The sequence below is a fragment of the Moschus berezovskii genome, chromosome 25 (genome assembly GCF_049115385.1).
Source record: "Moschus berezovskii isolate FMDL1 chromosome 25, NW_MosBer_1.0, whole genome shotgun sequence".
NCBI classification, from domain to species: Eukaryota; Metazoa; Chordata; class Mammalia; order Artiodactyla; family Moschidae; genus Moschus; species Moschus berezovskii.
Genome location: NC_142484.1, coordinates 51,748,443 through 52,036,800, shown reverse-complemented (window position 1 = coordinate 52,036,800; position 288,358 = coordinate 51,748,443). Strand labels below are relative to the sequence as shown.

The window sequence follows — 288,358 nt, the reverse complement described above, 5'->3', positions numbered from 1 at the left end:
TTGCAGCTATTGACTATCCACTTTTTGAGCACATTCTGCCAAGAAATGGGGGGTGAATATAAAACACTGCTTTTCATCACTGAGGAATGCTGGCTGGCAGAGAGAAATGTGCTCCTAGAAGCTGTAAAATCAGGGATGGGACATTCCTTCATGACATTAATAATCTAAATAAACACCATTTCTATAATTTCAAGTGCACAGTGCATCTCAGCAATATCTTCAATTATCTTAACAATCCTGAACTCACCACAGGAGAAATAAATTTTTGCCCATTTTCCATGGTGAGGATAAGGCGTCCAAATTAAAACAAGACAAAAGAAGCCAGGGTAAAAATGCTCCAGTCACTAGGAAATTGATTTGTTCCCAATATTTGATGATTTTATTTCTCATTAGAGAAAACAAGGCAGTGAAATCTTGGGTATGCTTAAAAGCCACGTCAAGATGCAGCAATAAAATGGAAACAATTGCTTGACAGAATGAAATGTCACCAGGGTAGACTGAGAATTCTTTTGCAACTATCCTCAAGCAAACTCAAACTGCCACGTTTCGATATAATCGTGGACTTAAGAGTTTTCAAGGTACTACTTATTGAATCTCTCCATTAATTTTGGGTCCATGTTTGACTTGAATGGGCTTCCCTGGCAGCTCAGCATTAAAGAATCCGCCTGCCAATTCAGGAGACATGGGTTCTATCCCTGGTTAGGGAAAATCCCCTGGAGAAGTGGCAATCCACTCCAGTATTCTTGCCTGGGAAATTCCATAGAGAGAGGAGCCTGGCGGTCTATAGTCCATGGGATCGCAAAAGAGTCAGACATAGCTGAGCGACTAAACAACAAACAATATTTGATTTGAATATCCAAATTTATCAGATGGAGCCATCAAGCACTTACATTCCCAATCATCTATAACTGTCATTTTAGCCTCAAATTTAGTAACAGTGAGAGACAGGAAAGAAGCATAATGCTTGAATTATTGAGACAAAAGTGAAAAAGCTTAGCAATGAGATCATGTCTCTTCCACAGACATGAAACAATTATTTTTGCCATTAATATTACGTTCCATTCTTATAACTTAAGTACTTATCGTGTCTCTTTCTATTCACTTAAAATTAATGGTCCATGAGAACAATGAGCAAACCATAGGGTGGTTTGGGAATAACAAACTTCTGAGAAATGCTGTTGAGAGATAGCTGATGGAAGGAATGGCTGAGAGAATTCTGTGGGCTGCTCAAGAGCTGACGGTAATGAAAGTACGCCTCCAAGTGACTTATCCTCTTTGTGACCATGGAAAATTGGGAATAAGTGCTGAAAACTGGTGGAGGATGAAATGGCACCCCACTCTGGTATTCTTGCCTGGAAAACCCCATGGACAGAGGAGCCTGGCAGGCTGTGGTCCATGGGGTCACAAAGAGTTAGACACAACTGAAGCAACTTAGTACAGCATCAGTTCAGTTCAGTTCAGTTCAGTCGCTTAGTCGTGTCCGACTATCTGCGACCCCATGAACCACCGCACGCCAGGCCTCCCTGTCCATCACCAACTCCCGGAGTTCACTCAAACTCATATCCATCGAGTCGGTGATGCCATCCAGCCATCTCATTCTCTGCTGTCCCCGTCTCCTCCTACCCCCAATCCCTCCTAGCATCAGACTCTTTTCCAGTGAGTCAACTCGTCGCATGAGGTGGCCAAAGTATTGGAGTTTCAGCTTTAGCATAAGTCCTTCCAATGAACACCCAGGACTGATCTCTTTTAGAATGGACTGGTTGGATTTCCTTGCAGTCCAAGGGACTCACAAGAGTCTTCTCCAACACCACAGTTCAAAAGCATCAATTCTTCGGCGATCAGCTTTCTTCACAGTCCAACTCTCACATCCATACATGACCACGGGAAAAACTATAGCCTTGACTAGACGGACCTTGGTTGGCAAAGTAATGTCTCTGCTTTTTAATATGTTATCTAGGCTGGTCATAACTTTCCTTCCAAGGAGCAAGTGTCTTTTAATTTCATGGCCTCAATCAGCATCCGAAGTGATTTTGGAGCCCAAAAAAATAAAGTCTGACACTGTTTCCACTGTTTCCCCATCTATTTCCCATGAAGTGATGGGACCAGATGCCATGATCTTTGTTTTCTGAATGTTGAGCTTCAAGCCAACCTTTTCACTCTCCTCTTTCACTTTCATCAATAGGCCTTTGAGTTCCTCTTCACTTTCTGCCATAAGGGTGGTGTCATCTGCATATCTGAGGTTATTGATATATGATATTACTCCTGGCAATCTTGATTCCAGCTTGTGCTTCTTCCAGCCCAGCGTTCCTCATGATGTACAGTATAGCACAGCTGAAAACTGGTGCAAATCCTGAGATTTGCACTTGATGAAGACAGTTAATATGGGAATAATGGAATCTTTTGAAATTCTTAAAATACAAGTGATGGAACTGATCACATTAGGGTAAACGGATTGCATCATTAGTCACCATTTTTCAATAAAAATTGATATAAACTGATAGAATGACAGTAGATCAGAAACCCTTTAAATCTGCCAAGTGATGCAAACAATTTTTCCTCCTGACAAAAAGATTCATTTGCCAAAATTTGAACCCAAGTAGCAGCCCCTTGTACGGTATTCTGTGCAGTATAGAATAGGCCCTTGAATCTTGTGCAGTATTCTAGACATCTTCTCTCAGTGATTACTGCAGTAAAGCTCGTGGAGCTTTGGGAACAAAGAAAAGTAAAAGAACAAATATTTCTGGTATCCACACATTGTATTAGTCTTAGATCTAGAAACATTGTCACAGCAAGAAGAAAGAGGAGATAATTGCCTAGATCCTAAATCTCATTATCATCCTTCAATATAGCCCCATTTTCAAATTTCATGAACTCATTGAAATCACATCATAATAGGTGTAGCCGGTAGGAAAAAATTGCTCTAAAGATGTCAGGACAAGTAATAACAGCTGCTGTAACAATACCCCTATTGTCTTAGCAATTTTGTGGAGATGGTAGTTGAGCGGTCCTGAAGAGAGATTTTAGTTCTCTACACAGGAATTGAACGTGGGGATTGGGGGTGGGAGGAGACGGGGACGACAGAGAATGAGATGGCTGGATGGCATCACCGACTCGATGGACATGTGTTTGAGTGAGCTCCGGGAGTTGGTGATGGACAGGGAGGCCTGGCGTGCTGTGATTCATGGGGTCGCAAAGAGTCGGACACAAATGAGCGACTGAACTGAACTGAACTGAACTGAACCTGGATGGAAACCAAGAATCCTAGACACCAAACCGCCAAGGGCTAGAGGCTAGAAGCAAAGTGGCCCTGAACACTCATGAAAGAATGTTTCAAGGAGGCAAAGTCTGTGAAAACAACTACAAAGTTTAGATACTTTAGAGACACGCAGCATAACATGTGGATGAGTCCACAGAGAAACAGTTTGTTTATTTAAAATTGAAACAAGGCAGAAATACACACCCATGAGGAGTGCGGGCATCCAGAGGTGACTTAAGTCACTCACACAGGACAGTTCTTTGAGTTCTGTGCTTATTTTTGGCCTTGCTTCTTTCCTCCCACCTGACTGGTCCTAGGACTCTCCCCAAGATGTGTGCACCACTTTATGCTAAGACGGCTTCTCGCCCTGAGGCCTGTAGGGGTGTGTCCACGTGTGTTATGGACTGGTATCCCCTCTCTTTTGACCCCAAGGACCCTTCCTTCACACGTGCAGATTGGGAAGTTTTCTTTGACCTCGGAATGGGCACATTATCGCTTCACCTCAGCCGAGCTCAGCTTTTGCCATGAGCTTTGTCCTTAGAGTGTCTGGATGAGAACAAATTTCAATTTTATTCAACTTGACAAACACCAGCTGTCCAGCCCAGGGGCCCATCCGTCTCCTACCTCACTAGTCATGTATCACAACAAAATTCTCCTTCTTGACCAGGTCACAACATGCTATACACTGAGGCTGCCTCTTCCATGCGGGGATTCAGTGATAGCCAACTGTCTGAATCTTGTGTCACCGCTACGTTCACCTCCAAGGTTGCTGTGAAAGAAAAAGAGCCAGCACGAGAGACCTTTTGTGGTGTTCTGTGGCCAGACCTGGAAGAGCATTATGGAACTTCTGCCTGCCTCCCAGTGCCTGGATCCTCACCCCACAGCCTGGGTTACCAGTTCCAGGAGGGGCTGGGAAGGAGTCGTCCTGTGCGCTCGGGACGAGGGAATGGGATTGGCAATCACGCAGGAAGTCTCAGGTGGAGATATTAATAAAAAATGCTATTTTTATACCAAACATAATTAGGCTATTAAGATCCAAAAAGCATATACATTTTAAACATAAAGCACAACACTGCAAAGAAATTTTGAGCTGAAGGGTTTTGATGGAGTTAAAGTATGGACCCCTGAGAAAACACACGCACACACTGATATATCACACCCAAAACAGCTATCTCAGTAAAGATGTTTGAGAAGCTGGTAGCAATGCACTCAGACTGAGCTGGCCACACCCCTTCATCTTCATCTTGGTGATCAGCGTCAGAGCGCTGACCTCTGCACACAAGCACACAATCTGCACACTTAGCACAAAGCTCCCTCTCACATTTTCCCTCCAGTTCAGTTCAGTTCAGTTGCTCAGTCGTGTCTGACTCTCTGCGACCCCACGAACCGCAGCACACCAGGCCTCTCTGTCCATCACCAACTCCCGGAGTCCACCCAAACCCATGTCCATCGAGTCCGTGATGCCATCCCACCATCTCATCCTCTGTCATCCCCTTCTCCTCCTGCCCTCAATCTTTCCCAGCATCAAGGTCTGTTTCAATGAGTCAGTTCTTCGCATCAGGTGGCCAAAGTATTGGAGTATTCCCTCTAGCCACACTCTCAAAGGAGATAACCATTAAGGGGTGGAAAGATGGAAACAACTGAGGTAATGATCTTATTACCACTGTGATCTGAACCAAGAGACCTCAACATGGGAATCTGAAGGGAGAAGATGATTGAGGATTAATTGCTGTTGTAAAAAGGGTGGAAGGAATCTAGTCTGTTCAGATTTTAAGATTAAAAAAGCAAAAGGAGAAACTTCACAGTGGAGAGGGATATGGGATGGTGTTTCATGTGCGTCCACTTCAGAAATTTGCATGTGATTTTCTCTTCAAAATAATCGCTCTCTCTCTCAAAGTTGCTCAGTTGTGTCCAACTCTTTGTGACCCATGGACTGTAGCCATCCTAGCTCCTCTGTCCATGGGGTTCTCCTGGCAAGAATACTGGAGTGGGTAGCCATTCCCTTCTCCAGGGGATCTTCTCGACGCAAAGACTGAACCCAGGTCTCTCACATTGCAGGCAGATTCTTTACCTCCTGAGCCACTAGGAAACCCCCAAATAATGGTAGAACTAAACATGCATCGTACAAGGAATGCGGTCATGAAAGAAATTTAAAAGTCCCTTCTGCAGATGAACCTGTCTGAAGGACAGGAAGAGAGACACAGACGCAGAGAACAGCGTGTGGGCACGGGGAGAAGGGGAGGCAGGATGGACCGGGAGAGCAGCTCTGGCATCTATACAGCACCGTGGGTCCAATGGACGGCTCGTGGGGAGCTGATACAGAGCATAGGGAGCCCGGCTCGGTGCTCTGTGATGACCCAGAGGGGTGGGAAGGGGCTTCACGAGGGAGGGATATACGTATGCATGCAGCCGATTCACTTTGTTGTATGGCAGAAACTAACACAGCATTGTAAAGCAGTCATATGGCAATAAAAATGATACTCACAAAGCTATTAGCAGTATATCTAGAAAAAATAAACAAAAAACCAAGCTATTTGAAAGAAATCCCCGTTTCCTTTCTCCTGAACCTATATGTTTACTGGCAGAGCGACTGAGCAACCGTGATAAAGATTGCATTTTCCAGCAAAAAACAAAACAAAACAGTCCCTTCTGAACACAGCACAGTGTCAATAAACATTTGATGAATTGAGAAACAGGTAAAAAATGGTATGGAAGTACTGACAACTCATGAATATAGCACCCTATCATTTTTTCATTAAAAAGATAAAGTCAGTAATTAGACTTACTGTTTTGAGAATCAATTTTCCAGAATTTCAATTACATTAAACACGTAATCATTACATGACTCTAAGTAAATAGTTATAAGTTTCATGTTGTTAAGTAAAAAGCGTGATTTGATGTAGTCGGAATGCATACGTCTGGAGATAACAGTTAGCAATGAAATGAATCAAACTTTTACAGTAGAGTGCAAAACCCACCCAGTCACAGATTAACCCTGTGTGATTTGCAAATATTTTCTCCCAGGATGTAGCTTGCCATTTTATTCTTTTCACAGGGTATTTTGCAAAACAAAGATTTTAAGTTTGATAAAGTCCCATTAATATACTTTTGATTTTATAGATCAAACTTTTGGTTTCAAGTCTAAGGACTCTTTGCCTTGATCTAGATCCTAAGGATTTTCTTTTTTGTTTAAAACAAATTTTACATTTTTACCTTTTACATTTAAGTTCATGATTCACTTTGAGAGAATTTTTAACGTATGACACTTAGGTCACGATTCATTTTCCTCTGTAGATGTCCAATTGCTCCAGCATTATATAATGAAAAGGCTATCTTTCCTCCACTGAATTTGCACCTTTGTTTGGGGATATTTCTGGGTCTGTTTCTGAGTTCTTTATTCTATTCCACTAATCCATGAGTTTATTCCTCCATTGTTATCACTCTGTTCTGATCATTGTAACTGTAGAATAAGTGTTGACGTTTGGTAGGCTGATTTCTACTACTTTACTCTTCATTTTCAAAATTGTTTTAGCTATTATAGTTCCTTGACTTTTCCGTATAAATTTTAGTATCATCTTGTCTGTATCCACTAAAAACCTTTTAGTAGGTTTTTTAGCTTAGTTATTTGCTTACAAATTTAAAAACAACAAATGTGAGAAGTCACTGTGTGACCATTTTATGTTCACCTCAGTTATGATCTGGAGGGTTCCAGTTTTCAGCCTGTGGTTTTCAAGCTCGGTAGCTGTTATTATTTAGTGTAAACATCATCTGTGTGGGGGCACAGAATGACACTATCAGAAAGAGATGAAAGTTCTCATATTCCCTTCCATCAGCTTGTCACCCACAAGAATTTGCCTCCCTTGATATCTTGAGTATAGTGCTATTTAACCCGTTGGTTTGGCATCTTGCTCTTTATTTCTAACCTGCTGCTCTGTGGCGCTATTAGACTCCACTAATGGAAGTCCAGTGCAGAGAATAAAATAATATAGGAATTATTCCAACCACATTTGACACCCACTTTGCCAATGATAGCTGAGAACTGCCACCCAAGATTTATTTGCCATCCAAGGAGAAGAGGAAAGATATTCCCATTTGAATGCAGAGTTCCAAAGAATAGCAAGGAGAGATAAGAAAGCCTTCCTCAGCAATCAATGCAAAGAAATAGAGGAAAACAACAGAATGGGAAAGACTAGAGATCTCGTCAAGAAAAGTAGAGATACCAAGGGAACATTTCATGCAAAGATGGACTTCATAAAGGACAGAAATGGTATGGACCTACAGAAGCAGAAGATATTAAGAAGAGGTGGCAAGAATACACAGAAGAACTATACAAAAAAGATCTTCACGACCCAGATAATCACGATGGTGTGATCACTCACCTAGAGCCAGACGTCCTGGAATGTGAAGTCAAGTGGGCCTTAGGCAGCATCACTACGAACAAAGCTAGTGGAGGTGACAGAATTCCAGTTGAGCTATTTCAAATCCTGAAAGATGATGCTTTGAAGGTGCTGCACTCAATATGCCAGCAAATTTGGAAAACTCAGCAGTGGCCACAGGACTGGAAAAGGTCAGTTTTCATTCCAATCCCAAAGAAAGGCATTGCCAAAGAATGCTCAAACTACCACACAATTGCACTCATCTCACACGCTAGTAAAGTCATGCTCAAAATTCTCCAAGCCAGGCTTCAACAATTCATGAACTGTGAACTTCCAGATGTTCAAGCAGGTTTTAGAAAAGGCAGAGGCACCAGAGATCAAATTGCCAACAAATGCTGGATCATGGAGAAAGCAAGAGAGTTCCAGAAAAACATCTATTTCTGCTTTATTGACTATGCCAAAGCCTTTGGCTGTGCGGATCACAATAAACTGTGGAACATTCTGAAAGAGATGGGAATACCAGACCACCTGACCTGCCTCTTGAGAAACCTATATGCAGGTCAGGAAGCAACAGTTAGAACTGTACATGGAACAACAGACTGGTTCCAAATAGGAAAAGGAGTGTGTCAAGGTTGTATATTGTCACCCTGCTTATTTAACTTCTATGCAGAGTACATCATGAGGAACGCTGGGCTGGAAGAAGCACAAGCTGGAATCAAGATTGCTGGGAGAAATATCAATAACCTCAGATATGCAGATGACACCACCCTTATGGCAGAAAAAGTCTCCTGATGAAAGTGAAAGAGGAGATTGAAAAAATTGGCTTAAAACTCAACATTCAGAAAACTAAGATCATGGCATCTGGTCCCATCACTTCATGGGAAAGGGGAAACAGTGTCAGACTTTATTTTTTGGGCTCCAAAATCACTGCAGAAGGTGATTCCAGCCATGAAATAAAAGATGCTTACTCCTTGGAAGGAAAGTTATCACCAACCTCGATAGCATATTATAAAGCAGAAACATTACTTTGCCAACAAAGGTCCGTCTAGTCAAGGCTATGTTTTTTCCAGTGGTCATGTATGGATGTGAGAATTGGACTGTGAAGAAAGCTGAGCACCGAATATTGATGCTTTTGAACTGTGGTGCTGGAGAAGACTCTTGAGAGCCCCTTGGACTGCAAGGAGATCCAAGCAGTCCATCCTAAAGGAGATCAGTCCTGGGTCTTCATTGTAAGGACTGATGCTGAAGCTGAAACTCTTATACTTTGGCCACCTCAGGCGAAGAGTTGACTCATTAGAAGAGACCCTGATGCTGGGAGGGATTGGGAGCACGAGGAGAAGGGGACAACAGAGGATTAGATGACTGGATGGCATCACCGACTCGATGGACATGAGTTTGGGTAATGTCCGGGAGTTGGTGATGGACAGGGAGGCCTGGTGTGCTGCGATTCATGGAGTCGCAGAGTTGAACACGACTGAATGACTTAACTGAACTGAACTGAACTGAAAGATTTTTCACATAGGGCGCAGCAAGACTTTGGGACACGTGACTTCATAAATGTCACTTTGACCATTTTTGTAAGGGCCTTGAGCATCTCAGAATTTAGGTATTGGAGTTGGTGAAGACCTGGAATCAATCCCTCATGGATAAGAAGGGACAACTGGATACATTATATTTCATCATCATGTGGAGGGCAATGACACTGAACAGTTAAGGTCAAATTAATTATCATCCTATGACATTATTCAGCTTTAATGGGAATAGCTCTTGGCATTTTTCAAAAGTCAGACAATGAAGCAGTAACTCCTTTAGGTGATTATGTGAATGCTTCCAGGTTGTTCCACTCTTCCTAAAAATGTCAAGAGACATAAGAAAGGAGACACGCTCAAATTGGAGCAGGTCAGATATAAAGAAGATGTTCCCAAGAGTGTAATAAGCATGGAAATGTTTTACTGAAAGATGGAGTGCATTTTCTTGAGACATCTGCACAAATTTAGATTTCAGCCTGTAGCAAGAGAAATTGATTAAATTACTCTGGAAGTCTTCAAGAGTTTTCATTATTAAGGAAATTCTGAATCAAAAATCAGATCCCTGAAAACATGTCTAAAATCTCTTTGGTTTTAATAAAGCAAGACCAAACAATTCCAAATTTGAATTTGAGGGTTACTTAGAAAATTAAGGTTTTGGTATAAATTTCATAAATAAATTTAGATTAATATTGACAGTGCAAATTATATTGTTGATTAAGACCTCCAAAGAATAGTTGGCTTTGCAATAAGAATTGCAATGTTAATTCAATATAACTAAAGTATGCTGGACACACATATACAGACATCATACATACATGTAGTGCAGATGAATGTGTATTACTCATATGTCATAAAATTATTCTGAAAATTTTTTTTAATAAATTTCATTTAAAAAATTAAATGATAGCAGCCATTCTGACTGGCATGAAATGGTACCACATTGTGGTTTTGATTTGCATTTCTCTGATTATGAGTGACGTTAAACATCTTTTCATGTGTTTGTTAGCCATCTGTATGTCTTCTTTGGAGAAATGTCTGTCTAGTTCTTTGGCCCATTTTTTGATTGGGTCGTTTATTTTTCTGGATTGAGCTGCAGGAGTTGCTTGTATATTTTTGAGATTAATCCTTTGTCAGTTGCTTCATTTACTATTATTTTGTCCCATTCTGAAGGCTGTCTTTTCACCTTGATTATAGTTTCCTTTGTTGTGCAGAAGCTTTTAATTTTAATTAGGTCCCATTCGTTTATTTTTGCTTTTATTTCCAATATTCTGGGAGGTGGGTCATGGAGGATCCTGCTGTGATTTATGTTGGAGAGTGTTTTGCCTATGTTCTCCTCTAGGAGTTTTATAGTTTCCGGTCTTACATTTAGATCTTTAGTCCATTTTGAGTTTATTTTTGTGTATGGTGTTAGGGAGTGTTCTAGTTTCATTCTTTTACAAGTAGTTGACCAGTTTTCCCAGCACCACTTGTAAAGAGATTGTCTTTTCTCCATTGAATATTCTTGCCTCCTTTGTCAAAGATAAGGTGTCCATAGGTGCATGGATTTATCTTTGGGCTTTCTATTTTGTTCCATTGATCTATATTTCTGTCTTTATGCCAGTACCATACTGTCTTGATGACTATGGCTTTGTAGTAGAGCCTGAAGTCCGGCAGGTTGATTCCCCCAGTTCCATTCTTCTTTCTCAAGATTGCTTTGGCTATTTGAGATTTTTTGTATTTCCATACAAATTGTGAAATTATTTGTTCTAGCTCTGTGAAAAACACTGTTGGTAGCTTGATAGGGATTGCATTGAACTTATAAATTACTTTGGGTAATATATTCATTTTCACAATATTTATTCTTCCAATCCATGAACACGGTATATTTCTCCATCTATTAGTATCCTCTCTGATTTCTTTCACCAGTGTTTGATAGTTTTCTATATATAGGTCTTTTGTTTCTTTAGGTAGATATATTCCTAAGTATTTTACTCTTTTTGTTGCAACGGTGAATGGAATTGTTTCCTTAATTTCTCTTTCTATTACAAGCAATAAATGCTGGAGAGGGTGTGGAGAAAAGGGAACTCTTACACTGTTGGTGGGAATGCAAACTAGTACAACCACTATGGAGAACAGTGTGGAGATTCCTCAAAAGACTGGAAATAGAACTGCCATACAACCCACCAATCACACTGCTGGGCATACACACCGAGGAAACCAGAATTGAAAGAGACACATGTACTCCAGTGTTCATCGCAGCACTGTTTATAATAACCAGGACATGGAAGCACCCTAGATGTCCATCTGCAGATGAATGGATAAGAAAGCTATGGTACATTTACACAATGTAGTATTTCTCAGCAATTAAAAAGAATACATTTGAATCATTTCTAATGAGGTGGATGAAACTGGAGGCTATTATACAGAGTGAAGTAAGCCAGAAAGAAAAATACCAATACAGTATATTAACGCATATATATGGAATTTAGAAAGATGATAACGATAACCCTGTATACAAGAAGCAAAAGAGACAGAGATGTATAGAACAGTCTTTTGGACTCTGTGGGAGAGGACGAGGGTGGGATGATTCGGGAGAATGGCATTGAAACATGTATATTATCATATGTGAAACGAATCGCCAGTCCAAGTTCGATGCATGATACAGGATGCTCGGGGCTGGTGCACTGGGATGACCCAGAGGGATGATACGGGTAGGGAGCTGGGAGGGGGGTTCAAGATGGGGAACATATGTACACCCGAGGCAGATTCATGTCAGTGTATGGCAAAACCAATACAATAATATAAAGTAATTAGACTCCAATTAAAATAAATAAATTAAAAAAAATTAAATGAAAACTTCTAAAGAATAAATTTATTATTTAAGTTTAGAGATATAAAAGCAAACCATCTGACACCCAAATGTAAACACAAAGAAACTTGAAAAGTTGTACAATAAACATGTTTTAATTGCCGAAATCCCAGCACTATGGATTTAACTGAATTCAGTTTCACAGACATTGAGGGAGGATCTCCCAAGTGTTGATCTTATGTTAAGCACAAGAGCTTCATTTCATGATGGTGGACCAGGCACACACTGGGCTGTCCTCGCCATCAGACCCCTTTGAAAAACAGTCGAGAGGTACAAAGGGAGTAAAGGAATTGTCGTAAAGAGAACTGCAGGAGAGTCAGCAGCAAATGAAAGAGTCTTGAGCTCCAGGACATTGCTTCAGATGTGTGAAGTCCCCCATCCGTTAAACCACTGAGGTTTCTGTTGCTGTCTCTGGGTTCTTTTCTTTGATTGTGAAGTTGAGCAAGTCCAGGCCTTGTAGGATCCCTTGTGGGATCCAACCCAACACGCTCTCAGGGGAAGCTGAACAAGGCAGGTGATGTGGTGCTAGTTGGCACTCTTTTTTTAAATACTTTATTTTATTTTACCATTTCACACCAGTCAGAATGGCTGCTATCCAAAAGTCTACATGCAATAGATGCTGGAGAGGGTGTGGAGAGAAGGGAACCCTCTTACACTGTTGGTGGGAATGAAAACTAGTACAGCCACTATGGAGAACAGTGTGGAGATTCCTTAAAAAAATGGAAATAGAACTGCCATACAATCCAGCAATCGCACTCCTGGGCATACACACCGAGGAAACCAGAATTGAAAGAGACACATGTACTCCAATGTTCACTGCAGCACTGTTGATAATAGCCAGGACATGGAAGCAACCTAGATGTCCATCTGCAGATGAATGGATAAGAAAGCTTTAGTACATATACACAATGGAGTATTACTCAGCCATTAAAAAGAATACATTTGAATCAGTTCTAATGAGGTGGATGAAGCTGGAGCCTATTATACAGAGTGAAGTAAGCCAGAAAGAAAAACACCAGTACAGTATACTAATGCATATATACGGAAATTAGAAAGATGGTAACAATAACCCTGTATATGAGACAGCAAAAGAGACACAGATGTATAGGACAGTCTTTTGGACTCTGTGGGAGAGGGTGAGGGTGGGATGATTTGGGAAAATGGCATTGTAACATGCATATTATCGTATGTGAAACGAATCACCAGTCCAGGTTCGACGCATGATACAGGATGCTCGGGGCTGGTGCACTGGGATGAACCAGAGGGATGGGATGGGGAGGGAGGTGGGAGGGGAGTTCAAGATGGGGAACATATGTACACCCATGGTGGATTCATGTCAATGTATGGCAAAACCATTACAATATTGTAAATAAATACATACTTTATTTTATTGAAATATAATTGATTAACAATGTTGTGTTAGTTTCAGGTATACAGCAAAGTGATTCAGTTATACATGTACATATATTCATTCTATTTTAGATTATTTTCTCATCTAGGTTATCATAGAATATTGAATGGCTTTCCCTGGGCTATACAGTAAGCCTTTTCTGAGAATTTATATTATATATACTAATGTACAAGTGTTTATCCCAAGCTCTTCTTTTATCCCTCCCTCCATATTTTCCCTTTAGTAAGCATAAGCTTGTTTTTTATATTTGTAAGCCTGCTTCTGCTTTGTAAGTAAGTCCATTTGCATATTTTTAATATTTGATTCCACATATGGGTGATATTATGATATTTGTCTTTCTCTGTGTGACTTACTTCATTTAGTATGATAATCCCTAGGTCCATCTATGTTGCTGCAAATGGCGTTATTTTATAATTTTATATGGGCTAATATTACACTATATATATATATATATATATATATCACATCTTCTTTATCTTTTCCTCTGTCAATGGACATTTAGGTTTCTTCCATGTCTTGGCTATTGTAAATAGTGCTACAATGAACACTGAGGTGCATATATCCTTTTTGGATTATTGTATTCTCCAGATATATGCCCAAGAGTGGGACTGCTGGATCATATGGTAGTTCTTAGTTTTTTAAGGAACCTCCCTACTGTCCATACATTCCCACCAACAGTGTAAGAGGGTTCCCATTTCTCCACACCCTCTCTAGCATTTATTTTTCATAAATTTTTGACACTGACCATTACTGAAATCAGCAGCCAAAGATAGAGAAAGCTCTATACAGTCAGCAAAAACAAGACCGGGAGCTGACTGTGGCTCAGATCATAAACTCCTTATTGCCAAATTCAGACTTAAATTGAAGAAAGTAGGGAAAACCACTAGACCATTCGGGTATGACCTAAATCAAATCCCTTTCGATTATACATGCTGCTGCTAAGTCACTTCAGTCGTGTCCAACTCTGTGTGACCCCATAGATGGAAGCCCACCAGGCTCCCCCTTCCCTGGGATTCTCCAGGCAAGAACACTGGAGTGGGTTTCCGTTTCCTTCTCCAATGTGTGAAAGTGAAAAGTGAAAGTGAAATCGCTCAGTCGTGTCCGACCCTTAGCGACCCCACGGACTGCAGCCCACCAGGCTCCTCCATCCATGGGATTTTCTAGGCAAGAGTACTGGAGTGGCTTGCCATTGCCTTCTCTCGATCATACATAGGAAGTAACAAATAGATACAAGGGATTAGATCTGATAGAAAGAGTGCCTGAAGAACTAAGGACAGATGTTCGTGACATTGTACAGGAAGCACTGATCAAGCCCATTCCCAAGAAAAAGAAATGTGAAAAGGCAAAATGGTTGTTTGAGGAGGCCTTACAAATAGCTATGAAGAGAAGAGAAGCAAAAGGCAAAGGAGAAAAGGAAAGATATACCCGTCTGAATGCAGAGTTCCAAAGAATAGCAAAGAGAGATAAGAAAGCCTTCCTCAGTGATCAATGCAAAGAAATAGAGGGAAACAATAGAATGGGAAAGACTAGAGATCTCTTCAAGAAAATTAGAGATTCCAAGGGAACATTTCATGCAAAGATGGGCTCGATAAAGGACAGAAATGGTATGGACCTAACAGAAGCAGAAGAGGTGGCAAGAATACACAGAAGAACTGTACAAAAAAGATCTTCACGACCCAGATAATCATGATGATGTGATCACTCACCTAGAGCCAGACATCCTGGAATGTGAAGTCAAGTGGGCCTTAGGCAGCATCACTATGAACAAAGCTAGCGGAGGTGATGGAATTCCAGTTGAGCTATTTCAAATCCTAAAAGATGATGCTGTGAAAGTGTTGCACTCAACATTCCAGAAAATTTGGAAAACTCAGCAGTGGCCACAGGACTGGAAATGTCAGTTTTCATTCCAATCCCAAAGAAAGGCAATGCCAAACAATGCTCAGACTACCGCACAATTGAACTCATTTCACTTGAAATAGCAAAGTAATGCCCCAAATTGTCCAAGCCAGGCTTCAACAGTACATGAACCCTGAATTCCAGATGTGCAAACTGGATTTAGAAAAGTCAGAGGAACCAGAGATCAAAGTGCCAACAGCCGTTGGACCATGAAAAAAACGAGAGAGTTCCAGGAAAATCATCTATATCTGCTTTACTGACTATGCCAAAGCCTTTGACTGTGTAGATCACAACAAACTGGAAAATTCTTCAAGAGATGGGAATACCAGACCACCTGACCTGTCTCCTGAGAAATCTGTATGCACATCGAGAAGCAACAGTTAGAACTGGATATGGAACAACAGGCGTTCCAGATTGGGAAAGGAGTACATCAAGGCTGTATATTGTCACCCTGCTTATTTAACTTATATGTAGAGTACATCATGAGAATTGCTGGGCTGGATGAAGCGCAAGCTGGAATCAGGATTGCTTGGAGAAATATCAATAACCTCAGATATGCAGATGACACCATCCTTATGGCAGAAAGTGAAGAAGAACTAAAGAGCCTCTTGATGAAAGTGAAAGAGGAGAGTGAAAAAGTTGACTTAAAACTCAGCATTAAGAAAACTAAGCTCATGGCATCTGGTTCTATCATTTCATGGCAAATAGATGGGGAAACAATGGAAACAGTAACAAACTTTATTTTGGGTGACTCCAAAATCACTGCAGATGCTGACTGCAGCCATGAAATTAAAAGACGCTTGCTCCTTGGAAGAAAAGCTATGACCAACCTAGACAGCATATTAAAAAGCAGAGACATTTCTTTGCCAACAAAGGTCCGTCTAGTCAAGGCTATCGTTTTTCCAGTGGTCATGTATGAATGTGAGAGTTGGACTATAAAGAAAGCTGAGCAGTGAAGAATTGATGCTTTTGAACTGTGGTGTTGGAGAAGACTCTTGAGGGTCCCTTGGACAGCAAGGAGATAGTCCATCCTAAAGGAGATAAGTCCTGAATGTTCATTGGAAAGACTTATCCTGAAGCTGAAACTCTAATACTTTGGTCACCTGGTGCAAAGAACTGACTCCTTGGAAAAGACCCTCATGCTGGGAAAGATTGAAGGCAGGAGGAGAAGGGGATGACAGAGGATAAGATGGTTGGATGGCATTACCGACTCAATGGACACGAATTTGAGTGAACTCCGGGAGTTGGTAATGGACAGAGAGGCCTGATGTGCTGTGGTCCACAGGGCCGCAAAGAGTCGAACACAATTGAGTGACTGAACTGAACTGAATTGACCAGTGTGTTATGATGCATCATTGCAGTTTTGATTTGTGTTTCTCTAATAATTACTGATGTTGAGTATCTTTTCACATGTCCTTGGCCATTTCTATTTCTTCTTTGGAAAACTATTTAGATCTTCTGCATATTTTTTGATTGGTTTTTTTTTTTTTTTTTGGTTCTTGGCATAGATCTGCATGAGCTGTTTGTATATTTTGGAGATTAATTCCTGTCAGTTGTGCTATTTGCAAATATTTTCTCCCATTCTGTGGGTTGTTTTTTGTTTTGTTGATGGTTTCCTTTGCTGTGCAGAAACTTTTAAGTTTAATTAGGTCCTGTTTGCTTCTTTTTCTTTATATTACTCTAGGAGGTGGATCAAAAAAGCTCTTGCTGCGATTTATATAGTTGGCACTCTTGATCCATTGTGCCTTGTCGTGCATCATGGAAGCCCAGAGATGAACAGAACTTATACCCTCACTAAACTAACACTGCCAACGAGGCAGTGTTGGTAAATGCTCCAGTTTTACCAGGAGGCATCAATGTGGTCAAAAGGGAGTGGAACTTCCACTTTCACGTCAGCCTGTACACTATACCTTCACTGGGTGACTGCCTGCAGAAGAGAGGAATAGGGTCCAGGATCTCACAACGTAATACTCAGACGCTAGAATACATCCAAAAAGTCACTTATAACAAGGATCATCTCTACATGAACAAGAAAATACAATCCATGGATGCTGTGATGACACAGATGCTGGCATTAACTGACAAGGATTTTAAAGCAGTCACTATAAAATGGGCATCTAATACCATTCTTGAAACAAAAGATAAAATAGAAAGTCTAAGCATATAAATGAAATATTTGAGGAGAATAAAATGGAAGTCTCAGAATGGAAAAAAATATATAATAACGAACATTTTAAAAAGCCCTCCATAAATAAACATAAAAAATGAGTCCTCACTGGACAGACTCAATAACAAAATGAATATGACAGAGGAAAGAGTCAGTGAACATGACAACAGGAAAGAAAAATGGCTGTCTGGAAAACAGAGAAAATGGGCAGAAAATAAATGAACAGAACTCCAAGGACCTATGAATCTGTAGCAACAGATCTAACATTTGTATAATCAGAGACCCAGAAGGAAAGGAGGAAGAGTGGGACTCGGAATATTGGAAGGGGATAATAATTCAGACGTTTTTGATCAAGACATTCCGCTTTTATATTTTATTTTTAAATTTCATTGTATATTGGGGTATAGCTGATTTATAATATTGTCTTAGTTTCAGGTGCACAGCAAAGTAATTCAGTTATACACATACACGTATCTACTCTTCTTCAGATTCTTTTCCTACATGTTACTGAAGTTTCTTGAGTAGAGTTAAAGCAATAAAAATTTTCAGAGGCCCCCCATCAGAGTTGTTGAGCTGCTAAGTCATGTCTGACTATTTGAGACCCCATGGACTGCAGCACATCAGACTCCCCTGTCTTTCACCATCTCTGACTGTCCTCAAATTCATGTCCATAGTTGGCGATATCATCCAACCATATCATTCTATGTCACCCTCTTCTCCTCCTGCCATCAATGTTTCCCAGCATCAGAGTATTTTCAAATGAGTCACCTCTTTGCATCAGGTGGCCAAAGTATTGGAGCTTCAGCTTCAGCAACAGTCCTTCCAATGAACATTCAGAGTTGATTTCCTTTAGGATGGACTGGTTGGATCTCCTTGCAGTCCAAGAAACTCTCAAGAGTCTTCTCCAATACAATTCGAAAGCATTAGTTCTTTGGTCCTCAGCCTTCTTTATGGTCCAACTCTCCCATCCACACATGACTACCAGAAAAATCATAGCTTTGACGATACAGACCTTTGTCAGCAAAATGATGTCTATGCTTTTTAATTCACTGTCTAGAATTGTCAGTTTTTCTTCCAAGTAGCAAATGCTTTTTAATTTTGTGGCTGCAGTCACCTTCTGTAGTGATTTTAGAGCCCAAGAAAATAAAATGCTAATGTTTTTACTTTTCCCCCTTTTATTTGCATGGAATGATGGGACTGGATGCCATGATTTTAGTTTTCTGAATGCTGAATTCTAAGCCAGTTTCTTTACTCTCCTCTTTCATCCTCATCAAGTTCTTAAGCTCCTCTTCACTTTCTGCCATCAGAGTGGTATCATCTGCATATCTGAGATTATTGATATTTCTCCCAGTAATCTTGATTTCAGCCTGTGATTCACCCAGCCCAGGATTTCTCATGATGTACTCTGCATGTTAGTTAAATAAGCAGGGTGGCAATATACAGCCTTAACATACTCATTTCTCAATTTGGAACCATTCTGTTGTTCCATGTCCATTTCTAACTGTTGCTTCTTGACCTGTATACAGGTTTCTCAAGAGGCAGATAATTATTCCCATCTCTTTAAAACTTTTCCACAGTTTTGTTGTGATTCACACAGTCAAAGGCTTTAGCGTAATCAATAAAGCAGAAGTAGATATTTTTCTGAAATTCCCTTGCTCTCTCTAAGATCCAATGGACATTGGCAATTTGATCTCTGGTTCCTCTGCCTTTTCTAAATCCAGCTTGTACATCTGGAATTTGTCAGTTCACGTACTGTTGAAGCCAAGCTTGAAGGATTTTCAGCATTACCTTGTTAACTTGTGAAATGAGAGCAATTGTGCTTTAGCTTGAACATTCTTTGGCATTGCCTTTCTTTGAGATTGCAGTGAAAACTGACCTTTTCCAGTCCTGTGGCCATTGCTGAAAATTTTCCATCACAGTCATCATACTTTTCATGTGTATCTATAAGAAAATATGAATAGAGAAAAGCTGCAATGAATTTAGTGGTGCTTTTAAAGTAAATCTGTATTGTGTTATCACAATTACCTTAGATATTAGTAAGCACAGGTATATGTGAGAAATATTTCTTCAACCTTCCAAACAACACTTGTTTTACACCGTGGTTTGCAGGTCCCATGACATAACTCTCTGACTTCTGAGGATGGTCACTGGTTCATTCATTTGTTCATTCATTCAACAAGTACTGTTCCCTTTCTCTGGCCCACAGACTGGGAAGTGTTGTGTTATGGAGAGATTTCTTCACTGGACATTGCTGCTTGACAGCTGGCCCAGCATTTTCTACTCTTGGAAATATTTCTTCTTGTCACAGGCCAGCATCAGCTTATCAGAATGTAGCCTGCAAATCTGATGAGGACCAAGTTGGTCTTTTTCAGTTTTGTTTTTTGAAGTTCTATAAATCTTCCTGTATTAGAAAGCCATCTTGATATTTGCTGTTAAATGTTCTGTAAAAAAATCTTACTTTATAGCTGGTTTTGAGTTTTGGTTGTCACAAAGTCCTACTTACTTAACTATTCACCAAAATTCCAGTCTCATTCTGAATGGATCCTTTTGCTATCTAACTACCTTCTAGTTCCCCATGACAATCGCTGTCTGCTTTGGCTGTTACCATCGCTGTTGTATGGAGAAGGGAATGGCAACTTACTCCAATAATCTTGCCTGGGAAACCCCATGGACAGAGGAGCCGGACAAGCTATAGTCCATGGAGTTGCAAAGAGTTGGACATAACTAACTATACAGCAACAATCACTGTTGTAACCAATGTCATGGTAATGACCAGGTGAATTACTGCTAACTGAATTGGAAGTTTGGGTGAGAGGAACTTGTTTCTACTTGAAATTTAAGCCTGCATCTCATTGTTTTCATGTTCTAAATATTTTGTGACATCTTGCTATATCGACCAAAATGGCAAAAGTTCACATTTATATTTCACAACTTACTAATTAACTAAAATTTTGTGAAAATTAAATGTGATGTCAAAGGATAATTTCAAAAACTGATGAGAGATATAAAATGAACAAAGATTTGTATTACATTTATTGTACACCATAAATTACAATGCAGGAAAGAAGTGTTGAAAGAAATTTGCAAAAACTGTTCTATGTGTTAGGTAGTTAGAATAGGAGAAAGGAGTCCAGAATGGCGGTGGCTAAAAGACAAAGAAGGGAAAAGCCCATGAAAATAGAAGAAAGGAAGGTCTGAGGACTGGAGTGAGAACCTCAGGTGAAACAAACAGTCCTCCTGGCTAGCCCACTTTACATAGGGCAGGCTCAGGGGGAGGAGAAAAAACATTTAAAAAGAGGAGCCAAAACTGGGCTGGGGACTTCTCTTCTCTTAGTGTCTTTTGGGTTGGCCCACCCTCGCGCCGTGAGGATGTATTTTCCTTTGCTTTCTAAATGAAACTGAGCTGTATCACAGCGCTGTAACACTGGCCCGTCCGTCCATCCCTTCAAATTTTTGTTGTGATGAGACAGAACCGAGGAAATTACAAACTCCTCCGACATATGCATAGAGCAATAGTTGATTTTATTTCAACAGTGCACATCTAATTTACATTCCCATAGATAAGGATTGTTTCATTGCTGTCAGTTTGAGACAAATTAACTTCTATCTCCACAGAGTTATAAAATAGCCTAGTTAAAGTCCCTCATGATGGAATTAAATAGTTCCTGGGCTTTCAACCTTTTATTGCAAGGATATCCAGTTACCTCTTGCCAATTTCAAAGTCTTAAATTTTTCTCTATAATGACAAAATCTATAGCTTAGCCTTAGCACAGTTAAGGAAGGCAGAAAATAAAGCACATATTTGCTGATGTTACAGAGGAAGAAGTTACATCTCTTTTATGTCTTGTGCTTAAGTGTTTTGAACAAATAAAAAACAATAAAGCAAACAAATATATCAATAACTGTGAGGAAGACATTGTAAATATTAATACTAATTTCACTTTAGTTATCCAAGACACAAATTTAAAAAATGCAGTAACTAGTAACTAGATGCAAAATAGAAACATGGGCTTTGCTTTTGCACAAAGGGCATAAACGCCATGAAATGAAAATAGAGATATTTTTTAAAGATTTGAAATTATTCCAATCAATTCTTTTTCTCTTGAATGAAAGAACATGTATTTCCATGTTAGTAAGTCAAGCCACAGAAGTCTAGGAAGATGAAGTGGGAACATGGGTTGTTCTTCTTTAATGTAAACAGCCTAAATGTAACATCCAAAGGAGTCTGAAAGCAATTTCCTTGAACTATTGACATTTGGTTGACTTATTTGATTTAAGATTAATTTATTCTTCTGTCCACAGGTTTGATGCTTTTTAATTTTCAAACAATAGTTTGTTTAGCAAGCTTTAATTAAATATCCTTAAAAAAAATTGTTGTTCAGTCATGTCCAACTCTTTGAAACTCCATGAACTACAGCCAGCCAGGTTCCTCTGTTCACAGAATTCTCCAAGCAAGAATACTGGAGTGCGTAGCCATTCCCTTCTCCAGTGGATCTTCCCAATTCTGGGATAGAACCTGTGTCTCTTGCGTCTCCTGAAGTGCAGGCAGATTCTTTACCGTCTGAGCCACTAGGACAGTCCCTTACTAAGTGCCTAAAACCACACTAAGTAGTTTTATCTTCTATCATTCAACACTATGAAAAATACTATAATCAAATTGTAATCAGACCTTCCTTAGACTTCAACCATAAGGGAAAAGTTAAGATCAAAGCAGAACTGCCGAACTAAACTGATAGGAAAGCTAAGTGGATAAGACAGCACCAGAAAATGGTCACTTCTTGGACTTGGATTTCCAAAGACATCAAGAACTAAGCAGTATACTCTCCTGCAGCACATTTACTCCCCAATACAGATTCACAAGCCTCACAGAATTCTCTGTAGAGTTCACACAAATATGATGCTCATTCACTTTTCTAGAACTGTGCCCAAACAGAATTCCAAACCTTGCCACATTCATTTCCACTGCCTGAATCTCACCCCAGCCCCTCCTTCCCTACTAGATGAGTCCTTTTGAGGGCGAAATACGTGTCTTGTACTTATGTAGGCACCATATACATGTTCTTAGCAGCTAGCGTGGCTAGCATAGAGTAGGTACATGAAAGGTTTGTTGACAGGTTATAAGAATGAAGAAATAATAAGTTGAAAAAAAAAGAAACAATTAGAGATTTTTCCGAGTTATCAAAAAACCTGTGGGATCTGATGCCATCTCTTGACAGTGTCAGACCTCGATTGAATTATGGAACACCCTGTTGGCATCTAGGAATTGTTGAGTGTGTGGGAACCCACCGCCAAACATATGTATGTTTTGGAGCTGGGTAATAGAATTATATTAGCAGGGCTTCCCAGGTGGCTCAGTGGTAAAAAATTTGCCTGCCAATGCAGGAAACATGGGTTTGATCTCTGGGTTGGGAAGATCCCCTGGAGAAGGAAATGGCAACCCACTCCAGTATTCTTGCCTGGGAAATCCCATGGACAGAGGAGCCTGGTGGGCCATAGTCCATGGAGTCACAAGACTCAGACATGGTTTAGCAACCACACAGCAGCAGCAACCTCAGACAGTCTGACCACAGGGAGATAAAACCTAATTAGGCTGGCGAAAAAACCATCTTCCTAGATTATCTTCCTTGCCATAAATTGATATACTATGCCCTGCGTTTCGGAGAAGGCAATGGCAAGCCACTCCAGTACTCTTGCCTAGAAAATCCCATGGATGGAGGAGCGTGGTAGGCTGCAGTCCGTGGGGTCGCTAAGGGTCGGACACGACTGAGCGACTTCACTTTCACTTTTCACTTTCACACATTGGAGAAGGAAATGGCAACCCACTCCAGTGTTCTTGCCTGGAGAATCCCAGGGACGGGGGAGCCTGGTGGGCTTCCGTCTATGGGGTCACACAGAGTCGGACACGACTGAAGTGACTTAGCAGCAGCAGCCCTGCGTTTGCATACCAGTCTTTATAATACAGCTTTGTTAGTGTAATGGAGCAAAACTTGTCATCCAAAAATATCTCTTTGGCATGTAGATTATTTCCAGTTAAAAACAATTAAGGCCCAAAAGACTCAAGATGAAACTTTATTCTTCTCCCTAAATGTCTAAAAGAATTTAGAGAGAGGGCCTGTTTCAGCACCTGAAAAGAATATGGGCCAGTTGTGGTGGGGGAAACTTTGCCTCTCTCCCTTTTTTAAATCAGTCATTGAACTTAGGTTCTCATTTTCCCTGAAAGAGCAAAAGGTTTTTGCAAGTCTTTTAGCCACCAGTGAAATGATCAGGTGAAAACCTTTAGATAGGAGTCTGTCATCAAAAGTAAATTCAGTTGGAACTTCCCTAGTCATCCAGTGGTTAAGAACCCACCCCTCTATGCAAGGGGCACAGTTTGGCTCCCTGGTCTAAGAAGATTCCATATGATGTGAGGCAACTAAGCCCATGCACCAAAACTCCTGAGCCTGTGCTCCTCAGCAAGAGAAGCCACCATGACAAGAAGCTGTACTTGGCCATAACGAAGAACAGCCCCTCCTCACTGCAGCTAGAGAAAGCCCACATGCAGCAATGAAGACCCAGAGCGGCCAGAAATAAAATAATTTTTTTAAAATAAAAATTGAAAAAAATATACAGTTCTATGAAGCAGTTCAAGATCTGAATCAAACTGAAAACAGGAAGGCAGGGGATTGAAATATTAAGAGCCTCTCTCACCCCCAACTGTGAGTCACTCCTGGGCTGAGGGAAAGGAGGGCAGGAGGCCGGGATGCCATCTGAGTGAAGTGGTTCTGACAGTGCCCCATTGTCTCTGTCCGGCCCAGCAAACATTTATCTGCCACCTCCGTGTTAATTGCCGTCCTCCTCTTTGAGGTCCCAAACCACAATCTCCACCATTCTCTTTGGCCTTTAGCTGAAGATGGTATTTAAGGTGAGAGATTCAGCAATATTGGTAAGTTACTCAGTTTTCCTGGGTCTTTTCCAGGTATACACGTTATTAAACTTTTAGGTGATTTTCTCCTGTTAACCTGTCTCATGTCAACTTAATTCTTAGGCCAGTCAGAAGAACCTAGCAGGGTTAATGTCTTCTTCCCTGATACTAGCATGTATCAGCATCTCAAGTTTAATCAGCTCTTGGACCCCATCCAGAGAGAGTCTCTGAATGCCAGACCCTCGTGAAGGCGGGTGCCCCTGGAGATGCCTGGCAGGCCTGGCACTTAGGGCCTCTCCTGGAAGCAGTCCGAATTCCTAATGCTTCTCCTTCATGGTCTGTGAATGGCAGGAAATGGCTGTCATGAAAGCACAAGAGAGCATGCAGGGAGTGGTAGACGTAACGGGAGCCAGGGACAGGTTTTTGGGCACATCACAGGGGCAATCAAAAACACAAAAAGCTCAAATAGAGCTGAAAGCTCATTTGGACAGTAGAGAATTTCTAGAAGAAAGTGGCCAACAGTCTAACATTATAGGAGGTCAAGTGCGATGAAGGTTGAGCAGAGGCCACTGGCTTTGGCACCTGGTTGTCCCTCATTGGGAAGCACAGTGCTTTGAGCACGGGGAGGATGAGTGAGGGAAGAATAAAGCAGTGTCGCTGTATCTAGGGGCGTCCTTCACGGAAGCTGGCTGGGAAGGGAAATAGGAAAGATGAGGTGGAAACTAGAGGAGGGTGGAGAAGTTTTCCTGGACCTTGAGGTTCTCCCCTAATTGCTGCCAGAAGGAAGAGCTTGTCTGGGCTGCAGCTCCCATGAGCCTCCAAGTCGTCTTCTCCCTGGGGCTGGGGTGGGAACTGTCTCTTCACCACTTTTGCAGCCCTGGGAGGGCGTGCACAGCTGCAGGGTGGGTCTTAGCTGAGCTCTTCTTTGTTCTCCGTTTGCTCACTTATGAATAAAGTTGCCACCCCGCCTTTTTTTTTTTTTTCGGTTTGCCTGTGCCAGTCTTCACTGTGGCATGCAGGCTCTTACGGGATCTAGTTCTCTGACCAGGGATCATACCCAGGCCCCCTGCCTTGGAAGCTGAGTCTTAGCCACTGGACCACCAGGGAAATCCTTCAATATAGTTGCCTTTTGAACCAACTGAAACCATTTACTGCTTAAGGAAACAAGTCAGCTGACAGCAGTTTCTTGTATCAGCAGCCTGTGACTAGTTCTGGGTGCCTGGGTCACAAAGGCTGGGGTTCTGCAGCCGCATCTCCACTTGGCTCCTCTGTGTCAATCCTTGTCTCCCTATGCTTATGGCCAGTAGGCATCTTCTCTGTTGATTAGGCAGTGTCAACCAGGAGCTGACTTTGGGCCAGTGGCCATGGGTTTAGATTCCTCCCTTGGGTGGGCAACAGGGCAGCACCCTGGTGCATGATGTAATGAGCGTTAGTGGCAAAGAGAGCTGTAAGCATGGCGACTCTATTTTCCTGGACAGCATTTAAAGTTTATTTTCAAATGTCAGTCTTTAACATGATCTCAAGGGCCTGTGAAGAGTACCAAGAAGAAATGAAAACTTACACCCACACAAAATCTTTTTCATGGGTGTTCATAGCAGCATTATTCATAAGAGCCCCAAGATGGAAACAATCCATATGTCTATCAAATGATGAATGGGTAAATACGATGTGATACAGCTGGCTCTCTGCATTCTTGGATGTGACCCCTTAGAGGGCTGGCTAAGGGAGCTGAACATCCATGGATTTTTGTGGGGGCTCCTGGAGCCAATCCCCTGCAGATACCAAGTGACAACTGTATAACCCTATGATGTAGACTATTACTTGGAAATAAAAAAAGAATGAATTACTGAAGTATGATACTTACAAGAATGAACTTTGAAAATAAACGTGCTAAGTAAAAGAAGTCATTCACCAAAAGTCATATATTCTATGATTTCATTTATATAAAATGTCCAGAAAATGCAAATTCACAGAAAAAGGAGGTTGATTAACTGTTGCCTACACCTGTGGGGATTCAAGGGTTGGGGAGTGGATCATGATGAAAGTTGAATGTTTTCTTTTGGGGTGATGTAATTTTTTTTTGTTGCAAATGTTCTGAAGTTGACTGTAGTAATGGTTGCACAACTCTGTGGATCTGCTGAGAGCCTTTGAATCCTACACTTTAAATGGGTGAATTGGATGGTATGTGAATTATATCTCATTAAAGTTGTTGGTAAAAATGCCAGTGGAGAGGCCTCCCAGGTACCTTAATTTTGGCCTGCAGTAGCTGAGGAATCCCAGGATGTGAGCCTTTCTGGGGAACCCTATCCAAGATAGCAGACAACTCTCCTGGTTGTAAAATCTCAGATGAGTTACTTCTCTTCTCTGAGTGTGTTTTCTCCTTTGTGATCTAGGGATGAAAATAATACTGTCCCTATGATAACATAATATATGTTATTTACAGTGCCTGGAAGATGTAAAGATTTGGGTAAATGTGGGCTAGCACTATTATCAGTGAAATGAAGATAATAATACAGATCTCACAAGGTTGCTCTAATTCCAAAATGAGTTCACGTGATGAAATTACTTAACACTGTGCCTGGCACATCAACAATGATCAGTAAATGGTAGGTAAGGAGGGGAGGTTAGCATTGGGATTGTTGCTGTTATGATTTTAGTGTGATTCAGGTCTAGGAAGGGGGAAGGATGGGGAAAGAATTTGAAAATCTCAGTCCTCACATGCATACACGATTTTTAAAAACAAAGAACCTAGGTTGTTTTTGGTTTTAAATTAGGGCTCCAGCATCACCCAGCCCTCGGGGTCGTGGTCTATGGTTCTACCTGGCTGCCTCAGGCAAGGCAGAGGAGCTTCAGTGCTGAAGGTGCTTCCTGTCTTAAGAGGAGCTGGGCAGGAGCAGGGAGATGGAGGGCTGACAAGGACCCTCTCTGACCTCATCTGGCTCCCTCTGCACCAGACAGACCAGTAGGTCTGCTCTGCAGACCACGGGGAAGTCGGGGTGCCCTTGAGCAGACCTGCTCAGAGTGGCTTTGAACTTGACTGAGTAGCTCTCCAAGGTGAGGTGGACTTTCTCCTGATGTTGCCTCCCTGTTCCTCCCGATGTGGTTTAGTTGTGCTGGTTTGGAGGGATTTGCTTTGGTTTTTACCTCTTCGTTCATTTTCTCTGCTTTTATTGCCTGTTTTTACTGCCCGAAAGCCCAGTTCCCTCATGAATTACTTGTTAGAGATATAGCAAGCGGTTCTTTTTTGACCTCCGGCTCCCAAATCTTCATTTCTCTCTTCTGTTTTCACTCCAATGCCTCTGGAAGGAGCCATCAGAGCCAAACTCTTCTTCCAGAGGGAGCAGAGTCACACTGTTCCTAAGGATCCTGGAGGCAATGTCCTGAGATGCTCCTGTAGATAACGGGGCTTGGAGATTCTAACCTTTTCTAGCTCCTGATAAGCATTACCAAGGCTTTCCTTGAAGAAAGTACAGGTACTTCAGGGCCAGTAGGGTCTGGAGAGATCAGCTTTCCTGCCTTCCCATCAGTCCTGCCTCCATCTGCTCTTAGGTAAGTCTTGCCCCATTCCCCCCATTTTTGTGGGGGTTCACACCATATATCCAATGTGTATGCAATTCCTATTAGTTTCAACTCTCAAAATCTGCTCAGCTCACATCTGCTCCCTTTTCACTAACTGCAATCACACTAGTCCATACCACTGTCAACTTAAAAAGTAGTCAAAACCTAGAAGTTGAGAGTTATGTTTTATCTGGTGGAAATTCTTAGGATTCAAGCCTGGGAGACAGCTTCTCAAGAGAAAACCTGAGAAAACCGCTCCAAGGAGGTGGGGGGGAGCAGTCGGGTCACATAGTTAAGTATGCAGCAAGGGGCAAGAAGTTTGAACATCAAAAGATTATTGTTAATTAAGGAAAACCAGATATCTCAAGTTAAGGAATTTAGGGAAGATGCAAGAATCTGGGTTTACTGAAATCATTCCTTTCATAAGCATCTCAGCTACCTGGGGCCAGCCTCTTGCGATTTGGTTTTTCACATCCTTAGTTCCTTGCTCACTGTAGGGAGTGGCGGCAGCTTGTGGTGGCAGCTTGAGGGCTGCCAGATAGCAGGCACTGTTCTTCCTGGGCTCAGAAATTCACATTTGGAGGGATGGAATCACAGATGGCTGTGATTCCTTGTTTATTGATATGGCAGGAAATGCTCTATTTCACACCACCAATTTTCATTTGGATTTTTAAAATAGCCTTATCATGAATCTTTCTATGTAAAAAATTTGTAAGCTGAAACCTCAATAAATAAGTAGAACTAGGAGACTAGAAGGTGGAACTGTCTTGCCCTGTGACCATCTCAGAGCTCTACAGGAAGAAGACTCTTTCCTGGCAATGACTCCACCAGTGAAAAGCAATAGACTAAACCAAGGTTTACTAGAGCCCTTCCAACTTCTTTTTCCTCTCTCTAAAAGACTTCTTCCCTGGCTGTAAGGCAGTTTGCACATGGCCCTCCATGGTTGCAGACCCTGAACTGAAATTGCCTACTGAGTCTAAATAAACCAATCTCTGCTGGAGAAACATCCAGCAGTCTATTTGTGTGAGGTCAACATTTGCATCAAGCTTGCTTTCCTAGGGTCAATCAAGCTGTACGCAGCTCTTTGCAGGAAACCACCCTCAGCAGGAAGCCTGTTTTCTTGTCACTTGAGCATGAAGCTACGTTGGAACTAACTTGGAAACCATGCTCTACTCTTCTCTGGCCCAAGCAGTTTTCAAAACTTTTCATCACACAATACCTTGTCTAACTTGCTGGCTCTTTCTGTAAGATCAACAGAGTGGAAATGAAGAATTAGTAATTAACAGATGACCAGATGTTTTCTCTGGCTTCCCCTCCAATAATCTCTCCAACAAACTGGGTGAACAAGATAATACCTAAAGGACGACCACGAGGAGTGGATAGTCCTGCACACAGTGGGTGGTGACAACTCTGACCCTCTCCAATTCCAGTGATGACCTGAGGCGACTTCCCTTTTCCCCTTTAAAAATTTTCATGGCTGAATAGAGCCTTCACAAGTGGTTTTCGGGAAGCAGTGAGTCCACTCCTCCATCTCCCCAGGTGCCAGCATTCTGATTAAAGTCATTTTCCCTTCTGCCATTTGTGAGGATGTAATTGATTTTGTAAAAAGTGAGCAGTGGGACCTGATTCATTTGCTACCATAGCCGAAACACTAAAAACATTTATTATTATGAAACCTATCATACAGGTTTTTATCATATGCAAGACAGCATATATGATTTAACGAATAATCATAAAATGAACACCCCTAGTCACCCTCTAGCTTAAGAAATAGAATTTACCAGCATTCTAGACATCCCCTATATTTCTTCCCAAATTGCATTTCCCTGTCTCCCCTCAGAGGTAAACTGAATTTTGCGCTAATCATCTTTGCTTTTTATTTTGTTAAATAAAGTATCCCTAAATAATAGATCAATTAGTATTGTTTGTTTTGGACTTAATCATTCTTCTATGAATTACTTCATTTTTCAAACTTATGTTTTTGAGATTCAGCCATGGTGATTCATCTGAAAGCTTAAGAGAGCTCATGTCCTTCGCCTGTTCAAACATTCTCAGTGGCTGCCCGAGACAGTCAGGAACTAAACGTAGCCCCGTTTCTTTCCTCAGAAGATCCTACAAGACGGGCTCTTGCTTGTTCCCCTGCCACATCTCTTCTACTCCTCTCCTGGTTTGCTCTGCTCCAGCCGCACTGACTTCTTAGTTCTCAGGTATGCCGGCATGGTTCTGTTCCGGGAAGTGGGATCCCTTCCGGGGCCCACGAGTGGGCTCCTGTCTAACACTCAGAAATGAACTGTCTGAGGAGACGCACCCACTGACAAAGAAAGAGATTTCACTGGGGAGGGCGCCAGAAGGGTACGGGAAGCCGGGAGGAGCACTCCGCCCCGTGACTCGCAGTCTCGGGTTTATGGTGACGGGATTCGTTTCCGGGTCGTCTCTGGTCAGTCGTTCTGACCCAGGTCCTTCCTGGTGCTGCTCGCACTCCAGTGAGGAGGATTCTGGGAGGCTGGGAAGACACGTGGTGTCTCCTTTTGACCTTCCCTGAATTCTTCCCTTGTTTTGGCTTGTTATTCTGTGTTCCTTACCAGGACCTCCGTCGTAAAATAACTCACGCAAATGGTTATTATGGTGCCTGGTCGTTTCAAGTCAGTGTTTCCCCCAACAGTTCCTACCTCAGAGTCTCCGCATGGGTGGTGGTTCCCTCTGCCTGGAATTCCCTTCCCTCTCTTCGTGTGATTTGCTTCCTTACTTCCTTCTGTTTTCAAATGTCACATCGCAGAGGACCCCTTCTTAATTTATTCTAATGTTTTCCGAAATTCTCTTTACCAGCAATCTCCTTACCTTGATTTATTTTTACTTATAACAGTCATCATTTGTCCTTATATTATGTGTTAATTTATGATCAGCTTCCAGGCAATCACTTGTCTTGTTCACTTTTCTATCAGAGTCTGGCACATATTAAACACGAAGAATCGATGCTTTTGAAATGTGCTGTTGGAGAAGACTCTTGAGAGTCCCTTATACTGCAAGGAGATCCAACCAGTCCATTCTAAAGGAGATCAATCCTGGATGTTCATTGGAGGGACTGATGCTAAAGCTGAAACTGCAATACTTTGGCCACCTCATGCGACGAGTTGACTCACTGGAAAAGACTCTGATGCTGGGAAAGGTTGGGGGCGGGAGGAGAAGGGGACGACGGAGAATGAGATGGCTGGATGGCATCACAGACTGTGGACATGAGTTTGAGTGAACTCCGGGAGTTGGTGATGGACAGGGAGGCCTGGCGTGCTGTGATTCATGGGGTCGCGGAGAGTCAGACACGACTGAGCGACTGAACTGAACTGAACTGAATATTTTTGTATTAATAAATAACTGAATGAATATATAAGTGAGGGGATGGGAAGGCACATAATCTCCATTAGTTCACCCTTTCCAATCACCCAAATATACAAACAATCTAAATGTAAACGTTGTTCTTACTTTGAAAATGCAGTTTTAAGATAGATGCCTACTCCTAGCCCAAGGTCCACCCAGTGTAGCTGTGGAGGTTTCTGTAGTGTGAGTCCTGGCACTTGGCTTTTCCTTTTGTAAAGCAGTTGCCTGGTTTAGGCTCTGATCATGGTGGCACCCACTTCAAAGAGGCAATGACTGCAGAAGGCTATGGCCAATGAGGGCTCATGAGGGACTCACAGAATATGGTTAAAATATGGCCCACTGGTGACCTGACAAACAAGGGATGAAGTCTCAGTTGGCCACATTGCCCTGTGGGCATCCTGCTTTTTCCTTAAGGCAATGCCCTGTTTTTCCCTGCTAGTGCCGTTTCTCAAGACTATGTGACCACCTGACCCTGAGACCCCTTCCACTATGTGACCACAAGACCCCAGCCGCGGGCTAAAGATAAACTGAGGCCGCCGCCCTCCGGGGCACAGTTTCCCATGGAAGGGGAATAAGAAGGGTTGGCTGTATAGAGAGCACTGGTTTCTCTCTAAAACCAGTCACCTTCTTTCTTTCTTCCTGTAATAAACCTTTCTCTGCCTGGCTGCCCGGCTTGCTCTCTTTTTCTCTGCACTCCCCTTACATTTCTGGAGCCGAAACCTGGGAGGGAAGACCCACCGCGGGAGGGGGGCTCCTCTCCTGGGCCCACCTTCAGTGGTCCCCTCCCCTGGACCTCACTGAGGGTCTGGGAGGAGCCCCGGGGCAGGACCCTGCACTTGTTTTGCTGGACTGACGTCCACATGCTGGCTCTCACCTCCCGGCGGCAGGGGTGAGTGAAGCCCTGCTCCCTGGATCCTCTTTCTCTGGTCTGGGGTTGGAGGCCCTGGGGCGAGGCAGAGGATCCCGTGGTCCTTGGGCCCTGGCCTCACTCTGAGATGGGGGCACCCGTTTCAAGGTGGACCTGTCGCTGTCCAAGAAGACCATGAGGACGCGGCCGCCTTTTCTTTCCGGCCTTTATCCTAGGTTTTCACTCACCCTGGTTCACCCTCCCTCCCTATTTGACTGTAATGGGAAATTCTCCGTTCCAACCAACAAAATATACCCCTTTAGGCTGCCTTCTCCAAAACCTAAAAACCGTAGGGTTTCAAGGAGGAATAAGGCCAGACTGACCCACTCATCACTCTAACCCGGCCTGGCCACAACGTCGACTGGAAATAGGTCCCGGGGCCAGAGAACAGAGCTCTCCATCACAGCACTTTGCGGGAGCTGGGTAACCTCTGCCGCCGCACTGCAGGTGGTCAGTGGTGCCTTCTGTCCAGGCTTCTTTGCTCTCCGCTCCCCGCCTGCTCTCTGCGCATCCTGCTCCACTTCTCAAAGACTTTGAGCCCACTCTGGGCCACATCCCCAGTACTGTGTCTCCTGGTCCCTGTTTGGATGTTCCCTCCTCTTCTTTTGGCCCTTCTGACCACAGTGCACCTCCAGTCGCCTCTAATCTTTTCACAGCAGACCTGGTCCTAAACCCTCGCCTTACATCCCCCCCACCCCGCCCCCAGGCTGCCGCTGCTTCCGACCCTCCCCCATGCCTGTGTCCGAAAGGGGCTCTGGGGCTTCGGCTCCACCCGCTACTACCAGAGTCTCAAGGCCCTGTCCACTTCAGCAGTCAGTCAGTTCAGTCGTGTCCAGCTCTCTGCGACCCCATGGACTGCAGCACGCCAGGCCTCCCTGTCCATCACCAACTCCCGGAGTTCACTCAAACTCATGTCTATTGAGTCGGTGATGCCATCCAACCATCTCATCCTCTGTTGTCCCCTTCTCCTCCTGTCTTCAATCTTTCCCAGCATCAGGGTCTTTTCAGACGAGTCAGCTGTTCACATCAGGTGGCCAAAATATTGGAGTTTCAGCTTCAGCATCAGTCCTTCCAATGAACACTCAGGACTGATCTCCTTTAGTATGGGCTGGTTGGATCTCCCTGCAGTCCAAGGGACTCTCAAGAGTCTTCTGCAACACCACAGGTCAAAAGCATCAATCCTGACCTCCCTAAATACCCTCCTTATGGCCTTAAAGAAACAGGACCTTGAATCCCTCCCCGCTCCCCTCCTTCTCTTGAGAGGTGGCTGATATAGAGGCATTGTTTGGGTACACGTCCCATTCTCCTTCTCTGATTTATCTCAAACTGAAAAACATCTTGGCTCTTTTTCCTCTGTCCCTGACACTTATTTAAAAGAATTTAAAAACCTCACCAGTCTTATGACTTGATCTGGCATGATATTTACATTCTACTCTCCTCTGCCCTCCTCCTAGAAGAGAAGAAATGAGTCTGGCAAGCCTCTCAGGAAATACATCAAACTGATGATACTAAGCCTGTAGGCTCAGCTGCCATTCCCAGGGACAACCCTGTTTGGGACTACCAGGACGAACAGCCCGTTATCACATGGTGACTTGTCTTATTGTAGGCCTCCAAAAAGCAGGACATAAAGCTGTTAACTTTGATAAACTCAGAGAAATAACTCAAAGACCAGAGGAAAAGCCAGCACAATTTCTAGATAGATTAAGAGAAGCTATACAAAATATACAAAATTAGATATAACTTAAACAGAAGTTACTATTATCCTGAATACACATTTTATTTCCCAATTGTCCCCAGACATTCAAAAAAGCTAAAAAAAAAAAAAAAAAAAAAGGCTGAGGAAGGCCTCAAACCTCTCAATGAGATCTTTTAAATTTACTTTTGAAATTTTCAATAACTGGGAAGAAGAGGCAAAACTAGAAAAGACTTAAAGAGATCAGGCTATTATCTCTTAGCCACTGCTTTACATGGCTACAAACCTCAATCCTCTGACAGAGAAAAGACGTCATCTAGGCCTTTCTAGGAATCACAAGTGCGGTAAGAAGGGCACTGGGCCTGCCCGTGCCCAAAGCCCAGGCCCCCTCGGGTCCATGTCCTAATTGTGGCATAAGGGACACTGTAAGGTAGACTGCCCTAATCCCCCTCTAGGGGTCCAGACATCCCCTCCCGGTCCCGAGCAGGAGTCCTTGGACCCAGCCTCCTCGGATTCACTGCTGAAGACTGAAGGGGCCCAGGTTCCCAGGTCCACACTTGTCACCTCTGTGGAGCCCAGGGTGACTCTCACAGTGGCAGGTAAGCCGATCTCTTTGCTTATCGACAGGGGGGCCACTGTTCTGCCACGCCTGCTTATTCCGGAGTTCAGGTCTCAGTTGTGGGGGCTGACGGTTTAGTGTCTGCACCACAGCTTACTGAGCCTCTGCCTTGCACACTTCAAAAAGCCCCTTCTCTAATTCTTTCCTCACACTCCCAAAGTACTCCAATCCTTGGAAGGGATCTGCTCTCCAGATTCAAGGCTTTCCTCACTGTTCCAAACCTTTCTCCCGACCTGGCCAGGCTGCTGCTGCTTGAACCTGCTATTTGCTCGCCTCCCCATTACCCTCCTCCTCCATAAACGCTACAGTCTGGGAGACTGATCACCTCTCCATCGCCTCCCACCATAGTGCTGTTTATGTTCTTCTAAAAGACCCAGCAAAGTTTCCCAATCAATGCCCTATTTCCCAGATACATCAACAGGGGTTAAAACCCATCATCTCTAAGCTGCTGCGTCAGGGTCTCTTGCACCCTGCTCACCTTCCTTATAACACGTCTATCCTGCCTATTAAAAAGCAAATGGCTCCTACCACCAGGGTCAAGACTTGAGACTTCTTAGTGGTGCTGTTGGCCCCTTTCTCCCAGTAGTCCCCAATCCCTATACCCTTCTTTCCCTTCTTTCCCCTTCTACTACCTTTTTCACCGTCCTTGACCTCAAGGATGCATTTTTCACCATCCTTTACCCCCAGACTCTCAAGATTATTTCGCTTTTGCCTGGACAGATCCAGACACTCATCACTCCCAACAATTAACAGGGATGGTCCTTCCCCAAGGATTTCATGATCGTCCTCCTTTCTTTGGCCAAGCCCTGGCCTCAGACTTAACCTCCCTCAATCTTGCCCCAAACTCTATCCTCCAGTACGTAGATAGATGATCTTCTCCTTTGTAGCCCCTCACTCATACACTGTCAGTGATATACAGTACAACTCCAACTTCCTAGCTGATTGGGGCTATCTCGTATCCCCTATTAAGGCTCAACTTCCCCTTCCTGAGGTCGCCTATCTTGGAGTTCTCCTGACACCAACACAGAGACATATAACTACTGATAGAAAGCCCCTTATATCTGCCCAAATCACTCCCTACATCAAAAACAGAAATTCTGTCCTTTTGGGGCTTGGCTGGGTATCTATGCCTCTGGATCCCCAGTTTTGCCCTCCTAGCCCAACTCCTACACCAAGCTACCCAGGGGGATCTTTTGGAGCCTCTTGAGCCTAAGTCAGTCGTCCATACAGCCTTTGATGCTCTAAAACAAGCTGTTCTCTCGGCCAAAGCTTTAACACTGCCTGACCTCTCACGCCCTTTTGACTCTACAGCACTGAGAGACATACAATTGCCCTAGGAGTCTTAGGAGAGGTGCAGGGCCCTTCCTTTGCCCCCATGGCTTCTCTGTCAGAATAACTGGACACCACCACACAGGAGGGCCAGCCTGCCTGTGTGCTCTGGCTGCAGCTACACTTCTCGCTCAAGAAAGCAATATCTTACTTTTGGGACACCCACGGTCTTTCACTCACCACTGACCTTAAGGTCTTACTCTCACACAAAGCCATGGTTCTCTGTCACCTTCTTGTATCAAACTAATCCCCGTCACCCTCCTGGAATCTCCCGAGTTCTCTTTTGAACGCTGCCCTACTCTTGACCTCGCCACCCTCAGCCCTAATTCTTCTGAACCTCCAACTCACACTTGTAAGGAGACGTTAGAAGACTTGATGCCTCATTCCTCCCATATCTCCTCAGTCCTTTTAAATAGCCCTGATCCTACTTTATATTGATGGTAGCTCCTCTACAACCCCAAAAGGAAAAAGAGTAGCTGAGTATACAACTGTTTCTGACTCTAAGGTTATTGAATCTCAGCCTCTCCCTGAGGAAACCTCCTCCCAAAAGGCAGAACGTATTGCACTACCCAGGGCACTTACGCTTGCTGCTAACAAATGAGCACGTATATGCACTGACGCTAAATATACCTCTCACATCATACACTCACGTGCGGCCATCTGGAAGGAATGAGGGCTTCTTTCTACAAAAGGGCCCCCATAACTAATGCCCCACTTATACATCAACTCCTAAAGGCAGCCACTATGCCAACGGAAGCCGGCATCATACATTGTCAAGGTCACCAAGTGGCCTCAGACCTCATCTCGTGAGGTAACAATGCTGCTGACAGGGAGGCAAAGCAAGCCTCACTTCGAACACCTGCGTATCAGCTCATAGTAATCCCTAACATAAAACCCCTTTATCACCCCGAGGAAAAGACACGGTTATTACAAGAGGGAGCCCGACTTCAAGGAGTTACAAAAGCAAGGCCGCTATATCCTTCCCCAATCCCAGGCCATTGTTACAGATGTTCATCGAGCTTAATGTATAGGCACTAAAGCTCTCTACCGCCTTTTAAGCTCTCTTCTCACTTATCCTAAGCTCCTTTCACTCCGACAGCAAACCACTCGCTCCTGCACTGAGTCTTCCTCCGTCTCACCCCAGGGAGCGCTAAGCCCATTCCCTCGTTGCCCACACATCAGGCACGAGGTCACATGCCAGGAGAAGACTGGCAAATCGACTTCACTCACGTGCCTCCTACACTTAAAATAAAACTCTACTCCCTCTAGCGGACACCTTTTGGGGTTGGGTTGAAGCTTTTCCTACAAGGTCAGAAACTTCCTCAGAGGCAACACAAGTTCTTATTCAAGAAATCATCCCTCGCTTTGGCCTCCTGCTTTCTCTCCAATCTGATAATGAACCGCTTTTGTCTCACAAATCCCTCAACAAGTAGTCCAATCTCTTGGCATCACCTGGAGGCTACATATTCCTTGTAGACCTCTGCTGCTGCTACTGCTAAGTCACTTCAGTCGTGTCCAGCTCTGTGTGACCCCATAGACTGCAGCCTACCAGGCTCCTCCATCCATGGGATTTTCTAGGCAATAGTACTGGAGTGGCTTGCCATTGCCTTCTCCACTTGTAGACCTCAATCCTCAGGAAAAGTAGAAAAGGCCAATTCAATTCTCAAAACAGAGCTAACTGAACTTTCTCTTCAACTACGGAAGCCAAGAACTGAACTCCTTCCCGTGGCTTTGGCTCGCATCTAGGCTGCTCCACGGCTCCATCTTCTCTTATCCTTTGGAGCTCATGTTTGGACGCCCTTTTCCTTTAGGTCAGTTTCCTACCAGGAGTACCTTCAGTTCAGTTCAGTTCAGTCGCTCAGTCGTGTCCGACTCTCCGCGACCCCATGAACCACAGCACGCCAGGCCTCCCTGTCCATAACCAACTCCCGGAGTTCACTCAAACTCATGTCCACAGAGTCGGTGATGCCATCCAGCCATCTCATTCTCCGTCGTCCCCTTCTCCTCCCGCCCCCAACCTTTCACAGCATCAGAGTCTTTTCCAGTGAGTCAACTCGTCGCATGAGGTGGCCAAAGTATTGCAGTTTCAGCTTTAGCATCAGTCCCTCCAATGAACATCCAGGATTGATCTCCTCTAGAATGGACTGGTTGGATCTCCTTGCAGTATAAGGGACTCTCAAGAGTCTTCTCCAACACCACAGTTCAAAAGCATCGATTCTTAATGGGAGATTATCTCCCCTCCCTTAACCTTATTAGACACCTCATGAGAGAACTTGCAGATCGCTGTCTCCCAAAGCCTCATCAAACAAATCCTACTGACTTGACACATACCTGGGGATAGAGTTTTACTTAAGGCATAAAGATTTACAGCCTCAGTGGACTGGCCCTTTTGAGGTCATCTTAACCACATTGACAGCCGCTAAGTTGGAGGGTCATTCTTGGTTTCACGTCTCCAGGTTAAAGCGGCCCCAGGAGACTCTCTATCTCCACCAAAAATTACTCCTCACTCAGACGTCCCTTGCTGCTCCAGCACCGTCCTGGGACCCATCAGGCTCCAACTGGATCAAATCACTGAAGAAGTGGAACGCCATAAATAACCAATATTGAGAAGCAAAAGGGATGATCAGATGTATTGCTTACTGGCTGGACTGGAACTCCCTTTACTTACCTTGTTTGGAATAGCATTTTATTCTGTATCCGCCTTGAGTGGACTCCTGTGAAGAAGTCCACAAAAGTCCTCTTTTGTTTCATGTATTTCCTTATGGTTTCCAGCCTTTGGGGACCTCTTTTACTGTAGATATGAAAGAACTCATTGCCTGCTTTTCTTCATGTAATATCACAAAACCTCACTTTTCGCAAAATCTCGTAATCACTGATCTTTCCACACTTCTTGATTTTATCACTGACCTACTCACTGGAAAAGAGTCTGATGCTAGGAAGGATTAGGGGTGGGAGGAGATGGGGACGACAGAGAATGAGATGGCTGGATGGCATCACCGACTCGATGGACATGAGTTTGAGTGAACTCCGGGAGCTGGTGATGGACAGGGAGGCCTGGCGTGCTGTGATTCATGGGGTCGCGGAGAGGTGGACACGACTGAGCGACTGAACTGAACTGAATGGTTACAGGGAGACTTAATAGACTTTTCACCTGTACAAATTTATTTTTATACCTGGGCCCTTATCCTCATCATTTACTCCCTTTAAATATGAGCCACCACCTCACAGTACTGACCTGAATCTCTTTTCTTCTATACATCCATCATGCCCTACCGAATTCTCACTCTACCCCAGATTTAACTTACCCTTTTAAAACTTTAAACTTAACCTACTGTTTACATAATACCTCAAACCCAACCCTGGATTTGATTGTTGGATCAGTTTGTCCACCTCCTCACCATCTGGATCGGCACTACCTGTCTCCACAGATCAGTGGAAACACATAAACACTTCCCTCTACCACACCTGCAGGGGAGAGCCCCTCTTTTTGTCCTATGTACACTGTTTCTACTCAACAGATCAACAATGCTGGTAAAGTGTTGTCCTCCCTTCTTGCTGACCTGGTTTCCATCCATAGCAAACCGGCTGTGGGAGGGCCTGCCACTCTGATGTCCGTTTACAGCAGTACGCTCCCTGTGCTTTCCTAGACATGACTCTGTAAATAACTCGCACCCATGTCAGGCTCTATACCATCGTACCTCTGCAGTCACACCTCACATCCTCCTTTCTCTCAGGCCGTGCTATTTACCGTGTCTCGGGAGCTGCTTTCTTAGGACGGTTTCCTTCGGCCTCTGAAGACACCAGCCCCCTCGCAGGAGCCACACTAGCTGGCTCCTTGTTGGTTTGGAAGTCAGCTAACAAATACCAAGAAAGACTCTTATTTGCTATTGATTTCAGTTGCCGCCTTACTCCTGGAATATTCTTCTTATGTGGAACCACCACTTTCTTATCTCTTCCGACTAACTGGACAGGGAGATGTGCCCCAGACTCTCTATAGCTCCTAACAACCAGACCCTCCCCATCCCACTAAGCCACAGCCGACCCAGATGAGCAATTCAGTTCATTCCCTTATTGATAAGCTTAGGAACAGCAGTGGGGATCAAAACAGGGAGTGCAGGGCTCACAACCTCTTTAAACTACTATCAGGGACACTCTAAGGATTTTACTGAAAGCCTAGAAGTAGCTTCCAGCCTTATCACTCTCCAGGGCCAACTAGATTCCCTGGCAGCTGTGGTCCTTCAGAACAGAAGAGGGTTAGACCTTCTCACAGCAGAAAAAGGAGACCTTTGTCTTTTTCTAGACGAAGCCTGCTATTTCTATACCAATAAATCAGGTGTTGTAAAGGAGGCTGCAAGGAATCTGACAAATAGGGCTTCAAGAATACGTCAACATCTCAGTAACTCATGGGAAAACTGGTTAAGCAATTTGGATTGGATGCCATGGGTCCTACCTTTACTGGGCCCCCTTCTCATATTAACCCTCTTTCTGAGTTTCAGCTCCTGTCTGATGTGTCTCTTTCCAAAGTGTCTCCAGGATTACCTACAAGCCTTCACCAACCAGACTGTTCATGAGCTACTTCTAACTTGGTCCAATTATCAAAATTTTCAAGCCCACTCAGACTTCCCTTAACCCACGTTCTAGCCTTTTCTTATCTTACCCCATGACGTCACTCCAAACCAGCGTGAAGCAGATTCAGAAGACTGACCTTCAGCCCTTCAGTTCAGTTCAGTTTAGTTCAGTCACTCAGTCGTGTCCGACTCTTTGCGACCCCGTGAATCACAGCACGCCAGGCCTCCCTGTCCATCACTAACTCCCGGAGTTCACTCAAACTCATGTCCATCAAGTCGGTGATGCCATCCAGCCATCTCATTCTCTGTTGTCCCCGTCTCCTCCCACCCCCAATCCCTCCCAGCATCAGAGTCTTTTCCAGTGAGTCAACTCATCGCATGAGGTGGCCAAAGTATTGCAGTTTCAGCTTTAGCATCAGTCCTTCCAAAGAACACCCAGGATTGATCTCCTTTAGAATGGACTGGTTGGATCTCCTTAGACTATATCAAAAAGGCTGGAATGTTAGGGCTCACGAGGGGCTCATAGCGTATGGTTAAAATATGGCCCACTGGTGACCTGACAAACAAGGGATGAATTCTCAGCGGCTGCATTGCCCTGTGGGCATCCTGCTTTTTCTTTAAGGCGATACCCTTTTTTTCCCTGCTAGTGCCGGTTTCTCAAGACTATGTGACCACCCAACCCTGAGACCCCTTCTACTATGTGACCACAAGACCCCAGGTTCGGGCTAAAGATAAACTGAGGCCCCCGCCCTCCAGGGCACAGTTTCCCATGGATAGGGTATAAGAAGGGTCGGCTATACAGAGAGCACTGGCTTCTCTCTAAAGCCAGTCACTTTCTTTCTTTCTTCCTGTAATAAGCTTTTCTCTGCCTGACTGTCTGGCTCGCTCTTCTCTGCACTTGCCTTGCAAGCGCATTGGTCACCACAGGGCCAGACAGAGCCAGATCACAAGCCCCTTGCTGCCTCCCTGAAGCTCCTTTGTTTTAGAGATCCTGGTTGTTTTAGATAACTGGTTATTTGAACTACTTTTTTTTTTTTTTTGCTTTCTTTTCCTCTCTTGCTGCTGCTGCTGCTAAGTCACTTCAGTCGTGTCCGACTCTGTGACCCCATAGACGGAAGCCCACCAGGCTCTCCTGTCCCTGGGATTCTCCAGGCAAGAACACTGGAGTGGGTTGCCATTTCCTCTCTTACAGCATTACAAATTCCCTCTCTTCTGTTTTAAATTTGCCAATAAAGATTGAGTCCGTGAAACCCTAGATCCCCGACCCTCATCCTAATAAAAGTAGAACCCCAGGCCTGTTCCTACCCACCCACCCCCTCGACCCCCACCCTTGCAATCGCTCCTCCCCCAGCCCCTCCTCCCTCCCTCTCTCCCCTCTACCCACTCCATCGGCCGCCTGCCCTGTATATGCCAAGACTTGTAACTAACGCATTCTTTTTTATCCGAAGTTTGCTAATACTTATTGCTGAAGGGTGTCTTGCAATCATAATAAGAATCACAAGGGTTGGTCCAGTAGTAATATTGAACTGGAATGAGGAGAAGTCTGTGGGGAGCTCACTGGGGCCCAGGTGGGTGCTTCCAGGCATTTCTAGCCTACATTTCCTGTATTATTATCAATAGGCTAAAACTAGCACAAAACAAATACGTGCTGCATGGTGTCAGAGGCCACCACATACATATACTAGTAGCGTTGGAATAGCCACTTCTCATTACTCCCTAGAATATTTGCTAGAACATTTATTTGTCTTTTTCCAATTAGTTGCACATAATAGAAAATGCAATCCAAACTGGCATAAAGAAGGAAAAGGATTTGTTGGTCTGTGTGCCTGGAAAGTCTAGCAGAAGAGTGGCCATCAGCCTGCCTGATTCAGCAGCTCAACAATTTTATGGTCAGGGGTGCACTTTTCTCTCACTTTTTTCTGCTCTGCCACCCAGAGTATTCGTTTCCTTCTCAAGTGCATCCCAGTAAGTTGGAAGCTGCGTGACTTCTAACTGAAGACTTGCAGGAGGAAAGGCACAGCTTTTGTATCAGCATTCCAGCTGGAATCCAGATTAGACTAGATTAGATCACGTGCGGAAACTGACCAAGGTGAAGACAGTTTCATGGTCACAGGCAATGCTCAGCACCCAGTGTTGAGGCTCGCTGCAGGCTGGAGGGGAGGTTAGTCTCCCCAAGTAAAGGGTCTGCAAGGGGCGGGGCTGGAAACCTGAGTACTCTAAGCAAGAAGGGAGGGGTGACTAGTGCTGGATAGACCCTCCAAAAATGGACACTGCATGGGAACTGTGATGTTAAGAGCGATCAATCAAGAGTCACAAAATGAAACCAGGAGTAGAAGTAGAATAATGCTGGCTCTGCTTGTTGTGAGCATTTCTTTTCTTAAGAAAAAAAACTTTTTATTGAAACATAATTGATAAACAATGTTGTGTTAGTTTCAAGTTTGCACCTAAGTGATTCAGGTATATTAATATATATATATATGTACTATTTCCTGTACATTCTCTTCCATTACAGGTTATTATAAGATACTGAATATAGTTCCCTGTGCTATACAGTAGGTTTTGTTGATTATTTCACATATATAATAGTGTGCATTTGTTAATCCCAAAGTCCTAGTTTATTGCCTCCCCATCCTTTCCCCTTCAGTTCAGTTCAGTCGCTGAGTCGTGTCCGACTCTTTGTGACCCTATGAATCACAGCATGCCAGGCCTCTCTGTCCATCACCAACTCCCGGAGTACACTCAAACTCATGTCCATTGAGTTGGTGATGCCATCCAGTCATCTCATTCTCTGTCGTCCCCGTCTCCTCCCACCCCCAATCCTTCCCAGCATCAGAGTCTTTTCCAGTGAGTCAATTCATCGCATGAGGTGGCCAAAGTATTGGAGTTTCCACTTTAGTATCAGTCCTTCCAATGAACACCCAGGATTGATCTCCTTTAGAATGGACTGGTTTGATCTCCTTGCAGTCCAAAGGACTCTCAAGAGTCTTCTCCAGCACCACAGTTCAAAAGCATCAATTCTTCGGCGATCAGCTTTCTTCACAGTTCAACTCTCACATCCATACATGACCACGGGAAAAACCATAGCCTTGACTAGATGGATCTTGGTTGGCAAAATAATGTCTCTGCTTTTTAATATACTGTCTAGGTTGGTCATAACTTTCCTTCCAAGGGGTAAGCGTCTTTTAATTTCCTGGCTGCAATCAGCATCTGCAGTGACTTTGGAGCCCCCCCAAATAAAGTCTGACACTGTTTCCACTGTTTTTCCATCTATTTCCCATGAAGTGATGGGACCAGATGCCATGATCTTTGTTTTCTGAATGTTGAGCTTCAAGCCAACCTTTTCACTCTCCTCTTTCACTTTCATCAAGAGGCTTTTGAGTTCCTCTTCACTTTCTGCCATAAGGGTGGTGTCATCTGCATATCTGAGGTTATTGATATTTCTCCCAGCAATCTTGATTCCAGCTTGTGCTTCTTCCAGCCCAGCGCTCTTCATGATGTACGCTGCATAAATTTGTTTTCTATGTCTGTAAATCTATTTCTGTTTTGTAAATAAGTTCATATATATATATATATTTAGATTTCACATATAATTGTTGTCATGTATTTGTCTTTCTCTGTCTGACTTACTTCAGTTAGTATGACAATCTCTAGTTGCATCTGTGTGTGTGCTAAATCCCTTAAGTTGTGTTTGACTCTTTGAAACCCTCTGGACTGTAACCCACCAGGCTCCTCTGTCCGTGGGATTCTCCAGATAAGACTACTGGAGTAGGTTGCCATGCCTTCCTCCATGTGATCTTCCTGATCTGGGGATCAAACCCCTGACTCGGGCATCTCCTGCATTGCACCACTTGGGAAGACCCTAGTTGTAGGTATTTTGCTGTAAAAGACATTATTTCATTCTTTTTATAGTTGAGTAGTATTCCATTGTGTACACACACACACATACATATATATATGGGATCTTCCCAACCCAGGGATCGAACCCGGGTCTCCCGCATTGTAGATAGACGCTTTACCATTTGAGCCACCAGGGCAGATTTATACATATATATATATATATATATACATATATGTGGATCACAATAAACTGTGGAACATTCTGAAAGAGATGGGAATCCCAGACCACCTGACCTGCCTCTTGAGAAACCTGTATGCAGGTCAGGAAGCAACAGTTAGAACTGGACATGGAACAACAGACTGGTTCCAAATAGGAAAAGGTGTACGTCAAGGCTGTATATTGTCACCTTGCTTATTTAACTTCTATGCAGAGTACATCATGAGGAACGCTGGGCTGGAAGAAGCACAAGCTGGAATCAAGATTGCTGGGAGAAATATCAATAACCTCAGATACGCAGATGACACTACCCTTATGGCAGAAAGTGAAGAGGAACTCAAAAGCCTCTTGATGAAAGTGAAAGAGGAGAGTGAAAAAGTTGGCTTGAAGCTCAACATTCAGAAAACAAAGATCATGGCATCTGGTCCCATCACTTCATGGGAAATAGATGGAAAAACAGTGGAAACAGTGTCAGACTTTATTTTGGGGGGCTCCAAAGTCACTGCAGATGCTGATTGCAGCCATGAAATTAAAAGACGCTTACCCCTTGGAAGGAAAGTTATGACCAACCTAGGTAGTATATTAAAAAGCAGAGACATTATTTTGCCAACCAAGGTCCGTCTAGTCAAGGCAATGGTTTTTCCCGTGGTCATGTATGGATGTGAGAGTTGGACTGTGAAGAAAGTTGATTGCCAAAGAATGGATGCTTTTGAACTGTGGTGTTGGAGAAGACTCTTGAGAGTCCTTTATACTGCAAGGAGATCCAAACAGTCCATTCTAAAGGAGATCAATCCTGGATGTTCATTGGAGGGACTGATGCTAAAGCTGAAACTGCAATACTTTGGCCACCTCATGCGACGAGTTGACTCACTGGAAAAGACTGATGCTGGGAAAGGTTGGGGGCAGGAGGAGAAGGGGACGACGGAGAATGAGATGGCTGGATGGCATCACCGACTCTGTGGACATGAGTTTGAGTGAACTCCGGGAGTTGGTGATGGACAGGGAGGCCTGGCGTGCTGTAATTCATGGGGTCGCGGAGAGTCGGACACGACTGAGCGACTGAACTGAACTGAACTGAACTGATATATACATATAAATACCATATCTTATATATCAGTTCATCTGTTGATGAGCACCTAGGTTGTTTCCACGTCTTGGCTATTATAAATAGTGCAGCTATGAACATTGGGGTGTATGTATTTTAGAGTTTTCCTTGATATATGCCCAGGAGTGGGATCACTGAATCAGGAAAAGAATATGTCATGCAAATAGAAATCAACAGAAAACTGGAGTGAGCATTTCCTTCTAGAGCCAAGGACAGTCACAAAGTGTGAGGGCCTGTTCATTTTTAGAAATCCTTATATAGGGGAGTAAGATCTGAAATTGTGCCAGGTCTGAGTATGACCTCTTCCCTTGGCTGGGGAGTTTTCTCCTGGACTTAAAGCAACTTGGCTGAGAGCAAGGGAGAATAAAACACTGGGCTTCCTGGGGCAGCACAGTCTGTGATGCTGTCTGTGTTGGCTGATTTGCCTTCCCAGGGCATAGAGAAAATAACAGCTTGAGGTTCTGCTTCTTTGCAGCAAAGAGGCTCACAAGAAGATCTCAGAAGTCAGAAAAGTGCTTAAGCCAAATGTCTGGCAATATCCTGACCTGGGAAAGGAAGCCTGGACCTTGGGGGAAAGAGTGCCTTACAGAGGTTTGGCCTCATTGCCTGGCGCCCACCTTTGCTTTGAGCCACTTTTTGTCCCAAGAAGGATTTGCCAAGTCATGACTCCTGGGTTTCGTCATTATCTTTCATCAATATTTAAGAAGCTGGAGAGTAGGGGAGATAATGAATATGATGCAAAGGATAGGGAAGCATGGCTGGATTGTGTGTGTGTGTGGGGGGGGGTGGTAATGAGCACATGTGTGTATTAGATGTGATTGGACCAGTAGATGTGGATTAATCAATGACTTATTGGGGACTAAATCTAGGCATATCCCAGAGAGTTTCCTGACTCTGTGTGTCCTTTTAGTTTTCTTCTGTTGGTCTGTCTGAAGAGTCTGGTCTACAGGTCTGAGTCACCTAGACATTAAGTTGCTAAAAGGGCGAGCAGGAAGGAAATAGATGGAACAGATCACACAGTGCCCACACACACCCGCATGGACACACTGCCACTGCACACCATCATGAAGCCAGGTGCAGGGGTGCCTTTCAGACCCAGCCAGAGGTATGAATCATGCTGCTCCCAATCACGAATTCCCATCACTGCAGAAAGGTGGTTTAGTCAGGACTCAGGTGACAAGAACAGGAACTCTCTCAAGTTAGTACAGATAAAGGAGAATCTTTTGGACCCTAGTGTAGCATGTGCAACTGTGCCTCATGGAGTCTGGAAGGTTGCTGGGCAGCTGCCCTTTCCACTTCATTCTCCCTGACCACATCGTTTCTTATCTGGGATTCTCTCTGCACTTCTGTTCTGGTCTCCTCTCAGCACACAGCTTTCTTTACTGTCCTGTAAATTCAGCCTTAATGTGGCTTGGTGCACCATGGTGCTGACCCCAGCTTGACAAGACAGTACAGTTCCAGTACAACTCCATTACTTCAGACCACCCTTCCTGTGCTGGTTAGTTTAGTTAGTTAACTAGTTAGTCAGAGCAAGCAGCTGTGTGATCAGGGTGGAGTCCCTTGGCATAAAGGGCCGGTCCTGTGGCCACTTTGGCTCATTCCTTTAGTATGGTCTGTGGGGATGAGGTGGTCGTGCATATTGGGGACACATTTACATTAAAAACTAATTTCTTATTTCCCTGAAATTAAAATTTAACTGGTTGACCTATATTTTTATTTTCTAAGTCTGGCAACCCTTTAGGGGGCACTCTGAGGGAGTCTACCATAGGGACTAAGGAAACAATACTTTTTCAAGAGCACTTTTTGTCTTTCAGTCAAGGGCAAATGTCAGCTTTGCTATATGAAACAAGTTTGAATCCTACAATCTTCTGAATGCAAGTTTCAAAATGGGCATAATTATCTTATTAAAGAAAAATCATTAGGTAAGATAATTACTTACATTGTTCCAAAATAAAATGTGAAATAGAGTGAAAAATAAAGCTAATATAGTGGGTGGCACATTTAACCGTACGAGTTCTAGGGGCCAGATTGAAGAACTCCCAGGTAAAGTAAGTTAGGCTCCTGACAAATGGTGGAGACTCAGTAAGTTTTGGTTCTTTTGCAGGTTTCACCTTTCTCCTGCTTTAACCTACCCTTTTATAGTGAACAATTCTCATTACTGTGTCATGAACACTCAGCATTTTTTTCTGGGAGTTGCTAATCATTAATTTGAGAAATACCAATTAATTGTAAAGTTCATTTGATAATGCATATGTGGACTAATGACAATCATTTTTTTAAAATATGGATAATAATTACAAATAAAATGTAAGAACTGTTAAGGTAAAGGGATGGTGAAGGTTTTCTTTCCTTATAATTTCATTTATAGTTAGTAAAATGTTTTATGTGCAGCAAATTTGAATTACAAAATACATTTCTGGGGGCATTGTATACAAGTGTACTCTATAAGTGTCCCCCCCAAAAAAAGCTCCATGTGCTCTGGTTGTTTAGTGACCTACTTGGGGAAAGGCTTGCAGTAGTTTCTGCCAGTCACAGGCAATTAGTTTGATGGATACAAATGAAGAAATTGGTAAGCAATGCCATTATTTACCAAAAAAATAATAATAAAAAAGATCTGGCAGCCCAAAGACCTGGAGCTGGAACAAGGGACATGAAGAGATGATTCCTGAGGCGGTTTATAAAAATCTGAGAAAACCCAAGGCTCAAGTTGAGGAACCTTGCCTTTCCATCTCTGGGATTGTTACGAGAAGGTCAGGGGTTTGACCAGATATGAGGAGCCTCTGGTTCCAGGGCCTCGAACAACAACAGAACTTGCTCCGTCTTCAGGTTGTGACAAGAATAAATGAGCTGATATAGGTAATGTTAAAAACAGGCAGGCATGTAGTAATCCCCGCATAAGCATCAGCTATTATTATGATACCTCTGTTTCTCATGTCAACCTCATTTTCTGGTGAGATTTTTTTTTTTTTCTACATGACAGGAAACATAGGTACTCATTAGCTTTTAGATTTTATGGTATTATTTTCTTCGCTGGAAGGAGTTTGTCTCAATTTTCTAATTTCAGTTAAAAATTTCACAGCTGTGGGAACTTCCCTTGGGGTCCAGTGGTTAAGAATCCGCCCTGCAATGCTGGGGACATTGATTTGACTACTTGTTGGGGAACGAAGATCCCGCATGCAGAGGAGCAACTAAGCACAGGCGCTGCAACTACTGAAGTCTGTGGGCCACAACTAGACTTCATGTGCTGCAGGGACAGGGCCTGAACAATGCAACGAAGAGCCCGTGTGACACAATGAGGTTACCGCAGGCAGGAAGACCAGAGGCAGGCTCCCACAAAAAAATGCCATAGACGTAAGGGTAAATGAGAAGCAATGCAAGCCTTCAGGGTTGAACACCAGGTCCAAATCAACTGGATGAGAAAGATGCCTTAATCTATGGAGCTACATTAAGATGAGGAGGCCTTATAAATAGCTGAGAAAAGAAGAGAAGCAAAAGGCAAAGGAGAAAAGGAAAGATACAAGCATCTGAATGCAGAGTTCCAAAGAACAGCAAGGAGAGATAAGAAAGCCTTCCTCAGTGATCAAAGCAAAGAAATAGAGGAAAACAATAGAATGGGAAAGACTAGAGATCTCTTCAAGAAAATTAGAGATACCAAGGGAACATTTCATGCAAAGATGGGCTCGATAAAGGACAGAAGTGGTATGGGCCTAACAGAAGAAGATAGTTAGAAGAGGTGGTAAGAATACACAGAAAACTGTAACAAAAAGTCCTAATGACCCAGATAGCCAGACATCCTGGAATGTGAAGTCAAGTGGGCCTTAGGAAGCATCACTACGAACAAAGCTAGTGGAGGTGATGGAATTTCAGTTAAGGTATTTAAAATCCTAAAAGATGATGCTGTGATGCTGCACTCAATATGCCAGCAAATTTGGAAAACTCAGCAGTGGCCTCAGGACTGGGATTTTCATTCCAATCCCAAAGAAGGGCAATGACAAAGAATGTTCAAACTACCACACAATTGTGCTCATTTCACATGCTAGCAAGGTAGTGCTCAAAATCCTACATGTTAGGCTTCAACAGTACATGAACTGAGAGCTTCCAGATGTACAAGCTGGATTTAGAAAAGGCAGAGGAACCAGAGATCAAATTGCCAACATCCGTTCAATCATAGAAAAAGCAAGAGTATTCCAGTAAAACATCCACTTCTGATTCACTGACTACACTAAAGCCTTTGACTGTGTGGATCACAACAAACTGTGGAAAATTCTTCAAGAGATGGGAATACCAGACCACCTCACATGTCTCCTGAAAAACCTTTATGCAGATCAAGAAGCAACAGTTAGAACGGGCAGACTGATTCCAAATTGGGAAATGAGTACGTCAAGGGTGTATATTGTCACTCTGCTTATTTAACTTATATGCAGAGTACATCATGTGAAATACCAGGCTGGATGAAGCACAAGCTGGAATCAAGATTGCTGGGAGAGATATCAACAACCTCAGATATGCAGATGACACCACCCTTATGGCAGAAAGTGAAGAAGAACTAAAGAGCCTCTTGATGAAAGTGAAAGAGGAGAGTGAAAAAGCTGCCTTAAAACTCAACATCGAGAAAACCAAGACCATGGCATCTGGTCCCATCACTTCCTGGAAAATGGATGGGAAACAATGGAAACAGTGAAAGATTTTATTTTCTTGGGCTCCAAAATCACTGCAAATGGTGACTGCCGTCATGAAATTAAAAGACACTTGCTCCTTGGAAGAAAAAGCTATGACAAACCTAGACAGTATATTAAAAAGCAGAGACATCACTTTGCCAACAAAGGTCCAGGTAGTCAATGCTATGGGTTTTTTTTTTTTTTTTTTTGGTAGTCATGTAAAGATGTGAGAGTTGTACCGTAAAGTAGGTTGAGTGCTGAAGAATTGATGCTTTTGAACTGTGGTGTTGGAGAAGACTTTTGAGAGTCCCTTGGACACCAAGGAAATCAAGCCAGTCCATCCTAAAGGGAATCAACCCTGAATATTCACTGGAATGACTGATGCTGAAGCTCCAATACTTTGGCATCCTGATGTGAAGAGCCGACTCATTTGAAAAGACCCTGATGCTGGGAAAGATTGGAGGTGAGAGGAGAAGGGGACGACAGAGGATGAGATAGTTGGATGGCATCACCTACTCAATGGACATGAATTTGAGCAAAGTCCTGGAGAGAGTGAAGGACAGGGAAGCCTGGGTGCTGTAGTTGCAAAGAGTCAGACACGACTGAGTGACTGAAAAACTACAACATTAAGATGATCCTGATTATTAGCAAAAGCAAATAAAAGTTCTCTCTGGAGGAAGACAAAATAATCGTTGACTTTTAAACATTACTCTGAGTAATTCTTTCATATACTATGTCTGGCATATAATCAATGATAAACAAGCATTTGAGGACATGAAACAATTAGAACAAACATCAGCATAAATAATAGAAAACAGAGACAGATAGGTGAAGGACAGGGAAGCCTGACCTGCGGTAGTCCATGGGGTCTCAAAGAGTTGGACACAACTGAGTGTTGGAACAACAAGGCATAACTCCAGACACTTGAATTATTTGATACAGACTTTAAAACGAATGCTTATTATGTTTATAAAGATAAAGGGCAAGTTTGGAAATTTCAGCCAACTGTTGGAAACTATTAAAAAAGTGACACGTACATTTTCAAAGGATTTCTACATCAAGGAAGGGTGACATAACTAGCAGCAGACCAGCATCCCACTTAGAACAAAGAGAAAATTTGGATACAATTCAAAAGTCTTTTCTTTAAGGCAGTGGAGCGCAGCTGAAGCAATGGCCATTAGTGGGCCTAAGACTCAAAAGAGGGAAGGATCTTGGAGAGGTGAGTTGACTGCTGCAGCCACATTTTCCTAAAGGCATTTGTCAATTCTGAGTGTTGTAAGGAGGCTGAGAGTCTGGTGAAAAGCCTGATGCAAAGCTTGGGAAAGATGTTTCAGCAGAACAAGGAAATTAGCAAAACTTTTGACAGAGATTTTGGGGGCAGGGGGTCAAGCACACAGCTGGTTTATTCCTCTGGACATTTCCTGAATACTAGGGATGAATGGGGTAGAATGTTAAAAATTTTAGTGAGAAAACTTTGAAAAGGGCAGTGGAGTTGCCTCAACAATCTTTTGAGGCAAGGTTAGAGCTTGAGGACCACTGGGGAAACAGATCCTGTAACTACATGACGTTCTTAGTTATAAACCCAGGATAGCCAAACGCAGATATTCCTAGTTGGATTAAATTGATAAAACAATAACGCCATCTATCAAGTTGTTGTTGAGTTGCTAAGTCATGTAAAACTCTTTTTGAGACCCCGTGGACTGTAGCCCACCAGGCCCCTCTGTCCATGAGATTTCCCAGGCAAGAATACTGGAGTGGGTTGCCATGCTCTTCTCCAGGGGATCTTCCCGACCCAGGGATTGAACCTGTGTCTCATGTCTCCTGCATTGGCAGGCGACTTCTTTATCACTAGTGCTACCTGTTAAGCCTGAAGTTTTCATTGTTTGTGTTCAGTCGCTGAGTCTTACTCTTTGCAGCCCCATGAACTGTGGCACACTGTGCTTTCCTGTCCTTCACTATCTCCTGGAGTTTGCTTAAACTTATGTTCATTGAGTCAGTGATGCCATCCAACCATCTCATCCTCTGTCGTCCCCTTTCCCTCCTGCCTTCAATCTTTTCAGCATCGGGGTCTTTTCCAATGATTCAGCTCTTCACATCAGGTGGCCAAAGTATTAGAGCTTCAACTTCAGCATCAGTCCTTCCAATGAATAGTCAGGGATTTTTTATTTCCTTTAGGATTGACTGCTTAAACACAGTTTTGCACGTAATGCCTGGCAATAAATAAAAGTTATTAGGCATGCCAAAGACAGAACCCTTTGACTAAAATCAAGAGAAAATAGTTATAGAAGACCCACAGGTGATCCAAATAAAAGAGCTAGCTGACAAGGATTTAACAAGAAACATGATTAATATATTTTTTAAATAGAGGGGAAAATAAAATAAATGAAAAGGTGTAAACTTTCATTAGAGCTTTGGAATATAAAATAATTCAATTAAAATTCTAGAACTGAAAAAATATAAAAGAACTAAATAAAAATTTGAATGTTAACATACAGTAGCAAAAATCAATAATTCAGAGTTTATGTTTAACAAAAGCTGGTAGACACAGCTGAATAGAAAACTAAAGTACTGGAAGATAGGCTAGAAGAAATTATACAAAATGGAACATGGGGAAAGAAAAGGATGAAAAATACAAAAAAAGAGAAAGAGAGGAGGTAGTCAGAAGGTGTATTATGTGCTTAAATGGATTTCCAGAAGGAAAGGAGAGAAAGAACGGGCAGATGCCATGTGTGAACTGATAATGGCTGAGAATATCTCAATTCGTCAAACAGATGAATGATTTTTCAATTCGGAGATAATGAAAAAGTTCTGCAAACCCCAAGTATGATAAATAAAAATAAACCCACACTTAGATACCTCAAAATACAGCCAGTAAAATCAAAGATAAAAAATAAAAATTTTAAAATAGGTAGAAAAGATTACCTTCAGTTGAGTTCAGTCACTTAGTTGTATCTGACTCTTTGCGACCCCATGGACTGCAGCACCCCAGGCCTCCCTGTCCATCACCAACTCCTAGAGTTTACCCAAACTCATATCCATTACATCTGTGATGTCATCCAATTATCTCATCCCTTTCTCCTCCAACTTTCAATCTTTCCTAGCACCAGGGTCTTTTCAAATGAGTCAGTTCTTCACATCAAGTGGCCAAAGTATTGAAGTTTCAACTTCAGTCCTTCCAATGAGTATTCAGGACTGATTTCCTTTAGGATGAACTGGTTGGATCTCCTTGCAGTCCAAGAGACTCTCAAGAGTCTTCTGCAACACCACAGTTCAAAACCATCAATTCTTCGGTGTTCAGCTTTCTTTATAGTCCAACTCTCACAGCCGTACATGACTACTGGAGAAACCACAGCTTTGACTAGACTGACTTTTGTTGGCAAAGTAATGTCTCTGCTTATGTTACCCAGTTCTGTTCTCTGTCTGCTTCTGAGACTTCACACCAGTTATATTCAGTGGAATATAACAAGAAATTGTATCTGCTGAACTCTCATCAGATGGAACAGATGAAGAATATGCTTCTATTTTCCTTCTCAGGGGAAAATATGGTCAGACATGTGCTGTTCAATGCAGTCATTAGCCACACAGGGTCACCAAGCACTTGAAATGCGACTGGTCCAAAGCAAGATGTGATGTAAGTGTAAAATACACACCAGATTTCAAACACATCATTTCTACAAAACATAAAATATCCCATTAATGATTTTTTTATGTTTATTATTTCTTCAATTTTTTTTTTGTATATTTATTAACTAAACTATATCTTGGCACATACTTTCACCTGTTCATTTTCACTTTTAATATATGGTTCTCAGCAAATTATAAATTACATAGGTTGCTTGCATTTGTAGCTAACATAATATTTTTACTGGACAGCACTGATGATGAAATTTCATCCAGCTCTGATTACATAGACCACTTTGCCATGTAGCTTGGCAGAGATGAGCACCAGCCCAAGAAAATGGAGTCACCATCACTGCTTGTGTACAACACAGCCCACTGTTTATGGTGAAGAAACGTGGAGGCAAGAAAGGATGAGCAACTTCCCAAACACACTTGTCTGGTGAATCTGGACAAGTACAGGTGATCCTAATATTGAACGAAGACAGCTGCTCACATGGGAAAAGTCTGGCTTACTTTATAAGACGAAAGAGCATTTTTGTGATTTCTGTTTTTCTTTTTTTAAAATGACATGAAATACATTTCTTAGTATATTAGCGTGATGAAAGGTATGAGTTTGAAAAAAGAGTGAAAAATCACTCATAAGGTAACATGAAATAAACAAAACACCATGAATCAGTTTATGATTGACAGATCACAATCTTCTTTATCACCACATTTGATGGAACTCCTGTCGGGAGACATATGTCTATAGAGAGTGAAAGATTGGCAGTAGCAGTCTGTTATTGCCCCAGCACCAGTGTTTTATTTATGAAATAAATAGCCCTGTTATTTAGACAGAGTAAGAAGGAATCTATTTTACACTCTGGCTCACAGATAATCCCTGCCATGTTAGTATAAGAAATGAACCTTAAAAACAACTGTGATACAGCTATATGTTACAGACCCTGGAGTATTCCTATTCTAAAATGTTATCAGTATCTTACCTTAGATTATGAAATTTAAAAAAATATATACTATTTAGGCAAGTATCTAAGTAAAGACAAACTTACCAGTTAATTTACAGAAACAAGTTTTAAGGGGCCAAAATTTACAATTATTTGAATATTTTAAAAACTGATATAATCGTGGCATACCAAATAAAAACCCACAAGCCATAGTGATTCTCAAAAGAAGGGGAAAGGTTGAGAAAAAGCTCTTCTTTACAAATATAAAGTTAATGAATATAAAAGAATAACGGACTTAGAGTCAGTAGTTTCCAGCCTCTATTATGGAAATTCATTCAGGCAAACATTATCCCTGGTGGCTAAAATCTCTAGGTGAAATTTGATTAGGGACAGGATATTTGCATGGCACCAAAGTATCAGCCTACATTTTTCTCACTAATATACAAATGAAAGTACACCTTTGTAATGAACACATCTGACGATCACCCCCTTAATCAAATGATAAAATTTATGTCACTAATCATGTGTCATCCTGGGTCTCTTGATGTGAAAGTATACAATGTCGTCTATGAAGTATTCTTTCCAAAATGTTTATATCCAGTGGATATAAACTACACTAGAACTACACACCAATATTAGCCACAAGGGGCTACTGACAACTGAAATGAGGCTCGTCTAACTTGAGATGTGCTGTAATGTAAAATACTGAATTTTGAAGACTTCATACGAGATAAAAGAGTATAAAATATCTCATATTGATTACTCATTAAGTGATAATATTTTGGATACATTGGGTTAAATGAAACAAATTATTAAAATTAATTTCACTTGTTTCATTTTACCTTTCAGTTCAGTTCAGTCGCTCAGTCGTGTCCGACTCTCCGCGACCCCATGAATTACAGCACTCCAGGCCTCCCTGTCCATCACCAACTCCCGGGGTACACTCAAACTCATGTCCACAGAGTCGGTGATGCCATCCAGCCATCTCATTCTCCGTCGTCCCCTTCTCCTCCTGCCCCCAACCTTTCCCAGCATCAGAGTCTTTTCCAGTGAGTCAACACATCGCATGAGGTGGCCAAAGTATTGCAGTTTCAGCTTTAGCATCAGTCCCTCCAATGAACATCCAGGATTGATCTCCTTTAGAATAGACTGTTTGGATCTCCTTGCAGTATAAGGGACTCTCAAGAGTCTTCTCCAACACCACAGTTCAAAAGCATCGATTCTTCGGCGATCAGCTTTCTTCACAGTCCAACTCTCACATCCATACATGACCACGGGAAAAACCATTGCCTTGACTAGACGGACCTTGGTTGGCAAAGTAATGTCTCTGCTTTTTAATATACTATCAAGGTTGGTCATAACTTTCCTTCCAAGGAGCAAGCGTCTTTTAATTTCATGGCTGCAATCAGCATCTGCAGTGATTTTGGAGCCCCAAAAAATAAAGTCTGACACTGTTTACACTGTTTTTCCATCTATTTCCCATGAAGTGATGGGACCAGATGCCATGATCTTTGTTTTCTGAATGTTGAGCTTCAAGCCAACTTTTTCACTCTCCTCTTTCACTTTCATCAAGAGGCTTTTGAGTTCCTCTTCACTTTCTGCCATAAGGGTAGTGTCATCTGCATATCTGAGGTTATTGATATTTCTCCCAGCAATCTTGATTCCAGCTTGTGCTTCTTCCAGCCCAGCGTTCCTCATGATGTACTCTGCATAGAAGTTAAATAAGCAAGGTGACAATATACAACCTTGATGTACACCTTTTCCTATTTGGAACCAGTCCGTTGTTCCATGTCCAGTTCTAACTGTTGCTTCCTGACCTGCATACAGGTTTCTCAAGAGGCAGGTCAGGTGGTCTGGGATTCCCATCTCTTTCAGAATGTTCCACAGTTTATTGTGATCCACACAGTCAAAGGCTTTGGCATAGTCAATGAAGCAGAAATAGATGTTTTTCTGGAACTCTCTTGCTTTCTCCATGATCCAGCGGATGTTGGCAATTTGATCTCTGGTGCCTCTGCCTTTTCTAAAACCTGCTTGAACATCTGGGAGTTCATGGTTTACATACTGCTGAAGCCTGGCTTGGAGAATTTTGAGCATGACTTTACTAGCGTGTGAGATGAGTGCAATTGTGCGGTAGTTTGAGCATTCTTTGGCATTGCCTTTCTTTGGGATTGGAATGAAGACTGACCTTTTCCAGTCCTGTGGCCAGCGCTGAGTTTTCCAAATCTGCTGGCATATTGAGTGCAGCACTTTCACAGCATCATCTTTCAGGACTTGAAATAGCTCAACTGGAATTCCATCACCTCCACTAGCTTTGTTCGTAGTGATGCTTTCTAAGGCCCACTTGACTTCACATTCCAAGATGTCTGGCTCTAGGTCAGTGATCACGTTATCGTGACTATCTTGTTGTGAAGATCTTTTTTGTACAGTTCTTCTGTGTATTCCTGCCACCTCTTCTTAATATCTTCTGCTTCTGTTAGGTCCATACCATTTCTGTCCTTTATTGAGCCCATTTTGCGTGAAATGTTCCCTTGGTATCTCTAATTTTCTTGAAGAGATCTCTTATCTTTCCTATTCTGTTGTTTTCCTCTATTTCTTTGCATTGATCCCTGAGGAAGTCTTTCTTATCTCTCCTTGCTATTCTTTGGAACTCTGCATTCAGATGCTTATATCTTTCCTTTTCTCCTTTGCTTTTCGCCTCTCTTCTTTTCATAGCTATTTGTAAGGCCTCCTCAGACAGCCATTTCGCTCTTCTGCATTTCTTTTCCATGGGGATGGTCCTGGTCCCTGTCTCCTGCACAACGTCATGAATCTCCGTCCAGAGTTCATCAGGCACTCTATCAATCAGATCTAGTCCCTTAAATCTATTTCTCACTTCTACTGTATAATCATAAGGGATTTGATTGAGGTCATATCTGAATGGTCTAGTGGTTTTCCCTACTTTCTTCAATTTAAGTCTGAACTTCGCAATAAGGAGTTCATGATCTGAGCCACAGTCAGCTCCTGGTCTTGTTTTCGCTAACTGTATAGAGCTTCTCCATCTTTGGCTGCAAAGAATATAATCAATCTGATTTCGGTGTTGACCATCTGGTGATGTCTATGTGTAGAGTCTTCTCTTGTGTTGTTGGAAGAGGGTGTTTGCTATGACCAGTGCATTCTCTTGGCAAAACTCTATTAGCCTTTGCCCTGCTTCATTCTGTGCTCCAAGACCAAATTTGCCTGTTACTCCAGGTGTTCCTTGACTTCCTACTTTTGCATTCCAGTCCCCTATAATGAAAAGGACATCTTTTTTGGGTGTTAGTTCTAAAAGGTCTTGTAGGTCTTCATAGAACCATTCAACTTCGGCTTCTTCAGCGTTACTGCTTGGGGCATAGGCCTGGATTACTGTAATATTGAATGGTTTGCCTTGGAAACGAACAGAAATCATTCTATCGTTTTTAAGATTGCATCCAAGTACTGCATTTCGGACTCTTTTGTTGACCATGATGGCTACTCGATTTCTTCTAAGGGATTCCTGCCCACAGTAGTAAATATAATGGTCATCTGAGTTAAATTCACCCATTCCAGTCCATTTTAGTTCACTGATTCCTAGGATGTCTATGTTCACTCTTGCCATCTCCTGTTTGACCACTTCCAATTTGCCTTGATTCATGGACCTAACATTCCAGGTTCCTATGCAGTATTGCTCTTTACAGCATCAGACCTTGCTTCTATCACCAGTCACATCCACAACTGGGTATTGGTTTTGCTTTGGCTCCATCCCTTCATTCCTTCTAGAGTTATTTCTCCACTGAGCTCCAGTAGCATACTGGGCACCTACCGACCTGGGGAATTCCTCATTCAGTATCCTGTCATTTTGCCCTTTGATACTGTTCATGGGGTTCTCAAGGCAAGTATACTGAAGTGGTTTGCCATTCCCTTCTCCAGTGGACCACATTCGGCTGTGGTCCATGTGATCAGATCGACTAGTTTCCTGTGATTATGATTTCAGTGTGTCTGCCCTCTGATGCCCCCTCGCAATACCTACCGTCTTATTTGGGTTTCTCTTACCTTGGGCGTGGGATATCTCTTCACAGCTGCTCCAGCAAAGCGCAGCCGCTGCACCTTACCTTGGACGAGGGGTATCTCCTCAAGGCGGCCCCTCCTGACCTTGAACGTGGAGTAGCTCCTTTCGGCCCTCCTGCGCCCGTGGAGCCACTGCCTATTGGACGTAGGGTAGCTCCTCTCGGCTGCTGGCCCTGGCCTCAGGCGTGGGGTAGCTCCTCACGGCCACGCTTCTTTGCATGGTCGGTTGTGCCACGGCCGGTGTCTCTCGCGTCTGCATGTCTAAAACCCTGCACGTTGTAAGCATTGTATATATTTGTTGAATATGTAATCTGATTGTGTAATTAAAACTTTAGGTAGAGAGTGGATGGAAACTAGAAGCTGAGAAGAACGCAGTAGATAGGCTGTATCGGTACTAAAGAATCTTGTAATTTAATACTAAAGAGTATGGACTTTATCCTGTAATTCAGTACTTATCAAAGTATGTCCCTTAAAATGTAAAATCTGAAGGACAGTAATAAGCATCTCTCAACAAAAGCATTCTGTTTTCAAATAAGCTTGGGAAATACTGGTTTCAACAGTAGCTTCTTTGCTTAAATTTCTTCTGAGCCAAGTCTCTGCTCATGTGCATTGTGAAGCTCCAAGAAAGATTTATAGAATTCAAACTTCTAGAATCCTAGACCCTCTCCACCCTGCAGGACTGGAGTTCTCCATGGCACATTTTATGGAAAAGTGTCCTAACAGAGGGACTTAAAGACCTTTCAGCAATGGACTGATCTGAACTTCATTTTAGAAGATTTTCTGGTCTTCTAAAAATTGTGGGCTTCCCAGGTAGCCCTAGTGGTGAAGCACGTGCCTGCCAGTGCAGGAGACTTAACCACGGGTTCGATCCCTAGGTCAGGAAGTCCCCCTGGAGAAGAAAATGGCAATCCACTCCAGTGTTCATGCCTGGAGAATCCCTTGGACAGAGGAGCCTGTTGGCTTCAGTCCATGAGATCGCAAAGAGTCAGACACAACTGAAGCAACTTAGCATGCACTGGTCTTCCAAAGGATGGACTGAGAGGAGGCAGTTTGATGATAGACATGATAGTTTCAGCAGGAGATAATGAGACCTGAACCCCAAGAAGCAAGGAGAAGGAACCAAGAGCCACCAAGGACATTTCAGAGGTAGAACTTGTTAGAGCTGTCACTGGAGTCAGACACGTTGTACGCTGCCCAGGACCTCCTGGCCAAGGTCCCTGGGCACTGAATCTGGTCTGTACTCTGTTACCAAGCTGAGCCTCCACGAGCAGGGCTGTGCCCGTCCAGAGGAAGGACAGGGTGTGTTACAGCTGCGGGGTCCCTAGTTAATGACTGATGAGATGTGGGGGGAAAGCATGGAGAGCATTCACGATGACTCGTGTTTCATGTTTAAATGATGGTGTGGCCAAAGATGTCTTCTGCAAACTTGTAATATTTCTAAAACTATGATATCTGCAATCACAGTACCTGGAGAAGGAATGATGATGAAGATGCGTTTCTATTGGCTCTGAACAGCCTCTCCCAAGAGTTACATTTTCCTCTCCACCACACATGAAATTAAATATCCCCATTATGGAGAGATTTTTACCAACACCTTAAACCAAGGATTGCCAACCCAAATGTCTCCAGAGTCCACTCAGGCATGTTCAGTGAGTGAAGTATGGAGCAAGCTGAGTGTTTGCATGTTAAACTTACAGAAATGTCCTTCACTTACCAAAAGACATGCTGTCTTCTGCTCTTGCTTTTGAATATGCAATCTCCACCATCTATATTTTATAACCATTTTTGATAGGAATGTAGATAGTGAGAAATGTTTCTCTACTCCATGAAAAGTGTCTGCACAGTATTGATGATGAATGACATCTGACATGGTGTAAGAAATATAGAGAAGAGTGGGCCAGTTATTGTGATTTTTCAGGAGAGAATGGGTATTTGATTTTTTGTGTGATATCTCTCTAGTTTTTGATGTAGACAGAAAACTTTCAATAGTCTGTATGGGCCAAATAAAAGCATATCTCTGGGCCCCCCCAGTCCATGATTCCTCTCTTAGCCCATATGTGCTTTGTACACATATACATGACCCCCCCGTTTTTTTAAGTTGATAAATTTAAAATTCATATACTTTTGGGTGGGTTTCCCTGGTGGCTCAGAGGGTGAAGCATCTGCCTGCAATGTGGGACACCTGGGTTCGATCCGCGGGTTGGGAAGATCCCCTGAAGAAGGAAATGGCAACCCACTCCAGTGTTTTTGCCTGGAAAATGCCATGGATGGACAAGCCTGGTAGGTTGCAGTCAATGGGATCTACTTTTAGGTAGACAGGGTGTTAAATGACCTGCTAAGTTGCCCTGCAAACCTAGGTTGAATTGCCAGGAGGAGAAAAGCCATATTTCCTGTGCTGATAATTAGAACAAGGTCCTTATTTTTGCATTAAGTCTTTACCATAGAAAGAAAGTCCCAAAATCTGGTGCCTGGAGAGTGTTAGAGAGCTTTCATTCAAATCGCATCACCAGTGGCGCTAAGGCATGAGAGTCTGCCAGGATAAAAGTAATATAAAGTGTGATGTCCGGTGCTATGAAAGAGAGGGGAGGCTACTAATACACACTTCCCATTGTAATTCATACCTCGTGGATTCTGTTTCACAGAATGGGGAGTGTGGAATCATGAATTGACTGACTAAGGCCTTGATGTCAGGGAGATTGTGAAGTGGTGCAGGGGGATTTAGTCCTGGGGCTAATATGATGTCACCTCTTGGTTCCTGGCAGAACTTTCTTAATGGCCCGCATGTGAGCACACAGATTGGACCCATCTGTTTGAAAGGGGGAGTTAGCACATGTGTGGTAATCACCATCGCTCTAAAGAAACTTTGAGGAGGTGTTTAGTTCCTGCTGATAGGGAAGATTAGAATCAAGCAAGTTTTATGAATAGAAAATGATGAGCAGATGAGCCTGGCAGGAAATGGAAATGTGATGAGATTAGTAGCTGATGTATACCTCACTGCAGGGAAAAAAAAAAAGCTCTAAGGGATGTCAGGCTGAGAAATACTTTATTTCCTGAAGTGCAAAGAAGAGATTTGGACAAAGCTGTAATATTAGCAGCCACTCCCAAAGTGAATTGGTCAAGGATCTTTCTAAAAAAAGCTGCCATTTACCTTTTGCTGGGTCTCAACATGGTGAGGAAAAAGTGCCTCCTTGTCCTGAGATACAAGCTTCAAAGGTGCATTCAGCCAACAAACATTTCCTGAGCACCAGCTCTGTGGTAGCATTGCACCAGTCCCAAAGCGGCTCACAGACTCATGGGCATCAGCACGCTGTACTCTCTGGGTGGACTGTGAGCAGACTGTCCTATGGCTGCCTGATAATGGGCATCTTTATGCAGAGAGAAATAGCACAAAAATCAAGAGTATGATTCAGTGACCTGAAAGCCTATGTTCCGTAGTTCTGTGGGTCACGGAGCCTGTCTGGTTTGTGCCATTTGAAAAACAACTTTTTAGAAAAAGAAAACTTTCTGAAAGAAAGTTCAGAGCAAACTCATCAGATTTTTCCCAAAGATTGGCAGTCCCAGCATTTAGTGAATGGATTTTTTTTTTTTAATTGAGGTATCAGTTCAGTTCAGTTGCTCAGTCATGTCCAACTCTTTGCGACCCCATGAATCAGAGCATGCCAGGCCTCCCTGTCCATCACCAACTCCCAGAGTTCACTCAAACTCACGTCCATTGAGTCGGTGATGCCATCCAGCCATCTCATCCTCTGACATCCCCTTCTCCTCCTGCCCCCAATCCCTCCCAGCATCAGAGTCTTTTCCAGTGAGTCAACTCTTTGCATGGGGTGGCCAAAGTATTGGAGTTTCAGCTTTAGCATCAGTCCTTCCAATGAACATCCAGGACTGATCTCCTTTAGAATGGACTGGTTGGATCTCCTTGCAGTCCAAGGGACTCTCAAGAGTCTTCTCCAGCACCACAGTTCAAAAGCATCAATTCTTCGGCATATAGTTGATTTACAATACTGTTAGTTTCAGTGTGCAGCAAAGTAATGTAGTTATATGTGTATATATATACACACATATATATAAATTCAGATTCTTTTCCACTTTAGGTTGTTACAAAGTATTAGATATAGTCCCCATGCTATACAGTAAATCCTTGTTGCTTATCTATTGTATATACAGCAGCATGTATCTGTTTTCATCATACTCAAAATTTATCCCTTCTGCCCCTCCTTTTCCTCTGTGGTAACCATAAATTTGTTTTCTATGTCTGTAAGTTTGTTTTGTAAATAAATTAATTTGTATGCTTTTTTAAAAAATTCCATAGATAATTGATATCATGTGGTATTTGTCTTTCTCTGAGTTACTTCACTTAGTATGATAATCCCTAGGTTCATGTTGCAAATGGCACCATTTAACTTTTTTGTGACTAAGTAATAGTCCATCGTGTATGTATAGCACATCTTCTGTATCCTCGTGATGGGACTTTGTTGTTTCCATGACTTTCTCAATGGCTTTCTCTGTATGGAAGGTGAAGTGAAAGTGAAAGTCACTCAGTGGTGTCCGACTCTTTGCGACCCCATGGACTACACTGTCCATGGGATTCTCCAGGCTAGAATACTGCAGTGGGTAGCCTTTCCCTTCTCCAGGGGATCTTCCCAATGCAGGGATCGAACCCAGGTCTCCCCCATTGCAGGCGGATTCTTTACCAGCTGAGCCACAAGGGAAGCCCAAGAATACTGGGGAGGGTAGCCTATCTGCTCTCCAGGGTATCTTCCCGACCCAGGAATTGAACCAGGGTCTCCTGCATTGCAGGTGAATTCTTTACCAACTGAGCTATCAGGGAAGCCCATGGAAGGTAATACACCCCCATTCTCTTCAGAAAAGAATTCTGCTTATTCCTTCCAGACTCACCTCCTGTGAAAGGTTACCCACGTACTCGACCTTGCTATTTCCTTCCTTCCCCTCTTTCCTCCCCTCCCTCACACCACACTGTGGTGTCTCCTTCCCCCCTCCTCCTCCTCCACTTCACCTCTTCCTCCCTTCCTTGCTTTGCTTCCTTTCATTCCTCATTTCCTTTATTTTTTGTTATTTTTTTTAAATTTTACCATATTATATTGGTTGGTTCTGCCATACATTGACATGAATCTGCCCCGGGTGTACATGAGTTCCCCTTCCTGAACCCCCCTCCCACCTCCCTCTGGGTCATCCCCACACACCAGCCCCGAGCATCCTGTAACGTGCATCGACCCTGAACTGGCGATTCGTTTCACATATGATAATATACATGTTTCAATGCCATTCTCCCAAACCATCCCACCCTCACCCTCTCCCACAGGGTCCCAAAGACCGTTCTATACATCTGTGTCTCTTTTGCTGTCTCGTATGCCTAGTGGGCTTCCGTCTATGGGGTCGCACAGAGTCAGACACGACTGAAGTGACTTAGCAGCAGCAGCAGCATTACAGGGTTTTTATTTCCATCTTTCTAAATTCCATATATATGTATTAGTATACTGTATTGGTGTTTTTCTTTCTGGCTTAATTCACTCTGTATAATAGGCTCTAGTTTCATCCACCTCATTAGAACTGATTCAAATGTATTCTTTTTAATGGCTGAGTGATACTCCATTGTGTATATGTACCAAAGCTTTCTTATCCATTCGTCTGCAGATGGACATCTAGGTTGCTTCCATGTCCTGGCTATTATAAACAGTGCTGCAATGAACATTGGAGTACACGTTTCTCTTTCAATTCTGGTTTCCTTGGTGTGTATGCCCAGGAGTGCAATTGCTGGATCATATGGCAGTTCTATTTCCAGTTTTTTAAGGAATCTCCACACTGTTCTCCATAGTGGCTGTACTAGTTTGCATTCCCACCAACAGTGTAAGAGGGTTCCCTTTTCTCCACACCCTCTCCAGCATTTATTGCATGTAGACTTTTGGATAGCAGCCATTCTGACTGGTGTGAAATGGTATCTCATTGTGGTTTTGATTTGCATTTCTCTGATTATGAGGGATGTTGAGCATTTTTTCATGTGTTTGTTAGCCATCTGTATGTCTTCTTTGGAGAAATGTCTGTTTAGTTCTTTGGCCCATTTTTTGATTGGGTCGTTTATTTTTCTGGAATTGAGCTGCAGGAACTGCTTGTATATTTTAGAGATTAATTCTTTGTCAGTTGTTTCATTTGCTATTATTTTCTCCCATTCTGAAGGCTGTCTTTTCACCTTGCTTATGGTTTCCTTTGCTGTGCAGAAGCTTTTAATTTTAATTAGGTCCCATTTGTTTATTTTTGCTTTTATTTCCAATATTCTGGGAGGTGGGTCATGGAGGATCCTGCTGTGATTTATGTCATAGAGTGTTTTGCCTATGTTCTCCTCGAATAGCCAAAGCAATCTTGGGGAAGAAGAATGGAACTGGGGGAATCAACCTGCCAGATTTCAGGCTCTATTACAAAGCCACAGTCATCAAGACAGTATGGTACTGGCATAAAGACAGAAATATAGACCAATGGAACAAAATAGAAAGCCCAGAGATAAATCCACGCACTTATGGACACCTTATCTTTGACAAAGGAGGCAAGAATATAAAATGGAAAAAAGACAGTCTCTTTAACAAGTGGTACTGGGAAAACTGGTCAGCCACTTGTAAAAGAATGAAACTAGAACACTTCCTAACACCATACACACAAATAAACTCATTTCCTTTCTTTTTAAAAATTCCAGGTAAAGACTTTTCCATATAAAATAAACCTCTCTGTAAATGTATGCAAACTACTGAGTATACTTCTCCTGAAATGCCCAAGAATAGGTCCTGCAACATGGGATGGGGAAGACAGGGTGGGAAGGGACCACGACACTTTCCCATCCCCACTTGGCTTATTAATGCCCTAATGCCAAGTTAAAGGTCAGATAAGAGAAATTGCATGTAGTAAATTCAAAGGCAGATGGCTTCGGGCATTTTTTAAAAATTATTATTTCTTTTCTTCCATGGAAAGTATGAGTGACTGTGGAGGTTCCAGAAAGTCTATCTTCAGGTTGCTCCTCCTTTGAGAAGTACCCTTTAATTTACTGTTTGCTCATAGTTTCCTTTCTAGAAATGGTGGGAAGCCCTGTTCTTCCCAGCAATGCAGTAGTCTGAACACATAGGCAGACAGGTCTGAATTCCAGCCCTTGCCTTCATATCAGCCCCTGAGTATTTTTGAGAAGGTTGCTTCCCTTGTGAGGAAGAGATAAACTGGTTTTCAACCTCTCTACTGTCTTGGAAGGATTAAGGATTTAATGGTTGTGGAACATTTTGAAGATAATAAGTAAACATGAAAAATAAACATGACATCTACTCTACACACACTTCTATTTTTTTTAAGAGTCTAGCATTTTGAAAAATACCTAAATTAAAGCCTCTGCCATACTTAAATCATGCAGATATCTGTATCTGAGAATTTCTGAGTGCATGCTTCATTTGAAGCTCAAAGGGCAGCTTGGAGTCATGGAACTAATCTCTTGGAAACATTGAGGTTATTGCCAGTAATATGATGTTGGGTTAAGAAACACATCAGTCTGCATCTGTTTCCTCATCTGTAAAGTGAGCAGATGGAGCCAGAATGGTGTCTAAACTCCAAGGACTCTTGAGTTCTCTTAATGTCTAGTGACCATGCCTTCCTGAATATAATAGAAGTGAGGAAAGCCAGTCTCTCCTTAGCCTGAGGTTCTGAAGTCCATAAAACAACATGGAAGGGGTAAGAAAATACTCTGCAATGGGTTCCTTCATCCGTTTGTCTACCTGTGTAGTGACCGTGAATACAGACACCCAGCACACATAAGTGGTGAAAATTGTGCCATCCACAACGGGCCCTGGAGGGAAACAGTGAAAACACATAGGCATCCTCGCTAGAATTTATTGTCAATAGCATCTAATATCTTATCCATGGAGCACATGTCTTTTGAATCCAGGGACCTCTAGACATATTGTGTTGGAATATAATCAGATCCAAAGAAGGGTGGCATTATTAGTATTGCAGAGACATTACTTTGCCAACAAAGGTCCGTCTAGTCAAGGCTATGGTTTTTCCCGTGGTCATGTATGGATGTGAGAGTTGGACTGTGAAGAAAGCTGAGCACTGAAGAATTGATGCTTTTCAACTGTGGTGTTGGAGAAGACTCTTGAGAGCCCCTTGTACTGCAAGGAGATCCAACCAGTCCATTCTAAAGGAGATCAATCCTGGGTGTTCATTGGAAGGACTGATGCTAAGGCTGAAACTGCAATACTTTGGCCACCTCATGCGACGAGTTGACTCACTGGAAAAGACTCTGATGCTGGGAAAAGTTGGGGGCGGGAGGAGAAGGGGACAACAGAGAATGAGATGGCTGGATGGCACCACCGACTCTGTGGACATGAGTTTGAGTGAACTCCGGGAGTTGGTGATGGACAGGGAGGCCTGGCGTGCTGTGATTCATGGGGTCGCAGAGAGTCGGACACGACTGAGCGACTGAACTGAACTGAACAAGGCTTTAAGATGATAACATATGTACGATACCTTTGGGTAAAAGGTAAGGCTAACCCGAGGTTCGAGGTGACTAGCCCTTAGATTCAGCTATAGGAGGTCACATGCACCTACCAAAAAGTTAGGAGGACCCATATTGCAGTATGTCTGACACTGACTTGCCACATGTGGTTGGAAACTGCCTTAGTTTAAATAGCTTTGTCTTTAGATTTCTTCCTTGCATAGAATCTATTAGGCAGGCCTTGAGACTTTAGATGATGAAATAAGGGGAGGGAAAAATAAATTTCTGTTAAGCTTTGTCTTCCACTTTAGAAGAGTATCAGGTGCTGAAACACCTCAGAGCACTCAGGAGACTCAGAAAAAGGGCACAGAGTACTTGTGAAGAAGAAAGGATATTGCCAGACGGGCAGGATGCCGAGAGGTGGGGACGGGGGTGTGTTCAGCGGGATGGAGGCCGCTGGCTTGATGGGATGGTGCTTGAAGAGCTGTACCCTGGCTGTGCGAGGCTGCACAGGCGGCGTGAATAGTGACCGGTTGACGCCCACGGTGGCCTCAGGCTGCGGGCTGCCAGAGTGGAGAAGCAGAGCCCTCATGCCATAGACTTGCCACCTTTGCTCAAGGCTGAACTGTGGTGCCAAGGGCTGTGAGAGCGCATGTGGCAGCTGTGTTCGCAGGAAGGAGTTGGAGCAAGCCTTTAGCTGAGAGGCAGCATAGGGTAGAGGGGTGGGGAGCACAGACCCTGGCGCGGGCTGAGTCCACTCTACTTCACCACGCCAAGCCGCTTCCTAATGTGCGGAGTGAGGTGACTATCCCACCTGCCCCGGGGCTTATTCAAGGGTGTGTGTGTGTGTGTGTGTGTGCGCGCACGCATGCTCGAGCGCGCGCTCAATCGTGTAATGTGCGGAGTGAGGTGACTATCCCACCTGCCCCGGGGCTTATTCAAGGGTGTGTGTGTGTGTGTGTGTGTGTGTGTGCGCGCGCGCACGCATGCTCGAGCGCGCGCTCAATCGTGTAATGTGCGGAGTGAGGTGACTATCCCACCTGCCCCAGGGCTTATTCAAGGGTGGGTGGGTGTGTGTGTGTGTGTGTGCGCGCGCGCGCATGCTCGAGCGCACACTCAATCGTGTCTGACTCTTTGTGACCCCATGGATGTAGCCCAAGCTTCCCATAGGTAACTCAGTGGATAAAGAACCTGCCTTCAATGCAGAAGACGTAAGTTTGATCCCTGGGTCAGGAAGATCACCTAGAGGAGGAAACGGCAACCCACTCCTGTACTCTTGCCTGGAGAATCCGATGGACAGAGGAGCCTGGAGTGTTACAGTCCATGGGGGAGCAAAGAGTCAGACACGACCGAAGTAACTGGGCATGCAAGCGTGAACTATAGCCCATCAGGTTCCTCTGTCCTTGGAATTCTCCAGGCAAGAATACTGGAGGATTACCATTTCCTCCTCCAGGGGATCTTCCTGACTCAGGGATTGATTGAACCTGCTTCTCTTGCATTGGCAGGCACATTCTTTACCACATGAGCCACCTGGGAAGCCAGATGTAAGGGTAAATGAGTTAATATTTATTAAAGATTTAGAAGAGTGTGTGCACAGAATATGCACTAAGTACCTGATGAGTAGGAGAGAACAGAAATTGGGGCCCACTCAGCTTCACCCTCCTTCCTCCCATCGCCTTTACCAGGGAGCAGGGCCTGGCGAATTCTGTGAGAGGGGAGCCGAAGGTGCAGACACAGCGAAATAGGAGGAGAAGCGGGATCTCCACTAAATAAGTCTTAGAGAGCTGAAACAAGTTCCAGCCGTGGCCCATGGTCTGGTGACAGTCTGTTAGGAATTGAGGATAACAGGAAGGGTGCCACAAGGCTGGAGATGGGGATGGCCCCAATTATTAAAGGAGGGAAAAGCTTGATTCTAGAAGCACAGCTACAAGCTTGATGCTGATCCAAAGCCACGCTTGAGGAGGGAATTTTAAACAGATGGTTAACAGATGCTTGCAGGGTAGCAAAAGAGCAGGAACTGGGAAGCCAAGCTGACTGGGTGCGAACCCAAGTCCCAACACTTTCTGACTGAGTGGCCTTGCAAAACTTACATCACTTCTGAGTCTTACTGTCTCCAGCTGTAGAATAGAAATGGCAGCGTCTCCAGGGTTCCTGTGAAAGATAGTGACGGTGTAAATGATCACGCCAAGGACTGAGCAAAACAAACATGCAGTCCGTGATTTCCATGAACCAAAGTGGCAGCAGAACATAAGGCTGAGAACAGAGATTGGCAAAAGTTTTCTGTAAAGGACAAAATAATAAATAATTTAGGCTCTGTGGCCTATATACTCTCTGCTTCAAGTACTCAACTGTACTTTAAAGCAGGAAAACAGTTGTAGATAATATGTTCTTAGATGGTGTGGATGGGCATGGCTACATTCCAATAAAACTTTATTTACAAAAACAAGTGGCCAGATTTGGCCATGGTGTGCTAATTCCAGGGTGTAAAAAACAAACAGCCAGGATTAAAATAAAAACCTTTCCACTAAGAACAGTGTGACCTTGGGCAAGTTCATAAATTGAGCTCCTTTACAATTGCACACATCTCACATGCTGGTAAAGTAATGCTCAAAATTCTCCAAGCCAGGCTTCAGCAATACGTGAACCGTGAACTTCCTGATGTTCAAGCAGGTTTTAGAAAAGGCAGAGGAACCAGAGATCAAATTGCCAACATCTGCTGGATCATCGAAAAAGCAAGAGAGTTCCAGAAAACCATCCATTTCTGCTTTATTGACTATGCCAAAGCCTTTGACTGTGTGGGTCACAATAAACTGTGGAAAATTCTGAAAGAGATGGGAATACCAGACCACCTGACCTGCCTCTTAAGAAAATATATGCAGGTCAGGAAGCAACAGAACTGGACATGGAACAACAGACTGGTTCCAAATAGGAAAAAGATTACGTCAAAGCTGTATATTGTCACCCTGCTTATTTAACTTATATGAAGAGTACATCATGAGAAATGCTGGGCTGGAGGAAGCACAAGCTTGAATCAAGATTGCCAGGAGAAATATGAATAACTCAAGACATGCAGATGACACCACCCTTATGGCAGAAAGTGAACAGGAACTAAAGAGCCTCTTGATGAAAGTGAAAGGGGGAGTGAAAAAGTTGGCTTGAAGCTCAACATTCAGAAAACTAAGATCATGACATCTGGTCCCATCACCTCATGGCAAATAGATGGGGAAACAGTGGAAAAAGTGTCAGACTTTATTTTTTGGGCTCCAAAATAACTGCAGATAGTGATTGCAGCCATGAAATTAAAAGATGCTTACTCCTTGGAAGGAAAGTTATGACCAACTTAGATAGCATATAAAAAAGTAGAGACATCACTTTGCCAACCAAGGTCCATCTAGTCAAGGCTATAGTTTTTCCCATGGTCATGTATGGATGTGAGAGTTGGACTGTGAAGAAAGCTGAGCACTGAAGAATTAATGCTTTTGAACTGTGGTGTTGGAGAAGACTCTTGAGAGTCCCTTGGACTGCAAGGAGGTCCAACCAGTCCATCCTAAAGGAGATCAGTCCTGGATGTTCATTGGAAGGATTGATGCTAAAACTGAAATTCCAATACTTTGGCCATCTCATGCGAAGAGTTGACTCACTGGAAAAGACCCTGATTCTGGGAGGGATTGGGAGCAGAAGGAGAAGGGGACGACAGAGGATGAGATGGCTGGATGGCATTACCAACTTGATGGACATGGGTTTGAGTGAACTCCGGGAGTTGGTGATGGACAAGGAGGCTGGCGTGCTGTGATTCATGGGGTCGCAAAGAGTCGGACATGACTGAGCGACTGAACTGAACTGAACTGATCTATCAAATGGGTATAATAGTAGTGTGTGTGTCCTGAGATGTTGTTTCTTTTTTTTTTTAACGGATAGATCCTGGCTTTAAATAATTATTTATTTATCCATTCCTTTATTTATTTGCCTTCTCATGCTGTTCATGGGTTTCTCAAGGCAAGAATACCGAAGTGGTTTGCCATTCCCTTCTCCAGTAGAAGTGGCAAATAGATTCAAGGGATTAGATCTGATAGAGTGCCTGAAGAACTATGGACTGAAGTTGGTGACAGTATACAAGAGGCAGTGATCAAGACCATCCGCAAGAAAAAGAAATGGAAAAAGGCAAAATGGCTGTCCAAGAAGGCCTTACAAATAGCTGAGAAAGAGAAGCTAAAGGCAAAGGAGAAACAGAAAGATCTACCCATTTGAACACAGAGTTCCAAAGAATAGCAAGGAGAGATAAGAAAGCCTACCTCAGTGATGAATGCAAAGAAATAGAGGAAAACAATAGAATGGGAAAGACTAGCGATCTCTTCAAGAAAATTAGAGATATCAGGGGAACATTTAATGCAAAGAGGGACTTGATAAAGGACAGAAATGGTATGGACCCAACAGAAGCAGAAGATATTAAGAAGAGGTGGCAAGAATACACAGAAGAACTGTACAAAAAAGATCTTCATGACCAAGATAATCATGATGGCGTGATCACTCACCTGGAACCAGACATCTTGGAATGTGAAGTCAAGTCGGCCTTAGAAAGCATCACTGTGGACAAAGCTAGTGGAGGTGATGGAATTCCAATTGAGCCATTTCAAATCCTAAAAGATGACACTTTGAAAGTGCTGCACTCAGTATGCCAGCAAATCTGGAAAACTCAGCAGTGGCATCAGTACTGGAAATGGTCAGTTTTCATTCCAATCCCAAAGAAAGGCAATGCCAAAGTATGCTCAAACTACCGCACAATTGCACTCATCTCACACACTAGCAAAGTAATGCTCAAAATTCCCCAAGCTGGGCTTCAACAGTACATGAACCATGAACTTCCAGATGTTCAAGCTGGATTTAGAAAAGGCAGAGGAATCAGAGATTAAGCTGCCAACATCCGTTGGATCATCAAAAAGGCAAGAGAGTTCCAGAAAAACATCTACTTTTGCTTTATTGACTATGGCAAAGCCTTTGACTGTGTGGATCACAACAAACTGGAAAATTCTTCAAGAGATGGGAATACAAGACCACCTGACCTGCCTCGTAAGAAATCTGCATGCAGGTCAGGAAGCAACAGTTAGAACTGGACATGGAGCAACAGACTGGTTCCAAATTGGGAAAGGAGTACATCAAGGCTGTATATTGTCACCCTGCTTATTTAACTTACATGCAGAGTACATGATCGGAAATGCTGGTCTGGATGAAGCACAATCTGGAATCAAGATTGCTGGGAGAAATATCAATAACCTCAGATATGCAGATGACACCACCCTTATGGCAGAAAGTAAAGAAGAACTAAAGAGTCTCTTGATGAAGGTGAAAGAGGAGAGTGAAAATGTTGGCTTAAAACTCAACATTCAGAAAACTAAGATCATGGCATCCAGTCCCATCACTTTATGGCTAATGGATGGGAAAACAATGGAAACAGTGTCAGACTTTATTTTTTGGGCTCCAAAATCACTGGAGATGGTGACTGCAGCCATGAAATAAAAGATGATTGCTCCTTGGAGGAAAAGCTATGACCAAACTAGACAGCATATTAAAAAGCAGAGACAGTACTTTGCCAATAAACATCCGTCTAGTCACAGCTATGGTTTTGCCAGTGGTCATGTATGGATATGAGAGTTGGACTATAAAGAAAACTGAGCACTGAAGAATTGATGGTTTTGAACTGTGGTGTTGGAGAAGACTTCAGTCCCTTGGACAGCAAGGAGATCCAACCAGTCCATCCTACAGGAAATTAGTCCTGAATATTCTTGGAAGGACTGATGCTGAGGCTGAAACTCGAATATTTGACCACCTGATGCCAAGAACTGACATTGGAAAAGACTGCGATGCTGGGAAAGACTGAAGGCAGGAGGAGAAGGGGACAACAGAGGATGAGATGGTTGGATGGCATCACGATTTGATGGACATGAGTTTGAGTAAACTCCAGGAGTTGGTGATGGACAGGGAAGCCTGGTGTGCTGCAGTCCATGGGTCATAAAGAGTTAGACTCGACTGAGTGACTGAACTGACTGACTTATTTATTTTTGATTGTGTTAGGTCTTCGTTGCTACAGGGCTTTTTCTAGCTGTGGTGAATGGGGGCTATTCTCCATTGCACTCACGGGCTTCTCGTTGTGGTGACTTTTCTTGTTGTGAAGCACAGGCTCTAGGCACCTGGACTTCAGTGCCTGCAGCAGGCTTGGTAGTTGTGTCATACAGGCTTAGTCGCTCCATGGCATGTGGAGTCTTCTAGAACCGGGGATCAAACACTTATCTCCCATATCGGCACGCCAATTCTCATCCACTGGACCACTAGGAAAGTCCTCATGAGATTGTTTTAACAGCAAAAGGAGCAGTTAAAGGAGCATGGACTGTGCCTCTCAGAGTGAGCCCTCCGAGCACAGCAAGCTTTTGATACCTGCTCTTTGTCATCACTGTGACTGTCCCAGCAGCCTAGAATATGGAGCTAAAACTCTCAGTACGATGAAGTTCAATAGGAAGGACTGTAAAATCCAGCACTTTGGCCTTCATAAGGAAACCACACACTATTGCTTCTCTGAAGGAAAAGACCTAAATGGTTTAACTCAATCATGTCTCAGAGCTGTGTGACAGGACTGCCACTTAGCATGGGTAGAATGATGAGCTGAATAAACAGACTTGAGATTGTCTCTAAGACTACAGCAGTTTGCACAGATATGAGTAAGTTTGATGCGCTTATTTGTCCTGTTTTGTCTTGGCTATCATGTTGTAAGAATGAAGCTGATTTATAAGAAAATATCCTGACAAAGGCAAGCACTATAATTAATAGAAATTCATTACACATGATGAATGACCTGAGAGATGATTATATGAATTTGAATTTTTTCAATCTGGGGTGAGGATTCTCAAATATCCCTAAGAATTTTATCAGTACGGTAGTTTTTTTAAAATTAATTTATTTTAATTAGAGGCTAATTACTTTACAATATTGTAGTGGTTTTGCCATACATTGACATGAATCAGCCATGGATGTACATATGTCCCCATCCTGAACCCCCCTCCCACCTCCCTCCCCATCCCATCCCTCAGGGTCATCCCAGTTCACCAGCCCGGAGCACCCTGTCTCATGCATCGAACCTGGGCTGGTGATCTGTTTCACATATGGTAATACACATGTCTCAATGCTATTCTCTCAAATCATCCCACCCTTGCCTTCTCCCACAGAGTCCAAAAGACTGTTCTTTACATCTGTGTCTCTTTTGCTGTCTCGCATAGGATCTTCGTTACCATCTTTCTAAATTCCATATATGTGTGTTAATATACTGTATTGGTGTTTTTCTTTCTGGCTTACTTCACTCTGTATTATAGGCTCCAGTTTCATCCACCTCATTAGAACTGATTCAAATGCATTCTTAATAGCTGAGTAATATTCCATTGTGTATATGTACCACAGCTTTCTTATCCATTCATCTGCAGATGGACATCTAAGTTGCCTCCATGTCCTGGCTACTGTAAACAGTGCTGCTATGAACATTGGGGTACACGTGTCTCTTTCAATTCTGGTTTCCTCGGTGTATATGCCCAGCAGTAGGATTGCTGGCTCGTATGGCAGTTCTATTTTCAGTTTTTTAAGGACTCTCCACACTGTTTTCCATAGTGGCTGTACTAGTTTGCATTCCCACCAACAGTGTAAGAGGGTTCCCTTTTCTCTGCACCCTCTCTGGCATTTATTGTTTGTAAACTTTTGGATAGCAGCCATTCTGACCGGCGTGAGATAGTACCTCATTATGGTTTTGATTTGCATTTCTCTGATAATGAAGAGTATGGTAGTTTTAAAAATGCACCCTCCCCCGCCACCATGGGACCTTCCCCGGGGGTACAGTGGTTAAGAACCTGCCTTGCAATGCAGGGAACATGAATTTGATCCTTGGGCTTGCCAGGTGGCTCAGTGGTAACGAATCTGCCTGCCAGTGCAGGAATCACAGGAGATGTGGGTTCAGTCCCTGGGTTGGGAAGATCCCCTGGAGGGGGAAATGGCAACCTCCTCCAGTATTCTTGCCACAATAATCCCATGGACAGAGGAGCCTGGTAGGCTACAGTCCATGGGGTCACAAGAGTCAGATAGGACTGAGGGACTGAGCACAGGGAACTGAGACCCCACATGGGGTGGGCACCCCTCACCTTTCTGGTGCCTCTGTTCTGAAGTGAAATCCCATGTAAGACCTGATGCAGCCAACTAAATGAATATTTTTTAAAAATACCCCTCCACACATTACTTGCTGCTGCTGCTGCTGCTAAGTCACTTCAGTCGTGTCCGACTCTGTGTGATCCCATAGACGGAAGCCCACCAGTCTCCCCCTTCCCTGGGATTCTCCAGGCAAGAACACTGCAGTGGGTTGCCATTTCCTTCTCCAATGCCACACATTACTTAACCCTCCCTTATTTAGAGGTGGGATTTATGACCCCTCTGCGTGAATCTGGACTCTGGGACTGCTGCCCAACAGAACATGGATCAAGTGATCCATGCCAGTTTCTGGGTTCAGGCCTGAAGAAACTGCCACTTACTGTCCTCCAGGCCTCTTGCTCATAGAACCCAGCCACCACGCTGTGAGGAAGCCCAGGCCACACGAAGCGGCCACTGGTAGATCCTGGGCCTGTTGACCTCTGTTGACCTCAGCCCCAGCTGAGGCCCCAGCCAGTGACTGCCATCCACCAACAGACGTCACCAGTGCCCACAGGCCGAGTGACTGATGAGTTCAGCTGCCTGAGAGACTCCAAGGAAGAAGTGCTCCATGCAAGCCCTAGCAGGAAGCGAGTTAATAACAGAATTCTGGTTATCTTACGCCACCCGGTTTGGGGTTACTCAGCAGTAGATAACTGGCACGGTGTGGAGGAGGAACGTGAGTCTTTCTGTAAAGTTACAAAGAGCAAAACAAAGGTAGTCTGTAGGAAGCTACCATCTGTCTAGGCTAAGAATAGATGGATAGATCCAGGTTCAATAAGAAGAACTTTGGGAAGACTGAACCTATCAAAGAGCACATGGACTGCTTCATAAGGCATTAGTTCTTATTGAAAATATCTGAATAAGGCCAGATGACCAGAGGTCAGGAACAGCAAGAAGGATTGGGGTCATCAGGAAGGGGTGAATTTGATAGGAATCCATGCCTGTTGGTTGGTTGATTTCCCAATTTGCCTTAATAAAAAAAGAGTTTTGTACCTAGAAGGCACTGGATGAATATTTTGTTAATTAATTTAATAAGTATTTATTAAATGCCTATTACATCCACCATGGTAGATACTCAGGATATATCTATGAACAAAAAAGATGAAAATGAATGCATTGTAGAGTTTGTATTATTTTTTAAAAAATATTCATTTATTGTTTATTTGGCTGCACCAGGTCTTAATTGCAGAATGTGGGACCTAGTGTCCTGACTGGGGATGGAAGGCCCAGGCCCCTTTCATTGGGAGCACAGGGTCTTAGCCACTGGACCACCAGGGAGGTTCCTGGAGCTTATATTCTTAAATAAGCAGACATGCAATAAACAAGCTTACATGTGATGTGTATTTAATATATCAGATGAAAATAAAGCTTCCAAGACAAACGCAAAGTGGAGCAGGGGAGATATGTAGTCTCTGAAGAAATGTTTACAATTTTAAATATAGGGGATTTCCCTGGCAGTTCAGTGGTTAGTGGCCTGGAAGTAGTCATTCTTGATAAATCAAGAGTTGAAGAGAATGACAGAATTAAACTCTTCATCTTAGAAATGTTGAATATATTCTCAGACACTCTTATAATCCCTGGGACAAGACTGCAGACAAGACACAACATCTCAGCTCTCAGGCAGCTTACGTACTTAACTTATTTTCTGCTATGTGGGGAGATAAAAGCAAATACATCATGCAGTTTAAATGATGGAGAGCATGGCCTTCTGGGACTTTCCTGTGGTCCAGTGGCTGAGACTCTGCGCTCCCAAAGCAGGGGCCTGGGTTTGACCCCCAGTGAGGGAACCAGACCCCATGTGCCGTAACTAAGAGTTCACATGCCACAGCGACCCAGACCCACGTGCCATGACTAAGGCCCAACGTGGCCAAATAAACAAATGAAATGTTCTTTAGAAAGAGAGTGAGAGCAGTGTGGCCTTCCCTCGGCAGTGTTCGCCCACCGTGGACCCCACGAAGCTCTTGCCTCTTCCGTGGAGAGACGCAACCCAGACTCCTCTGTGTCCTGCCATCAGCATCTTGCGCCAGGCCATGCTGCTGGCCTTCTGGCTCTGCTGGGTCTTCACAGATCACAAGGGGAGCGCAGAAATTTGAAACGGGCTGTGCTGTCCTTCAGTGGAACTACATTATTTCTGGTTCCTTGTTAGCTGTAAATAATGAAAGAAATGAAACTTTCAGGACTGTGATTGATTGCTGAACCACTGATTACTGATCGACTGTGAGTGTAGAAAATCTGGGTTAGGGTGGCAGAGAGAGAGGACACGTGGATAGTTTCTAAACAATGGCTAATTCCTTACACATCACTTACGAAAAGCGATGCAGAGGAGGTGATGAGGATTTATCTCACTTGGGCTCAGTCTCCAGGGTTGCTCTTTCTTCCATTTAGGCTAATTCCACGTGATGGACTGAGATCTAGGGAAGCATGAAGTGTGAAGTTTGAGGATCTGATGGAATTGTTAGTGATTGCTTCCCTGATGGCTCAGACAGTAAAAGTGTCGGCTTGCAATACGAGAGACCCGGATTCGATCCCTGGGTTGGGAAGATCCCCTGGAGAAGGAAATGGCACTCCAGTCCAGTATTCTTGCCTGGAAAATTCCATGGATGGAGGAGCCTTATAGGCTACAGTCCATGGGGCCGCAATGAGTGGGACACGACTGACCGGTCGACTTCATTTTCACTTTCAATCTTCCAGATGCCAGCGTGGCTGGAGACATGAGTCGGTCTAGAGAAATGATAACATACATGAAGACTTTGAGGTTATAGGGGATGTAGTTCAGTTCAGCAAACATTTATTAGGAGTATGCTACTGCTAAGTCGCTTCAGTTGTGTCTGACTCTGTGCGACCCCGTAGACGGCAGCCCACCAGGCTCCCCTGTCCCTGGGATTCTCCAGGCAAGAACACTGGAGTGAGTTGCCATTTCCTTCTCCAATGTGTGAAAGTGAAAAGTGAAAGTGAAATCGCTCAGTCGTGTCCAACTCCCAGCGACCCCATGGATTGCCCCCCACCAGGCTCCTCTGTCCATGGGATTTGCCAGGCAAAAATACTGGAGTGGGTTGCCATTGCCTTCTCCAGGAGTATGCTAGGTCCCAGGAAAGAGATGAAGAAGACAAAGTTCTTGCCTTCAAGTAGCTCTCACTGTCCTGAGGGCGCCAGTACACAAAGTATCTTTGGAATAAATTGTAGACAAGTGTCCACAGTGATCAGCAGAGTTTTGGAAGTAGCTAGAAATTGTTAAATGGCAACCCACTCCAGTGTTCTTGCCTGGAGAATCCCAGGGATGGGGGAGCCTGGTGAGCTTCCGTCTATGGGGTCACACAGAGTCGGACACGACTGAAGTGACTTAGCAGCAGCAGCAGCAGAAATTGTTATAAGTAATCTTGGGCTTAGCAGCAATGTAATGAACCCCAGTGTATGGGTAAAACTGTGTCTACCTGGGACTTCCCTGGTGGTGCAGTGGTTGACTCCACACTTCCAATGCAGGGAACCGGGGTTTGATCGCTAGTCAGGGAACTTAGATCCCACAAGCCATATGGTGCCAGCCAAAACAGAACAACAACAAAAATTCTGTCTTCCTCTACCTGACCCCATTCACAGAATCATAGAGCACTTGGGAGATCTTACGTTACCAGTCTCTTCACTTCCTGCAGATAAAGAAGCAGACCCTTTCACTGTCTGAATGTTTCCTCCATTCATTATCATAGGACAGAGTTGGGAGTGGATTACTTCTTAGTTTCATTTAACAACATTTATTTGGCACTTAGAGCTGTACAGGGTGTCAGAACAGAACAATGAATGAGACGGTCCCTGACCTCAACTTGCTCACAATCTGGAAGGATTGAGCACAGACCAGCAAGGCAACAGACACTTAAAACTGCACGATGAAAATTAATGTCCTGGTATGGTACACCCAGTGGAGTGGGAACATGGTAAGGGCATGCAGCTGTCTGCAGGGGGCAGGAATGGCTTTGCACAAAGAGCAGTGCTTGAATTGCAGCTTCTAGAATGAGTCAAGTGTATTCTCAAGAGAAAGGCTGCCAAGGAAGCTGACACATACGCAGAGGAATGGAGGTGTGCGAGCACAGCGTACTCAGCACCACCTCAGGCTAGCTGTGCAGTTGAGCGTGGAGAGTGGAGGGGAGAAGGTAGAATGCGGTGATAATCAGGGAAGGCCAGAGCCTCAGCCTCAAGAGTCCCTGAAAAATGCTAGGCAGGCCAGTGATGTGATCAGATGGAAGGAAGAAATTATTTCTTTTGAGGAAGAAATAATGCTGTACAATAAAGGTGAAGGCTGAAGGCAGGGAGACCAGAAGGCCACTGAGGTTCTCCAAGCAAGATGCAGATGAGGCCTGTCCCAGAAGAGACAGGCGCGAATGGTGCACATGAGAAATGCCTCCTGGCCGCCACGTCTGCTTCCATGTGAATAGTTGGGCAGAGCAGGCACCCTGCATGGACGCCCAGGTCCCGGTGCAGACCGCTGTGTGGGTGGCTGAGGGGTGGGGGCTGTCATTCGTTGAGACAATGCAAAAGGGAGGAGGAGATGTGAGGATGGTCTTTTTCAGGATGGGGCTCTTGTTGGGGTGCATGTGTGAGGTCCAAAGAGTACGTTTCTAGTAAACAATTGAACGTGTTGGTTTGGAGTCGGGAGACGAGGTTTGAGCACGAATGATCAGCATAGGGGTGATGCTTAAAGTGGGGGATGAGGAAATGGAGGCGTTCTGGGCAGAGAGGCCGCTTAGGGTTACTCCTTGAATGATCCACAAAAGTCTTACGAGGTGAGACTGCTTCGGCTAACGAGACTGTCCAAATAGGACCCGAGTTAGAGTCTAATTTTTTAAGTAAATACCCAGGGAGCATGTCCTGTGTGACTTGACATGCCCAAAAGCAGTGAACACAACAGGCAAGATCAGTTTTTGCCCTTAACCAACTTATTAGCCCTTAACCAACTTATCTGAAAGAGATTGGAATACCAGACCACCTGACCTGCCTCTTGAGAAACCTGTACGCAGGTCAGGAAGCAACAGTTAGAACTGGACATGGAACAACAGACTGATTCCAAATAGGAAAAGGAGTACGTCAAGGCTGTATATTGCCACCATGCTTATGTAACTTACATGCAGAGTACATCATGAGGAACACTGGGCTGGAAGAAGCACAAGCTGGAATCAAGATTGCTGGGATAAATATCAATAACCTCAGATATGCAAATGACACCACCGTTATGGCAGAAAGTGAAGAGGAACTAAAGAGCCTCTTGATGAAAGTGAAAGAGGAGAGTGAAAAAGTTGGCTTAAAGCTCAACATTCAAAAAACTAAGATCATGACATCTGGTTCCATCACTTCATGGGAAATAGATGGGGAAACAGTGGAAATAGTGTTAGACTTTATTTTATGGGGCTCCAAAATCACTGCAGATGGTGATTGAAGCCTTGAAATTAAAAGATGCTTACTCCTTGGAAGGAAAGTTATGACCAACCTAGATAGTATATTAAAAAGCAGAGATATTACTTTGCCAATAAAGGTCCATCTAGCCAAGGCTGTAGTTTTTCCAGTGGTCATGTATGGATGTTAGAGTTGGACTGTGAAGAAAGCTGAGCGCCGAAGAATTGATGCTTTTGAACTGTGGTGTTGGAGAAGACTCTTGAGAGTCCCTTGGACTGCAAGGAGATCCAACCAGTCCATCCTAAAGGAGATCAGTCCTGGGTGTTCATTGGAAGGACTGATGCTGAAGCTGAAACACCAATACTTTGGCTACCTCATGTGAAGATTTGACTCACTGGAAAAGACTCTGATGCTGGGAGGGATTGGGGGCAGGAGGAGAAGGGGACGACAGAGAATGAGATGGCTGGATGGCATCACCGATTTGATGGACATGAGTTTGGGTAAACTCTGGGAGTTGGTGATGGACAGGGAGCCCTGGCATGCTGTGATTCATGGGGTCGCAAAGAGTCAGACACGACTGAGTGAACTGAACTGAACTGATCAGCTTGCTGGAGAATCGTGTGCTTAATTAATTTCCATGACAGTAGGTGCTGTAAAAGAAGAGTATAAGGTATTTCAAGAGTGTATAATTCAGGAAGGAGATAGAGTAGCCGGGGGGGAGGGGCAGCTGGTACTTGATCCGTGTAGTTGGGGAGCATCCTTGAAGAAACGGCATTTCAGCTAGGTCCAAAGGATGTGTAGGCAACGTCAGTGAAGAGGGGAAGAGGATGGTATAGGCAAATGCCCTGAGATGGAAGCGAGTATGCTGGAAGTACCGAAGGATGCCCGTGTGCCTGGGGGAGCATGGGGGCTGGTACCCATGGAGAGGTGGTGATGCAGGTGAGCCTGGAGGCTGTTCATGAGCCTGTGCAGCTGCCGCCCTTCCCACCTATAAGCAGACACCTCGAGGACTTGGGTTTGTACACTCAGGCGAACTCCAGAAAGAGGCACCTTCATAGCGTCAGGATCCTCAGGTGAGTGGCCCCAGGAGGGCCTGTCCATTCCTTTGCAGCCTCCTGGCCCTGAAGTAGCCCCAGAGCTCCACTTGGAGCCCTCTGCGGGGCAGGTGTTGACAAGCAGTGAGGAGGTTATTCTGGGCACAGGGAAGATAGTGGGAGTTACCTGGATTTGGAAAGGGGCCATTCAAGCAGAAAGAGAGGCGGAGGAGTTGAGTGCCAAGAAATCAATGTGTTTTGGTCAACACAGTTCACCTGGGAGTGTAACAATTTAGTTCAGCAGCAGCAGCAGAACGTGCCTCTTCAGAACTCGTCATGTCCAGGAATTAACTCAAGAGTCAAAATCCAGCCTTGGCACATAGTCGCCCTAACGGTGTTTCTTTTGTGAAACATAACAAGTCAATTGGGAAATAACCTTGGAAGGAACCTTGATTGATTTTTCAAAGAAAACAAGAACTCCTATGAAAATTTACCTGAAGTCTATTAAAGCCATCCTCTAAAGCAGCTTGTAAGAGAAACTAGACTAGATTGGGGTCCCATTTTGCAAAAAGCCATTAATTTGTTTTCTCACACTTTGGGCCTCTATTCTCTTCATTTTTCCTGTCAGGTTGCTTCATTAAGTGAAAAACTGGATGATGAGGGGCTGTAGCTCACTGTTGTTTTTCTCCTGTTGATGCCAAGTGCATCTTTATATACCTTCCAGCCTCCAATTATGTATTTTGAAATAATAAACTATCTTATAGTTAGTCTTAAAGTTAGTTCAATCAAGATAACGATTGAAAGATTGAATAGAGTTTCCTCCAGGTTTTGTAATTAAACACAATACCAAGTATTGCCAAAAGTTCAGTACCTGACTTTAGACTTAGTAACAATGGGACCTCTGTTTTCTCATCTGTAAAATGGGAATAAATAAACCTGTTCCCCTTACTGAGGAAAGATAGGAGAGTGCTTTATAGGTCACCATCCACATGTTAAGTATTAATAAGATAATAACTATCATCACTATGACCAAGAAGATTATTCATCCTAAGACTCAAAGACAGTTTACATCTGCCATGCAAATTCTTTATCTACAAGTTCCTCTTCTCTCTCCGCTCTCCATTTCCACAGACGTGCATAAGAAGAGCATCTCAGGGCTATCGAAAAGGGTGGCCATTCTCTTCTACTTCCCAGAGAGGAAGAAAAAATATTTTATGACTCTTAAAAACATATTGTAACTGTCAAATGTACTTAACGAGCAGCCATCAAAATTGTAAGTTATAATCAGAGTTTTCCTTTTGTTCAGTGACAATGTAAAAAAAAAAATCACAAATTTTACATGAAGATGGAAAAGAAAGAAAAGAGCATGAATACTGAAAGAATTTGGATGGTGATGGCATTGCCCGAGGATTAGACAAAACACCCATGGCTTAACACATAATAATGGTTAGTGTGTTCTTGGTGTCTGTGGAGAAGGGCATTGGAGTAGGAAATGGCAAACCACTCCAAACCATTCTTGCCTGGAAAGTTCCACAGACAGAGGAGTCCGGCGAGCTACCGTCCATGGGGTCGCAAAAAGTTGGATGCCACTGAGCAAATTTCAGCAGAGAGGGGCACGTTTTAGGTCTGCTGAGTCTCTGTAACCTGGTACATTTTGTAAAGTCAATCATATTTCTTCTGCCTCTCCTCTTCACACCACAACAAGAGCCTCCTTCCTTCCTACCTTTTTATCAGTGATTTCCATTACCAGATTGAGAGTCTTCCCTGCTCTTATGCATGAACAATGAAGCGTTATGCATTTGACATGAACCACAAGAAAAAGAGAAGCTGAGATGCCCCCCTGCCCAGAACGGACCTTTCATGGGGTGCCAAGGGGAGGAGCGGCGAGAAAAGTTTTTCTCTTTTCTGATTGTAAAACACTTTCTCTTTCCAAACTCAGGTGACCGTGACAGATGGTGGCTTCTCCCCGAAACAGTCGACCATCTGGGTGGTGGTTCAGGTTCTGGACGAAAATGACAACAAGCCCCAGTTCCCAGAGAAGGTCTACCAGATCAAGCTGCCAGAGCGTGACCGGAAGAAGCGGGGAGAGCCCATCTACAGGGCGTTTGCATTCGACAGAGACGAGGGCCCCAACGCTGAGATCTCCTACAGTATCGTGGACGGGAATGATGATGGGAGGTTCTTCATTGACCCTAAAACCGGCATGGTCTCTTCCAGAAAGCAGTTTACAGCAGGGAGTTACGACATTCTCACGGTAAGATTTTACTGAACCTCAATAACATTAATGAGGGTGAGGAAGTTATTTTCTTATGCATATATATGTTTTAAGCAAAAACAAAAAAAAATCTCTGGACTAAAATGTGCAGCCACATAACAATGGAAGGCTACTTTCTGTTGCAGTGACATTCCTAAATAATGAGGCCATTTTCTCCATTTCCAGTGCACAGCCTACTCCATCATTTACTCACTTACACTTTCTGTAACCCCAGATCATTTCGAGGCCCTGAGCATAGCTGTAAACTGAGGGGAGGGGAGCAGCAGAATAACATAACCTGCCCACCACTCAACATGTCCTGAAGACCTCCCAATGAAAACAGCTCTTGTAATTGTTGACAATGTGATAGAACATGAATTTCACTGTATAAATTGAGGGACACGAATCACAGCTAGGCTTATTCTGCAAAAAGTGAAAAATCTTAAGTAAAACATAACATTTTTCGTTGTTAGAAAATCAAAAATAAAAACAAGTATGAGCACCGTCTCAAATAAAGACTTAAGCTGTTAATACCATGCCTAAGGCACCATCCTTGGGGTTCCCCCAACCCCAACCACTTTAGACATGTAGCAGCTATGCCTAAAAGGAGACTGGTCAGCCCCACCCGTGATGGGCACTTTCCAGGGTCCCGACAACTATCAAGAGTTATCGCCATCTGCCATCTTTCTCTCAGTCTTCAGTCTTCTCCGCTGTGTATGGTCAGTCCTTTGTTATTTTAAAGGATGGTCTGAGTCCATTTATTTTTTTTACCTATGGACTGGTCTTGGGCTCCATTCCCTGCTCAGCAGTGTATTCACAAGAGTGAATACAGAAAAGAAAATAAAAACCAGTCCTGTTTCTACCGTCAGCAGTTCTGATGTAACAGGTGCTGCTGCAGTTGTCTGAGACTTGCCGGTGGAAGTCTTTGAGGAACAGGTGGATTGCAGTGGATACTGTTGGTACCCTGCCCAGATCCCCTTTATCAGGCTGGTCCAGCCATCCCCCAACTGCTGTGAGTGTTGACTGCTAAGGGCTCAAAGCTGATTCCTTCTTCAGAGAGTCATCCTTGGCTACACTTCTCAGCCAAGATGATCTATACGCCTACACTAGCCCAGCAGCCCACGGCCAATTCCTAACTGACACCAGATATAAAAGCCCAACCTCCTTGCCTCCAGGTGGATCCAACTCAGTAGTGCAGTGAATGATTCAGAGCTCCCTTTGGAATCAGGCTGAGGTTAGACCTCAGCTGAGACCACATCCTTGCTTAGCCTCCTCCTCTGTCTATCCCGTTTTCTTCACTCCCTTTCTCATGGGAACACTTCCTTTTGAAATCATTTGTACTCACATCCCTGTCTCAGACTCTGCTCCTGGGAAACCCAGCCTGAGACATCTGTCTTCAAGGGCCCTTCCTCTCACAGAAACAGGCAAAGTGATCACTCATGAACACAGCACAAGGGAGCTGAGTCGTCACTGTTTTTAAAGGCTACAGCTAATAGCAGTGCATCTGGAAATGGTATTTTTAATGCAACTGTTTACAATCCGTTTTTATTTTGGTTTTTAAATTTTCTGTCACTGATGGTTTGCTTGTTAGACTTAACTGCAACCCACCACCCCACCCCCCCGACACACACACACACACACACACACACACACATACATTTAAGTCCAGGACAGCATAGCAGTTAACCCTACATATCTGGGCAGGGAAACATGCTTTTCTCAGCCCTTATATCTGACCACAGAGAAGAGTCATTAACACCCCCTTCCTTACTCCACTGCCTCGAGGGGGCCACGTTTCCACCAAGAGAGATCATCTTCAAGGTTGGCTTAACCAGAGGGCCTCTGAGATGAATTTTGCAAGGTTGATGCCTTTCCCCTGCCTCCTCCCATCTCACTTTTGGAATCCCATGTGACTATTCTATGTGACAATGACAATGCATTTGTTCCTTTTGCAACACTACCACCATAGCCATAAGAAATCAAATTAGCTCTTCTTACTTTTGTAGCTGTCATTCATGTCCATACAACACTAAAATTTGCAAGTACACCATTTGTTTTTCAAGTTTTCCACATCTGCAAGGTTGGCAGTGATTCAAAACACCTTCTGGCAAATGTGCTCTGGGGCCCCATGTGCCCGAGTTGCTTCCCACAGTCCCTGAGCCTGTTGTCCTCAGATCGCTCCCCCGTCTTCCCCTTGCCAACCCCGTCATGAGGATGGACTCTGAGCCCCACAGCATAAGAGTGACAGATGCAGGCTTCCACCAGGACCTGGGCTCTGAAACAGCTCTCTGTCCTCTCTGTGTGTGAGTAGATCAAGGCTGTGGACAACGGGCGCCCTCAGAAGTCTTCCACGGCCCGCCTCCACATTGAGTGGATTAAGAAGCCGCCTCCTTCGCCTGTACCGCTGACCTTCGATGAGCCGTTTTACAACTTCACAGTCATGGAGAATGACAGAGTCACCGAGATTGTCGGGGTGGTGTCTGTGCAGCCAGCTAACACCCTTCTGTGGTTTGACATCGTCGGTAAGCTTGAGTCCCCAAGGGCAGTATTGGGCAATGTAATCACGGATTGTTCAGAGCAACTAGCAAAAAAGAAAAGACAATAACAACAACAACAAAAAAAAACACTTAAAGACTATGCTAAGATGAAAAGATGTATAGTGCTGGAATGCAAAAGAGCCAGTAAAATGAATAGTCGACCTGTGCTTTCGTTCTGAGTTCTGTAGCTAAGCTGAACCGAAAGTGCTCTGGCTGGAGTTTCCATAGTACGTTATTTACTGCAATCTAAATGTCTTTCTGTGTGTCATTTAAATTCTATTGTCACACTTGGCTAATCTCATTTCTAAATGTATTGATGGTACTAGACTTGCTGTCCTTCATTTCTCTCTTTTTCTTCACCTTTTTTCTGCATTCTGTTCTTTTTTTTTTTTTTTTCTGCTCCCGACTGCCCTGCTTCAAGGTGGCAAGCATGCTCAAGAGATGTTCTATATTCTACAGACAGCTTGTGGGCAGAACTGTTCAACAGAAGGTACCCTTAGTGCAAACACATTTGCTAAAATACAGCTATCCAATCTGCCTTTTACGGGTTTTTTTTCTTTTTAAGCAAATTAAATTACATCTTTCATAACTGCCTGTGACAGGCTGAAGTGCAGCCCACAGATTTCATACACGCCTCTAACAGCGATTGCATTACTCATATCCAATGACTCCTTTGTTTGAGGTTCGATGGGGTTTGGATTTGGGGTGGAGGGGGGGGTTGTTCTGATTTCTTTAGAGAAACTTTTTTCTCTGTTTTTGAGGTATGTGGGCTTTTTGTTGTTTGATCTTTTCATAGGTTAGTTTACCTGGGCCTTTTCCAATTGAAAAGTAAATTCAAATAGATCCCAGCCCCTCAGTTTTGTAGGAGTGCCATTTGTAGACCAAAAGCCCCCCCAGGAGAGTCCCGGGCTGCTGTCCACAATAGAAAGGACAGGAAATGGAGCCTAGATGTACAGCCAGCGAGAGCTTCCTGCGAGAGCCAAATACAAAAAGCAGATGGACGCAGGCAGGGGAGACCTTAAAAGCAACCTCTAAATTCCTTGAAAGAAAGCAAGCAAGCACACCAGGCTGCAAAATGACAGGGCAAAACTGCCCCTTCACCACCCGGCAGGGAGAGGCGGCGGAGAGGAAACGAGTGCTGAGGACCAGGAATCCAAGCGAAGGGAAGAGTGCGTCCCAGCCCTGGGTCTGACGCTGGGTCCAGCTGAAGCTGACTTCCCACGGTCCTCCGTGGGAGGCGGTGACTCTGGAGAGCTGGTCTGGGGGAATCATTTCCTTCACGTGTCACTGCTTGGATAGGATGGGCAGGAACCTGCCTCACTTCCCAGGAATGACTGGGTCTGGGGAAAGCATTTAGAACATTCCACATCTGTTTTAATGAAGCACAGAAAAGAATGAATGCCCCGTGGCCCCCAAATGGAACATCAGTAGAGGGTCCCCTGAACTTCCCCCAAAGAAAAGGCTTGCTCTCTACCTATTTCATTTTCTAGAATGCTGGTAGACCGGCTTTCTTTCACTTAATGGGCATGGATCACACCATCCCTGTGCATGACCATCGTCATTCCCAGCTTTCCACTCCATCTTCATTTCCACTTAACGCCTTTGAAATGGCACCTCTTCTGATCCATGAAAGATCTCTCTGCTCCTCCATCTTCTCAGCTGTGTCCTCGCACCCCAGGCATCGCCTGGCTGTCGGTGCCCCATCACCTTTGGTAATTCCTTCACCACCGCCCCGTCAGGGTCACAGAAGATGCATCTCAGTTTCAGCATGTCTCCAGTGCAACCATGACTTCTTTTCGGTAATTCGAGGGAGAGTGCAGTGGAAAGCCAAAGGCCGAGGCTCCTGCTGCGCTGTCCTGAGCCGTGGGAGGACTTGCCCTCTGCCATCAGTGATCACTTCGTCTCCGTCCTTCTCCGACACTCCAGTTTGCAAGCGCCTCTACGGGCTGACAGCACTGCTCCTCTCCCTTGCATGATGCGTGCATACAACCTCTTGACACGCGGCACATCCCACCAACCCCAGGATGCCCTTGCATGCACCCCTCTTCAGAAATCTCACAAGCACACCTTTCTCTGATGCTCAGTCTGACCGGCCACCGGACCCCAGTTATCCAAGTCATTTTTGCGACTCCTTAGCATGCCTGCGTGTGTGTGTGACTGTGTATAGGAAAGCATGCCTGATGATGCTACATGTAACCTGACTTGCATGAATTCCATTCAGCAGTATTCGTGCTGGCGTACGTGTTCATGGTGTTTATCTAGGCTTCAATCTAAACCCTTAAGGTCAAGGTCTTTGCGCCCTCACCCTTTCTCCTGCCATTGCTTTTGTTGATCTCCACCCAGGGTGAGTGGGGTAATGATGCCAGCCGATGGAGATGCCCCAGGCAGCCCGTGTTTTAACCCCACTGATGCCTCCTGAGACCCATCCAGAGTCGCTGTGACCTTCCACCGTGTTCTCAGCCTCAGCCACCACAGCGCCTTTGGCCAAATGAGAACTGGTCCAAGAAGAGACAGGCAGTTGACAGACCAGAGTCCTTCCAGGAAGGAGTCCCTTTAGGCTGCTCCAAATCATATCTAGGAGTCATGATCAGAAACATAGCATCCATTTTCATGTTTCTCCATCTTTATTCCTAAATCTATGCTCCTTTTATAGAATCTTTCCAGTTTTAGTGCTCAGATGCTTCTCTTTATGGGCTTCCCAGGTCACTCAGTGGTTAAGAATCTGTCTGCCAGTGCAGGAGACTTGGGAGACACAGGTTTGATACCTGAGTCCAGAAGAGGCCTGGAATAGGAAATGGCAACCCACTCCAGTTTTGTTGTCTGAAGAATTCTGTAGACAGAGGAGCCTGGGAGGCTACAGTCCACGGGGCCACAAAGAGTCAGACATGACTGAGAGTGCATGCAGCAAAGGCTCAGATATGACTGAGCGTGCATGCAGCCGAGTCAGACATGACCGAGCCTGCATGCATGCACTTCTCTTAATATGGACCTACTAGGTTGTCCCTCTAGCCTAGATGCTTCCGTCACAGATCTCACTGTGTATCTGGTAACATCCAGTCAAGCTTCTCCTGCAAATTAAATTCACTGGGCCAGATGCCCAAACAGAACTTGATTTTATTTCCATCCCTGCATCCAGCCAGCCTCTTGAAATGTCAACTCTTTAAGTCATGGAGAAAGTACAAACTTTTCCCCAGGTGCTGGCTGCGTTCAGAATAGATATGGTCCCCCTTCCACCAAATCCCCACTTTGAAATTTTTTTCTGATCTCAGAGAGCCATATTTTTCCAACCTGCTGACAACATCTTTTCCTCTTCTCTAAAAACCTATTGTTTCCTTTATCATATTCAGATGTTTCATTCTTTCAAGATTTCTTTCTTATTTGTCCTTGGCCCCCAGCACTCTCCTCTGTCTCTTTCCTTCTTCCTTACCCAAGTATCTTTCTTGGCCAAGCTAAGATCGAGGGGAGATAAGGGAAAGGGCTTCTCAATGCCTAAGAAACTTAGCAGGGTGCTATAGCGGGATGGACACCTATACACACACTCACGGTTACAGACCATACCTCCTCCCAGCCTAACACAGCTTCCAGATGCTCTAACTAATGAATTTACATTAATTAAGCAGAAATAGTGTTCCAGCATGCCTTTTCCCCTGAGAGTATTGTCTCCTTATTTCCATATTCCCAGTCTTCCCAATTCCCAATCTTGATTCTTGTTTAACTGCATTTCTTTTCCTCCTACTATCATATGAATTCACAAAAGCTGTGTAGAGAGCAAGATTTTGTTCCCAAGCCGGGACCCCTGCATCAAGGACCTGCCAGATACTTTCTTGTGCCTCCAAAGGCTTACAGTGTCACAGAGCTAGACTCTCTTCAGCTTCCAGAAACAGAAGCCCACTTGTAACCAAGTTAAGAAAGCTGTAATTAAAAGGAAACGTTATAGAGTTCAGCTGTTCTGTGTTTAAACAGCCCATTGCACAGCATGTTCCTTCCCTGCGCTAAAAGGGAGAGAAGACGAAAGGAACAAAGCTAACCCACAATCCTCTGTGGCTTCTCACGTATCTTCACACTTCTCGGGAGACTATGATTTCAACTCGGCAGCGTCTCGATTTACATACTCTCTGATGTGCACGCAATCTGGTTCACAGTCCCTGTCTCTTTATCCTGCTGACAAATATTTGTATTGTAAAGACCGCCATTACTACACACTCCAAACGATTCCTCTTTACTTCCAGTCTGATGGGAGATACTACCACCCACTTTTCTAGCTTTTCCCCTGACTTAGACTAGGAAAACTGTTTTTCTGGTAGGCAGTAACCACTTAACCTATCTCTGTTTGTTTGCCCCACCTAATGCATAGAGAAGGAAATGGCAACTCACTCCAGTGTTCTTGCCTGGAGAATCCCAGGGACAGGGGAGCCTGGTGGGCTTCCGTCTATGGGGTCGCACAGAGTCGGACACGACTGTAGCGACTTAGCAGCAGCAGCAGCAGCAATGCATAGAGAAGAGAAAAGTTGTTCTTTGAAAATAATCCCCTGATGGCATAAGGTGGCATGTGGGTCCAGCTCAGCTGAAACACATTTCTGTGTTGCAGGAGCATGAAGACACCCTGGGCCCTTAGTCTGTCATTGCTTCTTGAGGAATTTGGTTTCTTGACTGCTTCTGTCTTGCAAGCTTAGACCTGTCCTTCTAGAACCTCACCCCTGATGGGGCCATTCCCTGTTAGGGTTCCATCAAGTGTGTGTGTGCTCAGTCATGTCCCAGCTCTTCGTAACCCCATGGACTATAGCCTGCCAGCCTCCTCTGCCCATGGGAGTTCACAGGCAAGAATTCTGGAGTGGGTTGCCATTTCCTCCTCCAGGGAATCTTCCTGACCCAGGGATTGATCCTGTGTCTTCTGCATTGGCAGGTGGATTCTTAACTACTGAGCCACCAGGGAAGCCCCAGGGTTCCATCAAGTAGGCAAGTTAAACTGTTTGATGTCACCCTGACTAGCATTAACCTCTCTGGGTCTTCTCTAACTCAATGGCCACATTTCTTAATCACAGAACTCCCCCTTACCCCTCCCAAGAGGGCTGTCCCATTTCTAATACAGCTCTCCCTCCATCAGGGCGACACTTGCTCAGAGTCATCAACGACATCATTTCTTCTCACTGGATCCCCAACAAGCCTCTCATCTCCATAGCAACCATGTGGTCTATAGGAAAACACCTGAAGAAACTTTAGGAAAATAATAAAAAGCCTACAACTGCTTCAGATATTATTGTAAGAAAATGAATTTTAAACCAGATTCTAGAAGGGATTTTCCTTCCTACCACTGTTTCTAACCTCCAGCCTGCTTCTCCTGCCTCCCATGTAAATATCCATTTTAGCCCTGTACTGTGCTTTCTTCCTTCCAAGGCAGACAGTTATTCATGATCAAACCACAGAAATAGTGTGTAGTATTTTCCCTCAAGTTCGGTGTGCACGCTGAACTTGAATGAACAGCTTGCAAACAATTCCCGTAATTCACTGAGATTCTGTGGCTCAGTGTTTGGGAAGCTTCTCCCATAGCTCGTCTCCCTTGATTGATTTTGAAATTTTGGTTGATAGTTTTACCATTGTGAGTAGGGTGGATTGGAATCAGAGCTAGGGGAGGGGTCTGGAAGCTTTTCTAAAAGAAAAGCTCTGAGATAGTCACCCCTGGGTCTCGTAATGGAGAGACGGTGATTTCTTTAAAGGAAAACTTAACTGGTTCATGGCCCAACACCCTGTTGCCCGCACATTCCAGCAGTAGCTGCTGGCTCCAAGTATTTTCATTCCCATCCCATTTTTCAAAGCTTTTTGGGGACCCTCCAACTTTTGATGTTAACTTTAGAATCCAGTAGAGATCCAACGGAGTAGGCAATGGCACCCCACTCCAGTACTCTTGCCTGGAAAATCCCATGGACCGAGGAGCCTGGTGGGCTGGAGTCCATGGGGTCGCTAAGAGTCGGACACGACTGAGCAACTTCACTTTCACTTTCCACTTTCATGCATTGGAGAAGGAAATGGCAACCTACTCCAGTGTTCTTGCCTGGAGAATCCCAGGGACGGGGGAGCCTGGTGGGCTGCCGTCTATGGGGTCGCACAGAGTCGGACACGACTGAAGCGACTTAGCAGCAGCAGCAGCAGAGATCCAACACACCTCTCATGGCTGTCTGTTTACTCCTTTGCACCTGTCTTGACCGAAAATGGTCAAAGAGAAACATCCCCTGACATGAATTCTCTGTTATGTGGGCTGTTCACAACCTCGCTTATGACCGTCTCTGCCGCACGCCCCTGCAGCAACGCTCAGGCTGTGACTTCTCTTAATCCCCACGTTGCTGATCAGCCCAGCTGGCGGTGTCTCCCCCTCCCCACCCTGTGCTGAGCCCAGCGCTGCCGCCCCAGCACACTCTGGCTTTGCATGTTGTTACTGGCTCTGAGGAAGCACATCTTCTTTAAACGGACACTGCTAGTGAAAGCAGACTCATTCCATCTAATAGGCTCATGCCAGATGAATTGGATGTGGGATCCGATGAAATGAAATCACCTTTCAGGCTAGAAGGGAGCCTGAGAAATGAGGCCTGGGGGAGAGAGACAGAGTCATTCATGAAATGGGAGGCTTAAGTGGTAGGTTATGAAATTGCGGGAGGGTTGATGGTAAACTGCTGGTCTAGATTCTGTATCCCTTGTCAGAAATTCATTGTAAAACTCAGGGACAATTTGGGGAACCTGGTTTTACATGAAATCTTGGTTTCACTAGGAGCAAAAATCCTAGAAGTGAGCATCAGAGGCTGCTAGCCTTATTGATGCATGGAGAGATACTCACAGGGTTTCTCCAGCTCACCGTGATCTGCTTTCTCCTTGTCTATCTCCCCTGCTCCTTTCAAGGTCTAGAGTCTTTGAAACAACAAAGGTGGATGAGGGAGATACGCACACACATGCACGCACACGCAAGAAGAGAAAGAACTGTAAAAAATCACTCCCACATTGAGCAGCACTCCCTGTGCGCTGCTCAGTGTTTGATAATAACCAAAATGGGAAACGAATCTGAAAAAGAATAGACAAATGTGTATGTATAACTGAATCACTTTGCTGTACACCTGAAACTAACATAGCATTGTTAATCAGTTACACTCCAATATAAAATAAGGCTTTTAAACTACCATAAAAGTAGTCAAAAATGGTTTTTGATACAAAAAAAGACTAATGATGCACCTAATCTATATGCCATATGTAAAATATGTAAATTTTATGCCACTAAGCATAATGATGATGTATTTCTGCATAGGGAGGGCCCCGAGGAAAACGTGAGCCTTAGGCAGTGAGGGAAAGGGTATATAATTGTCCAACTGAAATAGTAACTGAAACTGAAAGTCGTTGCTTGCATATCCTCTAAATTTCATTTTTATTTGTCTTTGGAGCAAACCAAAGCTTTATCATTTGCAGAGCTTCCAATTTGCATTGACTTACAAATTTTCACCTTCTAAAATTATTGGCCCACTCTTAACCCGCACCCCCCCCAAAATCATGGTCCTAAGATTTACAAAAGTAAAAATCTTGGTAAGGAGGCATTCTAAAGATGATTTTTTAATGTGGTTTAAAATATGACTTAATGCCCACCAGAAATAGCTTGAGAAGTTGCCTTCTCATCTTTCCTTCTACACAGTCTGAGGTGATTTTTCATCTTTCTTTTGAAAGTTTCCATGACAAAGTTTTTTTTCAGAATGTACCACTTGATAGCAAATGATTTTTCTTTGCTCATTAGGATGGTTATTCAGGACACTTGAATCAGCCATACATTTCATTTCATGTGGTTATCAACATGAAACATTTCCTTTGAAAGAGGCATGGTGACCTAAGGGTTGCTTCTCTTCCAGCCTAGATCTCCTCCCCTTTCTCTTTATCCTGTTCTTCAAAAGACATTTTTTTTCTAGAGTTAACATTTACTATTTCTCAGTAAATCAATTAAAGATATTAATTGGAAGATGAGTCTCTTTTTAAATGAAATTTTCGAAAAATATATCATCTCTAAGCAATTCTCTGGTACCCCGTATCTTCATAGCTTTAATAAAATGTCAAGGGCAATTATGTTCTCTCTAGCAATTAAATAATCTTAAGTGTATATGGCAGCTGCAAGCAATAAGTATTTGAAATATATATGACCAGTTTTTTTGTAAGTACACCACATTATTTATTTTATGTCATTATACATCAAATTCTACTAGTTCACATAAAATTCTTCTTTCCTTTAACTCATCTGCCCTTTCTAATTGTAATATCATAGAAATTGTACATAACATTGTTCATTGATCAGCAAAATGAAATGCAGAAAACAGAAGCCAAGATTACCTTTCTAAAATATGAAATTCAGTAAACATATTGCCCTATGTGCTATAGTTAAATAAAATTACTGCCCAGGAACAAAATTAATTGACATAGTGAAATTTCAAGCTAGAGTAAATAGACCTCGTGAATGATACTTAACATTGTTCCAGCATTTCTACCAATATCTTCTCTCCCCCTTGAAAAAGAACTTTCATTTTGAAAAAGATCATGAACCACACTTTGATTCACAGAGATGAAAACATCTACAGTAATTTCAACAAAGTCTATATTGTCTTAAGCACATTAGCCATAGATTATGGATTATACCTGGTCCAGTGGCAGAAAGTAAAGTTTCCTAAACTTTCATATGAAATATTTTATCAGTTGTTCCATAGCTGATGTTTCCCTCTCATTCTTTGCAGATTTCATTTTGTAAATCTCCTGTAAACTTTCTACTTTGGGCAGAGAAAGATAACTCACACTGTCAAGATGGCAAAAGAAAATTTTTGTTCTATGAATATCCCAACTTACAGATAGAGAATTTTTAATATGAAATCCAATTTTGTTGCTTTTCCTTATTTTCTAGTATTTATAACTTCATTTCTGACATCAGATTGAGGGAATCTGAACTCTAACAACCACATGTTTACCATCAATCCTGGTACAGATTTCAAAGTGCCTACTCATTTTTGTTAATAATGATTGGACTGTTTGTTTACTTAGAATTTAATCTACTTTGAAAAAGTGAAAGGTCTACAAATTCCTAGCCCAGAAGCCACAAGGGGTTGAATGGGGCTTTAGCTTTCTAAATATTTTAGGGGGTCAATTTATGTTTTACTGCTCTAACATTAGTGCTGAGGGGATTTTTGGCAATACATTTTTTTGGTGGCATTTGTTATGCATTGTAGAGGCTGTGTTTTGAAATGTGAGTTAAGTGAGAAAATAAAGGGTTCATTTAAGAAGTACAGATTGAGCCACAGGATTGCCTGTCCAGAAAACCGTTTCTGTGAATGAGCGCCCGTTAAAGCGACACGCTCAGCACGTGTAATGACTTCTCAGATATGCTAATTTCATGTTGTTTCTGTGAACTCGTCAGGGGGCAATTTTGACAGCTCTTTTGATGCAGAGAAGGGTGTTGGGACCATTGTCATTGCAAAACCTTTGGATGCAGAGCAGAGGTCCATCTACAATATGAGTGTGGAAGTCACCGACGGGACGAATGTTGCTGTCACTCAGGTAAGATGTCAACCTATTAAACAGTGAGAATGCTGAGAAATCTGCTAAAGTCAGAGATGCAAGCAACTAAAATATATGTTGAAGTAGTAAATTATGTCCATGTGTCAAAAAAAAAAAAACAAGTTGCAAGAACAACCTAGATAAAGGATTCTATCAACAGTACAGTTAAATCCCCCTGCATACAAATGAGTTCCGTCCCGAGAGCATGTTCACAAGTCCAGTTTGTTTGTAAGTTTAACAAAGTTAACCCAGGGACCCAACTAACACGGTCTGCTATACAGTGTGTGTTAGTCACTCAGTCATGCCTAACTCTTGGCAACCCCATGAACTGTAGCCCGCCAGGCTCCTCTGTCTGTGGAATTCTCCGGGCAAAAACACTGGAGTTCATTGCCAATTCCTTCTCCAGGGATACTTCCTGATCCAGGGATTGAACCTGGATCTCTCTCATTGAAGGCAGATTCTTTACCATCTGAGACATCAAGAAATCCCCGTATAGTACTATACTGTTTGTAATACTTTTCACACAAATAATATGTAAAAAACAAACATAAAAAATAAGACTTTTAACTTTACAGTACAATACCTTGAAAGGTACAGTAGTACAGTACAACAATTGGCATACAGGGGGACATTTGCATCTTCAAAAGTTTGCAACTTGAAAATTCACGTGTAGGGGGCTTACTGTGTTATATAACTGAGCTTCCTCTTTCAAAAAATTATGACTGTTTATACATAAATGGGCTTCCCTGGTAGCTCAGTCTGTGAAGAATCTGCCTGCTTACCCAGGTTTGATCCCTGAGTCGGGAAGATCCCCTGGAGAAAGGAATGGCAACCCACTCCAGTATTCCTGCCTGGAGAATCCCACAGACAGAGGAGCCTGGCAGGCTAGTCAGTGGGTCTGCACAGAGTTGGACATGACTGAGCAAGTGACACACAGATGCATAAAAGAGTTATGTGTGTTTGTTTCCTGATCATTTACTGCAAGATTTATCTGTTTGACCACAAAAGGAGCTTTCCTTGAATTTGCAAAGAGAAGGACATCTAGCATGGAGTTAACACACCATGATATTCTTCACCTCTTCATGTTTTAGTCACAGAAAGTTAAAGTTAGAAAATCCCTGAATCCAAATTCATTTCACAAACTAGGAAAAGTAACATGTCCAAGGTCACACGGCTTTTATAAAAATGAGGACTGAGGGCAGGGGGCCTTGCCCTCCCTCCCCATTCCAGCCCCGCTGCCGGCGGGCCTTTGTCCTCCCTGCCCGGCGGAAGCTCTGGCTGCCGAGGCAGGGCTGTTAAACCCAGCGAAGCCTGGCCCATTCCCAGCAGTCCTGTGTGATCGCGACACGCGCCAAGGTTGCTGACCGTCACTTATGCTCTGCCACCTGAGTGCTTATGGAAGGCCACTGAGAGCAGGGAAAAGGACAAGACTGCCTGGGTGAGACTCACACTGTGTTAGATGCCAGTATGAAGCAGATTTACCCTAAACCTGGGTTTGGTTTTCGTTGCGTTTTATATTTTAGTACCAGAGACCCTCGGCCAGCCCTGGCAGAGAACAAGCACACACACGTAGCCTGTAACCCCTCCTACCCTCTTTGCCTCTCTTTCATGTCCCCATGCAGAGAAGGCAATGGCACCCCACTCCAGTACTCTTGCCTGGAGAATCCCATGGATGGAGGAGCCTGGTGGGCTGCAGTCCATGGGGTCACAAAGAGTCGGACACGACTGAGCAACTTCACTTTCACTTTTCACTTTCATGCATTGGAGAAGGAAATGGCAACCCATTCCAGTGTTCTTGCCTGGAGAATCCCAGGGACGGGGGAGCCTGGTGGGCTGCCATCTATGGGGTCGCGCAGAGTCGGACACGACTGAAGCAACTTAGCAGCAGCAGCAGCAGATGTCCCCATGACCCCAGAAACCATCACTAACTGACTGAGGTTTGTTTTTTTTTTTTCCTCATGAGCCCAGGTGTAGCCTCAGAATCCTTCTCAACACGATGCTTCAGGTGGTGTGATGAAATGTTTGCCAGCCCTGAAGTCAGCTTATTGATTTCTTAAGCTGATTTATTTAAAATATGATATATCTTAAATAAATATTATTTAAAATATGATGTAAGCTTTGGTAACATTGTGGATTTTAAAAGGGGCGAGTTTTTAAAAAATGTTTCATGTGCTTGTCTAGCCAGCTATCTCTGAATTTGAAGCTGTTTCAAAAACATGATGAGATTCTTTCCTTTGAGTCTATTTGTAATTGTAAAGTGGGGAAGTTTGAACGAAGCAGCAGGGTTGATTTTGTTGTTGTTCAGTTGTGTCCAACTCTTTGCGACCCCATGGACCGCAGCACTCTAGGCTCCCCTGTCCACTCTCTCCCCAAGTTTGCTTAAATTCACGTCTAATGATTCAGTGACGCTGTCTAACCATCTCATCTTCTGTTGGTCAGTTTTAGTATGACACTTTTCCTTTTCATTCCGATAAACTGAAACCCAGAAAGGGGACATGACAGGCACTGATAAGGCAGCCAGTGTGTATCAGCTCCTGATCCTTCCACCAGTGTTCTTTCCTAAGGTAAACCCAAGACCCTGTTTGTCCTAGAGAATCCCCTTTACACCTGTTGTACTGGTGTAATCAGCAACAGCACCCTCAAAGTGGCCCCGGTTGGAATAATAAACTATGTGGTCACCCCATCTAAACCCAGACTGCTTCAGAGTATCTTCAAAAGATAGTGAGAACTGAAAGGGACCTTGAGATCCTGCAGGAATCACACATTCTAAAGACTAATTAACAACCCACGTGTAGTAGTGCTAAGTCTTTAGTGCTAATTCACTTTAAATGAGAATTTAGAGTTTTTAAATTAGACGTGGCTAACAGTGTTCTTGCTTGGAGAATCCCAGGGACAGGGGAGCCTGGTGGGCTGCCATCTATGGGGTCACACAGAGTTGAACATGCCTGAAGTGACTTAGCAGCAGCAGCAGCAACCTGTCTTAGCATATCCAACTTCAACTCCTTCAGTTCAGTTCAGTCCAGTTCAGTCGCTCAGTCACGTCCGACTCTCTGCGACCCCATGAATCACAGCACGCCAGGCCTCCCTGTCCATCACTAACTCCCGGAGTTCACTCAAACTCACGTCCATAGAGTCGGTGATGCCATCCAGCCATCTCATTCTCTGTCGTCCCCATCTCCTCCCACCCCCAATCCTTCCCTAGCACCATTTAAAAACATAGGATATATTTAAATAAAATACAAATAAAGCGTGGAACCCGATTCATTACGTACTTCTCTCTAGAGTTTTGTAACAGTTGAATTAAATGGTGATTCATTGTGCCCAGAATGTTATAGATACATGTAAATATTTCATAACAAATTAATGAATAGTAGATGTTACATTTTCAATAGGGTCTGAGTGGCGTGTATGCTGGATGTCCAGAGAACACAACTGATTCATGTTAACCTAAAACAAAAGTTAGCTAGAAACTTTTATTTCAGAATTTCAGTAGGGCCAAATGATAAATCATTCAGTAGCATCTATTCCATGAATATTTCTTGAGTTCATGCCATATGTAGGGAGCTTACTACCTGCCTGAAGTCAGAGTGATTCAGAGTTTTAAATCCAGATATGCACCTATTTTTAAAAAAATTAATTGAGAGAATGTGTTACAAGCCTTTGAATGGGCACATTGCTCACATCCTGCTTTTGTTGATCTTACTTCAGACTGGTGTACAGTTAGTTAGACTTGTGTCTAGGGCAGTTTCCTGGTGGTTCAGACGGTAAAGGATCCACCTGCAATGAGGGAGACCCAGGTTTGATCCCTGGGTCAGGAAGATCCCCTGGAGAAGGGAATGGCTACCCACTCGAGTATCCTGGCCTAGAGAATTCCATGGACAGAGGAGCCTAGTGGGCTACAGTCCATGGCGTTGCAAAGAGTCAGAGATGACTGAGTGACTTTCACTTTCACTTTTCACTAGGGCAGTTCAGAAATTAGAGCATTGGGGCAAACTTGGTGCTTCCTCTTTTCAAAGCCAAGCTCAGTAGGTTACTACAGTGTATCGAGAGATTTTCTTATCAAAAGTTTTCAAGTTACTCTGTGTCTCTAGGGTTGTGAGCTTCTTCTTTTAAAAAAAAAATTATTTATTTTGCCTCACCAGGTCTTAATCGTGGCATACAAACTCTTGTTATGTTTTTGTTGTTGTTGTGTTTGAGGCATATGAACTCTTACCTGTGGCATGTGAGATCTTGTTCCCAGACTGGGGATTGAACCTAGGCCCCCTGCATTGGGAGCTCAGAGTCTTAACCACTGGACCTCCGGGGAAGCTGTGGGCTTCTTAAGAAGTGAGAATAGTATTCAAGGTACAGATTTGATTGCCATCATTCTTACCATCAGAAAACCAGTCCTCTGCCTCTCTGGCTGTATTTGGGATGAAGACCTCTCCAGCCTCTGATGTTCAGGCCTCTGCCCACCTGAGCCATGGCTCCTGGTAGAGCCGACAGGGGCAATTTCTGGCTTAGTCACAGCCCTCGATATCAAAGACGTTTTTATAAGAAGGATATTTGGGGAAAAGAAAAGCATCCTAGATTTCTTTTAGCAACCGCTAAAGCATACTCCAACCCACGACCCAAGGCAACTTAATGATTTACCATCAAACGGAGATTCTTCACCCTGTAACTAAAATGTCCTGTAGCCCCAAAACACCTGTTCAGTTTTCTTTAGGGAACTTTTCTCTACTTTGTTCCTTTGGAACCATAAAATGTGGTATGACAAGGGCTTCAAATCAGCCATAAACAACCTGTTGAGTTTCACTTCACAAACGTCACATGAATCAGAGCCTCAGGGGCCTCTGTGTCTACATGAAAGCCCATCCTTCATCTGCGGTTTTGTCCAGTTCTCCCAGGATTCTTGTGCCTCAGAGCTATAATATCTGGTGACGAATAAACATCTTTTTCTCTCTGAGATTCTCCAGCACAAGTACAGAATGTAAAAAGGTGCTGTGGACTTCAAGTTATAAAGACTCAGATGTACTAAACAAAAGAACAAAGCATCGTCTTTACAAAAACCTCCTGCCAAGATGGACAAGGTCCTCTGTATAAAAGAAGCGTTGATTTTATGTGTTAAGAAGTGCTGATATTACTGTGCTGTACATAATAGAGCATGTGTGCTCAGAAGCTCAGTCGTGTCCGACTCTGTGACTCCATGGACCGTAGCTCGCCAGGCTCCTCTGTCCATGGGATTCTCCAGGCAAGAATACTAGGGTGGGGTGCCATTCCCTTCCCTTGTAAGATGGCTACCTTTGATGGCTCTTTGACAGTCTTCTCTTTGCCTAAAACCAGCTACCACTTTTTAGTGCTGTCTGTATTCCAAAATTATACCAAGTTTTAAGAGCTGACTTCCAATTTCTACACATAAAATATCGTGGAATGGTAGCAAATAATTCATGACTGGCACCAGAAATAGCCTTCATTGCTATAGACCAGAGCATGAATAATGATGAATGGAGAAATTTAAAACCTCCACCCTAGTTCCAGCTGTGTTCCCATCTGTCCACACCCCTCCCAGCTTCCACATCCAGCTGCCTCCAACAAGCCAATGCAAACCAGAACCTAGTTGTCAGGACGTCCCTGAGGGTCCAGTGGTTAAGACTTTGCCTTCTAATGCAATGGGTGCAGGTTAGATCTCCAGTCAGGGGGCTAAACTCCTACATGCTTTGCAGCCAAAAAACAAAAGCAAAGAAACAAAAAGGAGTCAATATAATAACAAATTCGATAAAGACTTTTTAAATGGTCTACATTAAAAAATAATCTAGTGTAAACAAAACTAAACTCTCCAAGATAGTTTGTTGGAAACTATCCAACAGGTCTTTGAAACTCATGAAAGAGTTGATAAATTTTGGTATGCTTGTACATATTTTCAGAGAGTAGCTCCTCAGTATTAATAGGGTTTTTTAATGGGTAGTTGCCCTAAAAATGGTTAAGGTAAATTAACTCAACACTTCCATTACTGGGAAACTCTAGTTAAAAATTTCAACATGCAACCACCCAGACTTCCTAGGAAACATACATTGTGTGTGCAACCCCATGGACTATACCACACTGGGCTCCTCTGTTCATGGATTTTTTAGGCAAGAAATACTGGAGTGGTTTGCCATTGCCTCCTCCAGGGGATCCTCCTGACCCAGGGATCAAAACTGTGTCTCCTGCATTGACAGACAGATTCTTCACCACTGAGCCACCAGGGAAGTACACATACCTGAGGGAGTTATTGGTTTTGTAATACCTTCCTGCTCTGGTGATGGGGCTGGCTCTTGACATACTATTTCAAAGCACTGTCATTCTGGGTTAAGAAAGAGAATCAGTTTGCTTACCAAAGCCCTGAATAGTGATAGCCTATGGTAAACAGTGTCGGATTCATGATCTTTGAAGAAGATGCAGCTTTGGGACCAGGGACCAGGCTTGATCACTCAAGAGCTTTTGTGTAGCAGAGTTTTATTAAAGTATAAAAAGGCACAGAGAAAGCTTCTGACATAGACACCAGAAGGGGGACTGAGAGTGCCCCCTCACTAGTCTATGCAAGGGAGTTATATACTTTTTAATTAGTTATTACAGTAAATCAAAAGAGTGTCTCCAGGTTGTAAAGAGCTTACTAGACCCACGCTCATAATTTACATTTTGAGAGAACAGGATTAGCCAGGTTTTCAGGAAGGAGAAACTGTCCTCAAGCAGGATGCATTGTTGTTATAGTACAGAATTTAAACTGAGTTGTTTGTTGTGTAATCATCAGTTCTGGGCTTAAAGAAAAAAGACTTTTATGTGACTAAGAAATGTAGAGGAAAAAAAAGACGTTTGTCCTTTCCTTCTCCTTGAGAATTCCAGATCCCTGTCTCCTCCTGGAGAACCCCAGAACCCTCTCTCCTCCTCAGGGACCCCGGACTTCTTATCAACCTGCCTAGGAACTGACTTTCTCAGTAGCAAATAGGAAGTTAGCTCCCCTGAAGAAATTTTTTAAAAATAGAAGCATTCTGTAAAAAAAAAAAAAAAAAAGTGGGGGGTTGCAGTATTCTTCAGCGTTATGGAAGTGTTCCCCACTTTGATGTCATGCCAGGTCAGAGGTGAGCAGAGGTGTCTGACCCGGCAGAGGATGATGAGAGGATTAGGAGAAGGGGGCCTCCTGGCTGGTGGGAAGCTGAGGCATCACAGGAAAACTGGCTGTTGTAAGAGGGGGAGGAGGAGCATCGGGTGGAACCGGACGCGTACAAGGAGCAGACGTGATGAGCTGCTGGGAGGATGAGGTTACTGTCCGTATATACACGAGCACTGCAGATCCGTGTGAAGAGAGATTCAGTTCTTAGCACCCAGACTGTGGTCTCTACACATTTCCCATGGGAGGAAGCTAGAATTCCTTGTGGAACTAGCTGATTCCAGGTCTGGGACAGAAGCCTCGGCATCTCATCCTGCCAGAAAAGGCTAGTGGAATGTTGTTTGACGGTAACAAGAGACAATTCAAACAGCATTCCACTAGTTCAAGATGGAAATGTTTCAGCACAAAAAGAATTATGACTACAATGAACTGAAACATATGAAATAGATAAAACCTGTGTTTATACTATAATCAAAAACACTCATTTAACTCTCACAATCCCTCCATGAGGCAGGTGCTATTTGCAGTGGGCAGAATGTACTGCCATCCCACACCCAAGGTGCCTGTGCCCTCCCAGCCTTTAGAATTTGTAAATATGTCATTCCATGGCAAAGGGGGCACTGCAGATGTATTTAAGGTTACAGATCTTCGCTTGTGAGACTCGCCTAGATGACTCCGATGGACCCAGTCTAATCGCGTGAGCCCTTGAGCAGACGGTTCTGTCCAGCTGAAGCTGGAAGCGATGCAGCAAAATTAGAAACCAGAGATTTCCGAAGGGGAAAGGATTTGAAATATCATCGCTAGTCTGGATAACCAGTTGCTCAGTCGTGTCCAGCTCTTTGTGATCCCATGGACTGTAGCCCACCAGGCTCCTCCATCCATGGAATTTTCCAGGCAAGAGTACTGGAGTGGGTTGCCATTGACTTCTCCGGGGGATCTTCCCGACCCGGGGATTGAACCCAGGTTTCCCGCATTTCAGGCGGACAGTTTACCATCTGAGCCACCAGGGAAGCCTCCGTCTGAATATGGAAGATGCAGTAGGCCAGGAAGGGAGGCAGCCTTTCCGATCCTGCTGAAAGCCAGCAAGGAGGCAGGGACCGCAGTCCTTGAACCTCAAGAAACTGAGTGCAGCCAACAACCCAAGTGACCTGTGAACTGATTCATCCTCAGACCTCCCAGAAGGGGACACATCTCTGAGGACCCCTTGATTTGGGGCTTGTGAGACTCTAAGCTGTACCATACCCCAACGTCTGGCCTGCAGAACTAGGAATAATAAATGAGTATTGTTTTAAACTGATAAAACTGTGATGATTCATGTTGGAAATAGGAAAATAACCCCCTATTATCATCCCCATTTTACAGATAAGGAAACTGAAGCAAAATCGCTTTAAGTAACTTCAGTGTATGAGGGTTCAGATATAGGTAGTTGGATTCCAGAACCTGTTCTGTGTTCTCAACCACTATACTGTGATGCCTCTCAAAAGGAAGATGACGTCTTTGTAATTATTCTAAGGCAGGAAGAGATACTCAACTAGCTCTGCTGTTATGAGGGGGGACACTTTTAAAGATGACGGAAATGCCTTTTAAAGATGACTGCCTGGAGAAGGAAATGGCAACCCACTCCAGTGTCCTTGCCTGGAGAATCCCAGGGACGGGGGAGCCTGGTGGGCTGCCGTCTATGGGGTCACACAGAGTTGGACACGACTGAAGTGACTTAGCAGCAGTAGCAGCAGCCTGGTAAACATGGCACTACCTTTGGCCATTAGACTGTCTCATAGCCAGTCATATATGCTAGGAAGAGAGCAAAATATGCCAACCACCTCAGAGCCCTGCTTTGCACCCACTGAGCTTACGGGTCACGGAGACACACATTAGCAAGGAAGAGAAAGGAACAGTTCGTAACAGTTTTTTCTGTGCATCTACCAAACAATATGAACTGCTGTGTCTTCATAGGGAAATGAAGTGAAGTGGTAGTCACACAGTGGTGTCCAGCTCTTTGCGACCCCATGGACTGTAGCCTGCCAGGCTCCTCTGTCCATGGGATTCTCCAGTCAAGGACACTGGAGTGGGTTGCCATTATCTTTGTAGTGAAAGTGAAGTCGCTCAGTCGTGTCCGACTCTTTGCCACCCCATGGACTGTAGCCCACCAGGCTCCTCCCTCCATGGGATTCTCCAAGCAAGAGTACTGGAGTGGGTTGCCATTTCCTTCTCCAGGGGATCTTCCCGACCCAGGGATCGAACCCGGTCTCCTGCATTCCAGGCAGACGCTCTAACCTCTGAGCCACCAGGGAAGTGGTTTAACAAATCTAGAGCCTACCTTGGTATCTTCAGTTTTCTTGAAGAGATCTCTACTCTTTCCCATTCTATTGTTTTCCTCTATTTCTTTGCACTGATCACTGAGGAAGGCTTTCTTATCTCTCCTTGCTATTCTTTGGAACTCTACATTCAAATGGATATATCTTTCCTTTTCTCTTTTGGCCTTCACGTCTCTTCTTTTCTCAGCTATTTTTAAGATCTCCTCAGACAAGCATTTTACTTTTTGGATTTCTTTTTCCTGGGGATGGTTTTGATCACCGCCTCCTGTACAGTGTTACAAACCTCCATCCATAGTTCATCAGGCACTCTCTCTCTCAGATCTCATTCCTTGAATCTATTTGTTACTTCCACTGTACAGTTGTAAGGGATTTGATTCAGGTCATACCTTACTGGTCTAGTGGTTTTCCCTACTTTCTTCAATTTAAGTCTGAATTTTGCAATAAGGAGCTCATGATCTGAGCTATAGGCAGCTCCTGGTCTTGTTTTTGCTGGCTGTATAGAGCGTCTCCATCTCAGCTGCAAAGAATATAATCTATCTAATTTCAGTATTAACGATCTGGTGATGACCATGTGTAGTCTTCTCTTGTGTTGCTGAAAGAGGGTGTTCGCTATGACAGTGCATTCTCTTGGCAAAAGTCTGTTAGCCTTTGCCCTGCTTCATTCTGTGCTCCAAGGCCAAACTTGCCTGTTACTCCAGGTGTCTCTTGACTTCCTACTTTTGCATTCCAGTCCCCTATGATGAAACAGACATCTCTTTTTGGTGTTAGTTCTAGAAGGTCTCATAGGTCTTCATAGAACCATTTAACTTCAGCTTCTTCAGCATTCCCTGGTGGCTCGGATGGTAAAGTGTCTGCCCACAATGTGGGAGACCTGGGTTTGATCCCTGGGTTGGGAAGATCCCCTGGAGAAGGAAATGGCAACCCACACCAGTACCCTTTCCTAGAAAATTCCATGGATGGGGGAGCCTGGTGGGCTACAGTCCATGGGGTCACAAAGGGTCAGACACGACTGAGCAACTTCACTTTCACTTTCTTTCTTCAGCATTACTGGTTGTGGCACAGACTTGGATTACTGTAATATTGAATGGTTTGCCTTGGAAACGAACAGAGATCATTCTGTTGTTTTTGAGATTGCACCCAAGTACTGCATTTTGGACTCTTGTTGACTCTGAGGGCTACTCCATTTCTTCTAAGGGATTCTTGCCCAGAGAAGTAGATATAATGGTCATCTGAATTAAATTCACCCATTCCAGTCCATTTTGGTTCACTGATTCCTAAAATGTCGATGTTCACTCTTGCCATCTCCTGTTTGACCACTTCCAATTTACCTTCATTCATGGACCTAACATTCCAGGTTCCTATGCAATATTGCTCTTTACAGCATTGGACTTTACTTCCATCAGCAGTCACATCCACAACTGGGCATTGTTTTCTCTTTGGCTCAGCCTTTTTATTCTTTCTGGAGCTGTTTCTCCACTCTTCTCCAGTAATGTATCAGGCACCTACTGACCTGGGGAGTTCATTTTTCAGTGTCATCTTTTTGCCTTTTCATACTGTTCATGGCATTCTCAAGGCAAGAATACTGAAGTGGTTTGCCATTCCCTTCTCCAGTGGACCACATTTTGTCAGAACTCTCTACAATGACCTATGCATCTTGGGTGGCCCTACATGGCATGACTCATAGTTTCATTGAGTTAGAAAAGGCTGTGATTCAAGTATTGTTTGGTTAGTTTTCTATAACTGTGGTTTTCATTCTGTCTGCCCTCTGGTGGATAAGGATAAAAGGCTTGTGGAAGCTTTCTGATGGGAGGGACTGGCTGTAGGGGAATCTGAGGCTTGCTCTGATGGGCAGGGCCGTGCTCAGTACATTTTTAATCCAATTTTCTGTTGATAGGTGGGGCTATGTTCCCTACCTGTAGTTTGGCCTGAGGAGTAATGGTAGTAATAGTGACCTCCTTCAAAAGAACTTATGCCAGAACTGTTGTATTCAATGCCCCTGACCCCACCATAAGTCACTGTCAACCCACGCCTTTGCCAGAGATTCCTGGACACTCACAGGCAAGTCTGGCTTAGTCTCTTGTGGGGCACAATAAAGGACAGAAATGGTATGGACCTAACAGAAGCAGAACATATTAAGAAGAGGTGGCAACAATACACAGAAGAACTATACAAGAAAGATCTTAATGACCCAGATAACCATGATGGTGTGATCACTCACCTAGAGCCAGACATCCTGGAATGTGAAGTCAAGTGGGCCTTAGGTAGCATCATTACAAAAGTAGTAGAGTGGTGAAATTCCAGCTGAGCTATGTCAAATCCTAAAAGATGATGCTGTGAAAGTGTTGCACTCACTATGCCAGCAAATTTGGAAATCTCAGCAGTAGCCACAGGACTGAAAAAGGTCAGTTTTCATTCCAATTGCAAAGAAAGGCAATGCCAAAGAATGCTCAAACTACTGCACAATTGAACTTATCTCACACACTAGCAAAGTAATGCTCAAAATTCTGCAAGCCAGGCTTCAACAGAACATGAAACAAGAACTCCCAGATGTTCAGGCTGGATTTAGAAAAGGCAGAGGAATCAGAGATCAAATTGCCAACATATGTTGGATCTTAGAAAAAGCAAGAGATTTCCAGAAGAACATCTACTTTTGCTTCATTGACTATGCTAAAGCCTTTGACTGTGTGGATCACAACAAACTGGAAAATTCTTCAAGAGATGGGAATACCAGACTACCTGACCTGCCTCCTGAGAAGTCTGTATGCAGGTCAAGAAGAAACAGTTAGAACTGGACATGGAAAAAAGACTGGTTCCAAATCAGGATAGGAGTACATCAAGGCTGTCTACTGCCACCGTGCTTATTTAACTCATATCCAGAGTACATCATGAGAAACGCTGGACTGGATGAAGCACAAACTGGAATCAAGATTGCCAGGAGAAATATCAATAACCTCAGATATGCAGATGACACCACCCTTATAGCAGAAAGCAAAGATGAACTGAAGAACCTCTTGATGAAAGTGAAAGAGGAGACTGAAAAAACTGCCTTAAAACTCAACATTCAGAAAACTGAAATCATGGCATCCAGTCCCATCACTTTATGGCAAATAGATAGGGAAACAATGGAAAGAGTGAGAGACTTTATTTTCTTGGGCTCCAGAATCACTGCAGATGGTGACTGCAGTCATGAGATTAAAAAATATTTGCTCCTTGAAGAAAAGCTATGACCAACCTAGACAGAATATTAAGAAACAGATATTACTTTGCTGACAAAGGTCTGTCTAGTCAAAACTATGTTTTTTCCAGTAGTTATATATGGATGTGAGAGTTGGACCATAAAGGAGGCTGAGCAGCAAAGCAATGATGCTTTTCAACTGTGGTGTTGGAGAAGATTCTTGAGAGTCCCTTGGACTGCAGGGAGATCCAACCAGTCCATCCTAGAGGAAATCAGTCCTGAATATTCTTGAAAGAGCTGATGCTGAGGCTGAAACTCAAATACTTTGGCTACCTGATGCAAAGAAGTGACTCACTGGAAAAGACTCTGATTCTGGGAAAGATTGAAGGCAGGAGGAGAAGGCGACGACAGAGGATGAGATGGTTGGATGGCATCACCGACTCAATGGACATGAGTTTGAGTAAACTCCGGGAGATAGTGAAGGACAGGGAAGCCTGGCGTACTACAATACATGGGGTCACAAAGAGTTGGACACGATTAAGTGACTGAACAGCAACAAACAACAAAATTTGCTTTACAGTGTTGTTTTGGTTTCCGCCATATATCAACATGAATCAGCCACAGGTACATATATGTTCCCTCCCTCTTGAGCCTCCCTCCTACCTCCCATCCCATCCTGCCCCTCTAGGTCATTGCAGACCACCGGGTTGAGCTCCCTATGTTATACAACGACTTCCCATTTGCCATCCGTTTTACATGTGGTATTGCATGTATTTCAGTGCTTCTCTCTCAGTTCTTCCTGCCCTCTCCTGCTGCAGCCTGTGATCTTATAACCACTGTGTTGGTGATGGACAGAGAAGCCAGCCGTGCAAAAGTCCATTGGGTCGCAAAGAGTCAGACACTACTGAGGGACTGAACTGAACTGAACTGAACTGAGAGCCTGCCTCTCCTAAAAGACCAATGGATAAAAATTTATAGTAATATATAACATTTGTTAGTTGCACAGTTAATTAGCATCATTCTAAGTTTTATTTGCCTGACATCCTGGGAGTAGTGAAATCAAGTTTTATCGTGACACTGATTTTCCAGGGAGAAACTGAGGCACAGACAGGTTAGGCGGCTGCCCTCTGTGGACACAGGTAAAGAGATACCATACAAACCCCTTTCTTCCTACTCAAAAACAGGTACCATCTCAGGAACTTTCCGCTACATAGCTATATATGCAAAGGCTAATTCATTAGGGGAAGCCACAGGCACCAGAGATCAAATTGCCAACATCCGCTGGATCATGGAGAAAGCAAGAGAGTTTCAGAAAAACATCTATTTCTGCTTCATTGACTATGCCAAAGCCTTTGACTGTGTGGATCACAATAAACTGTGGAACATTCTGAAAGAGATGGGAATCCCAGACCACCTGACCTGCCTCTTGAGAAACCTGTATGCAGGTCAGGAAGCAACAGTCAGAACTGGACATGGAACAACAGACTGGTTCCAAATAGGAAAAGGGGTACGTCAAGGTTGTATATTGTCACCTTGCTTATTTAACTTATATGCAGAGTACATCATGAGGAACGCTGGGCTGGAAGAAGCACAAGCTGGAATCAAGATTGCCGGGAGAAATATCAATAACCTCAGATATGCAGATGATACCACCCTTATGGCAGAAAGTGAAGAGGAACTCAAAGGCCTCTTGATGAAAGTGAAAGAGGAGAGTGAAAAGGTTGGCTTGAAGCTCAACATTCAGAAAACAAAGATCATGGCATCTGATCCCATCACTTCATGGGAAATAGATGGAAAAACAGTGGAAACAGTGTCAGACTTTGTTTTTTTGGGCTCCAAAATCACTGCAGATGCTGATTGCAGCCATGAAATTAAAAGACGCTTGCTCCTTGGAAGGAAAGTTATGACCAACCTTGATAGTATATTAAAAAGCAGAGACATTACTTTGCCAACCAAGGTCCGTCTAGTCAAGGCAATGGTTTTTCCCGTGGTCATGTATGGATGTGAGAGTTGGACTGTGAAGAAAGCTGATCGCCGAAGAATCGATGCTTTTGAACTGTGGTGTTGGAGAAGACTCTTGAGAGTCCCTTATACTGCAAGGAGATCCAACCAGTCCATTCTAAAGGAGATCAATCCTGGATGTTCATTGGAGGGACTGATGCTGAAGCTGAAACTCCAATACTTTGGCCACCTCATGCGACGAGTTGACTCACTGGAAAAGACTCTGATGCTGGGAAAGGTTGGGGGCGGGAGGAGAAGGGGACGATAGAGAATGAGATGGCTGGATGGCATCACTGACTCTGTGGACATGAGTTTGAGTGTACTCCGGGAGTTGGTGATGGACAGGGAGGCCTGGCGTGCTGTGATTCATGGGGTCGCGGAGAGTCGGACACGACTGAGCGACTGAACTGAACTGAACTGAACTGTCCAGTAGAAGGAGCACTGACCCTAAATTTGGTGACCCTTGTTCAAAGTCAGCTCTAAACCAGTTTCTTACCACAGAAAGGAGCCTCATCTCTATGAGACTCAGTTTCTCCGGCATAATGGGAATAAGATCTTACATGCTTCATGGGTGATTGTTAAGAATAAAATAAGATACTATGACATATCTTGAGATCTGTGACTTGCCAAACACATGTTGGTTTTATTATTATAATTTTTGCTCAACTTAAAATTGAATAATATACATACTAGTTATAAAATCCTATGTGTGGGGGCTTTTATTGTTACTTATGAAAGGCAACAGAGATATGCATGCCCAAATAATAATCTCAAAATTACACTGATTTGATTCAGGGACTCATGATATGTGCTTTTGTGGTTTTAATATGCTTTCCTTATTTGAGTCCTGCTTTGATTTATAAAGATATGAAAATCAGCTTGTGTTTGTTTGCTCCACAGCCAAACCTGAGATTAAAAGTCTCTTTCAAAAATAAATAAATAAATAAAAGTCTCTTTCAGATCATCCCCACATTTCTTAAGCCCCACAAATAAGTTAATTGAGATTGACCGCTAAGTCTTCCTACAGGCGGGTCTGTGCTCTCTGGGGCTGGGAGGTCCATGATGTGCATTCCTAGGTTAGCCTTGCCCTTAACAACCACAGGTATCCCATTCCTCTTTTATCTCTAGGTGATGTTGGGAGTTCCTGATTGGCCTCCTTCCTTGAAAAGAATGGCTCAGACGGTAAAGGATCTGCCTGCAACGCAGGAGATCTGGGTTCCATCCCTGGGTTGGGAAGATCCCCTGGCCAAGAGAATGGCTACCCACTCCAGTATTCTTGCCTGGGAAATCCTATGGACAGAGGAGCCTGACAGGCTACAGTCCATGGGGTTGCAAAGAGTCAGATGCTACTGAACGACTAACACTTTCACTTTTCACCTTAAAGATTCGAACTTTGCCTTAGCCTTTTCTTCCAACTTGCACCTGCTTAAAAGGGAGTGGAAGGTAGAAACAGATCACTTTTGTTAATGCTGCTTTGGGGCTTCCCTGGTAGTTCAGTTGTAAAGAATCTGTCTGCCAATGCTGGGGTCTCCGGTTCGATCCCTGGGTCAGGTAGATCCCCAGAAAGAAATGGCAACCTACTCTAGTACGCTTGCCTGGGAAATCCCATGGACAGAGGAACCTGGTGGGCTACAGTCCATGGGGTTACAAAATAGTCAGAGACAACTGAGTGACTGAACAACAAAAATGACAGCAACTAATGCTGCGCCATGACCCCCTGGATCGAGGGATGCTCTCTTTTGGGTACATCTTTTGTTTCCTTTAACATCATCTCCTTAGCAGATGAAAAGGGCAGGGGCCCAAAGCTTCCTTGTGTATTTAGGTTAGGACAATGCTGGAACAAGTGCAATTAAATAGATGAAATAAGGCAGCAAGCCAACTCTACTGTGAGACTTTATGTTAAAATAATAATGATAAAACCTCACTGTATGTAATAGATCCATGCCTGACAACTTATGCAGCAAATCAATTCGTGAAAATGGATTCCAATTTTAAAGGCAACAGGACACTTTCTGTTCAGAATAATCTCAAGATTAATGTTCCTGAAGTGAGAATGGTCATGTCAGTTAGCTGTTTTGTAAATTAGGATTTTTGTATAATGGAACATTATGTTTGTGCATTTATAATTAATGCGTATATAATTTAAGTGTGGGCTTCCCTGATGGCTCAGCGGTAGAATCTACCTCTTAATGCAGGAAATAGGAGTTCAATCCCTGGATCAGGAAGATCCCCTGGTGGGTGGAATGGCAACCCATTCCAGTATTCTTGCCTGCGAAATCCCATGGAGAGAGAAGCCTGGCGGGCTACAGTCCATGAAGTTGTAAAAGAGTCAGATATGACTAAGCAACTAAGCAACAAGAATTTAAGCACACATGGAAATGGTATAATGGAACACTACAGAATTTGGCTCCATGAGACCTAGGTTTGAGTGTGGCCTTCCCATTATGACTTGGGCAAATTGCTTAACATCTCTGATTCTCTCTCATTTGTCATGTTGATAAGCTAAAGATAGCACAGTTGAAGAAATGAATATGATATAAGTAGATAAACTGGAAAACAAGCACATGCTGATGTGATTTTTCTTCTTAATGCATTCAGAAACAGGTCTTGCAAGCCTGGAGGGGATACCAGAGGCATCATCCTTGAAATTACAACTGTGGAGAAGGCAATGGCAAGCCACTCCAGTACTCTTGCCTAGAAAATCCCATGGATGAAGGAGCCTGGTAGGCTGCAGTCCATGGGGTCGCTAAGGGTCGGATATAACTGAGCGACTTCACTTTCACTTTTCACTTTCACACATTGGAGAAGGAAATGGCAACCCACTCCAGTGTTCTTGCCTGGAGAATCCCAGGGACGGGGGAGCCTGGTGGGCTGCCGTCTATGGGGTCACACAGAGTCGGACACGACTGAAGTGACTTAGCAGTAGCAGCAGCAACAGGAGTGTTTTAAATATTGTTCTGAATGCAAACAGAGGCAGAATTTTCAGTAATTCAGGATTTAATTGGTTCTAATAAAGACAGAGGCCTTACCCTTCAGCTCACGCCATGGACACTTCATGCCATGAGTCTTCGTAAAGCGAGGCTCGGCATCTACCCAGACTTAACTCAGAGGAGCCTGCAAAACCTGGAGTGTTTGTGGTGGGCGGCACTGAAACTAGCACCGAAGAGACTTCCCACACTCAGGGTCCCTCCTGCTCGGAGTCCATTGTGCTTCTTTAGGCCTTTCAATTACCATTTTGAACACAGCATCTTTGGAAAGTTACTTTGCTTTGTTTGGTTGTTCAGGAGCTCACAAATGGCCCCAACTGTGGGAAATAAAAAACAAATGAGGAAAAGGAAGTCTTTTACAGAGAAACACTTGTTCTGACTGTAGATTAGGCTCAGGACAAAGCAAGCAGAAAGAGGCAAGCTTTTCAAGAGCACATCGACTTTGAAACTTCAGGAAGGTCAGGGCAGGCTTGTTGGCCGGAAAGGCTCTTTTATGCCATTAATATAACAGCTTCTGTGAACACAAATATTTTAGCATCTTGGCTAAGTTAACTGGAACTTTTTAAAGGAAATAAATGGCATTCAAAGAATCTAGTATGGCTTTCCAAATACAGTGGAGATAAAGCAATGCCCAAAATTCCTCCATCACACTTCTCTGAAATTTTTCTACCATAAACTAGAAGCAAAGATTGTCTGCATGTCAAGCTCACCCCCATGGCAAGTCATCCTGGCACAAAAGTCATGATACCACCCTTTTCCTCTCACTCAAAAACCATCTCCACCAAAGTGATGTATAGTACAGGTATTTATAAGAACAACCATGGTCTGACTAAATTTATTTCTAAAAGTAAGTAATTTTTTAGACTATAGCCAAAAGCCTGCCTATTGTTTAATGGAGAACCAACTAAAGGCTTTCTTATTAGGGATAAGACAAGAATATCACTGTTTTTACTGCTATTTAACAGTATGCTATAAGTATCCACCAATGCAATTAGCTAAGATAAAGCAATTTGTATTATAAGAATTGTAAGGAAAAAGGTAAACTGATCTCTATTTGTATATAGTGTAATTATGTATCTGAAAATTTCCAAGGAGTGAATGGAGCTACTTTAAAAGATAGGAAAATTAGTAAAGTAACAAGTTATAAATTTAACAAACAAACATTAATAGCCTACATGTATAGCTCACCTTACCCACCCCCCAAACAGAAAACAGTGAAAATGTATAATGAAAAAGAACACATTTTGGTTAGCACATATATATATAAAGTTTAAAAGTGTTCAAAGCCTATTTGTGGAAAACTAAAACACTACTGAAAAAATAGTAGATTTGAACAAAAGAAAAAAGACAAACTATATTATTTGATAGAAAGACTCTATCATTAAGAAATTAGTTCTCCCTTAATTATCCTATACTTTTAACATAATCTAAATTTAAAATGCTATCGTTTTGTCAGATGCAATAAGTTGATTATAAATTAATTTAGAAAAGCAGCAAGCAAGAATAGCCAGGAAAATCCTGGGGAAAAGAAAAAAAAAAACCTTAGAGAGGGCTTAGCTTTTCCAAATAATTAAAATGTATATAAAGAAAATATTGAATCACTATTTACACACCAGGAAGTAACATGGTGCTGTAGGTCAATTATGCATGCTAAGTCATTTCAGTCGTGTCTGACTCTTTGTGACCCTAAGGACTGTAGTCCACCAGTCTCCTCTGTCCATGGGTTTCTCCAGGCAAGAACACTGGAGTGGGTTGCCATGCCCTCCTCCAGCAGATCTTCTCCACCCAGGGATCGAACCCAGGTCTCCTGTGGCTCCTGCGTTGCAGACGGATTCTTTACCGCTGAGCCACTGGGGAAGCCCCATAGGTCAATTATACTTCAGAAACAAAGAAAGGAATTCGTAGAAAAGTAGGTCGTACTTGTGGTTACAGGAGGCAGGTGGTGGGAAGAGGGGGAACTGGATGAAGGTACAAAACAGGTCTCGCCTTGTCCTGTGTGTGCTCAGTCGCTCAGTCGTGTCTGGCTCTGTGCGACCCCATGGCCTGTCGCCCACCAGGCTCCTCTGTCCACGGGATTCTCCAGGCAAGAACACTGGAGTGGGTTGCCATTTCTTCCTCCAGGGAATCTTCCCGACCCAGGGATCAAACCCACGTCTCCTGCAGCTCCTGCATTGGCAGGCAGATTCTTTGCCACTGAGCTACCTGGGAAGCCTAAGAAAAAAGGTACAAACTTCCAATTATAAGATAAATAAGTACTAGGGAGGTAATGTTCAACGCAACAAATATAATTAATACTTCTATATGTTATACATGAAATTTGTTGAGAGTAAATCCTAAGAGTTCTTATCACGGAGAAAAATGTATTTCCTATTTCTTTAGCTTTGTATCTAGATGAGATGATAGATGTTCACTAAACTCTTTCTGATAATCACTGCATGACTTCCATGAAGTGGAATCATTATACTGTACATCTTAGACTTACACAGTGATTTATGTCAGTTATGTCTCCAGAAACTGGAAGGAAAAAAAATACGAAGGCTCTATAATTAAAACATTTTGATGTTGATGCAGGAAGACAGATACACCAATGGAACGAAAGCGAAAAGCCAGAAATATACTACTTGCATATGTAAATTTAGTATAGAGTAAAAGTGGCTACTCAGATCCATGGGGAAGTGGTAGTCTTCTAAAAATTATCATTGAAATAAATGGAGAGCCATGTGGAAAAAAAATAAAACTGGACTCATTCCTCACATAATATACTAGGAGAAATTCCAAATGGATTAGAGATAAAAATGTAAGAAAAAGAAGCATTTAAATTCCATTTTTGAAAAATGTGTAATCACCAAAACCTGGAAATGTAAAACTATGATTTAACATCGAGAAGCATTCAGGGAAAAGATTGACATATTCAACTACATGAAAATAAAATAAAAACTTTTGCGTGACAAAAAAAAAAGGTTTCCATGAACAAAATAAAAACAAATGACAAAGTTGACAACATTGGGAATTTATATCATGCTTCCAAAATAAACAGAAAAAAAGGACTATCTAACCCATAGAAGAATGAGCTGATAGTTTTAACAAGAAAAGAAGTGCATGTGTGCTCCTGAGGGTAAGGTGGGCATGCTCCTGAGGGTAGGTTGGGGTCTTGTGGACAGGGCACTAGAACAGTGACGGGGGGCGGGGGCATCTGGCTGGATGTAGGGTCCTGCAAGCCAGGAACAAAAACCTTCACCCCCTCCTCCAGGCCTCCCCCAGGGGTACCATCAGGGATGTCCCCTTAGCTCGGGATGGGAGAACTGAGGCGGGAAAGTGCTGCTGTGGCTCTGGCCTTTCTCGGAGACAGTGGAGCAAACAGTTCTTAAACATGTGAAAGGACGCTCAACCTCACTTGTAATAAGAGAAAGGAAAATCCTAAATAACACTGAGCTGCCATTTCTCATCTATTAGATTGGCCAAAAATTTTACTGCATGCTCTGTTGGTAAGGCTGTGAGAGGGTAGTCATTCTTGTATATAACCATAGAAATGCCAAGTGATCAAACTTATGGGCATGGAAATATAGGTAGTGTTTCATAAAATCATAAGCACTTTTCCTTTGAGCTGCTGCTGCTGCTGCTAAGTCACTTTAGTCATGTCCAACTCTGTGTGACCCCATAGACGGAAGCCCACCAGGCTCCCCCGTCCCTGGGATTCTCCAGGCAAGGACACTGGAGTGGGTTACCATTTCCTTCTCCAATGCGTGAAAGTGAAAAGAGAAAGTGAAGTTGCTCAGTCACGTCCAACCCTTAGCAACCCCACGGACTGCAGCCTACCAGGCTCCTCCATCCATGGGATTTTCCAGGCAAGAGTACTGGAGTGGCTTGCCATTGCCTTCTCCGTCCTTTGAGCTAGCAATCCCAATTTTGGGGTCGCAAATATATGTTAGCAAAACTATGAAAACACACAGGCACAAGGCTCTTTATTGCATGCTCATTTTAAGAGCAAAAATAGGAAACATCTTAAATGAACGTCAGTAGAGGACTGGTTGGATTAATTATAATACATCTACCCTTGGAAGATTATTTCTGCACTGTTGTGGCATGGTCTTCATGATATAAAGCAGCAACATTATTGACCTTTTGAGTCAGATGGCTCTTTGTTGCGAGCGGCTGACTTCAGGTGGCCGCAGCCTGCAGCAGCTTGAGGCAGGGCTTTGGTCCCCGGCCAAAGATGAGGTTGGGCTGCGGCAGTCAGAGCGCTGCATCCTAGCCACTAGATCAAGAGTCAGTGACAAGGCCCTCACCCTTTGGCTTTGCTGAAAAGAATTCCCACAAAGAAAGTGGTGAGCAAGTATTTTTTAGGAGGAAAAAGTGTACAGTACATGTGGACAGACACACGGGCGGACTCAGAGTCACGCCCTCGTGACAGTTTAAGTGACTTAATGGGGCATTTCTTCCAGGTTTCCCCTGGCCAGCCATTCTGACTTGCCTGGTTCAGAGTACATATCTGGTATGTCTCAGGGTCCTCCCACGTGTGCACCCATGTCTCTTAGCCAAGGTGGGTTCCACTAAAGAGGCCTAGCTTGGCATAAGTTAGCATCACTACCCTTGGACCTGCAAGGAGCCCTTCTGTGCTTGTGTAGCTGGGGAGGTTTCCTGACTGTGAGAATTAGAAGTGTGTGGGCCATTATATTCTGTCTGGGCAGCCCCCTCTCTCAGCCGTCCTGCTATTGCTGTTTCGGGGTTTCAGTCCATAGGGAACCAGCCTCTAATCCCTTCACCCTGCTGCGGAGGGGCCCGTCTGCCTCCTGTCTCAGGGCTAGCCTATGCATTACAGAAGGCTGCTCAGCTTCCCTGCCCTCTACCCGCCAGGTTCTAGGAAAACCCCTCCCCCCAGGTTCTGACAACCAAAACCATCTGCAGACACTGAGAAATGACCCTGGGAGACAAAGTCCTCCTTGCTGGGAACTACTGATAAAATGTTAGGTGAAATAGCTTGTTGAGGGCGAGTGTATGCAATATGTTTATACTGATGAAGTAGATGGATAAAATAGAACATTACTGGAAAAAAATGGTTGCTTGTAGGAGAAGGGAATACAAGAAAAGGAAAAATAATGAAGCTAAGCTTGATTATAACTTTTCTGTAAATTTAGCACTGGTAATTTTACATATAAAATGAAATTAAATGTTAAAAAAGCAAGTCAAAAATTTGAAAGTAAATGGAAGCAAACAAATTTATATGTGTATCTAGTTGGAAGCATGTATGCCCAGGGTACACTATTCTACATGACTCTACACGTACTAATTTGACTATATATTCCTAGTGGAGTAAATCTAAAGGACAAAAAGAACTGCAAAAGAATATTAGATCAATTGGAATGACCATAATTGTAATTATAATAGCAATATTGGTGTTATTCAGACACTGTGGCACGTATTTCAGATAAGTGAATATTCAGACAGGTGAATAAGTATGATGATGTCATTGAGCATGAGAAATGTCATCACGGGAGAAAGAAGATACACATGTAAAAAGAACAAGATTATGTAAAAACCTTGACAGGCACCTTAATATTGTTTTGATTTTTTTTTTATTGAAGTATAATTGACTTACACTATTGTATTAACTTCGGGTGTACACATAGTATCTCAGTATTTTTATACATTACAAAATGACCACCACAGTAAGTCTACTTCCAACTTGTCAGCATGAAAAGTTGCTATAATATTGTTAACTCTATTCCCTTTGCATTACATCACATTACACCCTGGTGACTTATTTTGTTACTGGAAGTTTGTACCTCTTAATCCCCATAACTTATTTCCTTTAAATCCTCTTTTCTCCTCTCTGGCAACCACCAATTTATTCTCTGTTTCTGTGAGTCTGTTTCTGTTTTGTTATGGTTGGTTTTTGTGTGTTTATATTTGTTCTGTTTGTTTTTTCTGTTTTGTAATGTTTTTCAGATGCCACATCTAAATGAACTTGTATGGTATTATTCTTTCTCTGAGTTATTTCATTTAGTATAATATTCTTTATGGCTATCCATATTGTCACAAAGGGCAAGATTTCATTATTTTTTTATAGCTGAGTAGTATTCCATTAAAACAATCAGTATCTGTATATATATATATATATGTATGTGTGTATATATATATGGTTGCTTCCATATCTTGGCTATAGTAAATAATGCTGCAATGAGCATAAGAGAACATATGACTTTTTAAGTTAGTGTTCTTGTTTTCTTCAGAAAAATACCAAGAATTGTTGGGTCATATAGCAGTTCTATTTTTAATTTTTTTAGGAACCTGCATACTGTTTCCATAGCAACTGCATCAGTTTACATTCCTACTAATAGTGTGTGAGGATTTCATTTTCTCAACCTCATCACCAATGTTTGCTATTTGTGGTCTTTTTGATAAGTCATTCTGACAGGTGTGAGGTGATATCTCACTGTGGTTTATTTGCATTTTCCTGACGATTAGTGATGTTGAGCACCTTTTCAGGTGTCTGTGGGCCTACTGTATGTCTTCTTTGGAGTGTGTCTGTTCAGGTCCTCTGCTCAGTTTTTAATCAGATTGGGTTTTTGATGTTGAGTGGTATGAGTTCTTTGTATATTTTGCATATTAACCCCTTATGAGATATATCATTTGCAAATATCTTCTCCCATCCTGTAGGTTGTCTTTTTGTTTTGTTGATAGTTTCCATCACTACACAAATGTTTTTCAGTTTGGTGCAGTCCAATTTGTTTAGAGTTTTTCTTTTTTTGGTTTTCATTCCTGTAGTCTAAGGAGACATATACAAAAAAATATATTGCTAAGCCCAGTGTCAAAGGGTATTTTGCCTATGTTTTCTTCTAAGAGTTTTATGGTTTCAGGTTTTACATTTAAGTCTTTAATCCTTCTGAGCTTATTTTTTATATGGTATGAGAAAATATCAATAATTCAGTTTGATTGATTTGCATATAGCTGTCCAGTTTTGCCAACACCATTTACTGAAGAGGTTGACCTTTCCCTATTGTACAGTCTTGCCTCCTTTGTCATAGATTAATGGACCATATAAGCATAGATTTATTTCTGGATTCTCTGTTTTGTTCCATTGATCTCTCTGTCTCTGTTTTGATGAGGTGCCATACCTCATTGATTAGTGTAGTTTTGTAGAATAGTTTGAAGTCAGAAAATATGATGCCTGCAGCTTTGTTCTTTCTTCTCAAGATTGTCTTGGCTATCTGTACAAATTTTAGAAGTATTTGTTTCAGTTCTGTGAAAAATGCCAATTATATAGGGATTGCATTTGAATTTGTAGATTGACGTGGGTAATATGGTCATTTTGACAATATTAATTCTTTCAATCCAATAAGATGATTTGTTTTTCCATCTTTTTATGTCATCTTCAACTTCCTTTGTCAGTGTCTTATAATTTTCTGAGTACAGGCCTTTTACCTCCTTAGTTAGATTTATTCCTAATCATTTTATTCTTTTTGATACAATTGTAAATTGGATTGTTTTCTTACATTCTTTTTCTGATAGTTCATTGTTTATAGAAATGCAGGTTTATTTACATTAATTTTGTATCTGAAACTTTACTGGATTTAGTATCATATCACGTGTAAACAGTGACACTTCTTTTCCAATCTGAGGTATTTAATTTCTTGTCTGATTTCTGTGGCTAAGATTTCTAAGATGTAAAAGGATTTCCAATTTTGAAAGTGGCAAGAGTGGGCATCCTTGTCTTGCTCCTCATCTCAGAGGAAATGCTCTCACGTTTTCACCATTTATTATGATACTGTCTGTAAGTTTGTCCAAGATAGTCTTTATTTTGTTGAGGTGTGCTTCCTCTATACTCACTTTGTTGACCTTTTTTATAATTTATGTTTAATTTTGTCAGAAGCCTTTTCTGCATCTACTGAGATGATCATATGATTTTTATTCTTCAATTTGTTAATGTGGTAGATCACACTGACTGATTTGTGGTTATTGAACCACCATCCTTCCATTCTTGGGATAAATCTAACTTGATCATGGTGTATGATCTTTTTAATTTATTGTTGAATTCATTTTGCTCATTTTATTGAAGATTTTTGCATCCTTGTTCACCAGTGATATTGGCCTGTAATTTTCTTTTTGAGGGGTGTCTTTGTCTGGTTTTGGTACCAGGGTTCTGCTGGCCTCATAGAATGAATTCAGTAACATTCCTTCCTTTTCAATTTTTTGGAATATTTTGAGAAGCATAGATACTGACTCTTGAAATGTAGAGTTCTGTGATGCCATCTGGCCCTACACTTTCGTTTGTTGGCAGTTTTTTCAATACTGACTCAGTTTTACTGCTGATAGTTGATCTGTTCATATTTTCTATCTTCCGATACAGTCTTAGAAGACTTTAAGTTTCTAGGAATTTATGTATTTCCTCTACGTTGTCCATTTTACTGACACAAAATTTGTTGTAGTAATCTCTTATGATCCTCTGTATTTCTGTGGCATGAGTTGTAACATCCCTTTCATTTTGAATTTTATTTATTTGGGCCCTCTCCCGTATTTTCTTGATTAGTCTGGTCAAAGGTTTTTCTTGCTTCTTGAGGTAGACTTATATCATTATATACTTCCCTCTTAGAATTGCTTTGGCTGTGTCCCAGATGTGCTGGATCATTGTGTTTCCATTTTCCTTTGTCTCCAGGCATTTTTAAATTTCCTCTTTGATTTCTTCAGTGACCATTGGTTGTTGAGAAGCATACTGTTTCAACTCCACATGTTTGTGTTTTTTTGCAATTTGTTTCTTGTGGTTGATTTCTAGTATCATACAGTAGTGGTTGTAAAGGATGCTTGATATGGTTTCAGTGTTCTTAAACTTGTTGAGACTTATTTTCTAGCCTAGTGTGTGATCCATTGGATAAGGAAATGGCAACCCACTCCAGTGTTCTTGCCTGGAGAATCCCAGGGACGGGGGAGCCTGGTGGGCTTCAGTCTATGGGGTCACACAGAGTCGGACACGACTGAAGTGACTTAGCAGCAGCAGCAGCAGTGTGTGACCTGTCCTGGAGAATATTCCATGTGCACGTGAAAAGACTGTGTATTCTGCTGCTTTTGAGTGGAATGTTCTATATATATATAGAGAGAGAGATTGATATATATAATATTAAGTTCATCTGGTCAATTAAGTTCATCTGGTTAATGTGTCATTTAAAGTCAATGTTTCCTTACTGCTTTTATGTCTGGATGATCTATCCATTGATTTAAGTGGAGTGTTAAAGTCTCCTACTATTCTCTCCCTTAATGTTTGTTAATATTTGCTATATGTATTTATGTGCTTAATCGGCTTCCCTGGTGACTCAGTGGTGAAGAATCCACCTGAAAATTTAGGAGATGTGGATTCAGTCCCTGGGTTGAGAAGATTCCTTGGAGAAGGAAGTGGCAACCCACTCCAGTATTCTGGCTGGGAAATCCAATGGACAGAGGGACTCTAGTCCATGGGGTTACAAAAGAGTCAGTCACAATTTAGCAACTAAACAATAGCAACATCATGTTGGGTAAATACCTGTTTGCATTTATTATCTTTTTTTGGATTGATTCCCTTAACATTATGTACTGTCTTTCTTTGTATCTTGTTGCAGTCTTTGTTTTGAAGTTTATTTTGTCTAAGTACTACTACTCCAGCTTTCTTTTGATTTCCGTTTGCATGGTGTGCCTTTTTCCATTCTGTCACTTTCAGTGTGTATGTATTTCTGGATAAGAAATGAGTCTCTTGTAAGCAGCATGTGTGTAGGTCTTGTCTTATTTTATCCATGCAGTCACTCTATGTCTTTTGTAGGAGTGTTTAGTCTATTTTCATTTAATTATTGATAAACATGTACTTATTGCCATTTTGTTAATGGTGTTTTTTATCGTTTTTGTAGTTCTCATTCCTTTTCTTCCCTTGCAATCTTCCCTTGTGATTTGATGACCATCTTTAGTGTTTATTTGGATTCTTTCTCTTTATTATTATTTTTGTGTGTGTGTTTATTTTAGGCCTTTGATTTGTGGTTACCGTGAGATTTATATACAACATCTTTATGAGTGGGTATTGATTTTAAGTTCATTATTTCTTAAGCTTGAATGCATTTTAACAGACTTACATTTTTTGCTCCCACATTTTTGACAACACATTGTACATCATTTTATTCTATGTATTACTTATCTACTTATTATAGATAAAGATGATTTATTACTTTTGTCTTTTCACCTTCCTACTGAGCTTTATAAGTGTTTTGATCCACTACCTTTCCTATATTTTGCATTTCCCAGTGAGGTTTTTCCAGTCATAGCTTTTTTTTTTTTTTTAAGTTTCTATTTGTGGCCTTTTCTTTTCCACTTAGAAAAACCCTTTCAACATTTCTTATAAAGTTGTCTTCAGTTCAGTTCAGTTCACTTCAGTCGCTCAGTCATGTCTGACTCTTTGCGACCCCATGAATCACAGCACGCCAGGCCTCCCTGTCCATCACCAACTCCCGGAGTTCACTCAAACTCATGTCCATCAAGTCGGTGATGCCATCCAGCCATCTCATTCTCTGTCGTCCCCGTCTCCTCTCACCCTCAATCCCTCCCAGCATCAGACACTTTTCCAGTGAGTCAACTCATCGCACGAGGTGGCCAAAGTATTGGAGTTTCAGCTTCAGCATCAATCCTTTCAATGAACACCCAGGATTGATCTCCTTTAGAATGGACTGGTTGGATCTCTTTGCAATCCAAGGGACTCTCAAAGTCTTCTCCAGCACCACAGTTCAAAAGCATCAATACTTCGGCACTCAGCTTTCTTCACAGTCCAACTCTCACATCCATACATGACCACGGGAAAAACCATAGCCTTGACTAGACGGACCTTTGTTGGCAAAGTAATATCTCTGCTTTTTAATATGCTATCTAGGTTGGTCATAACTTTCCTTCCAAGGAGTAAGTGTCTTTTAATTTCATCGCTGCAATCAGCATTTGCAGTGATTTTGGAGCCCAAAATTAAAGTCTGACACTGTTTCCTCATCTATTTCCCATGAAGTGATGGGACCTGATGCCATGATCTTCGTTTTCTGAATGTTGAGCTTCAAGCCAAACTTTTCACTCTCCTCCTTCACTTTCATCAAGAGGCTTTTTAGTTCTTCTTCACTTTCTGCCATAAGGGTGGTGTTATCTGCATATCTGAGGTTATTGATATTTCTCCCAGCAATCTTGATTCCAGCTTGTGCTTCTTCCAGCCCAGTGTTCCTCATGATGTACTCTGCATAGAAGTTAAATAAGCAGGGTGACAATGTACAAACTTGACGTACTCCTTTTCCTATTTGGAACCAGTCTGTTGTTCCATGTCCAGTTCTAACTGTTGCTTCCTGACCTGCATACAGGTTTCTCAAGAGGCAGGTCAGGTGGTCTGGTATTCCCATCTCTTTCAGAATTTTCCACAGTTTATTGTGATCCACACAGTCAAAGGCTTTGGCACAGTCAATAAAGCAGAAATAGATGTTTTTCTGGAACTCTCTTGCTTTCTCCATGATACAGCAGATGTTGGGAATTTGATCTCTGGTGCCTGTACCTTTTCTAAAACCTGCTTGAACATCTGGGAGTTCACGGTTCACATATTGCTGAAGCCTGGCTTGGAGAATTTTTAGCATGACTTTACTAGATGAGTGCAATTGTCTTAGTGGTGATGAACTCCTTTAGCTTATGATTGTCTTTTAAAACTTTCCTTCAATTCTGAATGATACCTTACCAGATAGATTATTTTGGGTGGTAGATTTTTTCTCCATTTCAGCACTTGAATATATCCTAACATTTACTTCTGGCCTGCAAATTTTCTGCTAAAAAGTCACCTGATAGTGTTATTAGAGTCTTCTTGTTTATAACTAGTTGCTTTTCTCTTGCTGCTTTTAAGAGTCCCTCTTTATATTTAATTTTGGTACTTTAATTATAATATGTCTTGCTGTGGACTCTCTGTGCTTCCTGCACATGGATGTCTGTTTCCCTTCCAAGATTAGGAAAGTTTTCAGCTAGTATATCTTCAAATATACCATCTTCCCCCTTTCTCTCTCTGTTCTCAGATGGGACCTTTAGTGTGTTTATTAGTGTGTTTTATGTTGCCCCAGGGGTCTGTTAAAGTATCCTCTTTTTTTTAACTCTTTTTTTGTTGTTGCTTTTTCTGTTCAGCTTGGAATCTCCACTGCTCTTTCTTCCAGTTCCCTGATCCTTTCCTCCACATCACCTAATCTACTGTTGATTCCTTCTGTAGTATTTTTTTCCTTCAGTTATTGTATTCCTCAGCTGTTTGGTGGTTCTTTATATTTTCTAAATCTTCGTTAAACTTCTCACTCTGCTCATCCATTTTATTTTCCCAAGCTCATTAAACATCTTTATGATTGTCGTCTTAAACTCGATGGTGGAAGATCGCTCCTCTCCACTTTGCTTAGTTCTTCTGGGGTTTGGTCTTGTTCTTTCATCTAGGGAATATTCTCCATCTCCTTGTTTTCTATATTTTCTGTATTTGTTTCATGTGTTCGGTAGTTCAGTTGTGTTTCTCAACCTTGGAAACGTCGCATTGGGCAGGAGAGGGCCCTTGCAGCCCAGCCGCACACTAGCCTCTTGTTACGAGGGCTGTGTGTTCTAGCGATGCCTCCTGTGTGGGTTGCACGGGCTCTTTTGTTGTGACAGTCAGCTACTGTGGGTGTGCTGGCAGGCAGGCTGGCTGTCATCCTTGGTAGCTGCCAGGCCCTGCCACATGCAGTGGCCGACGGCCCACTGTGGACCAGGTTGGATCCCAGAGTAGCTGGCCACATGGCTCAGGGTGGGGGTGGGGGAATGGGCCTGGGCTGTGCCAGTCCACTCATGGACAGAGTTGTTAACAGCATAGTTTTGAATTGGGAGTGTCAATGTGAACTCATGATATAATTATTAGAATTGCATTGCTGACTCTGCTGAAAAATACCAAAGCTGACAGCAATAAGCATTCCTAGCACCAGATCATGGTTTCTAAATGCCACTTCTAACTAAAAAGAAACCAACACTTCTTGAAGTTATAGATAAATCAATAATGGAGCAGGGATATATATAAGATGACTGAAAAAATTACCAGTAGCAGTTACTGGAAAGCAAGAAAACTATCAAAGACTGCTTGGGTAGTGTCAAAACATCACAAGAGCCCACTTAAGAAAGCACCGTGTGTGCATCAATATAGTCCTTTTCTACATGAAGTGTGTATACATGTGTGCGTGCTAAGTCACTTCTGTCATGTCCTAGCTCTGTGCAATCCCACGGACTGTAGCCCACCAGGCTCCTCTTTCCATGGAATTCACCAAGCAGGAATGCTGGAGTGGGTTGCCATGCCAGCCTCCAGGGGGTCTTCCCAACCCAGGGATCAAACCTGCATCTCCTGCATTGCAGGCAGATTCCTTACTGCTGAGTCACCGAGAAAGCCCTTACATGAAGTGTACTTCAAAGTAACCAAATAATTAAACAGAACTTTCTTATTAGAACTATTCTAGCTAATAATTGAGGAAGAAATCATAGAATTAAAATGGTGCTGTTTTGCACTTTAACGAATTAGCATCGCTTCATGATCAGAGTGGCCAATATCACAGAATAAGATGAGAACCAGACATTATGTATCTCTAGATGGAAATACACAGTTTCACCCATGAGGGGCTTTTGTCAAAAAAAAAAAAAAAGGGAAGAAGGAAATTAAATGGGAATTTTATTAAGTCTTCTGTATAAAACTGCCAATATAAGAAATACAGGGGACAGAGGAACATGTAAAACAAAACTATAGGGATACAATAAGCAAAATTCAGACTGTGGGAACAAAATAAGAAAGAGCTCAGCTTTTTGATTAATAGCAACAGCAACATGAAAACTGCAAGGGAGACGTGGGGGGAGAAGCTATAGATTAAGAGATGACTGATGGAGACACCAATCAGGTACAGTGCGTGTGCCTTATTTGCACATCTTGGTTAAAAGAAACTATGAAAATATATATTCACAAGTACGCAAGCATATATACCTCATTAAAAAACAATTACAGAAGTATGAACACCAACTGAATATTTAAAGACATTAAGGAGTTGTTGTTTTCTCTGTTTAGATGCAATAGTGGTATTATGAGTGTGTGTGATATGTGTGTGTTTACTTTGACTCCCTGTCTTTCAGAGATGTACACGGAAATTACATGATGGCTAGGATGTGTTTCAAAATAATACAAGGGAGTAGATGGGAAAAATGAAGGAGCATAAAGATAAAGCAAGATTAGTCATGAACTGATCATTGCCACAGCTGAGTGATGAATCCTCAAGGGTTCATCAAGCTATAACTTTTATAAAATTCTCCTGAAAAGTTTGGAAACAAAGTACTTTCCAGAAAGGAACAACTTGGGACCCCGCTCCAGCTACCATTAGCTTTCGCACCGCGCTCTTCGGTAGACCTCTGTCCCAAGGAGAAGCGCCTCTGCTCGCTCCTCTTTTTCCTTTGCCTCTTCCTTGCTGCTTATCCTGCCGTTGCGTCCACATCGAGTCCACCATAGAGCAGGAAGAGCACATAACCAGAATGTAAGCTAATGGGAACTTAACAAACCGAGGTCACCTTGGGATGTCCTACACTGAGCCTCCGATAATCTTCCGAACTATCGTCCTCCTGGGGTTGTCTCATCTGTTCAATTAATAGTGAGAATGTTGATCCTCACAGTTTATATTCCTGTTCATGTGAACTGCTGGTTTATTGTCAATCTCTAATTACAGCGCGCTTTCGTAAGAATCTCCCTACCTATTAAAACGACTGAAGGATCCAAGGACACAGAGGGAAGAGAGAGGGAGGGGCCTCTTATCAGTGAGTACATTGGCAACGGTCATCACTCTTGTCTTCTTTTAACTATAGGTATTTATCAAAGTGCTGGATAATAATGATAATGGCCCAGAATTCTCTCAGCCAAATTACGATGTGACCATTTCCGAGGATGTGCTTCCCGATACAGAAATCCTGCAGATTGAAGCCACAGACAGAGACGAGAAGCACAAGCTGAGCTACACCGTCCACAGCAGCATAGACTCCGTCAGCATGAGGAAGTTCCGCATAGACCCCAGCACAGGCGTCCTCTACACGGCCGAGAGGCTGGACCACGAAGTGCAAGACAAGCACATCCTGCACATAATGGTAGGACCAGACTGCTTAACGCTTTCCTAGCAGAAGCATCTTCTTAAGCCACACGCCTTAGCCGCCAGGCAGGGAGGGCCCTTGAATTTTGTAAGTAGTAGTAAATTTGATCTTTTCACAGCAGGGTTGCCTTCATTCTTGCCTTTTTACTTCAGTGAAGAATTACTGTCGTTAGGTAGTGACTCCCTATTTTTGCCAAACTGAAATATTAGACGAATTGTATAGTAAAAGCTCATGACAGCCTGACTTGAGAGGGAAGGAATAGGCTGTGTTTCCATAAATCTCCGAGGCTGTGGTATTGGTTCGTGTCCAGAAGATTTGGTGGAAAAGTTTAAAAGAAGTTCCTTGAGAAGATAATCACAAGGGTAATCCTTTATTTGACCTGTACAGTCCTTAGTCCTTAGAAGCATTTAGAGGACTGATTTATTACTTATTGCACTGGCATTGGACCTAGCAATAAATACTGGCTCACAAAAGAGATCTCAGAACTCACCAAAGCCTGGAGAAATAAGTCTAAATTTGGGTTCATAGGGTCTCCAAATTATGTAGAAGTCACTTTCATTTTAAAGCAAAGTTCGACGAATTTGCATAAATGAGAAGTAAAGATTAGTAAGAAAACACCCTTGTTTATGACCTAGAACATGTCCCTTTAACTACCCAAGAGCCCCCTGGGCAATTTCACAGCTACTGCCTATCAGCGACCCTGCGTTCCTTAAGGCTGGGGAGGAGGGCAGAGACTTCATTTCTGTACCGATTGACTCTAAGATGCACTAAGATGCTATCAATTCACAAGTGGCTGCAGTAATTTCCAGTAAGTGCTGCTCTTTCTTTCCACGTCTGGAAACCTCTGTGGGCAAGAGGAAAGCCGAGTGCCATGGCGTTGGCTGTGGCTTTCAGATGAGAGTGCGGGGAGTGGAGGAGGGACTCAGGTTCATCAGATGCATTCCTCTGGCTGCTCATTCACACATTCATTGAACAGATATTTCTCCAGCACCCACTGTGTATTACATTCTGTTCTAGGCACTGAGGATGTGAAAGAGACAAAGTCCTTGCACCCTTGGACATTCTATTGGAAAAGACCTAGATTTCCATAATCCCAAAATACAGAGCCCAGCTTGGTCCTTAGGTGGGGCAGGCTGGTCTATAGACAGGGCACTCAGCATGCTCACTGGCTAGCATTTATATGTATCTCTTCAGGAACAGAAATCCCCTTCCAGCGACTAACACCATTCTTACCATTCTTCAAGCCATGTCTGTTCATTCTTTCCTTAAATAACTCAGAGTTCAGTGTGCTCACCCTGTATCATTTATTATTTATGTAACTGAGTGTTTAGAGCAAACAACTCCTTTATGCTGCCTTTCTCCAAGCTAAGCCCTTTTAGTCATTTTGCTCAACTCCTTTCAGGGACTATTTCTGAAAACCCCTTCCCCTTATATCTAAAGGTAGGGTAAGGGATAGGGCCTTTCTTGGTAGATTTTCTGATTTCTTCAGATCTCTCTGAAGTTAGGGGATCTGCACCTGAACAAGAAAAAAAGCACACATTGGATTAATGCTACATACATTTATAGCAAAATCATGTGTTGTATAATTGATTAGTTGCAAACTTCTGCCATAGGACTGGAAAAGGTCAGTTTTCATTCCAATCCCAAAGAAAGGCAATGCCGAAGAATGCTCAAACTACTGCACAATTGCCCTCATCTCACAAGCTCAACATCCATTGGACCATCAAAAAAGCAAGAGAGTTAAAGTAAAACATCTATTTCGGCTTTATTGACTACAACAAAGTAGACTGGTTTGACTGTGTGGATCACAACAAACTGGAAAATTCTTCAAGAGATGGGAATACCAGACCACTTGATCTGCCTCCTGAGAAATCTGTATGCAGGTCAGGAACCAACAGTTAGAACTGGACATGGAACAAAGGACTGGCTCAAAATTGGGAAAGGAGTACATCAAGGCTGTAAATTTTCACTCTGCTTATTTAACTTATATGCAGAGTACATCATGTGAAAAGCTGGCCTGGAAGAAGCACAAGCTGGAATCAAGGTTGCCGGGAGAAATATCAGTAACCTCAGATATGCAGATGACACCACCCTTATGGCAGAAAGTGAAGAAGAACTAAAGAGCTTCTTGATAAAAGTGAAAGAGGAGAGTGAAAAAGCTGCCTTAAAACTCAACATCAAGAAAACTAAGACCATGGCATCTGGTCCCATCACTTCATGGGAAATAGATGGGGAAACAGTGGAAACAGTGTCAGACTTTATTTTCTTGGGCTCCAAAATCACTGCAGATGGTGACCGCAGCCATGAAATTAAAAGACACTTGCTCCTTGGAGGAAAAGCTATGACCAACCTAGACAGCATATTAAAAAGCAGAGACTTTACTTTGCCAATAAAGGTCCATCTGGTCAAAGCTATGTTTTTTTTCAATAGTCATGTACTGATGTGAGTTGGACTATAAAGAACGCTGAGCGCCGAAGAATTGATGCTTTTGAACTGTGGTGTTGGAGAAGACTTGAAAGTCACTGATGCTGAAGCTGAAACTCCATCACTTTGGCCACCTGATGCGAAATACTGACTTGCTGGAAAAGACCCTGATGCTGGGAAAGATTGAAGTTGGGAGGAAAAGGGGATGACAGAGGATGAGATGGTTGGATGGCATTACTGACTCGATGGACATGAGTTTTACTAAGTTCTGGGAGTTGGTGATGGACAGGGAAGCCTGGTGTCCTGAAGTCCATGGGATCGCAAAGAGTCAAACATGACTGAGCGACTGAACTGAACTGAACTGAACTAAGCTCCTGCCGTATGAAAACCAAGGAGAACTTTAAAGCAGTCAGGCAAGATTCTTTGGTATTTCACTGTGTAGGGGTGTCACATTTTAGAAACTAAGATTTGGCTCATCTTCCCAGTGGTTAGGGTTCTCTCTTAGCTCTGGACCTTTATTTATATTGGTTCCTCTTGCCTGAAATATATGCCACACACCACCTCCCCCAGCCTTTTACCACTTCTACTTGGTTTTGTAAGCTAGGCTACATTCTTCTTACTGCTTACTCATGTTTTGGCATTTATCTCTTTGCCTTTTATCTGACTACTTACTTGTTTGCATTCCCTAGTCAACTACTGAGGGCGGGAACTGTGTCTAATCAGTGCTGAGACACCTGGGGCCATCCTGGGGCTTAATAGATAATAGAGGGTAATAGATGTTTGTTGAGTGAAGGAATGAATGACAGTGCCTGCATTGCATTAATTACTTCCACATTTCAGTTTCCCCTTTAGAAGAGCCGCCATCCACCATTCCATTAGCAACTGTTCAGGCAAATTACAGAGGGCTGGGTGAGGGAGATCAGAGGGAGATGCTGTGTTTGTGATATTCAGGCTTCAGTTCCACAAGCACGAACTGGACACAGGCCAGAGGCCAGGCTTAATGCTGAGCAATACAGTGTGGCCCCAGCACTCACCATGTTCACAATCAGTGTCCCCACTTGCTAGAAGCACTGCTAGTTACTGAGAACCTACTCGGCCTGGGAATGGGTCAGGCACTTTCCATGCATGATTTCATTTTGATTTCACTGTAGGCACAGCCATGTGAATTCTTTGCAACTTAAAGATTTTAGTTCTATTGCTTCTTGTATTTTGCCTCAAGGTCAGAGATCAGGAGTTTCCTTATCGAAGAAACTTGGCCCGAGTCATTGTGAATGTGGAAGATGCTAACGATCACAGCCCTTATTTTACCAACCCACTCTATGAAGCGTCTGTGTTTGAATCGGCTGCTCTGGGATCAGCTGTACTGCAGGTGACGGCTCTGGACAAAGACAAAGGGGAAAATGCAGAACTCACATATACCATAGAAGCAGGTGAGAGCTGCTGCAGACGGCAGCGTCATGCATGGCACTGGACTCTCAGTGGTGTTTACCACCGTGTGAAATTCTCATAGTTACCATGTCTCCAAATGGATTTTTTGGCCAAGCAACTGCCCTATTTGCTCAATGATGGTGTATTAAGTTCTTGGCATTTCAGTAATATGTTTTCCATCATTGACAGCAAAGAAAGAGTTTCCTTTTATTGTGTTCAATCTCAGATTTTTCTGGAATGGAGAAGAGAGAAGACTGCGTAATAAACTCTGTGGCTTTTTCTGATGGGTCAACAAGTCCGTGGCCTCAGACTGAAATAACCAAAGCCTCCCATTATAGGAGGGCTGCCAGACAGTTCTGTGAATTGAATCTTAAAGATCATTGTTTACTTGTCAGTAGGTAGGCTGTGGGCTGTGGACTTCAAAAATGCCTACACCCCTCACACCCTGGTTCTCACAAACTCCCTTCATTGGAGTTGATATGAGTGGCATGGTAGTGGGTAGTGACTCAACAGCCTGCTTAACCTGACAGATAAATGAATACAGGCTCTTGTGTTGTTAAAACTTGAGAGTATTTTAAAAATTCAATTTTAATATCTAGAAGGCAAGACCATAGTTTACTGATGGTCTGCAGATGGACACTTAGAAAACACTTATGACAGAAGAGATGAATGTCCAAGCAAGGAGAGGACCGTAAGCCTAAAAACTACAAAGATCCTTTTTCTGCTCAATTTTCCCTGTCCCTGTTCTGTCTTTTTTGAACATTCAGGCCACATATTTCCATAATGTTCTGCAACATTATGTCTGCCGTGCATAATGCCAAATGCTGTCTCCTTTCACACTAGCGCTGGAAAGGCTTTCTCTTGATTTAAATAAGGAGCATTTTTGAGAGTGGTTGAATTAAAATATGAATGTTAGAATGACAACTTTGGACTAAAAATTTTTAGGAAAAAAAGCCAACAACCTTCTTTAAAAATAGCCCCTCTATTGAATGACAATATAAAACTATTTCCTGTATGAGACACTGACATTTTACATGAGTCTGTGTAAACTCTATACCAAAAAAAAAAAAAACAAGAAAAGACATGGGTTCATAACAGCCAGGTGCCTCAAGAGAATTAGTCCATTTCTTTTCCAGTTTTCCATAGAGTTTCCTTTCAGGCTAAAGCCTGACGGTGCATGTGTATGTAGATGTGTGCTAAGTCGCTTCAGCCGTGTCCAACTCTGGGCCCCTGTGGACTGTAGCCGCCATGGGATCCTCCAGCAAGAACACTGGGTGGGGAGCTGTGTCCTCCTCCAGGGGCTCTTCCTGACCCCGGGATCAAGCCCGTGTCTTCTATGTCTCCTGCATTGGCAGGTGGGTTCTTTACCACTAGTGCCACCTGGGAAGGCCAAGCCTGACAGTCCTTTTCTTAAAACGCTATTTTGCATTTCTTGTTTATCACAGGCCATTTTAATTATTTTGTTATTCAGTCCTTGTTCCTTTAGTTTCACAAATAATATAGGGAAACTTTAAAAAATAAATGTTTAAATACTGTCACAGGAAACGTGGCAATTCAATAACTATATTCATTCTATCAGTTCAGTTCAGTTCAGTCGCTCAGTCGTGTCCGACTCTTTGCGACCCCATGAATCACAGCACGCCAGGCCTCCCTGTCCATCACCATCTCCCCTAATCATGTGTGTTTTTTTCTTTTCTCCTCATTTATTTATGCATATACCTTCTTTTATATCATTGTAATCATTTAGGTATATGGTTTTATTTCTACTTTTCTTAACATCTTCTAAGTATTTGTCTGTGTGTCTACTTGTTTTTTATATTTGTCATTAGGGCTACTACTTCTCCTCTCAGATAGCCAGACAATTTCAAAACCAATTTGGAGGTTCTCAAAGAGTAATTTAAGGGTAACTTACCATCCAGCTGAAAGTTCTGCGTCGTTTATCTTTCAGCTTCCAAAGACTGTAGCCAAGTGCTAATCATGGAGAAAGAATTCAGTCATTTCTTCAATTAAAGCTAGGGAGAAAAGTTTTTTTTTCCCTTAAAATTTCTTTTATACAGAAAACTTGAATTTCCAGAAAACCCAAGGCATGCTTCGTATCTCAAAGAATAACCTTTGATTAGGTGTGTAAAAAACTAATGAGAATTACAGGACAGACAGACCTATGCTTGACCTGAACTGGTTCTGGTTAAGCCAAGTTTCTTTGGAGATCATGGTAGGAGACAGGCAGATCCCAGCTAGTTCAGGAGTTTGAAGTAAATAGCAAGTTTGGTGTAAAGTGTTGTTGTTTAGTCGCTAAGTCATGCCCCTCTCACAAAGCTCAATAAGCAAGATTTCACTCTGTTTACTGGTGGTCCATATTTAAGGCTTCCCTGGTGGCTCAATGATAAAGAATCTGCCTACCAATGCAAGAGACACAGAGACTTGGGTTCCATGCCTGGGTCAGGAAGATCCCCTGGAGAAGGAAATGGCAGCCCACTCCAGTATTCTTGCCTGGAAGATGCCATGGACAGAGGAGCCTGGTGGGCTACAGTCCATGGGGTCGCAAAGAGTTGGACACGATTGAGTGACTAAACAGCAATACATTTCCTGTCCCCTGCCTGGCCTGAAGTAACTACTGAAGCTTTTTTTTTTTTTTTTAAACTAATTAATTTGGCTGCACCAAGTCTCGGTTGTATCCTGAGGGATCTTTGGTTACGGCATATGGGATCTAGTTCTCCAGCCAGGGATCAAACCTGGGCCCCTGCCTTGGCAGCTCAGAGTCCCAGGCACAGGATCTCCAAGGAAGTCCCAGAAGCTTTTTGTTTTCACCCAAAGGCCTGAGGTAGACTCAAGTGCAGAACTTCAGGGTTGACGTTTGGCGCCAGCAGTGGTTCACAGGTGGCTTGGAGAGAGGGCAGTACAGGGGAGAGAAGCACTAGGAAAGAGCTAAGTTACGACGGGAGGGAGCGTATTAGACCCCAACATGGATACAGATGAAGAGTTAATCTTTTTTGGGTCTACCTCAGTCATTCAACAAATATTTATTGAGCTCCTTTTTTGTGCCAGGCACTGTGCTGTATACCAGATTCATAATGGTAGGTAACGTCAGCACAGCTTTTGCCCAGTTGCCAAAAGTCTATAAGAAGCCATGCCATTGTTATTGCTGAGTCACTAAATCGTGTCTGACTCTTTGAAACCCCATGATGTCGCCCACCAGGTTCCTCCAGCCATGGGCTTTGCTAGGAGGAATAATGGTGTGGGTTGCCATTTCCTTGTCTAGGGGATCTCCCCGATCCAGAGATAGAACCCACATCTCCCTGCATTGGTATAGATTCCAAGAAAACAAGCAGAGATTAGCTTCCAAAGATTCAAGTAGAGCAGAAGAGCGAAGGCAGGAAGTGGATTCCAAGTAAGCAGGACAGCGCACTGAAGAGAGAGAGGCAAAGCGGCCGCTGCACAGCGTCCTGGGGCGGGGCGCCAAGGAGGCCAGCAGCCACAGGGCCACAGAGCGGGGCCACGCTGCTCAGGGCCAAAGGCTGGGGCCTCGGTCAGCCCTGCCGTGTGCCTTGCTGTTATGCCCTGAGCCGGGAGGAAGAAAAGTCTCACCTGAAAACTCCAGATGGGGCCCCGTAATGAAGATGTAGCATTCAGGCCTGCATGTCAGGTGTCTCTATATTTGCCTCCCCTGAGATGCTACAGTGAAATGATTCCTGCCTTCTTGTGAGGGTCTGTGAATCAAATTTTGGAGCACAGTCAATTCCACAGTATCATTCACTGAAAATTTGCAAGCTTGTTCCTGAGCTCATTGGCCTTCTTGTTGTCATCATGAAATGGTCATGTTCAGGTGGCATGTCCACATTTGGGGTCAGATTCAAATTCTTTACCTCTGTTAGATTTGCTCCCTCTCAAGAAATAAACTAGCATACAAATAGACTTCACAGGAACATGACATTTTTGTTTTCAGACTTGGAAAAGTTTAATGAACAAGTACGCAGTAAGAAGTGTGTAAATAGCTGTAGCTATTGTATATTTTGACTCTTGTGACCCCATAGGCTGTAGCCCACCAGGTTCCTCTGTCCATGGGATTTCCCATGCAGGAACACTGGAGTGGGTTGCCATTTCCTACTCCAGGGGATCTTCCTGAGTCAGGGATCGAACCCATGTCTCCTACATTGGCTGGCAGATTCTTTACCACTGAGCCACCAGGGAAGCTCCATATTTCAATAAGCACTGTACTTGCCTACCTTCTCAATTCTGAAGCCTATCCTAATGATAATAACATTTAAACTCTCTGTATGTTGCCATACTGTAGAACTTCACACAGTACGAAAAACTCTGATATATTTGAATAACCGAGATTTTTAATGTGTGAAAGAATGGGGACCCAGAAGCATGTGTGTTGTTTGAGCAGTAGGGGACAGCCAGAAAGAAAGCCATATGGTGAAGGAGGCTGCTTCCCGTTGTTCATGACCTGTGAGCCGCGTTCTCTGCGCGTTTTGTGTCCCCCACTCTCTCCTCTTTTCCTCACCCTCCACAGTCCCGGGCGTCACCCCCCACCTGCCTCAGAGGAAGGCCTCTCAGCTTCCGCAGTGTCGGGGTGCACAGCGGGGTGCAGCCTCCCCGTCTCCTGAGGTTTACGCAAGTTCTTGGTTTCAGTGCCGCTTCTGATGAACAGTTCTGAGCTTCACCAGAAACCTCTCAGAAGTTTAGCAAGTAGAATGGCTACAGATTGAAACACTGCCTTGTCATTCGTTATGTCCACTGTATGTCCATGTGTGCATGTGTGTGTGTGTGTTGGAGTATAGGGGATTTGGAAAAACTTCTCACAGCTTACAAAGCAAGTGATGACTTGAGAAGACTCCTCCATGCCTGAGCAGCAAACCCCTCCCCCTCACCCAGGTCATGTTGGGAATGAAGTTGATCCTGATGATGTGAAACAATACCAATTCCATGCAGCAAAACTTACCTTTGGGATAATCTTAAACCAAATGGTGATTTGATACTGTTCGGACGCGATTCCTATGACCTTCTTTCTCACAGCATAGAACATGGAGTTGTGGTGCTGGTTTCAGGATAAATGCCATTCTACCAGTGTCACCGGCATGTGCCAGCCCAATCTGGGAATAAGAAAGTCCTAAGCATTCTTACTTGGAGAAGGCAATGGCACCCCACTACAGTACTCTTGCCTGGAAAATCCCATGGACGGAGGAGCCTGGTAGGCTGCAGTCCATGGGGTCACTACGATTCGGACACGACTGAGCAACTTCACTTTCACTTTTCACTTTCATGCATTGGAGAAGGAAATGGTGACCCACTCCAGTGTTCTTGCCTGGAGAATCCCAGGGACGGGGGAGCCTGGTGGGCTGCCATCTATGGGGTCACACAGAGTCAGACACGACTAAAGCGGCTTAGCAACAGCAGCAGCAGCAAGCATTCTTACTAGAAAAGTCTTTCATACAAACTCTTATTTCCCGGTTGGAAACTACATAAGTGCTGTGCTATTTTTCTTGTTTACCTGGATTAAGAAGATACTAATCTGAAATTCACAATGTACTGGAAAATTCATTTCAAAGTCTTTTGAATATCCTTTTAGGGAAGTTTTTCATTTTATTTCAGGATAAGGTGGAGTGAAAACAAATAATTGCTTCTATTTGCCATTCTGTGTAAAGTAGCCTCAAGATGAAGAGTTAATCTTCAGAAAATGACCCACTTGAACTCATTTTCTTGTTGATTTCTCTCTTGCAGGGAACACTGGGAACACATTTAAGATTGAACCGGTCCTGGGCATCATCACAGTTTCCAAAGAACCAGACATGACGACAATGGGTCAGTTTGTCCTGTCAGTCAAAGTCACAGATCAGGGTTCCCCACCGATGTCTGCCACTGCCATTGTACGCATTTCTGTCACCATGTCTGATAATTCTAACCCCAGGTTCACTCACAAAGACTACCAAGCAGAAGTGAATGAAAATGTTGATGTTGGAACATCTGTCATTCTAATCTCTGCCATCAGTCAATCCACTCTCATTTATGAAGTGAAAGATGGAAATGTTGATGGGATCTTCACCATAAATCCCTATTCAGGAGTCATCACCACTCAGAAGGCACTGGATTACGAGTGGACTTCCTCTTATCAGCTCATTGTCCAGGCCACCAACATGGCAGGAATGGCTTCCAATGTCACCGTCAATATTCAGATTGTTGATGAAAACGACAATGCGCCAGTTTTTCTCTTTTCTCAATATTCAGGCAGCCTCAGCGAGGCGGCCCCCATCAATAGCATTGTCAGGAGCTTGGATAACAGCCCACTGGTGATTCGAGCCACTGATGCTGACAGCAACCGGAATGCTCTGCTTGTGTATCAGATTGTGGAGTCCACAGCCAAGAAGTTCTTCACGGTGGACTCCAGCACAGGGGCAATCAGAACAATTGCCAGCCTGGACCACGAGACCATCGCCCATTTCCATTTCCATGTACATGTGAGAGACAGTGGCAGCCCCCAGCTGACCGCGGACAGTCCCATTGAAGTCAACATAGAGGTGACAGATGTGAATGACAACCCACCTGTGTTCACTCAGGCTGTGTTTGAGACTGTCTTACTCCTTCCGACCTATGTCGGAGTGGAGGTTCTGAAAGTTAGTGCCACAGATCCTGACTCCGAGGTACCCCCTGAACTGACGTACAGCCTAATGGAAGGCAGCTTGGATCATTTTTTAATTGACTCGAATAGTGGCGTGCTCACCATAAAAAATAACAACCTCTCCAAAGATCACTACGTGCTGATAGTGAGGGTGTCTGATGGAAAGTTCTATAGTACATCCATGGTCAGCATCTTGGTTAAAGAAGCCATGGACAGTGGCCTCCACTTTACTCAAAACTTTTACTCCACCTCCATCTCAGAGAACAACACTAACATAACCAAAGTTGCTATTGTCAATGCAGTTGGAAATCGCCTTAATGAGCCCTTAAAATATAGCATCTTAAACCCAGGAAACAAGTTCAAGATAAAATCTACCTCAGGGGTCATTCAGACCACTGGAGTCCCCTTTGACCGTGAGGAGCAGGAGGTTTATGAGCTGGTGGTGGAAGCCAGCCGAGAGCTTGACCATCTACGGGTGGCAAGGGTGGTGGTCAGGGTTAGCATCGAAGACATCAACGACAACTCTCCAGTCTTTGTGGGTCTCCCTTACTATGCTGCCGTACAGGTTGACGCTGAGCCTGGCACTCTGATTTACCGGGTGACCGCCATTGACAAAGACAAAGGTGCCAATGGAGAGGTGACCTACATCTTACAGAATGACTATGGCCACTTCGAAATTAACCCTCATTCAGGGAACGTTATCTTAAAAGAAGCATTCAACTCAGACTTGTCCAACATTGAGTATGGAGTCACCATCCTTGCCAGAGATGGTGGAAAGCCCTCTTTGTCCACATCTGTGGAACTTCCCATCACTATTGTATAAACAAAGCGATGCCTGTGTTTGATAAGCCCTTTTATACAGCGTCCGTCAATGAAGATATTGGCATGGACACCCCCATTCTAAGCATCAACGCCACCAGTCCAGAAGGCCAAGGCATCATATATATCATTATTGATGGGGATCTGTATAAACAATTTAACATTGACTTTGACACTGGGGTTCTGAAAGTCATTAGCCCTTTGGATTATGAAATGACATCCGTTTACAAGTTGACAGTAAGAGCCAGTGATGCACTTACTGGGGCCAGGGCTGAAGTTACCGTTGACCTGCTTGTTAATGATGTGAATGACAACCCCCCTATTTTCAGTCAACCCACATACAATACAACATTATCAGAAGCATCCCTCATCGGGACACCTGTTTTACAAGTTGTGTCTACTGATGCAGACTCAGGAAACAATAAAATGGTCCATTATCAGATTGTCCAGGATACTTACAACAGCACGGATTATTTTCACATAGATAGCGCAAGTGGCTTGATCCTAACCGCGTGAATGCTGGACCACGAGTCAGTGCAACACTGCACTTTGAAAATCAGAGCCACAGATAATGGCTTCCCATCACTGAGCAGCGAGGTCCTGGTTCATATCTATATCTCGGATGTAAACGACAACCCTCCAGTCTTTAATCAGCTCATTTATGAGTCATACGTGAGTGAATTAGCCCCCCGGGGCCATTTTGTAACCTGTGTGCAAGCCTCCGATGCAGACAGCACTGACTTGGACCGGTTGGAATACAGCATTTTATCTGGGAACGACCGGACGAGCTTTCTGATGGACAGCAAGAGTGGCATCATTGCACTGTCCAACCACCGCAAGCAGCGGATGGAGCCTCTGTACAGTCTCAACGTGTCAGTCTCCGATGGTCTGTTCACGAGCACCGCCCAGGTGCATATCAGGGTCCTCGGGGCCAACCTGTACAGCCCTGCCTTTTCGCAGAGCACCTACGTAGCAGAGGTGAGAGAGAACGCAGCCGCTGGGACGAAGGTAATCCACGTTCGGGCCACGGATGGGGACCCGGGGATGTATGGGCAGGTCAGCTATGCCATCATCAATGACTTTGCTAAGGATCGATTCCTCATAGACAGCAATGGACAGGTCACCACAACAGAAAGGCTAGATAGGGAAAACCCTCTGGAAGGAGACATCAGTATTTTTTTGAGGGCCCTTGATGGTGGAGGAAGAACAACTTTCTGTACGGTGAGGGTGATTGTGGTGGATGAAAATGACAACGCCCCTCAGTTCTTGACAGTGGAATACAGAGCCAGCGTCAGGGCAGATGTCGGGCGGGGCCACCTGGTCACGCAGGTCCAAGCCATGGCCCCAGATGATGGAGCAAATGCAAGGATTACTTACTCCCTCTATAGCGAGGCCTCGGTCTCAGTGGCCGATCTCCTGGAAATCGACCCTGACAATGGCTGGATGGTCACCAAGGGCCACTTTAACCAGCTGAAGAACACAGTGCTGTCCTTCTTTGTCAAAGCAGTGGACGGGGGCATCCCAGTGAAGCACTCGCTCATTCCTGTCTACATCCACGTCTTACCCCCCGAAACGTTCGTGCCCTCCTTTCCCCAGTCTCAGTATTCCTTCACCGTGTCAGAAGATACGGCCATTGGGAGCACGGTGGATACTCTGAAGATTTTGCCCACTCAGAAGGTCAAATTCAGCACAGTTAATGGGGAGCGGCTGGAAAATAACAAAGGCAATGTCTTCATCATAGAACAGGAAACAGGCACGATCAAGCTGGACAAGCGTCTTGACCATGAGGTCAGTCCAGCTTTTCACTTCAAAGTGGCAGCCACTATACCCCTGGACAAAGTAGACATTGTGTTCACGGTGGATGTAGACATCAAGGTACTGGATCTGAATGACAACAAGCCAGTCTTTGAAACTTCAAACTACGAGACGATCATCATGGAAGGGATGCCCGTGGGCACCAAACTAACACAGGTGAGAGCCATGGATATGGACTGGGGAGCCAACGGGCAGGTCACCTACTCCCTCCACTCGGATTCCCAGCCCGAGAAGGTGATGGAAGCATTCAGCATCGACAGCAACACAGGCTGGATCAGTACCCTGAAGGACCTGGATCACGAGACAGACCCCGTGTTCACCTTCTCCGTGGTGGCCTCCGACCTCGGGGAAGCCTTCTCGCTTTCTTCCACGGCACTGGTGTCTGTCAGGGTGACAGATATAAATGACAACGCTCCAGTCTTTGCCCACGAGGTGTACCGAGGGAATGTGAAGGAGAGCGACCCTCCGGGCGAGGTGGTAGCCGTCCTCAGCACGTGGGACAGAGACACGTCTGACGTCAATCGCCAAGTGAGCTACCATATTACAGGTACGTCTGCCACCCTCAGGGTTCATTCTGTGCTTCGCTTCCTAAAGAAAGAGGGAAGGTGACAGGGGGCGGGCTTCCCCAGTGGCTCAGCGGTAGAGAATCCAACTGCAATGCAGCAGCCACAGGAGACCCGGGTTCCATCCCTGGGTCGGGAAGATCCCCTGAAGGAGGGTGTGGCAACCCACTCCAGTGTTCTTGCCTGGAGAATCCCACCGACAGAGGAGTCTGGCGGGCTACAGTCCATGGGGTCCCACAGTCAGACATGACTGAAGCGACTTAGCACGCACGCATGCACGGCGAAGGGGTAAGAGTAGGGGAGAAAGACATGAGACGAGGCTTTGAGGAGTTCCCTTTCCTCTTTGGGGCTGAGACGACTCAGTTCTTTAGCTGTTACTAACTCAGCCTTATTTTGCAGTTCATTGGTTTGCTTGTGACAGATGACCCAGATTGATACTCAATTTTTATCATTTGAAAAAAAGTCCAGCTTTGCTGGTGGTCCAGTGGCTAAGACTCCTTGCTTCCACTCTAAGGGACAAAGGTTTGGTCCCCAGTCAGAGAACTAAGATCCCACATGCCACATAGAGTAGCCAAAATAAAGGAATAAAATTTAAAAAGAGTCCAGCCCAATATCCCAGTTGAAGAAATAAAAATAGCAGGATGCCTAAGAAGCTTTTTGTCTGAAATGAATATAAAGAAATCAAAGTGATGCTTTACTCACCTTTCTTTCCTTACCATTATCACTCATGTCTTTACTGTAGAAATATACATTTTAATGGAAAAAAAACCCAACACTTCCTTTCCACATTACTCTTCTTTTTCTTTATGGAGCTGTTTTCTTAATGTTATTTTCTGTTTAAGGGTCTTAATGCATTTGTGCTTTCAAAGAGGAATTTATTTTTAAGTATATTCCTTTTTCCTACTTTTTGTAATGGTAAGAAAATGAATAGCTTTATTTGTAAGTTTTTCCTGGTAATAAAAACTCAGGTGCATACACACACACATACACGCATGCACACATACAAATCAGAGGGCAATTTTTTTTTTCCCTGAAAAATCTTAAATTATAACTCCAAGTCAAAGGGTATGTCTCCTGACATGGCAAATTTTTTGGATCCCTTTTCTGTCTTTCCAAATAGTAAACAGCAGTTCAATAGGAAAGCCAAAATAGACAAGTGCGGTCACACAGAATGCACACACACACATGTCACCATGCTCTGAGCATCTTGTGTCAGAGTGAAGATGGTGTATCACTGATCAGGGATAGCTTTCCAGGGGTGATGGCCTTCAGCTTCTAAGAGGAGAGGTTGGTGGTGTGGGAGCAGTCTTCCTGTTTGGGGGTTCTAAAGCTAATATTTTGATGTTGTGCCATTCAAAGGCAGAACATAAGCCAAGTGCCAAAAGATTTCAAAGAATCCATCCATACTTGTAGTCAGGTGGCTTCCCTTTAGAAAAACAACATTATTCAAAGTGAAAAATGAATTAATTAGAATGCCCTTAGGACGCAGAATCTTCTGAAGTACTTTAGTGAGAAAGTTAATCAATCACCGCAGAAAAAGACCCATAGGAGAGCATCTGTGCCTGTGCTCGGGACCCTCGCACCTCCCCGCACACTCCTCTTCTTTACGCAGCTGCTTTCTTGAGGCTGTTTTCTGTTTAAAGGTCTTAATGCATTGATGCTTTTTCTGATACCTTCCATTGTGTGGTTTTTTTTCATTAAAATGTATATTTCTGCAGTAAAGACATGAGCGATCATGGTGAGGAAAAAAAGGTGAGTACAGTATCACTTTGATTTATTTGCATTCAGGTTCAGACAAAAAGCTTCTTAGGCATTCGGAGGAATACTTTTCTATTTGGAAGAACAGTTAAATACTCAGCTTTAATTATTTATACGTTGTCTCTGAATTCTCAGTGGATGGTTTAAGGGACCATCCCATCGACTTTACCAAAGTAATGAGAACAGAATAGCTTCAAGCTACTGTTACTATTAGCCGTGCCAACCACCAACTGATTTTAATTAGATTTAACTTTTGCTCTTGATGTAACACAACTTGGCTGTGCTGCCACAGATGAACAAAGGACCATTAATCATTTTATTTCACAAAAGAGCAGTGTGGGCCTGCACTGAAAGCATTTAATAGAGAGGTTACATTTGTGCATGCTGAAATCATATTCGACTGAAGCCTAATTGAATCCTAGTCAGTGGTGGAGGAAAGTGATATCCCAGGGAGAACCCATGTCTCACCATAATTTTTCTCAACCTCAGCAGATTGGCCTTGAGGGCCAGATAAGTCTCTGCTGTGGGCAGCTGTTTCTTGCTGCAGGTGGCAGTATGGGATGGTTACCAGCACCACTGGCTTCTATCCAATACATTCCAGTAGCCTGGCCATTGGCATCACCCCTAATGGGACATTCAGAAATGTCACTTGGCATTGACAAATGTCCCGAGGATATGGGACTAGCCACTCTCAGTTGAGAATCACTGCCCGGGAGGAATGTGCAGCCCTCAGCTTCTCTGCACTGTCTGTCCACTATGGTTCATTTAGCCCATGGTTGAATCACCAATATCTAGCCTCTGTGCACCAGTGTGACAGGGGAGGTAAAAAAAGTTGGCTTAAAGCTCAACATTCAGAAAACTAAGATCATGGCATCCGGTCCCATCACTTCATGGGAAATAGATCGGGAAACAGTGGAAACAGTTGCTGACTTTATTTTTCTGGGCTCCAAAATCACTGCAGATGGTGATTGCAGCCAGGAAATTAAAAGACGTTTACTCCTTGGAAGGAAAGTTACGACCAACCTAGAGAGCATATTGAAAAGCAGAGACATTACTTTGTCAACAAAGTCCGTGTACAGTGGTCATGTATGGATGTGAGAGTTGAACTATAAAGAAAGCTGAGCGCTGAAGAATTGATGCTTTTGAACTGTGGTGTTGGAGAAGACTCTTGAGTCCCTTGGACTGCAAGGAGATCCAATCAGTCCATCCTAAAGGAAATCAGTCCTGAATATTCATTGGTAGGACTGATGCTGAAGCTGAGACTCCAATACTTTGGCCACCTGATGTGGAGAGCTGACTCATTTGAAAAGACCCTGATGCTGGGAAAGATTGAGGGCAGGAGGAGTAGGGAACAACAGAGGATGAGATGGTTGGATGGCATCACAGACTCAATGGACATGAGTGTTGGTGGACTCTAGGAGTTGGTGATGGACAGGGAGGTCTGGCTTTCTGTGGTTCATGGGGTCGCAAAGAGTTGGCCACGACTGAGCAACTGAACTGAACTGAACTGTGCACCAGTGACAGATTAAATCTCAAAGACAGTTTGGGGCAAAGTAGAAATAGCTTTATTGCTTTGCCAGGCAAAGGGGGCCACAGTGGGCTAATGCCCCCAAGAATGTGTGTTCCACCCTGGGGAGTGGGCAGTGAGGAGTCTTACAGTGTTTAAGGAGCAGGCTTGTGGACATTCTTCCAGTTGGTTGAGATGGTGATGACAAGTCAGCATCATCAACCTTCTGGTTCCAATTGGTTTGGGGTCTGCGTGCTTGTGGGTAGCATAGTAAACTTCTTAGACCTGGAAGGTTCATTATCTGCAAAACAACTCAAAAGACATGGCTCAGAATGTTATCTATAGTCTCCAAGGAGGAACTAAAGTTCCTTTACTTTGTTTAATGGCTAATGCATCATCATTTTTTCTTGCTTGTTTTCCTTTCTGCATTTTCTCGCTTCTCAGATTAAATTTATTCTTTGACTAAAGTACTCCTACAGAGAAAAGGCAGGCAGATTTATAGGAGAGCAATGGAGAAACAGACATAGAGAATAGACTTATGGACCTGGGGAGAGGGTGAGATGTATGGAAAGAGTAACATGAAAACTTACATTGCTGCTGCTGCTGCTGATGCTAAGTCACTTCAGTCGTGTCCAACTCTGTGCGACCCCATAGACAAAGCCCACCAGGCTCCCCTGTCCCTGGGATTCTCCAGGCAAGAACACTGGAGTGGGTTGCCATTTCCTTTTCCAATGTGTGAAAGTGAAAAGTGAAAGTGAAGTTGCTCAGTCGTGTCCGACCCTTAGCGACCCCACGGACTACAACCAACCAGGCTCCTCCATCCATGGGATTTTCTAGGCAAGAGTACTGGAGTGGCTTGCCATTGCCTTCTCCAGAAAACTACCATATGTAAAATAGATAGCTAATGGGAGTTTGCCATATGGCTCAGGAAGCTCAAAGAGGGGCTCTGTATCAGCCTAGAGGGGTGTGGTGGGGTGGGGCAGGAGATAGGAGGGAAGTTCAAAAGGGAGGGGATATATGTAAACCTATGGATGATTCATGTTGAGATTGACAGAAAACAACAAAATTCTGTAAAGCAAATTATCCTTCAATAAAAAAATAAATTTAAAAAAGCAGGCAGAGGACAGGACATGGGTGGGGTCTATTCTGGGAAGGCCTCGTGGGACCTGCTTGGTTACAGTCGCGTCCAGGCCAGGGCTTCCCACGTGGTGCTAGTGATGAAGAACCCTCCTGCCAGTGCAGGAGACACAAAGAAGCACGGGTTTGATCCCTGGGTCGGGAAGATCCCCTGGAGGAGGGCACAGCAACCCACTCCAGTATTCTTGCCTGGGGAAATCCCATGAACAGAGGAGCCTGGTGGGCTATAGTCCATGGGGTCACAAAGAGTCAGGCACAGCTGACTCTTAGCTTGCACTCTTTTAAAGATTTGTTGTAAGAAGGTGACATGGCTCCACTTTTTCAATGCAGCAGCAGCCAGAAGACAGTAGGCTTTCCTTATTTATTTATTGTCAGTCTTTCCCACCAGAAAGTGAACTCCACCACAAGAGCAGGGATTTTGGTCAATTTTGTTCACTGCTGTAACCCACTGCATGGCACAGCACATGGTCCAAAGCAGGTGACAAATATGTGTTAAATGCCCCCAAATCAAAGAAACAGTGAAGATCTAACTGGAGTCTGGGCATCAGGCCAGTTGTTTTGTCCAGTCTTCCTCCATGTTTGAAGTGACATTTTCTCCTTCTTCAGGTTTGGAAGGTCAAGACGGTTTTCTTCTTCCCTCCTCCAAGCTGCTTTTGTCTCCGTGTAGTTCAGCGATGTGGGAAAGGAATATTGCTGGGACCACTTTCATTGTTTCAGCCTCATCAAAAGTGGTTCCACTCCAACTCTTTTCCTTTTCTTCCATTTTCACCAGCTTCCCTCTGATAAATTTGATCTAATTTCAGTGCTTATCTTTGAGTGCCTCCTTCAATAACCCCTCATTGGGGCTCTTTACTCCAAATGGGTCTTCCTCTGTCACACAAACTTTTCTCCCCCAGATTTTAGTCTTTAGAAGAGCCACAGTACGATAACGCCTTCATTAAAACATTCCTTAATAGAGCTGACTGCCTTTCCTTGATTGCATAATCAACGGCTAATGAAATTGTCTGGGTAACAAGAGCTATAGTGTATTACATCCTCTCTTGAGACGGAGTGGAAAGACAATTGTATCATCTGAGAAGATTGATTGTTCACAGTTTGAATTTGATTGTCCTTAAGGGGAGCTAAACAAGAGATCATCTCTGGCATCTCTAAGTGCATTTTCTTCCCTTGGAAAGTTACCATTTTACTTTCCACACAAGCCAAGCATATAAATATCATGCTTTGTTGCAGGAGAATCAAAAGGAAGTGTCAATTTTTTTCCAGTCTCGTAAATGATGCAGTTTGAGAGGCACCTGGTTGACCTCGCACAGGCCTCTCACTGTAGGTGGAGATCAAAGCTGTTCACTGCTCATCTTCAGAAACTCTCTTTTCACTGCAGGAGGGAACCCCCGAGGACGGTTTGCCCTGGGCCTGGTACAGAGCGAATGGAAGGTCTACGTGAAGAGACATCTGGATAGAGAAGAACAAGACATTTACTTCCTCAATATTACTGCCACCGATGGGCTCTTTGTCACTCAGGCCAGGGTGGAAGTGACTGTCAGTGATGTGAATGACAATAGCCCTGTGTGTGATCAGGTGAGACTTGTGGCCATGTCGGATTGCTGCTTTTCACTCTGCTTCTCTAAAATTAAGTCAAAACCCATTTCATTTTTTTCCTTAAGACCTGGCTACATTCTGTTCCTTACCTTAATTAGTGCAGTCCAATTTTATATAAGCATGAAAGAGGATGAAATACTATAAACATGGAAAGAGTATAGGTAGCACAATTAGTACCTAATTCTGCCCATTAAAAAATACAAACAAAAAATCGGGACTCTTAAAAAGCTTTTTAAGGAATCCTAAAGAATATTGTGATTTTTTTCATATCTAAACTACTGATTTCATAAAAGAAAAATGGACCACTCAAAAGTGTGGATTACTTTTGTTGTGTAAGTTTACACAGCTGGCTGGCAGCAGTGTTGGTAATGAAGCTGGGTCTCCAGGCTTCTCATGAAGTGTCATTTCCCCCATAGTTCAAAGCATGAGAGCCAATGCAAGGTGTCAGTTATTGATTTTATATTCTTTCTTACCAAAATTAAATCACCCTTCATTTACCTTTTCCTTACATGTGGACTGCGAGACAATATTGGTGTTCTTTAGCTTAGAAAATTGTTGCAAATCTTACTAATGCCAGATGTTAGTAGTGGCTCTTTGAAGTTGAAGGGTCCCAAGGACTCCCTGGTGCTTGATCACTATCTGATGTGATAATTATCTGATGTGATAATTATCTGATGTGCATCACAGTTCCACAGGGGCAGGGATAGTAGCGGCTCAGTTAGCATTTGTTGAATGAATGAGAATGGGAGGTGCAGGGCAAGAGATATTCTATGTTTCATCAGATGGTGTAAGATGATTCTGCAGTAAAGGAAAAACATAACTGAAGATAAATTATGCAAGTGCCTTTTTAAAGAAATGATTTATAAGGCTACTATGGCAATTGCCCCACACATACTAATGATTTTGCCTTTGCCCAGGTTGCGTATACAGCGTTACTTCCCGAAGACATTCCATCAAACAAAATCATCCTGAAGGTCAGTGCCAAGGATGCTGACATTGGACCCAATGGAGATATACGATTCTCACTCTATGGACCTGGAAACAATGAATTTTTTCTAGACCCAGAAAGTGGTAAGGCAAAATTTATTCTCTGAAATGCCATTGTTAATCCACAAGAGAAGTTAAATTTTCACATGGTCTTATCACTAGGGGGTAGTTGGTATCTAAGAACCTTAATGTGACACCCTGTTATCTTGGACTCTTAAGAAATACCAGTGGCACATTGTGTCTGGAAGACACAAACCTCATTTGACTTATAAACTTGCCCTGACTTTACCTACATGTGGTAGCACCAGGGGATCAGATGTGTCTATGTGCTTTTCCTCTTTCTCGTATCCATGAGTTAAAGCAGCTCCCTATTAAGTGTATATATAGACTATATCAAAATGCAGGTTTCCGTGCAAACCGGACAGCAGTGCACAGTAAGGAGAGTTTTGCCTTGTTGAAACCCTTTGTCGGTTCCTGTGCTTATTAACACACTTGTCTGCTTAGTTGTGAGACCTCAGATTTGCTTCCATGTTAAGGTAAAGTTTATAAGGTGAAAGCTTATGTACACTGAGGGAGATGCCCGCATTGAAGGCCAAAGCTTAAGGAAAAGACATTTTCTATGGAGGTAAATTATTACAGTGCTATGTACTGGATTGGCCCATCCGGTGACAATTTTTAATTGAAGTATAATGATTAAATAATTTGCATATTTCCAGCGTTGTATTGGTTGCAGTGAATAATCACTAACTACTGAGTTTCCAGAAGGTATTGGCTTCTCAATAACCTACTCCCATGTCAGCTATATCTTACTGGGAAGGGCTTAGATGCATAACAATATACTACTTGAATATAGAGGCCTGGTACTTTTTTATTGAATAGCTAGCATTTATTAACTACTAGACCTAAAAACACTTTATGGAATATTTGTGATAGACTCTGACATGAACCCCTCAAAGCATCCCTGAGCAGTACTGTAACCCGGTGGATAAGACAGAGCAGTGAGTCAGTAATAATAACAACAGAAATAATAATAGTAATGAAAGGCAGAGTGACACGAGTGCCTGCGAGAGATATCAAAAGAGTTATATCTGAGCACAGAGGAAAAAGCAGGTAATGTTCCGACGAGAGGGAAGAGGAAGCTTGTAAAGAAGAACTGGCATTTGAACTGAGCCAGGATTCTAGCGGAGAAGGCAGTGGCACCCCACTCCAGTACTCTTGCCTGGAAAATCCGATGGACGGAGGAGCCTGGTGGGCTGCAGTCCTTGGGGTCGCTACGAGTCGGACACGACTGAGCGACTTCACTTTCACTTTTCACTTTCATGCATTGGAGAAGTAAATGGCAACCCACTCCAGTGTTCTTGCCTAGAGAATCCCAAGGACGGGGGAACCTGGTGGGCTGCCATCTGTGGGGTCGCACAGAGTCGGACACAACTGAAGCAACTTAGTAGCAGCAGCAGGATTATAGGGGCTAAAGTGGGTCACTGGTGGCCACGGGCACGGCGTGGGCAGAGAGCACGGCGCCTCCAGGAAACGCCGTGTACAGCACTGTCACTGGTCCGAGGAGCCACAGGATGACTCGCCAGAAATGTGGTGGGAAAAATAACTTTAGGTCAGATCTTGGAGGGTCCTGAAAGCCCAGCTGAAAACTCCCTGGATGTTTTTGTGGAGGAGGAAATGATCCAGTCTGTATTTGAGAACTGCCTGCCTTCAGGAAGCTGTAGGAGAAACAGCTTTGTAAGTACTGATGACTTGCTCCCAGTGATACCTGCTAATTTTACTAAGAATACATAATAATATTTCATGAGTCTGACTTTTCACCAAACAGCATTTATTCAGGTCTGTCATTGCCATTATCCATTGAAATTTAAGTAACAAAGAAATCCCCACAGGGACTGACACCCAGGACCAGTATAGCTATTTCAGTGATTAAAATAATAATCCTTCCATGGTTATGAAGTCCCCTTCCTGAATGTCTGCTCCAGGCTCCTCAGTTATCCCCCACTGGGACCTCCCCCAACAACTGCTGGTCCTCCACTCTCCCAGCAAGTGGGGTTTGCCTGGCACAATAGGACTCCTTTGTAACCTCTTTCTGCTGGAGCCAGCCTGTTTGGACTGTTTGTTTTCCTCTAGAAGACGGGATAAAAAAAGATTTAAGTGTCTGGAAGCAGAGAGACTAACACTTCTGGGTCTAAAGACCATTGACCTGATTGACCATCAGAGAACTGAGCAGTTCTTGAGAGATTTAAAGAGGTGTGGAGCTTCTCCATCCTGCCAAAAGAAGGAATCCCTGACACAAGAGACTTCACAGTGGAATTAATTCCTTTGAAGGTCATGCTGTTGGTTTCTTGTTGCATCCAGAATCCCATAAGTTTTTCCCTGATGCTTAAAAAATTTGAACTTGCTCTATTTTTCAAAGTATGAAGCTCTTAAGCCAAACATCAGCAGTCCTTCCTACACTGGGGTTCTGTTTGTAATTGATTCTCTGCTCTATGAAGAAAGACAGTTTTTGAAAAGCCAGGCCATTTATTTTCACAGGTGAGTTAAAAACTTTGTCTCCGTTGGACCGGGAGAGGGTCCCTGCGTACAGCCTCATTGCCAGGGCCACTGACGGGGGCGGCCGATTCTGCCAATCCGACATCCGTCTGACCCTGGAGGACGTGAACGATAACCCCCCAGTGTTTTCGTCCGACCACTATAACGCCTGTGTCTATGAGAACACGGCCACCAAGGCTCTGTTGACCAGGGTTCAAGCGGTGGATCCGGATGTTGGTAAGTCAGCCGCCCCGATGGGGCGCCTCCCTGTCTGTACGTTTCACACATTCAGGTGCTGCCTGTCTTCTAGCTCCATCAGCCCACCTGGGTTCCTTTCCGTTAGGACAAGTACAGTAAACCACATGCCGGCTCTTTGGCTGATGTACTTCATACACATGAAAGAAATCTGCAAGACATCTTCCCCCTTTTTGTAGGAGTTAAAGAAGCGATACTGTGAATTCCTTTAACTTTTAACAAAGGGTTTTGAGTTTGTGTTTTTTTTAACCTTTAGAATAAAAATAATAGCTTTCCTACTTACGCATTCCTCTTGAACATAGTTAAATGTTGTGTGGTAGGGAGAATTCGTTTCTATTTCTATAAAGAATTGCAGCCCATGCTATAGCTGAAATATGACAGTCTCAATTTATGGTGGTGTCCCATAATGCAAAGACCGATTACTAAATGTGCTGCCAGCCCAATGTGGATTTTTTCTAACTGCCATTTTCCAGAGTATTTTGATCACATAAACTGACATTACTCGGAGGGGTGGGAGTGGCAGGGGGGGAATAAGGAAATAGAATTGAAAGTTGCTGATAAAGTTTGTGTTCAGATCCACTTTACATAATGAGATGGTGAGTTAGAAAAGACTGGAGTTAATTGCTAGGTAGCCTTTCTGAGAATGCACAAGTTATTGAGGTGACTGCATGATGGAGTCTAAATACAAAAGGGCATATAGACAGCCTCTTGGCTGTGCATTTTAAGAGCTGTAAATCAGAGGACTGGGGAATCATGGGGTGTGTCTGTTATGCTAAACAGGCCTTTATGTAATTCAGTGTCTTATTGCTTAATTCTGAATTGAAAGAAAAATTATTGGACTAATGGAAAAGTAAATACATGATAATTAGTTGAAAACAAACATAGAGGCCAGGGTCTCTGCATATTTCCCCTTAGAGAAATTTGTGACTATACTATGAATTATTGTTCTTACCTTATTAGCATAATTTTCGAGGCTGAGAACCAACCCTTTAAAAATCTACATACTGTAAAGCTTGGTAAAAAACATAGTAAATAGGAAAATAATTTTTTTTTTCAGCTGCACTTTGCAGCTTATGGAATCTTAGTTCTCTGAGAGGGATTGAACCCAGGCCCTTGGCAGTGAAAGCACGGAGTCCAAAACCCTGGACTACCAGGGAATTCTGGAAAAGACTCTTTTATTGACCTATAATGATGAATTATTTACAAATACTCCCTTTTAAAGGAGGATTAGAAAACATTCCCTGGACTCATGATAGCAAGCTTTTGGAGAAAAAAGGACAGAAATTGTACAGATGAATCATTAATAATTTAACTTTGAGAATGTGTAATTGAGCCACAGATGAAATTTTAAGATTGAAAATATTTTAAATTAAATTTTCAATTTAAAAAATTGGAGTTTTTCTATTTACCTCCTTCTAAAGGAATTGGGTGTGCTCTGTCTACTAGAGAATGAGCATGGAGAGAGGCTGGTCAGTACGTTATGCTTCAGACAGGAGGCAGGGGGTTACCGACTGACACATGTGATTGAGGTAGAGGGCAGGCAACTAGCTTTGTGCTATTCAGTTCTGCCGAGTCAGCTGTCCAGGTTGGCAGTTGGGGAAGAAAGGTTGACTAGACTCTGTGCATTAGCAGGGGCAGAGATGAGGAAGCCCTTCAAACACTAGACCCAGAATAACCTATCAGTACCTCTCTCTGCTCTTTGCACCAATTAGCAAAAGGCTTACATTCATGGCTTCAGACCAACACAGAGGTTATGAGTGCTGTTTGTATTGTGTGTTCATCAAGCCATTGTATTCGCTTCCAGAAAACTCTAGCATAGGATACCAGATTCTAGGTCATATTCTCAGGTTTTTTAGATCTCATTTAGCTTTAAAAATAAAAACTAAGACAGCTGGGAAGGAACAAATGAGCTCCTCTAAAAGGCAGACTGAGCACCTGCTGTTTCTAGGCACTGTGCTCAGGAGGTAGGGGTGGAGGGCTTGCTCAGAGCCTGTAGGGAGAACCAGAGTCAAACCCATGTTCTCCAGAGTCCCGGGTATGTATCAGTGACTGGGGGCTGCTTATGCCGTTTTCATCAGTGGCCTGATCCCCACTTCTCAGTCTGCTGTAAGTCAACACAGAGGAGCGTGAGCCACACATTGAGATGAGCAGTTTCGGGTGGGCAGGGCTGGGTGAATCATCTGGAGGCCAAACCTAACCTCTGGCCTAAAGCTGACTTTGCTCATGAATCATTAAGACTGAATCCAACCCTACTGAATCCAGCCATCCCGTGTCTTTAGTCTGGCTTATATAGAGTGTTCCAAACAGTTTGAATTAATTGTCAATAAAAGTCAAGAGATTTGAATTTTCAATTTCTGGCATTTTGTAAAAACAGCACTCAGAAGATTCAGCAATTCCAGGCACACAGTCCCACCGTGGTAGGAACCTGATGGAAGCTGCCATCAGCCAGTTCTCAGCTTCCCAGCCAACCCACTTAGGTTATCTCCTGACCTGCGTAGGCCCCTTCTCTAAAGTGACAAGGAAATTCTGATGTTTAAGAACTCTTAACTTTGAAATAATCATAAGTTCACAGGAATTTGCCAAAAAAATGTATAGGAGGTGGCATGTACCTTTCACACAATCTTTTCTCCCAGTGATACCATCTTGCATAACTGTAGTACACTCAGATTTTCACACAGGTGTATGTGTGTGTGTGTGTGTGTGTGTGAGATTGTGTGAGTGTGTGTGTGAGCGTGTGAGCGTGTCTGTGAGTGTGTGAGAGTGTGTGAGTGTGTGTGTGTGTGTGTGAGTGTGCGTGCATGTAGTTCTGTGCAGTTTTATCACCTGTGTAGCTTCATGTAACCACCACCCCATTCATCTTCTCGCTGCCCCTTCTTAACAACACCCGCCTTCTCTCCACACTTCCTTCCCAGTCTCTAATCCCTGGCAGCCACTACTCTCCATATCTATAATTTAGTTATTTCAAAAATGTTATTTAAATGGAGTTGTGCAGCTTGTAACCTTTTCCAAATGTCCTTTTTCACTCAGCATCATTCCCTTGAGATCCATCCAAGTTGTCTAATTGGTTTTTGATCCCAGTGAAGAACATTACCTCCATTTGTATAAATGACAGGGCTATTTGGTTCATGAAACTTCTTTTGTCAAGCATATTCCTTTACCTAAAGTTACAAACGATTTCATCAGTATTTGGCTAAAGCATGTATTAAGCCACTATAAATTGCAGAAAAAAGACAAAGATATATTAACCTGAAGTCTGATTCCATTACTTCATAAATTCAAAATTCTTACAATCTCTTGCTAACCTTTCATATCCTGGTTTTCTAATTAGCATATATATATATATATGTATATGTATATGTATCTATATCATTGTTTTTAGCCAAACAACTCTTTGCTGTGCCAAATTCATTATTCATAATGAATCAATGCTAATGTTAGAGTAACCGCCTAGATCAGGAAAAATAAAAACAGGAAGACAAGACCACTTTAGCACCCATTTTATGAGTTCTAAGCAATAGCATGGCAATTGTCTAGATTTTAGCATTAAATTCTTAGTTTTCATGTAAAATGGAAACATCCTCCATCCCATGAACTAATGACATGACTTTATGACCTAATATTTATAAAAATTTAATCCTCTCAGTAAACATTAGGAGACGTTTTGTTGTACCACCTCTTTGGGGTTCATATTTTGCTATTTACTTTGCCTCGTAAGGCAAGATTAGGTGTCCAGGTTCTCAGTATTGAGGGTTCTTTAAGCTAACAAAGGAAATATGCAGTGATAAAAATCAGAGCTAAAATCTGTGACCATTTTAGGCAAAGTAACATGAAAATCAAATGTAAACTTACACTGGAAAATGTGTCAGAGCCCATGATTTATTGAGAGGCGAATGTCCAGAAATTTGAGATTCAAGAGGACATATTTTTGCTTTTATAGATTAGGGACATAAAGCAAGGAAATGTTCTAATGAACATGTTCACTCTTTTCCTGTAAAATATTTCCTACACAGTTTAGACCTGTTTTCAGGGATTTTGGAGAAACTTGGAAGCTTGTAACACACATTGAAATTATTCTCCATCCAATATAGCTGATATTTAATGAGTAGGTACATAGCAGCTATTATAGAAGGAACTATACGAGCAATATGCAGTTACAGGCCCAGGGTCTGTGCAGTAGTGAAGGGCATAAATCTGGAACACACAAACCTAGCATAAAAGGAGGAGCTTCCAGAATCCATAACGAATGGGATTCAATAGACAGAGGGAGGAAGGCCTTCAGGAAGACAGGAACCAGGAGGATAAATTTGCAAAGTTGGGAACATGCTGTTTTTGTTGAGTTGTGCAGTTGTGTCTGATTCTTTGTGACTTCCTGGACTGTAGCGTTCCAGGCTCCCCTGTCCTTCACAGTCTCCCTGAGTTTGCTCAAACTCATGTCCATTGAGTCTGTAATGCCAACAAACCATTTCATTTTCTGTTGCCCCTTCTCCTCCTGCCCTTAGTCTTTCCCAGCATCAAGGTCTTTTCCAATGAGTTGACTCTTTACATCAGGTGGCCAAAGTATTGGAGCTTCAGCTTCAGCATCTGTTCTTCCAATGAGTATTAAGGGGTGATTTCCTTTTGAATTGACTGGTTTGATCTCTTTGCTGTCCACAGAGCTCTTAAGAAGTTTCTATAGCACCCCAGTTCAAAACCATCAATTCTTCAGTGCTCAACCTTCTTTATGTCCAGCTCTCATATCCATATCTGACTACTGAAAAAGCTTTGTTTGACTATATGGGCCTTTGTCTGCAAAGTGATGTCTCTGCTTTTTAGTATTAAAACTATCTAGGTTTGTCATAACTTTTCTTCCAAGGAGCAAACATCTTTCATGACTGCAGTCACCATTCACAATGATTTTGGAGCCCAAGAAAATAAAGTCTGTCACTGTTTCCATTGTTTCCCCATCTATTTACCAAGAAGTGATGAGACTGGAGGCTATGATCTTAGTTTTTTGAATGTTGAGTTCTAAGGCAGCTTTTTCACTCTTCTCTTTCACCTTCATCAAGAAACTCTTTAGTTCCTCTTCACTTTCTGCCATTAGGGTGGTGTCATCTGTATATCTGAGGTTATTGATATTTCTCCCTGCAATCTTGATTCTAGCTTGAGCTTCATCCAGTCTAACATTTCACATTAGGTACTCTGCATATAATTTAAATAAGTGGGGTGACAATGTACATCCTTGACATACTCCTTTCCCAATTTTGAACCAGTCTGTTGTTTCATGTCTGGTTCTAATTGTTGCTTCTTGTCCGGCATACAGGCTTCTCAGGGGGCAGGTAAGGTGGTCTGGTATTCCCATGTCTTTGCTGCTGCTGCTGCTGCCAAGTCACTTCAGTCGTGTCCGACTCTGTGCGACCCCATAGACGGCAGCCCACCAGGCTCCCCCGTCCCTGGGATTCTCCAGGCAAGAACACTGGAGTGGGTTGCCATTTCCTTCTCCAATGTGTGAAAGTGAAAAGTGAAAGTGAAGTCGCTCTGTCATGTCTGACTAGTAGAGACCCCATGGACTATAGCCCACCAGGGTCCTCTGTCCATGCGATTTTCTAGGCAAGAGTACTGGAGTGGCTTGCCATTGCCTTCTCCGTCCCATCTCTTTAGACCCAACTAAATAGTTGGGAGAGCATCACATGGTCCAGGACAGAAAGCTGACAGTGAGGTGAGGGAAGGCATCTGGGCCCAATTGTGGGGGCTCACAAAAGCCAGGGATTGTGCTTAAACCCAGAGATGGGAAAGAACCGCTGCACACGGAGGACAAAAGAAATGCATCAGTTCTGGGTTTGGGAACCGCCGATCTCATGGGCACCCCTAACACGGATGTGAAGACAGCTTCCGGGAGATCATTGAGAAAGTCCACAAGGACCGAAATGCAAGTGGTAACTTGAGATTTAAAAGGAAGAAGCAGAGAGAGATTTTACATGTGAAATCTGCCAAGTTTGGCAACTGACTGGACTGAAGGCACAGTGGACAGGCCAGGCAAGAACTCAAATTCGGGGACAAGGTGGACAGAGATAGCCGAGGTGGCCTGAAGCAGGACCTCGTGTAAAAAAGATTTAAAAAATGGAGACACATCGGAAATTAAAGTACAGTCCTTCAGGAGTGAAGACAAGTTTGCTAATCGTGACAGAGTAGGAAGGCTTTGCCTTCAAGGGGCTTCCAGTCATTACGGGAAACAGACAAGCACAAATGAACATTCAAAGAAAGTGGGATCAATGTTATAACAGAGTCATTTCATCTGTAAAAGTAGGGATTTTCTGAGGATTAGTCAGATACATGTAAAATGCTAGCCCAGGTCTCTGTGGAAACATGAAAACATGAGCAGTGAATTTTTGAGTGGGACAAATCAGAAAGTATTCACAAAATGGTATTTGAATTCAAGTCAGGTTTTAAGGGTTGGGGCTTGATGTTGGGGCAAGAAGAGGGGAAAGATCTAGTAGCAAAAGAGGATTGTATTAGCTAAGATAGCCTTGACTAGACTGAGGTAACTTTTCAAAAAATCTCAGTTCTTAGTGCAGTGAAAGTTTAATTCTTGCTCCTGTGGGGAGCAGGTCAGTGCAAGTCCATTCAGCGATGTGGACATCTAGTCCCTCCATTGGGTCAATATCACCGTCATGACCTTTGCTTCCCAAGGTCACTGCAGCAGAAGAGAGGGATGAAGACGGCATGTCAGCTCTTTGCAGCCTCAGCCTGGGAGAGACCCACGTCACTTTGTCACTGTCCATTGACTAGAACTAGGAGGTATAGGAGAGGCCATGGGGTATTTGGTGAGCACTCATGTCTCTGCTACAGCAATGAAAGCAGGAAAGAGAAACTGCCCCATCACATTTCAAAGAAGTGGGAAAAGATGGAGTTCCTCATGTGGTTAGGGAGGGTGAGCCTCAGCAACAGGGAGAGACCACAACCAGTTAATCCTCAATGCGAAAGGAAGGAAAGAAGCAGAAAGAAAAAAGATTGACTTTCAAAGGAAGAAACTAAGAGGGAGAGGCTGAGGAAAACCCAGTTGGGAGGCGCACATCTGCCTTCGGACATCTCCATGTGGTAAGAGAGTCTGTCAACTAAAGAGACTAACATGGCGGCAGCCAGGCTGGGCACTCTGCAGCGAGCACAGGGAGTTAGTTTCAGGGACTGAAGGCAACATGAGAGGGAGTCACTGAAAAATGGGGAAGAGAAGTTCCTCCCCCACTGAGGGCTCTGTAGGTACTGGGTTGCAGAGGTGCACAGACCCAACCAGTAGAGTTAATTTCATGAATAGAAAAGATAGAAGTTCTCTCTCAGAGTCTTCCAGAATGGTGCCTTTCCCTCTAACGTCAATAGATCCTCTTATTAGCAGAGAATAGGAAAGAAACAGAGAAAACATGTTTCTTGACAGAACTTTTCCATTTTTACCCAAGAGCTTGTTTTCCAGCAGCCCTCAACCTCATTAATTTTGCACTGCCATTCACTGTAGTGATGTAAGCTTGTGGTTCTTGTTGGGGATTTATTTTCTGCATATTTCATGAGGGAGACAGATGGCATCCTGACCCCACATGGGCTCTCATGGGGCAAAAACTGGAGTGAACTTGGTTTTCCAATGCACAGATCTTGTCAGACAAAAAGGCTGGCCCAGTGTCTGAGAGCACCGTTAGATCTGAGTATGTTGTGCTCCATGAAGGAGCAGGAAATTGTTTATCTGAGAGGAGTGTTCACAAAAATAACTGCTGAGAGCTGTTAAAGAGAGGTCTTCCTCACCAAACCGCTTTAACTGAGTCTCTCCAGTCACCACTTGCCTCTGCTGACCGGTCCACGCCTTGTGTCCCTCACTTGTTAGAACCATGAGAAGACTCAGGAGGAACAGCTAAGAGGCGAGTGAAGTCCACTGTGAAGTGCTAGGAGGCTGACGGAAACGCACGTCAGTCCAGCGCTCCAGGCTGGCTGTCTCCTATCCTGGGATGAAGTCTGAGGGAGGGTCGTGCATGCCACCAGTCTGTCAGAGTCAGAAACATTTGGCTCCATTTGGAGCTCTCCCTTACCTTCAGTGTGGTGGCCAAAGTTTCAGTCCCTGGGATGAAGTTAGATCTTCAGTATTCCCTCATTGCCTTTCTGGTCTCATGGAGATCCCCATAATGGGGTTTGATTTTAAATCTTTCATCATCACCTTCTGGTCTCATGGAGGAAAACAAGTATTCACTCAGTGTGTACTCTTGGAAGGGCTTAGCTTACTTTTGCACTGGGCCCACCCCAAAAGCAAAAGAAAAATGTTACACCTGACCAAACAGGTAAATTCTGAAGCGCCTCTTTTTCACCTGGCTGTGTGAGAGAAAAGGGCCAGGGTGTGGAGTCTGTGAAGGAGGTTAGGTGTGCCCATGTACCCCACAATGGAGGTATGCAGGTGAACTGTCATTTTTATGTTTTAGGACTTCCCAAGCAGACAGCTTCTTGGTGACATCATACCCCAGCTGAGCCAGCAACCCTTGACTCCTCTGGACCCTTAATATCATGATGATGATTCCCAAATATCCTTAAGGGACACATCTCATATCCAGAGATCAAGAGGCCACATGGACGGGAGGAAGCCTTGGGTGATTAGTGCACTGCAGTATGCAGGCCGTGTGACCTTGGGCCAGTCACTGGTCTCTCTCAGACTGTTTGCTCTTCTATAATGTTAGAAGCACAGGAGTAACGCTTGCTTTGCCAACCCAGCCCTCTTTGCAGCTGGGTCTCCAGCAGCATCTCGAGAGTTTCCTTATGTGGAACTGCTCACATACCTCTTCTCTCCTACTGTTAAACCCTGCTAAGCAAAACTGGGGTTTGGTAAGAATTTTAAATGGTAATAAACATAATATGACTAATGACATTTGCTTTTTGAGCTTCTATTACATTCCAGGCATGATGCCAAGTACTGCAGATATATTATTTCCAGTTCTCACAGCAACTTCTAAAAGTCGGAAGATATTTTTTGTTATTGGTCTAGTTAACATATGAATAAACTCTGAAGGGTTAACTTGTCATGAACAATAGACTAGTTAGTGGCACCAAAGGAGGCTTGGTTAACAGATATCCAGCAAATAGTCAGGATGTTTTATGTTTTAGTCAAGAGCACTGCTCTCAAAAAGTGGTCCCCAGACTAATTTCAACAGGGAGCTTGTTGGAAATGCAAACTCTGAATGAAAGCCTCTAGACCAGTGGGTCTCAGCCTGCAGTGTGCACCAGTCATCTAGAGGGCCTGTTAACCTGGGGATTACTAGCCCCCCTCCAGTGTTTCTGATCCAGTCTGGGAGGAGGTTTGATCATCTGGGTGTCAGAGTAATTCTCAGGGCAAGTTAATGCTGCTATTCCCAGGACCATACTTACAGTTCAGTTCAGTCGCTCAGTCGTGTCCAAATCTTTGCAACCCCATGAATTGCAACACAGCAGGCCTCCCTGTCCGTCACTGACTCCCGGCGTTCACTCAAACTCATGTCCGTCAAGTTGGTGATACCATCCAGCCATCTCATCCTCTGTCATCTCCTTCTCCTCCTGCCCCCAATCCCTCCCAGCACGAGGGTCTTTTCCAATGAGTCAACTCTTCACATGAGGTGGTCAAAGTATTGGAGTTTCAGCTTTAGCATCAGTCCTTCTAATGAACACCCAGGACTGATTTCCTTTAGGATGGACTGGTTGGATCTCCTTGCAGTCCAAGGGACTCTCAAGAGTCTTCTCCAACACCACAGTTCAAAAGCATCAATTCTTCAGTGCTCAGCTTTCTTCACAGTCCAACTCTCACATCCATACATGACCACTGGAAAAACCATAGCCTTGACTAGATGGACCTTTGTTGGCAAAGTAATATCTCTGCTTTTTAATATGCTCTCTAGGTAGGTCATAACTTTCCTTCCAAGGAGTATCTTTTAATTGTATGGCTGCAGTCACAATCTGCAGTGATTTTGGAGCCCAAAAATATAAAGTCTGACACTGTTTCCACTGTTTCCCCATCTATTTCCCATGAAGTGATGGGATCAGATGTATTGATCTTAGTTTTCTGAATGTTGAGCTTTAAGCCAACTTTTTCACTCTCCTCTTTCACTTTTAAGAGGTTTCTTAGTTCCTCTTCACTTTCTGCCCTAAGGGTGGTGTCATCTGCATATCTGAGGTTATTGATATTTCTACCGGCAATCTTGATTCCAGCTTGTGCTTCTTCCAGTCCAGCATTTCTCATGATGTACTCTGCATATAAGTTCAATAAGCAGGGTGACAATATACAGCCTTGGCATACTCCTTTTCCTATTTGGAACCAGTCTGTTGTTCCATGTCCAGGGCTAACTGTTGCTTCCTGACCTGCATACAGGTTTCTCAACAGGCAGGTCAGGTGGTCTGGTATTCCCATCTCTTTCAGAATTTTCCACGGTTTACTGTGATCCACACAGTCAAAGGCTTTGGCATAGTCAATAAAGCAGAAATAGATGTTTATCTGGAACTCTCTTGCTTTTTCCATGATCCAGCGGATTGGCAATTTGATCTCTGATGCCTCTGCCTTTTCTAAAACCTGCTTGAACATCTGGAAGTTCACGGTTCACCTATTGCTGAAGCCTGGCTTGGAGAATTTCAAGCATAACTTTACTAGCGTGTGAGATGAGTGCAATTGTGCGGTAGTTTGAGCATTCTTTGGCATTGCCTTTCTTTGGGATTGGAATGAAAACTGACCTTTTCCAGTCCTGTGGCCACTGTTGAGTTTTCCAAATTTGCTGGCACATTGAGTGCAGCACTTTTACAGCAGCATCTTTCAGGATTTGAAATAGCTCAACTGGAATTTCATCACCTCCACTAGCTTTGTTCGTAGTGATGCTTTTTAAGGCCCACTTGACTTCACATTCCAGGATGTCTGGCTCTAGGTGAGTGATCACACCATCGTGATTTTCTGGGTTGTGAAGCTCTTTTTTGTACAGTTCTTCTGTGTATTGTTGCCACCTCTTCTTAATATCTTCTGCTTCTGTGAGGTCCATACCATTTCTGTCCTTATCAAGCCCATCTTTGCATGAAATGTTCCCTTGGTATCTCTAATTTTCTTGAAGAGATCTCTAGTCTTTCCCATTCTGTTTTTTTCCTCTATTTCTTTGCATTGATTGCTGAGGAAGGCTTTCTTATCTCTCCATGCTATTCTTTGGAACTCTGCATTCATATGCTTATATCTTTCCTTTTCTCCTTTGCTTTTCACTTCTCTTCTTTTCTCAGCTATTTGTAAGGCCGCCTCATACAGCCATTTTGCTTTTTTGCATTTCTTTTCCATGGGGATGGTCTTGATCCCCGTCTCCTGTACAATGTCACGAACCTGCATCCATAGTTTATCAGGTACTCTGTGTATGAGATCTAGTCCCTTAAATCTATTTCTCACTTCCACTATATAATCATAAGGAATTTGATTTAGGTCATACCTGAATGGTCTAGTGGCTTTCCCTACTTTCTTCAATTTCAGTCTGAATTTGGCAATAAGGAGTTCATGATCTGAGCCACAGTCATATTTGCAGAGCCACTTGCTTAAGGATTCCTAAACTTTTTGTGCCACCAATACCTTGACAGTTTGGTGACACCTACAGACTGTTTATCAGAATAATGTTTTACACTCATAAAGTAAAATGCAAAGGTCAGAAATGAAATGGTGTGCACAGGTATTTTTTGTTCTTAGTGCATAGTAAAATGAATGTCTGCGACAGTAGATTAAATACAATCTGACACGGTAGATCTCATAAGTTCGAGATTTTGGAGTGGTGGTAAACAGGGATATGTGCCACAACTGTGAAACAACAGGAAAGTAGCAGTGATCGGTCACCAGATCGCAGGTGCTCCTCATTCTGTGGTGGCTGGTTGCCTGCATTTACACTTGAATGGATGCTAAGTCCAGTTAGAGGCTAATCACAGTAAAGATGGAAACTATTCCCAGTGTTATAGCAGCTTCTAAGACGACCCTGTGTGACCCCCACCTCTGGGTAGTCCCATGTCTCTCACTGAAAGTTGAATGGACTTAAACTGACTCCAAACTCACCTCTTTTTATAATTTTAAAATCTTTTTAAATAATTTTTTTTTTTTTTAGCCAAGCCATTCAACATGTGGGATCTTAGTTCCCCAGCTAGAGACTGAGCCTTCCTCTGCATTGGAAGCACAGAGTCTTAACCACTGGACCACCAGGAAAGTCCCCTGGCTCACTTCTGATGAATAGAATATGGTAGAAGTGATGGCTGGTATCCCTCCTGAGATCAGGTTACAGACTGTCCCTTCCCTCTTGGTCATGCTCTCTGTTTTAGTCTGCTCGGGCTGCCATAACAAAATTCCATAGACTGAGTGGCTACAGTTCAGTTCAGTTCAGTCGCTCAGTCGTGTCCGACTCTCCGCGACCCCATGAATCACAGCACGCCGGGCCTCCCTGTCCATCACCAACTCCCGGAGTTCACTCAAACTCATGTCCACAGAGTCGGTGATGCCATCCAGCCATCTCATTCTCGGTCATCCCCTTCTCCTCCCGCCCCCAACCTTTCCCAGCATCAGAGTCTTTTCCAGTGAGTCAACTCATCGCATGAAGTGGCCAATGTACTGGAGTTTCAGCTTTAGCATCAGTCCTTCCAATGAACACCCAGGATTGATCTCCCTTAGAATGGACTGGTTTACCCAGCAGAAATTCTCTGTCTCGGTTCTGAGGCTGGATGTCAGCTCAGGGTGCCAGCACAGTCTGTACCTGGCCTGCAGGTGGCTGCCTTCTCACCGGGCGCTCACGTGACCTTTCCTTGGTGAGTGCAGGGAGGAAAAGAGCACTCTTTGTTCCCCTCTTCTGGACCACCAATCTTCTTGGGTTAGGACCCCACCCTATGACTTCTTTAACCTTAACACCTGAAGAGCCCTGGCTCTAAATACAGTCACATGGGGGTTAGCTCTTCAACATATGGATTTATGGGTGGGGGTGATACCAACTAGGGTTCTTGGTTCTCCCTGGAGGAAGCTGACTAAAGGCCAAACAAGAAATTCAGGCAAATTTTTACTGGGGCTGCAAAAGGGAACAAAAACAAGCAACAGCCTCCCTTGCTTGCTTCCCGAGGAGGGGTGAGCATCACTTCTCCTTATATCAGGGTCCTCAACCCCCAGACTGAGGATGGGTACCAGTCTGTGGCCTGTTAGGAACGGGGTCACAGCAGAAGGTGAGCATCAGGTGAGCTGGCTGAAGCTTCATCTGTTGCTCCCCATCACTCCCATTGCTAACGTGACCCCATTTGAACCATCCCCCACCCCATCCATGGAAAATTGGCTTCCACAAGACCCGTCCCTGGGGCCAAAAAGGTTGCGGACTGCTGCATTACATGGAGTGAGGGAAGGGGTGTGTCCAGGGGTTGGGCCAGAGTGGTGGCTTGCGTGCCCTCCCCTTTGTGTTGCTGAGTGCAGGGAACAGGCACAGCACCCTCTTACATGCCTGCTCCCAGCTTCTCAGAAATGGCAATCGGCTTGTTCTTGTCCGTTTTTGTGTGTGTGTGTGTGTCTTTTTTAATCTTTTTGGTCCAGAATTTGCCCCAATTACACATGCACGCAGTTATTTTTAGTTGCATATGGTTTCTTTGTATTTTTCAACTCAAACAGAGGTGTATCCAGGTACAAGCTTTGCAGCACTGCAGCCAGGAACCCCAGGTCCTGGGTCTATCTGAGAGGGACACAGTTCAGGGCAGAGCAGGCCCTCTGACTCTGGCTTGGATCGCTCCCCTGGGGAGAGAGCTAGGACATGGAAAGGCCGGCCTGTGACGGGCCTATAGCTCCAGGGCCTGAGGCCTGCCAACAACTGCATGAGTGAACTCGAGAGAACACGGTCTCCTCTGGGACCTTCGGATGAAACCACATCCCAGCCCAGCAGCTTGACTGAAGCCTCATGAGAAGCCTTGAGCCACAGACAGCCAGCTAAGCTATTCCTGCTCCATGGAAACCATAGGATACTAGATATTTATTGTTTATGCAGGTAAGTTCTGGGGTTGTTTGGCATGGAGCAGTAGAGAACTAACAGACTAGTGCAAGTTCATGGGCCTTCTGAATTCTACCCACATAGCCCTAAGAATTCTCCCATGGCCATTCTGTTTCAAGGGCTTTACCCTGAAGGAAGAAGGGCCCCTGCATGCGGGTCAGTGAGTCGGCTCAGGGCTCTCCCTCCAGACGGAGCGGCTCAGCCAGACTGCGCGCAGCCGCAGTGACACGGACGGCGGGAGAGATGACGTAACAGCTGTTGGCTGCGCTTTGCGGCTGTTCTCATGGATCCACGCCTCCCCCCTGGGGCACCTGACCCACTGCCCTTGTGAGTCACAGCCCCTGTAAATCTCGGGGTGCTATGCTTGGAAGGGTCCTGCTGCTAAGTCACTTCAGTCGTGTCCGACTCTGTGCGACCCCATAGACGGCAGCCCACCAGGCTCCTCCGTCCCTCGGATTCTCCAGGCAAGAACACTGGAGCGGGTTGCCATTTCCTTCTCCAATGCTTGCAAGGCTAGATCCAGTCAAACCCTTCTTTCTCTGAGAAGAAAGCTGGGGATCAAAGATAAAGAAACTTACCCAAGATAACCTCTTTAGTGGCAAAGCTGGATCTCAAAGAAGGGTCCCCTGACATCTCAGTACAAACTGCTTTTCTATGCTCTAGTAATAGCTACCAGAAAATACTGGAGTTGTGTTGTTGTTTTTTCTATTTTAATAGCTTTTAATACAATCATCAGTTTTTCTGACGGAAGTAAGAATTTTATTTTTATTTAAAAATTCTTTATTGAAATACAGTTGATTTACAACGTTGTGTTAATTTCAGGTGTGCAGCAAAGTGGTTCAGTTATACATGTTTATTCAGTTATTCAGTCGCGTCTGACTCTTTGTGATCCCATGGACTGTAGCCCACTAGGCTCCTCTGTCCACGGGATTCTCTGGGCAAGAATACTGGAGTGGGTAGCCATTTCCTTCTCCAGAGGATCTTCCCAGCCCAGGGATCGAACCCATGTCTCCTTGTTGACAGGCAGATTCTTTATCCCTGAGCCATCTGGGAAGCCTCTCAGTTATACATATATCCATATAAATATAAATGTTTCTGAAGATGTTATGAGAAGGATTCAAGTCTGATGTCAACCTGCCTGCTCTTTTAAGTATCGTGTATTCTATGTCTTTCCTTAACACCTTAGAAATTATTACCTCTAAGCTGTACAAGTCAAGTGATTTAATATGTTTTTTTCCTTCCCCAAAGCTCTGTTATTTTCTGAAGTCTTACATCTTTGAAGGCAGCTGAGAGACTATTAAAATGTTTGTAAAAGCTAAATAATTGCCCCTAAAGACAGAGACATGAACCATTCTCTGGAGCACTTTGTGGGCAAAAGCCTTAGTCTGTCATACAGACATCATAACGGATAATCTCAGGCGTGAAGCCTTAGTCCGCAGAGCCCCAAACCCTCACACCTGTCATCTTGCTACAGCTGGAACAGACCCTGATGTTCCTGCCAGCAGATGGAGAGAGTGCAGCTCACAGGGGCATGGTGGCCCCTCTCAAGCATCTGTGAGATGAGGAGTGGTCCTGAGTGAAGGACTCCCAGCCCGTAACTCACTCCCTGATCTCTCTACCCGCCAGCGGCATCTGCACATCTTCCGCAGGACATCCGGCGACATCGCAGGCTGCGACACCCCGTCATCTCTGGGTCACGTGTCCTGTCACTTTGAAAACTGACATCACACAGTAACTTTGGGATGAGGCCAGATTGAATATCCTAGTTCCAATCCTTGCTAACTCTCTAGCCGTAAACAAGTCTTCCCGCCCCTCTGAATTCCTCTTCCTCCCTGGAAAAACGAGATATGAGCTCGTTGTGTTCTCTTCAGACCGCGAGCTTCAGGGGGGCTGATGTGCTGGCCTTTCCACCTCTGTGACCCAGCAGGGGCCGGGCCCCAGCCGCCCAGTACGTGCTCAGTGCGGGTCTGCTGAGCTGCCGGGGTGGGGAGAAGCAAGAGGTACTTGCTCAGGTGCTTCAGTCGTGTCCGACTCTTTTGTGACTCCATGGACTATAGCTCGCCAGGTGCCTCTGTCACAGGATTTTCCAGGCAAGAATGCTGGAGTAGGCTGCCGTTTCCTTCCCCAGTGAGAACTAAGACATTCCAGCCCAATTCCCTAATGTCATGTCTAGAACATAGGTGGATTCCTTCCTTAGGGCTTCTCATACATATGGCCTGTGCCCCCTTGTGTAGGAATCTCAGAGGCTGGAAATTCCCCTCTCCAGTTCCATCGGAGACAATATTGGATTGGTCAAAAAGTCCATTCAGGTTTTTCCATAAGATGTTATAGAAAAACCCCAACAAACTTTTTGGCCAATCACACAGGAGAATAGAGTGATGTGCCCAAGAAAATAGGATGCTTTCAGTTGATGAGGGCCTTAGGGACCACTCCGTCCCAAATCCAGGATCCAGCAGCAGAGATAAAATGATGCACAAAAGCAAGACAAACTGGCTGTCAGCTCAGGGTCCGTATCAGAATCCCCATGAGAGCCTTTAAAAATAAACAGACAGGGAGCGTTGCATCTCCAGAGTCTGTTCGGGAAAGTCTGGGATGGGGCTAGGCATGCATTTTTTTATGGAGTTGACTGGGATGTCTTGCCTGGTTTAGGAGTCTTTGCATTGGACACATACAAGCTATTATTATTACTCTTTTTAACATCTCCCAAGCAGGGGGTCGAAACAGTCAAATGAAACAGCACATTCATTTCAAAAAGGAGTATCTTAGTGACGTATTCCAGCAGCACCCACCGGCAGGGAATCCTGATTTCTAAGAACTGACCTCAGTGATTCATTCCTGCGAGCTCCCAGTCCACACGCTGCCTCACCCATAGACGCCACACGCCGGGGACCGGCTTCTGAGCTGTCTGGGTCAGCCCTGCTCCAACACGCAGCAGCACGCAGGACAGGACCAAGGGAGTGCTAGAGTGTCGGGGGATTTTCATCTGCCCCGAGTAACTTAGGCAGAATCTGAGGACCCCAGCTTTGACTTGGTGCCTCTGCAGGATATACTGAAGCTCAGTCAGGTGTGCTTATCAGCTTTGCCTCAGGATACATGGTATCATTTCACCTTGTGAAGCCTCCTTGACAGGTGCAATTATGTTGTCCATCATCTGTGAGGAGCTTTTGGAATAACTTCCCCTATATTACATAGTGCTTCCCGCCTCCACACTCACTCCATCTCACTCCTTCCAATCTTCCTTCATCTCTCTCTGCTGATGTATCCATTAACTTGTGCCAGATTTTTATTTTCCCTAGTTATAATTGTTAATAGCAGCTCTGGTAATTTCCTAGTGGCTCCAAAAACAAAAAGCTTCAAAACCTGCCATTCTAAACTTAGAATTTTGAAATACTGATCCCTTAACCCTTCTCTGAGTGCTCTGCTTACTATTACATCTTTCTTAACTTCACATATGTTCACACACCCAAAATGCCCTTTGTTCTTGTCAATTTCCCACTTTGGTACTCCTTTCAACTCCTGAATTCCTTCATGGATCAATGCAATTGTTTCCTTTTCTGGGAAACTTCCCTTGGCCACCCCTCTCCAACAATCTACTGTATACATGTTTGTCTCTTTAGAAATAGAGACGTTTGCGGGTCGAGATGCTGTGGTCCAGTCTGCTTCATATCCCCACTGCCTACCTTACAGGAAAGTCCTGTGAGCATTTACTGAATGGATAAATGGCCATAGTCAGTTTTAATATTGTTGTTGAGGAGCTGTTCAGTTTAGAAGTTCTGTGCCCCACCTGGGATGCAGTTTTGAGTACTTGGTTGATGGGTTAATTTTATTTATTTATTGGCTATCCCAGTTAGCAAACTTTCAAACCATAGATGCTTGAGTTTAGCCTAATGAGCTGCAGCTTTTGAGGGGCCATGGAAAGCAATCTCCGAATGGGGCCAGCTTTATCAGTGTGTGGCTTTTGCAACTGTGCAGGGCCTCCAGCTTAGAAAGGCCCCATGTTGGTTTAATGCTCTGCTCTGGCTGCCTTGATGCCTTGAGATTATTTGTAATTGAAGTATAGTTGATTCACAGTATTACGTTAGTTTCAGGTGTGTACAAAAAAGTGACTCAGAGACATATACAGATATTGGGGGGGTGGGGTGGGGTGTGTGTGTGTGTGTGTGTGTGTGCGCACGCGCGCGCTTCCCCGGTGGCTCGTGTGTGTGTGTGTGTGTGTGTGTGTGCGCGCTTCCCAGGTGGCTCGTGTGTGTGTGTGTGTGTGTGTGTGTGTGCGCTTCCCAGGTGGCTCGTGTGTGTGTGTGTGTGTGTGCGCGCGCTTCCCAGGTGGCTCAGTAGTAAAGAATCCACCTGCCAATGCAGGTGATCTGGTTTCAGTCCCTGGGTCAGGAAGATCCCCTGGAGTAGGAAAGGGCAACCCACTCCAGCATTCTTGCCTGGGATATCCCATGGACAGAGGAGCCTGGGGGGCTACAGTTCATGGGGTTACAAAGAGTTAGACATGGCTAAGCACACGTGCATATATAGATATAGATAGATATACATGTGTATGTGTATATATATTCTTTTTCAGATTCTTTTCCATTGTTGGTTATTAGGATATATTGAATACAGTTTCCTGTGCTGTAAGAATAGTAGGCCCTTGTTTATCTGTTTCATATAGTGTGTGTATCTGTTAATCCCAAACTCCCTGTTTATCCTTCCCCCTCATTCTCCCTTTGATAACCATGTTTGTTTTCAATGTCTGTGAGCCTGTTTCTGTTTCATAAATAAGCTCGTTTGTTAGCATTTGTTAAACAAGGGCGCCCGCTTTTTTATGTTCCGAGACCTCACATGGTGTGCCAGTCTTGCCCGGCGGAGCTGGTGCCAGCCCAAGTGACAAGTCCCCAAGAGGTTTATGGTACAGTCAGGATTTCCCTGATTCTGCATCTGGTGCTGCCTTCTGTCTTTTTTTTTAATTCAAAACGACAGTAAAAAGGGACTACTGACCCCCAGGGTTGGTATTTTGCCTGTGGGAATGTGCCAGGGTTAGTTATCACCCAATGAAAAACTTTTAAAAGACACTTAAAACAGACCTAATTAGAGAGTCTATTTAAAAGTCATTTCTGACTTCAGAAGTAATTGCAATTCCATGGACCTCCTCATGGCAACTTTCTGTTTTATTTCCTATCATCTGAAGGCATATATTAAAGACAGAAAAGGATGGTCAGCTTGAGTTCCTTCACTGTGATGGGATTTTATTTGGCTCCCACAAATGAGAGAAGAATTTTAGGCAAGCAATTTTATTCAACTGCTTAATTAAGCATAAAAAATGGTTTTAAAAATGTATCCCTTGAAATAACTTTATGATGAGAACCTTGACCAAAAAATCTTTTTCTATAAAAGCTAAAATGAGGAATGGGAATATCCAGGAAAAGAATGTTATAGAATAGATGAGCATCTTTTTCTACAATTATTTCACATAATGTGTATGTTAAGGATTAAACAGATTTGAAAATAACATGAAAATATGACTACTCGCTAAGATTGATATATAGAACTGTTTTCTATGTACGTGAGTTTTATAGTTGTTCTTTTACTTATTGCAAGCATGGTCTGTGACCACTGTGTAAAGTCTGGAAGGATAGGCAGAAAGAAAAAATAAGTGAATTCTAATCACTGTTGCCATTTTGATAGAGGTCTCTTCTGCCCTTTCCTTTACACAAGTGTTCCTAAACTCAATACTGTTTTATAACTCACTTTTTTTTTTAGCTGAATGTATATAATTTATTCAACCAGTTTTTATTCTTGGAAAATTGAGTAGTTACCGGTTTCGTTTTCACAAATGCAGATATATCTATTTAGTAAAAACCTTGTATATATATGTGAGTATTTTATGTTCGTTTTTAGTATTAAATATCCCTGACTTCTCTACTTGGCACTTTTGTGAGGCCCTTCAGTTCTTTGGCACAAGCACTTGCGGTGGACGTGCAAGAGCAGTGTGCACACCACCCTGCCTTCGTCACATTAGCAGGCTCATCACGCACTTGCTATGGTCCCTTGGCTGTTTCCTCTGCAATTCAGCATTCATTCTCTCCTACTATGTGCCAGGCCCTGGGTTCAGTACCAGGGTACAAAGATAAGATACAGCCCTTTGGTCGTGGGTGGGCATGGGAAAAAATGATGAAAGCAGTGGAAAGATAGAAGCTCCCAGTTATAAGAAGATTAAGTACTAAGGATATAATGTACATGACATATATAATGAACATCACTGTATGTAATATATGGGCTTTCCTGATGGCTTAGCAGGTAAAGAATCCATCTGCAACGCAGGAGACATGGGTTCAATCGCTGGGTTGGGAGATCTGGAGTTGGGAATGACTACCCACTCCGATATTCTTGCCTGAAGAGTCCCAAGGAGAGAGGAGTGTGGCGGGCCGTAGTCCAAAGTGCTGCAGAGTTGGACACAACTGAGCAGGCGTGCAATGCCATGACTTACGTGCAGTCCAGTCGCTCAGTCGTGTCCGACTCTCCGTGAGTTCTCATCACAAAGAAAATACTTGTTTTCGTTTTAAAAGTTTTTACATCTATATGAGATGATGGATGTTCACTAAACCTACTGTGGTAATCATTTCATGAGTTACGTTAAGTCAAATCATTATGTTTTATACCTTAAACTCATACAGGCTGTATGTCAGTTATATCTCAATTCAACTGGGGAAAAATAAAATGTAAAGGAAAGAAAAGACCCAGCCCCTCTGCCTAAATGATATGTTAATCTAGTGGGAAGGAGGATGTAAATATAGCTACTGAGACTGCGAAAATGATGTCAGGAAGCAGAAAGAAGGGAAATTAAGGAGGCCATCCCAGAGGAGAACCCGCAAGGAACATGCGGGATTTTGACAAGAGGGGAAGACAATGATCTGAGTAGAAGTGAGAGCGTGAGCAGAGACCTCCTGCAGTAAACGCGCGTGTGTCCTCGGGAGAGACTGGAATAGACCGTCCACCCTGGAACTGGAGCTGGAAAGGACATGGAGAGTGTGAGTTGGGACCAGACTGCAAGGGACTGCAAAGCCATTCTCAATCTTTTATTTGCTTTTTTAATGATCTGTTTGTATTTACTCGGCTGTGCCGGGTCTCAGGTTAAAGCACGCAGGTCTTCCATCTTCCTTTGTGGCACTCTGGATTTTAGGTGCAGCATGCAAAATCAGCTGAGGCACACAAACTCTTAGTTACAGCATGGCATGTGGAACCTAGTTCCCTGACCAAGGATGGAACCTGGACCCCTGCTTTGGGAGCATGGAATCTTAACCACTGGACCACTAGGGAAGTGCCTCACTTTTGCTTCTTGCTGTAAGAAGTGGTGAGGCAGTGACAATATTGAGCAGCTGGGGCAGGACTGGACCCAGAGTTTTAGGAGCTTAACTCTGGTTAAATTTAGTCAGGAGAGGATGGAGTCTGAGTTTGCAATTAGGAGTCTTTTGCAGCTGGATAGGTGAGAGAGGGTGGAGCCTTACCTGACTTTAAGCCCCAGCCACAAACACTCAGGACAGCTCTCAGAGGTAGAATCCAAAGAACTCGGCATTCTAACCCTAAGCAGAACAGAGAAGGCAATGGCACTCCACTCCAGTACTCTTGCCTGGAAAATCCCGTGGATGGAAGAGCCTGGTGGGCTGCCATCTATGGGGTCGCTAAGAGTCAGACACGACTGAGCAACTTCACTTTCACTTTTCACTTTCCTGCATTGGAGAAGGAAATGGCAACCCATTCCAGTGTTCTTGCCTGGAGAATCCCAGGGATGGGGGAGCCTGGTGGGCTGCGGTCTATGGGGTTGCACAGAGTCAGACACGACTGAAGTGACTTAGCAGCAGCAGCAGCAGCAACCCTAAGCAGATAGTTTAGGTATTCCTTAAATACATAGTTAATAGTATGAGTAATTCTTTGTCAAGTTGCTAAGCTCCTAGAGTTAAGGAGGTGTCTTCTGGGCTCTACTTCTCTCAACAGGGTGCCCGTGATAGTCAAACAAGTGGCTCTCGACAAATCCTTGTTAAATGGGAGGGTCATAACCAGGGTCTCCAGTGAGACAGACAGAACTCTTGCGCCTCTCAAAAGTGCTATATTTTAAGGATAAGGCTGTCGCAAAGGAATGTAATGACATATTCAAGAACCAAAGTTTTGTTTAGCATTTTTCTTCGAAAGATAATCCTTATAGCTTAAATAAGAATGTGGCTTAATCATCCAGCCTGGGTCATAAAGACTGAAATCTAAATGTACTTGTGGGATTTGAAGCACTGATGAATAGGCATTCATGCAGGCGGGAGAAAGTATTGGTTCAAAAACAAGTTATTAGCTTGCCTAGGTCATGGAATTTGGGGGCAGACATCCATGGGACATGAAGGAACATTCAGTTCAGTTCAGTCGCTCAGTCGTGCCCGACTCTCCGCGACCCCATGAATCACAGCACGCCAGGCCTCCCTGTCCATCACCAACTCCCGGAGTACACTCAAACTCATGTCCACAGAGTCGGTGATGCCATCCAGCCATATCATTCTCGGTTGTCCCCTTCTCCTCCCGCCCCCAACCTTTCCCAGCATCAGAGTCTTTTCCAGTGAGTCAACTCGTCGCATGAGGTGGCCAAAGTATTGCAGTTTCAGCTTTAGCATCAGTCCCTCCAATGAACATCCAGGATTGATCTCCTTTAGAATGGACTGGTTGGATCTCCTTGCAGTATAAGGGACTCTCAAGAGTCTTCTCCAACACCACAGTTCAAAAGCATCGATTCTTCGGCGATCAGCCTTCTTCACAGTCCAACTCTCACATCCATACATGACCACGGGAAAAACCATAGCCTTGACTAGACGGACCTTGGTTGGCAAAGTAATGTCTCTGCTTTTTAATATACTATCAAGGTTGGTCATAACTTTCCTTCCAAGGAGCAAGCGTCTTTTAATTTCATGGCTGCAATCAGCATCTGCAGTGATTTTGGAGCCCAAAAAAATAAAGTCTGACACGGTTTCCACTGTTTTTCCATCTATTTCCCATGAAGTGATGGGACCAGATGCCATGATCTTTGTTTTCTGAATGTTGAGCTTCAAGCCAACCTTTTCATTCTCCTCTTTCACTTTCATCAAGAGGCTTTTGAGTTCCTCTTCACTTTCTGCCATAAGGGTAGTGTCATCTGCATATCTGAGGTTATTGATATTTCTCCCAGCAATCTTGATTCCAGCTTGTGCTTCTTCCAGCCCAGGGTTCCTCATGATGTACTCTGCATATAAGGAACATTAGGGGGCACTTGAAATGCTCTGAGGACACTGGTTCCATGAAAGTGTATGTTGGTCAGACAAATGCGTTCCTATTATTGTATATAAATTATGACATCTGTATATCAAGCTGATATAAAAATAGGTGATTAGAACCAAAATGTAAAGTGTTCTAGAGTCTGATTGCTGAGATTATTTCAAATTATCTTTCCCCAGATATCTATTCTGTATAAATTCATGTCTGTTTATAAAAGTCAGTTTATAGCAATTTAGTAGAGTTCACATTTTCTGTGTGCTGCAGACAGATCAGATCCTGTGCAGCCGCTGGAGGGTGGAAGGTGAATGCCACAGACAAGGCCCTGCCCTGACAGGGTCAGCGCAGCTGCCACACGAGACCCCAGAGTAAGAGCAGCGCTCTTGTAGGTTCGCGAAGCTCAGGGAGCTTGCTCTCACAAGGAGAGGAGACAATGTTTTTTAAAGACCAGATTAAAACTATCTCAGCAATCTTGCTGTGTTGATTGCTCTGGCCGTTTGGTTTTGGTGCTGATTCTAACACCTTTAACAATCTCAACTATCCAGCTGAGTTATTCGTGAGATCCTTGCAGATGATCCTGGCAGTGGACGTTATTTCTCGCTGAGATGTAAAAGCCTTGCTGTAAAGTATATGTGTGAACACTCAACACGTAACTAAATGGCATGAATCTGCTGTGTTACGTTTTCATTCCATCCAGAAGATTCCAGTAGCTCGTCATCATCAGGTTTAATCATGGAGTTTTCCTTTGCTAACTCTGCCCAGGAATGCCGAGGTCCAGCGATTTAATGGCCAGTTGATAGGATGAGCCCTTTGAAAACAGAAATGAAACCAACACCAATTTAATTTGCAAATAAAAAAATAGTGCTGGAAGATCATTTTAGATCTCAATGGACCTAGGTTCTATCATTTTAAAAATGAAGACACCTGAGACCCAACAAGGTTAAGCTACACAAGTGTATTTGGGTTACAAGCAAGGTCTCCTGTCTTTCAGGATTGGACCACATTGCTCTCATTTTAAACTTTGACTTTTATATACTGTCCATTTGTTTATTGTTTAGTCACTAACTCATAAACGACTCTTTTGTGACCCCATGGACTGCATGCAGCCTGCCAGTTTCCTCTGTCCATGGAATTTTCCAGGCAAGAATACTGGAGTGGGTTGCCATTTCCTTCCCCATACAATCCATGCCCCCCATCCAAATAATCCATTTCCATTTGGCCCAAATGAGAGGAACCTAACCTCCACTTAGAAACCTTCAAAGGAAGTGAATATAGAAGCCCTTGGCAACCCACCCTCCCCAGGATTTCACAGCCTTCCCTCCTGGGAACTTGTATGTGGTACTTCTTTCCTCCCAGCCCACTCCACAAAATGCCACTACCTATTACTTCCTTGCACAGATCGGGATTTTAGTCATTCTCTTTTTACTTGATTTTAATCCTCTGAAGGCCTGCCTGCTCCATTTGCCATAGTTAACGTGCAGAAACTTCACATGCAATGAAAATCATAGTTGGTAGTCTTGCGCTTCAGCATCTTAAGAAGCTAAATAGCTCCATCCTCATTAAATTAGGTGCAAATTGGAGAAGAGAATTACATACTGAAAAACACAGATGCAAAACGATAGGTTAATGTTATACCTTAATATAACATGTCGTGACATGCAGTGAGAGCAGAAGGCCAATTAGCAAGCGAGTCTTCTGCTCAGGTTCAGATTTTCTGCCGGGTACATAGGGAAAGGATCGAGATTTGAAGGATGGCATTTATCAAATGCCCTTAGATAGAAAGTTTCCATTTTAGTGACAGGACATGGGTTCATTTAACAAAGACCACCCCCATCACATAGTAATACAGCAGAGATTCAAGGGCTCCACCAAATTATTGCCTGCATGTTGGCATTATGCATCTGACTTCATTGCTAGAAACTACTAAAATCTGTTTCAATTGTGTCTAAATTGGAATTTTAATACATTCCAAAAATATACCCTGCTCTTTTCTTCAGTTACCAGATCGTAAGTGACTCCTCTGAGCAGGTTTGTGGCTTCGGTCCCCTACCCCCACCTTTTCCAGTGCTGCTTTCATGTCCGTGTGACTGGTACAGAAAGGCGAGGTCAACCATAACTCTCCCTGCTCCTGGTGTGCATGCCCAGGATACCGTCAGAAACAACGTATGGGGGGACGGACGTGTCGGGCAGGGGATGGTTTTCTGCTGTACTAAGACTGCAAGGAGATCCAACCAGTCCATTCTAAAGGAGATTAATCCTGGGTGTTCATTGGAAGGACTGATGCTAAAGCTGAAACTCCAATACTTTGGCCACCTCATGCGACGAGTTGACTCACTGGAAAAATCTCTGATGCTGGGAAAGGTTGGGGGCAGGAGGAGAAGGGGACGACAGAGAATGAGATGGCTGGATGGCATCACCGACTCGATGGACATGAGTTTGAGTGAACTCCGGGAGTTGGTGATGGACAGGGAGGCCTGGTGTGCTGTGATTCATGGGGTCGCGAAGAGTCAGACACGACTGAGCGACTGAACTGAACTGAACTGAAAGCAGAAAAACCCTGTCACCAAGTTTTAAATTAACAGAACCTGCACGAAGAGGAGCCGTGGTCTTTGCGTCACTGATTGATGTCAGCCTTGTAAACGCAGGGTTCCCGCCACAGGGCTGGATGCTCAGAGAACACCGCCTCTCCTGCATGGGTGTCTGTGCAGAGCCGAAGGCTGGGAGAGAAATCTGCAGGCTGGGAACACGGGAATATTTTTAGATTTCAGCTCTCGGTCTCAGTGTAGGACACAGGCAGCCATGAGAAGCACCTTATCTTCAGGTCTTGCTGCCTCTGAGCGCTCCAGGGCACAAACCCAGCCCCTGCCTCTCTCAGCTCAGCAGGTCAGAGCACGGTGGCTTTCAGAACAGAGTCAGAAATTGCTTTCTTCCTGCGTGGTCTTCAAGCCTGAAGAGGAAGCTTATCCAGAAGCAGATCTCCTGGAAAAGGACCTTGTCCCTTGTGCTTACCTAAAAATGCTTGCGGCAGTGGGCGGATCGCCCAGCCCTCAGCTTGCGCGTCACTGAAGGGGGTGATCTTGTCGTCTAATGAGATCAAAGTTCCTGCGTGAATAGCCTGCCACGCCTTATTGTTGTGATAGTGGTGTTCCATATGCGGCCGGGAGTCAAATTCCCAGGGAATTTGCAGCCCATGTGGTATATTTGGGCTTCCCTCATGGCTCAGTTGGTAAAGAATCTACCTATAACGCAGGAAACCCAGGTTTGATTCCTTGGTGGGGAAGATCCCCTGGAGAAAGAAATGACAACCCACCCAGTATTCTTGGTCTTCCCTGGTGGCTCAGATGGTCAAGAATCTGCCTGCAATTAGGGAAACCTGGGTTCTATCCCTGGGTCAGAAAGATCGTCTGGAGAAGAGAATGACAACCCATTCCAGTATTCTTCCCTGGAAAATCCCCTGGACAGTGGAGCATGGCAGGCTACAGTCCACGGGTTTGCACAAAGTCGGACACAACTAAGCAACTAACAAGGAAGGAAGTGGTATATTTATGTCAACCGCTGGTGTGTTTCCATAAATGCATCTTTGTGCCCTTTGAGAGGTGTCCCAAGGCCATCATATCGGTCAGGGCAGCTTCCAGGACACACAGTCACTCAGACTCCCTGGCAGGGTTATTGTCTTTCATATGTGAGCTTGATCACCTCTGCAGTCCTCCATGTATTCACCCCAGGAGTGTATGATGGAAAATTTAGTCTTGCAGCTACTTCTAAAAATAGCCAGAAAGCATCCCTAAAGCTTTGCTTTGGGGCCTTATCTCAAGGGGCAGCGAGAAAATAGGAATGACTTCTTGTTTTTAATCTCAGCACCAATAAAAGCAGAGGTTGGTGTTTATATATCACAGGGTAATGGTTTTGAAAGAGAAATAAAAGTAAATGATGAAACTTTGGGAAAAATGGGCTCTCTGGAATGGAACCAAGAGCAGACTCTCAATGTTGACCTTTTGGTTAAAGCCACATAATGCAGTTTATGTCATTCCCTCCAGATACGTGATTTTATTGGTTTGCTGGGAATTTTGGCTTAAGGGAAATTGTACACTGAGGGAATAAAGTGTTTAACTCTTATTAATGCCATAGGCCTGTCCCCATGGTGAGATGCTATAATAGAAAACAGCACATATGTAGGCCCTCCCTCTAAGAGCTTATATTCTAAGGATCTGTGATTCACAAAAAACATTTTCAGGTAGCTGTCATACTGTCTTCATTAAGAGCATTTAGGACAACATGATGCTTTTCCACCCATGAAGCCGTTCTATTTTGCTTATAAACTATAACTCATAGAAACTTGGAGGCTAATAATAAACCATTTTGAAGTGCTGAGGTCCTAGGATAAAAATAGTTTAATAAATCTTCAGAATCGAAAGTCAATCCAATCATCATTCACTGATTTGTTGGTTGTTAATGGACATTTCCTGGTTTGTATGTTTTAACTTTAGTATATATTAAGGTTAAATGACATTTGGATAAGGAAGTACATTTCTTTGAGTCATAGAACTGGAAACCACCCTCTGACGAAATCTCTTCCTTCTTTGATGGACTGCTCTAGGCTTACTGGCCATTGGATTTCTTTTTTTTTTTTTTATATTCCCTTACGACCACATCCATTTATGGCTCTGCTGGCTCTCTGAATGCTGATGACCTTTCAAAATATAACTCCAGTTTGGACCTCTCCTCTGATCTGCAGCCTCCTGAAGAAACTTTCTACTTGAATTTCCACTTAAATATAAAATGCCCATCTCACACTCAGTCTATCCCAATGGGGCCCATGATCTTTTGATCAGATTTTAGTCCTCTTGCAGCCCTCTTCATGGCATGTGTGTGTGCTAAGTCACTTCAGTTGTGTCCAACTCTTTACAGTCCTATAGACTGTAGCCTGCCAGGCTCCTCTGTCCATAGGATTCTCCAGGCAAGAACACTGGAGTGGGTTACCATTTCCTCCTCCAGGGGAATCTTTCCAACCCAGGGATCAAACCCAAGTCTCTCACGTCTCCTGCATTGGCAAGCGGATTCTTTACCACTGGTGCCACCTGGGAAGCCCTTCATGGCAGCTGATGAAAACTCTGTCTTTTCAGTGGCTCAGACGAAAACCCGAGTCATTCTGGGATCTTCTCTGACATTTACATCCACGCCCTGTCAGCTCCATGATGAGAAGGTCATCTATTCTCCCCATCTCCGAATTCTGAATTCATTTGGGCCCCTCACTTCTCACTCCTGCCTGTTCAGAGTACACCTGGAACCTGACTGCTTCTCACTCCCCAGCTCCACCATCTGTCCCAGCTGCCCTTGTCTCTGCCTGTCTTCCTGCAGGGACCACCAGCAGGTCTCTACTTCCTGTCTTTTTGCTTGTTTCTGCATTTCATTGGGGCACAGTTGCTTCACTATATACATATATCCCCTCTTTTTTGAATTTCCCTCCCATTCAGGTTACCACAGAGCACTGAGTAGGGTTCCCCAAGCTATCCAGTAGGTTCTCATTAGTTATCTGTTTTGTACATAGCATCACTAGTGTGTATATGTCCATCCTAGTCCCAATTTATCCCACCCCCAACCCCCGTTTGTCCCCTTAGCATCCATACATTTGTTTTCTATGTCTGCATCTCTGTTTCTCTATTGCAGATAAGATCATCTTTACCATAATTCTATATTCCACATATATGTATTAATATGCAATATTTTTCTTTCTGATTCACTTCACTCTGTATGACAGTCTCTAGGTCCATCCACACCCCTACAAATGACCCAGTTTCATTCCTTTTACAGCTGAGTAATATTCCATTACCAACCTTGATAGTATATTAAAAAGCAGAGACATTACTTTGCCAACAAAGGTCCGTCTAGTCAAGGCTATGGTTTTTCCCGTGGTCATGTATGGATGTGAGAGTTGGACTGTGAAGAAAGCTGATCGCTGAAGAATTGATGCTTTTGAACTGTGGTGCTGGAGAAGACTCTTGAGAGTCCCTTGGACTGCAAGGAGATCCAACCAGTCCATTCTAAAGGAGATCAATCCTGGGTGTTCATTGGAAGGACTGATGCTAAAGCTGAAACTGCAATACTTTGGCCACCTCATGCAACAAGGTGACTCACTGGAAAAGACTCTGATGCTGGGAAAGGTTGGGGGCGGGAGGAGAAGGGGAAGACAGAGAATGAGATGGCTGGATGGCATCACCGACTCTGTGGACACAGGTTTGAGTGAACTCCGGGAGTTGGTGATGGACAGGGAGGCCTGGCGTGCTGTGATTCATGGGGTCGCGGAGAGTCGGACACGACTGAGCGACTGAACTGAACTGACTGAACTGAATATTCCATTGTATATATGTGCTGTATCTGTTTTATCCATTCATCTCTTGATGCCGACTTCGGATTCCTGTGCGTCCTGGCTGTTATACATAGCGCTGCTCTGGACTTTGGGAGGCCTGTGTCTCTTCTGCCTTCTGTCTTGTTGTTCTGTTCACCATCAGCCGCCTGAGCGCCTGTGAATAGCTGAGTCACATCACGTGCCCCATCAGAGACGCCAGGCCTCCCACCTCACCACCGGGACCACCGTCCATGAAATCTTCCCCACGCTGCCAGTGCCCTGCTCTCGCCTCCCCTGTCTCTCTCCCCCTCCCCCCGCATGCTCCTCCCCCACGTGCCCCTCCCCCCGCGTGCCCCTCCCCCTGCGTCCCTCTCCTCCCCCTCCATTCCCCTCCCCCGGTGCCCCCCTCCCCCTGCGTCTCTCCTCCTCCTCCCGTGTCCCCCCCACACATCCCCCCGCCTCTCCCTCCTCCCACGTCCCCCTCCTCCTGCCTCGCCCTCCTCCCGCGTCTCCCTCCTCCCGCGTCTCCCTCCTCCCGCCTCTCCCTCCTCCCGCGTCTCCCTCCTCCCGCGTCTCCCTCCTCCCACATCTCCCTCCTCCCGCGTCTCTCTCCCTCTGCGTGTCTCTCCTCAGTTCTGGTTACGCAGATCCACTCCCGCATCTCCTCGGTCATACTAGCCAGACTCATGAATACCCCTGCTCCCAGGGGTCCCTGCCCGCCGTCTGCTTCCCCACGTCTGTGCTGCCCCCTCATCCCCTCCTTCGCATCTTCACTCAAGTGCAGACTTCCCACCGCTGTATTGAAATAACCACCCCCTTCCCTCCAGCTCCCAAGCTCCCTCTCCCCCAGCATTCATGATCCCCCACTCACGGCTTCATTTTTCTCCCTTTCCTCCCTCACACCCCATATATTTTACTGATTCATTGGTCTTGTTCTTATTTACGCTCACCAGAATGTAATATTTTCCTTCATGAAATGTTAGACCCTTACCATTATGGGACTCTTTAGCCCCTAGAATAGTGTGTGATAGATTCTAGATAAAAATGTGTCAAAGTAATTAGTTCATTAATTTATACTTCTCTTTCTGTGGCACATCTTGATCCTTATACTTATTGGTATCTTAGAGTTTTTCTTTATATTCATGGGATTCTTTAATATATTAATAAGATTCAACTATTTCTCTCTTTTTTTTTAGGCTCCTGGCTTATTAGGAGATATGTGGTAATCCTCAGTAGAATAGTTTCAGATGGGGATTATAAATATATAAAGAAATCGGTCGAGGGTTTGAATCATTCTTTCCTCTGTCCAAATCATTTTCATCTTATTTGGCATAGGCAGGTAAGAAAGATTGTGACTTCTGCAAACCACATGAGCCAAAAGAATTGAAGTCAGTCTCTAACATGATCAAGACAGCTAGTCAGTTATTTGAAAACATTAGTTAAAGACTTTCAGCAGCGTGACGCATGCAAGGCATTCTGCTTTAGATCCAGCTCTTTCTGATATTCGTGGCGAGTACTTTACATTTCCTTTCCATTTGGTCTGGTTGTATATAGTTTACAAACTGAAGTTGCTGTGGGACGGAAGCTGTAGGAACCGACCTACAGTTCCCACGCTCCTCTGTGTGGCCCTTAGACGGCAGAGCTGTCTTCCTCTGTGGAGAGCATCCGGCCACGCCCCTGTTCACGCCCGCCCTCTGTCTCCTGCAGGCGTCAACAGGAAGGTCGTGTACTCCCTGGCCGACTCTGCCGACGGGTTCTTCTCTGTGGACAGCTCATCAGGCATCGTCGTCCTGGAGCGCCCGCTGGACCGAGAGCAGCAGTCCTCGTACACCCTCCGTGTGCGGGCCACCGACCAGAGCCCAGGCCAGGCACTGTCCTCTCTGGCCACCATCAGCATCACTGTCCTGGACGTCAACGACAACCCCCCAGTGTTCGAGAGGAGGGACTACCTGGTGTCGGTGCCTGAGGACACCTCCCCTGGCACCCAAGTCCTCACTGTTTTTGCCACCAGCAAAGATATAGGAACAAATGCTGAAATTACATATCTCATCCGGTCTGGAAATGAGCAGGGGAAATTTAGGATCAATCCAAAGACAGGTGGGTAAACAGCAACCTACTTAGAATACAAGGCTTTGCCATACCCTGCTTCTCCTCCTAGCCCTCTAATCAATCGCCCTTCTTGGTGGACCAACAAATCTCCTAGCAGGACCTACACCCAGACTCCAGAGTGCCCTCTGATGCTCTGTTCTAAGGATGAAGTGAAGTTGCTCAGTCATGTCCGACTCTTTGCAACCCATGTCAGGCTCCTCTGTCCATGGGATTCTCCAGGCAAGAATACTGGAGTGGGTTGCCATTTCCCTCTCCAGGGGCTAGAATCAAATACAGTGGCTGTTCCAGCCGGCTGGGTGCTGAGTTGAGAAGGCCTCAAGGTGACCATGCTGGTCACTCTTTAACATCTGCCTTGGGAGGTGACCAGAGACCCACAGCCTAAGTCCTGGAGGTGAATCTCCAGGAGCACTTCATACAGAGAGACATACAGCCCAAGTAACACAACAAGCCTACAGAAAAGAGAGATACCCAGTCAAACCCTTAGGCTCCATCTTCAAATACTATCTCCCCATCTCGAACCAGTCTCTGAGAAATCCTGGAGCAAACCTAGGGACCAAGGATTTTCCCCTTGAGCCCACAGCATAGAGCTGAAATTTAGCAGGGGGCATCCTTAGAAATTCCCTCATGGCTCAGTCAGTAAGGAGTCTGCCTGCAATGCAGGAGACCCGGGTTTCATTCCTGGGTACAACCCACTCCAGTATTCTTGCCTGGAACATTCCATGAATGGAGAAGGCTGGTCCATGGTGTCACAAAGAGTTGAACATGACTAAGCAACTAACATGTTCACTTTCACTCTTCCTGGCCAAAGCACTTCCATTTCTCACCACACCCTTTTCAAACTCGGGATATGATGCGGCGTCCCCTGGGGAAAAGACATCTAGAGAGAAACCGAAAGAACAAAAATAGAACCCCAGGGCTTTCTTTTCCTGAGGAAGTAAATATGCATTAAGGCTACTTTGAGTACATGAAGGTGGTAATTCAGAAAAAAATTTAGCTGATCTTTGAAAAGTAGACATGCTCATCCTTGTATTTTCATAGTGTTTATATTAATGTTCTCCAAGCTGTTTCATGGCTATTCTCATTTGTTTACCTCTCCTCCATGAATGAGCAAGGCAGTCCTTTAATCACAGGTAAGAAAGGTGAGTCTCTCACACCTTCTGGCCATTGGACATAATTCCCTTATCACTCAAAGAATGTGCGCTTCTTGATCCAGAGGGTAAAAAAGGTCTATTTTCTGTTGGATAATCCAGAATAAGAAACTATCATAATTAGCACTGTCATCTAGCATGGCAAATATGCCAGACTCCTGTTATTTACTTATTCCTGATAGTTATCTCCCCCTTTTTCCATATGAGAAAATCAGCTCGGGAAGGTTAAATAATTCTTCCAGTGAGAGTAAGTGGGGATGGGAGTGGGGAATCCAGGATTTGAATTCAGATCTTCCTGACTCTGGGATACATGCTCTAACCTCTGTATAACACAGCTATGCCGCGAGGGTGAAAAAACTGGAGGAGATATAGTCCCCGCCCTTAGAATGGGAGGGTGAAAACTAATGAAAGAATTGCAGTAGCTAGCTGCTTCTCCCAGCAGTAACCCTGTTTATTAAGGTCATTACTTCAAATTAAAATGTATGAGGGTTTTCCTCATTTAAATATGTGTTAGCCTTAGCTTGTCTAGTTATGGCCATTGTATATGAATACCATGAGGAAGCAGTTAAGTACTGTTTAAATATGGCTCTGGATAACGAGACTGGGATGTAAAATAAAGCGCTAGAGGTTGTAATTGCTAAGAAAACTTAATTATGGCGAGAAAGAGGCCCTTATTATGAGTATGACTTCTGCGTCTCACCTTAAGTAGAGGGCAGCCTTAGCTGCTAGAGACGCTGCCTGTCTGGAAAGAGAACGAACGTAATGTACTCACCTTGATCTCAGTGACTGTTTTCCAGGGGAAAGTGTTAGTTGTTCAGCCGTGTCCGACTCTGCGACCCCATGGACTATAGCCCACCAAGCTCCTCTGTCCATGGGATTCTCCAGGTGAGGATACTGGAGAGGGTAGCCGTTCCCTTCTCCAGGAGATCTTCCCTACTCAGGGGCGGAACCCGGGTCTCGCATTGCAGGCGGGTTCTTTACCACATGAGTCACCAGGGAAATGCCCTTGAGAACGTTCCTGCAAATGGCACAGTGATCAGCTACCAACTGCAGAACTCAGGACTGGGCTGTCCACCAGAAAGGACTAGGACGGGAGGGAAAGAGACCTCAGGGAGCTGGTTGCAGGGGTGCCACCCAGCCAGCTGCTTTTACCTGTTTTATCTGCTTAAATTACTCTGTACCTTGAGTGTTGGGCTTCCCTGATAGCTCAGTTGGTAAAGAATCTGCCTGCGGTGCAGGAGACCCTGGTTCGATTCCTGGGTCGGGAAGATCAACTGGAGAAGGGATAGGCTACCCACTCCAGTATTCTTGGGCTTCCCCTGTGGCTCAGCTGGTAAAGAATCTGCCCGCAATGCGGGAGACTTTGGTTGGGAAAATCCCCTGGAGAAGGGAAAGGCTACCCACTCCAGTATTCTGGCCTGGAGAATTCCATGGACTGTATGGACCATGGGGTCGTAAAGAGCCTGACACGACTGAGCAACTTTCACTTTCATGAGTGTTAGCTCTTCTCTGTAGTTGTGGGCACTAAACTCACACTTCTTTTGGTTACAGATTCCCAGGTGTTTCCTTTCCCAGAATGTTACAGTGTCCTCAACTTTCTTTGTCCTCTTTGTGACCTAAAATTTTTAGATAAGCACACTGTAAGTAAGCAAGGCACCTTAGTGAGTAATTCAATTTAAGACAGGCGAAGTTCGCAAGTATATACTAACTGGTCCTTCCCAGTTGGTGCTACTGGTAAAGAACCTGTGTGTGAATGCAGGAGACATAGAGACATGGGTTCAGTCCCTGGGTGGGGAAGATCCCCTGGAGGAGGAAATGGCAACCCACTCCAGTGTTCTTGCCTGGAGAACCCCATGGACAGAGGAGCCTGGTGGGTTATAGTCCATAGTGTCATAAAGAGTCGGACACGACAGAAGTGACTTAGCACACATACACTAACTGATGAGAGTTGAGGTCACAGAATCATATTAATGCATCTTGGCTCAGTCTCCGTCTGCCTGGGTCTTCTGGAGGAATCCTGGGGAGACTTTTCCAGGGGCCGCTTGCTCCCGCCCCACTTCCCATAAGGGTGAATAATGCCAGAGATTTCTGGCTGCTTGAGGGGTTCTGACACTGTTTCAGAAATACACAAAGACTCGATTTCTTCAGTGTTGTGTCTGGTGGGTAGCTGTGTTTTAACTGACAGCATTAATCAGACTCTGGGGTACTTTCAGCAGGCGTTAAGTAAACGAATTCCCAAATATCTCAGAGTCTTGGCTGGCGATGATGTCATAGATATTACCATGATTGTGGAGCTGCTGACCAGAGTGTTTCTTGTTTCCTAATTAAATCTAAAGCTCCCCATTTTCTTCAAAGGGGGTATTTCTGTATCTGAGGCCCTGGACTATGAATTATGCAGAAAGTTTTACCTGGTGGTGGAAGCGAAAGATGGGGGGACGCCTGCCCTCAGCGCTGTGACCACTGTCGGCATCAACCTCACAGACGTGAATGACAACCCTCCCGAGTTCAGCCAGGATGTGTACAGTGCTGTCATAAGTGAAGATGCCTTGGTCGGGGACTCAGTCATTTTGGTAGGTACCAGTGGGAAGTCTAGGTATTTCGGATGAATGATCTTCAAGAGAGTGGAAAAGTGAGCAAAGTCCATCCTGGATTCTCTTCACACTTTCTCCTTTCAGGCTCCCTTTGGTCCCCAGAAACTCTACTCAGACACTAGTCTTTCAGCTGTTCCTCCCTGGTTTGTCTGTTAGAGAAGGTCTGATAAGTTCATTTACAGCAAAGGGTAGGCGATCTTTCACCACTTTCCTCCCAGGAGTGTGTTTTTCAAGGAAACAAAACAGAACGTGGAATTAATTCCTAATAGCTGCTATTAGTTTGTAACTTAGATGATAAGTCTAAGGACAGAAAAAAATTATTTCCACCTCCCCCACACCAAACATGCACACACACACACACACACACACACACACACACACACAGTAAGGCAGCTACAAATAGGATCAAGCTTAAGATCGATTGGCCACTCTTAGAGGAGCTCTTTCTGGAAGGAACTTTTTTCTAATGGCAGTAAGAACATGTGTTAGGAGAACACAGGTTCTCTTAAATATGAAAGTTACGTCGGGAAACAGGGAGCCCTGTCCTCAGCACTCTCACCACCCCTAGGCTGGAGGGGTGCCTTCCTGGCTCCTGCAGCACCAGGTTGGGGATGTTCCTTCTTTACACCTCCCGAGTAGACCCCCCAGGCCCTTTCTCCTGGGGCCTGGAACTATATGAGACTATTTCTGTACGTACAAATGCCAAGTCAGCAACGTGGAGCAGGAGACAGTGGGTCTGCATGTTAGCCGTGTGGGAAAGGAAGTTCTCTTGGACTTCCTTAACTTGGAAGTGCATCGGTTTACAAAAAGTTCAACTCAGTGGCAGAGATCATTGTTTTGCAGAATTGGGAAAGAATTACCCATCAGTTAGTTTGGGGTCTGTCTTAACTGGCTCAAGGCCTGAGGGAAATCAGGCCTAAGAAGCATCAGGCTGCATTCAGATGAAATGAAGAGAAATAAAACAACAGTTCCAGTAATGGTGCTTTCCTTCTTAGGTTGACCCAGAATCTCTCCCCCTGGGGCCTGATTGCTGGCACTGGTGAGCAATGCACCTCAGAAACCTGTCAGAGCAGAGCCCATTTGTATAGAGCTGGACCCTAAGAGTAAACCTCTTCTCAGTCTCCCCTGTCATGTCTTTGTTTTGTTTGTGTCCTGTGAAGCTAATAGCAGAAGATGCAGACAGCCAGCCCAATGGACAGATTCGTTTTTCCATTGTCAATGGAGATCAGGATAATGAATTTGCTGTGGATCCTGTCTTGGGACTTGTGAAAGTTAAGAAGAAATTGGACCGGGAACGGGTAAGCTAGTTCAGGCCTGCTCCCTTCCCATCCACAACCCCCTGTCCCTTCACTGTAATCAGGCATGGATTCTATGAGTATAAGTAGGGTGGTTCTCCATTCTAAATGGGCTTCCCAGGTGGCTCAGTGGTAAAGAATCCACCTGTCAATGCAGGAGCTGCAGAGACACGATTTTGATCCCTGGGTTGGGACAATCCCCTGAGAAGGAAACGGCAGCCCACTCCAGTATTCTTGCCTGGGAAATCCCATGCGCAGAGGAGCCTGGCGGGCTACATAGGACGCAGGACTGCTATAGTCCATGGGGCGGCAAAAAGTTGGACACAGCTGAGCAACTGAGCATGCGAGCACTCTCCATTCTAAATAATGGGAGTAAATAGAAATGGGCTGAAATGCAGCAGGGAATATTTTCATTAAAACCTTTGAAAGAACTTGCTGCCAATAGATATTGATGGTTTCTTATTTAGGGAGGTTTTAAAGAAAAAGAAAAAGTGTATATTTCTGAATGGTTTGAATTTCTGTCCTTCCAAAGCAAGAAGGCAGAAAAGTACATTCAGCATTGGGATTCTGTGGTCCTGATTTCATGAGCAGCATTGGCCCTAAGTGAGCAGACACAAAAGGACTACCTAAAGGTATCTAGGTCAGAAGGAATGATCCAGCAGATTCCTCTGTCAAGGTGAAACCAAGTTCCTAAACATTGTCTTTTTTGACCAAAAATATGTCTTCAAAGTGAAGTTAAAATGTGGAAAAAGATGCCATGGGCATGATGCTTAGAAATGGAAAGATGTTACTGTGTGATAGAGCCACATAAGATACTCCTGAAGTATCAAAACTGATCCATGAGACAGATCAGTGGTGACAACTGTTGTGATTTAAACAAAGGCCAAGAGCTGTGCTTCTAACCAGGGGCGAGGTACTTCCAGGGGACATCTGGCAATATTTGGAGACATTTTTGTTTCTGACAAATGGTCAGAGGCAATATTGACTTCTAGTGGGTAGAGACCAGGGTGCTGCTAAACATCCTACAATGCACAGATCATCCCCTGGCAACAAAGAATGATCTGGCTCCAAACGCCTGGTTGAGAAACCTGGTCCAAAGACTCAAAGCAAAGACAGCTCATCTTTAGCAGAGGATAGCAAGCCCACAGCACCTCTGCATGGGCCCAGAAGGAAGCAGGCACCATGATCTTTACTGTGGGCCCTTTGTGCTTTGGCAGGTGTCTGGATACTCCCTGCTCATCCAGGCAGTAGACAGCGGCATGCCTGCGATGTCCTCAACTGCCACTGTCAACATCGATATTTCCGATGTGAATGACAACAGCCCAGTCTTTACACCTGCTAACGCTACTGCTGTGATTCAGGTAAGCAAACCTGGCCTGCCAGGCACCTGTGCTGTTGCACTCAGCCTCCATCCTCTGCTGTGATTTCCTTGTCATGGCTTACTCTTGTTTCTGCCTAATATCAACTCATCGCATCATTTGTTGTTCTTGTTTGGTCCCTAAGTCGCGTCCGACTCTTTGCGACCCCATGGAGTGCAGCATGCCAGACTTCCTTGTCCTTCACCGTCTCCCAGAGTTTGCTCAAACTCATATCCATTGAGTCAGTGATGCCATCCAGCCATGTCTGTTGCCCCTTCTACTCCTGCCCTCAATCTTTCCCAGCATCAGAGTCTTTCCCAGAGAGTTGGCTCGTCACACCTGGTGGCCGAAGTATTGGAGTTTCAGCTTCAGCATCAGTCTTTACAATGAATATTCAGGGTTGATATCCTTGAGCATTGACTGGTTTGATCTCCTTCCTGTCCAAGGAACTCTCAAGAGTTTCCTTCAGAGCCACAGTCTGAAAGCATCAGTTCTCCAGTGCTCAACCTTCTTTATAGTCCAACTCTCAGATCCACACATGACTACTGGAAAAACCATAGCTTTAACTATGCAAACTTTTATCAGCAGAGTGATTTTAGAGCCCAAGAAAATCAAGTCTCTCACTGTTCCCATTGTTTCCTCATCTATTTGCCATGAAGTGATGGGACCAGATGCCATGATCTTAGGTTTCTTAATGTTGAGGTTTTTTAAAAATTTATTTATTTATTTCAATTTGGGGCTAATTACTTTACAATATTGTAGTGGTTTTTGCCATACATTGACATGAATCAGCCATGGGTGTACATGTATCCCCCATCCTGAAGCCCCCTCCTACCTCCCTCCCCATCCCATCCCTCAGGGTCATCCCAGCACACCAGCCCTGAGTACCCTGTCTCATGCATCGAACCTGGACTGGCAATCACATATGATAATATACATGTTTCAGTGCTATTCTCACAAAACACCCCACCGTCACCCTCTCCCAGAGTCCAAAAGTCTGTCCTTTACATCTGTGTCTCTTTTGCTGTCTTGCATACAGGGTCATCATTAACATCTTTCTAAATTCCATATATATGCATTAATATACTATATTGTTAGTTTTCTTTCTGACTTACTTCACTCTGTATAATAGGCTCCAGTTTCATCCACCTCATTAGAATTGATTCAAATGCATTCTTTTTAATAGCTGAGTAATATTCCATTGTGTATATGTACCACAGCTTTCTTATCCATTCGTCTCCCAGTGGACATCTAGGTTGCTTCCATGTCCTACCTATTGTAAACAGTTCTGTGATGAACATTGGGGTACACGTGTCTCTTTCAATTCTGGTTTCCTTAGTGTGTATGCCCAGCAGTGGGATTGCTGGGTCATCAGTTCAGTTCAGTTCAGTTCAGTCACTCAGTTGTGTCCGGCCCATGAATCGCAGCATGCCAGGGCTCCCTGTCCATCACCAACTCCCGGAGTTCACTCAAACTCATGTCCATCAAGTTGGTGATGCCATCCAGCCATCTCATTTTCTGTTGTCCCCTTCTCCTCCTGCCCCCAATCCCTCCCAGCATCAGAGTCTTTTCCAGTGAGTCAACTCGTTGCGTGAGGTGGCCAAAGTATTGCAGTTTCAGCTTTAGCATCACTCCTTCCAATGAACACCCAGGATTGATCTCCTCTAGAATGAACTGGTTGGATCTCCTTGCAGTCCAAGGGACTCTCAAGAGTCTTCTCCAGCACCACAGTTCAAAAGCATCAATTCTTCGTCATATGGCAGTTCTATTTCCAGTTTTTTGAGGAATCTCCACACTGTTCTCCATAGTGGCTGTACTAGTTTGCATTCCCACCAACAGTGTAAGAGGGTTCCCTTTTCTCCACACCCTCTCCAGCATCTATCATTTGTAGACTTTTTGATAGCAGCCATTCTAACCAGTGTGAGATGGTACCTTATTGTGGTTTTAATTTGCATTTCTCTTGATAATGAGTGATGTTGAGCATCTTTTCATGTGTTTGTTAGCCATCTGTATGTCTTCTTTGGAGAAATATCTGTTTAGTTCTTTGGCCCATTTTTTGATTGGGTCATTTATTTTTCTGGAATTGAGCTACAGGAGTTGCTTGTATATTTTTGATTAATTCTTTGTACATTGCTTCATTTGCTATTATTTTCTCCCATTATGAAGGCTGTCTTTTCACCTTGATTATAGTTTCTTTTGTTGTGCAAAAGCTTTTAAGTTTAATTAGGTCCCATTTTTTTATTTTTGCTTTTATTTCCATTACTCTGGGAGGTGGGGCATAGAGGATCTTTCTGTGATTTATGTCAGAGAGTGTTCTGCCTATGTTTTCCCCTAGGATTTTTATAGTTTCTGGTCTTACATTTAGGTCTTTAAACCATTTTAGTTTATCTTTGTGTGTGGTGTTAGAAAGTGTTCTAGTTTCATTCTTTTACATGCGTCTGTCCAGTTTTCCCAGCACCATTTATTGAATAGGCTGTCTGTGCCCAACTGTATATTCTTGCCTCCTTTGTCAAAACTGAGGTACCCATAGGTGCATGGGTTTATTTCTGGGCTTTCTATTTTGTTCCATTAGTCTGTGTTTCTGTCTTTGTGCCAGTACCATACTGTCTTAATGACTGTAGCTCTGTAGTATAGTCTGAAGTCAGGTAGGTTGATTCCTCCAGTTCCATTCTTCTTTCTCAGGATTTCTTTGGCTATTCAAGGTGTTTTTTTTTATTTCCATACAAATTGTGAAATTATTTGTTCTAGTTCTGTGAAAAATACCATTGGTAGCTTGATAGCGGAGAAGGCAATGGCAAGCCACTCCAGTACTCTTGCTTGGAAAATCCCTTGGATGGAGGAGCCAGGTGGGCTGCAGTCCATGGGATCGCTAAGGGTCGGACACGACTGAGTGACTTCACTTTCACTTTTCACTTTCACACATTGGAGAAGGAAATGGCAACCCACTCCACTGTTCTTGCCTGGAGAATCCCAGGGATGGGGGAGCCTGGTGGGCTTCCATCTATGGGGTCACACAGAGTCAGACACGACTGAAGTGACTTAGCAGCAGCAGCAGCAGCTTGATAGGGATTGCATTGAATCTATAGGTTGCTTTAAGTAATATACTCATTTTCACTATACTGATTCTTCCAATCCATGAACATGGTATATTTCTCCATCTGTTTGTGTCATCTTTGATTTCTTTCATCACTGTTTTATAGTTTTCTATATATAGGTCTTTTGTTTCTTTAGGTAGACATATTCCTAAGTATTTTATTCTTTTTGTCGCAATGGTGAATGGAATTGTTTCCTTAATTTCTCTATTTTCTCATTGTCAGTGTATAGGAATGCAAGGGATTTCTCTGTATTAACTTTATATCCTGCAACTTTACTATATTCATTGATTAGCTCTAGTAATTTTCTGGTAGTGTCTTTAGGGTTTTCTGTGTAGACGATCATGTCATCTGCAAACAGTGAGAGTTTTGCTTCTTTATTTTCCAATCTGGATTCCTTTTATTTCTTTTTCTTCTCTGATTGCTGTGGCTAAAACTTCCAAAACTATGTTGAATAGTAGTGGTGAGAGTGGGCACCCTTGTCTTGTTCCTGACTATAGGGGAAATGCTCTCAATTTTTCCCCATTGAGGATAATGTTTGCTGTGGGTTTATCATATATGGCTTTTACTGTGTTGAGGTATGTTCCTTCTATGGCTGGAATGTTGAGTTTTAAGCCAAGTTTGTCACTGTCCTCTTTCACCTTATCAAAAGCTCTTTAGTTCCTCTTCAATTTCTGCCATTAGGGTGGTGTCATGTGCATATCTGAGGTTGTTGGTATTTCTCCCAGCTGGTATAAAAAGAGCCTGATTCTTTCTCTGCAACTGATTAATAAACATTGATAAAAATTTCACCAGTGGGATTCTCTCAAGTGTCAAGTGCTTTCTGTACATCTGTCCCCATTGTGGCCCAGCCCCTGGTTTAGAGTGAAGGAGGTTAGGATCTGGGAGGTTCAGTAGCTCACCCAAGGTCAGGCCACTGTAAAGTGCTGGAGTCAGCGTTTGAATTCAGGTCTGTCTTCAGAAGAGAGTATTCTCTGCCCACAATGACCAGCTGCCTTTAAACACTTTGTGCTGTTCTAGCAGGGAAGGGCTATTGATAGGAGACATCTCGTTTGTCAAAGAGGGATTGGCCATCAGGCTAGAACTGCTCCTCATTAAAATAAGTCTTCCATAAGCAGTCTGTTTAGCACTTTAAGCCCACCTTCTCTCTAAAAGTAGACTGCAGGAGACAGTGACTTCCTGCTGGTATTCTGCTCTCAGAGAGAACAACTTTTCATCCTACCTTTTTTATTTTTATTCAAAAGATATCTCATGAACACAAGTCCTAAACACTGAGCTACCTCCATTGCCTAGCATTTCTAGAAGCTGGAAGCCCGACTTCAGGAGGATCAGGAAACCCGGTCCAGGAATACTGTCAGCATGCAGGATTTACTGGAGACAGGGGTGGACAGATGTGTACTGGGATGGCCACAAATATTTTAGGAAATCAGCCTCAGAGTCACCCCCATGGGTTCCCAGGGCTTTGTGGGTAGAAGGTGAGATGAGAGTGAGCCAGGTCTCGAGGGACCGCCTTTGGAGCAACATTCAAGATTTTGAGTCTGGCCGTCCATAGCCCCCAACCCCCACCCCGCCCCACAGCACTGGGCCCCCGAGGATCAGGCTGAGCATCCCTGCTTCCTTGTCAGCGCTTCCTTAGCAGAACCGGACCCCTTCTCTGGGGGTGTTTGTTTTTCCTCTCCTCTCTGATGCCTTTTCTAGCAGCTGTGCATGCCTGCCCCTCCACGGCTCCGCAGAGCTCGCCCAGGCTCCTACGCCCTCCCCTCACCCTGGCGCCCTGTCCCCCGTTGGTTTGGCTCCCCACCACCCCCATCCCCTCGGGGCCACTGTCTCCCCCTCCCCCTCTCCGCCCTAGCCCCACGCAAAACGGGCTCTGCCACTGCAACCTGTGCTTTTATGACACGATTGATCAGCCTGATGGCCTGTCCTCACCGTGCTCCAGGAAGTCAGCCAGGGAGGAACAGAGACTCAGCCCTGAGCGGTGATCATGGCTCCTGTCTGCAGCGCAGCAGTCTGCGCTGTATTTCACCCTCCTTCCTCACGTGAGACCCCTTGGGCACACATCCTCTCTCCCTCTCTCTTCTGCGGAGGAAATGGCTTTTATGGAGAGAGCAAACAAATCCACCAATCTGTTTGGTGTGGTGCTGAGGCTGCTGTCTGTGCACCAGTAAACCCGTGGGGGGCTGGGGGTTTCCACCTCTGATCCCAGAGAGATGGTGTCTGGTTCCCAGTGACCCAAAGGCCACGTGAGAGGAGAAACAAATGAGAGGTCTCTGAGGTTCTCCTCACCTCATTCTCTTGCAAAAAAAAATAATGCTCCTCCCATTGTTCACCCCAGAATAATTTTTTTTTCCAACACACGGTTCTTATAAGACAAACCCAGCACCTAAAACGTGAGTGCACCCTCCGTGTGCGTGACTCCCATCATGCAGGGTGTCACTCTCTCCATCTCTGTGACACAGACTCAGTTAATCCGAAGTCAGTCTCATCAGAAGGCCTGAACTAATGAAACTGACTCTAGGTCCGCGCTCTGGTAATGCTAAAGTCCAAACAGGGCGGAGCAAGGAAACCCATGCCCAAGCCACTGAGGAATTTAATTTTGTGTTTTCAGAGGACAACCTTGGACCCTCAGAAGGAATGACTAAGAGTCTCTGTGTTTCCATCTGAGACAGAAGGCAGAGTTTCTGCAATGTAACTTTGGCATAAGGACATCTGGGCTTCCTAAACTTCTGATGGAGTTGTAGATGTCTTTTCTCTTCATTCTCTGATTGAAGAATATCCCATCCCCTTTCTCTTCCCTTGAGAAACAGAGGAACTGTGTTCTGATGGGTGGGATTTAAAGCCCTATTTTCCACCCAAAACATGCCTTTGTATTTCTACCAGGAAGTTGCCAGGATGTCTCCCTAAAAGTCCAGTATCATGACACTGTGTCACCATGTTGGACCTCAGCATAATTGTGTTGTGACAGGTGTGAGGAAGGATTTTCCATCCCAAAAGGTTGATGTTTTCTTGGCCCCAGAGGATTTCTGGTGCCGTCATGAAGGATGATGAGCACCATGGCTTTCCAGAGCCATCTGGGTGAACTCAGGGCAATTCCAGCCTTTCAAGGACAGATAGAGCCAGGCAGCGTCCTTGGAACCTACAAAGCAGTTCAAGGCCAAGTCCTTGTGTTCTCACCTGCAGCTTATTGTCTCACGGGGCAATCTGGGGAGGCAGCCAATGATGGGGTGATGCTTACAGACACCAGCATTTTTCAGAAGACGAGATAATATCACAGGGAATCCCTTCCATTAAAAGCTCTGTTTTCTAGCCCAGCACTCTCAGCTGGTAATGATGGGTTTTTTTTTTAAATGTGCAGAGAGGTGTAATTTTATCTTCCCTTTTAATATACTCTCTTATGCAGGAAAATAAGCCAGTAGGCACCAGCGTTCTGCAGCTCATGGTGACAGACAAAGACTCCTTTCACAATGGGCCTCCCTTCTCCTTCTCTATTTTGTCGGGAAATGAAGAGGAGGCATTCGTGTTGGACTCAGACGGGATCCTGAGGTCAGCCGTGGTCTTCCAGCACACAGAGTCTCCGGAGTACGTGCTGTGTGTCCAGGTACGACTTCATCCTCTACCTGTTGCAGGCCAGCTTTCTCTCCCACTACGGGCTCTGCCCCTTGGTTTGGTTTTTGTTTTTTTTTCTGTTGAGCAAGTCAACATAATTCATTACCATGTAGGAGTGTTCCCTTTTTAATCTCATTTTCAATTTCACACCAATAAAAGCGGCCTCTGTGTGTGAAACCTAACAGGAAGGAAAGGAAATATCATTGTTGAGAAGGGACCTTCCTGTAGGGTGTGCCAGACTGACAGTCTCTGGCTTAAATCTGTATTCTGAACATTCCTGGGGCTCCAGATGAGCCCCAAAGACAACTCACTGGTCAAGATTTACTGCTCGGGGGTGGTTGTCATTTAGTTGCTAAGTCATGTCCCACTCATTGCAACCCTATGGACTGTATAGTTTGCCAGGGTCCTCTGTCCATGGGATTTTCCAGGCAAGAATACAAGAATGGGTTGCCATTTCCTGAGAAGTATTTCCCGGATCACCCCAACGGGGAAATGACCAATCCTTGTGCTGGTGTTTTAAAGCTATTAATATTTCATATTAATATTTAATACCTCTGCTTTTTAAGAGACCTCTGCTTGAGCTTCCCAGGGGGCACTAACTTTACCACTTTCCCAGTGGTAAATAACCTGCCTGCCAATGCAGGAGACGTAAGAGACATGGGTCGATCCCTGGGTTGGGAAGATCCCCTGGAGGAGGGCATGGCAACCCACTGCAGTATTCTCACCTGGAGAATGCCATGGACAGAGGAGCCTGGAGGGCTGCAGTCCAGAGGGTAGCAGAGTTGGACACGACTAAAGAGACTTGGCACACCACACTTCTTTGTAAGTTTTCCCAGAGAGGGGAAACAGGAACAGGGACTCAGGTGGCAGTGACCTCCCAACATTTCAGCTTCCTCAAGGTCATGATGTCGAATGAAGGGAGACCAAGAGGCAGACGTGGCAGTTACGGGAAGGGCATGAACAGAAGCAGGAAGCAAGAGAGTGCCAAAAAGTCCCTGGTTGCAGATTTTGCCAGTCCCGAGACTTGGGTCCCATCAGTGAGACTGAGTGGCTGTCTTTTAAGCACAGTTGGCACAGAGAGCAGCCTATTATAATAGTGGCAATGATGAGAATAGTCAGTCTTTATATAGAGTTTAATTGTGCACCTTATCTCTTTGGATAAGTTATGGCTACCCTACCCCACGAAACCTTTCAAATTAATGACTTTTGGCTCGAAGCATATTGATAAACTCTTCAGTTGCCACCCACTCCTCCAACAATATTATGTGAATGACTTTATATCACAGTTAGAGGTCCTCAAGGGCAAGGAGAGAGTTTTAGTACCTTCTCACAGAAGCTACTGGGGCTTCCAGCTGGCACTAGTGGTAAAGAACCTGCTTGCCAATACAGGAGATGCAACAGACTTGTGTTCAATTCCTGCATAGGGAAGATCCCTGGAGGAGAAAAAGACAATCCACTCCAATATTCTTGCCTGGAAAATCCCATGGACAGAGGAGCCTAGAGAGCTGTAGTCCATGGAGTCACACAGTTGGACACGACTGAGTGACTCGAGTGTGCACAGAAGCCAGTACAGTTCTCTGGCTGTTAGAGAGCACATTTCACATCTTAGACTTTCTAAACACCATGGAGAGTTTTCTGCTCCTGGTCCCTTATATTAAACTTACCACCGAGGCCCACGTTCTGTCTCCAAAATGCCTCAGCGTGCATCAGATATATACCCTTTGCAATCTCCCCTCTTTACTCTAAATTGTCCCATACTGAGTCTATTGCAAAACCTCCTGGGTGTTCCTCTGGCTTCAGCTTTATTCTTTCTGATCTATCTCTGTACCCTTTCCAGGCTAACCATTCCACTTTGATTATTTCATTCCACTAAACCAGAGGTCAGCAGACTATAACCCCTGAACCACATCCTGTCCTCAACCTGTTTTTATAAATAAAGTTTTATGGTAACTCAGCCTCACCGGTTCACTTACATATGCTCTGGGCTGCCTTCCTGCTGGAAGTTGAATAGTTGATACAGATCATATAACCCCAAAGCCTAAAGTATTTCTTGTCTAACCCTTTACAGAAAATGGGTGCTAACCCCTAAACTAAAAACATCTGAGCTCCCTACTGCCAGAAACCTTGTGAATTCTGGCTTGTTCAGATGGTGAATTTTAGGGTTTATAGGAAGACATGACTGTCCAGTCCTTCTTAGCCCACAGGCCCATGGGTCTGTTACCTTACACCCAGTGGCTTCTTGCCTTTCTGGTCTCTGATCTTTGAGTGGGCAACCTCTGACCTGTGGAGTCTGAACTCATCATTGTCCTTCAAGATTCTACACAATTTGACTTCAAGTTCAGTCCTATTTGCTAAATTGATCACCCCCTAAGTGAATTTTCCATTCTAGCATCTCTGGTTTATATAGTCCATTTTAAAAAGCATGTGGTTGTGGGAATAATAAAGATAACAACAATCATATTAACTCTCATGCACCAAGTACTTCTGTGGGTCAGATCTGTGCCGAGTATGTAGCAACCACATGAGTCTTAATCCCCACAGTACAAGAATCCTGTGAGGTAGATAGGACTGTTTCACTCAAATAAGATACAAAAATTGAAGCTCGAAGAAGTTAAGTGACTTACTTCCTACCAGACACATAGTAAGAGACGGAGCAAAGATTTGAACTCGGGTCCATGTGATGACCAAACTCCTGCTTTCACACTGCTTCCACGTACAAGGACATATCTCCTGAGGTGTCACCTGGCCATCCACATCCTGAGATGCCCACCCTGGGGCCCCAGCCACTGAGAATCTGCCCTTCTCAGAAGCCCTCTGGCACTGACCACCTTCACGTTGTATGTGGCAGGTCCTCAGTTAAGATATGTCAGGTGGTGGTTCTGTCAGTCCTTACAGAAAGAAGGAAGACAAAATGGCTTTTTTCAGGCTTTACTCATTGTACCACCCTTTATTCTAAGCCTCAGTATTGTGTCCTTCTCACTTGAAATAACATTGTTTCTTAAATATACAAAAAAGTATATCGCTGTCTGGTCCCATCCAAAGCAAAGAAGCCAAAGACAACTAAAATTTCTCTTCTAAGTGGGAATGCCACTTTACAAGGCTCCCCTGTGGCTTCTGTCCAGAACTAAAACACAGCCAGCCTCTTTGGGGCACTGTGGATCTCAGCACCCTGCATCCCTCCATCCCAGTTCACCCTCACTGGCTTTATTATGTTGACACATTTTATTCTCATAGCAGAGTGTACTTTCAGTTCAGTTCAGTTCAGTCACTCAGTCGTGTCCGACTCTCCGCGACCCCATGAACCACAGCACACCAGGCCTCCCTGTCCATCACCAACTCCCGGAGTACACTCAAACTCATGTCCACAGAGTCGGTGATGCCATCCAGCCATCTCATTCTCCGTCGTCCCCTTCTCCTCCCACCCCCAACCTTTCCCAACATCAGAGTCTTTTCCAGTGAGTCAACTCGTCGCATGAGGTGGCCAAAGTATTGCAGTTTCAGCTTTAGCATCAGTCCCTCCAATGAACATCCAGGATTGATCTCCTTTAGAATGGACTGGTTGGATCTCCTTGCAGTATAAGGGACTCTCAAGAGTCTTCTCCAACACCACAGTTCAATGGGCACCAAAAGTGATAAATCACTCCTCTTACTTATATGTACATGCTCAAATTCTGTAGAACAATGACAAGGGATGGAGGGAGCATCCATGTGGCTAAAGGAGCAGACACTTTCTATCTGGGTTTTGTTGCTCTTTAAAAAATTACTGTGGGCTTTTACCTTACTTCCTCGTCTTCCCTCCCTGCTGGGTGATTTTAGGCGAAAGACTCCGGCAAACCTCAGCAAGTGTCTCACTCCTATGTCCGAGTGCGGGTCATCGAGGAGAGTATTCACAAGCCCACAGCCATCCCCCTGGAGATTTTCATTGTTACCATGGAGGACGACTTTCCTGGTGGGGTCATCGGGAAGATCCACGCCACAGATCAGGACGTGTATGACGTCCTCACGTTTGCGCTGAAATCTGAGCAGAAGAGCTTGTTCAAGGTGAACAGTCACGATGGGAAGATCATCGCCCTGGGGGGCTTGGACAGTGGAAAGTACGTCCTGAACGTGTCGGTGAGCGACGGCCGCTTCCAGGTGCCCATCGACGTGGTCGTGCACGTGGAGCAGCTGGTGCAGGAGATGCTGCAGAACACTGTCACCATCCGCTTCGAGAACGTGTCCCCCGAGGATTTCGTGGGGCTCCACATGCACGGGTTCCGGCGCACCCTGCGCAACGCGGTCCTGACCCAGAAGCAGGACAGCCTGCACATCATTAGCATCCAGCCCGTGGCAGGCACCAGCGAACTGGACATGCTGTTCGCGGTGGAGACGCACAGCAGCGAGTTCTACAAGCCGGCCTACCTCATCCAGAAGCTGTCCAATGCCAGGAGACACCTGGAGAACGCCATGCGCATCTCGGCCATCCTGGAGAAGAACTGCTCTGGGCTGGACTGTCAGGAGCAGCACTGCGAGCAGGGCTTGTCGCTGGACTCGCACGCTCTCATGACCTACAGCACGGCCCGCATCAGCTTCGTGTGCCCGCGTTTCTACCGGAACGTGCGCTGCACCTGCGACGGTGAGTGCGCTTTGGAGCGAACCCTCCGCGGCCCGGGCTGTGTGAGGCGGCTTGGGCTACTGTCCCTGCCGGCTCGTATCCGTTCATTCACTCACTGGACCACCGGCGATGTGCCTCCTCACCGTGAGAGATGCCGGGGCTGCGGGGTGAACAAGACAAGCTCAGCCCCCCTTGGGTGGAGCGGGGAGCTTATGGGCAGTCAGACGTACAAGTGGGCAGGCATTGTCCCTGAGATGAGCCTCCTTAGGGGACCCAATCAAGGGGGAAGCTTTCCTGAAGGGACTATTCTCTAGGTTGAGATGAAAGATAAGCAGGAATTAGTCTTTCTCTGTCTGACTTACTTCACTTTGCATGATAGTTTCTGGGTCTATCTGTGTTCTGCAGATGGCATTATTTCATTTTTTATGCCTGAGTAATGTTCTGTTACACACACACCCCACATCTTTATCCATCCATCCGTTGATCATAGATTGCTCCTATGTCTTAGCTACTGTAAATAGTGCTGCTGTGAACATTGTGGTGTATGTATTTTTCAAATTAGAGTTTTCACCTTTTCCAGATGTATGCCCAGAAGTGGAATTACTGGATCATATGGTGGCTGTTTTTAGCTTTAGATTTTTAGATTCTGTTTTTAGATTCTTTGCAGAATCTCCATACTGTTCTCCATAGTGGCTGTAGCATATGTCATATGATATCACTTACATGTGGAATCTAAAAAAAATGACAAGTGAACTTACAAAACAGAAATAGACTCACAGACATAGAAAACAAACTTATGGTTATGAAAGGGGAAAGGCAGTGGAGATGAATCAGGAGTTTGGGATTAACAGATACACACCGCTGCATAAAAAACAGATAAACAACAAAAGACCTACTGTGTAGCACAGGGAACTGTATTCAATATCTTAAAATAGCCTACAATGGAAAGGAACCTGAGAAAGAATATATTATACATATAAAACTGAATCACTTTGCTGTATACCCGAAGCTAACACATCATTGTAAATCAACTATATTTCCTTTTTTTTAAAAAAAAAAAAAAAGGAAAAGTAGGAATTAGATGTGTGGAAAAGGTAGCGGAGGGACAGCATTCCAATGGAGAAGGTGTTTGTATGAGGCTTAAGGGCACAATAGTAGCCTACACCAAGGGGGCTGAAAGAGCTCTCTGGTGATGACAAAGACTTCTGAGGAGTGATCACACAAGAGCCATTAGGATGAAGTCCTAGAAATCATCCCAAAGCAGTGGAGCCATTGACTGATTTGAAGTGGAGAAGTCATGGAATCAGGTCTGTCTTTCACAGAGAGCTTGCTGACTGCTGAGGGGATGGGTTAGACGGGCCAGGCCAGAGGCAGGGAAGCAAGTTCAGAAGCTACCAGGGTGCATAAGGGCAGCTGGGTTTGCTTGAGTGAAACCCGAGGGCCAGATGCAAGGGAGCACGATCGGGGGTGGATTTGACCTCCAGAGTGGCAGAGATGGATGGTTCCTGTTTGTTGGTATAACTGGAGCCACTGAACTTTGACCTTCCCTGCTCAGAGGCCATAGCTACACAGAGTCAACCACGGTGGTCAGCAAAAACCATTGCTCACTCCCTCTTTTACTCTCTGACACGTGGTGCTATAAATTCACTGCCCTCTGTGAAGAAAATTGCACCCGGAATTTTCCTAGCCAGTATGAACTTGGCCCAAAGGGACTGTGGCCGGAAGAGAAGCCATTCTTAAAACACCCCTTTAGATGGTTGAGGACAGACAGGGCCCTCACCCTCTCCCCTTACAGAGAGTTTAGATTTGCCCTTTGGAGAATGAGTTCATCAGAAGAAAGCCCTGGAGATCACAGCTCCCTCCGGGAGACCTTTCCATGACCCCCATGCAGCCCAGAAGCGTGCAAGCCACTCCCTCTGTGGTTCCCAGTGAGCTCTGTTTGTGTTTCCATCAGGTGGAGATACAGTGATGTCCAAACTGTTGAGTATGTAAGTTAGCTCCAAAGTAACTCCAAGCATGCGTGCTAGGGGAAATGTGTTTCTGGCAGATGCCACTAACATGCAGGATTTATGAATGCCAGCTGTCCAGACCGCACCTAGGTTTCCTTTGTAGGCAAATTGATTTATGCACCAAAGGTCTGCTAGAGCCTTCCTGCAGGGATTCACAGCACAGTTCAAAAGAAGTTCAAGACAGGACAGGACAGACCCTGCAGGAGAAGCTAAACCAGCTAATTAATCCTTGTTCTCTGAGAATTCGTTTCATTCGGTAAAAATCTGCAGTGGCAGCAATATCTTGTGTTAGCCGCTCAGTCGTGTCCGACTCTTTGTGACCCCCTGGACTGTAGCTCACCAGGCTTCTCTGTCCATGGGATTCCCCAGGCAAGTATACTGCAGTGGGTAGCCATATCCTTCTCCAGAGGATCTTCCCAACCCAGGGATTGAACCCGGGTCTCCCTCATTGCAGGCAGTTTCTTTATCATCTGAGCCACCAGGGAAGCCCATCAGCAATGTCTTAGGTGCTATAAGCTCAAAGTGAATAAAAGACACAGTCCCTTCTCTTAGGAGCTGACTGTTGTGAGCTCAGCTTTTTCAAGTCCCTGTTTGCCTTAATAGTGTTATAAGAAATGCTGGGGAGGAAAAAGGGACAGAGTCCCTGTCACAGCCAGAGGAAAGCTTTCAGTGACATTTAGATGTCAGGGACCACTTGTGTTCTGGGTTTTGAAGGATGAGTATGAGTTCATCAAGCAGAGATGGGCAGAGGGCAGGCTTGGCAGATTTTCTTTACAGCAGGGATTTAGAGGGGTGATTTTGTTGGAGAGAGGGATCTTCCTCTGCGTTTTTCATGAGACACTGATGTTTTATTTTTTATTTTTATCTTTTGGCCACACTCTGCACGGTATGTGGGATCTTACTTCCCCAACCAGGAATCGAACCTGTGAGCCCTGCAGTTGAAACACAGAGTCTCAACCACTGGACCGCCAGGGAAGTCTCCAGAGACAATGATGGTTTATTTTACTTTATTTTTTGGTTTAAAGCAACAGGATCTTATTATCTCACAGTTCTGTACGTCAGAGGTGCAGGTGAGCACAGCTCGTCATCTGGTTCCTCTGCTCAAGCGTTCACAAAGATGAAGTCAAGCTGTCAGACATCTGGGGCTCTCCGGTCAGAGGCTCAGGGGAAGAATCTTCCAGGCTCACTTCAGAGTTTGCAAAATTCAGTTCCTTCTGGTTGTAGGGTTAAGGATACTGTTAGTTTGCTGTTGGTGGGGACCTCTCCCTGGTGGCTCAGCAGTAAAAGAATCTGCCTGTAATGCAGGAGATTCAGGTTTGATCCGTGGGTTGGGAAGAGCCCCTGGAGAAAGGAATGGCAACCCTTTCCAGTATTCTTGCCTGGGACCCATGGACAGAGGAGCCTGGTGGGCTATGGTCCATGGGATCGCAAAGAGTCAGACATGACTGAGTGACTAAACTACCACCACTCTCAGCCTTAAGGCTAAGACTTAAAGAGACACTGATGTTTTAAATGCGGTGAGTTTCAAGGTGATAGCCTTGCCCAGGACTCTTGTTCTCAAGTCCCCATAAACCCTTCTACTCACAGGAAACCCAGAATTCTGGAAGTTTTTGTAATTCAGTCCCAGAGATCCCAGGAGGAGGCTTTCTCAGTCTGCTGCTGCTGCTAAGTCACGTCAGTCGCGTCCGACTCTGTGTGACCCCATAGACGGAAGCCCACCGGGTCCCCCGTCCCTGGGATTCTCCAGGCAAGAACACTGGAGTGGGTTGCCATTTCCTTCTCCAATGTGTTTCTCAGTCTAGAAGGAAGCATTTCCTGAGTGGTAATGCTGCAGACTCAGGGCCCACCTCTCAACTTCTTGCCACCTTTAAGTCACTCGTGTAATTAAGCTGTAAAATAAAATACTGAATTTTAGTGGTAAAAGGACCTCAAAACACCATCTGGTCCAGTTCTCATGTTCAGAAACTTTATATGATTATCTCCATTTTATAAATGCAATAGCTCCCTGCCTTGCCCAGGGCATACAGCTGGTGAGAATGGCATACTGATTCAATGTAGGTTCATGTTGGGTCCTTGTTTTATTCCTTGCATCTTAAGAATAAGAGCTCTTCCATATTTTATTCTTAGGTCCTTGTTTAATTGCATCCTAAGAACAGGAGCTCTTCCATTTTGTATATTACTTATAACCCCAGTGCTACGTACACTATGAGAATATTCAGATAACCCCATTTTTCCTGACAGACTGATCACCAGTCTCACAGACCCACGTCAGGACGGCAGAGGGTCTTGGACTCCAGTAGGCCTGTGACTTACTAGAAAGGCCCACTACTGAGCCCCACACTCAAATATAATGGGAGGCTTTGAGTGAAGCCATGGAGTCAATATATATGTAGCCTGGTGACCCTAATTCTGGTGGTTAGGAAACCAAACTCTAATAAATCTCACAGTAAGATACAATAGAAAAAATTTTCTCGGGGTTCAGGGGGTGAGCTCCTCGTTATATTAGTAATAGTTCTGTCACTTTTCCAAAAGTACAATCTCAAATGAAAATACAGTGACAACTTGTTAAGGAACGCATGAAGCATTGCAGACATTTTCTCATTTATTGGAAAGGAGAGATAATTGAGGCCAGTAAATGCTCCTAGTCCACTCCCCCTCCCCCAACACACACACCATAGTGTTGGCTGCTGTTTAGCCTGGAAGGTTGGCAGATGTAGTAAGTGGACTTTCCTACCACTTGGTGGAATAATTAGGAGATAAATAGAGGTAGTGATCCATTCTGGGCTGTGTAGAAGTATTTACACAAATTTGGCCTCAGTAGTCTACCCTCCTCCCAACTTCCACGTCATCTTTCTCTCATGGAGACTTTTGTTGGGTTGAATTAACATCATTAAGCACCTTGAACTAAAATGCTGGGTTGCTCTGACACAGTGAAAGCAGGCTTGAAATTTAGTGCCAAAGAGGTTTATTACATTCCAGCCCCCATCGAGCATCATGTCTGAGCAGAAGTTTAAGGGTTCTGCTGTCCTGAGATGGCTCCTGGTAAACCTTGGATGTTCAGGGGATGTTGGCACTTGGGTAAGAAAGCCTGGGGAATGATAAACTCCCTTGAGCTCCGATGAGGAAGTCAGAGGACAGAGTATCGGGGCAAGCCGTGGGGCAGTGGTCATGGTCTGTTAGGGAAGATTTTCATTGATTTTTCAAAAATCTGATCTAGATACATATCAAAAATGAGAGACTTGTCCAAGAGAATGGATTTGCCATGAGACCATTAGCGTTTAAGACTGGTGTGTTTATGAGTGTCGGTGGAAGTGGGTGCCTGATTCGTCCAGCCTTGGTTCAGACATGGAACCCAGACTTGAAACTGAAGCTCCAGTCAAATGCGTGGCGCGTCTGTCATGGGCAAGCTTGGTGCTGGCGGGGTAAGGAGTCAGCGCCGGGCCCTCAGCCGGGGGCAGCCCGCTGTCGGAAGGCTGTGCAGGGTGGTAGGAGAAGGCCTGAGGCTGAGGCCGCCACACTCGGTCTGAAAGGATGCCTAGAATCAGACGGGACACAGGGAGGAGTCAGTCCAGGCTGAGAAGCTTTAGAGCCAAGCGATGGAGGTGAGAAGCCCTGTGCAACCAGTGCTCAGTGGAGGCAGGGACCAGTGGAGCAACTCACACCTACTGAGCGGCAACTTGTTACCGCTTTGTTTTTCACGCGTGTGTCAGTTCAGTTCAGTCACTCAGTCGTGTCCTACTCTTTGTGGCCCCATGAATCACAGCACGCCAGGCCTCCCTGTCCATCACCAACTCCCGGAGTTCATTCAAACCCATGTCCATCAAGTCAGTGATGCCATCCAGCCATCTCATTCTCTGTCGTCCCCTTCTCCTCCCACCCCCAATCCCTCCCAGCATCAGAGTCTTTTCCAGTGAGTCAACTCTTTGCATAAGGTGGCCACAGTATTGCAGTTTCAGCTTTAGCATCAGTCCTTCCAATGAATACCCAGGACAGATCTCCTTCAGAATGGACTGGTTGTGTGTAGTTGTAGTTAACCCTGACAATCACCCTCAAGGATTGGGATCATTAACTTTCCTCAGAAGTTAAGGAAGTCACAACTCAGAATGGTCAGTTGACTTGCTCAGGGTCCCACAGAACTAGTGCAGGTCAAGCCAGGATTCACACCGGGCTGTCCCAACCACTGTACTCTCCTACCTCCGCACAGGTTTGAGAAAACTTTAAATTAACTGACTGCAACTTCCCACATCCTATTTACTATCCTCCTGCCACAATAACGCAGCCAAGGTTTGAGCCCAGTCCTAGCACTCAATACCTCTCAAGATGGACCTGAGACAACTGACTTTGTGGGCACCAAGTCTCCCTCCTGTGAGGTCACCTGCTGCCCTTTTAAAGCCACACGGAGCCTGACCTGTCTGACCCTCCTGTACAAACCGCCCTCCAGATATCTAAGGATAGTTACTAGGACCCCTTGAATCCTCTTTTTCGAGACAAATAGCAGAAGGTCCTCTGCTCCTTGGCCATCAAGAACAGGAGCTAGAAAGAGTCATAGGCGGTGTAGTTGGAATAGAGAGCAAGCGTAAAGGAAGGAGTTCTCTGTCTTCCTTGGAGGAGTCCGTGAAAGATACTGGAAGCAGTGAATTGTCCTGGGAAGGCATTTCTGAGCAGAGAAAGTAGTAAAGGAATGTTTCTTTACCACTTTTATTTTCTCATTCACTCATCAGTGAAGCAAATGCTTTTCCAAGCCCCGGGTGGGCTGCTGGAGTTAGAGCGGTGAGTGAGGCTGACCTGGCCCCATCCTCATGGCCCGTGAAGCAGCATCGTGCACTGGGCGAGTGACAGGGAGCTCAGCTGGACTGGCTGGTGGAGAGACAGTCCCGAAGGGAACGTGCTGGGACAGGTCAACGGGCCTGCGATAGGCAGCCACAATGACGCGCTTCTCACACACACAGTGAAGTAAAACGATGAAGGCTTCCACGAGGCAGGATGATACTTGAAACTCAACGAGTATTTAAAAAGCATAGGGAAATCTGAGATCTGGTTTACACTTAGGCCTGGACTGTTCATTCCAATTCTCTGAGGACAGAGCCCATAGTCCCACCCAAAGGAATTCTGTATAATTCAGTGTCTGAACCTTAACCAGATTTCCCTACAAACTGGGAAGTTTCTATTCCTCATTCATGTTAGATGTCTGTCTGCAGATCCCTTATCTTTAGCATGCATGGAGTCCTGAAGGGCCAGGAGTGGTCTGGGCATGTCCACTGTGGAGGAGATACCAACTTCTTACCGTGTAGATAATCCCTTATATTTTCCATCCACACACAGCTGCCCCAGAGAGGATGTCTTAAATGACACTCAGCCTTTAGCAAGATCATCCCAGAAAATAGGGCTGAACAAAGCAAACACAAATCAAGGTGATTCTGTGCTATGGGAAAAATCACAGGAAACCATTTCAAAGCCAAGGGACCTTAAGAAAATATGTTTTAAAATTTCATGCAAACCAGGAATTATGAAGGGAGCTTACTGACGTATGTGGCATTGGCTGAGACATGGCACCTTGGCAAAGCATGTGAATTCAGGGTGTAGGATGTTTATCTTTAGTTATTAGATTCTCAGTATAATAAGGCAGAGATATAAGTCAAGAGGTTGAATAAGCTCAAAGTGGCAGCAGTAATAATCAGACCTGGATACTGATGCATTAGCTAAAGGGACAGACTTAACCCAGGGGGCTGTGGGAATCCTGGGGAAATAAGGCACATAGCTCAATTGGTAAAGAATCCACCTGCAATGCAGGAGACCCCAGTTCAATTCCTGGGTCGGGAAGATCCCCTGGAGAAGGGAAAGGCTACCCACTCCTTTCCTAGAGAATTCTAGCCTAGATAATTCCATGGACAGTCCATGGGGTCGCAAAGAGTCGGACGTGACTGAGCGACTTTCACTAAGGCGAGGAGAGACATACATGGGGCAGTGAGACCCTTCTAAAACCATGAGAGGATTGCCTTTCTCCTCCCTGCAGGTTCCAGAACCCTGAGCTTCTGCTCGAGTGAATTATGCTTTCAGCTCTGTGGCGAGTGACCGAAATGTCCACCTGAGCGAAGCTTCGGGAGGTGGGGAGCCTTGTGCTGAGTAGCCACATCGTGTGCACGCCCCTCCTGGTGGAGTCTTTGTGAAAAGAATCCCTCTGCCCGGGACAGTTATGAAGGGGCTGGCCCCGCTGCACGTTGCTTGTGATGCTGATTAACACAAAGTTCTCCCAGGCACGTGGTATTTCATATCATCCGTCGGTTTACCAATCGTGAATCTGACCCAAAAAGGACAGCAAAGAAGGGGTTATACTGCAGCTCAGATCTTCCATTTCCCAGTCAGGCGAGGGTCTCCAGTTTAGGGACCCTGCAGTAATTTGTTTTTACCCTCAATTTTTTTTTCTTTACAAGTTGCTTCCACATACATTAAACCATCTAATGCTCACAAGTTTCCAAGAGTAATTATCCTCATTTTTCATGAAAGGGAAGCAAGACTCAGAGAAGTGAAGTGACCCCTTAAAAACTCTAACTGAAGGACACAAAGAAATATATTAATGCATAATATATTTTAATAATATTAAAATTAATATTAATGTAAGTATTAGACATATAGTAATGTATACTTCTATTCATTCCAGCAGCCATTAACTTTGATAGGTCCCACACAGGAAATGCATTGAATAGTCAGGAAGAAAATTCAGGGTCGCCGCTTGTCAGCGTCACACCATTTCCTATTACACTGCCCTGCCTTCTAGAGGGGACCTAGGAGTGGGGGACAGAGACTTCTCCGCCTGCTTCCTGCTCTGACAGTTGCTAAAAGCACCTGATCCTTCTGTCCTGCCCCGACTCGCCACAAATGGCGTCAGTTGCTTTGATAAAGGGGGCACTTCTCCCTTCACGCTCACCCTGGCCCCAAACTGATGGATGCCTGAAGACACAGAGCATGTAAAGCTAGAGCCCACACCCCTGGTGGACCTCTGTTCAAAGAGGAGGAGGGGACGGCAGACGACGAGAGGGCGGGATGGCATCACCGACTCGATGAACATAGGTCTGGGTGGACTCCAGGAGTTGGTGATGGGCAGGGACGCCTGGTGTGCTGCGGTCCATGGGGTCGCAAAGAGTTGGACACGACTGAGTGACTGAAGTGAACTGAACAAGCATAAGCTTTGCAAAACAAGTTAACCCCTCCTCATCCACTGAAATCATGCTGCATTTTATGTTGCTAGAGATTTTAGGGCTTTGGCTGGGAAGAAGGTTGTTGTCCCCAGGACCCAGATCTAGAGACACGGGTTCAATCCATGGGTTGGGAAGATCTGACATCCATCGGAGGTCAAAGGACATGTGGCATTGTTCAGGGCTGGTGTACGAAGGTCAAGTCCTTCTCACATAAATATTTCAGAAAGGATCTAACTACTTATCATAGCTGATAGAGAGGAAAGAAATACAATATTGTATATGGGGAGTATTTGGTTTGGGGAAAGTTGTTTCTCAGTAATCAGAACTCTTTCTCTGCTTGAAAGAGACTACGTTTTATACACTTGCTCACATCTGTCCCCAGCTCAGGAGGACATTACATTCACACTAACCTCCAGACTCTAATCTGCCTTCGTACCTCCTTGAGCCACAAGAGAGCAGACTGCGAGCAGAGCGAACTGACAGCAGCAGCTGGGGAGCAAACGTTTATGGCTCTTCCTGTCCCAGGCTGGGAGGCAGGGAGGTGGCCCCCTGGGATTTTTAAAGCATCAAGAAACTGACCCCTTGCCAGAACTCTCCCTTCTGCCTTAAGAAACCTATTAAAAAGAAAGAGAAGGAGCACTAACCTATCAAAGTCAATGGCTGCTGGAATGAATAGAAATATGTCTATTTATATATATTAACATTTATATTAATCTTAGAATGCACTTATTATAAGGTATTAATATAGTTTCTATCTGTCCACCAGCTGGAGTATTTATAAGGGGGACTGGATCTAACATAATGCATTAATTTGATGGATTTAATTATCTAGGTTCTAGTGTTATGACATGGGCTTCCCAGGTGGTGCAGTGGTAAAGAATCTGCCTACCAGTGTAGAAGAAGCAGGAGACACGGGTTTGATCCCTGGGTTGGGAAGATCCCCTGGAGAAGGAAATGGCAACCCACTCCAGTATTCTTGCCTGGGCAATCCCATGTGCAGAGGAGACTGGTGGGCTATAGTCCATGAGGTCACAAAGAGTCCAACCCTACTGAGCAACTGAGCACACACATGGTTATAATATAAGGAAAGAAGAAGAAAAGAACTGTGAATTTGAACTCCAGTTGCTGGTCTAAGTGACTCTGCTGTAACCCAATATAAGTGATATGGTTGATAAAATGAGAAGCCCAGTGCTAATTAGCAGGGCAGGACTTCTGGCAAAAGAAAAGATCAAAACATGTGAATTGAAGGGAAAAGGATTCAAATGCTGTGTTTATTCTGAAATATAGTGTCTAGCCTTTATTATCGGAGAAGGCAATGGCACCTCACTCCATCCTGGAAACTCCCATGGACGAAGGAGCCTGCTAGGCTGCAGTCCATGGGGTCGCTAAGAGTCGGACAGGACTGAGCAACTTCACTTTCACTTTTCACTTTCCTGCATTGGAGAAGGAAATGGCAACCCACTCCAGTGTTCTTGCCTGGAGAATCCCAGGGAATGGAGGAGCCTGGTAGGCTGCAGTCCGTGGGGTCACACAGAGTCGGAAACGACTGAAGTGACTTAGCAGCAGCAGCCTTTATTATATGCCCTAACAGCTTTTTTTTTTTAATGTTACCATAGCTCCTGAAGAAGTAAATAGCTTTGCTATCATGGGTCTGGAAATTATCTAGTCCTCTTTTCCCCTTTGAAACAGAGGTTTTTAAACTGCATTTTTGATAATGCAAGTTTTCTAAGCAGTGAAGCTATTGCATTAGTGTAGAAAAGACTATGAATGTAGTATATGTCGCAATGTTTCTGAAACACAGACTTTTATAGAAAGGACGTCTTTTGGCTGGCTAAAATAGGACATAGGAAAAGACACTTCCATGGAATAGAAAGGAACAGATTTCTTAAATACATAAATCATTGTTTCTATGTATAATTGGAAGTTAATGTCCAGTAACTTCAGAGTTAGATCTACTTGGAGTGCATTTTGTGATTCATTTATGCTCGTTACCGCCTCCATGTTGCTGACATCGGCAACTGGGTTCTGTTGGCACTTTTGAGCGTGTGCTAACTAGCCAACAAGAGGGAGCTACCTAGAGGTGTGCAGGCCTCAGAAACAGAAGTGAAGCCACACATGAGGACAGCACAGAGTGGGCAGGGGGAGTTGTGAACATGCCATGAGTAAACATGCTTGCAATTAAACCACTAACTATGGTTGATTAAGGGCTTCCTGGGTGGCACTAGTGGTAAAAATCCTGCTTGCCAGTGCAGGAGACATAAGAGACATGAGTTCAGTCCCTGGGTCGGGAAGATCCCCTGGAGGGGGGCATGGCAGCCCACTCCAGTATTCTTGCCTGGAGAACTCCATGGACAGAGGAACCTGGTGGGTTACAGCCCGTAGGGTCACAAAGAGCTGGACACGTCTGAAGTGACTTAGCACACATGCATGCATGGTTGATTCATTCCCAAGAAGCACAGACCCTTACTACTCAAAAGATCTCATCCTTCAAACCTGAGTTTAAAATGCTTTCTTCCTTTATAAAGACTTTTGACATTCTCCCAGGAAGCATAGTTATTCCTTCTCTAGGGCTTCCCTTGTGCTCACAAATCCCTAGCAAAGCAGTTACCTTACTGTATTCTAACCATGTGTTTGTGTGTTGTTTCCTAGGGGGAGGAAGAGATGGGATAATTTTTGTTTTCATCTTTATATGCCCAGGCCTATCACCTCATTGGCCTGAAAATTTTTTTCTTGTTGGGTGAATGCATCAAAAATTCCAAAACTGCTTATCAAAAGTGCCTTGAAACAGATCATAAGGTGGTTGAACACCTGTCTTAAATTCCATAAATATTTATAAAAACGCAGCAGGAATAAAGATTTTTTTGGAACGAACAGAGGAAGATATATTTCAGGGCACTTAGGTCTTTCAGAACCATTTGTGAAGATCACTTCAAATTTTCAGTTAAAAATCCCTTCATCTTCTAAGACTTTGTAAGCTGGATCCTTGCCAGGAGTATCTTTTATGGCTGAGCTCTCAACTGGTGGAAAACAGGATTTATGAATTCTGAGTCTGCTGGTGCTTCTTACATCACTCCCCTCCAGGATTAAAGTTCCTAAAATGTTAATCTGTTATGGGCATTAAGTGTACACTTTCTCCTGGACAAAGAAATGACTGTATAATGGAACAATATGCTTAATGAGGAAGAAAGAGTTGGACTAGAAAGGAAGATGATAATGGACCAGATCTTGCTGAGGAAAGGTTCTGCTAAGGTCCAGCGTGTTCTCGGTCCACAGAGAAGAGGGGCTTCTTTCGGCCACTGCCTAACCCAGCTGTAGGTTGCTTTCAATTTGTGTCTTCTTTTCTACAGTATTTTACCACTTACACTCTCACCTAATTGCATTTGAAATACCCAAGACATTTGGGAAGTGCATTTCCTTCAGGGAACCCGTGTTTGCCGTCCTCACAGTTCTGAAAATCTCCCTTGGGTCCTGCATTCTACTTTAATCAGCTAATCTGCTTTCCAGAATTTCGTTTCTGAGGAATTAACCTTTCATCTCAGTGTGCTGTGAACATCTAACAGGTGAAAAAGAAGTCTTCCTTTGCCAAGGATAATTCTACCATGTTTGATAGCCAATGGGGCACATTTACAGCCAGTCAATACAATAGCAGGGAGCAGAAGGGATTCAGAAACAATGGGAGTTGTGCTTGCATGATTTAGAATGAGTCACTTTTCTTTATAAAAGTCTTTTTTTCCTCCCTCTGAAAGCAACAGCTAATATCTCTTGGAGTTATAGAAGAAATCTAAACACAAGTGGTGCATTCAAGTGGCCCCCAATATGCACAAGCCCCAGGACCTCCCTAGTGGCTCAGTGGTAGAGAATTCATCTGCCAACACAGGAGTTGTGGGTTCAATCCAAGGGTCTGGAAGATCCCCAGGAGTAGGAAATGGCAACCCACTCCAGTATTCTTGCCTGAAAAAGCCCACGGACAGAGGAGCCTGGTGGGCTACAGTCCATGGGGTGGCAAAAGCATCAGACCCAATTAGCAACTAAACACAACAACATGCAGGAGTCCCAGCCAGTAAAGACTGCCAGAGCCTGTGTCACATGATCTTTCTCAGCTGAAGTTACAAGCAGTAACTTCACAACCTTAGTATATCTGATATTTGATTTAGCCTAAAAAGAGGAGCTCCACTGACTCTTTGCCCTCATCCTACCACAGTCTGGCTGTGAGCTGTGGGAGATGCAGAGAGCCCCACTGGGCACCCGCACCAGGTGGAGCCCACTCAGGCCTTCCTGCTTCTGGGCAGCACTTTGTCTCTCAGCTCAGAGCCCATCAAGCCCAGCTCTCAAACCATCCTGTGCTTCCTGGACTTTACAGAGTGTAGAGTGATTTCCTTTCTACTGACCATGTGTGTTCCCCTCTGTCACAGGAGGACTGTGCCCAGGGGCCAACGATCCTTGCGTGGAGAAGCCGTGTCCAGGGGATATGCAGTGTGTTGGTTACGAAGCCAGCAGGAGACCGTTCCTCTGCCAGTGTCCACCGGGAAAGCTCGGAGAGTGCTCAGGTGCAGAGTGCAGTGGGATGATGAGGGTCTAAATTCATATTCTGGAGGCCCTTGCCCTTGAGTAAATTACACTGCTCTAGCCCTTCCAGAAGACATTCTGTCTGCATGTAACATTTTCCTTCAGAATGAACCCCAGCTAGCATCCCCCTCAAATACTTGGAATTTGTTGCAGCTGCAGCCTATGCTCAGGAAACATGCAATGCCTCTGGGTTCCTTATTTAATGGGAGACCATAGCCTGTGTTTCAGTTGTGTCATGTGGATGCTAAGACTGTGAAATTATAGAAAATAAATAAAAGGCTGTTGGTTAGGCAGAGGAGTTGGAGTATCTGTGGCATGGCCTTTCATGTTCTGACCCATACCTCTCAACAGCAAGTAAAGCTGAGCCAGTTCAGTTGACCTTTGTAGGGTAAGCCCAGCCTAGACCAGGTAAGACTCCCCACTGCAAATGTACAACTAACTTCATGTTCCTGAAAGGCGAGGTGATCACCTCTGTGTCTTAAAGAAAAGAAAAAATCAATATTTCTGTCATTCCAATCCAGATGATCCTCCATTTCCAATCATCACTCAATTTCAGTACTTCTCTTGACTCATATATGTTCTACCATTTCTTTCCTCTAAAAAGAGTAATGTTCACTTTTGTTACCAGTAGAACCCTTTTTAGTAGAGGATGTAGTGCAGATATAAGCATACTGATACTGGTTTTAGAATCCAAGAAATATTTATTGAGTGATGATTGTAATAGCAATTACAATGGGAATAAAAAATTATTATATCTAGTATGTGCAAGGCACTTGCGAAGCACTAGGTTCTAAAAATTCAGGCTTTGCAAAGACAAGCACCATTCTTAAAAATGGAAGCCAAAGCTCTTTCAGAGTTGACTTCAAGAACAGAGCTGTCCCTGAATCCACATACTTGCTTTTGAAATCTTTAGGAGGGATTGGGGGCAGGAGGAGAAGGGAACGACAGAGAATGAGATGGCTCGATGGCATCACCAACTCAATGGACATGGATTTGAGTGAACTCCAGGAATTGGTGATGGACAGAGAGGCCTGGCGTGCTGTGATTCATGGGGTTGCAAAGAGTCGGACACGACTGAGCAACTGAACTGAACTGAACTGAAGGCTCTAAGATACTTATGCTGCCCCACCCACAAAACGCCTGCTGTATGCACTGCAGGTGGGTCTGCAGGGTGACAGTAGGGTACTTCTAATTTCAGATGTCCCTTTTTGCCCATCTCCCTCCTCCTTTCTATATGGAAAATTCTTCATTGTCCATGATTATCATCCATTTTGGTGTATTTCCACACTTTCACTCCAGTGAGACAGCTTTTCAGCCATCACTCTGCTTCTTAAAACATAAAGTAGAAGGCAGTAAAGAAAGAAAAAGAGAGAATGAACTCAGAATTGGGCGATATGGGTAGCTACTAAACATTCTAGGCAGGAGAGCCTGAAATTCATGGTCAAAAGTAGAGCTGTGACTGCACAAAACTTGAACTTCCTTTGTATCATTGCCATTTTCAACATTTGTGCAAATGCCCTAAGTTTGCTGTTCAGCGGAAATGTGGATATTCTTTGAAAATGGTTTATCTTTCCCTTGTTTCATGGAAGTGAAAGTTTTCTAGTGTCTAAGTGGTGTGGGTGGGCATGAAGGAATATTTTTTTACAAATGCTAATTTTAGAAAGCAGGAATTGGAATTTTAGTGACTCCAGGAAAATTCAGGTTAGAGAACATACCAAGTTGCCCTTGACATGAGAGAACTCAGATTTGGGGCATCTGACTAGTTAAATAATTTTTTTTTTTACTTTGAAATTGGAATGTGACCCAAAATGGAGAACCAGTTTTTAGTCCAACATTGTTTGTCCTCAGTGCCTTAACCAACTTCCCACAGTCTTTAATCAACTTGATTGGTAGTTGTTCGGTGATCCCATGGGTCCCTTCTGGTTTCTGGATGTTCAAAGTATCTATGTCTCCTCATCATGGTCTTTTCAGGGCACACTTCTCTCAGCTTTGCCGGAAACAGTTACATCAAATACCGGCTTTCTGAAAACAGCAAAGAAGAAGACTTTAAACTGGCCCTGTGTCTGCGGACCCTACAAAGCAACGGGATTATAATGTATACCAGAGCAAACCCCTGCATCATACTGAAGGTAATTAAAATGGGTTATCTTTTCCTGCAGTCAGTTCTCATGTTAGTATTTTGGCTCTTGGATTGGAGTCTGAAATCATTTTGTCTTTTAAGTTCAGAAACCTGAACCTGAGTTTAGGGCCAGGGGAGCAGCAGCCAAACTGGGAAGTGTGCCAATACCCCATTTCTTTTTGTACATTCAGCTTCAGAATTGCCTCTTTGGAGACTGGGGTACCTCTCTCTAGAGTGGGTTCAAGGGCCGGCCTCCTATGAGCTGCAGTCACTCAACAGTTCATCAGAGTGTTTCCTAATCAATTCCACGGCAGGGGTGGTCCTTTCAAAAGGCTGACTGTATCCTCTTATACCACATGGGTCTATCCCCAGTGACCCTTGAAGGTCACTTCTATTCTTGCCCCAGAAGGACATTGGAGATCTGGGGTATAGAAGATTTCATATGCCCTCTTCTGGCCCAAGTAGCCTAATTTTTAAATCATTCCCAGCCTCAGAAACTCTCCAAAGGCACTAGATTTCCTTTAGAGCAAGTCTGGCATTTGTATTCACATCAGAGCCTCTGATGCCTTCATAAAAATAACAGCAGCAATAGTACTAACAGCTTACATGCCTCATTTGGTTTGTGTTATGAAGTTAATATAATATATGTGACTTATATATATACACACACACACACACACACACTCAGTCATGTACAATTCTTTGCAACCCCATAGACTGTATAGCCCGCCAGGCTCCTCTGTCCGTGGGATTCTCCAGGCAAGAACACTGGAGTGGGTTGCCACTTCTAGGGGATCGTCCTGACCCAGGGATTGAACCCGAGTCTCTTGCGTCTCCTGCATTGGCAGGCAGGTACTTCACCACTAGTGCCACCTGTGATCCATATGGAGACACAAGAGACCCAAGTTCAATCCCAGGGTCGGGAAGATCCCCTGCAGGAGGGCCTGGCAACCCACTCCAGTCTTCTTGCCTGGGAAATCCCTGGACAGAGGAGCCTGGCGGGCTACAGTCCATGGGGTCACGAAGAGTCGGACATGAGAGGTTGAGAGAGGTTGGATTACTTACAAGGTTGTGCAGCTACAGTGTGCCAAGCCTGGCCCCTCCTCCAGTCTCGCTGACACCACGCTTTCCATCCCCACGCTGTCCCCAGCTTTCAGTGTTGTTACTACAACTCATTGCATCCAAAATCACGTGGGCTTCTGTAGACAAGACTCAGCCTTCCGGATGGGAGGGGAAGAGGGCCTAGGAGGGAGCCATGTTTAATGGAACACTGTTTTCCTCTGGACGTGCACTCAGAAGTGGGTGGCATCTGTCCAACAGTACCCGCTCATCCATGGGGAGATGGCAGGTGGTTTTCTCCTTCCTGCTGCTCTATCACTCGGCTCAACGGGGACGGTGGTGGGCCGTGTTAGCGCCTGTGCTTTGGCTCTTGGTTAGATCACACCCTCGTTGATTAGATGGCTCAGGCTTTAATCCTGGAGGGGGTAAAGCATGTAGAAGAGGAGATGCGATGGCCCCTCCCGAAGAGAGAGAGACACTCAGGATACACAGTTTTAGAAACCAGTGAATTCAAATCAGATCTTCATGATGGAAGACGATAAATTCAAAAAGCTAAGTCCTGTATTCTTAACCTCCTGGCTACTGAAGCAAGCTGCCTAGCATCCTTAGCTCACTTTTTTTTATTTAATTTTATTTTGTAAATTTATTTATTCATTTTAATGGGAGGATGGTTACTTTACAATATTGCGATGGTTTCTGCCATACATCGACATAAGTAGACATGTGTCCCCTCCATCCTAAACAGCCCTGAGAGGCAGGGTTGTATGATTACTGGGAAGGCACTCTGCTCATGTACAGGTCGCAGCTGCCAGGGGCCCTACCTGGGTGTCACTGACCTTCCCTCTGTCTCCTTCCAGCTGTAACAGGACAGCTGCTGAACATCCTTAGGAAGCAAATACTTTCTATTAGCAATTCTTTTAAATAGCGTTAAATTTGAGAGAGAGCAAAAATATGGGATATGAATGGCTTGATCCTAAAATGGAACATGTCATTTGACACTTCACTGCAAACGTCTAAAATGTGCAGAACCCTAGGGATGGGTTTTATGCGGCTCTAGCTCCTAAGGTATATTGTATTTCATGAAACAAGCGTGTTTCTGAGAGTTGTGTAAATTGAATCTCTATAAATGGAATTCTAATAAACCAGGGACGGTTTCTATTTGAAGGAACCCTTCCATCAATCCCTTTGTGATGTGAATAATCACCTCCGCCCCAATCTGTCTGTTGGGTAAGTTTGCTTTTCATATATTGGCTTTGCCCAAAGCAGGACACAGCTGTACTAAACTACTGCGGATACTCCCATGCAGTCGCCACGAATATCCACTTAGGGGATTTGAATCTGTTTGCTCAACATTTTCAGCCTCATGCAAGATTTAATTTCATCGGCTCTAGGTTCAGTGTGTGCCTTGTACTTTGGTTCAATGCCTACGCTGCAGTGCTTTGTTTAAATCGCACCTCTTGGTTGTTTGTATTTTCCCAGATAAAGCACATGCTCTAAAAAGTACTTATGATGATCTGCAAGGTAGAGGGTACTCCTCAAAGACATTGAAGAATTGCATGGAGACCTCAGGAAATGAACATTCTCATGGACAAGGAGGTGCCCATCCTTCTGTTTACGATTGATACTTTGTCTCTTCCAAAAGAGATTCCAGGCTCACTCTAAAAACTCAAAAGTGATAAAATCAAAGCACCATTAAGATGAAAACAGGGATAGGTGAATTAGGGGAAGGGGATCCAGAGAGACAGACTTCAAGTTATAAATAAGCTGTGAGGATGTAATGTACGGCATAGGGAATGTGGTCAATAATACTGTAATAACTTTGTACCACGACAGATAGTAGCTAGACTCAACACTGATGATAATTCTGTAATGTATAGAAATATTGATTCACTATGTGGCACACCTGAAACTAATATATTAAGTTAATTATACTTGAACTTTTAAAAAGATAAAAAACAAAAGGCTAAGACTTAACTAGTAAAATAGGGATGGACAGAACATTGAAAAATCTAGACCAGGGATACGTTGAACACAGACCATAGCTCTGAATTTCCTGGCAGCCAAAGTCATGATGACAATGGTGGGATAGGTTCCGTGGCTCTCCTCAAACCTATAAAAGAAACATGCTGGATCACTAGGAGAGATTCCCGAGACACAAGTAATATTTTTCCCTATGTTAGTCTTTCAGGTCCAATATTATAGCAAAAGTACAAGAAGTACTTGCTCGTTAGTGTGTGTGCTAAGTCGCTTCCATCATGTCTGACTCTGCGACCCTGTGGACTGTAGCCAGGCTCCTCTATCCATGGGATTGTCCAGGCAAGAATACTGGAGTGGGTTGCCATTTCCTTCTCCAAAGGATCTTCCTAACCCAGGAATCCAACCTGAGTCTCTTAAGTCTCCTGCGTTGGCAGGCGGGTTCTTTACCACCAGCACCACCTGGGGAGCCCAGTTTAACTGCTTTTCACTCAGTCATGTCTGACTTTTTGCAATCCTGTGAACTGTAGCCCACCAGGCTCCTCTGTCCATGGAATTCTCCAGGCAAGAATACTGGAGTGGGTTGCCATTTCCTTCTCCAGGGGATCTTCCCTACCCAGGGATCGAACATGAATCTTCTGCACTGCAGGAAGATTCTTTACCATCTGAGCCACCAGGGAAGCCCAGACAAGTGCTTTATAATGTAGTGTTAGCTCTGCTGTACAACGTGAATAGCGTATGTATATCTATATCCTCACTCTTGAACCTCCCTCCCATCCCCCATTCCTCTAGGTCATTACAGAGCACCAGGCAAAATCCCTGTGCTTTACAGCAGCTTCTGTGTATTTTTATTCTCACTCTCGTGTACACATGTGAGTGCCTACTTTTTCACCTCTAAGAAAACTGAGGTTCAGAGAGCATCAATGACTTACCTAAACTAGTCAATAGTGGACCTGGACTCTGGCAGTGGCAGGCAGGTCAGGAGTATGACTGTTTATCAAAAGAAGAGATTCAGAGGACTGAGATTTATTCATTGTGTATTTATTAAAACTATATTTTTTGAGCATCTACTGTATGTTGTTGTTGCTCAGTCACTAAGTGATGTCCAGCTCTTTGCAACTCCATGGACTGAAGCACGCCAGGCTTCCCTGTCCTTCACCATCTCCTGGAGTTTGCTCAAATTCATGTCCATTGAGTCAGTGATGCTATAGAACCATCCCATCCTCTGTCGCCCTCTTCTTCTTTTGTTTTCAGTCTTTCCCAGCATCGGGGTCTTTTCCAGTGAGTCAGATGTTTGCAAAGTATTGGAGCTTCAGCTTCAGCATCAGTCCTTCCAATGAATATTCAGGGTTGATATCCTTTAGGATTGACTGCTGTAATCTCCTTGCTGTCCAAGGGACTCTCAAGAGTCTTCTCAGGCAAAACAATTCGAAAGCATCAATTCTTTGGCACGCAACCTTCTTTACGGAGAAGGCAATGGCACCCCACTCCTGTACTCTTGCCTGGAAAATCCCATGGATGGAGGAGCCTGGTAGGCTGTAGTCCATGGAGTCACTACGAGTCAGACATGACTGAGCAACTTCACTTTCACTTTTCACTTTCATGCACTGGGGAAGGAAATGGCAACCCACTCCAGTGTTCTTGCCTAGAGAATCCCAGGGATGGCGGAGCCTGGTGGGCTGCCATCTATGGGGTCACAGAGTTGGACACGACTAAAGCGACTTAGCAGCAGCAGCAGCAACCTTCTTTATGGTCCAACTCTCACATCCATTCATGACCACTGGAAAAACCATAGCTTTGACTATATGGATGTTTGTCAGCAAAGTGATGTCTCTGCCTTTTAATACTCTGTCTAGGTTTTATAGCTTTTCTTCCAGGGAGCAAGTGTCTTCTAAGCTCATGGCTGATGTCACTGTCCACAGTGATTTTGGAGCCTTGGAGCTCAAGAAAATAAAATCTGTCAGTGTTTCCACTTTTTCCACTTCTATTTGCCATGAAGTGATGGGACCAGATGCCATGATCTTATTTTTTGAATGTTGAATTTTAAGCCAACTTTTTCACTCTCCTCTTTCACTTTCATCAAGAGGCTCTTTAGTTCCTCTTTGCTTTCTGCCACTAAAGTAGTATCACCTGCATATCTGCGGTTGTTGATATTTCTCCCAGCAATTTTGATTCCAGCTTGTGCTTCATCCAGGCTGGCATTTCACATGATGTACTCTGTCTATAACAGGGTGACAATTTTGAACCAGTCTGTTGTTCCACATAAGGTTCTAACAGTTGCTTCTTGACCTGCATACAAGCTTCTCAGGAGACAGGTAAGGTGGTCTGGTATTCCCATCTCTTTAAGAATTTCCCACAGTTTGTTGTGATCCACATAGTCAAAGGCTTTTGCATAGTCAATGAAGCAGATGTTTTTCTGGAACTCCCTTGCTTTCTTTGTCATCCAATGAATGTTGACAATTTGATCCTTGGCTCCTCTCCCTTTTCTAAACCCAGCTTGTACATCTGGAAATTCTCAGTTCCTGTAGCTTGAAGGATTTTGAGCATAACCAACTAGCATGCGAAATGAGTGCAATTGTTCAGTACTTTGAACATTCTTTGGAACCGCCCTTCTTTGGGATTGGAATGAAAACTGACATTTTCCAGTCCTCTGGGCACTGCTGAGTTTCCCAAATTTGCTGGCATATTGAGTACAGCACTTGAACAGCATCATCTTTTAGGATTTGAAATAGCCTGGCTGGAATTCCATCACCTCCACTGGCTTTGTTCATAGTGATGCTTTCGAAGGCACACTTGACTTCGCATTCCAGGATGTCTGGCTCTAGGTGAGTGATCACACCATCATGGTTATCCATGTCATTAAGACCTTTTTGTGCAGTTCTGTGTATTCTTGCCACCTCTTTTTAATCTCTTCTGCCTCTACTAGGTCCTTACCTTTATTGTGTCCATCCTACTGTATGCCAGATAGCTATTAATGGCCGTCTTAAAAATAGGTTTTCTAAACATTCCCTTTCAAAGAGTATTTGTAAGCTTCTTACAAGTATATGATGATGTGCACTTCCAGAGCTGCACACCAACAGTCTGAAGCAGTCAGACTTTGCACTGTAATTCATACTTTCTTATTCAAAATCCTGCTTTCTTACAAGGTGACTTATAGCTCTGATAATTTGTCTCCCTAACCCCAAGCCACTGAAGATCCAGGTTAAAGCACATTGCTGATTTCAGACAACCCTGAATACCTGCACCTTTTGTGACATTATGCTTTAATTGAACACATTGCGTACCTATCTCCACTTTTCCACCCCAAAAACACACACCATTTCAGATCCTTGCTGTAGACTTTTCTTACAGTTTCACGTACACCTCAGTTTCTATTAAACTAGCTTGCCCTCTGTTTTGAAGAAGCTTTGTCCTCTTAAAAGAGAGATTCTCTAAAACTGGATAAACCCCATTCTGAAGACAGAAAAACTAAATATGATCAGAGTATAATTTTCCAAGGAGAGAGGACTCAGATATGAAAGCTTTCTCTCCTCCTCCTGGCATAATATACTTGTAAAATAGATAGATATTGACTTTTTACAAGGTAGCTTTTGGTATCAGCATTCTAGTTTGTCATCTAGACAAGGCTTATAACTCCAAACTCTTAGAATTTAGAAGGAATGAGTCACTTTTGTTTTCAAAAGCTGGGGGTCATGCAGGTGTCTGGCTTTCTATTCACTCAGCTGTGTAGTTGCTGTTATTTTTTTCAACAGGAAAAACAATACAGAAAGCTTAACCATACACTGTATTACCATGGGATAATTTTATCTTCCTTCGTGATAGAACATCTGTGTATGTGACTACATCAGAGCCGCATCAGTTCTCCTGGATGAATTTATAACTTGATTATTATCCCAAGAGATGTAGGTTAGGGTTAGGGAGGGGAATGGACCAAGTAATATGTTAATTAAATACATCCTTTTACAAAGCCTTAGATGAATTGCACCCTCACCCCAAGATTTTCCTTGATAGACTGGGGACCCCTGTAGACTCTACAGCCACTGAACACTACAACAGATGGACTGTGCCAGAGGCAGGTAGTCCCCAAAGTCACATTTGATTGTTTTATTACTGACATTGAAATAAAAATATGGATATTATCCAGGAATTGTCACTGAGCAAGTATTCTGGCATGATTTACAATATTCATTCAGTACATTTTGTTGAACAACAACAACAACAAATGACAAAAACAACAGCATAGATTACACATGAATGATCTCTGAAAATAAAAATTTGTCTCCAGTCTTTTTGCCTGCATATATTTGTATTATCAAGCACAGGATGTATGTACCGTGTACAAGGTGGCTGACAATTCTGTAGTGGACTCATTCTCCTTGTAAAATAAGCCACGGCAGTTCTCTTTGCTTTCTCTATAAGGGGCCTTAAACCCAGAGCTTCCCTGGTGGCTCAGACAGTAAAGAATCTGCCTACAGTGTAGGAGACTTAGGTTTAATCCCTGGGTTGGGAAGATCCCCAGTGAGGGGAATGGCAGCCCACTGCAGTATTCTGGCCTGGAGAATACCATGGATAGAGGAGCCTGGCAGGCTGTAGTGCACGGGGTCGCAAAGAGTCAGACACAACTGAAACACTAAGACTCTCCATTTTCAAACCCAGACGCAAGCCAGTCCTCTCTAGGGAAGCTGTATGGTACACGCAAAGCTGGACTTTGATTTCTCATTCCTGAATCCCCACGGCTCTACCTGGTTCACAGAGCCCCCTGCATTTCATCCACACATGTTTATGTGGCATAAACCTTATACGTAGGGAGAGAGGGTGCCAGTGAACTCATGGAGTCTCAGTGGCAGAAGTGGGAGTCCCTAGGAATTAGTTATCTGCAAAATATGCTGAGGCATAGAAAAGTATCTCATTTGTGAGGGTGAGCGGGTGGTGTTCCCATCCCTAACAGGTCTGTCAGGAGCCAAATGCATCTTGGAAAGATGGATTCAGTTTATTTCTTTGACACTGGTACCTCCCTGGCACCAGTGCCCTGAGAGCCCCCGTGCCTTCCCCTCCATCCATTTCCGTCTCTCTCTCTACAAGCTCCTGCTTTCTACCCAGGTCCTGGCACCGGACTGCACCTGTCAGCAGATCCTAGGTGAAGGCTGGCTGCCCTAGCCTGACTCAGAGGCTGGCCTTCACAGGGTTTTCTGCTGGTTCACAAAGGACAGAACCATAGCTTCTGTTTCATGCTTTCTGGCCGTGAATCCCTTCATGGCCCAGCACTGACTTGCTGACAAGACAGTGCTCTAGCCTTCATTCCCTGGACCCTCCCACCATCTCGCATCTCTGAGAAATGCACATGAGGGTGGTGACAGAGGAAAGGCCAGCCTGTCTCCTCCACAGCAGCTGATCCTGGCTCTCCCTGGAGGACCAGGACCTGCCCAGCAGCATTCATCCCGCTAGCATCCTCCGGTAGCACATGTCCCTGAGTTTGCTGTCCTTTTGGAGTTAGCCTGCTAGGGGCAGGGGAGACCTGGGTGCCTTCCCTCACCAGGGCAACAAAACAGCAGGCAGCTCTCTGTAGCTGACCCCAGACCAGGGGCTGGGAGTATCTGAAAGGTGTGCACAGTTAGCCAGATCCTTCTGGAGTTCCCAAGGTCATGAAATACTCATCCGTTCTTTTTTTCTTAAATTTTTTATTTTGTATTGGGATATAGCTGATTAACAGTGTTGTTATAGTTTCAGGTGAACAGGGAAGAGACTCAGCCATACAGTCTCCCCCGAACCCCCTTCCCATCCAGGCTGCCACATAACATTGAGCGGAGTTCCCTGTGCTGTGCACAGGTCCTTGTTGGTATCCATTTTAAATGTAGCAGTGAATATACATATGCTCCTAACAACAGGCCAAGCCCTGAGGACTTCATAAGATAATCGTAACCTAAATGATGAACAGCAACCCTGAAAAACTGTTGTGAGCAGATGGCTAGTATTTAATAAGAGAGTTTTTAAACCTTACACATGCATGAAGCTGGGAAGTAAGAAATCCACGTGGCCTCCTTCTCCCCCTACAGAACAGTTGCGCAGACTTTCTTGGGGCATATACATGTGTTTCTAGGCTTATTTGATTCATGGCGTGCCCGCCGCTCAAACAGAAGCCCCGGGAGGACAGAGGCAACAATTCTCCTCAGTGGTCCTCACAGGCCCTGCCACACTGCTTGGCACACAGTAGATGTTCAATGAATATTTGTAAATGAATATTAATGAGTTCACAGATCACTCTGTACTGGTCATAGTTTGGAAGGGCGCACAGAATAAATGACCCCCCTAAACAGAAAACTGCAGTGAATTTTTAAAGGATGAAGATGAACACAATAGGAACATTCTGAAATATTAGTGTGGATTTCTGAACCTGCGCTCCTATTGCTAATTACAAGGCAATTTGTGAAATCTCAGGTATGCATCTGCATGGCATATAATGAGAAAGCGTGATTATTAAAAGTCAAACCATAGCAGATTTGTGAGTGGATTAAAAGCCTAGGCTGGTTGGGAACGGGGTGCCCAGGAGTGCATGGCCAGATGCACATTGAAAAATGCCCCAATGTTGGTTCCCACGCAGATCGTGGACGGCAGGCTGTGGTTTCAGCTGGACTGTGGTAGCGGCCCCGGCATCCTGGGCATCTCGGGCCGTGCAGTTAACGACGGGAGCTGGCACTCGGTCTTCCTGGAGCTCAACCGCAACTTCACCAGCCTGGCCCTGGATGACAGCTACATGGAGCGCCGCCGGGCGCCCCTCTATTTCCAGATGCTGGGCACCGAGAGTGCCATCTACTTCGGTGCCCTGGTGCAGGCGGACAGCATCCGCAGCCTGACTGATGCACGGGTCACGCAGGTGCTGAGCGGCTTCCAGGGCTGCCTGGACTCGGTGGTGCTGAATAACAACGAGCTGCCGCTGCAGAACAAGCGCAGCAACTTCGCCGAGGTGGTGGGCCTGACCGAGCTGAAGCTGGGCTGCGTGCTCTACCCCGACGCCTGCGAGCACGGGCCCTGCCAGCACGGAGGCAGTTGCGCCGGCCTGGCCTCCGGAGGTGAGCGCTCTGGGTCCCTGCCGGGGGAGCGGGGATGGGGTGGGGCGGGAGGGATAGGGGGTGACGGGGGGTGGGAGGCAGACCTGCCGGACCGCTCTCTCAAGCATCACCAACCCGAGTGCTCTCCCAGAGAGGTGGATTCCATGCTGGCTCAGCCTCGTTTAACCCCCTGATGGCAGTTGGCAATTACAGGAGCCAGTCGCTTTGCAGAATCCCAAGGCTGCAGAGGGCCAGCTGCAGTGCCCTGGAAGGTGCTGTCCAGTGCCCTCTCCCCGCCCTCTCCACACCTTCCCAGGTCTCAGCAGCCCGGAGGAACAGGATGCCCTTTGAAGTATGTGCCCCCTTTGGACCACTTGCATGTCTCTGCAGAAAGACTGGTAACAATCAGAGGTGTAATGACCATGCACTACCCTTTCACAGGCAGACATGGGGCTTTACTAGAGGCTGAAGGGATGGCATCACCGACTCTGTGGACATGAGTTTGAGTGAGCTCCAGGAGTTGGTGATGGACAGGGAGGCCTGGCATGCTATGATTCATGGGGTCGCAGAGAGTCGGACACGACTGAGCGACTGAACTGAACTGAACTGAAAGGGTACCTGAGGGTGAATATGCCACCCTAGAAATGGAAGTGTAGACGAGATATTTTGGAGGAAGCTTTTAAAATGTGTTTATTACAAATAAGTCTAGTGCAACTCCAAAAGAACAAGAAGGCAATTTCCATGAACTATCAAGACGGTCAATGAAAGCAATGATGCTTTACCCCAGTAAAATTTTCCCCAGAGATCATGAAGAGGACAGAATGGATCAGGCAAAAAAAGGGGAAGGGAGGCAGGGATGGTGTGGATTTATAGCGGGTTTCTGTTGTACGAGGGGAAAGCTAAGACTCTTTCAGTCTAGGAGTCTGAAGATGAAAGAATCCCTGACTTTACTCAGATGCAGGATCTGAGTTAACGTAAACTAGGTCAGGCTCTCCTGGCTGAAGGCTTTGCCATCTGATTCCACTTCAGGCCCTCTGCAGAATCTCTCAGTGGGAGTGTGATTAGAAAATGTAAACCTTCCTCACAAATCGCATAGAGATTCCGCTGTGTACATTACCATCTACTGTTGGTGAAGCCCAACTCCAAATTTAGACTCCATTTTATTATTAGAATGTTGCGAACTGCCCATGAAATGATGCGCTGCTGAAACACGGACTCCAAAGTTATTCAGGCTTGCATATGTTACTGCCACAATGAGGGCCATGTGCCCTGGGGGGAGATTTCTGCCGTCTCGATTTAAGAAATCCATTTGCTTTTTTGACTGTCTCAGCAGTATATGTAAATAAAGGGTTGTTATGGTGCCATAATTTGCGAATGATGGGCAGTAACTATACTTCAGTGGTTCTATAAACCAGCCTATTATGACAAGTCATGGCCAGTTTTTCACCAGCCAAAACAATTCTGCTAGTGTGAGCTATCCACGATATATAAAAGGAGCATATAATTAAATTGGGTTGAAATAGAACACCACTCCATGTCAAATACTGGGTCCACAGCCACAAATTGTAACATACTTTTAACGGTGGCAGGATGTTGTTTTACTGGCCAAGCTATGGGCTTCCACAACAGGTTAGCATGAAAATAATAATAATCATTGTGTTAAGGGAAAAGACTAAGGGAGCTTGTTTTTTCTTCAGTGTATATTTTAATTTTGTTGTTGTTCAGTTGCTAAGTCATGTCTGACTCTTTGCCAGCCCATGGACTGCAGCATGCCAGGCCTCCCTGTCCTTCACTATCTCCCAGAGTTTGCTCAAACTCATGTCAATTGAGTCAGTGATGCCATCCAACCATCTCATCCTCTGTCACCCGCTTCTCCTCCCACCTTCAATCTTTCCCAGCATCAGGGTCTTTGCAAATGAGTCAGCTCTTCACATCAGGTGCCCATGTATTGGAGTTTCAGCCTCAGCATCAGTTCTTCCAATGAACACCCAGGACTGATCTCCTTTAGTATGGACTGGTTGGATCTCCTTTCAGTCCAAGGGACTCTCAAGAGTCTTCTCCAACACCACAGTTCAAAAGCAACAATTCTTCAGGGCTCATCCTTCTCTAATTACCATAAAAATCCCTGAGCTAAGTCTTCGGTGCAGGTATGTTCATTAAATATCTATGACCCCCATCAGAAACAGCAGTTTTCCTTTGTAAAACCTCATTTGGCTTAACCAAAGTTCAGGACTGAGGACCGACCTGCCACATATTGATATTTTTTCACATGGTCTAAAGAATGTGCTTTCCCTTCCCCAAGTACCCAACTTTGCCTGTGGGTTGCATCCGCTGTCAGACACCTCATTGTCCCTTGCTCCCCAGCTTCCCCCTACACTTGGACTTGGATTGGGATTCTGTGTCAGGTATTCTTTCTTCCAAGGGAATAAAGTCTTTCTTTTATCAGCTCAAGTCTTTCCTTTCTACTGGGAGCTCATGTTTTCCTAAAACAAAGTATCTTTCCCCATCTCCCTTCTCCCAAACCTACTACCTCTGATGAGAGAGGTAGTTGAGAGAACCCGGTGGTCCTTATCTCAGGACCCGCCCCACTGGGCCTGGTCCAGAAAGGGCAGTACTGTGCTCAGCAGTGCTGAGCCCGGGCCAGCAGACTCCTGGCAACTCACCAGGAAATCCAAGAGGACTTGCTTCCATGGAGACCGCAGAGCCCTCTTCTGAGGAGGTACCTATTTGCTGCCTGGCTATTGGGATTGGGGTCTTGGCTTCTAGAAAAGAGGAAAGAGAATCCATTTTCTTGCCCCACTCTCTGTTCACATGAGAGGACTTTTTGCTGGGTCTCAATATCCCATCTGCAAATTCCCTTAATGAGGGGCCCCCAACCTCCAGGATCAAATGCCTGATCATCTGAGCTGAAGCTGATGTAATAGTAATAGAAATAAAGTGCACAATCAATGTAATGTGCTTGAATCATCCCCAAACCACCCCTCGTCCATGTAAAACTTGTCTTCCACCAAACCCATCCCTGCGTGCCAAAAAAGTTTGGGGACTGCTGCCCTAAATTGTGGAGAAGGCGATGGCACCCCACTCCAGTACTCTTGCCTGGAAAATCCCATGGATGGAGGAGCCTGATGGACTGCAGTCCTTGGGGTCACTAAGAGTCAGACACGACTGAGCGACTTCACTTTCCCTTTTCACTTTCATGCATTGGAAAAGGAAATGGCAACCCACTCCAGTGTTCTTGCCTGGAGATTCCCAGGGATGGCGGAGCCTGGTGGGCTGCCGTCTGTGGGGTCGCACAGAGTTGGGCACGACTGAAGTGACTTAGCAGCAGCAGCCCTAAATTGAGGAGAAAGAAATGGTGACCCACTCAACTATTCTTGCCTAGAGAATCCCATGGACAGAGAAGCCTGGTGGGCTGCTGTCCATAGGGTCATACAGAGTTGAACACAACTGAAGCGACTTAGCATGCATGCATGCATGCCCTGAATTGGTGCTATATAGTAGGGAGGTGTGGGGAGGAGCAAGAAAAGGCAGAACCAATAGTTTGGCCTTTAACTCATATCTGTGAACTATTTAGCTAATTATAAGGTTATTTAAAATAAGGGGAAATCATCTCAGTTGTGAGTGACAATTTAAAAAGAACAAGAAAGAAAAAGAAGAAAAAGAACAAGGAGACTGTCATTAATGAAAGAATATTCATGCCTGGGAGAATTCCCTCTGGCTACCAGGGTATCTAATCACAGGGAAAGAGTCTTCCTTCCCCAGATCAAAGGCTAGAATGCAAGGAGCAGTCAAAGAAGGAATTTGAGCTGGAGAAAGTAGAGCAAGGTGCTTTAATGACTCCTTGCACAGTAGAATGCTGATAACACAGTTATCTGAGCATATCGCTGTTGTTGCAACCCTGAGTTATGTGTCACTCTAAACTTCTACAACGCATATGTTTCTACAGTCATTCTCTTGGACCTTAGAGGATGCTGGAGGATATTAGTCATTGGCTGTCCTGGTAATCCTCTACTCTCAAGTCGTGACAATCTTAGCACCAAGCTTTTGTTCACAGCATTCAGAGTTTTAAAAGTGGGCAACCCAGAGCATGAAGCAGATTTCTTTTTGAGAAGCAGGATTCTGCTCGAGCCACTTCCAAACACACTCAAACCCTTAACAAGGCTGCTGAGTCTGCCAGCTCGGAACGGCGTGGTCAGCAGATTTGACCAGTGTTATACCTCCGGCTGTCCCACGAGCCAGCCACGAGAACCCAGGGGAGTCAGAGCCCAGAACACTGACTTGTAATAAGACAGTAATTATGACTCTGGAAATCAACCACAGAGGGAAGGCTCTCTCGTGGTGAAGCCTTAAAATTATATGTATTTCATAAACATGAGCTGGAAATAGCAAACACCATGGAAAAGAACTAGCCTAGTCCCACTGTGACCCCTGTGCTTCCAGACCCAGTGGGTCGGCAGCAGCCCAGGGAGCACCCATGGTCTGAATATGCAGGTCTCAGTCCTTGGAGTCTCATCCTGCTCGGCTGAAGCCCGCGACCAGAAAGCACAGTTTCAGCTAAACTACAATTTGGCAGAGCAGTGTGGCAACCGAGACTGCCAGGCCAGAAACACTCATTCAGGTGGCTCTCATGAGACTGAAAACTTAACTCTTTTTTTAAACAATATTTATCTATTTTTAACTGATTGATGATTGCTTTCCAATATTGGTTTGATTTCTGTCATACATCAGCATGAATTAACCACAGGTGTACATGTGTCCCCTCATTCTCAGATCTCTCTCCCACCTCCCACCTTTGTCCACCCCCCTAGGCTATTACAGCTTAATCTTAAAATGAGAAGTTGATAACTTTCAGTGATAGAGTCCCATTTGTTAGCGTGTCAGTTTGTTACTGTGTCCTTGACGCTGCGGTAAGCACCTTGTAAGTGCTTCTGCGCTGAGATACAGTTCTCACCCGAATACTCTTGTTGTTCAGTCGCTAAGTGTGTCTGACTCTTTGTGACCCCATAGACTGCAGCATGTCAGGCTTCCCTGTCCTTCACTATCTCCCAGAGTTTGCTCAAACTCATGCCCATTGAGTAGGTGATGCCATCCAACCATCTCATCCTCTGCCGTCCCCTTCTCCTCCTGCCCTCAATCTTTCCCATCATTAGGGTCTTTCCCAGTGAGTCAGCTCTTTGTATCAAGTGGCCAAAGTATTCTAGCTTCAGCATCAGTCCTTCCAATGAATATCCAGGGTTGATTTCCTTTAGGATGGACTGGTTTGATCTCCTTACTGTCCAGGGGACTCTCAAAAGTCTTCTCCAGCACCACAGTTTGAAATGATCAATTCTTTGGCACTCAGCCTTCTTTATGGTCCAGCTCTCACACCTGTACATGGATCAGTGCTATTCTTTGCTCCCCTCAACTCTCATTTTTCTGATAAAGAAGTAACCAGCCTGCTGTCACACACCTAGTAAGGTCGGGAAGTCAGGACTTGATGCAGGTTTGTGGAACTCCTGCCCCCTGCCCCCAGCCTATGCTCTTAACCTTTGTTACTCAAAATGGGTTCCAAGCAACAGTAGAGGCAGCATCGCTGGAAATGTCAAAAATGCAGCATCTGAGAACAAGTCAGAATCTGTGTTTCTAATAAGATCCCACGGTGATATGCTGCTTTATCTCTCTGTCTCCGAACTGCCCTGAAACACTCCCCAAAAATAAGTTCTATTCTGTTTTTGTGTGCTGCATATAGTATTTCTCAAACTCCAAGGTGCCTCTGCACCACCTGAGAACCTGATTAAAATGAGCCCTTGTTCTAGAAGACTCTCTTGCTTGTTAAGGAGAAAGGAAAATCTGTTGACTTGCCCCAGTCATTCTCTGTCCACATCAGAGGAACCTTCTGCTAGGTCATTGAGTTGTATTTTGCAAATTCCTGAACTTACCACCAAAAAAAGAAAAATTATTAGTTAAAAGTTTGGAGAAAGAAAAAGACCCAAACCTACAAATCAGAATCTCAGAATCTGCAAGAGTAGAATTCAGGCATCTCTGTTTATAATAAGCCTCCAAAGTCTATGCAGTTCTGAACTTGAGAACGACTGACATTTGAGAATCCCAATAAATTCTGTATTTGCCAGAATGTGAATCAGTGAATTCCAGGAGACAAAGGACATTCAGAAATTGAATGTCAGGTACACAGCCTGCATTTTGTGATAATTGCTTTAGTGTAAAGATTGAACTTTGTTCCTCAGAAGTTTGCAGTCACCCAGAGCTCCCTTTCAAAGGTAGAAGTAATAGTGTGTACCTTCCCCCTGTAAGCAACGTGCATGAGGCAGCAAGTTCCCAGATGTTGTAAATAGCTGGGCACAGAAGGATCTTCAGTTACAGGGTGACCTGTGCTACTTTGGGTGATGTTTTGGGCCCCTAACTTGTAAGTGTCTAGATTAATTCAGTCTGTCAAGCTCTAATCAATTGCCTGACTTGTGCGAGGCTCTGTGTTAAGTTCTAGGGTCCTGTTGATGTCTCTGTGATCAGCGGATCCACTTATGTGGCCTCCCTCCCTTCATGGCTGGCTTAAAGGAATTGGACAGGTTTCCTGTATGTGGTCAGTCCACTGACCCATTTAGCACTGGGGGACAAAAGAGCCAGGCTCCCAGATAATATACTGTGGATAAATTTGACTAAGACTTGAAGCTTATGAGGGGAAAAGTTTTTTGTTTTTTTTTTCTGGGTGTCTTTCTTCTAAATACTGAATTAACTTTCTGGGGATTACTTTAGAAAAACCTCATGGTAATAGTATTAATAATATTTTATTGATCCTAATAGAAAAACCCAAAACCCTAAAGCAGTCAAATTTTGTGCAGACACAAAAGAACATGCTAGAAAGTGAAATATTCAGTTCAGTTCAGTCGCTCAGTCGTGTCCGACTCTCCGCGACCCCATGAATTACAGCACGCCAGGCCTCCCTGTCCATCACCAACTCCCGGAGTACACTCAAACTCAGGTCCACAGAGTCGGTGATGCCATCCAGCCATCTCATTCTCCGTCGTCCCCTTCTCCTCCCGCCCCCAACCTTTCCCAGCATCAGAGTCTTTTCCAGTGAGTCAACTCGTTGCATGAGGTGGCCAAAGTATTGCAGTTTCAGCTTTAGCATCAGTCCCTCCAGTGAACATCCAGGATTGATCTCCTTTAGAATGGACTGGTTGGATCTCCTTGCAGTATAAGGGACTCTCAAGAGTCTTCTCCAACACCACAGTTCAAAAGCATCGATTCTTCGGCGATCAGCTTTCTTCACAGTCCAACTCTCACATCCATACATGACCACGGGAAAAACCATTGCCTTGACTAGACGGACCTTGGTTGGCAAAGTAATGTCTCTGCTTTTTAATATACTATCAAGGTTGGTCATAACTTTCCTTCCAAGGAGCAAGCGTCTTTTAATTTCATGGCTGCAATCAGCATCTGCAGTAATTTTGGAGCCCAAAAAAATAAAGTCTGACACTGTTTCCACTGTTTTTCCATCTATTTCCCATGAAGTGATGGGACCAGATGCCATGATCTTTGTTTTCTGAATGTTGAGCTTCAAGCCAACTTTTTCACTCTCCTCTTTCACTTTCATCAAGAGGCTTTTGAGTTCCTCTTCACTTTCTGCCATAAGGGTAGTGTCATCTGCATATCTGAGGTTATTGATATTTCTCCCAGCAATCTTGATTCCAGCTTGTGCTTCTTCCAGCCCAGCGTTCCTCATGATGTACTCTGCATATAAGTTAAATAAGCAAGGTGACAATATACAGCCTTGACGTACACCTTTTCCTATTTGGAACCAGTCTGTTGTTCCATGTCCAGTTCTAACTGTTGCTTCCTGACCTGCATACAGGTTTCTCAAGAGGCAGGTCAGGTGGTCTGGGATTCCCATCTCTTTCAGAATGTTCCACAGTTTATTGTGATCCACACAGTCAAAGGCTTTGGCATAGTCAATGAAGCAGAAATAGATGTTTTTCTGGAACTCCCTTGCTTTCTCCATGATCCAGCGGATGTGGGCAATTTGATCTCTGGTGCCTCTGCCTTTTCTAAAACCTGCTTGAACATCTGGGAGTTCACGGTTTACATACTGCTGAAGCCTGGCTTGGAGAATTTTGAGCATGACTTTACTAGCGTGTGAGATGAGTGCAATTGTGCGGTAGTTTGAGCATTCTTTGGCATTGCCTTTCTTTGGGATTGGAATGAAGACTGACCTCTTCCAGTCCTGTGGCCAGCGCTGAGTTTTCCAAATCTGCTGGCATATTGAGTGCAGCACTTTCACAGCATCATCTTTCAAGACTTGAAATAGCTCAACTGGAATTCCATCACCTCCACTAGCTTTGTTAGTAGTGATGCTTTCTAAGGCCCACTTGACTTCACATTCCAAGATGTCTGGCTCTATGTCAGTGATCACGTTATCGTGACTATCTTGGTCGTGAAGATCTTTTTTGTACAGTTCTTCTGTGTATTCCTGCCACCTCTTCTTAATATCTTCTGCTTCTGTGAAATATTACAGTGTGCTTAATGTTGTTAACACAGTAAGTGTTCTGGACCCTTGAGGAGAGTGTTAGAGGCTCAGCCCAATGTACAGTGTGGGAACTGTGAGCCAGCTTTCCTTGGGAAAGTTAGAGAACTCCCTTTCAAAGGTTTTCATCTCATGAGGTCTGAAGGTATTGTGTGGGCCCTGCTTGGTGGAAGAAGAACGTCTGAGTGACTTCAAGTTGAGGGGGTGAAGCAGTGACAGAGTCCGTAAGCCACATGTAGACTTTTGGGTGGCATCCCACTTAATAATGTGGTCAGCAGTTTTCTCAAGCTCACTGAGACTCACATGGACAGAAGTTTCAATATTTCCCAATAAATAGCCTACGTGCATGTTAAGTCACTTCAGTCATGTCTGACTCTGTGACCCCATGGACTGTAGCCCACCAGGCTCCTCTGTCCATGGGATTCTCCAGGCAAGAATACTGGAGTGGGTGCCATTCCCTTCTCCAGATACTGCCTACAAGTCAGAGTTAAAAAAAAAAACAACTCATGGCTTTCCATTGTTTGATTATGAGCAAGAGAAACGAAGCTGATTTCTGAATCCATTCTAATTACAGTAATTACAACAAAAAAGCACCTAATGTTTGTGGGCTGCATTGTGGTTGATGAATCCAGAAACCTCATTATCCTCTATGAGTGGGACTGAGTGAGGCTTAATTATCAGATAAAAACGGAGGTTCCTAGAGGTCAGGCAGCTCAGCTGATGGGAAACAGCCAGAACTTAGATGCATACCCACCACATCACAGCTCTCTCCCCGAATCATAAAGTTCCTGGAGGGTCTAAATGCAGTCTATAACTGAGCAAGCACAGTGGTCAATCATGACTTCAGGTCCCAAGTGCTAGGTGCACATTTGCCATTATTCCCCTCTTTGTGCAGAAGGCAGATGTTTCCTTATCAAGGAAGCAAAACCAAATCAGGATAATGTTCACCTCCACCAACCGAGTGGGGCAGAAGGTGGAAGTCATCACTTGGATGAATCAGGTCGGAAAACAACTACTAAGTCAAACAAGTAAGATGGAAATGATCTTGATTATTTGCCTACACAGTCCATATTCACTCTATAATTGCTCAAACCATTTCTATGTATTGCATGAAATAGGTTTTGCCATGCTCTTCTTTGAGCAAGGAAAGGAGAGGGCATTTTAAGTTTTTCTGGGTGCAGATTTCAAAATCATCTGCATCAGCTGTAACTAGTATTGCAAGCAAGAGCATAGCTTTGAGGCAAGGCTTTAAAATACACTTCTTATTTCATAAGGATTTGCGAGGTGATAACTGTTTGTTTGTTTGTTTTTTTACATGTGTATCTCAGTGCTAGCAGGACAATTACCTAATTTTTTTTTAACTTTTTATTTTGTATTGACGTGAAGCCAATTAACAAACAATGCAATAGTTTCAGGTGAACAGCAGAGGGACTCAGGCATACATATACGTGTGTCCATTCTCCCCCAGACTCCCCTACTGTTCAGGCTGCTACATAACATTGAGCAGAGTTCCATGTGCTATACAGTAGTAGGTCTTTGTTGGTTCTTGTTGTTATTTAGTTGCTCATTCGTGTCCAACCCTTTGCGACCCCATGGACCGTCACCTGCCAGGCTCCTCTGTCCATGGGATTTCCCAGGCAAGAATACCGAGTGGGTTGCTATTTCCTTCTCCAGGAGATCCTCCTGATCCAGGGATCGGACCCACATCTCTTACGTCTCCTGCGTTGGGAGGTGGGTTCTTTACCACTAGCACCACCTGGGAAGCCCCTTGTTGTTTATCTGTTTTAAATACAGCAGAGTACATGCCCCTCCTAAACTCCCTACCTATCCCTTCCTCCCATCCTTCCCGCTTACAGCCAGAAGCTCATTCTTTTATATGTGGAATCTAAAAAAGAAATGATACAAATGAATTTACTTACAAAACAGAAGCAGACTCAATTATCTTTTTTAAATCTGGAAAGTGGTATAAAGTGGCATCTCCCACTTGTTGACTATGTAACTTTGGGCAAATGATCCTATGTAAGATTCACTTCCCATTTTTAAAAATAATAGTACTTTCAGCATAGGGTTCTTATCAAGTATTAAGTGAGATAATGCATGGGAAGCTCTTAGCATTTTTCCTAGCATGTAAGAAGCTGTCGTTCTTGCTAACAGTTTCCTTATTTGATATTTTCCAACCCAAGAAAAAGAATCCACTCTTTTGAATAAAACTTTGAGATAATCCTCTGAATGTTTTCTTTTATGTATATAAAAGTGTTAAAGTATTATTTGTGATCAAATAATTCCTAGCCACCTTTTGAATTATCTTCCCTCTGTTTGTATTTTATATCAATATACGGTAATGCTTTGGAAAAGCAGAAGCTTTAACATGCTGTTGTCTTTGTTATGATTATCTGGCCCCCTGAAGGGTGCCTGGTGCTGTCCATCTCCCTGCATCTGGTTGGCTCCCTGGAGAGCTGTGGGGAGCCTCGTAAGTGGCGAGTTCTAGCTTACTGACAAGTCCCAATGCCAATACAGTCTTACAGAAATATCTGAGAATCTGAAAGTCTGGATTCAAGTTCAAATTCATCACTTACTAGCTGTACATACTTGAACAAGCTACTCATCTCTCCAACACTCCCAGGGAGTTAAGGTGTTAATGGAGCCTCTTATTTCCTTTCATGGAATTATTGCGATCCTTCATAGAATGACAAAGTGATTTTAAGCCACTAAAACATTACATCACTTAATATCATTATGGCAGACTCACTGATATTATAAAAATTAATATTAATAATAATAGGGCTCAGGCCACGGTAATGAGATCATAAATAATACTTTGTTAGAATGAGTTAATTATATTAACAAGCCACTTTCACAAAGTCTTAATAGCAAATATAACTTTTCTTTCATTAAAAAAAAAAACCGACTACTTTTTAAAATCCAATTGCTTTTGCCTTTCAGCATGTTAATGTAAAAATCTCTCCAAATTTAAAGTTCTGAAATCTTCCCTGGTGGCTCAGATGGTAAAGAATCTGCCTGCAAGGCAAGAGACACAGGTTCCAACCTGGGTCAATCAGATCCCCTGGAGAAGGGACTGACTACCCACTCCAGTATTCTTGCTGGGAAAATCTCATGGACAGAGGAGCCTGGTGGGCTATAGTCCACAGGATCAGAAAGAGTCCGGCGTGACTGAGTGATGAACACACAAAAGCAAGATGCCTTCCGAAGGGCTCTGCCTCTCTTGTCCCATGGGTTTGAGATCAGGAGAGCAGATCCTGGAGAGTTTGCTTCTCTCTTTAATAAACAGAGAAATCCAGATAGAGAGTGCGATGAAGTGTGATTGTTACACCTGCTGCTGCTAAGTCGCTTCAGCCATGTCCAACTCTGTGCAGCCCCATGGATGACAGTCCACCAGGCTCCTCTGTCCCTGGGATTCTCCAGACAAGAACCCTGGAGTGGGTTGCCATTTCCTTCTCCATGCAATTCAGGAGAAAACTGAACAACTCAGGACTCTGGAGCCAGACTGCTGGGGTTCAAGTCCGCTCTAGTTTCATGACTACATAATCTACTTCTCTGTACCCCATCTACAAAATTGGAATAATAACTATAGTCCCTTTACCGTAGGCTTGTTTTGAGACCTAAATGAGTTACTACAAGTAAAGTGCTTAGAACTGTCCTTAGTTGCTGTTCAGTCGCTCAGTCACGTCTGACTCTTTGCGACCCCATGGACTGCATGCAGCATGCCAGGCTCCCCTGTCCATCACTATCTCTTAGGGTTTGCTCAGACTCACGTCCATTGAGTCGGTGATGCCATCCAACCGTCTCATCCTCTGCCCTCCTCTTCTCCTCCTGCCTTCAATCCTTCCCAGCATCAGGATCTTTCCCAATGAGTTGGCTTTTCGCATCAGGTGGCCAAAGTATTGGAGCTTCAGCTTCAGCACCAGTCCTTCCAATGGACATTCAGGGTTGACTTCCTTTCGGATTACCTGGTTTGATCTCCTTACTGTCCAAGGGTTCTCAAGAGTCTTCTCCAGCACCACGGTTAGAAAGCGACTGTCCTTGGTCCATAAGAGCTGTCACCAAGTGTTTGCCCCCATCATCATCCTCACCTTCAAAAGAGACATCTCGTTTTCTCAGCTATAGAACAGGGCTTCTCCTTGTGCAGGATTTGTAGTGATCTCTGTGCTCGTAGCTGGTTTTTTTCTGTCCTTGTATCCCTGTCCCCAGCTGTGCTGGTAAACCAGGTCTCTAAACACAAAAGCCCTGATCTGAGTGTTTGCTGACTTCTGCGGTGTAACTCTTCCCAGCCTGGCTGGCATCAGGCTCCCTGTGATTTAATAACTGTCTGCCAACTTCCTGAACACTTAAAGTCAATCCTCCCAACCTTAGATGAGCCAGCTTCAGCACACCACTGCTAATGGCTTAGACATGCAGTGGCAGTGAGGAGGTTAACCAGTCAGGCTGGCGGCCGCATCAGGTAGCGCTAGATGAAGAAAAGCAGGAGGAAATGTGTGGGAGTACAACGGTGCCCTGGAGGGCGGGCCTCACTGTAAATTCTGATTGCCCAAGGTCAGAGACGCCAAATCAAAGAAATCAAACCCGTGTCCCTCCTTGGAATCCAGTTTCCATGATAGTGAGTCGAATGCCCCTGATTTTCAGACTCCCTCCGTGCCTCTCCCTGGCCCCCACTTACTTCGCTATACTTTGAGAAACAGCCAGAAGCTTGTTAAATAGGCGCTGGAGAGGAGGACTCTCACCTGCGCTGACCCCCTTGCCTTAGATTCCCCTCCTGATCGCCCTCCCCATCCTCATCACCGCTGCACTCTGCGGATTCCTGGTTCTCCCGCCCCTTCCTTTAGTCTAAAAAGGAACTGAGTTCCTTCTCACAAGTCACTGTGTACAGAGAGCATACACTATTTCAATCTACAGATTATTAATTATCTTACACCTGCAGAGATCAATCTACAGTATTCTAATATCAATCACTGACCACTGGGGGAAGCAGAGATTAACCCAAGAGCCCTTCTAATAACAGTGAGGATGGCTATTTGTGGACTATAGTAAACATGATGTGCTCATTGCATGCCGAGACCCACACACTTCTACTACTGCTCAATCCCCCAAGTGTTAGAAACCAGGTCTTCACCTGCCCTCTAAACAGGGGATAAAGGTCATTACTGTGGAAATTGACCCAAGGATACTGACACAGTATCACAGTTGACAAGCCCCACTGATGCTCTTAGAGCTTCCTATCAGATTTCTAGTTTTCTTCCACCCCATTCTTCAGTATGAACTGATAAGCCAGAATTATCAGAGAAGGAATGAAATCCTCTCATTTGGAAGATAGGGACTGTCTTAAGGTTCCCCAGAAAAACAGAAACTATAGGATAGATGAACGGATAGATCGATGATTGATGGATAGACTATAGATAGGTATGGAGGGAGAGAAACAAGCAGAGAAAGAGAGACTGATTGATTTTTAAGAAATTTGCTCATAGGATTGTGGGACTGGCAAGTCTGAAATTTATAGGGCAGGACAGCAGGCTAGAAATTCATAAAGAGTTGATTTTTCAGACTTTGATTTGAAATCCTCAAAGCTGGAAATTCAGCCAAGATTTCTGTGTTGCAGTCTTGAGGCAGAATTCCTTCTTAAGTCTTTCTTTTGAATAGGTAAAATCCACCCACATTATTTTTCTAATAATCATGTATGGATGTGAAAGTTGGGCTATAAAGAAAGCTGAGCACTGAAGAATTGATGCTTTTGAACTGTGGTGCTGGAGAAGACTCTTGAGAGTCCCTTGGACTGCAAGGAGATCCAACCAGTCCATTATAAAGGAGATCAGTCCTGGGTGTTCATTGGAAGGACTGATGTTGAAGCTGAAACTCTAGTACTTTGGCCACCTGATGTGAAGAGCTGACTCATTTGAAAAGACCCTGATGCTGGGAAAGATTGAGGGCAGGAGGAAAAGGGGATGACAGAGGATGAGATGGTTGGATGGCATCACTGACTCAATGGACATGAGTTTGAGTAAATGCCGGGAATTGGTGATGGACAGGGAGGCCTGGCATGTTGCAGTGCATGGGGTTGCAAAGAGTCGGACACGACTGAGCAACTGAACTGAACTGAACTGAACCCACATTATATAAGATAATCTGCTTTGTGCATGCATGCTAAGTTGCTTCGGTCATGTCTGACTCTTTGCGACCCTATAGACTGCAGCCCACCAGGCTCCTCTGTCCATGGGATTGTCCAGGCAAGAATACTGGAGTAGGTTGCTATGCCCTCCTCCAGGGGATCTTCCCCACCCAGGGATCAAACCCATGTCTCATTATGTTTCCTGCATTGGCAGGTGTTTCTTTACCACTAGCGCCACCTGGGAAGCCCAGTCTGTTCTACTTAAAGCCAACTCATTGTAAGTATTAGTCACATCCACAGATACCTTCAAAGCAACATCTAGACTAGAGTTTGACCAGTAACTGGGCACTAGAGCTTAGTCAACTGGACATAGGAAGTCTGCCTTCACAGAGACCAAACCACAGAAACAGATAAAAGTGTCTTGGAAGAAACTATACAGGGAGAGTGCTTCATTAACATGTTATTAATATCTTTAGAGAAATAGGAGAAGATATTATAACCTCAAAACAGGAGCCGGATGTTATGTGTTTTAAGAAAATAAAAGCTCAGCAAACAAAGTAAGAGCCTCTGGAAAAATTCAACATATTTGAAAATGTCAATTAAAGTTTCAAAAGATGATAAACTCAGAAAGTAAGGCAAAACCCCACAGAGGTGTAATAGAAGAGAGAAAAATAAAATTAAAGAAAATCCAAATGATCTGACATCCAAACCATAAAACTTCCATAAAGATAGAACAGAGAAAATAAAGGAAAGGAAATCAATGAAATAAAGTAAATTTCCCAAAGTTGTTACCATTGACAGCTTGTGAGAGCCCACTGACTACCCAGGACTGGTTGAGGTAAACCCACATGAAAGTGTACGTCATTGTGAAAGCTCAGAAAACTGGGAGCAAGAGAAGATCTTCCAAACTGTTAAGAGAGGAAAAGAGACCAGGTCACACACAGGAACCAAAATGACTTTGGATTTCTCAAAAGTAACACAGAAGGAATTGCTTAGAATTCCATACATGACTTAATTATTTTTTAAAAAAGCATAATGATGGAGTAAAAATATGTTCAGCTGTGTGAGGTCTCACTTGACCTCATTCACACCCCCTCTCAGGAAGCTGCCTTGGAAGAGTTCGAATGACATTAGCACAGCACCCATGATAAACTCCTACAGAGAGGCAGCCTGTCTGTACAGTAGCCGTGTGGTGGGGAAAGCATCTTCCTTCGCATCCTGATCTCTGTACTTGGGATCTGGTCCCTGGGTGTCTTTTTACCATTCTTATTTCATGTATGTGGTTAATTAGATGAATTTTTTGTGGACTAGCAGGAGTTACAAACCATTACATGGCATTTCTGCAGCAAGATGTGTTCCAAGTTCAAAATAACCAATTTGCCAACGATCTTTGGAATGTGGACCCTGTTCAGAGGAATCCGGAGTCCAGGTTGCGGCAGAGTCTGTGCACGCTGAGCAGCAGCGGCATCCGTGGCTCACGAGCTGCTCTGTTTCTCCAGGTTATCAGTGTACTTGTCTCTCCCAGTTCACTGGGAGGAACTGTGAATCTGAGATCACAGCCTGCTTCCCAAACCCCTGCCGGAATGGAGGCTCCTGCGACCCCATAGGAAACACTTTCATCTGCAATTGCAAAGCTGGGCTCACTGGAGTCACGTAAGTGTGATTGTACAGTTAGTCTTTTCCTACACTGCCTCTTCTTGCTAAATAAACAAAACTAACTGGGGCAAAATATCCACTACTGATAGGATGGGCAAGGGGTTAATACCTGAACATGAAGAGTGCTTACCAGTGACTAAAATGGTATCAGGGATTATCTCTGGGGAGTGCGGTTATGGGCAAATTACATTTTTACTTTATTCTTCTCTATATTTTCAAAAAGTTATATAATTACTATGTGTTATATAATCTGGAAGCAATTCTTTTAAAGAAAGTCATCTATGACCCTAATGTTTCCAGTATAATTCTGAGACAGATATGCTATGCATTTCCCCAGAACTCATCAACTGGACTTTACTGCCTAGCGTTTTATGATCATCCTGAGAAACTAAAGACTTACCTTTCCTATGAAAATCTTTTATTCCCCCAAGAATGAGGGAAATTAAAGTGTTAGCCAAATGGAAAGGGAATGTTTTCAGTTCTGAGTAAAACACCACTTTAACCATCCTTGATGGTTTTAGAAGTATATATATATATATAAAATCTCAAGCAAAGTGATATTCTAATTACAGATCAGTCTTATGTATTCATTAAAGCAAATCTCCTGAGGACTTTACCAGGAAATACTTAGCTGACTTTGAATCGTTGGATGTAATTTAAAGTAATAAAGCTGCATTTATTTTTAAATACTCTGTGATTCTGACTAATTTCCAGCTGACCTGGCCTCAATCTGTTCACATTAGGGACGTTTGACTACATTTTAAAAGGTGGATTACCAAAGATATACGTGATCGGACCTTTTAAAATGAACATGTCGGAACAACTGCAGAATTAGAGGACAAGGAAGAGGAAAGACTATATTCTTAAATAATGTTAAACTCAGGAAGACTTACATGTTTACCTATTTTAACTAAACTCAAAGCAAGTCATGGATTGCTTTAAAGAGAATAAAGTTAATTTTTTTTTCATTAGAATGCTTTAATCATTTTTTCCCCTGGTAATCTGAGTTAGCGTTAGCCTTTAACAGAAACACAGGGAGTTCCCTGGTGGTCCAGTGACTGAGAGACCACGGTCCCCATGCAGGCGCCCGGGGTTCCATCGCTGGTGAGGGAACTAGATCCCACATAAAATAAATAAAAAGAAGTTTTAAAAAACCTAAGCACAGAATCTGGAAGATAAACACTGCTATGCATCCCTCCACCCACTGCCTACATATGCCCCATTACCCTTGCTTCCCAGAGCGACCAAAAATTACTGTGTTCATTAGAGGGAAATGTCAGAATCAGAACCTTTCTTCTCCTGGGAAGCTCTGTATAGGGCGTCTAGGTTCACAGGTCTTTATCTGCAAGTCTACAATCCCCAAAGCTCTAAGAGGTAAAAAGATTGAGAACATAATCGTGGCAAACATTTGCTGGCAAAACCAAGCAAACCATCCCGAGGCTATTCTAGTCTTTATTTCCCTCATTTAGCGTGACTATCCATATGTTTCACTATAGAAACGCTGGTATATTTGGTGATAGGTCCTATGCCAGTTTGTGGGATGGGGTGGGTATTTTACATAATATGAAAGACACGTAGTGTATGTCATTTCGAAAATTGCTAAATTTTGCATTCTGAGATCCATCTGGCCCCGAGCATGTGAAGACCAGTATGTCTTCAACAGCATCTCTGGTTTCTTTTTCCACGCTCTCTCTTCTCTCCCAGGAGAGCCCTTTCCTCCCCACCCAGCCGGGTAGGCTCAGGGTATGGGAGAGATGGCATTGGCTGGTTGGTAGGAAGCCCTTCGGGTGATGAGGACGTCCTGGCTGGGCAGATAAAGCCCACGCATCTCCCGTGTACCCTGCATCACGTCATTTCTGCTCAGGGGCTTTTTACCTTTCTGAAAGACGTCCGTGTAAGGGCGGACGCCCGCCGGCCCTGCTGTTTAAGAGGGGCCTTTTGTCTTCTGTCGCAAAGGTGTGAGGAGGACGTCAACGAGTGCGAGCGGGAGGAGTGTGAGAACGGCGGCGCCTGCGTCAACGTGTTCGGCTCCTTCGTGTGCAACTGCACGCCGGGCTACGTGGGCCAGTACTGCGGGCTGCGGCCGGTGGTCGTGCCCAACATCCAGGCCAGGCACGCCTACGTGGGCAGGGAGGAGCTGATCGGGATCGCCGCGGTGCTCCTGGTCATCGTCGCCCTCATCGTCCTCTTCGTCGTCTTCCGCAAGAAGGTCTTCCGCAAGAGCTACTCCCGCAACAACATCACGCTGGTGCAGGACCCCGCCACGGCCGCCCTGCTCCGCAAGAGCAATGGCGTGCCCTTCCGGAGCCTGCGCGCCGGGGACGGCCGCCACGCGTACCAGGAGGCCGGGCCCCCGCAGGTGCCCGTGCGCCCCATGGCCTACACCCCCTGCTTCCAGGGCGACTCCAGGAGCAACCTGGACAAGATCGGGGACGGGCTGGGCGGCGAGCCGCAGGAGATGACCACCTTCCACCCCGAGTCCCCGCGCATCCTGACGGCCCGGCGGGGCGTGGTGGTGTGCAGCGTGGCCCCCAACCTACCCGCCGTGTCCCCCTGCCGCTCCGACTGCGACTCCATCCGCAAGAACGGCTGGGACGCGGGCACTGAGAGTGAGTCCGTGGGAGGAGTTCAGCAGCGTTGCTTCCAGGAGTGTTTTAGTGGAACTTTGGGAGGGAGAGCGACCCCAGAGGCACAGAGCTCCCCTGAGGACAGGCCTTGACACTGAAGGTTCACACCAGCCCTGAAGTCTTGCTCTGGTTCTTATTCCCATTTACAGATGGGGAAAATGAGGCTTATAGAACATACATAAGGTGCCCACCATCACGGAGTTCCTAAGAGGCTGTTGGTATTCCAACCTGGGGCTGCCAGCCACTAAAACCCATGCTTTTCTCTTAACAACATACTCTTGGCAGTAAACCAAGCAGGGTAGCCACATAGGCAATATACAGGAAGTGTGCTCTGGAAGGTCAGAGGAAAGTAGCACAATATAATTTCCATTTTTAAAAGATGGTTCAGACCAATCCATGGAAAAGAGACTAAGCAGAAAGTAAGCGATAAGGAAGCAGTTAGTTGGCCTCTACGAACATCTAGGAGAGAGGTGGTGATTGCTTTCCTTGCTCAGTCAGGCAAGCTCTGTTGTATCCTATGACTTTTCATCAGGCCTAGTGGCTTTATATTCAGGCAGCAGTAACACCCTGGGTGGCTGGTTTCCAAAGGCTGGGGATACAGTACTCTTATATATGTTGGAGCTGAAGGGGGCGGGGAGGCAGGTTTTAAATGAAGCTAGAAAGCACCTGTAGTCAAGGAGATAAACGGTTCCTCCATGGAGGGAGGGGGCATGCCTCCTGGTGTCTTTAAGCTTGAGTAAGATTTGGGAGGAAACTGTCTGAGAGGGCCTTCTAGAAACAGGAAGCGGCTTAGTTAGTGTAGGGGACACAGAAGGGGTCTCCTGACGGGGGTCTGGCTCTGTTGTTTAGGAGGAAGGCAAGGCTTGAAGTAAAAGTTTGGATGCCAACTACACTCAAGATGATTGAGAGTGTGAGCTCACCAAGGGAGCAGGAGCAGAGAATATGCTCAATCTGGGCCACTTGCAAACGCCTGCATGTGGGAGGTAGGCAGGGACTAGGGCCAGGAAGGGAAACACACACGGGCCACACAGACAGAGCCGGAAAAGCGGAAAGGGCAGCGAGCAGAAGTTAAGGGTATCAGCAGGGGCAGCAGGGTTCAGTCCCATAAAGCCATCCAGGAGGATACAGTCTTACACAGAAAAAAATAGATATACTATGCTTACCACCTGGAAGATTCTTAGTGATCTCAAGAATGTTTCAGTGAGTCTTCAAGACAGAGTCCAGTGTGCAAGGGTTAAGGATGAAGAGATTGGTGAGAAAACAGAGGCAGCAAATGATCATGAAAAGTCACCCCTGCTATGTGCTGAATCGTTTCCTTAAATCCCACGCTGCCCCACATGGGCACCATTTGGAGGAGGGATGAGTGAAATAACTTGCCTACATTTGATTCCTGGGTCAGGAGATCCTCTGGAGAAGGAATAGGTACCCACTCCAGTATTCTTGGACTTCCCTGGTGGCTCAGCTGGTAAAGAATCCGCCTGCAATGCGGAAGACCTGGGTTCAATTCCTGGGTCAGGAAGATTCCCTGGAGAAGGGAAAGGCTACCCACTGCAGTATTCTGGCCTGGAGAATTCCATGGACTGTATAGTCCGTGGGGTCACAAAGAGTCAGACACAACTGAGCGACTTTCACTTCACTTCACATCACAAGCAGTAACTAGGAAAGGGAGGGATGGGATTCAAACCTGGTGCATCAGGTTCTTTTTCCAAGACTACTCCTGGAACTTTTACAGGGAGGAGGAAGAGGCGCAGGAGAGGGAGGGTCTGCTGACGATGGAAGAGAGCCTCTACGCATGCCATTCTAGTTCACCCCCACTGCTGAGTCCACCGTTAAGGAGACACACTTATACTTCAAGTAGTTGCCCTTGGGAGAAGGCAATGGCACCCCACTCCAGTACTCTTGCCTGGAAAATCCCATGGACAGAGGAGCCTGGTAGGCTGAAGTCCATGGTGTCACTAACAGTCGGACACGATTGAGCGACTTCACTTTCCCTTTTCACTTTCATGCATTGGAGAAGGAAATGGCAACCCACTCCAGTGTTCTTGCCTGGAGAATCCCAGGGACGGGGGAGCCTGGTGGGCTGCCGTGTATGGGGTCGCACAGTGTTGGACACGACTGACGCGACTTAGCAGCTGCAGCAGTCGCCCTTGGATTTTACCTGTAAATATATTCCCTCTCAAATTATCTATAGAGTTAGACTTCACTGCAGCCTTGCTAAATCCTCTGGTTAATGGAAAGCCTCCTATTACTTAGCAATGAAAAGTGAGGGGCTTAAATAAATGGAGGAGTGCAGAGAGGAGTTTCTGCCCAGCACTGTGCTCACCAGGGTGGGTCACCTGGCATCTCCTCCCTCCCATCAGCTGTGTTCACAGATGAGCCTGGTGCCCACTTTGTGCTTTTCCAAGGCACATCTTGTTTTCTGCGGTGTGGCTACTGACAGGTGAATTTCTCCCAGGCGTCTCTCTCCACTTAGATCAGCTGTTTATCAACTGATTGTTTTGCTGTGGCTCCAGCATCTGGTGGCAGAGGCCACACCGCAGTGCCCGCTCCCACCACCATCCAGTGTGGAAGAAATGGTGATCTCTCTAGTCACAGAGAAGAACAGCCATTCCTGAAGCATGAGGCCCCTCTCTTGGAGCCATCACACTCTGTAATGATTTGAAGTTTTCCTGCTGATCAGGATCCTGCTAATCCCTCTCCCTACTTCGGAATGTGACAGCTTTATTTCCAGACTCCACCTCAGGCCAAAACTCACACGACCCCCCAAAGTATTGTTGAGTTTTTATGAATACATTTCCTCCTTTGTTAAGCAAGGCAGCGCTAGCTGGCGAGTCTCTGGGCAACTAATTCATTTTTCACTTGACAACTTGGAGATACGGGTTGTTTTCCATTGCTTCCTTAGTCCATCAAATAAGACTGTAGTGTGTGTGTGGCTGTGTGGGTGTCTGTTGGTGTGTGTGTGCAGACTGTCTTTGTGCGGCAAAAGAAGGGGAAGTGTGTGGCTAACAGCACATCCACACCACTGACTGCCCTCCTGCCAGAGTGCCGCGTGCTGTCATTCCCAAACATGGTGTGACGCTGCCCTCTAGAAGGCAATGCGGAAAACTTCACTCACTCCCCAGAGATGAAGTTTGGAGACCTGTAATGATATTCTTGCCTATAAAATATTTATACCCCTATTTTAAAAATAATCTCACTTAACCTGGTGTTGACACTACGTTGGTCCATGCAAATGATTTAAATTAACTCTGAATGCAAAACCCACCCCACTCCATCCTCCCTTCACTCCTCACTCAATTGCTCCCCTTTGAAGGCAGAACAGCGACTTTCAGCTGTCAGCTATTTGGAAGCTCATTTGCCACGGGTTAAGGGTTTCGAATCCATAATGTAAATCTCTTGATTGACAGACCTTTGCCCCCGATGGCACAATCAATTTTCTACTGTGTAGCTAAATTCTTTTCTCTAAGCAGATGAAAGCGCCCCAAGAAGTGAACTCTGGCAGGGGACGGGGCTGGAAATATGCACAAGGTAACCAGTGTCATTTCTGCTTTCTCTCTGGCTGTCCGCGAAGACAAAGGGGTTGATGACCCAGGAGAAGTGACCTGCTTTGCAGGCAGTAATAAAGGCAGCAACTCAGAAGTTCAGTCCCTGAGTTCCTTCCAGTCAGATTCGGGCGACGACAATGGTAAGAAGTCCCGGGATTTGTTTCCCCTGGAGGACTGTGTTTCCTGTGCTGGCAGCCACTGGTTGAGGGGAGGGTGATGGGACCTGTTTCGTTTCCTGACCTGATCTTGGACTTCTGCCCATGCTCACAGCTTTTTGGTGAACTCCACTGCTGGGTGTTTTCACAGAAAAAGCAAAGCTCTCATTGAGCTGCCCCAGCTGTGAGCAGGAACAGAAGGAGACAAGGTTCCCCCAGACCTCCAGTGATGCGTCCTCTTTGATTTGGCTCATGATGGAACTACCTTCTCCCAAAGAATACTCTCCAGCAAACTGTGACGTATTTCCTTTTTTGTTTTAACTCGTGATGATGTCTTCACTCTACATCCAACCTACCCATCATTAGAAATTTGTTCAGAGGCAAGACCTCCTTCCAGTAGAACCTGCTTCCCAGAGAGGCAGTGCCTTCACTCAGTTGAGGACCCCTTATGATCGCGTGGGGTCATGAGCCTTTGGAGACTCTAGTAGACATGATAAACCCGCTCCTTTGAAACATGCACACACACCCAAAATGGTGCATCCAGTAACATGTGGCTCATGAGACCCCTGACTCCACGACCGCTGCCTCCACAGCTTATGAGCCCCTGCTTATGGAGAGGACGTTAATTCTGGCCTCAGTCTTCCAACCTGAGGAACCAGGCTTGGAAACTAGGTTGATTGCCCCAGGAAGGGGAGGGGAGCAGAAATGGTCGTGAAACAGAATTTACCACATGGTGGTGAACCAAGAATAATTTCCAGTAGTCATCACCACACAGGCAACCTTATCTTAGTCTACACCTAATGCCATTTTCCCATTTGTTGACTGTTAAAAACAGAATATGTATTAATGTATGTCATCATTCAACCCATAAACCCTTGCAGAGTTTTTCTTGAGCGCTGACTCCTACACTGGGCGTTCTGTACCATGAAGTACAAAATGAAAACAACACAGTCTTTGCCACCCCCCCAACTCCCACCCCACAGGTAAAGATAGAAGCAGGGGAGCCCCAAGACCATAACATCAATCACAGAAGTAAAACAGTCTGCTTTCCCCGTCACTACCCCCAATCCCTCCCACTTCCTTCCCAAATCCCTGGCCCTCCTGAGAGGTGCAGAAACCATTGGGCAGCAAGCCTCATTGACAGCAGACTTCTTCCAAGCTTTCTCAGAAGGTCAGAGGCAAGTCTCCAGATCTGTTTGCCTTGCTGTTTACCCCCTTCTTCATCCCTAACCAGAAGAAAAGCTGTTTCTGGTTTGTGTTTTATCTAGAGGCACCCAAGAACATAGTGTTTCCATACTCCCGACAGCAACTCCAGTGATGATGTCTGGTTGACTACTTTCACAGTGTCTGCTTCATCACACCCTTGGGCTTTCACGCTTAGCATTCTAGGCTGGTTCATTCTAGCAGGCTTCCTAAAGTGGTAGGAATTTTCTACCAATTAGTTTTTTTTTTTCCTCTTTCTTGTTTTTTAAATTATAAAGTATGATAACACATTTACAGGAGACTTGGAAAATACAGAACAAAATTACAGATAATTTCGCTATTTATTACAATTTGTTAAGTAAATTAAGATTTTTAGTTGGAGTTTCAATATCAAACTCTCAAAAGTTAATAGAATGAATATACTGAAAAGCAGAAGGATACAGTGGACCTGAGGGCTTCCTTGGTAGCTTGGATGGTAAAGAATCTGCCTGCAGTGAAGGAGACCTGGGTTGGATCCCTGGGTCAGGAAGAGCCCCTGCAGTAGGAGACGGCAACCCACTCCAGTATTCTTGCCTGGAGCATTCCATGAAGAGAGGAGCCTGGCGGGCTACAGTCCACAGGGTCTCAAAGAGTCAGACACAACTGAGCAACTAACACACACAAAGTAGACCTGAAAAGCACCATGAACCAACTCAACATAATTAAGATTTATACAATTTTCACACAATAGGAGGATACAAATTCTATTCAAGTTCCCATGGACTATAAACTAGGAGACACTGGAATATATCCAGGGACATAAAACAAGGTCTAAAGGTATTGAAATCATACAGAGTCTGTCCTCTTAATCACTGTGGAATGATGTTAGAAATCAATATCAAAAGACACTTGAAAATAATCCATATATTTTCAAGAGTAATGTGACATTTACCAAAAGAGATCTCTGACTTAGCCGTCTACCAATTGGTTTAAGCCTGATCACCTCTCCAAAAGCTTCTGGTATCAGATGCTAAGGCAACCCAGGTGGGCACAGAAATTTCCTCCCCATTTTCTGACTGTTTCAGAGGCCAAGCTCCCATCTACACTTTGCGGGTGGGAGCCAGGCTTCAGGTCGTCCCAGTCTGCTGATAGCACCATCTGAGTATGAAATCATCAGTCCTGCAAAGGTTATCACCCATCACTGGCATTCGGCTCAGAGCAGCACAACTTATTAATTATCCCTGGGAATAGTGAGATCTTCCTCAGAGACTTTGGGAGTTACTAATGAGAAATTAGCATGAGCTTAGGAGCCTCTGCCTTCCTAGATTGATTTCACTGGGCCACAAGGTGTGAATTTATGGAGTGGCAATTCCTGCTGACCATGGCTTTCAGGAGGACTGGCCCTAGATTTGCTACTGTTTCCCTTCCTCCGAGAATCCCAGGGGATAACAGTGTCCACTGTAGTCTAGGAGATGGACTATGGGAAACTTTGGGTATCTGCGTGCTGTACCTTTGTTGTTGCTGTGCTGTTGTTAAGAGTGTATGTTCAGAAGACATAACTAACCTGAGACTGTCCTTCTCCTCCCTCCTGTCTTCTTTCCTGGCCACAAGCATCCATAGTGACTGTCATTCAGCTTGTCAACAATGTAGTTGACACTATAGAGAATGAAGGTATTTACTGTTTTCTTCCATAGCATTTCTTTGTGCAACTACCTTTTTAGGAAATACTGTTTCCTTGTTACTTTGAAAAAGGAATGATTTTATTTTATTTTTTTTTCAAGTAGTACAGTATTATATATGTTTCAGATGTACAACATAGTGATTAATACTTTTTGAAAGTTATACTCCATTTATAGTTATTATAAAATATTGGCTATATTCCCTGGGCTGTATAATACATCCTTGTAGCTTCTTTATTTTATGAACTAAGGGTGATTTTAATCAGCTGGCAATAGTAAAAAGGTGGTTTCAAATGAGACACTGAATGTCTCTCTCTGAATTAGAGTGAATTTTACAATTTTGAAAAAAAAAGTCCAGTATGTGAGGTACTCTTTTTACAAAATCCCTTCCCAGAGAAGAATAGCCACTTAGTTGAAATCCAGATTAATACTAAGTTTATTCTTACATTCAACATGATTAAGCACCTACCATGAGCTAGGGATATTTAAGAAATCATTCAAAGCTACAATATTATGGGGATTGATTTCAATCAAGTAACTTTCATTAGTGATTTTAAACTGTTAGGACCTGCTACAGATGGGTTTTTTTGTTTGTTTGTTTTGAAAATAACAACAGGGAGAAATAGGAGCATTGTTAAAAGTCACCCTAAATGCCCTGTTGTACCCTCTTCACGTGCCTTGGACTGTCAGTTTCACTTCTCACTTTGTATTTAAACAGTGTCTGTCATGGATCAAGGACAGAACTTCAACCGAGGTGACGCTGCCACGCCCCCAGCACCAGATGTTCCTTATGCATTAGAAATTTTGAGTTTGCTCTTACCCTGTCCGTCTCCCTCCATCGTTTCCGAGCGTCTTTGACCTGACCTTTGCATGTTCCAGGTGTCTTGTGTGCTCGGCACTAGGGGTGAAAGCCCCGCCCACATCTCCCTCCCCAAGCCTCTCGCTTGCCCCAGTCATTCATTCCTCTGCACGGGTACCTCCCGCCCTCCTGCGGCCCACGGGAAGGCTGGTGCATCTTCCCTCTTAGAGCATGTTGCCAGCCTGGCTCTGCACTTAGCCTGCAGCTAGAAAGAGGGAGTGGAGGGGAGAGCCTTCTAGAACTGTGTTTCCACAGCGTGCCCTTGCTCACCAAGGCTTATGCCGTGGCTGAGTGGGAGACGCGGCAGCAATCAGGCCTCCTCCTCAGAGCTGCCAAGGCCTCTACCCCCCGGGCAAGAGCATGGCTGGGCCTGAGAAGGGCCCTGTAAAACGCATGGGGCTGCGCCTGGCTTCTTAGCAGTCTCCTGGGCATTGAGAGTTGCATGCCAGGTCCCCTGCCCGCGGCTGTCTGCGCCCTGTGCCCAGCACCGCCCTGGAGGAAACTAACTGCCCCGGCTTCCCTCTCACAGCCTACCACTGGGACACGTCCGACTGGATGCCCGGGGCCCGCCTGTCCGACATAGAAGAGGTGCCCACCTACGAGAGCCAGGAGGGCGCGGCGCCGCCGGGCAGCGAGCGGGGGCTGGAGAGCGACTACTACCTGGGGGGCTACGACGTGGACAGCGAGTACCCGCCGCCGCACGACGACGACTTCCTGGGGCAGGACCCGCTGCCGCCGCCGCTGCCCGAGGACTTCGCGGATCAGCTGGACGGCCTGCCGCCCGCGCGGCCCGGCTCGCTGGGCGGCACGCTGAGCCCGCGCTGCCGGAGGCGGCCGCAGTTCCACCCCAGCCAGTACCTCCCTCCGCACCCCTTCCCCCACGAGACGGACGCGGGGGGCCCGCCCGCCGCCGGCGAGCTCAGTACTTTCGGCGTGAGCGTGAGCGCGGGCGCGGCGGCCGTGGCGGGCCCCGCGGACGGCGTGGCCCTCTCCTTGCACAACTCCCGCGGCCCCTCGTCCTCCGATGTGTCAGCCAGCTGCGGCTTCGACGACTCCGAGGCGGCCGTGAGTGACTATGAGAGCGTCGGGGAGCTCAGCCTCGCCGGCCTCCACATGCCCTTTTTGGAGACCCAGCAGCAGACCCAGGTGTAGAGGAGGCGCGGAGCCCGCGGCTGGCACAGCGCGCAGAGACCGGCGCGGCTCGGTCCGCGCAGCAGCAACGCAGTATTTTCGGCTGGAAACTCCTTCCCCGAGTCGTACTGTCACGAGCAAGCTCGACTCCCCTTGAGTGAAAAGGAAAGGCTCAGAAATGGTTTCTGAGAGGTGACCCATCGCCCGGGGCAGCGCGTGCCTGCCTAGATGACCCAGAAGGTGCACCGAGTTTTTCAAGGGGAAGCAAGCTCCGCTGTGACGTTAGATGGCCCATCCGTCTGCTTTGTGCAGCCTTGTGCCCTGGGAAGTGTTACAGCGTCGTTCCGGTCCTTGCAGTATTAATAACTGGCAGCAAGCCAAGAGGCTTTGTTGCATGTAATTTTGAGCCAATGGGGGGAAGTGAAAATAGTAGTTATGACTGTTGGAAAAGTTAGTCTCTTAGGCAAAAGAAAAGAGGAACAACCATTATTAAGAAAATGGGCTGAAGCCTTTCAAATCAACTTTTTTTTTTTTTTAAATAAGCTACCCAATTTTCAGCTATAAAGTTAGGTTTGGGTAAAATGTTTAGTATACTCAGTTATTTTTGTTTGTTTGTGTTAAGCATCCGAAATAATATAGTTATATTTTATGATCATTGAGAAAGATATCAATGAAGAGGAATACTTGAGATATCTGGGTCCCATTTTGTAGGTTGAGGGGAAAGTTAACATTGTGCAAACATTGGAAAGAATGTGATTATCTGTCTTTGTGTTTTCCAGTAAATATTCTTGGCTGTAACTACAGTTTTAACATTGCGGCAGAAATTGGTCTTTGTTCTGAGAATCAGGAAATAAAGAGACAAAAAAAAAAGGAATATTTTAGTACATTGTTCCCTAGAATGAGAGATATTGAGAGGTTTAAGCAGAATTCACAAATTCAAGGAAAAAAAGAAAATACTTTCAAAGTTTTCAGCTAGATAATCACAGTTCTTGATAATGCAGATAAAAGGTGTGTGTTTTAAATCGGTAGCATCATCACTATAGATGCGATTTTGTTTTTTAAAAAAGGAGAAGAAAGATTAGTTATTGTGTATAAATTATAATAGTGTGTGTATCTGGGCCTATGTACAGATATGTGCTTGCACTCAGTAAGGCTGCTCTTGAGGAAAAGTGACAGGAAGGTTTAGGATACAACCTATGTTAAAAATCCTGCCAGCAAAGCCAACCTTCCAATTTCTCTGATCTTGATGATATTAGAGAAACACCAAATGCCATATTTTTTTCCGATTCAGTTAACTTTATTTTGGTATTGCCGTTTATATTAACTTGAAGCAAAACTGAGCTTTTTTAAGGAAGAAGACAAAACAGTATTTTGTTATAATTTTTCAGAACTAAACTCTTATTTGAAAAAAGCATAAAGTTTCATTACACCCTGCCTTTTGGTTCTCCTCTCTTCCGATATGCGGGCTTTGACCTTGAGTTTCCAAACTTGCCAGGAGAATCATCTGACTGGGAATACAGTAACTCGAAGCTTAAAGTTGATGAGCTGAGTAACTTTACTCTCGTGCTTCAGTTGTATCATGGGCACGTGCACAGAGGCCATGGTCAAATAAATGCATATTTGCACTCTCTGCATATGAGCGAATCTCTGTGTCCACAGTTTCTGGTGACATATGGCGTTGGTGTATCCACTATACTGTCCTGAATCTGTGTATCATCCACTCAGACGTATTTTTCAGTTGTTTCAGGTATGTTCAATCCACTTCTTTGTAGGAGTCAATGTTTCCAAAAGTTTGTGGTTAAAACAAACAAAAATTCCTTTTCATTCTCAAGCTTCCTGAGTAAACTGTACACTCATACACTTCACAGAATTTTCAGCTTTTCTCCTCTTCCTATCTCTTAGTCAGACCTACTCATAGAAACATTATCTGCACCGTGGTCTTGAAATAAATGAATTTCACTAAGGCTGCTTGGGAGAATGAAATCTTTGGTATTTTTCTTATGTAAGAAACCCATTTGCAAGAAAAACTAATGGTCTAGAATAGAATCGCTGCTACACTTTCTATAATGCAGTGGCATAAAAAAATAATCAAAGTAAAACCAACAATTCATTTCTTGCCCCAGGAAATATTAGAAGGAGATTAATGCCGGTGAGTCACTCCTGCTTGCACAGCATACCCTCCAGGCAGAGTGCCCTCAGAACCCAGTAATGAAGGAATAAATAGATCCTAATGCTGTTGTGAAGTCACCCAAGAAAATTGTGCCCACTCTTGGCTCTGACCTGTATAAAATACCTCTTTCTTCAGGATATCGTCCCCTGGTTTTCTGCAGAGTAGCTCTGCAGCTTAATGTATCCCAGACAAGCGCGTGTTATGTTTTGATCAATTACCTTTAAACAAACACAGGATATCTTTTCACTTTCTGGATAATTAGCTTTTCCTGTAGATTCTGAAATAGTTTGCAGCCAGGCCAAGATGGAACTAGGTGGGGTGACCAATGATTCAAGAACTGGAAGAGTCTTTAAGATCTGATTATCCAATCCCATTATTTTATAAAAGAGGAAACATACCCAGAGAGGGGAAGGGACTCACCAAGCTCGCACAGGAAGTTAAGTAGCTGAACAAGAACTAGAATTCATCCGTTTGACCAGTATTCTTTCTATTACTATTATTCACCACTAACCTGCCTGGGGCATGGTATCTGCCTGCTTCTGCTGGAGCTTTTGATTTCACCCCATTCCTGCTTTGGAATATACTAGAAGAGAGAACTTATGGAGAGCATTTCTCTGGAAGCCTCATGATCTTAGATGTATTTTGCAGACCCCATAGAAAAGGTGCAGTTACAGAATTCATACATTTCTTTGGACATGGATCAAAACTGCTTTCACCAAATGAATGTTTTCTAAAATGAGGATGGAATGATAATTATAAAATGGAACTCAAACTGATCAATAAGTACAGTAAAGCTCTGATTATATTACCTACCGGGTCCATTTGTTTTTCTTTCCTCCCAGCCCTGGTATTTATTCCTACCCCATTCACCCCGATGAACCACATGGGAAAGATTTAAGCCATTACTGTCTTTCCCACAATGTTTTCCTGACCTGTATGTGCTGCCTCTGGAAGCTGTTTTCCATAGCCCGTTGTAGGCACTTTACTTGTATTGCACACAATCTGGTTAGGTTGAGAGTAGCTGGACTAGTGATGCTTGTCATACAGTCAGCAGAAGCTCTGGGGCTGTAAAATATAAAGAAAGTAGGTGTTTAATTTATTTGCTTTCTTCTGTGAGGATTTTGTTACTGAGTTTCATTCCATGCCAACTTTCCCTGTACTCCTATCCTGCCAGTTCATGAAATGCCATTGTAGAAGACTTAGTGATATGAACAAGTCAAGTCCATGCATTTAAGATTTATCCCATCAGACAATTGGGGTGAAAACTTAGAAAGGGGATTGATGCGTTCCTGGAACTTACCTGGAACCACTCTTGGGAATCAGTAGCAGAGCCTGGGGAAAGAAAGCAAGGAAAACACTGTCGGCCAATTCCTGTTTGCTTCCCACCCTCACCCACCCGCTGCGGCACCAATGCCTGAGACTACATGATCAGCATCAGGGAGACAAGAGATAAGCAAACTAGATCATTTAGGACCCAGGGACACCTCCTTGGGAGAATTCAGGGCGCTCTGGTGTTCCTTTGGCATGGGTTGTCCAGATAATCATCTGGTCTCTCCTCTCTGCTGCCGTCCCAGTGCATGGATATTGCTAGCAGAGTGGTTAGGTTTTACGTTTTTTGTTTTTAGCTTCCAATCATGAGCAAGGGAGATATGAAGAGGCATTTTTTAGCGTCATCGTTTTGTGTGGTCTGTGAGAAGGCGGGTTCTGTGTTTTTGCTGGGGTTTGTCCTGCAGCATTCAACTGCACATTATTCTGGTGGAAATCCACAATGTCTTTAAGCTTCTGGTTGTATAATTCTAGGGTTTAAAGTTGCCATATGTGGATTTGGCATCAGTTAATATTTAGCCAGCTGGCTAAGAGATAGGAAAAGAATAAGATTTTCTTTCCTTATGTAATAATGAAAAGCAATAATTACAGGTATGTAATATTACACAAAGGCCATAATTAGTCTCTTCCAGTGTTTAGAATGCACTCGGGAATCGTAGAGTCGCTTGGAGTGTGTTTGGACCCATCAGAATGTACTGTAGTACCCTTCTGGCAAACAAATACCTGAATTGCTACTATTGAACAATTTTATGAGCCCATACTACTGCATTCCGGGAAGTGACAAGTGTGTTCAGATGTGTTCAGAAATGGAAGCAGTTCTTTTTAAGCACTGTATCAGAGAGATTGTCATGTAAATTTACCTGTTACAAACAGGCTGGTTTGTAAAAGATGTATGTTTCGGTGTTAAAATGTTTATAAAATTGTATATAATGGTTTCAATTTTCCAGGCTTTTGTAGATATACTGTATTTGATGCCTATCAGGATTCTTTAATTTGGGGGTTGAATATAATTCTAAGTCACCCATGCTGTTGGTCTGCAAACTATTGAGGTAACTGCACACACACACATAAAGCATTTTAGATTTGAAAATGATGTTTTTGAATTATTTCCAAATATACTGTAGCCTTTCTTTGGTTCTACTGTTTTCATTTGACTTTCTCTGTTTCCAAGAAAATGTTTTTATTGACATTTTAAAAGTCGAGTGTGTTCTGCCCAGTCCTGATTTGTATGCCATTTCAGATTCAGAATGAAGTACATCATTTCTTCACACTCACATACACTCACCTCAACTTGCGCACACGTCACACACCAAACCTTATGCAAAGGGAAAGCTAACACTTAAAGTGGATCCTGTCCCTTATGGAAATGAATTGTTTCTGCATATAATGCTGTTGGCAGTATTCAGTCTTGTGTTCTTTTTCTAAAAAAATGAAAGAAAAACAAAAAAGGAGACAAAAAAAAAACACACACAAAAAAACCCAAACTGTACAGGTTTGTAACTGCCAAAATTTGATGGTTAAAACAAATTTTCAAGTAAAAAGAAAAAAATGAAACTATCAGTTGTGTTGGCTTTTTTTAAGTGTTGCCTTTCATTTGTCTTCAGTTAATTGTTCACGTGGCAATTATATTTGTAGGGATAGTAGTTTTCTCAGAAACTGCTTTCTTCTATAAAGACTTCCATGGGCTCTGGTGCGCGCCTACGTTGAAATTTGATGTAGCTTCTTACCGGACGCCATCGCCTGTAGGGTTTTATCCCTGATGGGGATGAACACAGTGCTGGATCATTGAGCCTCATCTCTGCAGAAATCTTTTGTAAATTCGTCCCCATGCATTCTAGGCAGCTTTACCAGCAAGCCTCTTCCTAAATAAATAAATCCAAAAATTGGGGGCACAATTAGCACCTGAATTTTCCTCCAAAAAGCAGAGCTCTAGACAATTTTGTATACAGACTAAAAGTCAAAATATATAGAAGAGAAGTTGAGGAGGAGTGCCAAATTGATCTTCTGAAGAAGTAACATTACAGGAAGTTCCTTGGAAGGAAAGTTATGACCAACGTAGATAGTATATTAAAAAGCAGAGACATTACTTTGCCAACCAAGGTCCGTCTAGTCAAGGCTATGGTTTTTCCAGTGGTCATGTATGGATGTGAGAGTTGGACTGTGAAGAAAGCTAATCGCTGAAGAATTGATGCTTTTGAGCTGTGGTGCTGGAGAAGACTTGAGTCCCTTGGACTGCAAGGAGATCCAACCAGTCCATTCTAAAGGAGATCAATCCTGGGTGTTGGAAGGACTGATGCTAAAGCTGAAACTCCCATACTTTGGCCACCTCATGCGACGAGTTGACTCACTGGAAAAGACTCTGATGCTGGGAGGGATTGGGGGCAGGAGGAGAAGGGGACGACAGAGAATGAGATGGCTGGATGGCATCACCGACTCGATGGACATGAGTTTGAGTGAACTCCGGGAGTTGGTGATGGACAGGGAGGCCTGGCGTGCTGTGATTCATGGGGTCGCAAAGAACAGACACGACTGAGCAGCTGAACTGAACTGAACTTGAGACCAGAAGGAACTACAAAAGGGGAGGAACAGTCCCCACCCCGCCTCAGTGTGGGAGGGCCAGGCCTGCTGTGAGAGCATCCCTGTCTGAGCAGCAGCGGCACAAAGGCGTCTCCTCTGGTACTTAGAGGCCCCAGGGCTGGCCCTGCCCACACCAGCAGCCCAGCTCCGCCGGCCCCTCCATGCCCAGGACGCTGGAGCCCCTGCACCACGCTCCCCTGGCTGGGCTTTCAGTCTCTCCTGACCGAGTGGGCAGTGTTAGGTATGCTGTGATCCTCCGGTTACTTGTCCATCTCTTGCAGGAAGGGGGCCCCCTTCCAGGGCCCGAAAGTGGCTCTTGTCTAACACTCAGAAATGAATTGTCCGAGGAAACACACGTGCTAACAAAGCAAGAGGTTTTACTGGGAAGGGGCGCCCAGGCGGAGAGCAGGAGGGCTGAGGGAACCCGGGAGGACTCCTCTGCCATGTGACTTGCAGTCTAGGGTATTATTATTAGTTTCTGGGTGTATTTAGCCAATCGTTCTGACTCAGAGTCCTTTCTGGTGGCGCAGGCATCACTCAGCCAAGGTGGATGCCAGTGGGGATTCTGGGAGGTGGTTGGACACACAGTATCTCCTTCTGACCGTTCCTGAACGCTTCTGTTTGGTGGGGACTTATCAGTTCCATGTTCCTTACCAGAACCTCCTGTCATAAAACGACTCCTGCAAATAGTTACTATGGTGCCCGCCAGGGTGGGCGGTTTCAGTGTGCTTCCCTAACTCATCCACGCATCGGTAGGCAGATAAACAATCGGATAAACTAGGGGATGCAGCAATTTGCTAGCTTTGCCCACTTCTGTGGTACTGATGCCAAAAACTTAACCTCTGGGCATTGGTGCTGAATCAGAGACACAGTTCTGGGTGAAGTAGAAAAGAATAGCTTTATTGCTTTGCCAGGCAAAGGAGGTCGCAGAGGGCTTATGCCCTCCACACTGTATGTCTGGGATTTGGTGAGGAGTTTTACAGCAATGGTTCAAGGATAGGGTTGCTGATAAGGATCAGAGTGTGTTCGGGGTCTGCCCTCCTTTAATCTGGTCTCAGGTGATCTGTTGATGAGCTTCTGTGATTCCCAAGTTATCAATCTGTGACCTTCTCTCTGGAATGAAGACTGCTTCATCAAGTAGTTAGCATCTTCAGTTCCTTGGAAGAGCTCAGAGACCGTGTGTTCTTCCCTTCAGGTGGAACCAGGATCCTGCCCCAAGGCTACGCGATTATTTCTTGACTGCTGCTCCTTTGTCTCTGCATCCCTTCCCTTGCCAGATTAATAACTGTACCTACCCTTGGCACTCAGGGAAGGCCGTGGGGCTAAATCCATTCCCTACAAACTAGGAACAGGGGACACAGAGAGGCTTCCATGCCCAGGAGCCCCGCAAGGTCTTGCTCTGTCCACTTGTGTCATGGCTGGCTTCAGACCACCAGGATAATGTGAACCAGCTCACAAACTGCTGGGCTCTGGAAACTCAGTCTGAGCCAATGTCAGTAGAGCCCTGGCTCCCCCACTGGATCAGAAGCTACCTGAGGACAGAGTTGAGTCTTTACTGTCTTTGTTTCCTGGGTTTCCAGGACAATACCAGGCTTCCCAGATGGTGCTAGTGGTAAACCAGCTGCCTGCCAGTGCAGGAGAGATAATCGATGAGGGTTCAATCCCTGGAGGAGGAAGTGGGGACCCACTGCAGTATTCTTGCCTATGGACAAGAGGAGAATCCTATGGACAGAGGAGCCACGGGGTCGCAAAGAGTCAGACATGACTGAAGCAACTTAGCACACATGCACAGTGCAGTACTGACCCTCACTAGACATTCTTGATTGAAAAATTAATCAATGGCATCTCCAACTCAATTCCCTTGATCTTATATATCCTTCATCATTTTGGTGAATTTAGTAACTGCAATAAGAAAGATGTCAAGAGAGGGAAGCACTGAGAATGCTCGAAGTGGCCTGCCTTTCAATCCAACAACACAGAGATATGCTCATGAATTGAGCACCAAGGAAATATTCGTGTTCATGACTCTCCTGTGGCCACCCTTCGCAGAAAGAGAATGTGTTTAAATCTCCATCCATACCTCCAAAATGGTAGGGCCACCCAGAGTTGTCAATTAAGAAATAACATTGGGCTGGCTGGGGAAAGAGGAAAAGAAAGAGATTTTTTTATGTCAATCTCCATTCTCTGCTGTTCCTCTGAAATAATGGGACTGGTTCTTAGCTTGGAAACAGGTCTCTGTGGAAAGGCCACTTTATTTGTCTGGGTCAGGGATCCCCAAGGCACACCTGAGTTCAGTGATTCCCTGAGATAACTGGAGACTCAGCACAGAGTTCGACTCATGGCTATAAAATAGTCAACCAGGGGGGAGCTCAACAGACATTCAACATCTAGGGTTTCACTGAAGGCTGGTCCTGTTGGCACCTTTGCCTGGGATGGACCACAATTCCAGACTCCCAGAAGAAATGTAAGAGTTCAGCATAAATGATGCAAAAATGGTAGGAACTCACCCTTCAATTCACTTTTCCAAACTCACGTCAAACGCTGACGTGAGCAGGGCTTTCAGAGGACAGTGTCAGGCCTGCGAGTCTCTGCACAGACCCTCTGAAGTTTCTATCAGACTGATGCCCTCCTGTTTGTCCAAGCTCCTACCAGTTAGCAGCTTCCAGTCTCCACTGGCCCCTCCGTGCAGCCTGCAGCTCTTCACACGTTGACCTGCCCTTCTCTGTGTGAACAGAAGATCCAGACAAAACACTTCCACCAAAACATCTGGGTGAAATCACGCTGGTCAACAGATGATACTATTCAGTTGTGATTTCTGTAAAAATTCTCATCTGTGGTCACTAGTTCTCTTTTGGTGCACAGCAGGGCAGTTTCCCAACCTAGATATTCATCTTGAAGCACTTTGGCTTGTTTCTCAAAATTCTTACGTTTTTCTTTCCATTCTTTTACTTTCCAATTACTTTTCACCCACTTATACTTGTTCTGTACTGTTCTTAATAAAGATTTGGAACAACCTAAATAATTGACAATAATGATAATTAGGAACTAATTGGCCTCAAAATTAAAGCAGCCTAATGCACTTTGCTGGAGCAGCGGTGAAGAGCTACCCCACGACCAAGGTAAGAGAAACCCAAATAAGATGGTAGGTGTTGCGAGAGGACATCAGAAGGCAGACACACTGAAATCATAATCACAGACAATTAGTCAATCTGATCACATGGGACACAGCCTTGTTTAACTCAATGAAACTAAGCCATGCTGTGTGGGACCACCCAAGACAGGCAAGTCATGGTGGAGAGGTCTGACAGAATGTGGTCCGCTGTAGAAGGGAATGGCAAACCACTTCAGTATACTTGCCTTGAGAACCCCATGAACAGTATCAAAAGGCAAAATGATAGGATACTGAATGAGGAACTCCCCAGGTCGGTAGGTGCCCAGTATGCTACTGGAGATCAGTGGAGAAGTAACTCCAGAAAGAATGAGGGGATGGAGCCAAAGCAAAAATAGTACCCAGTTGTGGATGTGACTGGTGAGAGAAGCAAGGTCCAGTGCTGTAAAGAGCAATATTGCATAGGAACCTGGAATGTTAGGTCCATGAATCAAGGCAAATTGGAAGCGGTCAAACAGGAGATGGCAAGAATGAACGTCAACATTCTAGGAATCAGTGAACTAAAATGAACTAGAATGGGTGAATCTAACTCAGATGACCATTATATCTCCTACTGTGGGCAGGAATCCCTTAGAAGAAATGGAGTAGCCATCATGGTCAACAAAAGAGTCCGAAATGCAGTACTTGGATGCAATCTCAGAAATGAAAGAATGATCTCTGTTTGTTTCCAAGGCAAACCATTCAATATTACAGTAATCCAAGTCTGTGCCCCAACCAGTAACGCTGAAGAAGCCGAAGTTGAATGGTACTATGAAGACCTACAAGACCTTGTAGAACTAACACCCAAAAAAGATGTCTTTTCATTACAGGGGACTGGAATGCAAAAGTAGGAAGTCAAGAAACACCTGGAGTAACAGGCAAATTTGGCCTTGGAGCACGGAATGAAGCAGGGCAAAGGCTAATAGAGTTTTGCCAAGAGAACACACCAATCACAGCAAACACCCTCTTTCAACAACACAAGAGAAGACTCTACACATGGACATCACCAGATGGTCAACACTGAAATCAGATTGATTATATTCTTTGCAGCCAAAGATGGAGAAGCTCTATACAGTTAGCAAAAACAAGACCAGGAGCTGACAGTGGCTCAGATCATGAACTCCTTATTGGCAAATTCAGACTTAAATTGAGGTAAGTAGGGAAAACCACTAGACCATTCAGATATGACCTAAATCAAATCCCTTATGATTATACAGTGGAAGTAAGAAATAGATTTAAGGGTCTAGATCTGATAGATAGAGTGCCTGATGAACTATGGACGGAGGTTTGTGACATTATACAGGTGACAGGGATCAAGACCATCCCCATGGAAAAGAAATGCAAAAAAGCAAAATGGCTGTCTGAGGAGGCCTTACGAATAGCTGTGAAAAAAAGAGAAGCAAAAAGCAAAGGAGAAAAGGAAAGATATAAGCATCTGAATGCAGAGTTCCAAAGAATAGCAAAGAGAGATAAGAAAGCCTTCCTCAGCGATCAATGCAAAGAAATAGAGGAAAACAACAGAATAGGAAAGACAAGAGATCTCTTCAAGAAAATTAGAGATACCAAGGGAACATGTCATGCAAAGATGGGCTCGATAAAGGACAGAAATGGTATGGACCTAACAGAAGCAGAAGATAATAAGAAGAGGTGGCAAGAATACACAAAAGAACTGTGCAAAAAAGATCTTCATAACCAAGATAATCACAATGGTGTGATCACTGACCTACAGCCAGACATCTTGGAATGTGAAGTCAAGGGGGCCTTAGAAAGCATCACTACTAACAAAGCTAGTGGAGGTGATGGAATTACAGTTGAGCTATTTCAAATCCTGAAAGATGATGCTGTGAAAGTGCTGCACTCAATATGCCAACAAATTTGGAAAACTCAGCAGTGGCCACAGGACTGGAAAAGGTCAGTCTTCATTCCAATCCCAAAGAAAGGCAATGCCAAAAAATGCTCAAACTACCGCACAATTGCATTCATCTCACACGCTAGTAAAGTCATGCTCAAAATTCTCCAAGCCAGGCTTCAGCAATACGTGAACCATGAATTTCCAGATGTTCAAGCTGGTTTTAGAAAAGGCAGAGGAACCAGAGGTCAAATTGCCAACATCATGGAAAAAGCAAGAGAGTTCCAAAAAACATCTATTTCTGCTTTATTGACTATGCCTAAACCTAGATAGCATATTAAAAAGCAGAGACATTACTTTGCCAACCAAGGTCCGTCTAGTCAAGGCTATGGTTTTTCCCGTGGTCATATATGGATGTGAGAGTTGGACTGTGAAGAAAGCTGATTGCTAAAGAATTGATGCTTTTGAACTGTGGTGCTGGAGAAGACTCTTGAGAGTCCCTTGGACTGCAAGGAGATCCAACCAGTCCATTCTAAAGGAGATCAGTCCTGGGTATTCCTTGGAAAGACTGATGCTAAAGCTGAAACTCCAATACTTTGGCCACCTCATGCAACGTGTTGACTCACTGGAAAAGAGTCTGATGCTGGGAGGGATTGGGGGTGGGAGGAGAAGGGGACGACAGAGAATGAGATGGCTGGATGGCATCACCGACTCAATGGACATGAGTTTGAGTGAACTCCGGGAGTTGGTGATGGACAGGGAGGCCTGGCATGCTGTGATTCATGGGGTTGCAAAGAGTCGGACACGACTGAGCAACTGAACTGAACTGAAGCCTTTGACTGTGTGTATCACAATAAACTGTGGAAAATTCTGAAAGAGATGGGAATACCAGACCACCTGACCTGCCTCTTGAGAGACCTGTATGCAGGTCAGAAAGCAACAGTTAGCACTGGACATGGAACAACAGACTGGTTCCAAATAGGAAAAGGAGTACGTCAAAGCTGTATATTGTCACCCTGTTTATTTAACTTCTATGCAGAGTACATCATGAGGAATGCTGGACTGGAAGAAGCACAAGCTGGACTCAATATTGCCGGGAGAAATATCAGTAACCTCAGATATGCAGATGACACCACCCTTATGGCAGAAAGTGAAGAGGAACTCAAAGCCTCTTGATGAACGTGAAAGAGGAGAGTTTAAAAGTTGGCTTGAAGCTCAACATTCAGAAAACTAAGATCATGGCATCCGGTCCCATCCCTTCATGGGAAATAGATGGGGAAACAGTGGAAACAGTGTCAGACTTTATTTTGGGGGCTCCAAAATCACTGTGGATGCTGATTGCAGCCATGAAATTAAAAGACGCTTACTCCTTGGAAGGAAAGTTATGACCAACCTAGATTGCATATTAAAAAGCAGAGACATTACTTTGCCAACAAAGGTCCATCTAGTCAAAGCTATGGTTTTTCCCGTGGTCATGTATGGATGTGAGAGTTGGACTGTGAAGAAAGCTGATCGCTGAAGAATTGATGCTTTGAACTGTGGTGTTGGAGAAAACTCTTGAGAGTCCCTTGGACTGCAAGGAGATCCAACCAGTCCATTCTAAAGGAGATCAGTCCTGGGTGTTCATTGGAAGGTCTGATGCTGAGGCTGAAACTCCAATACTTTGGCCACCTCATATGAAGAGTTGACTCACTGGAAAAGAGTCTGATGCTGGGAGGGATTGTGGGCAGGGGGAGAAGGGGACGACAGAGAATGAGATGGCTGGATGGCATCACCGACTCGATGGGCATGAGTTTGAGTTAACTCCAGGAGTTGGTGATGGACAGGGGGACCTGTTGTGCTGTGATCCATGGGGTCACAAAGAGTTGGACACGACTGAGGGACTGAACTGAATAAATCAAGTAAGAATAAGGGGATTAAAAATAAAAAACTCTAAAACATTTTTTCATGTTCCTTTAATTTTTGTACTGCCTTTTCTTCTTCCTTTCTTCCTGTCTAGCTTCGTTTATTCTTCTCTTTATCTTTTCCTTTTTCTTATTTCCAAACCAGTGCAGGTTCATCACAAAAATGAGAAAAAGGAAGGCAGGCAAAAGAAGGGCTTATAGAATGCTTGCATATGTCTCTAAAAATGGTCATCTGTTTTTCAGAGTGTATGGTTTTAGGACATTGTCTACATAGATTAATATTTTTAAAGGAGAATCTTTATGAATATACTTTTTGGAATTTTAAGAAATATTGCCCCATGTAGTAGATAGGTGCTTTCCACACAAAGACAGATGTAATATAAAGGCATCCAAAACAAAGCGTGAATGGTCCCCTGAACATTTTTTCTTTTTGAGAAATTATTTTAAGGACAATTGCTGTACAATACTGTGTTGGTCTCTGCCATGAATCAGTTGGATCAGCTGTAGATACACACATGTCCCCTTGGACCTCTGTCTCCCCTGCACTTTTCATCTGATGTTCCCTCCAAAACAAACAGGATCATTTCTTTAAAATGTAAGGGAAATTTTTAAAACTCTTTATGTTCAAATTATTCTCTATTAAGTGTTTTTTGGTGACCTTTTGTAATGATTTCCCTTTTAGATGTTTTCTGATCTACGAGTCCCTCATTGGTCTACCGGGTTCCACAAGATTCAAATCTCTCTCCTTCCAGGTCACTTTCCCAGGCTTTCTGAAGTCCTTCCTTCCATCCATTTTCCCAGATGTGCCCTTTCATTTGGTAGCAAGTTGCTTTGAACTGACACACAGTGTGCAGAGCCCTTGATCGGCTAGAGCCAGATCGGCACAGACCTTGACTTCAGGAGAAAGCAGGAAGTTGGAGCAGACACTACTTTTACAAATTTTCGGTTCACTGGTGAATATTTTCTTAGTATGAATACTTATGCCCTACCGTTCAACCTCCTAACAGTGAGGGGTTCAGATAATGGTGACTTTCTGTGTAGATGGTGCTAGTGGGAAAAACCTGCCTGCCAATGCAGGAGACAGAAGAGACACAAGTCTGATCCCTGGGTGGGGAAGATCCCCTGAAGGAGGGCATGACAACCCACTCCAGTATTCTTGCCTGGAGAATCCCATGGACAGAGGAGCTGGCGGGCTACAGTCCATAGCGTTGCAAAGAGTCAGACACGACTGAAGCGACTTAGCACACACAGCACAAATACACACATGTAGATGAGAAAGAGTCACAGGATGGGATTCTGAGTTGCTCTGAAACTTACTATGCTCTCTTAACCGTCTGTCTTAGACACCTTCACAGGTCCGTGCTGTATTCTGCTTAATGACATTGTTTTCCATGTCATGATAGTTCCATAATTTTATTACTCATGCCCTTCTTTTTAAATTGAAATATGATTGATTTATAAAATTATATTAGCTTCAGGTGTGCAACATAGTGACTCAGTGCTTTTAAGGATTATACTCCATTTAAAGTTACTTACAAAATAATGGCTCTATTTCCCTGTGCTTTACAATACACCCTTGTCGCTCACCTGTTTCAAACAGTTTTTATCCCTCAGTCCCACACCCTGCCTTGCCCCTTTGTTCCTCCCCCTCCCTACTAGTTTGTTCTCTGTATCCGTGAATGTCTTTCTGTTTTGTTATATTCATTCATCCCTTGTGTTTTTTAGATTCCACATATAAATCAATCATGCCCTTCTAGACTGAATGCTTTAATGTTTGGATATTACAGACAAGACTCCCATGAATATTCCTGTATAAATGTGTACACATGTTAGGATTCCTGAAGGATGGATTTCTGCAAGCACAATTTTTAAGTCAAAGAAGACCTCCACTTTTAAGTCTGAACCTTTCTCCCATTTTAATTGATTTCAAAATGGTTTCATCAAATAATAATCCCACCAATTCATGCATGCTAAGTCACTTCAATCATGTCCGACTCTTTGAGACCCTATGGACTGCAGCCTGCCAGACTTCTCTGTCCATGGGATTCTCCAAGCAAGAATACTGGAGTGGGTTGCCACGGGATTTTCCCAACCCAGGGACTAAACCTGTGTCTCTTCTGTCTCCTACACTGGCAGGTGGGTTCTTTACCACCAGCGCCACCTAGGAAGCCCCATTCCACCAACAGTAACACCCAACATGCAGCAACTTATAACTTACTCTCTCCACCAAGTGCACAGAGCTGGCCTCTGTTCTGGAAGCCATACTGTTGCTCCAGATTCTCAGGAGATCCAGGTTAGGCACTGCTATGGCAACTGCTAATGCTGAAGCTGAAGCTCTAGACCTTTGGCCACCTGATGCAAACAGCCAACTCATTGGAAAAGACCCTGATGCTGGGAAAGACTGAAGGCAGAAGGAGAAGGGGATGACAGAGGATGAGATGGTTGGATGGCATCACTGATGCAATGGACATCAACTTGGACAAACTCTGGGAAGTGATGAGGGATAGGGAAGTCTGGCGTGCAGTCCATGGGGTTGCCAAGAATCAGACACGACTTGGCAACTGAGCAAACAAACTCGCTGCCTCCATTGGAACCGACCCATCAAGTCTCGATATCATCTATAAATACTGTCCCGTGTGCCACTCTTCTCTGCCTGTTCAGGGCAGGGCTCTCTGAGAAGGGCCAGACAGCTGACTAGCAGAACTCATTCTCACTGAAATGCTAAATGCCCAGCTCTCAGGTCGTATGTTCCAACAGGAGCATCTTGTCCAGGCAAGACAGATTTTAGCAAGAAAAATGTAAGCAGGTTCTAAAGAGTTTGAATGCTGAGGTTCTCATAACATCAGGCCACATCTGAGCCATTGTGATTCCACAAACTTCTTTGAGATTGTTTATATTTGCAATGTAGAAATGCTCAAAGGAAGTCTTAAAATGTGGATTTTCCGTTGGAAACAAAAACGTACCATTGACAGAAACTATGCTAACTGCCTTAGAGGCTGTGAAATTAGGCTTTACTACCCTGCTCCTTGGGCTTCCCCTGTGGCTCAGCAGTAAAGAATCTGCCAGCAATACAGAAGACGCGAGTTCGATCCCTGGGGCTGGAAGATCCCCTGCAGAAGGGCATAGCAACTCATTCCAGTATTCCTGCCTGGAGGATCCCATGGACAGAGGAGCCTGGCGGGCTACAGCCCATGGGGTCGCATGGAGTCGGTCATGACTGATGTAACTTAGCATGCACGCATCCTGCTCCTCAGACAGTGGTCCAGGGACCAGCAGGATTGACCTCACCAGGGAGCCTGCTAGAAACACAGAATCCCGGCACACTGAATCAGAATCTGCTTGTTAACAAGTTCTCCAGGTGATCCATACATCTGTACACGAATGTTTGGGAAGCTTGGCTGGACCTTTGATTCAGACTCTGATATGTACCAGCTGTGTGAACTTGGGTGAGTTACTGAGTCACTCTGCGCTTCAGTTGCTTCATCTGTAAGACAGGCAGGTTACAGGAAGACAATGATGTAACACATACAAAGAGTGACAAATACGAAGTACTGAGATCACAGCCACAGATGATTTTTCCTAATTTTCATCCAGGTCCGTTTGTATAGAAGGAGCTTTCATCATTTCCAAGAGCTCCAACTAGTGGCTGCTGGAGGAACAGTTCGGTTCATAATGATTAAAGCTATTAATAACAAAAGAAAAATCCTTTGAGTTTAAAGCTGAGGTGGTCTCTGGAGTCTAGCTTTGCGGGAAAACTCTTTGGAGCGTTATCCATCATCTTATTTAAATAAATGTGTTTTGCACAGATAGGAGGTACAGGACTTTGATGTGGTTGCCCATCTGTGTGGAGGCTCGTCCTCTATCTTGGCCACTTTCTGATGAAGCCGAGTCCCTGGCCAATTTCAGGAGCTCCTTCTCCAGGCAGAGATTTTAAGGCTGTATCATTCCTGTGACCCAGGAAAAAAAGTGTCATTTTGCTAGGTCACAAAGGAATTCAGTGACAGGCGACAAGGTCTTGGCGTGTAGGGGAAGCTAAAGGTCTGGATGCTTGTTCTAAACGGTGGGAAATTGACTCTGAGAGGAATGATATTAAAATGACCAAAAAGGCAGCAACTTCAGGCACAAAACTGAAACGCAGTGATAAGATTTACTGTGTAAATAATTCACCTAGCATGGAAAAAGGCTCAGGATGGGCTCTGAGCACAATGGAACTTTTTCATGTCTCAGAATATAATTAATTAAGAATTCAGGATACAAGGTAATTAGAGAAACCATAACCTGGAGGCATTCTGCTGAATTATTCTGATCATTTTTAACAATGAGAAAATTTAATTTTCTTGTCTTGTGGCAGAAATTTTGAATTTAGATAATGTAAAGAGCAATGTTCATATAGTGCAGTCAGTAAATTAAATTATTTCTTTTGATTTTGATTTTCCAGCAAAAATTAGGATCAAGTGATTGAATCTAAATCATGGAAATGGTTGTCGGAGCTGAAAAATATTTGAAAAAAAATGTACAAATTACAACTGACTGGCATCTTCTCTAACACTCAGCTGCCCATGTTGCTCTCTTTGTAATTACTGTGTGTGTGTGTAAATCTATTTCATGATTTTCCCTGGGACAAAAGGGATGAATACATTATTCTTATATATAATGGAGGTTATGTTTACTTACCACCAAATTAAACTTGCTTTCCTTAACAGGAAGAGGTTGTCAACAGCTTTTAGTCATCAGTTTCAGTTCAGTTCAGTTCAGTCGCTCAGCCGTGTCCGACTCTTTGCGACCCCATGAATCACAGCATGCCAGGCCTCCCTGTCCATCACCAACTCCCAGAGTTCACTCAAACTTATGTCCATTGAGTCGGTGATGCCATCCAGCCATCTCATTCTCTGTCGTCCCCTTCTCCTCCCACCCCCAATCTCTCCCAGCATCACAGTCTTTTCCAGTGAGTCAACTCGTCGCATGAGGTGGCCAAAGCATTGCAGTTTCAGCTTTAGCATCAGTCCTTCCAATGAATAACCAGGACTGATCTCCTTTAGGATGGACTGGTTGGATCTCCTTGCAGTCCAAGGGGCTCTCAAGAGTCTTCTCCAGCACCACAGTTCAAAAGCATCAATTCTTTGGTGATCAGCCTTCTTCACAGTCCAACTCTCACATCCATACATGACCACTGGAAAAACCATAGCCTTGACTAGACGGACCTTTGTTGGCAAAGTAATGTCTCTGCTTTTTAATATGCTAAATTCACTTTTTATGAACCCAGCATTCACAGAAGATGTGCTATAACCTACTGTGTTTAAATTGTCCGTTTTTTACATTATTTTGGTCATTGCCTATTTAAATATTTCCTGGGGTATTTGTGATGCTTTTTATTAATACACCATTTATCCAGCATGCATTTTCAAGACGATTACAATGATATTCTGTTATGTGTTGCCTCATTTTGTACCAATAAAAATCTCTAATTGTACTATCAAGATTTCTGAGTGTCCCACCCCAGAACGTAGCTTTGGTTGCACAGAGACCTGGGTTGTGGGTTGAATTTTGTCTCCTGGAAAGATGTTGAAGTCCTAGCCCTTGGTGCCTGTGAACATGAGCTCATTTGGAAATAGGGTCATTGTAGATGTAAGCAAGTTAAAATGAGGTCACCCTGGATTAGGGTGGCCTCTAAGCCAGTGTGGCTATATTCCTCATAAGAAGATAAGATACATGAACACACACACACATGGAGAATGCCATAAAAATACAGGGACAGTGATTGAAGTAGCATGACTACAAGCCAGTAGACACCAAGGAACCACTAGAAACAGGAAAGAGACTCGGACTAGATTTACCCTCAGAAACTCTGGAAGGAACCAACCCAGCTGACACGTGGATTTGAAATCTGGTGTTACAAAATGATATCCACCTTACAGAATTAGCATGCATGCTCAGTCGATCAGTCATGTCTGACTCTGTGACCCCGTGCGCTGTAGCCTGCCAAACTCCTCTGTCCATGGGATTTTCCAGACATGAACACTGGAGTGGGGTGCCATTTCCTTTCCTGTACAGAATTAGGGTGGCGGTTAAAGGAGATGCTGCTTATAGGCACAAATATGATAGATGTTTGGCACATGCTAAGATTCTAATTCTGGTTCCAGGAGATCTGGAGGTAAGAAACGCTTCCAGCAGAGATAACCAGCCCTGTCCTCCTAGGCCAAAATAGCAACATGTAACAAGCTTTTGTTGTAGGAGAGGAGGACTCATCACACTTCCACTTCCTTAGCAATTTCTGTTTGTATTTTCTATGATTACTTTATAGTTTTTCATTCATTTGCATAGACGTTTCATAATTGTAATCAGAGTATAGACATCATCTCAGATTCTATTTTTTCACTCTATATATTTAAGCATTTTTCTTGTTTCTACTTAATCATAATTAAGTGTTGATAATTTCCCTTCTTTGTAGTTGAGGGTCATGGATGAATCCATGGAAGATGGAGCTTCTGAGCTGGGAAAGCTGAGGAGAGAGGGCAATGAGAAGCGTCTCAAATCTTCTGAGGCTGGTGTCAGAAAGAAGGAAGCCCTCTTCCCTCTGGACATGGGGTTTGTCCGCTGGGGTGGGAGAGCCTTGTGTTTGAGAATGAGCCCCCTTGGTAACATGGATGCTTCCACAAGGCCATGGGAGACCTCAAGACCAAAGCCCAGGGCCCTTATGGGCATGAGGAATGGGTTTAAGTGCTTTCTAAAGCTCCATGCCTTGTTTTCCAGAGGAAATCACTACAATTCTGAAAGCTTCTTTTATAGGCCAAGCACACTCATAGTTTTCACATTTATTTGGGGTGACTGACAATTATGGAGTTCTAACCCCTTCTCTTAGCAGAGAAGGCAATGGCAAGCCACTCCAGTACTCTTGCCTAGAAAATCCCATGGACAGAGGAGCCTGCTAGGCTGCAGTCCATGGGATCGCTACAAGTCAGACATGACTGAGCGACTTCACTTTCACTTTTCACTTTCACACATTGGAGAAGGAAATGGCAACCCACACCAGTGTTCTTGCCTGGAGAATCCCAGGGATGGGGGAGCCTGGTGGGCTGCCGTCTGTGGGGTCGCACAGAGTCGGACATGACTGACATGACTTAGAAGCAACCCCCGACCCAAGTTACCCCTTGGTATTCAGGCTGACTACATGTTTAACCTTAATGACTGCCAGGAGGAACCAGCCCTCCCCTGAGAGAGTCATTAATTCACTAAACCATATTCGCCTTGTATTAGGGTTATCCAGAAAACAGAACACAGGAGGTATAGAGATATTTAAGGAATTGACTCATGTGATCATGGTGATTTAGTGGGTCCAAAAATGTGATGGGGTAGACAATCAGTCTGGAGACTCAAGGGTTAAAGTTCAAGTCCAGAGAGTCTGCTGGCAGAATTCTTTCTTGCTCTGGGAGGGTCAGTCTTTGTTCTGTTATCTTCACCTGGTTAGGTGTGCTAAGTCCCTTTAGTTGTGTCCGACTCTTGAGAGACTTGTGTGAGACTCCATGGATGGAGTAGCCTGACAGCTTCTTCTGTCCAGGGGTTTCTCCAGGGAAGAATACTGGAATGGGTCACCACTTCCTCCTCCAGGGAATCTTCCTAATCCAGAGATCAAACCCACATCTCTTACATCTCCTGTGTTGGTGGGCGGGTTCTTTATCACTAGACCACCTGGGAAGATCAGTCCTTGTCTCTTAATGTCTTCAACTGATTCAACCCACTCATATTATGGAGGATAATCTGCTTAACTCAAAGCCCACTGATTTAAATAGTGATCTCATAAAAAAAGAACAGCTTCAGAGAATACCCTTTGACCAAAACAATGTTTAACCAAACATAATAAATAATATTTGACCAAATGTTTGGGCACCGTAGCCCAGCCAAGTTGATGCATAATGTTAACGTCCTCCAGGGCAGAAATCCATACCCTCTTGGTCATCTCTGATTACCCAGTGCTCAGAGCTAGGAAGATAATCCACATTCTTCATGGGTTTTTATTTTAACTAAAAAGTAATCTACACAGATTTTAAATCAGAAAACAAGTGAAGAAGAAAGGTAAAATCTTTCCTACTTTCAACTTACTCCCTGGAGGCACCTCGTATAATAATTTGATTCATATCCTTCTGGTCTTTTTAAATAATGAAATGTAAATGTGTGAAATTTGTTTTACAAATTTGGGACCCAACTGTACACACTGTTCTGAAACATGCCCTTTTCACTTCAAGGGAGTCCCTGGACATCTTCCTATAATCAGTACATTCTTTTAGCAGCTGCATAATATCCTGCTACATGGATGCACCATAATTTACTTAACAGTTCCCTTACTGATGGATTTTTTCATTGTTCCCAGTTTGGAACTCTCACAAACAACACAGCAATGCGTATCATTGAATATATCCTAGCACTCTTATGCAAGAATATTATATGATAAAGAACTAATAGTGAAATTATGAGATCAAAAGATGAATTCATTTTAAATATTGCTGCTGCTGCTGCTAAGTCACTTCAGTTGTGTCCGACTCTGTGTGATCCCATAGACGGAAGCCCACCAGGCTCCCCCATCCCTGGGATTCTCCAGGCAAGAACACTGGAGTGGGTTGCCATTTGCTGCTGCTGCTGCTAAGTCACTTCAGTCGTGTCCGACTCTGTGTGACCCCATAGACGGAAGCCCACCAGGCTCCCCCATCCCTGGGATTCTCCAGGCAAGAACACTGGAGTGGGTTGCCATTTAAATATTGCTAGATCTTATCGAATTAACAGATGCTTAAGGAGTGTTTGTTGAGTTGGTTTGAAAAGACTCAGAGTTCTGCAGCAAATTCAGCCTAGAAGGAAAGGACAGAGAAAATGAAGGGAAAGGAAAGAAAGGAGGCTAGGGAAGAGGTGGAGAGTGTTTGACAACCAACCTTCATTTGGTTCTGCCTGTGCTTCAGGCAGAACATTGTGCCCCGTGGTTGTGCAAAATGCCTCCCATAAGGTAAGCTCCCAGAAGGGAGGGCTCTGTTCTGTCACTGATGCAACCCAGGCTCTTAAAACAGATCTCAGTCAAAAAGAAGAGACTAGATAGAGAAATACTTGTTGAGTAAATAATACAAAGAAAACCAAGAGCCTCTGAGGTTAAGTTAAACAAGAAAAGATATGTGGAAGTGTATATCTGTTAATATATATACACTGTTAATCCCGAACTCCTAATTTACCCCTTCTTCTCCCTTTTGTAACCATAAGTTTCTTTTCCATGTCTCTAGGTCTGTCTGTTTTATAAATAAGTTTTTTGTAATTTTTTTAGATTCTACATATAAGCCATATCATACCATATTTGTCTTTCTCTGTTTTACTTCATTTAGCATGATAATCTCTAGGTCCATGTTGCTGCAAATGGCTTTATTTCATCCTTTTATATGGCTGAGTAATATTCCATTCACCCATCAATGGACACTTAGATAGCTTCCACATCTTGGCTATTGTAAATAGTGCTGCTACGGATAAGTAGCACTTTGGAGAAGGAAATGGCAACCCACTCCAGTGTTCTTGCCTGGAGAATCCCAGGGACTGGGGAGCCTGGTGGGCTTCTGTCTATGGGGTCACACAGAGTCAGACACGACTGAAGTGACTCAGCAGCAGCAGCAGCAGCATGGATAAGTAACAATGACCTACTCCATAATGCAGGAAACTGTATTCACGAACCACATAACACGAGGGTGTGATCACTCACCTGGAGCCAGACATCTTGGGATGTGAAGTCAAGGGGGCCTTAGAAAGCATCACTACGAACAAAGCTAGGGGAGGTGATGGAATTCCAGTTGAGCTATTTCAGATCCTGAAAGATGATGCTGTGAAAGTGCTGCACTCAATATGCCAGCAGATTTGGAAAACTCAGCACTGGCCACAGGACTGGAAAAGATCAATTTTCATTCCAATCCCAAAGAAAGGCAATGCCAAAGAATGCTCAAACTACTACACAATTGCACTCATCTCACATGCTAGTAAAGTCATGCTCAAAATTCTCCAAGCCAGGCTTCAACAATGTGTGAACCATGAACTTCCAGATGTTCAAGCTGATTTTAGAAAAGGCAGAAGAACCAGCAATCTAACTGTCAACATCCACTGGATCTTCATAAAAGCAAGAGAGTTCCAGAAAAACATCCATTTCTGCTTTATTGACTATGCCTAAGTCTTTGACTGTGTGGATCACAATAAACTGTGGAAAATTCTGAAAGAGATGGGAATACCAGACCATCTGACCTGCCTCTTGAGAAAACTGTATGCAGGTCAGGAAGCAACAGTTAGAACTGGACATGGAACAACAAACTGGTTCCAAATAGGAAAGGGAGTAGGGCAAGCCTGTATATTGTCACTCTGCTTGTTTAACTTCTATGCAGAGTACATCATGAGAAATGATGGGCTGGAAGAACCACAAGCTGGACTCAAGATTGCCGGGAGAAATATCAATAACCTCAGATACGCAGATGGCACCACCCTTATGGCAGAAAGTGAAGAGGAACTAAAAAGCCTCTTGATGAAAGTGAAAGAGGAGAGTGAAAAAGTTGGCTTGAAGCTCAACATTCAGAAAACTAAGATCATTGCATCCTGTCCCATTGCTTCATGGGAAATAGATTGGGAAACAGTGGAAACAGTCTCAGACTTTATATTTTTGGGTTCCAAAATCACTGCAGATGCTGATTGCAGCCATGAAATTAAAAGACACTCATTGGAAGGAAAGTTATGACCAACCTAGATAGCATATAAAAAGCAGAGACATTACTTTGCTAACAAAGGTCCGTCTAGTCAAGGCTATGGTTTATTCAGTGGTCATGTATGGATGTGAGTCTTGGACTGTGAAGAAAGCTGAGCACTGAAGAATTGATGCTTTTGAACTGTGGTGTTGGAGAAGACTCTTGAGAGTCCCTTGGACTGCAAGGGGATCCAACCAGTCCATTCTAAAGGAGATCAGTCCTGGCTGTTCTTTGGAAGAACTGATGCTGAGGCTGAAACTCCAATACTTTGGCCACCTCATGCGAAGAGTTGACTCATTGGAAAAGACCCTGATGCTAGGAAAGATTGATGGCAGGAGAAGAAGGGGACGACAGAGAATGAGATAGCTGGATGGCATCACCAACTCTATGGACATGAGTTTTGGTAAACTCTGGGAGTTTGTGATGGACAGGGAGGCCTGGTGGGCTGTGATTCATGGGGTCGCAAAGAGTCGGACATGAGTAAGCGACTGAACTGAATTGATAATAACCTATAATGAAAAATAATCTGAAAGAGAATACATTTGTATGTGTGCTGTGTGCGTGTGTATGTATGTGTGTATATACATATATATATATATATGTGAATCACGTTGTTGCACAACTGAACTGAACACAACATTGTAAATCAGCTTTGCCTCAGTATAAATAATTAAAAGATGTGAGAAGCATGTTGCTCATTATGTGTACTCAGTACATTGTAGCTGCCTTTATAATGAAAGGCAAAGTGTTAGTCATTCAGTCATGTCTGACTTTGGCCACCGATGGAGTGTAGCCCACCAGGTTCCCCTGTCCATGAAATTTTTTGGCAAGAATACTGGAGTGAGACTTCTAGACCCAGGGACTGAACCTGGGTCTCCTGCATTGCAGGCAAATTCTTTACCATCTGAGCCAACTAAACTGTGCTGTCAATAAGAAGTGGGACAGGGAGTAAAGCCCAGTTTGCTGCCTGAAAAGCAAGTGAACTCCCCACTGCCGCACATGGGGAGTCCTTGGCTGAGGGACATCATCTAGAAGGAGTGGAACCCAGGTTCTGTACTTGGGTTGAAGTTCAAGGACGAGGTAGAGGCGCTGAGCGCTGCATGTCTTGGAGTAGGCAAGGCAGGGCGCCTGAAAGACTCAAGGGTGGCCTCTGGTTCCTTTTCTCACCCAGGCTCCGGTTGCCAGGTCTACGGGGCACAAAAGGAGGGAATACAGATGTTTCCTTCCGGAGAATTTCCTCTTACAATAAACAAACCAGTCTTCATCATGGTATTAAAAGAAAGTGGCACGAATGCTGTGTAGGTTCTGCCACTCACCCTGTAGCTGTGGCAATTACACCATTTGGTATAATTGTCTTGTAATTGCCGCTGTGATTTAAAATCTAATGTTATCCTCCAATTGTTCTGATGTCTTTTCATGAATAATGCAATGGTCCCGTGAGCCCTCTGCCAGTTTCTCATTTAGATTGGCCCTGTGTTTGAATTATGCACCATTGTCTTACCCACCATTGTCTCACAAAAGGAATGCGACGGGGACAATACAGGGAATAATTAGAACTCGGCTAATTATGGGACATGGGAATGTGAGTGAGTAAGGTATGAAATTTTTCTCTGGAAATACTCCCAATGCCCAGTTGGCCTATAGGTGAACAGGACGGGGTAGATTTCTCTTTGAGGGTCTTCGTCTATCTGTGAAAGCCGGATATGTCTATTCTCTCCGATGTGGTGGGATTTTTCTTTTCAGAACAGAAGGAAAACAGATTTTTCCATAGGGTGACTTTTCTCAGTTGTGTTATGTTGTCGTCATTAAATGCAAGCAACTATGTAAACATGAGCTGGTGTGCCTTCCGACAAGGCCAAAATACCAGTCGTGTGTGTGAACGGGCAATGGCAGCTTGGCTTTCTGTTTCTGGAGTCTGGGCCTTGGTTTAATATAACAAGAAGAAATCCATTGTATTGAGACAAATGACGAGAGAGTCTTTTCAGAATTCCAATTTCACTTCCACCCTGAGCAGGGACCGTCTGAGTCTGGTGGAGTCGTATTTCTTTATCTCCATGCCAACGAGCTGGTTGCCCTCACTACTTGGGCCGCTCAGGCTTGATGAAAGCGGGCAGGAGTACCCTGACCGCCCAGCAGTAGAGGGAAGTGTCAGGTCAAATCTACTGCCTGTGTTCTCTTTGCACTAGGGCTTAAGATAAGTTTCTGAGTCAGCCCGAAGCCCGCACCTCTCATTCAGAGAAAAACTATGCCCCTGAGCTTGGCTGCTCACCACCCAGTCCAGACACCCCAGTTTGACATCAAGGCTCTTCAAAGGCCTGACTATTCTTGGCATACCCAGTCCACAGACCCACCATCCTGCCCTCCCAGCTTCCACTCCCCTCTGGACTTTTGTGCTTTTTTTTTTTTCGACATGGACCACTTCTAAAGTCTTCATTGAATTTGCTACAATATCGCTTCTGCTTTTCATGTTTTGGTTTTTGGCCACGAGGCATGTGGGACCTTAAGCACCCTGCCCAGGGATCGAACTCACACCCCCTACATGGAAAGGCAGAGTCTCCTGGTAGCCAAGGAAGTCCTTTGTGTTACACATGTGTTGTTTTGTTTTGTTTTTCTCTCTCTCTTTTCTTTTCTTTTTTATCTTTTAAAATTTATTTATTTTAATTGGAGGCTAATTAGTTTACATTATTGCACTGGTTTTGCCATACATTGACATGAATCCGCCCCGGGTGTACATATGTTCCCCATCTTGAACCCCCCTCCCACCTCCCTTCCCATCCCATCCCTCTGGCACATGTGTTTTTTTAAGAGGTCAATATTTCCAATAAGTTTTCTCTGATTCCTCAAGCCCTGTTGTTGGCCTTCTTGTGTTCTCCACAACCTCCTGAGGTGAGCCCTGTCACAGCCTTTCTTACACTGTTAGAATTTTCTAGTCACTTGTCTGTCTCCCTTGCCAGACGGGTGAGATCGAGGCGAGCAGGATGAAGCGCTTACTCCAGTTCCATCCCATGTGGCATCAGTGAACATCTGGTGGAAGAGGGTCGGACGAGTGAAGCAATCAGTGACCTCATGTCTTCCTGGCCTCACTCCACGAAGGAGGCCGCGTGTCCACAGAGAGTCTTCAGAATCGGGGGTTACCAGCCGTAGTCTGGAGCATGGAGTGGCTGGGACCCAGTGGGAGCTGAGTGTCAGCCCAGAACAAGCTCCCTTCACGGAAGCGCAGACCACCCCAAGGAGGGCGTGCGGAGCGGCAGAGCCTCCTTGTTTGCCTGGGAAGATGGGCTCACAGGTGCCCGGGCAGGAAGCGTTTTAGAGCCCTGGACACTGACAGAGGGCACACTGGCATCTTGAAGTCAGGGTGCTTCCTTTGGGGTTTGTGCCTGTTGGACGATTCCATCTTTGGGGTGTGTGTGTGTGTGTGTGTGTGTGCGCGCGCATGCACACGCTCTGTCCTAACTCATTGTGACCCGCAGACTGGAGCCCACCAGGCTCCTCTGTCCGTGGAATTTCCCAGGCAAGAACACTTGAGTGAGTTGCCCTTTCCTCCTCTGAGGGATCTTCCTGACTCAGGAATTGACCCTGGATCTCCTGTGTCTCCAGCACTGACAGGTGGATTCTTTACTACTAGTGCCACTTCTGGAAGGAAAGCAGCTGCCAGGAAAGCAAGGCAGGTTTCCCGAGAAGTGGGCAAGGAGGCTGGGATGGAGCAACATGATCACTCAGGGAAGAGTGGGCTCCAGGTGGAGTGCTCTGATGTGAGATGTAGTCTGCAGGGTAATAGTAATAGTAATAGTAATAGTATAGCTTAATACTCGAAGTACCCTGAGACAACACACTCTAGAGCTGGTTAAGAAATATTTTAACCAGCAGAAACTAAAAAGCAGTTTCTTCTTAGTTAGCATAGAGCTTTTGGTTAAGACAGCATTGGAAAGAGTAATCAGAAGCCCTTCTGATGGATTCGGTGGGGAGAGCACAGCTTTACGAGTCTCAACCATATTGATCTCCAGTCAGCACGAGGGCATGCTGCTTGCTTTAATGGGTAATAGTAAAGTGTGTTTCATGGGTGAAACGAGCAGAGATGACACACTGGTTGACAGAAACTATTGCATAGTCATCTCCCTGGATGAACAGTTGAACCCAGCAGCCTCTGAGGGGGCAGTCAGCACCTAAGGGCTGTATTTTATCTTGAATAATGTATTTTATCTTGAGTAATTTTGGGGAATTCTGTCCCCAAAAGAAGGCCAGCTGAAATGTAGTGCCAGAATGCTATCACTTACACGCTGCAGAGACTGAAAGGTCTCTAGAAGCTCAGAGACTTCATCAAACTCTACAACAGACATGTGATCATTTTATGCCTGCTAATAGAGGTATATGTGAAGGAACTGCCTGAGAATGGTTCAATATATCAGCTGGTGGTGAAATGTAACAAGTGGAGGCCTCTAATACCCGCCAGTCAAGAACCTAATCACTGTGACCAACCAAGGTGCCTTGGGCTTCCCTGGTGGCTCAAATGGTAAAAAATTCACCTACAAGGCAGGAGACCTGGGCTCAGTCCCTGGGTCTGGAAGATCCCCTTGAGAAGGGAATGGCTACCTGATCCAGTATTCTTACCTGGAGAATTTCATGGACAGAGGAACTTGGCCACAGGGTTGCAAAGAGCTGGACATGACTGAGCGACTCGCATACTCCACTCTAAGGTGTCTTAGGTCCACTCACCGCATTACGCTAGGGGCTGAATGAGGGGGACTGGGCCAGCAGAAACGACTTCTTAGGTTAAATGTCGGAACTCTCACTACCAGTCTGAACTGGTATAGCCGTAGTTTGGTGCCAGACGTTGGCCAGTTCTGGTGGCTCTTTGCAATGCTGTATAGAAAGACTCTTGGAGTTTCTAACGAGATGAGGTTCTGTTGCTTATGTTTGCTCCCACCCACTGCGGAATTACTGAGTAGAGAATATGGTACTTAGAGCATTAACCACGATACTTTTTCTTTTTTTCAAATTAAAAAGGCATCTTTGTTACTTATTTTTATTTTATATTGTACTATATTTTATTTACAGTGTTGTGTTTGTTTAGAGGTACAGCAAAGTGATACAGTCACAAAACAGGGATCAAAACCATGATTATTCTTAAAAATTAAGAGTAAACTAGCGGGACTTCCCTGATGGTCCAGTGATTAACAATTTGCCTTCCAGTGCAAGGGGTATGAGTTTTATTCCTGGTTGGGGAACTATGATCCCATGTGTCTTGCTGCCAAAAAACCAAAAACATAAAACAGAAACAATGTTGTAGCAAATCCAATAAAGACTTTAAAACTAGTCTACATCAAAAAAACTTTCAAAAGCAATAAATTAGCATTCAAACATTCAGTTCTCTCAATAAAAGCAGGTTGACATTCATTCACAGGTCAGCAAATGTTTATTAAGTACATATTAAGGATGCACCTAAGTGGAAGTTTAATTCCCCAATCATTCTAAGCAAACCTGTGGTTATGATTTAGAGAATTTTAAATAAGGTGTTCTGAGGACAAAAAGGACTAGCCGTTCTGCACAGGCCCCAGGAGGCATGAGAAATCCAACAGGTGAGCAATTTGCATTCCATACCTACCATAGCCCCTGCACTGGTCTCAGTTTGGGTAGCCTTTGACATTGACAAGCTTGAGATGCTCCAAGTTTGGTCCAGGTTCCTTTAAGTGGTTCATGCTGACAGCAGCTGAAATTTGACAAGCTTCCCAGCACTGGAGACAGGTGAGCTTCTTGATACCTGGCACTGTGACAGCTCTGACGTGTCATCCTGTTATTATTTCTAGGTCTGTGCTAGGTGTGGGGTTTCCCTGGGGATTTGTACATGAAAGGAAGCCAACTTGACAGGCAGGAACAGGTAATGTTATTGATCAGTGGGGGAAAAAAAAAGGTCTCTGCCAACCTGGTCTAAATCTTGAACATCAAACTTCCATAGTGATTAGGAATATCATTTCCTGCTCATTCCCAACCTGACTTCTGAAAGAGCTCCCAGAGTCTTATTAGGCTTTGATTCATTTTAATAGCACTCTCAATGTTTGAAGAGTAATGACTTTTCCAGTAGAGAACTGATTGCAGTGGTTATGCAACTGATTAATTTACTTCCAGGAAGGATAGGTGTATGTGCATGTCTTAGCACCTCCAAGCAGATACTTCTGGGCAAGGGACCCACTTTCCATGTTTTAATTACTTCCCTGATTATCTCAGCCTGGACCTCTCTCCTCTCCAGACTAGCATCTTTTTTAGTTAGAATTCCACTCCCACCTCTCATGATAGAAGTCCAATCTTTCTAATTCCACAGGCCAAGAAACTAGATGTCACCTTCAACTCCCTTTCCTCATAACTCAATGCAATTTTTAAATATTTGTCAGTTTCTAAATATATTCAGAATTTCTCACCACTTAAATCCATCATGACTATCCTCCTGGTCCAAGTTGCCATCACGCTGGGATGACTGAAAATTTTTACTGTTTTAAAGTTTTCATGGCCTACTTTCCCCCTCTACCCTCTTACTGCTCACTTGCTTTTATGCATTTATCACCTGATAGTTACATGTCTCTACACTTTAGGTAAAGTCTGAGGGATCAGACCACCATCTGGCACTAATTATCTGCCAAATTGATGGATGAATGAATATGCTACAGGCAGACCCGGAAGACTTGATTCCCAGCACATGATAATATATGATATAGCTTATAAAATTCCATGAGATACACTGCTGCATCCAAAAAAATGGAAAACAAAAATTAGGGAACAAAGGCTACAAAGCTCCATTCATTCCCCACCGTCTAGGCATGGTAACCTAACTTAACTGAACAGCTCAAGCCCAAATATCCATTTATAGTACCCCTTCTGCCTAAGAGAATTTGGCATTTTCTGTTTCAGGGCACTGATATTCCAAGGACATGGTTCAGTTCAGTTCAGTCTCTCAGTCGTGTCCAACTCTTTACGACCCCACGAACCTCAGCACGCCAGGCCTCCCTGTCCATCACCAACTCCCAGAGCTTACTTAAATTCATGTCCATTGAGTCAGTGATACCATCCAACCATCTCATCCTCTGTCGTCCCCTTCTCCTCCTATCTTCAATCTTTCCCAGCATCAGGGTCTTTTCCAATGAGTCGGCTCTTTACATCAGGTGACCAAAGGATTGGAGTTTCAGCTTCAACATCAGTCCTTCCAATGAATATTCAGGACTGATTTCCTTTAGGATGGACTGATTGGATCTCCTTGTAGTCCAAGAAACTCTCAAGAGTCTTCTCCAACACCACAGTTCAAAAGCATCAATTCTTCGGCACTCAGCTCTCTTTATAGTCCAACTCTCACATCGATACGTGACCACTGGAAAAACCATAATCTTGACTAGACGGACTTTTGTTGGCAAAGTAATGTCTCTGCTTTTTAATATGCTATCTAGTTTGGTCATAACTTTTTTCCCAAGGAGCAAGCATCTTTTAATTTCATGGCTGCAGTCACCATCTGCAGTGATTTTGGAGCCCAAAAAAATAGAGTCTGTCACTGTTTCCATTGTTTCCCCATTTATTTGCCATGAAGTGATAAGACCAGATGCCATGATCTTAGTTTTCTGAATGTTGAGTTTTAAGCCAACTTTTTCACTCTCCTCTTTCACTTTCATCAAGAGTTTCTTTAGTTCTTTTTCGCTTTCTGCTATAAGGATGGTGTCATCTGCATATCTGAGGTTATTGATACTTCTCCCGGCAATCTTGATTCCAGCTTGTGCTTCATCCAACCTTCATCCAGTCTGGCATTTCACATGATGTACTCTGAATATAAGTTAAATAAGCAGGGTGACAATATACAGCCTTGACATACTCCTTTTCCTATTTGGAACCAGTCTGTTGTTCCATGTCCAGTTCTAACTTTTGCTTCTTGATCTGCATACAGATTTCTCAGGAGCAGATCAGGTGGTCTGGCATTCCCATCTCTTTCAGAATTTTCCACAGATTGATGTGACCCACACAGTCAAAGGCTTTGGCATAGTCAATAAAGCAGATGTTTTTCTGAAACTTTCTTGCTTTTTCAATGATCCAACGGATGTTGGCAATTTGATCTCTGGTTCCTCTGCCTTTTCTAAAACCAGCTTGAACATCTGGAATTTCATAGTTCACGTATTGCTGAAGCCTAGCTTGGAGAATTTTGAGCATGACTTTGTTAGCGTGTGAGATGAGTGCAATTGTGTGGTAGTTTGAGCATTCTTTGGTATTGCCTTTCTTTGGGATTGGAGTGAAAACTGACCTTTTCCAGTCCTGTGGCCATTGCTGAGTTTCCCAAATTTGCTGGCATATTGAGTGCAACACTTTCACAGCATCATCTTTTAAGATCTGATATATCTCACCTCTAATTCCATCACCTCCACTAGCTTTGTTCATAGTGATGCATACTAAGACCCACTTGCCTTCACATTCCGGGATATCTGGGTCATGAAGATCTTTTTTGTATAGTTCTACTGTGTATTCTTGCCACCTTTAATCTCTTCTGCTTCTGTTAGGTCCATACAATTTCTGTTCTTTATTGTGCCCATCTTTGCATAAAGTATTCCCTTAGTATCTCTAATTTTCTTTCAGAGATCTCTAGTCTTTCCCATTCTATTGTTTTCCTCTGTTTATTTGCATTGATCACTGAGGTAGGCTTTCTTATTTCACCTTTCTATTCTTTGGAACTCTGCATTCAAATGGGTATATCTTTCCGTTTCTGCTTTGCCTTTAGCTTCTCTTTTCTCAGTTATTTGTAAGGCCTACTCAGACAACCATTTTGCCTTTTTGCATTTCTTTTTCTTGGGGATGGTCTTGATCACTACCTCCTGTACAATGTCACGAACCTCCATCCATAGTCTTTGTCTATCAGATCTAATCCCTTGAATCTATTTCTCCCTTCCACTGTAACTGCAAGTGATTTGATTTAGGTCATACCTGAATGGTCTAGTGGTTTTCACTACTTTTTGAATTTGGCAGTAAGGAGTTCATGATCTGAGCCACAGTCAGCTCCTGGTCTTGTTTTTACTGACTGTATAGAGCTTCTCCATCTTTGGCTGCAAAGAGTATAATCAATCTGATTTCAGTATTGACCATCTAGTGATGCCCGTGTGTAGAGTCTTCTCTTGTGTTGTTAGAAGATTGTGGTTGTTATGACCAGTGTATTCTCTTGGCAAAACTCAGCCTTTGGACATGGTAGTGTTGGACTCACCTATTAGCCCTGGGATCTCGCCTTATGCTATTGACTCGACTTCATCACATCCCCAAACAATTCTTCCTTGTGGGAAACAGA

The 288,358-nt window shown here is 44.2% G+C and overlaps 1 protein-coding gene across 1 annotated transcript; it reads left to right on the top strand.

The window, feature by feature from the left end:
• The first annotated feature begins 81,852 nt into the window (after positions 1-81,852).
• Positions 81,853-258,907, top strand: LOC129542122 (protocadherin Fat 3). Its single transcript, XM_088832281.1, is given in 27 exon segments — positions 81,853-81,888; positions 83,923-84,237; positions 86,549-86,759; positions 87,196-87,264; positions 96,196-96,335; positions 128,793-129,068; positions 132,715-132,925; positions 138,648-140,362; positions 140,365-142,723; positions 148,520-148,716; positions 149,655-149,808; positions 152,260-152,493; positions 183,817-184,206; positions 187,722-187,936; positions 189,118-189,255; positions 190,470-190,613; positions 197,103-197,300; positions 201,125-201,923; positions 215,520-215,654; positions 217,645-217,802; positions 227,424-227,892; positions 244,007-244,160; positions 246,120-246,772; positions 250,362-250,475; positions 253,284-253,343; positions 254,070-254,105; positions 254,740-258,907. Coding segments are annotated over 27 exon segments (10,203 nt in total). The 3' UTR covers positions 255,363-258,907.
• The last annotated feature ends 29,451 nt before the right edge of the window (positions 258,908-288,358 follow it).